The sequence below is a fragment of the Amblyomma maculatum genome, chromosome 1 (assembly GCF_055883805.1).
Source record: "Amblyomma maculatum isolate TAMU_Amacu chromosome 1, ASM5588380v1, whole genome shotgun sequence".
NCBI classification, from domain to species: domain Eukaryota; kingdom Metazoa; phylum Arthropoda; class Arachnida; order Ixodida; family Ixodidae; genus Amblyomma; species Amblyomma maculatum.
The window spans coordinates 192186633-192421597 of NC_139344.1; the positions used below are offsets into that span (position 1 = coordinate 192186633).

At 46.3% G+C, this 234965-nt stretch overlaps 2 protein-coding genes across 4 annotated transcripts; one reads left to right on the forward strand and one right to left on the reverse strand.

Moving 5' to 3' along the window:
- Nucleotides 1-43017: 43017 nt before the first annotated feature.
- Nucleotides 43018-157064, forward strand: LOC146205275 (retinoblastoma-like protein 2). Of its 3 annotated transcripts, none has more exons than XM_084589934.1 (24): nucleotides 43018-43290; nucleotides 44333-44469; nucleotides 45130-45342; nucleotides 48032-48096; nucleotides 48565-48693; nucleotides 51807-51955; nucleotides 55093-55157; nucleotides 55226-55391; nucleotides 56503-56678; nucleotides 64104-64185; nucleotides 76089-76232; nucleotides 80579-80661; nucleotides 99167-99287; nucleotides 99358-99456; nucleotides 99569-99695; nucleotides 100255-100434; nucleotides 115817-116031; nucleotides 120294-120473; nucleotides 123168-123239; nucleotides 123314-123419; nucleotides 127862-128019; nucleotides 137367-137423; nucleotides 137587-137754; nucleotides 155022-157064. In XM_084589934.1, the coding sequence occupies exons 1-24, from the start codon at nucleotides 43153-43155 to the stop codon at nucleotides 155202-155204; spliced, it is 3213 nt and encodes a 1070-aa protein (XP_084446060.1). In that variant the 5' UTR covers nucleotides 43018-43152; the 3' UTR covers nucleotides 155205-157064. The 3 variants fall into 3 exon arrangements, with proteins under 3 accessions (XP_084446060.1, XP_084446062.1, XP_084446061.1); XM_084589935.1 differs by having other exon boundaries at nucleotides 43021-43290; nucleotides 56506-56678; XM_084589936.1 differs by lacking the exon at nucleotides 100255-100434 and having other exon boundaries at nucleotides 43020-43290.
- A 42446-nt stretch (nucleotides 157065-199510) lies between these two features.
- Nucleotides 199511-202988, reverse strand: LOC146205276 (uncharacterized). The gene is made up of 2 exons (XM_084606533.1): nucleotides 202407-202988; nucleotides 199511-199582 (listed from the first exon to the last, which is right to left on the reverse strand). The coding sequence occupies exons 1-2, from the start codon at nucleotides 202986-202988 to the stop codon at nucleotides 199511-199513; spliced, it is 654 nt and encodes a 217-aa protein (XP_084462659.1).
- Nucleotides 202989-234965: the final 31977 nt, after the last annotated feature.

Consider the following 234965-nt stretch of genomic DNA (forward strand, 5'->3'; position numbering starts at 1 on the left):
GCAGTGGCTGCAGCAGGAAGATGCAACCATGGTGGCAGCCATTATAGTAACGACTGTTGACAGTCAGTCGGTTTCTGTGCCTACCACTGGATAAAGTTCGCTTTATACTATGTTGGCGTACTAATCTAGCGACTTCCTTCTTTTCAGATCACAGGCCTCGTGTTAGCTGCTGCTACTTTGAAATTGAAATTTCCAGAGTCCAGTAGCGCGATTTTGTTCAGGATGCTTAGAATTAGAAGCACATTCTCTCTTAACAGATTTCCAGGTTTGCTAAAGCAGCGACTTATTTATTTTTTCTTTATATTTGCTCAAGAAGTCTCGGCAGTATGCCTGACGGCGCCGCAGACGGCAACGATTTCGCCGCTTCTTACTGCCCTGGCGGACAGCGGCAAAGCTACCCTCTTTTGGTGACCCCCTGTCACGTTGTGATAATACAGCGTGTGCTGCAGTCACGTTATCACACTCCATTCCTTGCTGATAAAAACGTTATTTCGACTGAATTTTAAGATATATAGCTTTCTTATTTTCCTAAATATCCTAAATACTGTTGCAAACAGTTTGCTGAATATGTAAGTGCCACATATTCAATATGTATCGTTCGTTTAATTTCAGTTTTGAACGATACTATAACCCCTTAGTGACGAGCGACCAATGGCATAGACTCTTATCCATTCTTCCTCATATTCAGAAATTTCGGACAAATTTCGAGAACGTTCTTGAACGTGTTGTTTTCTCATATCATTAAAATTGCACTACAGTAATATTTACATGAGCAGATGCTTCTTCGGTAGGCTTATAATTGTTTTGATATTTATTTTTCTATGGCAGTCTCGATTGCTGCGCTAAAAACTTCGGAAGCAAAATTTTGCTACACATCACAAGCTTAGAGAATATCTATCAATATTGCTACCGGTGAAAAAAGACCACGAGGGATAGCGATGAGATGATTTTAATGAATGCCGGCGAGCCTATGCGAGCGCTCCTGCCCACGCCACTGTCCAATTTATCTTCCTCATCCGTAACAATATGTTCATAAAAGTATCTTAAAATATTTCATGGTTTCTTCAGTATAATTTAAAGTCGCATGACATTGGTTACCTATGGCAGTCTTAATTAGTCGTGAGCGCAGGGCGAACTTCAAAAGCGAAAATTGGCTTCGCATTGGGAGATAATACCGGCTGTATCAATATGTTCATAAAAGTATTTTACTATAATCCACAGTTGCCTCACAATTATTTTGGTTTTCTATTGCAGTCTTAAGTGGTTGATGGTTTTAGTGCGCTGGTACCAGAGCATACCAGAGCCATTAACGTGTCCGGACATCGCACAAATAACCCAGGGCTCCCTCTCCCTTTAAGTTTGGCCAAGGTAAATTAGGCCAAGGTAACTTGAAGGCCAAATTTAGTGTCACACGAAGACCTGATATATACCTATAGCGTAGTGAAGGTTTCGCTTCCATTGTATATTGGTTTATAAGAAAGGAAAGGCGCGGTATTTGTCAAGGTCACTTGAAGATGAAAACTTAAGTGACGGCTGCCCGATGTAGCGTAATGAAGCTTTCGCTTCAAAACCGTTTTTGAGTTGTCGCGCGGTGGCTCGATCGACAAACGCGACGCAATTCCAACACGCTTGAAAATTATCGCTGTGTCGCTGCCGCTTGTAGCTGAGTTGTTGCTGAGTTGCTGCACGCAAGCGGTAACTGAATTGTTGCCGCTTGCGTGCGAATCAGCCTTTACTGCTCCCTTCATTCTCACTATCATCGCATTCCCTGCCAGTGCTTTTACCCGTTCCCAAGGTCCACCCTAACCCACATCCTTTTACTGTCTGACGAGTCCTCCCCTCGCTAAGGACTGGGAGGCCGCACAGTGGTCTGAGGAAACTACTCGGCCGAATATTGCGCCTCCAGCAGGGCCGTCAACGTCATCGGCCGTCTTAACATGAACGATCGATCGCGGGTGAGGTCGTGCGCGGCTAATAGCCCTAAAGGGCAAAATCTTTGCTTCTATAAACTGTTCAACACCACCACGTAAAGCTGTCCACGAATATGGGAAAAACCGCGTCCCTTTCTTCAACCACGGTGCAAGGAGGAGATAAAAGCTACGCGTGATCGACGACGCGACGGAAGATGTCTCGCTGTGAAAACCGCCACACTATACTGCCCCCGGTCGTGATTCGCACCAGCGCTGGAGCAAACAGATCAGCGTTGTTTTCCGATGCCTTCGATCATTCTGCCCCCAATGCAGCCTATCGCCATGCTGGCCACTCACGGCCAACATGCAGCAATTGTGGCCTCTCGCTCTCACGTCGGCTTCCTCATCGCACATCCTTATGCTCTGCGCTTCCAAATGCTCGGCACCAGTGGCGTCTACCTTGGATGCTTCGATAGTTTTCATTGCAGCGTGACACTGCGTCTCTTAACCTTTCGAGGTCTGCTGGGACAACCAGTGAGGCGAATGAAGTCATGAGAGTCCGCAAGCACTCAAGGTATACATGTAGACGCGTATCTTATCGACGTCTGGCGCGGGAGCAGTTTAAAACAAACTATGCTGCCGTGCGGGGCATATTTATGACATCCGTTCTGCCAACGATTCACCTTCTGAGCTGCCCACTCCGTTTTTTGCACGCAATTTCATTTTACTTACCCGTGCCCGCAAAGTTAATCGCCATTAATCAAGCATGTTTGTTTGTTTTGTGGGGTTTAGCGTCCCAAAGCAACTAAGGGTATGTGAGACACCGTAATGGAGGGCTCCAGAGATTTCGACAACCTGGGGTTCTTTAACGTGCACTGACATCGCACAGCACACGGGCGCCTTGCTTTTTATGATCGAAAAGCGGCCGCCGAGGCCGGGATTCGATCCCGCATCCTTGGGAACAGTAGTCGAGCGCCGTAACCACTGCACCACTCCGGCGAGCATTAATCAAGTAACAATTAAAGACTTCGTTCACTACGCTTCTTGAATACCAATATTTAACTTCGGCACAGACTTTTAATTACATATATACTGTCTTGAGCGAAAGTTTGACTTATAAGCCCCGCCGCGGTGATGCAGTGGTTAGGGCGCTCGACTGCTGTGCCCAAGGATGTGGGACAGAATCTCGGATGCGGCGGCGCCTTTTGAAGCGAAAGCTTCACTACGCCATGCCAAGCCAAGGTTGCCGTGCAAAGCCGAAGCCGTTACTGCGCATGCGCCGAGAAACAGGTGCGCCGTTGCAGGTCCGCCGCCGCCAATTCCGCACCCTCGCTGAGAAATATTATGCATGCTGGAATGCTAACGTGCAAGGGTGGAAGAACGGGCTAGTTGGTAAATCATCTTGGAAAGCAAACTAGCGCATTTCAAAACACAGACACAGGGAGGGAACGACAACACAGCGCTGACTTCAACTGGTTTTTTATTAGAGAGTGACACAATATATATGTACGAAAAGTGGGCGTGAAAGAATTGATAACTGCTGAGTTTGCACGAGGCGTAAAACACCGAACGCAAAGTTAAAAGGCGCACGATAACAAAATAGGTCAAAGCAAGGCAGAACGGCAGGGCTAATAAAAATAAAGAAGCGAAAAAGGGGGTGGCCAATAGGTAAAAACAGTTAAAGATGGCACAGCAAATTGCAAGGAGCAAATGTATGGCTAGGAAAATGATTAACGCAAGCATTTCCATGGCGGCCAGGTCCATCATTTAAATCGTCCAAAAAACAATGGATCAAAGAAACACTATGAAACGAGATACTACCACGCCAAACACACAAACACGCACGCACACACGCACGCACGCACGCACGCGCGCGCGCGCACACACACACACACACTGTTACGTTTCTCCACCGAGAAGTGAGACAGCTGACGCGGCCACCGCATAGCAACAGGCAGAACCGCGAGCGGATCGGCCATTTCGACGCCGTTCATCGGCCGCGCAACGCTTCCTCCCGCCGACAAGTCTCAGCGTGTTCCTGCCACGCGCCAAATGTGTGTGCGTGCGTGTGTGTGCAAAAGCTGGCCAAGCCTGGAGCTCGAGGGAAAGTGCGTCGCCCTCTCCTGTCTGCAGGAGGTGGAGGAGATGAGGTCGGAACATCTGCGATTGAGTCATTCGTCGTGAACCAACATGTTCGGCTCTCCCTTTCCTGTGAGGGTTTACCCTTTCCTTGTGAACGGGAAAACCTATAAAAAGCAGCGGCCGACTCCGCTTGGACAGAGACTACTTTGACGCGCCGTTGGTACGACGCTAGACACCAGCTGTGTGAGAGTGTCTGTAATCTCTCCGGGTCAGCTTCACTGCCCGTTTCTTCCTGATGTTACAGTAAAGGTTGTTTCGTTAGAAGACGCCTCGTCTTTGCTGGCACCTTTGATGCCGTCCGCCGTCCACGGAGCCGCAAGGCCAACGCTACCGAGGGGCCGCGCGCCGCAGCGGTACGCAACCCCGGCACTCGCGACCCCCGAACCTAACAACTGGCGTCAGCGGTGGGATGAGTACGCGATCCCCACACGTAACAATTGGTGAACAGCGGTGGGACGACGACGACCAAGCCGTAACTGTGGTTGGAGGAACGAGCCAGGCGATACCGTCGTCCAACAACTGGTGAACAGCGGTAAGCGGAGAGACGAGGACGACCAAGCAGTGACCGTGGTCGGTGAAACGAGCCAGGCCTGACTGAGGTGCAACATCTGGTGGGAAGAGCGGAGATGTCCGAGGCGTGACCCGTGAATCAAAGCAGCTCAGCGGAAAGGCGGGAGCAGTGCAACGAGCCCTGTGTGATGACTGGTTGCCTGCAGTGGAACGACTGCGTTGGATTCTTGGCTGCGAGGTTTGGTGAGTGCGGGACTTTCTTCTACTGAGTTTTGCCAGGCTTTTGTTAAGTAGAGAACAGAGCTGGTAATTGTGTTGTCGTTGTTGCTGGGTTAATTGCAGCAAGGCAATAGTGGGCAGTAGAGAAGGCAGCACTCGGAACAGCCATGAATGTGGATTTGAAGTCGTTGCGCAAACCGAAATTGCTGGAGCTTGCGGAGGAGTTGGGTCTGAATTTGTCAGACAAACTCAGAAAACCAGAAGTGTTAAAGGCTATTCTTGAGTCGAAAGCTGAAGATGACGAGCTTTTGGAATGCCTTGAGATCATTGACGAACGTCAAGAGGAACGTGAACGTCACGAGAAAGAGGAACGTGAACGTAGAGAACGTTACGAGAAAGAGATGCGTGAACGTAAGAAACTGATGCAGCTGGAGATTTCAGCACATAGAAGGAGCGTGGAAAGGATTAAAGCTTGCAGTGCCATTCAGTGTAACGGTTCAGTACCGCGAGATGGTCCGCCACCGTTCCTCATTGCCGAGGATGTGGCCGAGTATTTGGCAGACTTCGAGAATGTCTGCAGAAGTAAACGCTTCGAGCGAGATAGTTGGGCGCAGATGTTGGTAGCTCTTCTCTCCGCTGAAGCGTCGGAAGAAATCAAGCTATTGGTTGGCGACCGCTTGAAAAATTACGATGAACTAAAAGAGTCATTGCTGATACGATATCAGATAACGCCTCAGGATCTTCGGAAGAGATATGAGAGCGAGAAACATTGTAACGAGGCATACTTTGATTTGGCCTATCAGTTGAAAGCCGCTGTAAGCGAATGGCTAGACAGTGCGGAAGTTCCGGAGCAAATCGAATTTGCACCGGAGTGTGAGAAACAGCTTGGAGAAGCGGCCGAGCAACGTGACCGCAGTAGTGAGCCGACCGATTCTCGAACAGAAGAGCATCGTGTTACCTTGGTCGAGCCACTAGCTGAGACGGTTAGCACAGGCTTAATCGGCGAGAAATCCGCAGGGACGCTGTCCAGCGAGGTGAACTGCATGCCGACCCAAGTAGCTGTAGGAGATACAGTTCCATCAAATGAGTGTGGGGAACTGATAATAGCTGAACCGCCTCTCGAGTTAAATGCAGAAGCTGGTCTAGAGCGTGGCGGAGATGGAAATCAGCTAGGAAATGAGAAAATTTCGGTTTCCGAAATCAGCTGTGTCGTAGAGCAGGGCACGCAGAAAAACGAAGTGCCGATCAGGGAAACTGCGCAGCCCGCGAGTTGTGATCATCCAGGGCAGACCGACGAGGAGTGCGCGTCCGCTGTAGAGAGCGAGACTTGCGAAGGCGACAGCGAACGACCAGAGCAGAGTCAGAATAGTTCGTGCTCCGAAACCACGCTAGGTTGTATTCGCGAAAGCAACCCCAGTGCGAACGCGGATGTGGCACACATGACCCTCACGCAATCCGAAGCGCCCCAGCTGTCGAAGGAGCTTGATCGTGCGCCGGTTAACGCTGAGCGATGCGGCTCATCGGAGGACCCGTGTAACGTGAGTGGCGAGCCAGAGGAAATGCCTAGCTTGAGGGCTGGCATAAGCGGTTGTTCGGATTTGACTGAAAGTGAGTCATGCGATGCAGCCGCGGCGCCGCCAGAGGAAATGCCTAGCTTGAGGGCTGGCGTGAGCAGTTGTCGTTCGGACTTGATGGCAAGTGAGTCATGCGCTGCTGGCCGCGATGCAGACGCGGCGCCGCACTTTGACCACTCAGACGACACCGGTGTCCTACTAGCTCCGGTAACCGCTAGCTTACCAGAGCTCGCGCCGAAAGAAAGTGGGACTAGAGTGTTCCGGTGCTGCCACCGAAAAACGCGGAAAGGCAGATGCGAGAAAGAATGCTGCCATCGTAAGGAGAGCAAACGCAAACGATTGCAGAAAGGAAGCAGAAGGCTAGTATTCCAGTGCTGCCGCCGAAAAACGCGAAAGGGCAGGCGCGAGAAAGAATGCTGCCATCGTAAGGAGAGCAAACTCCAAAGATTGCGAAAAGAAAGCGCAAAGCATGTGTTTCAGTGCTGCCGTAGAAAAAAACGGAAAGGCAGGCGCGAGAAACAATGGAGCAAATTGAAGCTATCGCGAAAGAGAAAGCGACTATCCCAAAGTCACAAATGCGCCCGTGCCCAGAAAATGCGTGACTGGTGCGCAACCCGTAAGGAGAGGGATAGGTTGTTTAGAAAGGTGAGCGACTCTTGCTCATGCGCTTCTTTGCACAGAAACAGGAAGGTACGGTTGTTCCGTGAAACGGACAGCCGAAGCTTTAGTGAAAAAGGTGATCTCAACGGTAACGCCGATGGCTTAAGTCGGAGCCCCTAACGTGAGAAGCCTCAATTTTCACTTGTTGGTGTTTTTCTTCCTGACATAGGATTTTGAACATTTGTATTGTATTATTTTTGTTTGGGAATGCTGTTTTGAAAATGCGATTTTCAAATTTGTGGACGCGTTCCAAGTGCTGCTGAGCTGCCCTTTAATATTGATGGGGGCATAAGAGGGAAAGAGTCTGGCGGAACTTAGTGAAGTTTGTGCCGTGCTTGCTGGCTGAACGGTTGAGTTTTTAGCGTGGTTGTGATGCTGTAGGTTGTCAGAAATCTCTCCTGAAGACAAGTTGCAGAGTGCCTTGGAAACCCGGACTTGCCAAGGAATTCTTCAGGCTGACTGGCTCAAGAGAAACAGAGTCGGATGAACCCGGCTAGCAGCAACATCCCGATCCCTCCGGACAGCGGATGCAGTCCCCTTGCCCTTCGGGATCTCCCTTCCCCGGCGGGGCAGTCTGTTACGTTTCTCCACCGAGAAGTGAGACAGCTGACGCGGCCACCGCATAGCAACAGGCAGAACCGCGAGCGGATCGGCCATTTCGACGCCGTTCATCGGCCGCGCAACGCTTCCTCCCGCCGACAAGTCTCAGCGTGTTCCTGCCACGCGCCAAATGTGTGTGCGTGCGTGTGTGTGCAAAAGCTGGCCAAGCCTGGAGCTCGAGGGAAAGTGCGTCGCCCTCTCCTGTCTGCAGGAGGTGGAGGAGATGAGGTCGGAACATCTGCAATTGAGTCATTCGTCGTGAACCAACATGTTCGGCTCTCCCTTTCCTGTGAGGGTTTACCCTTTCCTTGTGAACGGGAAAACCTATAAAAAGCAGCGGCCGACTCCGCTTGGACAGAGACTACTTTGACGCGCCGTTGGTACGACGCTAGACACCAGCTGTGTGAGAGTGTCTGTAATCTCTCCGGGTCAGCTTCACTGCCCGTTTCTTCCTGATGTTACAGTAAAGGTTGTTTCGTTAGAAGACGCCTCGTCTTTGCTGGCACCTTTGATGCCGTCCGCCGTCCACGGAGCCGCCAGGCCAACGCTACCGAGGGGCCGCGCGCCGCAGCGGTACGCTACCCAGGCACTCGCGAACCCAAACGTAACAACACACACGCACACGCGCGCACACACACACACACACACACACACACACACACACACACACACACACACACACACACACACACACACACACACACACACACACACACACACACACACACACACACACACACACACACCTGACAGCTACTTTCAGTGAGCTTTTATATCCACCACATGAGGCGCTCATTTCAGAGCCAGCCAGTGTAGGGTGAGCCATTGATCCTCCCAAGTCGAGAGAAGTTAAACATTTTAAGGTTTGTGACGGCAAAATAGAAAATTAAAGAGGGAATGCTCACTTTCTCCATGATTTTAATTTAAAAACTTCGCTCTTCCACCTTAATGCGAATATTATGCACATGCATCCGCTAAAAACACGCATGCTACTTGGTCAACCTCAGGGGCAGCCATCCACGGCCCTGCTTTGGATCATGTTTGGCTGGCGGGCATTATGGGCCGACTAATTCCTTACCATTTGCCGCTTTGTGGCTGGACCAAAATACCGCTAGAATCAGTATGAAAGGGAACACGGGTGCGCATGACCAGCACGCTTTGCAAAGCGCTGCCACCAACACAAGACCAGAATGAATGGCACCAAGGCTATGCTCGGAAAGAGGAGCCGACCAAGCTAACTTTGGATGCGTCTTTACCACTGATTCTTATCACCTGTCGGTGACAGCGCATTTGAAAGCATAGAGGCCACGCGCTCCCGTGTTCCCTCTCATATTGCTTCTATAGCTGTACTTGGCCCACATCGTGGGTAGCCAACCACAGCATTATTTTGGATCATGTTTGCCTGCCGAGCGTTGGGTGCCGACTAATTCCCACCCATTTGCAAATAACTGGCTGAACTTTTTTGGCCAACTATTAATTAGCGTGACTGGCAGTCAACCAGGGTCTATCTCTGGGCTTGCATTGGCTGGCCGAGAATACCGGCTGCCGAGTTCTGTCCAGTCGTTTACCGAGGTTCGGCTGTCAGCCAGTTTCAGTTGTGTAGCGTGTACGGCATAGATTAATCATCGCCTGTCTCAGAGCAAGCATCTGTTTTTAATGTGCCAGCATTGGTGCCACGCTGCAGTGAACCCCTGAGGCGAGCTGTGCGTCAGTGTGTGGAATTGTTTCCTTCCTAAGTGGGTGGCAACCGCAAGCTGCACCGTTCGGGGCAGAGAAGAACAGTCGATGCGGAGAGAATGAGCACTGAACTTGAAAGAAAATAAGTATGGCCGCAATTGAGCCGAGGCTGCGATTCGATCACGCCGCTACGCGAACAGATCCGTTTATCGTTGTTGTTGTTGTTGTGCCCTTAGATAATAGCACATACCCACGAGGAGGATTGGCCACGCGTGAAACCAGTAGTAAGGGAGTTGCGCTGTTAGATATAAGAAATAAAAAAAAAAAAAGTCTAATACATAGTAATATGCGATACGACAGAAAAAGGCCCTACTGATCAGAAAACAAAAAGGAATAATTTCAGCTCAATGAGAACCTGAAGAGGGGAAGCAGCGGAATCAGAACACCTAGCAAAGAACCCGACCAGAGGCGTTAACAAATTTGTGTACCGCTGAGCGAACTGTCCCGCTGCTGAAGCCGAGCTGAGTAGCGCCAAACGAAAGTAAATTTGGAACAGTCAAGGATATAGATAATTTTTTGCACGGAATTTCAAGGAAGAGTTTTCGGAGAGCTTAATGAGTTTCTGATTAAATGTTAATTACATTTCTCATCATGCACATTAACATTTCTATACATTTTCTTGATGCATATTTAATGAGTTTCACAAGAAAGTTGGCCACCGTGCTTCTGGTTGGTACCTAATGTGTGCATTTCTTGTGTGTTGACCAATGAGCGCCTCATGGCTTTCACTTTTGGATAAAAAGTAAAAGCTAAAACATAGCGAAGCCCCTCAACTACATTAAAAAAAGCTAAAAAATAAAAAAAATGAAAACTAAGCGAAAAAAAAAAAACTGCACCTCTGGCGCGATTCGAACTTGGTACCTCTTACTCCGTAGCTTTCTACGCTAACCACTCGGCCACTCGGGAACTGGTGACGTTGGTACCGTATTTGATTCTTATATATGTCTGGACTGCATTCATAAGATTGGGACTTAATGTTTCGAAGCATGTTTCGAAGTGTACAGGCCATTGCGGCTGCTCTAACAATTACAACTTCTTGACCATTAGAACTTGCATCTAATGTTCTGGATACCTATGCGTACTATTTTGTCCACTGGAGTCATTTTAACATGTCGAGTTTGGCATCGCTGGCAAATTTATCAGCGCTGGCTCTTCGGTGGTTGCTACCTTGGGCGTAATTTTCGCTGAACACGGAGCTGTAGCACGAACCTTTAAGGAAAAAAAGTGCGACCAAGCTTCAATACCGGCAAGCGCAGCAGCGCCAACACTATTTTACTGGTAACTAAATCTTATTTGTATCTAAACATTTCGGGAAGCGATGCGATGACTGAGGGCTCGGCTAATCTATACGCAGAGCAAGAAGGAGCTCGAAAGCTTAAGAAACACGCAAAATATCATGCATTATAAAGAAGGCATTGCTTCTCGTGCCCTGGTCGCGCACATGCTCCCAGGACGGTCCAGTTCCGAGTCAACGAACGGCTCGGGTTACGTCCGCGCGTCGTCGTCGGCGCAGGCCTCTCCAAAACGGCCTGCTCGCAGGTGCGAGGAGGCATTGGAAATGGAGCGGCCTTGCGTCCGTTTGCTTGGAGGCGGTGTGGCAGTGCGTCGGTTCGCGTACACAACAATATCCTTGCCCGTAACACCCTCAAGCATATTGTCCAACCACAGCACCCATTCGCTTGGCAAGAAGTGATTTGCAATGGCACAAACACCCAAGACGCCGGGTGTAAGCGTGTTTTGAATAAAACAAATGTCCAAAAAGTTGTTTTTGTTTTTACAGTGCATGCTAAACAGAAATGAAAACATAGTAAAAAATATACATTCGCTTAGTGATGTATAATTTCCCTCATTTGAGAAAGTCAATGCATTTCTGCATTAGCTCCTATACAAAAATACTGTTGTGTTTTCCAAGTACAAAACTTCTTGCGTAATCTCAAATGAAAGTCTGTTGCGGATCTCATGTTAAAACACATAAAAATTGTTTCTTAGGCAACATCCTACATATGCTAATCAGAAATGAAAACATAGGGCTCTGAAAGTGTGCAGTTAACAAAGAAATAATATATATTCACTTAGTGATGTATACATTTCCTCATTTGAGAAAGTCAATGTATTTCCACATTAGATCCTACCCAAAAATACTGTTGCGTTTTCCAAGCACAAAACTTCATGTGTGATCTCAAAGGAAAGTCTGCCGCGGATATGATGTTAAAACACATCTAATCTTGAATCTCCTTTGAGTGGTTGATGACTCATCAAAAACACATTACTTGGGTAACAGAAATTCAATATCCATTTTTGTAAGGGGGAGGCGAAACGGCCACAGGTCAGGAAAAAAGGCTCCAACGTCTCAGGTTCATTGCAGTATGAACACATGGCTGAAGGAGAACAACCTGATCTATGAAGATAAAAGTTAAGGGGAGGAATCCTGCACCTGAACTTTGTCAGACACACCTCGCACTGTCGTGAAAGGCACTGTCCAGGACTCCATTTATACCTCAAATGCAGGCAAAAGATAAAAAGGCCGAATTTCAGGATTTCATCCAAAGAAATTGTTTGAATCGCGCCGCCAGCCATAAAGAGAAGTGTGGAATTAATGACAGGATAGGGCCATTCAAAGAGGCGGAAGCAAGAAAGTCCGCGGATTCGTTCATCGAAATTCCACAATGGCCAGAAACCCACGCAAGTCTAGTTTCGCGGATATGAGACGGCACGAGGTCATAAAACTGGCGACGCAAAGAAGAGGCAGTCGAGGAAGTCAAGGCAGTACAATCTGAAAGAGCGTCCGTCACTACAATAACGTTGGAGTGATCTAAACTCTCTGGATGGCTAAAACAATAGCTAAAAATTCCGCAATAAATATGGGGGTATTATTGGGAAGGCGGAGTGAGAAAGCCCAATCAAGTTGAGAAGAAAAAACCCCAACACCCGCTTTTTCCTCGCGCTGTGTGGCATCAGTGGCAATCACAACATGTGAATGGAAATGTTGCAGATGGTTATTCAAAATGGAAACCGAAGTAAACACTGGCAAAGAGTTGGCATGATTGGGATAAATGCCAGCATGGACCAAATTAACTTGAGGTAGACGAGAACTGGCTTGTGAAAGAGAGCACATTTCTACTGACAACGGAGTTATTAGCGACTGCACATATACAACCTGCTGCCTTTGATAGGGAGACCAATGCGTACGAAAAAATAAATTAGGAGAGGTAATGAAAATTGTTTGAGAACAAGATATGACAGAATCATATAATTTTAGAATGGACTGTAGTAAGTTGCTGAAAACGGGAATCCAAAGGAAGTATCCGCGCCTCAGAGTATGACATTTAATGCCACAAAACTATAGGAAGTCCCAGGCAAAGCCGCAATGCTTGCCGTTCAATCAAGAGAAGTGGTCGAAGTTTGTAAGCCGTGCAGCCTGTAAACAAGACGCAGACGAATTCCAGAATAGGGCGCACATGAAGTTTATAGATCATAACAAGGACAGATCTTCTCATTCCATATCTCCTATGCTGATGCGACGCAGTCGACCCAAGGCACGCTCCCCTTTGAGCTTAATATGTTCAATATGAGATCTCCAGCTCATCGAAGAATCGTAGAAAACGCTCAAGTACTTAAGGGTAGTCAACTGAACTAAAGACTCTAGATGGAATCAAAGAGAAATAGAAATAGGTTGATTGACCGGAAAGACTAGCATGAATCATTTATTGACTTTTAGAGTAAAGGAAAGATTATCCAGCCAGGATTCAAGAGCATTTAGGTAATTCTGTAAGGTATGAATAAGGTATGTATATCTGTGGATGAAGAAAAGGAGGCAATATCGTCAGCGTAGACGTACAGGTGAACATTGTCTCTCAAAGGTACTGAAGAAAGGAAAATATTGAATAGAAGAGGGGACAGGACCGAACCTTGAGGAACGCCTTTCGACTGAGAAAATGTGCGAGATGAAAGACCACCCTGATAACAGTAAAAAAATCTTCCTGATAGAAATTCTTGAATCCAGGTGACTATCTAATTCGGAACTTGATAATTTATCAAATGAGAAATTAGTAGTCTATGATCCACACTGGCGTAAGCTTTTGAAGTATCCAAAGTTACTAGAGCAGATATTTCACGCGACGAACTAGCCAAACGAATTCTGCTCTCCAGGTCAATATGAGCAGACCATATTGAGCATTTTGGACGGAAGCCAATCTGTCTGAGAGAAAGAATTTTATGTCTTGAAATGAACTGAGACAAACGCGCATGGATTATGCACTCTATTGTTTTCACCAGTATAGAAGTTTAAAAAATCTGTCTGATATTGTCATGGACATAGCCAAGGCTTTGATTCTTTACTAGTAGAGCCAGTTTGGCAAGCTTCCTGGAGCTAGGTATCCAGGAGTACTTTAGCGTACAGTTAACAATATTTAACAATTCCTGTGAAGAAATCTGGAATAGGACCTATAACATGCCAACAGTAATACCACCAGGGCCTGGAGCTGAAGCTATTGTCTTTGAAATTACAGTTGCCAATTCCGACATAGTCACCTCGGAAAAATCTGTCGCAGCGACCGGGAATGCGAGCGGCCTTGGGCATGGCGACGAAACGTGAATTTCTAGACCTCGACCAACACTATCCAATAAATCAGCCGCCTCGCTAGGGCTCAACACCACAGATAAAGACCAGACTACTTGCTGCGGAGATTTAGTACGGCGCAGGAAACGAAATAGTGCACTCCGGTGAATATTATCAGATAAAAAGAAATGTAAATCAACATTATGTTTTTGCTTGGCTGATGACACACGTTTAAAAAGGGCAGCATGAAACTTGTATTGTATCCAATTAGAGAGGGACTGATTATGACGCAGACTGTTCCATGCAGCTTTTTGGCACCGATAAGCACGAGTGCAGTCAGGATTCCACCAAGATGAATTTGAGGGCTGACCAGATGTGGCAACAGAAAATTCAGCCGGTTCAATCGCATCGTGCAACCATGACGCCGCCCGTGAATGAGCGCCAGAAGGAGAAATAGAAGAGACGTTTTCGTGTTTAACATAATTTACAAAGCGCCTCTGATAATCTCCGTAGACAGATTTTGAAAGAATTGTAGGTAATAGGAAGAGGATCACTGCTGGTTCCGCTATTTATGGGCGCCCACGATGATATAAGAAGACCCGAAGTTGAAAAAGTAAGATCCAGAGCTAAGGAGCACTGTCCCCTCATGAAGGTGATATCCCCAGAATTGTGGCACTGGAGGCCATTGTCCTGAATCCAGTCCAACAACTTACGCCCACAAGAATTAGTTTTTAGACCCCAAGTAATATGATGCGAATTGAATTCACCAGCTGATATCAGATTTTGAGAACAACGAGTTAGCAAAGCATCCAGCTGCGAAGTACAACGAACGCCATTTGGGAAGTACGCATTGGCCAAAGTGAAAGGGGTACTACCGAGCAGCGTAAACTCCAAACCAAGTATTTCGCAATCTTGACAAACGAATTCATATGAAACTGAAACCTTATGACACAATTTTGATGAAACTACAACCACTAACCCACCGCCCCTGCCTGGGCGATCTAATCTAAACGCCCGAAAGTTGTTAAGAGAGAATCTTTTACGAGATAAAAGCCAGGACTCTTGAAGCAAAATAATATCAGGATGAATTTTCAGTACTAAGCAGAGGATATCATCAAAACCAGAATTAATTGAGCTGCAGTTCCACTGCAAAACTTTAAAAAAATCCTACGTTAAATCAAAGATACATTCTACAGTAGACATCAGCACATCCTGTGTCTGCTGGGGCTCACTCTCAGGATTTGTCTTGGGTCGAGATCTAGAGGGCTGATTCGGCAGATTTTGAACTGGGGAGCTACTGCGCTTGCTGCATGCTCCAGCGATCCTTGAACTAGAAGCACCGGAATTTAGGGAGCCAGACGCCTTAGTATTGAGTACATGGGTTTTAGGATAGGTTTCTTCGTTGGGAGGCACATTCTTTTTGGAGACCACGGGCATAGCAGAGATTGCAAAGGCACCGGTTATCAGAGTTTAGAAAAACGTCTCCATCCTTGTCACAAGCATCTGAGAAAAGGCTTCCGCAAAAGAAACAAAGAAGCGCTGCATCACAACCGGTATAAACTTTTCAATGGCAGAGGTCAAAGCAGAAGAAATAGTGGATTCTAAGAAAGCTGACTGATGCGCAGTCACAGCAGCAACCCGAGTTGCGATCCTTTAATATTATTCGATTATTTCAAGGAGCCCAATCTCATTGTTACGTGCAGGGCAACTGGCACGACAGCACTATGCTTCTTCTTCTACCGTGATAATTGCTATCGGTCGCAGCCGATCACCACTCTCTCTTCTTCTTCCTTAGTAAATGAAAAGTACACACGAGGGAGGATTGGCCAGTATTAATCGTGGACAGCCAAATGTACTGCATATAATGGATTAGTGTAATAAATCTATTATCGACTAAAGAAAAAAAAAACAACAACCTAGGATTCGAAATCATGCAATTAAATAAAAGTAAAAAAAAAATACTGAGCAAAGTTTTTGAGGTTTTTAAACTTAACACAATCAGCAAGAGAATTTGTCCGTAGCGGTGGTGCAGTTGTAAATATTCACAAATTCGCGCAACTTCTCTTGCACTCGCACAGAAGGAGAGAAGACGCAAGACCGACAATGGAAATCGTGTGGGAATTTCTAAATGATACCCTTCTCTGAGGCGAAAACTTTCGGCAATGATGATGATAAGCTCTTCATTTACTCCCAAAATAGGGGAACCAGCCGAAAGACTGGTTGCACTGCTTAGAGAAGGTCAGCAGGGACTCTGCGGCCTCCAATGCGCGCAAAATAAGCTGGCGCTGTTGGGCGAGCTCGGTGGTACGCAGGAGGGACTCCCACGCATCCACTGTAGCTGTATTGTCTGCGTTGTGTCGTATACATGTCCACACCATGTGAATGAATGTGGCCGGTTGTGAGCAGTGTTTGCAGCTAGGTGCAATAAGATTTGGGAAAATTTTGCTATATAGCCATGGGTTGGGAAAGGTTCCTGTTTGTATTTTGCACCAATGGACGGCCTCGCGCTGGGATAGTTCCCGGTGTGCAGGGGGGTATAGACACCGTTCAAGCCGATAATGCTTTCGGCAAGCCAGAAGGAAATGCTCAATCATTTCAATCTCACCGCAAGCTCACAAATTTTCGTGGCACTTAACCCGCATCTACATGAGTAAATATTGATGGGGGGGGGGGACCCTCTATCGCATAAGAGTCAGCTCTACCTCACACTACCGTGATTTACATGAAAGAACTTTCCGTGAGCATACGAGATGTTGGTAATCAGCTGTAAATAGCAAGGGATCGTTGCACGAGGCGGCTATGTATTGATATCACTGAAAACGAGACATTCCAAAAATGATCATATTACGGACGTTGCATAGAACATGTGCACAAAGAGCTGATTTTGCCAAGAAGTCTGCCGCTTCATTCAGAAAATTACAGCTGCGTCCTGGAACCCAGATGGAGTGTTCCTCTTTCACCTATCCAAGGATGAAATACTATAGTGAGCAGCTCAAAAGACCCTCCCCCGCCTGGGTGGCGCAGTGGTTAGGGCGCTCGACTACTGTGCCCAAGGAAGCGGGATCGAATCCCGGCCTAGGCGGCTGCATTGCGTTGGAGGCGAAGCGGAGTGGCGTCCGTGTGCTGTGCGATGTCAGTGCACGTTAAGGAATCCCAGGTGGTCGAAATTTCCGGAGTCCTCCACTACGGCGTCTCTCATAGCCTGAATCGCTTTGGGACGTTAAACCCTACAAACCAAACCAAACCAAAAGACCATCCTATGCTGACTCCAATGACAACAAAACAAAGAGACAGACTGACAGAAAAATTATTCGTGACTGATTGGAGACTCTCTAGCGCTGTGTATTGCCTGTCGTCGCCTTTATCAGCTTCCATTCGTGCTCCAACAGATCCAAACTCACCGCTATACGGCCCCAAAATTTTATAGTGAGCTACCAACCGATTTCGCCTATATTTTCCGGAAACCTGACCTTGAAACCCTAGCCTCGATCCGAAAGTGGAATGAAACGCTACGTGCCAACGCACGTACTTCGCATTTGGCTAACTTAGCTAAAAAGGCTGCATTTTTCTATTTCTTTGCTAGTCACTTGTGCCACTTGCTCGAGGTAAGGCAGGGTCTTGCAGATACGAGCAAAGCCGCTGTCGCGTTTCTACAGACATGCTTATAGACATTATACATGCACGCGACGAGCCAACCATACACACAAAACAATTACGCACTATATAAGAAAACGAACGCAGCCATTGCAAGCACGTGCAAGCGCAGACAAGAACACGTGGGAGGGATCTATGCCACGAGCGCGTGCTCGAACACAACAGAGAAAAACTCGCTGCGAGTTCCGAAATGATAAAAGGTCACGTTTTCAAGGAATCTCTTTTCGGTAATCTCTCGAGGAGACATTACCGCATCGGCGTACCGAATATCTCTGTCAATCCTTACAGTACCAACTTCCACTTCTTCTCAATGACTATGAAAAGAGGGCAATATATTTCGAGACTTTCAATAAAAAAAGATTGCGACATTATTTTGTAACCAAATGAACTACTTATGTTTCAATAACCATGCTCACTTTGTGATTAGAGTTGTACTGACATGTTAGAATTCTGTAGGGCTTTATAAGTTTCATTGTGAATTGAGGCACAACGCAAATTTGTTATAATTTACGCGAATAACTACTGTTTTGTTAACTACTGTACTTTGAATTTTTGTTAGATTTTGTTTGAACTGATGTTAAATTGATGTGAGTCTACACTGTAATTTACTGTGGGACAACTGCTGCCATGTATGGGCCCTCAGGCACTCTTCAAGCTGTTCTAGAACAGCTTTTTTCGCCTGAGGGCCTTCAACCTCGAGTTGAAAATAAATTGAATTGAATTGAATATTGCGCATTCATAAAATGATAAAACTTATCTCCAGTGTCTTCTTTATTAATGTTCGCTCAAGGACTGAACGCGGTTGCCTTTTCGGGCCCCTTCCATCCGCATCGCATATTCACTGGGTTTATTTTTACACACACACACACACACACACACACACACACACACACACACACACACACACACACACACACACACACACACACACACACACACACACACACACACACACACACACACACACACACACACACACACACACACACACACACACACACACACACACACACACACACACACACACACACACACACACACACACACACACACACACACACACACACACACACACACACACACACACACACACACACACACACACACACACACACACACACACACACACACACACACACACACACACACACACACACACACACACACACACACACGCGCACGCACGCACACACACACACACACACACACACACACACACACACACACAAAATCAACGAGCCCTACCAATATCCGACAGTATTTCGGGGATTCTGTTCGACAAATGACACATGTTTTGGTTTGGTCTTGGGGATTGTTTTGTGGGGTTTAACGTCCCAAAGCTACTCAGGCTATGCCGTAGTGGAAGACTCCGGAAATTTCGACCACCTGGGGTTCTTTAACGTGCACTGACATCGCACAGCACACGGGCGCCTTGCTTTTCATCTCCATCGAAAAGCGGCCGCCGAGGCCGTCGAGCGCCGTAACCACTGCGCCACCCCGGCGGGGAGACACGTTTTAAATACCAAATCATGAGTATGATTTTATCAATGTATTAGAGAAAGTGAAAAATGTGTAACCTTACAGTATGTCGGGTTGCTTGTAAACTGGCTCATTTTTGCTATTCGGCTATTCGGCCAGTCTTTATTGTGTTTTGTGAAATGAAATAAATCCAATAAAAAAAAAAGGCATAGTAGTCTTTAGGTATCGTATCCACCTTGCAATACGAAGTCACCGGGTTATTTTTCCACCCTACCCAAATTAGCCTAATTTTTTTTTTTTTCAGCTCAATTGCTCTCCTTTTGTCACATTAACCTCGCAAAGAAATTTGGGCTTCAACCCGGTTATTTTTTTACCTGTTCCTGAATTTATATGGCCCCGTCGAGATAGTCAATCTTTTGCTACCCCGCCGGGGTGGCGCAGTGGTTACGGCGCTCGACTACTGCGCCCAAGGACGCGGGATCGAATCCCGGCCTCGGCGGCCGCTTTTCGCTGGAGGCGAAAAGCAAGGCGTCCGTGTGCTGTGCGATGTCAGTGCACGTTAAAGAACCCCAGGTGGTCGAAATTTCCGGAGTCCTCCACTACGGCGTCTCTCATAGCCTGAGTCGCTTTGGGACGTTAAACCACACAAACCATCAATCTTTTGCGATGTGGACGGACAAATGAAGGTGAAAATTTATCCGATAAATGCATTCCTGCATTTAAAGAAAGACAGCTTTTATTTAACCGCATTGAATATTATTCGACAAAAAAAAAAACACTAATGCTTTGTTATAAAATAAAGAGTAAAAAAAAAATCGCTGAATTTAACAGAAGCACAAATCGGCCACAGCGTGGTGGCTAAGTGGAATGCGCTCTCAATCGGCTGCTGAACCCAAGCACGGCCGGTCTCGAGGGGAACGCGCAGTAGCGTTCCCTCTCGAGCCCGGCCGTGGATCAATGGCCCAAGGGCCCAGAGAGGCGGGCTCAACTCTGGACACGATCACCGCGTTTCTATGGAGGCGAAACACACGATGTCAGTGGTCAAGTTAACCCGGAGCCGTCCATAACTGTGTCCCTCAAAGTCCTTTTCACTTTCGGACGTTAAGATCTATATATATATATATATATATATATATATATATATATATATACAGGAGAAAATTGGAGGACTGCGCTTAAGTCGGAGCGGGAAAGGCGAATGCCACTTTACAGGACTTTTTTTTTTTTCATTTCAGATGCATAAACGACAGATTGCGAGAGCACCGAAGAGCAGTCGGATCCGTTGTAAGGAGTAGCCATTTAGCCTTGCACTGCAGCCGCTGCCCTAGCCCTACCAGTCCATCATGCACTCCTGCGTTGAGCGACACACGTGTGCTGCGCAGCTTCAAGCAGCAGTTGAGCAGGGAGATCTTTGAGGCCCTTGAGATTCACAACCAAGGTGATAATTGTGTCAGCAGTAGCTCGGTTGTGTTGTCACACAAAGAGCTGGAATTTTTAAAGACTACAATGAGACGTGGCCATAGGTGATTATGAGGCTATAATCCGTACGATAAGGCAGAGGCAAAGGATTGGAAGCATGCGCTTAAGAGCTGGCGTTGTACACTTTTCGTATATATTAAGGTTGCTTTCAATAAATTATCAGTTGAAGTTCAGCGTTGTCCCTTGTCTGTCTCCTCTTTTAGTCCAGTCTTTAATTTTGCGCTGAAAAAATATGCACTCTACTTATCAAGACCAACTAGCCCGTCATTCTACGTTAACTGGTCTGCTTTCTAGTGCAATGGGCCATGTGTTTCCTTTTTTTCTTTGTGGCAAACCTTCTGTTGCGCTAGTCCATCTTCTTGCCATCACTTCTTTTCGGGAGAAAGTATGCGCCCTAAACAACCGATTGGTTCCGCCTGAGGTCCTAGCAATGTTTGTCTCCTTCCTTCCTTCTGCAAGACATGTCAGGCGAGTGATGAAGATCTTCCGGTCTGAGCTGTGGCGTCAAGTGAGGTACAGTCTTCGTCAAAAATATACGGCCCAAGGGTTTTGCTTCTAAGTCCCATAACGTGGTTTGGTACACATCTGCACCGTCCGAAATCTCGTAGACGATATATCTAGTCCCCATTATTCTCTATGCTTACCCATATATTCTAGCATTGCTTCCAGGGGCTTAGCTAGAGTGCTTAGAAGCGAACCCCTTGGGCAGGATACTTTTGACAAAGACTGTACCTTCATACGTGTCTACTTGTCTGTGCTTCTCTGTATGCGGACTGCCAACTTGCCAAGGAGAGCGCACCTGCCAGGACTGTGTGCCTGGAGGAAGACGAGAGAGAAGGAGATGCCAACGCCTGGAAAGGTGACGTGCCTTGGACAGTGTTCGCTGCCGAACGATGTAGAAGGTGTGCTGAGACGCGGGCCGAAGTTCGCGAATGAACCGAGGCAGTCGCCTGTGGAAATGTTGTCGCTAGTCAGGACGGTAGCATGCGAGGCTGATCAACCATACAGGGAACAATACATTTCAGAAGGTGTGGACTATTTGTTGTCAAAGGCCGGGGTATCGAAGAACGCGGCATTGATCAAAACTACTAAATACCTGCAGAGCAATAATCTTGCCCTGGTAGTGGCCGACAAGAAAGGCGGTTTCACCGTCTTGCCAAAAAGAATTTCAGAGCAGTAAAAGCCGCCTCAACTAAGGTAAAGAGCAAGGCAGTGGGCTTATGCGAAAAGTTACGGTTATCGTGCCTTCAAAAAATTGTCTCTGCTGCAGGGAAAATGCCCTTGACATATTCTTCACAGTAAAGACACATAAATCAGATGTGCCGTTTTGAGCAATTGTGACAGAGCGTTATACATGGCAGAATGCGATTTCTAGGTTTCTGCAGAAGCACCTCAGCTCACTGAAGATAGACGACCCTTTCATGGTGGTAAATTCGGGCGAGGTTATATACTACTTCTAGCAGTGTAAAGCCGTCCAGAGGCACTTGCTGCCTTTTCGATAGGCGTAGAAGAACTTTTTTATTCGATTCCCCAGCCTGACTTATTAGTGGCAGTTCGAGACCTCATTGAACAATCACGGCCTCTGCAATTCCAGCATTCTTCAGGTTTATCTATTGACGGCTTCATGGAACTCCTATGATTTTATCTTCCTTCTACTTTTAGAAATTTTAACGGTAAGCCTTTCATACAAAAGGCGCGGGGTCTGCATTGGTTCTTGCATTGCGCCTGTTTTAAGCAGGATATTTTTAGCCCAGTGTGACAAGCTTATCGACATGTGCATTGACGCAGCTATAATAGCTAAGATTTTTTATATGTTGACGACTACCTAGTAGTTATCAGGGCAAGCAAGTTTCAGTGCAGGGAGGCCGTGGTAAAAACAGTGCTTGACGTGGTTTGCTCGAAAGGGCTTCGTTTTACTTTTGAATTGCTAAAGGACACCAGACTTCAGTTTTTGAATGTGTGTTTGTTCTTCCGGGAGGCGCATGTATGTTGGAGCCACAGGCCGCGGTCGAAAAAAGAAGTGTTGAGGTATGATTCGGCCCATTCAAAATTGGTAAAAAGAGGAATCGCTGTTAACTGTCTACGCGCTGCTCTCCCAAAGTGGTGTGCACACTTTATGACCATCAGCGTTGTTACGTTTCTCCTCCGACGAGTGGGACAGCTGACGCGGCCACCGCATAGCAACAGGCAGAACCGCGAGCGGATCGGCCATTTCGGCGCCGTTCATCGGCCGCGCAACGCTTCCTCCCGCCGACAAGTCTCAACGTGATCCTGCCACGCACCAAATGTGTGTGCGTGCGTATGTGTGCAAACGCCGGCCAAGCCTGAAGCTCGTGAGAGAGTGCGCCGCCCTCGCCCGTCTGCAGGAGGTGGAGGAGATGAAGTCGGACCACCTGCGATTGAGTCATTCGTCGTGAACCAACATGTTTGACTCTCCCTTTCCTGTGAGGGTTTACCCTTTCCCTGTGAACTGAAAAAACTATAAAAAGCAGCGGCCGACTCCGCTGAGATAGAGACTACATTGACGCGCCGTTGGCACGACGCAAGACACCAGCTGTGTGAGAGTGTCTGTATTCTCTCCGGGTCAGCTTCTCTGCCCGTTCCTTCATGATGTTTTAGTAAAGGTTGTTTCGTTAGCAGACGCCTCGTCTTTGCTGGAACCGTTCATGCCGGTCGCCGTCCACGGAGCCGCCAGGCCAACGCTACCGAGGGGCCGCGCGCCGCACGTAATAACTGGTGGCAGCGGTACGCTACCCCGGCACTCGCGACCCCGAACCTAACAACTGGTAGGCAGCGGTGGGACGACCAAGCCGTAACCGTGGTCGGTGGGACGACGACGACCAAGCCGTAACCGTGGTTGGAGGGACGAGCCAGGCATACCGTCGTCCAACAACTGGTGAACAGCGGAGAGACGAGGACGACCAAGCAGTGACCGTGGTCGGTGAAACGAGCCAGGCCTGACCGAGGTGCAACATCTGGTGGGAAGAGCGGAGATGTCCGAGGCGTGACCCGTGAAACAAGCAGCTAAGCGGAAAGTCGGGAGCAGTGCAACGAGCCCTGTGTGATGACTGGTTGCCTGCAACGGAACGACTGCGTTGGATTCTTGGCTGCGAGGTTTGGTGAGTGCGGGACTTTATTCTATTGGGTTTTGCCAGGCTTTTGTTAAGTAGAGAACAGAGCTGGTAATTGTGTTGTCGTTGTTGCTGGGTTAATTGCAGCAAGGCAATAGTGGGCAGTAGAGAAGGCAGCACTCGGAACAGCCATGGGTTTGGATTTGAAGTCGTTGCGCAAACCGAAATTGCTGGAGCTTGCGGGGGAGTTGGGTCTGAATTTGTCAGACAAACTCAGAAAACCAGAAGTGTTAAAGGCTATTCTTGCGTTGGAAGCTGAAGATGACGAGCTTTTGGAATGCCTTGAGATCATTGACGAACGTCAAGAGGAACGTGAACGTAGAGAACGTCACGAGAAAGAGGAACGTGAACTGGTGGCAGCGGTACGCTACCCCGGCACTCGCGACCCCGAACCTAACAGCGTGCAAGGCCAGATCGAACGCCCAAAAGCCGCCGGCTACCCGAACGAACTCCTGGCTTCGGTAGCTGTTGCGGGAAGTGGATAGTGGGGAACGATCGGCGGTCACAACAATCCAGACGCCAGCAAGCAAGGCCCGTTGCCGTTCCTTACATTCATGGTTTCTTCCACCGTCTGAAGAAGGTTGCAGGGAAGTGCGGCGTCCCTGTCGTCTTCTGTGCACCTGAATAGTTGTCGCAGCTTTGCCCTAAGGTGAATGGGCAAAAGAGTGACATTGATGCATGCACGAAGAAGCATGCACATCCAGATATCAATTTGCAGAACCTCCTTCTTTCTGTGCTGAGCTGGTTGCTGTCCAAGATGCTCTTCGCTCTCTCTCTGTCACGAGTCTCACGACCTTAATTACTGCCTACAGCCAAAATTGTCATCCGCACCGACGCCCTACAAGCAATACGTCTGCTCCGACGCGGCATTCGCAGCCCAGAAATCTGCCAGAATATACATCGTCTGGCGGCTCGCATCTCGCAAATTATTCGAATTGAGTGGGTCCCACGTGACCTACTCAGTTCGCAAACCTCTGCAGATTCTGCAACCAACCAGGCGACTCTAACTTCATCAATGACACTCTTTCTCACTATGGAGGATGCCACTGTGCTTCTCACAAGAAAGGAACACCTCCGGTGCCGCACACGTGCTTTTGTCCCACCGTGTGCGGTAACCCTCCCCAGCGGTCTTACCCGCTCTGAGGAGGTTGCGCTACGGAGAATCCGGGTCGGGGTTGCCCTCACACCTGCTGATACGAACATGGCCGCAATATCGATACTTATATCAAAGTCCAGGATGTCCTGTCTGCAATTCGCCAGATCACGAGGCAGATATTTACCACTTGTTGTGGGTTTGCCCGGCACTGAAGCCGACGAGAATTCGGCACCTGACGGCAGTGGGCCTTTCGCCGAACAACTCATCTTCATACACTGCATGGGCTCAAGGGCCTTATCATCGCTCTCTCGAACTTTATTAGATCAGCTAACCTTTTTTCTTTCATTTAATACCCCCTTTCTTTTTACATATCCGATTATGCTCTGAGGCAAAAAACAACGTTATTAAAAAAATAAAACATGACACCTGCTTCGTTCCTTGTGGAACGGGGGTAGTATATAAGATTCCTCTGTCGTGTGGGAAAACCTACGTCGGACAGACGGGCAGATATATAAACGACAGATTGCGAGAGTACCAATGAGCAGTCAGATCCCTTGTAAAGAGTAGCCATTTAGCCTTGCACTGCAACCGCTGCCCTAGCCCTACCAGTCCATCATGCACTCCTGCGATGAGCGACACACGTGTGCTGCGCAGCATCAAGCAGCAGTTGAGCAGGGAGATCTTTGAAGCCCTTGAGATTCACAATCAAGGTGATAATTGTGTCAGCAGTAGCTCGGTTGTGCTGTCAGCCAAAGAGCTGGAATTTTTAAAGAGTAGAATGAGACGTGGTCATTGGTGATTCTGATGAGGCTCTAATCTGTACGATAAGGCAGAGGCGAAGGTTTGGGAGCATGCGCTTAAGAGATGGCGTTGTACACTTTTCGTATATATTGATGTTGCTTTCAATAAATTATCAGTTGAAGTTCAGCGTTGTCCCTTGTCTGTCTCCTCTTTTACTCCCGTCTTTAATTTTGCGCTGAAAAAATATGCACTCTAGATAATCTGGTGTTGCACTGTGAAATGACACTAAATGATTTCCTGAAACCAAGGGAAGTATAAGGGATTTCTGATGTGTGTGATGTTTACAAATGTTATAAACCCCTTATGTAATACCCTCTAATGAGGGTTTTTAAGGTATTAAAGTGAACTGACGTGAAGTTAAATTTGTAGCGTAAATATATTTTTTTTAAATGACAATGAATTTCACCATGTGACAGAACTTTTACACACTTGAGAAAATTAAGCGCTATCAGCGATTTATTTTCAGTAACGCTAAAGTGCAAGCTACTAATGAGTAGTTGCGAAGACATCGTAAAAACTGAACCTGGTCGCTGTCACGTTCTGGCAAGGAATTTTGAAGGCTGAAGATTTCTTTATCACTCTAATTATTGTTTAGCAGTGACTTGGGGCGGTTCTGTCGTTTACTTCCAAAACAGGTGCCGAATATAAAACTACTCTGAAAGAAATGGAGTTCATCATGTGACTATAAATATGTATTTATTCTCGAACTAAACACCGATGGTTAAGCCCGTATGAAGCTATTTTACACCCCTTGTCAGAAATAGCCAGTTCACTCGAAAGGCAGCACAGACGAAAAGGTGTTCTAATAATATCTAATGGGCTACCAGTGTACACTGATCTATGTGTATTACGTAAATTTAGTGTAACAGGTAGTGCGAAGATTTCTTTTTCAAACGTTCAAGCGTTTCTCTAAAGAGAAATGTGCTCATTACTACTGTAAGGATGCGCAGAATCTTCCAGCAGAAAAAAAAAAAGAAAAGAAATGAAATTCATATATGGGTTTAATGCGCCATGCGACATCGGCTATATGACGGATGATGTAGGGGTGGGCTTCGGTGTCGTTGACCACGTGGGGTATATTGTTGAACGTGCAGTCAAATCTCACCGCCGAGGAGCGCCTTTCGAAACGGCCACGAAACCCCCGTTCTCGAAATCAACAGTCAAGCCCCCTACCACTGGGACACCGCGACAGATGTTTAAACAGTAAAAACAAACAAACAAAGTACTCAGACAACTCATCGTGCATACGGAAGGCACAAAGTGGCTTGTTCAAACTGGATTTTGCTATGCAGCAGTCTGCGGTCGCATGTTTCAGTAGTTGCGGTATTCCAAACAGAAACGGGAATATACGATTTTTGAGCATTTGCATTAAGTTCTATTGACGACAGCAACCTGTTTTGCTTTGACATGGCGCCTAACGACAGCAGCGCTTCGTTAGAGACACCGCTTTTCAAGGAGTCTCAGGCGCCGAAGAACGCGACTGATGATGTCCTTTCCAGCGTGACATACTCGGTATGGACAAGTATTTTATTTTTTTTTCTATTGTAGCGTGGGATGATAGCATGTTTATATTTATTTTGCAGGAGGCATATAGGTAAGCAAAAGCGCACAGGAACGGCGAAACAAACGAAAAGCACTCTTGCACACGCCGCACGTAAATCACTGCGGGCTGGCACGCGACGCGAAAACGCATCCACACTGGGCAGGGTTCGCCATTATGCCGCTAGGTGGCGACTCTGCTCGATCTCAGGAAAATAAAGAACAAAACTACCAGCACGCATGTTACTTCGGTGCAATAAATTTAAGCGCGATTGAGCGAGCGGTTAAGCCGATTTTTTTTTTTCGATTTTCTCTTAGCGACTCGGAACTCGGTGTATATAAAAGAACAATATCGCTCATTCGCGTCAAAGAATGGCTTACTCATGCTCAAAAGGCCTTAATTTTCACGTTTCTTTTTATTACACTAGCGATATGGTATATTCAGTTTAGCGTCCCAACGCGGCTAGACCATGAGGGACGCCCTGGAAGAGGGCTCGAGGTTAGTTTCTTCCACGGGTTCTTTAACGCGCACTGACAACGCACAGGACACTGTCGCCTTGAGTTTCGACTCCATTGAAATGCTGGCGCCATGGCCGTAGGATTAACGAACTCGCGTCTTCGGACTCAGCATAACCCCTGAGCCCATCGCGGAGTTTTTCTTAAGCTAGATTTTACAGGAACCCGCCGCGGTGGTGTAGTAGTGGGTGCTCTCGACTTCGTTACCCAATTATCCTTGCCGCGGTGGCCGCTTTTCGATGGACGCGAAAAGCCAGGCGCCCGTGTGCTTTCCGATGGCAATGCACGTTAGAGAACTCTAGGTGTTCGAAATTTCCAGAGTCTCCAGTACGGCGTCTATCATCGCCTGAGTCACTTTCGGACGTACGTAAACCCCATAAACCAAACCAAACCAAACCAAACCAAATTAAACCACATTTTTCTGGCCTCTGAATTTTTTGTTCGCAAAAAAAAAAAAAAAAAAGAAAAGCTGGAATAATGTTTACCCCGGCTTACACCATGGATGACTTCTTAATGAATATGGTCGAGCCCTAAGTCTTGGTCATCATGGAATTACACTTTATGCAAAGGCTCGTGTTTCAGCGAGTACGCATTTGCTGCAAGCTGGCACTAAATTCTACGACGGAAGAGCAAGTGATTTTCTGCTATAATTTGGTTTCGTTTATGGGGTTCAAAACGACTCAGGCTATGAGAGACACCGTAGTGGAGGATTCCGGAAGTTTCGACCACTTGGTGTTCTTTAACTTGCACTGACGTCGCACAGCACACGGGCGCCTTGCTTTTCGTCCCCATCGAAAAGCGGCCGCCGAGGCCGGTATTCGATCCTACACCCTTGGGAACAGTATAGTCGAGCGCCCTAACTACTGCGTCCCCCCGGCAGGGCAGCTGTGATAATTGAGGGATGATGTAACATGAGGGAGAATGTAACTAGTGAGCGAAGTTTTCACAATGTCGACGCGAAATGTTTGGCCGCATGGCACAAATGAATAGGAAATTTTGCAAGACTGTTTCTTGGGCTAGTTGATGGATTTTGCTCATTTTGGTGAAGCCTGAAGAGCAAAAAAGACAGATAGGGACGTGAGAGAGGGACACAGGAAAAAGCTCTAAGTTGCAACTAAATTTTATTTGGACCACGCTGTGCAAAAGAAAGCGCCCCCCCCCCCCCCTACAAAAAAAAGGAGCAATAAATTAAACTCATTGCAAGCTCATGCCATGTCATGGTCACCGAAGAACGCGATTTCCCTTTCTTTATCGGTGAATTTGTAAAAAAAAAAAAAAATGAAATCGCGTTCCTTGATGGTCATGGCATGAGCTTACAATGAGTCTCATTTGTTTCTCTTTTTTGGAGCGCTTTCTTCTGTATAATGTTTTCGTGCCAGTTGCAAGTTAACACTTTGTCCTGTGTCTCTCTCACGTCCCTACCTTTTTTGCGCTTCAGGCTTTGCCAGAATGAGCAAGGAAATTTCGAATTTCTGAATCTTTTGGGAGTTCTAATACTTCAAATTGCAAAATGGCGGGGCAAACTTCTTTTTGTAAACTATTAGAATTAGCACAACTATGGTGGCATAGCACTACTGCGATTTAAACTCATCCCGACACTGTGTTGGCTTTTATTGACTGGATGAGTTTGTCCCAACATGAACTTATCTGACTTTTGAAGCTACAGCCCCCCCCCCCCCCCCCCCCCTCTTTTTTTTTTTAAACACGGGTGCAATACGTTTCGCGCTCGTATTTATGGACAGTAAAACTTTAAATTTGTTCTTCAGTACCAATTAATCTTTTTGTTTGTTTCCGTTTCTAGCAGGGACCGCATCCGCAGCCTTTCTCTGGGCGCGCGTCCTTCTGTTTGGAAAACAGAGTAACACCGAAGCAATGGCCGTCCTGTCCTTGGCAGTTTCCAGCTCGCTCGCTCCCAGCCACGTGGTTCAGCCATGTTTTACTGTCATTAGCAGCACAGATATGAAATATACTTGCTGACTCCATGCATCAGTTAACAAGCCACTGGCTGTTAACTATCGTTCGGTGAAACATCACGAGTAAATACACCGTTATCCTTTCAACTTCTGGATGGCAGTTTCCGTGTTCATATAAGATATTTCCACGAAGACAGCCAGCTTGACGCTAGTATGTGTCTTCGTATCGAAGACATACACGAGGACAGTCGCGTTAAGGACACGCTTACAGATATAACTTAGGTCTTTCTCAGATGCATTGATGAAAAGAACGTGAAGCAAAGGAGATAGAATAGAAACCGTCTGTCATTTCTATTTATCACCCCCCCCCCCCCCCCCCCCTCCCCGCCGCGGGGGTGCAGTGGTTAGGGCGCTCGAGTTCTGTGCCTAAGGATGCGGAATCGTATCCCGGCCGGGGTGGTCGCTTTTCGATGGAGGCGAAAAGTAATGCGCCCGTGTGCTGTGCGATGTCAGTGCATGTTAAAGAACCCCAGGTGGTCGAAATCTCAGGAGCCCTTCACTACGGCGTCTCTCATACCCTGAGTTGCTTTGGGACGTTAAACACCAGAAACTAAAACAAACTTCTACTTATCTCATCTCTGCTATCCGTCACGCCCTATTCCTTAAGAGATAGGAGTCGTCATTCCTATAAGGGAAGCGCTTATTTCCTCAGGCGTGGCAGGAAATTACGGAGTTCCTACAAAGAATTAAGCAACAGCATATTTAACGACGCTAGGATGACGACACCGGCATGTTACTTGCCTGCTGCGAACTGAATTGTTACGAAAGTTAGGCAAAACAGATGTTTTGAGAAAAATTGGGCTCACCTTGACGTTAGTCGGCAGAATAAAATCCAAACTTTAGTCCATTGCGCGACTAAAAAAGAAACGGCCATAATTCGCCATGTTACTCAATTGTTCGCGATCTTTCGTGCTCGACTATCTTTGGTCGTCTATTGAAGCAATATCGTTTGCGTCATCTTTTATCTAGTACTGTTTGACGGTGTTCAAGCTACATGAAGTAGGAAACTATGCCAACATCCCATATTCACAACACTTCTTAAAGTGAAAATGTACCGGTCCTTATTTCATGACACGCATGCGAGCATTATGTGTACAGTAAAAAGCTTCGTTGTATTCTCGTTCGTTTCTACATAATACTTTACTTCGTTCACATAGCTTACATACCAGATTTGCAACGTTTCACCGCCCTTACGTTGGTACGGCTGCTGCGCGGCCATCTATGCGGGGTCATTAATTTTCTTCGAGCCACATGGAAAACAAATGCCATCGTACGTTAGCTGCAGGACTATATAACCGCGTTTGCGCGCATACCGCACAATAAGGGAACCCAAGCTTAAGTTTCGCCACGCGACGGCAGCGCCGCATTCCTGGCGTGGTGGCGAAATGTGAAACGATGGGGCGTCGTCGGAGCAGACGCTCTGGTAGCTTCCTGTGCACGCGCGGCGATCGCGTTGCGCCTGGCGGTTATTTGGCGATACAAAAACGCTTCCGCTCATGCGAAACGGATGTACTAAGTAGCACTGTGTCATGGGAAGCCACAATAGTAGCCGAAGCGCCAAAAGACGAGGCTCACGTGTGAAACTTTGCAGATTCCTTTGGAAGCGTGTCCGCAAGACCTGTTTTCCAACCGCATGACAGCGTTCTGAGAAGTCTCGCGTTCTTTGTGGTTACGAAAAGAGCCAATTTCCCCTTTCTTCGTAAACTCTGAAATGTTGACAGTTGACAAAGACGGCTTGGAGAGGCATCAAAAAAGTACAGTGCTTTAACACCATGCATAAAACGTGAAGAGCATGGAAGATTATCCTACTCTTCGCTCCCCGCGTGTCTAGTTTTGCCGATTTTTTGTGCTCTCTCCCTGCTTTGTGAGCGCACTGAAAGCAACCAAATCAACAGATGACGTCCGTGATCGAGACTGATGTGGGAATGTGCCCTAAGTGTCCACAGCTGCCTTTTCATTTTTAGATTGACCAAGAAAATATCTAGGAACGAAGCCTTTTGTTTTTTTCGGGGTTGGGGGCGGGGTTGGAAAACATGCCTTGCTGAGGCGCTTTTTACATATTTACAAATTGGCCATTAAGTGAACCAATTATTATTTTTATTATTATTATTATTATTATTATTATTATTATTATTATTATTATTATTATTATTATTATTATTATTATTATTATTATTAACGAAGATATGTCGGAAGTGCAGTACAAAAGTGATCTAGCTATGGCTCGACTGACACTCGCACGGAGCACCCATTCGCGTCACAGGGTTCGTGACTGCAAACCAAATATTATCATAAATGAAGCAAAACCATTGAATAAGAACCGAAATAAAACACTATGTAGTACAAGCTAGGATTTCACCTGCCTTCCGAGCCAGCGAGCCGGTTATGTCGCGTGCAGCGCACGGAGCACGCATGAGATTGCTAGCGTTCTTGTCTTTGAAGAAACACCTCCTTCGGACTATATACTTATTCTTCTACTGCAAGATTTCCTTTGGTAAGGTCGTAATAATAAAATAACAAATCCGTATATAGACCACATGCTACATGCCAAAACGATGGTCAACAAGCGGGCCACTTTATTTCACAGTACTGATGATACTTTAGCAGTTTTTAAACATATTATATGCGACAATATATTTACATAGCGGACTTACCTCGAGATGCACTTCCTACGTTTTGCTAACGGGGGACGCATTCACAATCAATATTTACTCATCCCCGTCTGTTGTCTGCTCTACAATGCAGACGTGAATAAAAAGTTTCCCGCCTATAATTAAGTATCTTTCATGAAAATGCGCGTCAGGTTGCCCAATCAAGACTGAATGCAGGTGGCATGTCGCGGTGCGCCTGCGGGGGCGCGTCAAGGCGCGTGCTGGTGAGGGAGAAAGCACACGGCGCACGCCGTGAAGGCAAGCGAGCTGAGCCGGCGGCGTTCAGTGTGTGCTTTTCTGTCCGCGCGACAAAGCAGCGCGAGACGTCTGCACGTGCGCGGAAGCGAGCGAGCGAAAGGACAAAACTTGCACGGGATGCCTAGGGTATGTATCCCCAGTTTCTATGTTTCCGTCAGAGATGGCGCTCCCTGTCAGGAGCAGCAGCGCCGCTCGACGGTGCTTTGGAAGCTTGAAAGACTTCTTGTTTTTTGGAAAGCTCGTGTCACTATATATGATTATGCATGCCTTGTTTTTGTGGACGCAGTTTTTGGGCTAAGTTTATATATGTAATCCAAGGCTCATGCCGTCGTCTAATTTAATTTCTCGGGCACACGGCACTGTAGTATCATTGTAGATCAAATAATAAAACTGAGCACTCTGTAATTAACCGGATATCACTGAATGGTTGCCTGGCTATATCCCCATGAGCCATCCCACATTTTTTTTTTTTTAATGCGAAAGCATTACTTTACTTTGTTCATAGATTTCTGTCCGTAGAACGTGTCTCCAAAATCGTGTCCGCAGCAGTTGTAATTGAGTAGTGGTAGAGGTTAATGAGTGATGTCAGTCGATAGAGGGTGACGTAATGTGTCCGAAAAATAATTAGGTAAATAAGTAAATAAGGAGCGTTGAGCGAGTCCAGAGAAGAAGAAGATGTGTCCCTGAGCACCGTGGCTACATCGTGTCCAGTAAGATTTCGAACTACGTCTGCAGTCCGCGCCCACACAGCGGCCATCAAACTCTTGAAGAAGAGCATAAAGGCCAAACAACCCGTGCGTGGCAAGAAGATCGTCAAGGACACAGCCCTCCGGGTAGACGCTGCAGAATGCCGACGCGGCCTTGCTGCTAGGCCCACTGGGGCTCCGCGGAGCCGCAGCTCTGATAATATGACAAGAATGGGGACGCCAATGGACCCTCCGGTAGTCGCTGTGACTTCTGCAAGCACAAGGGCAGGCTGCGGTAACGAGCCTTTACCTGGAGCTAGCACTTGGCCACAGAGCAACGTAGACATTACTTCGAATACGAGGACAACGCTCGGGCCGCTACCCGAGCTAAACGATACACATCAGGATATGGATGTGCAACAGGAAGTCGTCGCTAACGCTTCTCAACGGACACCCCGGCTGGTCAAACTACCTGGGCCACCAGTCAACACACCACCGGCAAAGAAGGTAAGGGCCGCCCCTGATAAGCTAGCATCTGCTTATCCAACACCAGCCTTGCAGAAATCCTTCAGAGTGCATATCAGACCTACAGTGCAGTTTGATATCACTAAGATACCCACCAGAACAATGCAGAGAGTAATAGACGCAGCGCTTGGTACCACAGGTTACCAGGGGTTTGTAAGCCACAGGGCATCTAATACTGTCACAGTACATTTAGCCACCATTGAGGATGCACGCAAAATGACCACAGTAACACAGATTCCAATCACGACAGAGGAGTATCTTCCTGTCCAGACGTATTTTGCGTCAGGTCCAAATACTCAGCGATGTGTCCTCTATGACCTAGACATACAAGATTCCCCGGAGACGGTGGCCAGAGACCTAATATCAGGAACACATACTGTGTTAGCCGCACGTCGTATGGGGAACAGAGGCACTTTTCTCATCACATTACAGGGACCAGATACTCTTCCGGACAGATTTTACTACAACGGCCGCATAGTGCGACCCAAAACGTATAAACCTAGACCGGTTCACTGTTACAGGTGCTACAGAGAAGGCCATATGCAGAAATTTTGTCCATATGGAGTAAACCCCGAATACATAACTGAATCTGGAGAAGCGAAATTCAAATGCGGCCTATGCAAATCTGATGATCACGATATCACTTCATCTCAGTGTCCGACAAAAAAGCGAAAGCTCGAGTTAGCAAGGGCTGGACGACACAAACAATATGCACCGTTAATGGTTAAAAACAGATTTGCAACTCTGGCCGAAGAGCTGTTTGATGACCCGCTAGAAGAAGAAGAGCCTGTTGAGGTGGTTGCACAAAACAGTGCATCTTTTGCTTCTACGCTAAAACGTGGACGACGCACAAAACGGAGCACAGTGGCATTCACTGCTGATGATTTTCCGGACCTTAAAGACTGCACAAGCCAGCAGGATGCAATAGAAAAAGAAATTGCGATGCTTTCAGCCCAAATTGCACAGCTGCGACAAAAGAAAGCACATATAGCCCAACGACGAAAGGAGAGCTCAGAAAAACAGAAAGAAACGCTTGCAGGCAGTTCGACAGCAAGGTTAGTGGATGCTCTGAATTGTAAACCTGCCGATAACATACCTATTTGGAAGGCGGTACTGGACACACTTACGCAACTGACACACCTCATTCAGAGCAGCTTACATCATGGATAGAAGTAGCCGAAACAAGTGGCAACAGATTACACAATGGAACTGCAGAGGGCTCTGTAATAAAGTTGGGGAAATAAATACAAAATTATTGTACGGCAAGCTACATTCATGGGCGTTCTTGATACAGGAGCACAATAGGTTATATTCGATAACAGGATATATAGGGTACCAGTGTCCTTCTATCCCTGATAAACGAGCAAGAGCAGAGGCCGAAACACCAGGAAAAGCTGCCGTTTATATTAGGGCCAACATTCCCCAAACGCCACTTGACTTGAGCAAGTGGTGCAACACTCAGCAGGAAGTAGTTGCTGTACTCACGCGTCCGAACAAAACGCCCCTTATATTAGTGTCCGTGTACGCTCGGCAAAGAAACACAGTACTTAATCTTGGATGGGTTAAGCATATTTGCCATTCATACCCTGGAATTGCAATACTAATCGGTTGAGATTTTAACGCTCCGCACACCGTATGGGGATATGATTATGATTCTAAAAGGGGTGATCAAGTTCATACTGCCTTCACAGAAATGGAATTTACACTGCTAAATCATCCAGGAGTCGCAACACTACCTGCAACACAAACACGCTCACCGGACTTGACGTGGTGGAAGGGCCCTGGTGCACCACAATGGCAGGCGGAATTAGATGCGTGGGGTAGTGACCATGACCCCATTAGTATTGGTCTTAATTTGGGACATATGAAGAAAATTCGAAAGAAAGCGTCTGTTACACATTGGGATGGTGTACGGCAGGATACTCGAACGCATTCAGTTAGCCCGAATACTCTCGTTACCACCCTTCAAACGGTACTCAAGGATCACACCATTACAACTGCAGTGAACGAAGATCATCCAACTCCCGACCTGCACCTAATAAAACTTTGGGCACGCCGAAAGCGGGCCGAGATACAGGCTGGTCGCCATCCTGAAGACGTGCAAAGAATTGAGGTAAACAGAGTGACGGCACAGGCACGCCGATATGAAAAACAGCTGCCTCATAGGAGATGGGATGAGTGGTGCAGTCGTTTGGGCTCAGGAACGACTAACAAGGCCCTCTGGAGGACTTTCCATGGCATGGAAAAGAGGCGGCAGGTTAAAGATCATGCAGAAAGTATTAGACTCGCATTACAGCTTACACCAGAGGAGTTTGCAGATCAGGCTGCTGCCCTTTTCTTCCCGAACCGCGCACATTATCCGGCGCCTTCACCGACAGTGGATGCGGTTGATAAAACAGGAATAACATTACAATTTACCAAATTGGAGTTATTGGCTGCTATAGAAGAAGCGAACGGTAAAACTGCGCCTGGACATGACGATATTCCTTATGAAGTATTCAAGAATTTAGAAGGAGCCGCAGTTGACGGCTTGTTGGATGTGGTAAATGAGGTATGGCAAGGAGGAGACATTCCACTCGGCTGGAAACACTCGGTGGTGGTAACAATACCAAAGGCTGGGAAACCTCCCACAAGTCTAGAATCTTTGCGGCCTATCTCGCTAACACCCACAATTTGCAAAATCTATGAAAAGATGATAGCCACCCGCCTGTCATGGTGGTTGGAAAGTAATAAAAGATACCATGCTAGACAAATTGGGTTCCGAACAAACCTTGGGACAGAAAATGGACTGGCTGTGCTCGCTGAAGAGGTCATACACGTGTCGCCTTATAGCCACCTAGTGCGCACTGTAGTGGCTACCGACATGGCGAAGGCATACGACAACGTGTTACATGCCAAGATTCTTAGCAACATGGAATGTATGGGCATTCCCTTGCAGGTCATAAAAACAGTACATAATCTGCTTAAGGACAGGACGTTTTCTATCCGGATAAACGGAAAACAAATTGGCAATTACACCTCGAACAGAGGCGTGCCACAAGGGTCAGTGTTAGCACCTTTATTATTTAATATTGCACTGATCCCATTGGCGTGGAAATTAGCTAAAATACCAGAAGTGGGGTTCATGATATACGCAGATGATGTCACGATTTGGTCTATTCATAAACAAATTGAGAGACAGAATCGGCATCTGCAAGAGGCTTTAAATACCATAGATGAGTACGTGCAAAGTGCAGGCCTGGAATTATCACCTCAAAAGTCCAGTTACATTCATGTTGCCAACAAGAATGGAAGAAAACAATTGGCAACGCAAAGAGTCTCCCTAAAGATTGGAAATCAGGCATTGGAAGAGGTGGACGAGTTGAGAGTTCTTGGCCTAGAAATTCACAAATCCGGCAAAGGAACACAATGGCTTCATAAGGTGAAAAAAGTAGCTGCGACTTCCTTAAACTTGATAAGACGCATTTCGTCTAGGGGAGGAGGAGCTCGAGCGGACATGGCAAGACGTCTTGTGCAATCAGTGTTACAGCCGAGGATACTATACCAGGCCCAATTCCAAAGACTCACGAGGCGGCAATGGGCGAAATTGGAAACAATAAATAGAAACGCAATGCGCACTATCACGGCCTTACCAAAACTTACCCCTATCCCTATTCTCCAAGAGTTTGCACAGATAAATACGTTGACAGAATTAATTGAACAATGAGAGCCAACAAGGGATATGAAGCGAAAGTACGTTACGCCCATAGCATCCTTGTACAACGAAGTGGCAGTTCGAACACCACCAATGGCTGACCCCCCTCCGTGGGAATTCACTACTATCACGACAAACAAGACCACTCGGCTTCGTCGCAAAGAAAAGCTGGTATCTCGACTTCTGGTTGATGCACTTCCAGGTACCTTAATTGCATATACGGACGCATCAATTATAGAAAATGGCGGTAGAACAGCAGCTACTAGTCCAACACACAGCGAACTAAAGGTACATAAAGAATATCTTTTAGAATACCCGGACCCGCTTGTGATGGAACTCTATGCAATCCGCGATGCTATGGAGGCCATAAATAAAAGATTCGATAACAGAAGCCCACATCTATACAAACTCATTAGCCGCCATAAAACAACTGAAGAAAGTGACGAAGACGCTATGTGTTACCCAGGAAATCCACGCACTCAATAAAAAAACAAAGATAAGCATCCAGATACATTGGACACAAGACAATGCTGAGAACGCCGAGCAGAGAAAAGTTGACCACCTCACACACAAAGTTACACACACTAATGCGCCCCCCACCAGGCTCCCTTTCGATGCCCGCTACGCTGTTTCCATTTTAGCATCCTCTTTAAGGAAAAGTACACGTGCCCTCATTCCCCCGTGTACATGCCCACTCCCTCGTAACTTAACGAGATTGGAGGAGGTTTCCCTTAGAAGGATAAGAGCTGGGGCGGCCCTTACCCCGTCGGTAAAATGCCGATGGGAATCGCAAGCTGACATCGGACCAACCACATGCCCAAAGTGTTCCACACCAGCTGCAGAAGTGGATGTTCGCCACCTGCTATGGACTTGTGCAGCGACAAGGGAATCAAGGACACAGATTCTGCGCGAAGTGGGTCTAACCACAACAAGGGAAGATGGCTTTTCTAAATGGCTCACCGACAACGCTAAGAGCGGGAGCCTGCTCCGGTTCCTAACGGAAAACCATTTACATGAGTTTATATAATATGCCTTATGGCAAGTTTGCGTACAAAAAAAAAAAAAGTTAATTAGGTAAATAAGTAGAATAACCGGTCCACAGGAAAGGAAAGGCGCAGTATCTGTCCCACTTGTTCTGTGGACATCTGAACCATCTGAACCGCGCCGTAGGGGAAGGGAGGAAGGTGGGAGTGAAAGCGGAAAGAGAGAAAAGGGTGCCGTAGTGTATGTGAAGTCACGCAACTGGAAGCAGAGCTGAAAAAAATGGCATATGAAGGGTTTGGCGCGCAATTTGAAAGTACCAAAGACTAAGATGGGTAAACAAGAAGTGAATTAATGGGACGTAGAGGATGTGACGTCATGCATCTGGAAGTAGAGCTGGAAAAGGGCATAGGAAGGGATGAGCGCGCAATTTGAAAGTACCAAAGACTAAAGTTAGTAAACAAGAAGTGAATTAAGCAACTGGAAGCAACTAGAAGCATCCAACAGCAGCATCCGTGCTTTCGCATTACTCCAATGCAGATTCTGCAGTGCTCTTTAATTTTTTGTTGTGAAAAAAAACACTACCCTAGGTCTGAGCGATTTCGCGGAGCCCCGGAGAGCTCCAACTGCGCATGCGCGAGGAGCGAGTGACGTCACATTGTGCACATCTGGAGAGCAGCGAGGAGCACCCGCTGGCTCCTCCGCTGCGCGGGTGACTCCGAGGTGCCGTCGCCGCTGCGCCAGCTGTGCATTTGATGGCTTCAACGCTATCGAACCGAATGTGGAGCGAAAGCTTTGGCTGCAGAACTCAACCAGCGTTCCGTTGAAAGCATCAAAGTTCCCCGGCATTCTAGGCAGAGTACCCGGGCTCGAACCCGACTGCCAGCGGCTGCGTTTCGAAGGAGGCAAAACGGAGAGGCGTCTGTGTGCTGTGCGATATGTCTGTGCACTTTAAAGATCCACAGGTGGTCGAAATTACTCCGTAGCCCTCCACTATTGTAGGGTGACTAGAAGAAGAGGTGTGATGAACGTGGCGCGCTTTCCATAGAGAGGGGTAGCCCTCCGAGCGTGACAACCGCTGGGGCCAAACAGAGCGCTGCAGTCTGGGGCGGGCTAAAACCCCTCAATTAACTAAAAGTAGCGCCATCTCCTCTCTCCTCCTCCGGCGGCGCTGCTCCTCCTCTCGCATTTCGACCATGGCTCCACCTACGGGGTGCGCGACTAGCGCGCACTCTCCGGAGCAGGCGCCCTTCACAGCCGTCTCGATCAGCGCCGCGCGCGCGCCGATCGAGGCGGCCGTGCGCCGGGTCTCACCAGAGCCTTGCATTTTGTCGCAACGTGTTCAGGTTAAAATATTACTCACTACTGAAACATAATTACCGAATGTTGACAGGGATTTCTCGCCAGAATAGTTTCAGCTGTGAGTGTCATACACCACATATACGCGATTTCGGCGTTGGTTCAACTCGCCGTCATCTCCGTGTGTCCGTAGTTCGTCACATTTGGCCACTCAGCGGCATGCTTTATAAAATTTGTAACTAGGCGGCGGACAGGAACAATTTTGGAACAGTCTGTGTATGGTTTCTTCGCAGCGTTGACTGGATTGCGAGCTGCCGGTAAACTTGAGAAGTGTGGCAGCAGCTGTCTTCCATGTATTTTCAACTTCAGCTGCAGATCAAATTAACTATAGGCGGCGGAAGCTGCAGTCTGTGTGGAGTCTTTGTAGCTTTGATTGACTTGTGAGCTACCGGTAAACTTGGGGAGAGAGGTAGCAGTTATTTTTTTTTTATATTTGGCGTTGAGACGGTGCCGTGTTCAGCTGCCATGGTGTGTCACCATACGTACACGATTTTGGCGTCGATTTAACTCGCCTTCACCTCCTTGAGTCTGTCAGCCGTTGACAAAAGTGCGCAACATGCTTGAAAAAAAAAAATTAACTAGGCTGCGGAAGCTGCAGTCTGTGTGGTTTCTTTGCAGGTTGGACTGAATTGTAAGCTACCGTGAAACTCGAGAAGCGTGGTAGCAGTTTTTTTTTCTATATTTTGCGCTGAAACGGTTCCGTTTTCAACTGTCAGTGCGTGACACAATTTGTACGCGATGTATGCGTTGGTTGAACTCGCTTTCACCACCGTGCTTCTATCAGCCGCCGGCCAAAGAGCGCAACATGCTTGAAAAAAAAAAAATTAAATAGCCAGCGGGAATGATTTAGTAGCAGTCCGCGTGGCAGCAAAACACACGGCGATATGTGTCGCGCGCGCGCCGCCCGCCCCGCTGGAAAGGAGGAAGCTGCACGCCCAGCAAAAAAAAAAAGCGCGCGAGCGCACGTGACGGCGCTCGGCCAATGAGAGGGTCGAACGACGAAGGAGAGCGCAGGAGAGGAGGCGGGCGGCAAACTTCACATGTTGGCGCTACTTTTAGTTTATTGAGGGGTTTTAGGGCGGGCGCCGTCAGCACTCCGGAGGAGACTTGAACGCGTCCAAGGAACGCCACGCGACAGGAGCGGTGGTGTACCGTCCAAACACACTTAAGGAAAGGCGCAGTATCTGTCATTTTCTCCAGCAAGTGTGTTTGGAGCTGTGAACCAATTATAATTATAAGTAGTTATAATTATAAGTAAAAAGTTGTCGAACGAACGCCGATTGTTCTTCCGATGCGCCAGAGCGAGTGTATATATGTGGCATCGCTCCGGTACCGGAGCAGTCAGCCATAGAGAGGGTGAACCGATATGACTGAGCGCCTTAGGTAAGCAAATCTTCGTAATTCGTCGGATCCAGAAGTTGCAGCCTGGCAAAGGGCAGTAGATCGGAGAAAGCTATAGACAAGAGAAAAGCTGAGCGTGCAGCGGAGACACCGGAACAACGAGAAGAGTGCTTCCGCAATTCTACTTGGGATGGCCATTGGTCAAACCACAGCCAAATGTTTTCTTTTGCAGATATGCCTCGAGGTTTTCGAAATATCCTGCCGCTGACAGGCGAACAGCTACATAGTTAACACACACTGGGAGCTAAAGTGTATAACAATATCATACCGCTTCAATGTATCTGTCGTCGGAGATACACTGAAGAAAGGAAAGGGAGAGATCGGAAGGGATTTTTGTTATTTATAAAGGTGATAACCATGAAAAATGTGCAGAATAATGGCCGCAATATTCTGCTTTTTACATGACCGTCTTGTAGCACACCTGTTTTCTAAACTCTTTCTTGCTCCTGAAGGACGCACTGCTCGAAGCTTTATGCTTCGAGCATATACAGTAAATCTACTTTATGCGCGATAGGTGTTCTCCTGGTGACGATGCTGCTATAGTGTTTGCAGTCCACATCAGAGCGCTGAATAATAAGAAGCCTGCCACTCTGGCAGTATGGCTACGTCGTCCGTCTCCAAAAAAATAAAATAAAAAAAAAAATAAACAAAAAACAAAAAACCGACTCGTAGCTTTGATCTTGACCGCAGCGGCTGCATTTGAAGAAAAGAGCAAAAACACACGTGCACTGAAATTTCGATAAATTCGCAGCCCTCCACTAGTCGTGTTGATTTGGCCTGCAAAAGCCAAGTTTTCCTGGACATCTGTTGGTCGTAGTTATCTTCCGGCTGCCACTAGCGAACACTATGTAACTTACTGCATGTCCGTGTCTTACTTCCTTCCGTCCTTCGTGTACATTCGCGCTATTTTCCACCATGAATGTTAACCAACTCGCCCAACTTTCGGCTTTACTTACTGCTAAAATTTCACTTGTGAAACTTTGTGGGGATAATTTCACTCCCAATAGAAAACTAGAAGCGTGGTTAGATGAGATGCTGCGCCATCACTTTGATTGCGGTAGGCTATTATTCTTAAATGCTGCAAGATGACTTGCGATCTCGCTCCCGCATTCGCACTGATTAGTTCTTGCAGCCACAGAAAATCGATTAGGTGTACTGAACGTTGAAATTTACCGCGGTTGTTTGGAGCCAGTAACTTCAGCGCCATAAGCTTTAGGATGCCTTGATAGCCGGCATCACTTTAAGGAGGGAGCATCGAGGCACCCTAAGTAGCCTTAAGCAGCCCTAAGCAGTCCTAAGTACAATGTGACACGAGCGGCATCCATGAATCGATTCACCACGAAAAGGACTATCATGCCTGCCATACCAGCAAAAAATGACCGAAAACATGTTTTAAAGTTACCGCCAAGTCGCAAATGGCAGTTACATACTCCCTACTATCCTACGCCGATTAGCGACTGTGGCGCCCCGCGTTGACAGTTAAGCGCTTAAAATCGGACGCGAATAATTTGTAACACTATTGAAATCGTTGCGTATATTACGCTTAAAAAGCATCAACTGAAATACTGATTCTTTACAATATCTCACGTTTATGAACTTCAGACGCTAGCATCGCTTGCATGCTTCGGCCCTCCGGCTCTCCGGCCGCGTTGAAAAGCGCAGAAACGGCGACCAGGCGGAGTAATCGCGGTCTATTTCTTTTTACGAGTGACGCATAAACGTTTTGTGCACGAAGGAATGGTGTTTCTTACACCGTTTTATGTTCGAGAGATGAACGTGTCTGCTTTAAAAAAAAATGATAGTCTTTATCTTAGAGCCAATAATTTAATTTTATTACCGCACAACTTTCTTGTGCGCAAGAACGTTGTTGCACGGTGAAGTGTTTCCCGCCAATTTGCCGGACTATATTTTTTTTCGTACGCGTGCGGTGGCATATGCATAACAGTAGTTGGTTGCGAATGTGGTTGCGCGCGTGATTGTGACTAAGTAATTTCGTGCTCGAACAAACCCACTTTCATCATGGGGCTTTCAAGTGAAGGTGACCAGGAGATCAGAGCTCGTTTCCAAGAAGTTTGCTCGAGCTTGAACATGGATCGTCTCACGTCTGAACAAGCTTTGCACACGTACGAGAACATCAGCATGAACTACACACTTGAGGTAAACCATCGCTGACAAGCAGTTTCCTCCACTCGCACTGCACGCATGCTTTTTTTTCGTGCGTAGACACTTGCGCCTTGTACAGTGAGCACGTAAAGCAAATAAAGCTTGTGTGGTCGTTGTTATTCCCCTGGACGCAGAGGCGCAGTGTATAAAAAAATGACCGTTCTTTCCACTGGCACTTTAAGGAACGGAAAATAACAAATTCTTATAAGGTTAAGAGTGCTGCTTTCTGTAATGTCGTATTAAAAGCGACCGTCTGAGTCAAGATGTCATAAACAGGGTAAAAATCGCGCGTTTGTTTTCGTTATGCAAGCTTTTGCGTGCTAACCATGTCAATAGTAAGACAGCGCCTGATGGTGACGCAGATATCCCCGATTTCCTCTGTGCCACTCACCACTGGAATGCAAACGGGGTAGACACTTAAAGGATTCATATGGGAGCTTTTCATTGATTTATCTTCCACTGCACGAAATTAGGCGTTCGTGATGTAAAACGCGTTCTATTTAGGCTTGGTGGCGGTGTCCTTTACTGTCTGCATATCGCCTTATGATCCTTCCCTTACCGGCGTTCTTTTATAACATTGTCATTTAACGAAATTATGAAACTGAGAGTTATCACTTGGGTTCTTTAGGGGAATACTTGATCCTTGCGCTGGTAAAAAAGAATAGTTTCGTATTCTGTACGCGATGCACAGAAGGTGCGTCGCATCCGAGAACATTCTGCAGCGAACGCTGAGCTCATGGAGTGTTGTGTTTGTCATCCCAGGCGTTATGTTCGTGCATTTCGACACCCCTATGAAAAGTGACAGTTTTTGATGTTTGTTGTTTACTTGTGGCACTCATCTAAATGGTTTACGTTCATACTGTTTGCATGAAAGTGACAGTTTTTGATGTTGTTTACTTGTGGCACTCATCTAAATGGTTTACGTTCATACTGTTTGCATGAAGCTGCGGTTGCCGAGTGAGCTTGGCAGCATGCGATTATTTTTAGGCAGCGTCATGTATGCTTCGGTAATTGACAGATGCAATTCGCTTTTCAGGGAAACACTCTACATTGGATTGCATGCGCACTCTACGTTGAGTGCAGAAGTGGAAACGTGCCCACAGTGGCCCAAACATCGCGCATCGAAGGCAACTGCGTCTCTCTCACCAGGCTGCTGTCCATATGCAATATTAGGTCGGTCCACAGTGTACATCGTGTTCAGTTTCGTGTTTTTAATGGGAGTAACATAAATTAGGATTTCTTCTGTGTGGCTTCATTTTAAATTCATCATTGTAAAATACATTTGGGAACTGCCATCAGTAATGTTTGAATGCTGAATGTTTATTCAATGCTTTGTTGACATGTTTATGGGGCTTACAGATACGAGAATTAGTGCACGAGTTTGCACTACTAGCGTTGTACGGTCAGCATGTGATGTAGAGTACTGGATCACATAGATGCTACTACATTGTTTACTTTGAGCTTTTCCATTGACAGGCAATCTTAAGTTGACCATCTATTGATAATCTTTTTACAAGTCTGAAAGTCCTGCGGCACATGTCATTTCATTACGCTTTGTGCCGTTTTAATATTTAATGATGTGAAGTTAAGCACGGTTGCATTCTGAAAGCTTGTCCTAGCAACCTCCAGTGTGTAAAAAGATGACACGATGTCCAGTCTGCTATGTACCGTGTTCTTTTTCAGTATGTCAGGTTATTGTTTCCATATAATATTTATTTTGGCACAGGTGGTTACGTATATTACTATTGTAATAGGCATTATTTTTGCTGCCTAACTGGACTTTGTTACGTAAGCAGGTGCTTTGTAATAACTACCACATTTACTTTATTACAGCTTACTTGAATTTTTTACGAAGATGAAGAAGTGGGCAGATATGGCTAACTTGAATGAGCGGATGCGACAACGCATTGAAACTATCGAAAAGAGCTTCTGTGTTACAGCAAAAATCTATGAGAAATATGCCCAGATTTTTGCCAGCGTATTTAAAGAGCATCAAGGCGGGACACAGCGTCGCTGCATCAAGCCTGCAAAGAGGAGGGTTCACAGGTAGGGCACATTTTGAGATTTACGCTATGGGTTCTTAAATCTTGCTCTATGCATGCAAACCTGTGATGAAGCTCGAACTATTACTGGTTGGTGTAGGTGACAAATTACATACTTGGACATAGTTTTGTAGTAGTTGTTATTTGATGAGTGTGTTTTTGTCCAAAATGAAAAATCAGATGCGGCGAAAATTGTGCCAGAGTGGTGGCTATATATACTCAATTTCAGGAGAAAGTCAGTACTGTAGTGACTGAGCTAGTATGAGGATAAGATGGCATTTTGGAATGCTTTTGAGGTATTTGTTTATATGAGGCAGCTGGGACGTCCTCGTTAAAATTTATACTAGAGAGTTTTAGCGGACTGTGATCCATGATTAGTCACCGTGACTCGGTACCACGTGTGACGGGGGCGTACTTGCCGATTTGTCTTGGCGGCAGCTCTGTGTGTCGACTTCCAGCATGTGGCGTCATCTAGCGCTGTTAAGGTGATCTGGGCATGTGCAGTGGAACACGCGGTGGTGAATCACAGCAATGGATTGCGCTATGCTAAAACTCTCTATTAAGGTAAACGTATGTGTAACGTCCATGAATAGACTCATGGCATGCTTCCTTCTGTCCTGGTAAAGGTGCCGGGTAACAGTTAGATTGGAATGATTTCAGCAAAAGCAGGGTTGCGAACGTTTGGACAGACATTTCAGTTTGTTCTTCAGTTTCGCACCATCGTTTCCGCAGTGCACCTGCCACGGTTGGCAGATGGCAAAGTGGAGAGAGAAACCTTCTCTACATATCTGGGGAAAGGAAATGTTGAGAGGTTGTCTGTAGCTTGGGCATTCATCTAGGCAGACACTCCACAAACCCCACTGTGCCTTTCAGCGGCAAATCCAGTTTTGAGCACCTCGGGCTGCAAAGAGGGTTCGCGTTGTTGGGTTCACATACGGGTTCAGTTCATATGGTTTAATTTGTGGCTTTAAACAGATTACGGGTCTACTGGCACTATTTTAAGTGATTTTTCAAGCACTTCAAGCTCTTCAACTGTCCTCTGCAGGAGCATTTGTCTGTGATATTTGCTGTCATTCACATCAGAATGGAGTTGTTTTGGTCAGTCTTTAAATTTTCTAATTTTGCTGGTGTAAATATTATTGCAGTCACCATGCAAGATATTGCATGCTGTGCCTGGAAAGCCAAGGCCTTAATTAATCCTCATTCACCAGCCTCTTGCAAAGTTTGAATTATGCCATGTGGGAAAATTGAGTGTGTGGGGTGCTGGCTGAATTTTACCTTGCCAAATTGTAAAAGAAAAGAAAGCCTAATGTGAAAGAAAAAGCTCCATCCTTGCTGTCTTTAATATCATCTAGAGTAGTGGGGCTTAGTTTTATTGTCTGTAAGCATTACATATGCGGTGATGCTTTCTTAATTCACTTGCTCAGGGGATGGGATTGTATGTTACTTGTGGCAAAAACTGCCATTCGCTCAGGGCACGGTTGCGGTCTTATAGCTCAGATTCATGGCACACTGTTGGATTTCATCACGTAAGGCATCAAATTTGTATTGCGCCAGAGCCCAGTCCTACGTGAAAATTTAGATATTAACAGGTTAGGGGGGACGTGGGTCTTAAAACTAACTTTGTTATTTACTGCCCAAATTTGATGAAACCTCACAGAATTGTTGTTTTTCTGCTGATTTCAAATATGCAAAAATTTCTCTTCTAGGGCAATTAATTCTAAAAGCATTAGAATTATTGCTATTGTCTGTTCAAGCAATAGAGAAAGAAATGTTCATTAGAAATTAATTTTTAATATACAGGTAGATACTATAAAGTGTAAGGAATGCAATGTTGGAAGCACATTTTTTATTTTCACTTGTAAAACTTTTATATCTTGAAATCCTTGCACAGTTGCCATGCCTGTGAGTGCGAAGTTCAGTGGGCTGCTAAATCTCTATTATTAGATAAATTTTAAAACTGCTTCCAACTTTGCATTCCTTATACTTTATAGTATCTATCTGTATATAAAAAATTAATTTCTGATGAGCATTTTTTCCCCTATTGTTTGAGCAGGCAATAGCAATAATTCTCTAATACCTTTAAAACTAATTGCCCTAGAAGATACATTTTTGCATATTTGAAATCGGTAGAAAAAAAGCTGAACAATTCTGTGAGGTTTCATAAAATTTGGGTAATAAATAACAAAACCAATTTTAAGACCCATGTCCCCTCTTAAACGGTTGTTGATACTTTTCATATTCTGAGTTGCTGTGAATACTTAACACTCTCAGGCTACTCTGAACATGTTCTGGATTATAAAGGGTTTCCTAGTTACTCCAGCCTGTTGGGCCTCATTTGTTGGATGGAATTGTAGTCAGCAGCTGATGTTGGTTATTTTACTGTGCCAATTTGCATATTGACAATCAGATTTATCTATTGTAAGCATTGTGATTGGGCCTTGTCTTATTGTGTAGTTTTCTCTTCCTTGCGCACATCTTTGTGCATGAACAAACTATGCTATACTACTGATCTTTTTTGTAGCCAGGAGAAAAATGCCTGGTCTCTCAAACCTGTGATTTGTTGAAGGGTCTTATGATGTGGGAGCATAACCTTGAAATGTATAAAAGATTGTTGGACTGTGGCATTGGTGCCTGTCACCTTTTTCATTACATTAAGCTTAGTGACTACTTTGTTGTAATTGTTTTGACAGGCCTGCGCAGTGCAATTCAAATGACATGTTTCACTTCATCTGGACGCTGTACGTCTACATTAAAGGTGAGGATAGTTTTAAGCATTATCTGCTTTTATTTCATTTTGAAAAAGCTATTCGTTATTTCATTGGTACTTTGTCAATGTTGTAATGTCCTTTCATAATGTAGAACCCCTCTATGTTTAATATTGCTTATGTAGAGCTCTCTCTTTTATGCTGGGATGAAAGCAGAAATCATTTAGCTACTGTTGCATAACCTTGTGAATACATTCCTTTTATTCTAATGTATACTTCATTCATTCAAAGACAAAGTGAGCCATGTTGCTGCTTAGTGATGTGAGTAGCTGTAGCCTCATGTATTGTGGCTTGGGTACTTTCGTCTAAAGTTGTGCTTTGTCACCGTTGCGAGGCTGGAACATAAGTGACTATTACCTGTATTTTGTTTGTATGTTTGATATAACTCTGGTGTAAACAGGGCGGGGAAACATTGCACGCATTCTTGAAGAGTTTGGATTTACTGTTTTATTCCACAGGCCGTTTCTCTGCCATTTGCTGTGATCTGGTCAACTGCTACCATCTTTTGCTGTGTTGCATTGACTATGGCTATTGCACAGCACTGGCTGCCAAGCGAGCAGACCTCCTCAGCCCTGCATTTTATGAAGGTCAGTGTTGCAATGCATTTTGTCCATCCATGTGTCATAGCTGTTATGTTCGTGTCATTAGTCGTGGTTGTTGACAGTGTCAGGCATTCCAGTCATGCTGTCATGCAGAACAAAACAGTTTTTCTGTTTGGTTGTGCCGTGAGTGCATTACTGTGTCGATTTGGAGGAGTGGGGAGAGTATATCTAAAAGATTACATTATCATAACACCCTTAGAACTGGAATTCTAAAACAGGTTGCATGAAAGCATGAGGTTTCTGGGAACTACTGTAGCAGTTCTGTTGACAATCGCATTTATATGTGCCTTCCTTTAGCACTGGAGTTTGCGATTAGCTCTAAATGTGACTGGTCTGCTAGTACATAGATGTTACTGCAGTTTTGGTTCATCACAGAGCTCACGGCTGTCTTGTGTTTTGCCTTCATCGAAATGCTGTGGCCTCGTTTCGATGGAGCCAATCCCAAGTCGCCTGTGTGCTGTGTAATGGCAGTGCAAATAAAGAACCCCAAGTGGCTGAAATTACCTGGAGCCCTCTTCTATGGTGTCCTTTATAGCCTCAAGTCACTTTCGGATGTTAAACCTCATTAGCCAAACTAGCTCTTAAAGTGACAAGTAGAGCAAGTATAAATAATGAAGATTTGTTAAATCTTTGAATAACTCAAATAATCAGTACAGATAGCAGTTTTGAAAATGGAGGAAAATAATCTGCCACAAAATGCTGGGATGAAGGGAAAGAGATATATTTTTTTTTGCCCATCATCTACATAATTTGTTACACCTGTAAGGCTTACAAAGGGTTGAATAGGAAATTAAGGATTATGCAGCAAGCCTTTGTTTACAGTTATAATTTTTGATAGTGATTGCTGTCAGTGAAAAAAGTATAATGTCACAGAAGAGTTATGTGAGTGGTCGATTAAGGGCGATGCAAGGCACCGGCAAAATGTAACCAGATGGCTCGCAAACCGGACAGAAGAGCGAAAACGTGAGCAGCAATGCTAGTGGGATCATCCCTACGACACAGCCTAATGACGTCTGATGGCAAAGTGGCAGCTGTGGAACGCCGCCTGAAATGCAGTTCTCACCATGACCCCCTATCCCACTTAGCTTTTGGAAGGGTATCAGTTTCGCCAGACCGCAAGCTCTGTGGCCCTCAACTATGCAAACATAGTCGCAAATCGTGAAGGTGTGAAAACTTAACGTAGCTGTTAGGTTCCGTCTTACATTTTTCTTTCTCGTCTAGTGTGACATAAGATGTGTCATTTTTAGATTCTAATAAAAATGAGGAAATGAAATGAACATGGATTTAGTGAATTATTGGATGAAACGAAGTAAATGCAAAGTTTGGTTGGTTTGTGCTTTATTTCTTTGGAACTTTCATCTGTATAACGAAATAAATTCAAAGTGTGCCACTCAATCTATATTTAAGGAAGTAGATTTTTCTATTCACATGGCTAAAAATGAATACAAGAGCTAGAAAAAACTTCAAGAAACACTATATTTTGTCCATTTGAATCGCCCACATCAAATGCATGCTCAAACCTACCGCGTGCTCGCATGCCGTGCCATTTAGGGGCAGCAGCAAAAGCTAACACCTGCAGCTGGTGGCTGTGACTGGCAAAGCAATGCCTAAGCCGTTGTCATCTCCTGCAGATAGCGCAAGTAGTGATGATGACAGCAAATCAGAAAGAGAAAAGTCAGCTCTAAACAGTGCAGAGGCTGCCGACATGACCAAGATGGCACCATTCTTTAAATTGAATCTGTTTTGCGCGGGGGCAACATCCCTACTTGAATGTTCATTGTTGCCCTCCAACATGGAACCAAGGCCGAAATTTTAGGTTTATACCAAGCATTTAATTCAGATATTGTGCATTTTACACCTTTGTGTTGTCATATTAGAGTGCATTTTGCTTGGGTTTATTAGAAGACTTATTTGCAAGAATTTGAGCGTATACTTATAAGACGAATATCGGATAAATGAACAAAGTTTTGCACCCAGTACAACTTCGTTAAATAGTCTGAATAGTGAAAGTGGTGCGAATGTTTGGGATTGTTTGGGATTGCGAATATTTGTGCACCCCTAATGTAGCCTTCTGAGCTTTCATGCAAGTATATCTAGGTGGCTGTGAGGTGAAGAGGAAAAATACCTGCAAGTTTTCCTGGTGTCGTTGCCGACTGGCAGTAAACTCAGAAAAGTGAAACTGCAACTAGGTAGCCAGGCTCTGTTCTAGGAGGAGGGGCGGTTAGTTATGCGCTGCATGCTGTCTCAACACACATCAGAGGTGTGCAAGTGACTCTGCTGCAATTAACCAGGGTTTTGAGTAGGGCTTATACCTGGATGCAGCGTGAGACTCACAGCAACGGAATTAGCGGACATCTGATAACATGGACCTGCATGGCCGTTGGCCAGGACCAAGCTGGCAGTTCGAAGGTGGGCAGCCTCACGAGGTTTGAACTTAACCTCATGAGGTTGCCCACAAATCAAATCAGCCATGTCATCACCTGCAGCAAAAGATCTACATTGGATGTTTGTCAATATGTTGCACAACTGTAGCCTTCAATGATGAATAAAGAAAGTACCTCAGCTTCTGTTCAGACAAGAGTTTCGAGAGCAATGCTTTCATAACTATTTTCTTATCGATCATATTAGCCGTACGAAAATACATTGCCTAAACAGCGCGGTGACCGGAACGGGTGAAAAAAAAATCGCATTATGCTGAAAAAAGTATTATGTGGAGTCGAGTCGCCGAACTGTCTTTGGGATTGGCACGCATTGCAGTCATACTGCATTTATTTGTCATGGGGTCTTTGTCTGCAGATTGTGTGCATTTACCTTTATTTTTTTATTGTGCTACATACTTCATTGGCCACTTGATCGTTGATTTGAACCATTAGGCTATGATTTTCTTTGCTGTTATGTAGTGACCAGTGGCAGGCCATGTTTATTGAAATGTGGTTGACTGTGCCTTTGAACTCAAGTTTACAAGAAGCTTTGTTGCATGTTGGCTTTTGTAGTGAAGCCAGAAGAATTTTTTTCCACTTAACTTTATAAACTGCTTGGGCATTATTATCAAAAATGCCCTTTGCATAAATGTATTCTCGTATTATATGCTTTTGCAGCTCACCAAGAGAAATTAAAAGACAGCGACAATCAGGATGCCGGAATTATCCGGGAACTGGTTAAAAGCCATGACGGCAACTTTGAAGATGTTTCAGTTCTCAAGGCCCACTACTTCAGGTATCCAATTCAGCAATTGATGGAAGAAAAGGTAAATAAGCTATAATGTAAAGCGGTGTAGTTCATTGATAGCAAATAGAACACACCTTTAGAGAAGTTGATGTTCGGCATACATGTAACGCCGTAACATTTTCACTATTTTAGTGCGAATGTACTATTTCACGAGGTCTAACTGGGCCTTCAGGATGTGCGGGACCGATACTGTGCCTTTCCTTTCTTGTAAACCAGTTATTACATTATTCAGATGTGCACAGAGAGCGGGACAGATACTGAATCTTTACTTTCGTGTAATCCAGTTACTAATGAAAGCATTAGTAGGGTATGTAAAAATGATAATGATGATAGTAATTAAAAATTACTAAAAATAATAACTCATGATAATGGGATAAAAGGATAAAATAACTAAATATAACAAGAAAAATAAACCACCTTGCCGCTTGCCATAATTGCCTGCATAGGCGGACCACGCAAGGATGGCGAGGTAGCTGGGTCCTACTACTTACTGTCTTGGCCAAAGAAGCGCGTTGTGTCCGGCAGGCTGAGTTGGAACGGGAGAGAAGACACCGTAAACATGAACACATTGCCCAATGTGTGTAAATCCTAAAGTGTAACCAAAGCTAAACTTAAAGGGGAAAAAAAAAATACCGACCAACTGCTTAACCGAACCACGCTTTCGCGCGTATCATCATCATCATCATCATCAGCCTGATTATACCCACTGCAGGGCGAAGGCCTCTCCCATATTTCTCCACTTAACCCGGTTCTGTGCTAGCTGCATCCACTTGACCCCTGCGAACTTCTTAATCTCATCCGCCCACCTAACTTTCTGCCGCCCCCTGCTACGCTTTCCTTCCCTTGGAATCCAGTTTGTTACCCTCAGCGACCATCGGTTATCCTCTCTTCGCACTACATGTCCTGCCCATGTCCATTTCTTCTTCTTAATTTCCACTAGAATGTCGGTAACTTGAGTTATTTCTCTGATCCACTCTGCACGCTTTCTATCTCTTAATGTTACCCCTACCATTTTTCGTTCCATAGCACGTCTAACTCAATCTAACCTTAGTTGAAACCCTGCTAATCTTTTCCTTTTACTGCGCTTCTTTTACTGAAAACCAGCATTTGCATTAGTTTTTCTCATTGTGCTTGTCTGCACTTACACATTTTTATAGCCAAGTGTTTCTTGGAGTGCATCGGACACTCTAGAGCTTGATGCTAACCGAACAAGGTCGTGGTGCTTTTCAGCAGAATGTACAGTCCCTGTCAAAAATATACAGCTCAAGAGGTTTGCGTCTAAGCTCTTTAATGAGGCTACTGGAAGCATTCTTGGAATACCTAACCTAGAGAAGGGCATGGACAAGATTTCTTATGTTGTAGAGCTTAGAGGCCAACCCTTTGGGCTGTATAGTTTTGAGAAAGACTCTGCATGCTTTGATTTGGAAAGTGAACGGCTGTGTGCATTTGGACGTCACTACTCTCTGCGACTGTGTGAGAAACATGCAATAATTTTAGTCACCTTCGTGCATATGATGTTAAACGTTCAATGACATCATTTTCGTGCCTCGCTTAAATCAGAAACATATACTGGTGGGATAAGGCTTGTTCACAAGAAGCTGTACATCTGTTCAAGAAGAGTGTGTTATTGTTAAATAAGATTGTGCATTATTAATATGCCTCATTTTACTTCTCAGTGCTGACATTTCTCATTGTATTCATTGCTGCTTTTGTGACAGGAAATCAGTCTGGATTCCTCACTTGATGTGGCTAAGGTTTTCAATTAGTGCACGGCTTCTCAAGCTGGATTCTGTGAACTGCTTGTTTGGGCTCCACGAGCACCCACATTGGTCTGACCTCCTCCCCCTTTCCTCTCACTTCTTTTCCATTTCTTGCCCGGCTCGTGGAGACCAGACACAGTTATTAATACTTATTTTAAAATATTAACGTTACTCACTTTTGCACTGTCAGTGCTGGTGCTGCATGTGTGCAGCCACAGACTTTGGCAGTGTGCCAAGAAGCTGGGTGTCAGTAAAGGTGCGTTGTCAACCTGACATGAGCTAAGGGGGCTTGACCAGCGAACTTAGCAGCATGCCAAGACATTGCTTTGTCATCACACATCGCATGTATGTTTGCCTTGTTGGTGAGGCGGTGTCAAAGGGGCATGGTGCACAAGGGAGCACGTGTTGGAACACATGTGCTTCTGCTGCGCTTGGTGGCTGAAAGCTAGGGCCACACAGCTCTGCCAGCTGAGTCGAGACTGAGAAAAAAAAAAAAAAAAAGCACACATATTTTTCAACCGTATAGAAGCGAAATTCTGGTCTTGGAAAGCTTATTGGCGCTAAAAAGCTTATGTCCATGTTGCCCATGCCTACGCGGCATAGGCATTTTATAATATAATATTTTCACACCTCTAGTTTTTGTCTTTCAGTGGAAAGTATGATCTTTAGAGATGGGCATTTAATATAAAGAAATTAATTGCTTATAGCAAGGAAATGAAGAAACCTTTGCAGAAGTTAAATAACCAGTAAAAAAAATGTAAAAAGGGCTCATGCACATGCAGCAACGACTGATTATAAGGACGGTGACGCGGGGCTGGTCCTTGGTGCACGCTGATTTCTTTTAGGGTTCCTTTGAGAAACCCTGCATTGCAGGGAGTTTCTGGTAAAGCTCAGCTGCTGCCTAGTACATCCATGTTTGTGCTTTAAAGGACAGTGAATGAGAATAAATCTTGTGATAGCTGTATTTTAATTTCAGATTTAGGATTTGCTTTTGCTGTATGATACCTTTCGTCTAATTGTTGGCTCAGTCAGCTTTGTAAACAAGAAAAGCAGAGGTGCTATCCTTGTTTACATAACTACTTTGCTGCTTTGGTACTGTCCTTCCTGTTTTACTTATGCAATCAATCTTGGCCATAATAATACAGAGCATGCCTTGGCAATAAAATGTTTAGTCACGCGTAATATAGCAAATATAAGGAGACATCTTATACATACGTAAATGCATGCCACTGGTGCGGTTGTATATGGATCCAAATAACCATCAAATATTCCCTACGAAAGGCGTGAGAAAATTGCAAACGCCCGACGCCTGCTCCGTAATATTATGGCCGCACCTGTACATTTTGTGGCTAGGTTGCTGCCTAGAGTTTTTTTTTTAATAGCCAGGAATTTTCAGATCCTGCTTGGGGACTTGAAGACACTGGCACTCTCTCTTGACCCAACAGCCTTTGATAGCAGCATGTGAGTTCCTTTACCTTTGTATGAATGCTATTACTTGTTATGAAGGTGATAAGAGTTTCTTCTTGCAGGAAAAAGCTCAACAAGACTTATGAGGAGGGTGTCCTGAAAGAAGGTGAATTGGATGAAAGGATCTTCCTCGATGACAATGCTCAGGAGCGAATAGGTACACCAAGGCACACTTTGGACGCGGTACAGCGGGAGCTGCGAATGTCCCATGCTGACACTGTAGTCAAGGTATGGTACTTGCCTCATTGTTCTTTGCTGCTAATTAGAGTGCTGTTGCGCTGCTTTCAAAATGAGGGATTGCTTGGTTTGAGGGCTGCTGAAGTTATGAAGGCTCACAGATCCTAGTTGTAAGAGGGATAAAATGATTAATGGTGATGGAAAGTTGTCGTTCATTCATGCACTTTCAGGTCACTTAATAAAGTTGAAGTGAAGCCAGTGCATCATGTACCATATTTACTTGCATAATGCTTGCACTTTTCTTCGCAGAAAATTGATGCTAAGTTGGGGGGTGCAATATTATGCAGGGGAAATTTTTGAGCAAATGTTTTGGAGCGCTAAAAGCAAATTTAAATAGGTGCGAATCGGGATTCTTAGGTCAGCTATTGTAAATATAACTAAAACATTACTTTCAAGCAAACTTACCCTTGTTATAAAAGTACAGGGTCGTCAAAAGCACAAATTGCTAAAGCGCTTTATTTACCACACGCAGTCTCATCATCACTCCCCACGTTTCGTGTTATAATGTTCACAGCAGACCATGCAGTTCTACTCTTGATCAGAGACTTGATCCGAGTCTGTATCGACACTGCAATCGCTGTCTCCAGTAGCGCGCTACGCAGAACTCGTTGGCGCCGGAGTGCCTGCTGGCAGCGCGGTTGCTATGCTGTAGCCCGTACTCGAAAGCTTTTAGCTTAAAAGCAGCTCTATAACTTGCGTACCGCCCCACTGTGATGCCGCACCAAGAACACGGTAGCCGGTGGAACAAAGCAAGAAACATTGACAATAAGACACGGACACCTTGCAAAATGGCGACGACTGCGAGCATCATGGAGGTTAAAAAAAAAGAAGAAAGACGAGCATAACCGATAATGATGATCTACCCGAGCACACTATCGCCGCCTGGCAGCACGTGCACACGAGGTCAGCTAGGTTCAGTAGCGCTCCAGAGATGGCGCTTGTTACTACTAGCAGACAACTCTCGCGGTAGTAATATTGGTGGTACGATGATTATGTGAGGAAAAAAAAATTCCGATTTTTGACACCCAATGTTGGGGGTGCGAGCATTATGCGAGTAAATACGGTGGTATGAGAAGGGTACTAAAGCAAGGTTCCGTTTCAGCAGCTGGTGGAAGTTCCCCAGCTCTTGACGCCCCTGACTGGCCGCAGCAACCTGCACAACCGTGAAGCGATCAATCGTAGTCCAGTGTCAACAGCTACTCAGTGTGCTAGCAAACTTCAAGCACTTTTGGCTGGTTGCAAAAATGCCCCAAGCAAGGAGCTGCAGGATCTGTTCAGGTAGGCAGTGTGCTACTATTACTTGTGCCCAAGTTGGCTGTACTGAGATAGTGCTATGTAACTAGAATGCGACCAGGTATTTTGTGTCCACGTGCAAACTGGCAACCCATGCACAAAATAGAAACTTCTGGAGTCTCTCTTTTTTTTTTTTTTGCATGTAAATGCTTTCTTTCAATCATTCTCAGTAAGGGAGTATTCAGCTTTTAAGGCATGAGCTGTCAGGGCGGTTGTAGAACCTCTGCAGTTTTGGGAGATGCATAACTGAGATATGCATTGCCCACATTGCTCACCTTAAGGGGGGACACTGGTCTTAGAGCTATTTTCATTATTTTAAAGCCAATCCTGATAAAATCATACCCTCTTGTTCAGATTTTTATGCTGATTTCAAAAATGTAACTTGTTTTTCTCTATGTCAGTTAATTCCCGAGATAATAATATTAATTATTCATTTAATTAGTACTTCCGCGCAAAAAAAACGCCTCTATAAAACATCATTTTTAATGCATGGCGGTACAGTACAATGACCAAAGAGTGCAATGATCAAAGCAGTTTTTCCATTTTACCCTTATTAGCAATTTTGCTGCACTTTGAAAGTTGTCCTTCAAGACGTGCCTATCATGCTTCAATTAACTTGGCAAAATAAAAAATTTTTGAAGCTTGAATAAAGAATTCTGTTTCGATCATTGCATTCACTGCACCTTCAGCTTTATGTAGAAAAAGGAATTACATCTCTATCTGTCCTAGATGCAGAGATATCGACGAACTAAACCAGCCAAGTGTCCAAAATTTGAGTTTTGAGAAAATGGGAAAAAACAAACTAGGCACAATTTATTCAAAATTTCGAAAAGATATATGCATATTTACACTTGCAGACAGCTAATATGCACCAGGCATGTAATCTGACTGCTTGGGCTGACTAGAATGCCGCTTTTTCAGTGCCCGATGCATGTTTTCCGCAGAGGCACGCTTGCGTACTGATTCGGCTGTTCGGCGCCTGTCCTTCTCAGCCATCCTCCTGATATTCTGGACGCCAGGGTTCATATTTAGCTCACTCAGTATTTTTGAGCATGCTTGTAGGTTTCCTGCATTGAAGCGGACAACAGCCTCTGCAACAGCTGCTTGAACGGAGAACAGTGACGCATGGCGCTCCTTTGGTGCGAGTGACCATATTAGGGAGTGCAAGCTTTCATTACTGTTCTGGGTTTTTCCCTGCTGGCACCGCTCCAGCAGCTTTGGGTCTGCCAAACGCTCATAAATAGGCAAAAGTGCTTTGCACACATGTGGTGGCAAACTGTATCTGTGCTTGGGAGCAGGCTCTCCCTTGGCTGCAGCAGCATTCTGGCGGCACCACGAGTTTGCGCCTGTCGGGCAGAGGGTGTGATTTGACACGGTATCATTGGAGGTTACGTGATGATAGGTAGCCATCACTGCCTTATGCATTGCCCCAACATCTCCAGCATGGGACTTCAGGGCCCAGCTGTAATACGATGTCAACTTGGTGACAAGGTCGCCTGTCAGCTTTCCTTTGCCACTCAAGCTCTCTTTTGCATCACCTTTATGCTTGGCAATTGCATTGCGTAGGGCCGTTCCCATCCGCTTCTGCACATGGTTTGTGCAATCTTCTTTGCTGATTTCGATGTAGCCGTACACAGCTGATTCTTGCAATGCAAGAAATGTGCGGCTATCGCCGTCTGAGAGCATGGTCGTGTACCTAAGGCCATGTTTCTCCAGTGACCTTTCGAACAAAACAAGTCCGGCCTGAACTTCCATTTCACCGGACTTTTTGTCCGTGTTCTTTTGGCACAAGTGGCTTTCTTTCCACGCCTCATAGGACGGGTCACCTTCTTTGGGCCCACGCTCACACCCAGCACAAAAGTTACTGAAAACTACATAGTCAAGTACCAGTCCAGTAAAAAGTTCTACTACGGCGCCGACACCGATGTGGGATGAATGACCCCGGGTCATCCATGAACCATCGAAAGAGACAGAAATGTTCCCGGGGTTGTCAAGGTTCAACTCGTTATAGAGTTGCCGAACAGAACGGGCGCTGTCTTTCAACACTCCTTCGGCTGCGCGTGTTGCTGCGGGCGTCAGCTTACTCTTTACGTAGTCCTGCCACGTTTTCGTGTGCAGGCCACGATGAGATATGTTCATCGCCGCAAACACATCATTCAGCGCCGTTTGCCTATGTCCGGTACTTTGCATCGCGCGTGCAGCAAGGATATTCACGGCAAACGGATTTATCTTCTGGCTGCCTTGCACGCGCGGCGAACTCCATGCCGATGAAATGTCCCCGCAAATCACGCACGCGAGAGAGAGTTTAACGGCTAGACCATATTCACGATTTCCTTTTGAAATATGGACATCCCCGCCACACACTTTACATTTCACAGCAGACAACAGTTCGTTCAGCGACTCCAAACTCACAACAGTGAACGTCGTATCGTCCGCACGGCAACCGCCGGTCGCGTCAAGAAGACGGGCGTCAGAAGTGGCGATGAAATCCGCTTTCCTCTTCGTCGCTGCGGTTGAACCCAGCTCCTGCAGCATTCCTTCGGCTTTTCTTTTCTTTTCAATCAAGTCCGAAGGCTGCAGCATCGTCGTGTCGTGGCGGACGCGTCCGCTGGGCGTAGGCGCCGCCGAGCTCGCTAGGCCTATTTCGGCCGCGGGGACTTCTTGACTTGCCGCTGGCTCCTGCACATCCTCGGAGCTTTCGGGTGCCGCAGGACGGTTCCGAAAGTTGTCGCCGCGCGCACTCTTCTTCTTTTTGCCGAATTTGTGGCGCGAGCGGAATTTACTGAGGGGCATCGTCTCGCCTCGGTCTCGACTCAGAACAAAATGGCGTCTCGGACGCTTTCAATGGCTGCTGGCCCGCCGCAAGCAGACGACGTGCGATAGAATCAGCCAATCGGATGGCTCAGTTGCAGTCACGTGCGCTCAGCAGCGAATCAGATGCCGCGTTTTCGTTTTTCTTTGTGGTTATTTTTCTCAGTGGCCATTGAGGGCAGACAAGCGCTAGCGGCGGGAAATTGAAACCCAGAAAGCGCTCTTTCAAACGAGCCTAACATGGCCGAGATCGGTCCGGCGGAACGGCAGTTGCGCGCAACGAAAAATGTGCCGTTTTATCGTCTGCTGCTGCGCAAATTCAGCCCGCGCGATGATTTCAATTCGTTATTATGCTGAAAATACTGACTTCTGGAAGAAGAAAATTGGTGAACTTGTAGATTAATAGCCACAGATTCCAAAAATGCCATTTTCAGAAAATCGGTTTTTTTGTCATTTTTTGGTCCCAAAGACCCGTGTCCCCCCTTAATAGCTTGCTGGATGTGTGCTTTACTGCATGCAGTGCACATGATGTTCTGAATTGGTAGTCGTAAGGAATCACTGTTCACATTTGTGGGAAAATGGCATGAATTACAAGAAGTTGGAAACAGTAACAAATGAGACTGCAGTCAAACCTCATTGTAACGAAGTCCTATTTGTCATGAAAATTCGTTTCCTGTATGAAATATAAAAGTATGCGCACGAATTCCAGCAAATAAGTCTACTAAACCCAAGCAGAAGGTGCTCTAATGTGGACAGCACAAAAATGCAGAAACAATACAAACATGAATTCTGGAGAGCAAAAGTGAACACGCAAGTAGGGAGGGTTTGCTCCATTCGCAGACACTTGATTAAAAAAAATTCGCATTTTGGCCATGTCGGTAGCATCTGCGCCATTTAGAGCTCGCACTTCTCTTTCCGGTTCACTACCATCATAACTACTTGCAATATCTGCAGGAATCAGCAGATAGACAGTTTGCTGGTCGCTCAATTTGGGCACTATGGCACCACAACCAAGTTGTTATCAGCACTTGCGTAGTCCTCCAACAGAACTTTCGGAAGCACCAGTTGACGTGGTTACTAGGCTAACACGCTTCTGATCGGTGCCTTTGGATTGGATGTCTTATTCTTACTGCCTCGCATTCAAGATTGCAGGCACAATGCTAGATGCAGCACCAAACTCTGGGGCAAAGTCCTGCTTCTGCTCCTGCTCTTGACTGCTCTAAATGTTTTGATTTTCTGCCTGAAATGAAACTGTTTTGTGCTTCTGCATTACCATTTTGCATAGCAGAGCCAACAAACTTGCAGAGGGCAGCACTTGTGCGCAGGTCTGCCGAAGTAGTGGCAGGGGCACGTGGCATGCTGATGAGATAGTCCGGTCACGTGCCAGTTACATGCCTGTCAGCCGATGGTGCTAGTTCTTGTTGTTGCCCTAGATGGCATGGCATGCAAACGCATGGGCGATTTAAGCGCACTGTTGTGGCAGGTGATTCAAACAATCAAAGTATAGCATTTGTACAATTTGTTCTTTTGGCTGTTCAAGCATCACTTATCAAGCATCGGATTTTGAACTTTTCCTTTCGTTCTACAGATAGATTTCCCATAGAAGTGAAGCATGGACCAACCATACTTTGCATTTATTTTGTTTTATCTGATAATTCGCTATAGTTGTGTTCATTATTGTGAGGTTTGACTCTACCATGCATTGTATGTTCATGTGGGAGTGCAGCTGGAGTGGTTTGTTTTGAGACGAAGTTTTTGTAAAACAAAAAATGAAAGCTGTTTTGCTGGAAAGGAGAGGGAGCATAACTCTCATGCCCAAACGGTGTCATGGTGCAAGGGATAAATGAAGGTATGAAAGAAGGAAGAGAGAAATAGCATCGTAGTGGAGGCTTTCCGATAATTCCGACCATGTGTGGATCTTTAACGTGCACTTAACTTGCGTATAGAAAACGGGGGCTGTTCGCATTTTATTTTTCATTGAAACGAGGCCGCTGTGGCTGGGAGTGAACCCATATCCTTGATATCAATAGCTTAATAGGGCCTTGTTTCAGAACTTTAGAGCATAGCTATCAAGGTGTCTGAAAAATGTGAATTTCTTGCAAGAAATGAAATGTCAATTGCATTTTTTGTCTGATTAAGCTCCAGAGCACAAATTTATGCATGTAGTGAAGATTGACATGTCAATTTTAGATTTGTTTCAGTTGAAGCAGATATTTTCACAAGGACAGATTGCACTTGAGAGAAATTAATGTGGGGAATTCTTGGTAGGATTGGTAGATACTTTAAAGAAATTTTGTTCACACTGAATGGCTTGACGTTTGAGTGGTATCTGAAGCCACCCACGATGGTTGCCTTGTGTGTTATGTGCGGCCTGATATGTAACCACCTGTTTAGAGTGAAGCCACGGTGTACTGTGTATAGTGAAGCCAGGGGGTGAGCAGTATGTTGCTGAGAAAATGGTGTTGTGTTGGATGTACCATGGGTTGCTGTCAGTGCTGGCAATTGGAAAACTTAAAACTGCTCAGAGAATTTATGCAGTGTTCATTTTAAAACAAACGACCTATGCTGTTCCAGTGTTTCATTTTGTGAGCTCCCAGAACACTTGAATTGTCAAACTTTAGGTAATACAATGCCATGAAGTACTTCTCAACCATAACAACAAAAATTGACTCCTTTAATGTTTTATGAATATCCTTCACAAAACAAGCTGTAGGTATCACAGAAATCTCATGGCTGGCTTCCATGAGCGTCATGTTTTGTCAGTCTTAAAAAAGCATTACAAAACTGCACGTTAAGCATAGGTATTGTGATTGGAGACTAGGCACAAAATTCAATATTGAATTTCCCCAGAACGTCTCCTTTTAGAATCAAACTAAAACCTTGGCCAACACTCCGATGCCTTACATCTCTGTTATTCAGCGTGTGTTGTGCATGTTTATGGTGTTTTCGCCTGTAGTCTGCTGGGTAAGCTGAGGTTACATTGATTCCAAACCCCAGGTTAGGCCTTTGGCTGCAGAGATTACATCATAAAATGCAGCAAATTGTCACATTCACTACTGACCTTCACTTTAACCTTGACTCATCTTTCCAAACCGATGTCATATTCCTGGACTTTTCCAAAGCATTCGATCGCGTCCCTCACAAAAGACTGATGTTTAAACTTTCACGCCTTTGTATTGATCCATTAACTTTATCCTGGATTAACTGCTTCCTCACGAACCGCTTTCAATACACCGTCATCGAAGGGCATCATTCTGCCACACACGAAGTAATCTTGGGTGTGCCGCAAGGATCCGTGCTTGGGCCATTGCTGTTCCTCATCTTTATAAATGACCTCCCCTCTGGCATAGCATCATCCATTCGCTTGTTCGCCGACGACTGCGTCTTATACCGTCGCATTTCTTCTCACGATGACCAAGTAACCCTTTAAAACGACTTACGTAAAATTGATACCTGGTGCTCAGACTGGATGATGGAACTGAACGTAACCAAATGCAAATTCATGCAGGTGTCACGTAAAGGTTCTAATATTTCCTATACATATTCACTAAAGGCAACTATCATATCACAGGTTGAAACTTACAGGTATCTCGGCGTCCTAATCAGCAGTAAACTAACATGGAATGAGCACATCACCAAACTAGCTGCTGACACTTCGAGAACTCTAGGCTTTATCAGAAGGTCACTTTCACTATCACCTCCATCCATTCGCAAACTTGCGTACGAAACTTTCATTCGCCCGAAGCTCGAATACGCATCTGCAATTTGGTCCCCTCATCAAATGTACTTAATTAACGAAATTGAATCCATCCAGAATCACGCTGCCCGTTTTATATCTTCAAATTATGACTTTCGTTTCAGCATCAGCAGTATTAAGACATCTCTCTGTATCAGCCCTTTAGCCCTAAGATGCAACATTTCTCGCCTATGCCTGTTTCATAACCTGTACCACAACTTCCACCATCTCCGTGATTCTCTGTTAGTTCCACCATTGCGCACATCATCTCGTCTTTTCAACTTCATGAGCATCCAGCGCTTACATGGATCTACTAACGCCTTTAATAAGTCTTTTCTACCAGCCGCAATCCAAGGATGGAACCAGCTTCCCGAACACATTGTAACCGAATGTGACCCTACTAGATTTAAAGAACGCTTGACATGCCATTTCGCTTCATAACCGATTGTTTCCTCTTCCTTTTTATTTGCAGTGCCTCCTTCATTTGAATTGTTGTATTTGAGCATTTTGACTTTTTGTACCTATGTTTAGACCATGAACGGTTGTTATCTTTATGTGTTACCTCCCCCCCCTTATGTAATACCCCACCCAGGGCCTTTAAGGGTATAATAAATGATGATGAAAAGGTTGGGTAGTAACATAACCTTTGGTGATGTTCAGTAGTTTGCTGCTTTCTACCGAAGCAAGCTTTGTAGCCTGGGTGTAAGTTTTGGAATGTAAAACTTCATTTATTTTACTTTCTTGTAGCCTGGGTGTAAGTTTTGGAATGTAAAACTTCATTTATTTTACTTTCTTGGTTGATAGTAATTTTAGTGGGGAAAGTGTTTGCCGGCAATGCTTGTATATATTTTTTTCTTGTCCAGGACTTTTGACCCTACACTGGAAGCCTGTATCTTGGAGACAGTGAAGACAATGGGTGACTTGTTCTGCAGTGCATACGCCCAGGTAAACTGTTTGCCCCATCTTGTTGGCTTCGTGTCATTCTTTTTTTTTCATCAGCCAAGAAAACGCTGTCAGCTGCCTTGCGACCTTTTCTCAGAGCCTAATCAGGAATTGGTATTTGTGCTTTGATGTTGATATCCTGATACTTAGTGACAGAAGACTGTCTCTGCTGCTTCATGTGTTAGAGGGTAAAAAGTTTAAGCTGTTATCCTTGGTTGTGCTTTGGGCCTAGTATTCAGTATTCCACTTATGTTCAAACCTTTTCAGATGTCAAGAGCTGGCATTTACAGTTAAACATGGTTATAACGAAATCTTGAAATTCCCGCTATTTTTTGTCACATCCAGGTTTTCTTTATATGGAGTTGCGTGAAGACTCAAAATGACAATGGAGACTGAAAACCAGGTTAAGAATTGAATGCAAGGGTGTTTACATACATCCCCAATTTATAGAAGTGGTGAAATGTTTCGTGGTCACGCTGAGGGAGCAGTTTGACTGTGGCTGCAGCCTTCACCTCCGCAGTGACTGCCACTAAGCATCTGTTAGGGGGCCAAGAGGGAAGGGGGCTGGTGGAGGTACCATGACCAGGCTGAGGGAGAGTGTATGCGGTTGGGCCATTGCTGGGCAAGGAAGCACCTTTGTCTTCACGCATGCTCCCGCTCACCCGCCCCAATAGTCCTCCCCCCCTTCCCTACACCCATCCTCTCCGCTTAGCCCGCCTCTTTTCAGAAACCAACTCTCTCTTCCATCTCGAGCAACCGTGCAGCGGTGATGATCGCACAAGCTCGTCTCGTGTTTTTTCTTTGTCCTCTTATATTTTACTGTTTTTGAGCATGAACTGTCGCAGTGCCACATTCTAATAGTGAAAGCAACGGAGGCTGTTGTGTTTGCCATGTAGGTGCTGAAACACTGCGTGTTGTATCAATTGCATTCGCTGGTTGCGATGTATATGTTCCTCTCACATCAGGTTCTATCTTCATGATGTTTGTGGGGATCTGCCAAACTTCCAGTACTTCAGCACTGGCTAAGAGACAGTTAGCGCCACGAGCGCATTATATCAAGGTCTACCGCTGCAACATAATTTGTTACATGTAGTTTTCAAATACATGCACTTCAAGGGGAGTGGCGTTGGTGAATTGAAAAACTTCATAGTATCGAGGAATTCGCTACATGGAGGTTTTTACAGTGAAATCTCATTACTATGAACACCACATTAATGAATGTTTCAAATGAACAAATTTTTAATAATCCCCAACAGATTTCCTATATTTTCAATGTAAAACTGTTTCAGAATTACGAATTTCGAAATATGAATATATTCGAATAACGTACATATCTTATTTTTTCTTCTAGAATCTGGGAACATCAGTATTACGAATTTGGCTAAAATTAACATCGTCGCAGATCGCAACTCACGCGTGAAACAGAAACCACCGTTTCTGTGGGCTGTAGCTATCATCACCACATCTAGTGCTAGCTCCTAGCCACCCAGAAAGCTGTGGTTTATTATGCAGTAGCCAGCAGGCCTAGCCGCCTGCCTTTTTCCTTCCTGTGTTGTGTGTCGTTCGCCGGTCGGTTGTTCGTGTCATTTGCGCGTGCGGGTTTTCTTTTTTTTTTTTGTTGCGGATGACCTTATTGCGAAGTTTGCGCGATATGAGACGATGACTGCAACCAGCGAAGTGCCAAGAAGATAAGATCGCAGCTTTCGCTGCAAGAAATCGACGCAGGGAAAAAGCGAATCGGCCTCTGCAGACAGCTAGCATTGCCCCATCAACTGCCGCAATCGTTTTGAATTAAGAGACAAGGTTTTCAAACTTTTTTTTGCACATGGACAAAGTCCATACTTTCATCAATCATGCACCCGATGAGGTGTTATGCAAAGTGGAAGGTGTAATAATTTAATACCTTCGTGTGGGCCAGTCGGTGAGGCATCATGCAGAGGAGCAGCTCAAGAAACGAATACACAAGAACGCTGAAAAACAGGAATAGCGCTAGTCCTGTTTTTTAGTGTGTTCTTGTGTCCTCATTTCTTGTGCTGCTCCTGTGCATGGAAGGTGTACATATCGTAGTGGTGTAATGTAGTGCGTGGTAGTTTGCTGCACGCGGCTTGAAGAAAAATACAGTCGAGCCCGCTTATAACGAACCTGAGCGCCACGTGGAATTCGTTCGTTGTATCCAGAAGTTGGTGATATGTGGGCCGCTCACACAAAAAAAATCGACATCAATAAAAAAAAAACAGAATTTTGCTCAGAAAAAAAGTTTGTGATCGTTGTCTGCCTCTTAAGTGCGCATCTGATGACGGCGGTTTCAAGCTTGTTCAAAGCTGAGATGTGTTCATCCCCCAAGGCCTTAAAATATACAAAATCTTTAAGTTCCTCAATATGGTTCACTGCTGTGCTCGGGCTTACGGGCGCCGACTATGATGGCTTGCTGTCGTCGTCGCCTGATGCTTCGGTGTCGCTTGATGCCCGCATATCCCGGATGGCCGTCTCATCGCAAAAAGACTCCGCAACTTCAGCAGTATTGTCCGCATCAACAAAATCTTGCCAATCGATATTGCGGTCAGCGTCAACAACGCGTCATCAAGCTGGCTTTGCTCAGTGTCTTCAATGCCCGCTTCAGTTGCATCGGTGAAGCCGGCCTTGCAAAAACAATTCCGGATGGAATCGTGTGTCACTTCTATCTACGCTATTTTGACCATTTCTACCACTGAGTACAGCGAGATCTGGAGAGGTACATTGGCAGCAGGACGATCAGCTGCAATCAGCATCCGCTGCACAACACGGCGGCGGTAGGCCGCTTTAAACGACCCTATTATGCCCATGTTCAGCGGTTGCGCTTTTGATGTTGCATTTGAGGGCATAAGAAGCAGCTCAACTGCCGTTAATGGAGCCTGCACATGGTGGGCAGTACAGTTGTCAAGAATGAGAAGAACTTTTTGCCCTTTCTTTACCACGCTGCTGTCAAAATTGATGAGCCATTCCGTGAACAACTCGCGTGTCATCCATGATTTTGGGTTGTGTGTGTACGGCATAGGTACGTAAGTGCAGAAGCAACATGGCCTCTTTGACTTGCCGATGACAGATGGCAAGCACCAATCACTTCCGTCCATGTTCGTGCACAGCAGTACAGTTATCTGCACTTTGCTGTGCTTACCGCCAGCACATTTGTCGCCCTTCATAGCGTTCGTTTTGCCAGGCAGCATTTCGTAGAATAGGGCCGTTTCATTGGCGTTATATATGTCCCTTTCAGCATACCTTGACACATGGGCCAAGTTTGTTGACAGCCACATTCTGACGTCTTCATCATTTACTGCTGCCGATTCGCCATTGATGCACTTGAAAATGATCATCCCGTGGCGGAGCTTGAAGCGATAGAGCCAGTTGTTTTCAGGGGAAAAATCTGGGAAGTCCAAGAGGAATGCAAGGTCTTTTGCCTTGGACAACATCAGCGGCCCGCTGATAGGCACATTGCTTACCCGAGCTCAAGAAACCACTTAATGAGTGCATCTTCAACTATGTGCCCTTCTGTAGGCGCTTCCTCGTCGCGGAGTCCGTGGCGGCACACTTGTAGATTTTATCTTTCTCTTTCAGTATTGTGGATATTGTCCACTTTGACAAACTGTACTTTTTAACCAGTTCGTGATTCTTCGCGCCTTGAGAAAGGTCTTTCGGTATTAAAAGTTTTGTGCCCAAGTCTAAAGCTTTACGCTTCACTGTCGAAGTAGACGCTGATGAGTTCGCCATCTTGAATATAGGCTACACACCACTAGGAAACAAACAACCCACCAGCACAATCGCAAGCAAGAGAAACGAGTAAACGAGGAAGTCAGTGGCACCCACAACTCTGCGCAATTGCTTCTGCTACACGGGATTTGTGCTGAATGACAAAGTCGGCTGCCTTAGACAAGGAGAGCGTCGTCGAGCAGCTGTCAAGCAGTGAGCAGCTCATTCACGACTTTCGCACTGCTGGGGTCGAAATTCCATCGGCCGTCTCGTTTTGAGAGTTCACAGACGTGGACCACGAGTTGGAACTGTGCGCTGGGTTCACAGATGCAGAAATTATTCGCCAAGTGCTTGTGGAGTCTGAGGGCGACGACGACGATGACTTACCTGCACCAGCGCAGCCGACTCGAGCTGAGCTGATGCAAGTGTAATTCAGGCGGACCTGTTAGCACGGAAGCGGAGCGTGGTGCAGAAAAGCATTCATGACTTTTTCCGGCCTCAAAGTGAAGAATAGGCAATAAATAGAGTTTTTTTGGCACATTTGTTTTTCCGGACTGCCCGATTTTTGGGCTTTTTCGTGGTCTGTTGAGAGTCCGAAAAATCGGTCGTCGACTGTACTGATAATCGGTTGTAGCGACTGGATTTTTCAGTTTTCCCAATATCGTTATACGTGAACTGCATTGTGCATATCTTGCACGAAAACAATGAATAAAAAGCTATTCAGATAGAGGAAAATTGCAAATACAGTAAACTCATTTAGTTGGCCTTCAAGGGAGTAGAAAAAAGGTCTAACTGACCAAAAGTTCAAATTATTGAATGGGCTTGAAAATACTACCCAAAACCGCTGAAAACTGCTTGCATCATGGTAGTTTTACCTGATGAACACATCATGATGGCCTTGAGATGGAACCCAAGTGAGAGCATTTTTTCCCAGTTTCGTCAAGTGTTTTGCTTTGCATTCGCTGTCAAGAATGTAGGAGTATTGCTTCGAAATCCTAAAGGCCTCCACTATCTTTTTCGCACTGCGGTGCAGTAGCATTGGGGACTCTTCATAAAACGGTCCTGTCATGTTTTGAAGATGCTTCACCGCGCAGTCTACGTTGTGAATCATTGCAGCGAAGCATCCAGTTTTAGTGTACTGGAAGCAGTACCGGAATGCACACCAGGGACATACGCGTAGGCTTTGGAACAGTGTGACTCCATACAAAAAGAAAGTGAGTACAGTCAACGACCGAATTGTCGGACATGCCCAATATTCCGGACGTCTTCGCGGCACCGCCACGAGCCCTATAGAATCAATGTATAAGGGGATCTGAAATTTCGAACGCTCGAACCCCCCGCCATCTAATTTTTCGAACTTTTTGACGCGACGGAAGGTCTGAAATCGCAACTGCATCATACAAAGCCGCCATTTTGGCTATCTCTCAGTCTGCGTACCATGTCACAGCTTTGAACAGCTAGCCGTACCTAGCTGTCACACACCGATTTGGTCTGGCCACTCTGGCTATGTTCACCAGCGCCTCTTCCGAAGTTTCCAGAAGCGCTGTCGACGCCACGACTGTCTCGCCTTTTTGTTGCGCAGGCTCATCGCAGACCATATGGTGTTTTGCTAAACTGGTGCATGGTTTTGCTATGTGCTACGTATTGTGTCAAGTGTGCTCTGCGACGCTAGGCCTCGGTGCTTCGACACTTCGCAACAAGAGGATTTCGCTTGCCCGCGATGGCCCCCACTCCGTCCTCGTCGTCCTCGTCGATGGCATCGAAGCGCGGAAAAGAGTACCGTCGGTTAAAGATGGAGAAGAAAAACTATTAAACAAGTAATGAGCGGACGATCGCAGCCTGACGTGGGTAAGGGGTTTAGCATTTCCAAGCTAACAGTCTCGGATTTTCTCAAGAACAAGGGCAAGATCCTGGAAGCAGCCGAAAAACCATCTGGTGCCAAAAAAAAAAGAATGCAAGCCAAGTGTTCACCCAAAGCTTGAGGAAGCCCTCATCGTTTGGCTTAATTCAATGACTGCAAAGCGTTTGCCGGTCTCTGGCGGCGTCTTGAAAGAAAAAGCGGAAACTCTCGCGCTTCAAATGGGCATTGACGATTTTGAGTTTAGTGATGGGTGGCTGAGAAACTTAATGACCTCAAGTTCAAGAAGGTGTGCGGTGAGAGCGGCGCCGTCGACAATGCAGTTATTGAGCAGTACCGCAACGGAAAACTGCAGTCTTTGTTGCAGCAGTTCTCGGCTGACAATGTTTGAAAGGAAACTGGCTTATTTTATAAGAGGTTGCCGGAAAGAACACTTGCTTTTGCTGGTGACCCATGCCACGGTGGCAAGCACAGTAAAGAGCGGCTGACCATTCTCGTCGGCAGCAACATGTCTGGCAGCGAGAAGCTTCCCTTGCTTGTAATCGGGATGTCGAAGAACCCGAGGTGCTTTAAAGGGGCATCGCTGCCAGTGTTGTACAAAGCCAACAAAAAGGCATGGGTCACTGAGCAGTTGTTTGAGAATTACGTCCGCAGGTTGGACGGGAAGTTTGAACTTCAGAACAGACGTGTCGTGCTCTTCGTTGACAACTGCACCGCTCATGGTCACATCAAGAATTTGAAGGCTGTAGAGCTGGAGTTCATGCTGCCCAACACGACTGCAATTCTCCAACCGATGGACCAAGGCGTCATCCGCGATCTGAAACATTTGTACCGTTCACGGGTACTAAACCGCATGGTGTTGTGTGCGGAAAGCGGCAAATGCTACAACGTTGACCTTCGGTCTGTTGTCGGAATGCTTGCGGACTCATGAAAGACAGTGAAGGAAGACACGATTCACAACTGTTTTCGCCACGTGGGCTTCGCACTCACCACAGAGGTAGCAGACTTGCCTGAATGTGACAACGTGCTTGACATACGCCCGCCCATGAACGACGCGATCAATGACCTCCGCTCTGCTGGGATTTCCATACTGACGGAAATAACTTTTGAACAGTTTGTCGACGCTGACAACGAGCTCGACTTCTGTGCAGAACTGACCGATGAGTAGCTAGTCCGTTAGGGTGTGGAGGATTCGGAAGACTCCGATGTTAAGAATGAGGAGCCAACGTCTGCGCCGCCTACGAGCACCGAGTTGACGCGAGCATTGCTCACGCTTTCATCGGTGTACAGCGCTGACATGACTCTTGCTCCATATCGGGATGAATATGATCGCATGCAAGCGGAACGCCATCCAAACAAGGATCGACAAGTTCTTTAAGACACTGTAGCAATAATGGCGGCTGCCGTGACGACGCATGCATAATAAACAGGCTCTCGGCTACATAGAGTTTTTGAACGGCTTTTTTTCATGCTTTGGTGTTTCGGAAGCTTAATACCTCGTCCTTGACTGTTTTGATCCAAGAAAGATTTGTAAAATGGTACGTCTTTTTTATGCATTCATTTTTTCGGACTGCCTGAATTTTTGGACGTTTTTGCATTCCCTAGATGATCCGAAAAATTGGTCGTAAGGAAGTGTTGTGGGCACCACTATTACGTGCAATTCAGGTGTGGGGAAGCCAGCAATTGCTGGCTGTGTAGGTCATACTGCGACGCAATCCCCTGTCCAAATTATTCGATACGAGCCTGGCCTTGTCTAAAATAGCGAGCATCTAATGGCATAGACTTGCATGGGTGTCGGCTAGGGCCATGTCCTCCTAGTTTGAATTATCGGAATTTCTGTATTCCATCCATCCACTTCATCCACACTACCAGATTTCAAAATTTCAACAAAGCACATTGAACCCAGCTGCGGCAATGCAAGCACCGCTTTCTTCGGCGCGCGCCGAGCTTCGCTCTTGTGCTTCGTCACCCGTGTGAATGCGGAAGCAAGGGAGGGGGTTCCGCCTGCCGGCGTTGCCCCTGCAACTCCTCCCCGAGAGGCTCCCCCATTTAAATACCGCTTAACCGAAGGACACACAGTATTCATCTTCAGTGGATTTCATCTACATTAAGTTCATTGGGACACCAACCAAATGGTCTTAATTTGTTTGTCTTATCCTAGAATATTTCTTAACTGAGTTACCTTAACACTTTCGCTGCCTTGAACATACTGGTATGTTTTCGTGCTTCCCCCCTACAGTGTCACCGAAGTACCGGTACGTTCTCTATCGTGCATTCAAAACTTTACACACCTGAGCGTGAAGCTGGCATGCTTGGACAGGCTGCGCCATCTGTCAAATCTTTCTACAAGTTTGCATTTTCGCCCCGCGTTGTGTTGGTACGTATACAGTCGAACCCGGATATATCGAACTCGAAAGGGATCGCGAAATAGTTCGATATATCAATAATTCGATATACAGAAATCGGCTTGAGACGCCACTTGCGATCGCGAAAAATGATACGGTATTTGTCGCGTGGTCAACCCACTCACATAATGAACCCACTCCACATTTTTGCCCCTGAGAATTTGAAAAAAAAAAAAAAAAAAGCGTTCGGTGGCGCGTTCCTCCGTTTTGACCATCCCATCCACAGCTCACTTATTGGCAGCGTGCCAAGATGCTGCGCAGCGATAACGCCATGATGTGTTTATCTTTTAACTGCACTTTTCATAGATCCTGCGGTGGCAGGGAATGAACTTGGCGGAGTGCCCGCGTGATGGCTTCATTGCACAAGCCTGGTTCAATTTATCGTGCCGCGCTTGTGGTGGGGCGGGCGTAGTCCACTGCTACAAATTCATTGGCAAGCGTGATAGCTGCAAATGCTGCTTGGAGCGAACAATGCTAAAAGCTGGTGGCATGACCGCAGCCGACCGCGTGCTTTCGTTGATCCATAGATGCAAGAATGAACGACTCTCGCAAAAAAAAAAAAGAAAACTGCCGCTTCTTAACGTCTGCAGCCGTCATAGCTTACGCTGCGCCGCACGTTCAGCCCGACAAGAACAACTCTCGCAAAAGAAAAAAAAAAATTGCCGCTTCTTAACCTCCGCAGCCGCCATAACATACGTTCAGCCCGACAGCAAAAATAAACGACTCTCGAAAAAAAAAAAAAAAAAAAAAAAAAAATCTGCTGTATTTTAGCGTTCGCGGCCGCCGTAGCTTACGCGCGTTCAGCATGACGACGCGAGACGCTCATCGCACGCCAGCCGCCGCGCGCAGAGCGTTCCCAACACACACTGGAGAAGCGTCGGCCACGGGCTGAGCTGGCTTGTCCGCGCATGCGTAGTGCGTGCTGCTGCGAACGAGACCGGGAAAGAGAGAGGAATGGGAGAGATAAAGCTTAGCAGAAGAGTGGGCACACCCTTGCGCTTCACTCTATCGCATTTTTCCCCTCTCCCGAACACCACGGCTGCATTGGTTCCCTCTAGTTCCTTCACACACGACTTGCAAATGTCACGTGCTAGCGCGGCAGCGATCACCGCAGATGCACGCACCTTTGGGGGAAGGGCGCGGCGCTGCCCTAGACCAGCCGTCGCCGAGCTGTGTCCTCTCATTCCCTCCGCGCGTGGCTTGAAAACGTCACGTGGCAAACGGCCGAGGTGATGCGATCGTCTTTGGGGGAGGCGCACCGTCCAATGCGTGGTGCGGAGTTTGATATATCAAACGACCGGTGAAATTGGGTTCGATATACGACGCAGCTTTCCTATACTTTTACATGGAATTTTTAAGGGGATATTCCGCGAGTTCGATATAACCAAAATTCGAAATATCCGGGTTCAATATATCCGGGTTCGACTTATACTGAAGAGTATGGTGTGATCACGCCCAGTTCGCTACTTTCTTTGCTGGGGGGTGCGGTCGCTCCGCGCGCGCTATTCTATCGCGCTAAGGAATCATGCTGTGCGCGCGTTTCGCCGCCCGTGCGTGCGGTTACGGGTTCAAGGATTGTTCTGCTATCTGCCACAGGTTTGCAGGTTTTTATTCTTATTCCGTTGGCGTTGCTGCTATGGCATGTCACGTTCAGGGGCTCGCTCCGTTGCCTCTCCAATAGGTCAGCACATGACTCTCTCTTGTCGCGCCCTTGCTTGCGGCTAGCAGCAGTAAAGGAGGTTGTTTTAGTCTCTTTCCATCTCCCTCTGTCATCTTGATTTCATGTGCCATGTATCTCTGTTGTGCGGGCCACCGAAAGTGTGCCTTCCGTGCGTGCGGTTACTTTCGGATGGCTGACCGCGCGGGCCTTCGACTGCGGACTGGAGCGATGGCTCTTTTGATTATAAATACGAGTCGAGCTCGGATTTTGTTGGTCAAGAAGTATTGAGCAGTTTTTTTCTTACATTATTCTCATTTATCTAATTTATAATCAGGCTGATAGTGATGATGATTATGTTAATTAACAACACCTGCAGAACACTGAAGTGTGTATATTTCGTTGACTATGTTATTTGTATAGCAATCGTAATAAAAATTAATCGCTGTGCTCGTTCTCTGAAACTAAGCCGACACTGGGGGTGTGTCACGGCCAGAAATGCCCGACAGCGAAAGGGTTAAGGGGGGTCTGCTATTTTGTGCTGACATGAAACTTTTATTTTTGAGCATGCCTGTTGCTGCATTTACCACATTGTGCTTTTGTAAGGTGCATGCGAGACATAGGTTTTAATTATGGTCCTGCTGTATAGAAGACAGTTCTTAAACTTGGCTGACACACTGGGGTGGAAGGCGCATACCATTTTGTGTTGCTCCTGCTTTTGTAGATCCCCGAAAATTATTCGAGGTACAGAAAGGACTGCTCGTAGCTTATGGTATGGCCGCTCTTATTTATTTTTTTTTAGATCAAATTTGTGGCTATAATTACTGTGTATCTTGCTTACTCATGATTGGTAAACACAAAAACACTCGTTGGATGGCTTCCACCTGTAATTCGAATTTTAGTGAATGGTTCGGCAACATGCAGGTCGGAATGTTCATGCAAATATTGTTTGGCTTCGGTGTCAGTAGCACATGCATTTGCAGTATCTTGTCCTGCGGCGCATTCATGGGCAAAGTTTGGATCCTTTGCTCTACACGCTGAACATTTGTGGTCTCTGGCCTCCTGCTTATGTGCAGCGTTCCAAGCACAGTGCTTTCTTTTGGTTGAGATCATGGCTGCCCTAAGCACCCTAATGCTGTGATTGTTTTTGCAGTACAGCCCACCAAAAGCATTTATTTTCGCTACATGCATTTCGCATTGCCCCACGAGGCGGACGCACTTTACACTTGTGTGCCCAACCCTGCCCCCCTTCGCACCATGCGTCGGATAGGGCCAAGCATCTCCGTGTCCAAGTACTAGTTCGCTTTCCTTCTCATGCCAACACGCTTGATCAGAGCACTATTAGGAGAAGAAGAGCTTGGCAGTTTCGAAAGCCACACGGTCCTCCGGCTGTTGCAGACTGGTATGCTGTGTCCAGCTCGGGCGAGGGATGGCAGTGCACAAGTCGCTGCATGCGCCGTGCTCCCTCCCACCTACTCACATCTAGTACTGTGTGATGTGTGCGTCCAGGAAGTGTCTCGGTTTTTGGGGCTTTAGTGTTCATCGTCCGGTATAACAGGTGCTGAGAGCCGACATCTTTCCATAAAAACTCTTGTGTGCACCTCTAAACATGTCCGGTATCCTGCATTTCTTGACAGCTCGAATGCCGAGCTCATTGGGAATGCTGGTAAAGTGTCCGTGATCCAACTGTAGGGCGTGGCTAGCATAGCTGAAGAGGGCCGTCAGACAGCTGTACAAAATGCCGAGGCCACCGCTAGAGTCTCCTTTAGCCGGAAGCCTTATGCCAATAGTGCTCAATAATAGCGAGACCGTAGCTGCAAATTTAGACAGAAAATTGTTTGGGTTCGCATACAATACGAGGCGGAAATCTGACAGAATATGGAAAAAAAGGTCATCATATATGCGGGTGTTTAAGGTTTTGACCATACCATTGCCGCCTTCGTTTGTAATGAACGAGCATTTGTTACGTCTGTAGCCGTTATAAGTTTGCCTAACTGTATCTTTTCTAAAAAGACCCTGAACCTTCCCTTAGGTGATCAGATCATTGAAAATGCTTTTTGGCTCCTGCTGTACTGTCCTCTTTTTTGCCTTATTGTGGATCAGTTGCAAACCCTGAGCAATGACAGACTTTATTACTTGCACTGACCCATTCTGCAGTCTGCTTCAGATTTTATATCTGCCACTTTAACTCTGGTTTCATGCAGTGTGCGGACCTGCTGTTGCTTTTATTGCTGCTCTTAATGCTTTTGTGTTCCTCTTTCAGCCCGTGTCAGACCAGCGAAGTAGTAATGCACATATGGATTTTGCTCGCAAGCGACTTCAGTTGGGAGAGACTCTGTTTTACAAGGCGCTTGAAAACATTGTAAACATTGAAGTGAGACAGCACAAGCCAAATACAGATCTCACGGTGAGTACCATGGTCAGCAGGTGTTTGCATAATCGTAATGTATGTCATAGCAGGCGGGTCTTCCTATTGCGAAGCATGCATTTTGCAGTATGCACCAGTAGTGTGGAGCTGTGACACAGGCCATAATGCACTGTGCTCTACTAAAACTAGATTCAGAGCCAGTGCTGGTGCTGTTATTAGTAATATACAGCAATGTTTACGCATACAAGATTTGTGACCTTTGACTTGCAACTGTGGGGTTCTTCAGGTGTTGTCACAAATGCTAGGCACTCACTGATCTGCGGCCATCTGCTTTGAAAAGCCGTGTCTACTTCTTGAGATGCAGATTGAGCTGTGGCACATTTAATACTGGCCTTATATTCTAAGTTTAGTGCCCTTCGCCATCTTCGTTGAAGATCAACAGAATTTCTTGTGTAAACGTCAGCAATGTTTCCTTATTCTTTTCCCTATTTCCGAGACAATATTTATGTTTGTACAAAAGCATTCTGAAAGACGGGAACTCCATATTTTATTTTGCCTCTTTAGAAATACTGCCTGGTCTTCATCATATTTTCTTATGGCAGAATTCACTGTACTTGGTTCTTGGTTGCAGTTGGTATAGTATTTGATTGCAAACAAAAACTGTTTAGTTAAAACTGGCACAGTGTTTACACTACTGCGTCAACGGCACCATTCTGCACCAAACAAGGTTTTGTTGTGCCATCCTAAAGGCCAGGGTATTACCTTGCACTAGTTCTTGCAGTTCCATTCAGCCTTATATTCAGCTGCTGCTGTGAAAATGTCCCCAAGAAAGATCCAGGCTCTTGGACTGCAAGAAATATATGACTTAAATGGGCCTTCAAATTACCTGAAAAATTAGATGGTCTCTTAGATGTCTGTTAAGAGGAGAATGGCGAAAGCCTACCCTTCCTCTCCTATCATTTGCCTCTTATCGGCATTTGTCACAGTGCTACATATAATTATAATTGGTTTACAGGAAAGGAAAGGCACGCTAGCTGTCACATTTTCTCCGGCAAGTGTTTGGACAGTACACCATTTCTCCTGTCGCATGGTGTGTGTTCCTTAGCGCGCGTTCAAGTGTGGGATTGCAGATGGCAGGAGTGCTAGACAAGAACTGATCTCGTGGATTTTCACGAAATATAACAGATCTCGCACATAACTCTCGCTCACGGGATTTCGTTCTATGAGCCGCCTTAAGGCCGACCCACATGGAGCAATTTTCCCGCGACAAACCTTGCGAACTGCCGCCCAGCGGCTTTTCGGCGGCTATCAAGCCGGGCCAGATATTTTCGCCGGTGGTCGGGCGAACAGCCGCTCCTGGGCGCGACCACTGTGAGATGGCAGCACTTGTTGCCGCTCTGCGCCGGCTGCAGCTCCGAGTCGTGCGCGCCGACAATACGAAAAACTTTAGAAAAGTGTGCTAAAGTTTGTTGTTCTTGTAAATAATAAGCGAAAGTCAATACTGAATCCTTCCTGAGGATTGCTGAGCCGTACTGAGTGGCTGATATAGAAGCGACAGCTGCGATGCAAGCAAGGTTCTGCTCACAACCAGCTGCCGCCGTTGCGGCACGGCTGCTACGGTCCGCTTGCACGCCACCTCCGCTAAAAAGGGGAGCCGAAGTTAATTGCGCGGGCGGCACTGCTTTGTTAAGGTCCCACCATAAGGTGTTGTAAGCGTTGTGGTTTTGCCTACTCTGATGATACAGCTGAAGCAGGAGCTTTTTCGACGTTCCGCTCAACACTCGCTCAAAACCTGCTTCAGAGAGACGCATCTGCTGTATAGCTGTTGCTACGGCGTCGGACATATACTCGGAGACAGTATACAAGCGCTGTCAGGCGCAATTTGAGACGCTGCCTATTTTATGTGTTGCTCTTGGAATGCTGTTTAGTGTGAAAAGTGCGTTGTTGAATTGGACCCAGGTCGTGCGTTTTCTCGCTCGGGCGCCGACGCTGCCGATGCCGCCAGTTTCTCGCTGCATGTGGTTCGGCACGGCGACGGTGCGTCGGCGTTATGCCGCGCTGCATGAAGTTCGCAGAGAAAGTTCGCTCCATGTGGTTGGCCCTTTAGAAAGGCTTTTGCCTTAACCCTTTGACTGTTCTTGCGGTGTGGGTACTGCTGCCACATTCTGTCCCACAGCGTTTTTGCCGTACAGCCGTTGTTTGTTTGAAATCGCCAATAAAAACAATTTGACACTGGGGGTGAATATTTTTTTAAATATTCGACAGTCAAAGGGTTAAAAGGAAGCAAAATTCTTGTTCTGAATTTAGAAACACTGGTGTTGCCAAGTATAGATGCTTTGCTGTTATCCGGTAGGCTTTAACAAAGGCGTCATGAAAATGTGTTTGTCTTATCAGAAGTTCGTCTAAACAGAAGTGGAAAAGATACATTAGCAGGCTAGGTGTGTTCAAATATGTGTGTCACATGAAAACAAGAGATAAAGTAACCTTGAGGAGATGATTGCAATTCATTCAGACTAATTCAAACTTCATTCAGGAATCGTCACGCGCCCCATCGGAACGTGTACATTTTCATTACTGATACAGTCGAACCCGGATATATCGAACTCGAAGGGAATCGCGAAATAGTTCGATATATCGATAATTCGATATACAAAAATCGGCTTGTGACGGCACTTACGATGCCAAAAAACGATAACGCATGTGTCGCGTAATCAACCCAATCGCATAATGAACCCACCCTCCACTTTTGCACCCGAGAATTTGAAAAAAAAAAAAAAAATGCGTTAAGACCAGCTCGCTCACATGCAAGCGATTGAGCGATCTCAGCGACGAGCGGCAGCGACGAGCGGCAGCGACAGAGCGAAAAATTTCAAACTTGTTGGAACTGCGTCCCTCTTGCCGCTCGAGCCACCGCGACAGCTCAATACAAGGTTTCTGTGTCGCTGCGGCAGAAATCGCGAGCGTTTTCGCTTGCATGTGGATGGTGCGCGTCACTCCGTTTCGGTAGTCTCATCCACAGCTCATTTCTTGGCAGCGTGCCAAGATGCTGCGCAGCGATAACAGCAGGGCGCGTTTATCATTTGATAGCTCCTGCGGTGGCGGGGAGCGAACTTGGCAGAGTGCCCGTGATGGCTTGATTGCACAAGCCTGGTTCGATTTATCACGCCGCGCTTGGGGCGGGTGTCATGATCGCAGCAGCAGACCGCATGCTTCCGTTGATTCATACATGCAAAGATAAACGGCTCCCGCCAAAAAAAAAAAAAAAAAAAAGCCTGCCGCTTCTTAACGTCCGCAGCCGCCGTATCTTATGCTACGTCGCGCGTACAGCACAACGATAAGAAAGGATGACTTGCTAAAAAAAAAAAAAACAGAGCTGCCGCTTCTTAACGTCCGCAGGCGCCATAGCCACGTCAGCCGCCGCGCGCAGAGGGTTCGCAACACACGCTGGAGAAAGCGTCCGACGTCTGTCTGAAAACGGGCTGAGCTGGCTTGGCGCATGCGTAGCGCGTGCTGAAGGAGAGAGCTCGGCAAAAGAATGGGCACACCCACGCGCACATGGCTTGCAAACGTCATGTGTTGGCGCGCGGGAAACGATAACTGCAGATGCGCGCGCCTTTGGGGAATGGGCGCGGCGCTGTCCATAACTGTCCCCTCTCACTCCTTCCGCGTGTGGCTTGAAAACGTCACGCAGCAAACGGCCAAGGGTGATGCGATCGTCTTTGGGGAAGGCGCACTTTCTAGTGTGTGGTGCGGAGTTCGATATATCGAACGACCGGTGAAATTGAGTTCGATATATGACGCGGCTTTCCTATACTTTTACATGGGATTTTCAAGGGGATATTCAGTGAGTTCGATATAACCAAAGTTCGATATATCCGGGTTCGATATAACCGGGTTCGACTGTATTTCACACTCTGTGCAGTCCAAAATTTCGATTTTTCAGACTAAAATTGGTGCCAGCAGTACTGCGGAGATAATGTTTTGACCGAAGGCTTGCTTTTTTGGCATGATATAGACGCTAGTGGGCATTGTTGTTACAGCCAACCAGTTCTTTGCTACCGTGAAAGGCGCCATCTGGGACTTAAGCAGTCAATCGAGCGAACTAACTTTAGCTTGGTTCTTTCTCCATCTTTGCTTTTTGAGGCAGTGGCAATAATGTGTGCTCTTCATTGTCATGTCATACATTGTCATACATGTCAGGTGCAAAGCATTATCAGATAGTTTGCCGCTAGTAGCCGTACTAATTCAAAACACCTGATTAATGTGTAATGTATTTTCCATAAAATTTATTATTGGAACTGAAAGGGTTCATATTGTGTGTGGAAGGTAACAGTATATTGATGTGTCATATGTTGCCTTTTTGTTTTTCTTTTCCTCCATCAAAGGCACACCTTAGTCACAGTCTATTCCTGCAGTCACTATTTGCTTGCTGCTTGGAGATTGTGATGTTCTGCTACAACTCTCAGAGGTAATTTTCTTCATTCATGTACTATTACTTCAATACCTGGTGCCTGGATTTAACCATTTAATTTGCTGCTGTTAAATGTATAAAAGAGTAGGTAAAACCATTATAAAATTGTGCATCATAGAAAGCGGCTTTGACTTTCAGCTCTTATGACCAAAAATGCAAAATTGAATCCCAGCCGCAACCACCGTATTTTGATGCTGGCAAAATGCAAAAAGGCTGACATGCTGTGTGATGTCTATTTAAAGAACCCGAGGTGGTCAAAATGAATTGGACGCTCACCACTCCTGTGTCCCTTGTAAGTCCACATAAAGTTTCAGGATTTTAATCCTCGCATACCTTAACTACTGAAAGTTTTGATGCAAAGCCTAATGTGTAAATTTTTGCAAATCTACTTCTGAAATGCAGTTTTGAATTTATGGAAGAGGTTTTATGGTTGTGGGGTGCAGTTAAATGAGTCAGGCGTTATCCAAATAATATTGTAGCAATCTAAAAACATTTATTGTTATTGTAGCAATCTAAAAACATTTATTGTTTAGTGGAAATGAGGATTGGTCATATTCAGTAATGCGGTAATGAATCTGCAAGCCAGTAATTTTACTAAACATCGTTATATATTTATGCAATGTATGTTCAAAGCTCGCAGAATAGGTTTGCTGAAACATAAACATTGCAGTTCCAATATTAGTGTCGCCATATGTTCGCTCCTCCCCTCTGGACTGCTGCAGACTGGTTCCTGCAACTTCCACCGTGCCAATGCCAAGTGTACAAAGCAGTCCAGCAAACAGTATGGCAATGCACCACTTGAAAAGGTGTATAGGGAGGCTACAGACTTTTGTCTGGTACAGTTCTTGCTGTTTTAAGGAGGGGATGAGGGCCTTGAAAACTTCTTTGTTTGTCAGCATATTGTTACATTAGGCGGTGCATGCACTAATATCTGCATAAGGACGGAAGAAGAATCTCGTGAGTTTTGGTGAAGACGACGTGCGAGCAGTGTCGATTGGTGCCCGGTTAACGCTGCTGTGTTTCTGTGTGCTGTGTGCGGAGTCATCTTGGACTAATCTCTTGGCCTTACCTTGCCACGTATCATCTTGGTGGAGGGGACTAAAGGTCCCCGTGCGCTCAGAACAGAATATAAGAGCTGTAAAGAAGAAGTTCCGGTTAAGCAGACAGATAGCCGAGAAAGAGGAAGAGGAAGTGCTTTTGCGGACCAGCTGACTCAAAGTTAAGCCACCACCGCTCCGGTTCTTCTCGCTACCAGTGCCCGCTACCAGTGCCTGGATCCCCGCTTAACACTTGGTGGAGGTCGCGGGATTTATCTTCCATTTCCTCGCCCTGGAGCTCCGCAGCCGCCGAATTCCGACCTCAATGACCGAGTCCAGCACAAACACCTCAGGCCCCACTCCCTCGGCCCCTTCTATTCTATGCACCGGGGTGTTTCGACAGCGGGACCCGCCGATCTTCAGCGGTACCGACGATCAGGACGTCGAGGACTGGCTTTCTTCGTATGAACACGTAAGCACCCACAATAAGTGGGATGACTTCCTAAAACTTAATAACGGGATCTTCTACCTGACCCAAGTTGCAAAGTTGTGGTTCACAAATCATGAGGCTGACATTCCAACTTGGGCCTCGTTCAAATCCCTATTTGTGGTTGTCCTCGGTCGACCTGCGGTCCACAAGCTTCGCACCGAACACCGTTTGCGCGACCGGGTTCAGCAGACAGGAGAAACCTTCACCAGCTACATCGAAGACGTTTTAGATTTGTGTCATCGTGTAAACGCATCGATGACTGAAGCCGAGAAGATTCGCCACATCATGATGGGCATCCACGAAGGCGTATTCAACATTCTGATGGCAAAAGAGCTCCATACTGTAAGTGAGGTTGTCATGATGTGTCAAAGCTACGACGACTTTCGTCGGCAACGCATCGGGCCTCGACAACCTGAAGCCACGATCGCGGCTATGTCTGACACCCCTGTCAGCTCCACACTAATTCAAGAAATCAAAGACTTTGTACGGGAAGAAGTTGTAAGGCAATTATCGCTAATTCCAAACGTTCCGCATTCCAGCTCACACCTGGCTCCGACCATACGCCAGGTTATTCAGGAACAAGTTGCCGACGCACTTCCGCCCCTGGACAATCTACTCTTTATTCCGCACCACTGACAGCTCCGCTCATTCATGCCAATGCTGTTCCGACATCTGGACCCACTACAGCATCTCCCGTGCCCATACCGACCATTCGATTGTGTTGGCATCGATTTGTATGGACCTTTGCCATATACACCTGCAGGGAATCGGATCATCATGGCCGTCGATCACCTTACTCGCTATGCGGAGACAGCGGCACGGGGCCCCTCGTGAACTTCTAAGTGATCGAGGCAAATCTTTCCTATCCGAGGTTGTCGAAGTGCTCCTACGTGAATGTCAGACCATCCACCGGACAGCCAGCGCGTACCACTCTCAAACTAGCGGCCTCACAGAGCGCTTTAACCGCACACTCGGTGACATGATGTCCAAGTACATCGCCTCCGACCACTCCGATTGGGACAAGGCTCTCCCATTTATAACCTATGCGTACAACACTGCCGTTCAAGCAACTACAGTGAAACCTCGTTATAACGAACAGTTAAAAAATTGGAAAATAGTTCGCTCTATCCATAATTTGTAATATAAAATTTCATAGAAAATACACACAAGAGGAGCGAAATTCAGAGAAGGCACAGCAACTCGGAGGGTGCCTACTTGGGTCACGTTCATTTATTTACACACAAAGAACTGAGTTATCGCGGCCTGCTTTTTTTGTGTTGATCGCGTTCCATATCACGCCCTGTTCCACAGTTTGCAAACACTCAACAAGGGCAAACCCACTGGTCTCAATAGCACTGCAGTGGTGGCGCAGTAAATCCAATGCAGCAAGCGCTTCTTGTGAAGTCTGAATGTTCTCATCGTCTGCAGGGTCAGCCTGAGCTTCGTCTGCGGGATGTTCAGTAACTTCCACAGCGATTTCAGCGTCCGTCAGTACAGCCATGGTCGCCGCGATGTCGTGGTCGCCTACAAAGTCCTCTGCAGTTCATGTCGCCAACAAAACGCGAAAAATCGTTCCAGACTCATAGAGCTCGCGGAGCTCTGCTTCTGCTTCGTCGGGATCGTCCCCATCGTCACTTGATGCACGGGCCTCTGCTGGAACAAAACCTGCGTGCCGAAAGTAGTTGGCAATCGTTTCGCCTTTCACGCTGTCCGATGCCGCTTCAGTGCTCCCAGCAAGTCGATCTTCAAGTCCTGCTCCATAAGAAGCTTCATGAGAAGAGTGTCAGTTTCATCTTGTAAACTGCCTTGAAGGCCCTGATTTTATCTTGAGCTTGGTCTTTAACGTCAGTGCTGCTCTTTTTTTCACGATCACCGCCATCGCAGCACTACGCACACCCACGCACCACACTCGACACGACGACCGAAGCAGCCTGCGCCAAACGCTACGATAGCCACGCCGCAACACCGCTGCTAACACTAAAAACGCGAAAGACGCAAAAACCAAAAAGACAAAAGCAACCTTCGATCACGCCGCTACTGAAGCGGCGCTGTCAGCGATTGTGAGATGCGAACAATTTCTTATGGCCTCCGAGATTCCCTCCGCACGCATGCTAATCTCGGAGGCCACAGATTTCTTTGGCAGTCAACTCCCAATGCCGTTGTGGCGTGGCGCTGTCAGCGCCTGCGAGGTAAACCTGACCGTTTGCTTCGCCGCATCACACACGTGTAGTGCAATGAAGCCTGCCTCCTGCTATTAAAGGGAGGTAGTGCTTGGCATCGCGAAGTTCGTAATATCCGTTTTATGCCGAACCACGCTCGCTATGGAAAGTTAAAAGTACATGTGTTTGACAAAATAATTTCGGAAGAGTTCGATATATTCAATAATTCGTGATACAGTCGAACCCGGATATATCGAACTCGAAGGGGATCGCGATGTAGTTCGATATATCGATAATTTGATATACAGAAATCGGCTTGTGACGGCACTTACGATGCGAAAAAACGATACCGTATTTGTCGCGTAATCAACCCACTCGCATAATGAACCCACCCTCCACTTTTGCACCCGAGAATTTGAAGAAAAAAAAAAAAGCGTTTCTCACATGCAAGCGACTGAGCGATCTCAGCGACAGAGCGAAAATTTTCAAACTTGTTGGAACTGCGTCCCTCTCGCCGCTCGAGCCACCGCGGCAGCTCAAAACAATGTTTCTGTGTCGCCGCGGCGGCAGAAATCGCGAGCATTTTCGTTTGCATGTGGATGGCGCGCAGTCAGTTTCGGTCGTCTCATCCACAGCACATTGGCAGCGTGCCAAGATGCTGCCAGCGATAACGTCGGGGGGGGGGGGGGGGGGGGGGGGGGGGGGGGGGGCGTTTATCTTTTTATAGCTCCTGCGGTGGCGGGGAGCGAACTTGGCGAGTGCCCCTGATGGCTTGATTGCGCAAGCCTGGTTCGATTTATCACACCGCGCTTGGGGCGGGCGTCATGATCGCAGCAGCTGACCGCGTGCTTTCGCTGATTCATACATGCAAGGATAAACGATAAAAATAAATAATAAAATAAACATCCCCGCAAAAAAAAAAAAAAAAAAAAAGAACCTGCCGCTTCTTAACGTTCGCAGCCGCCATACCTTACGCCGCGCGTACAGCACAACAATAAGAAAGGATGACAGGATGACTCTTGCAAAAAAAAGAAAGAGAAAAAAGAAAAAGAAGAAAAAAAAAACTGCCGCTTCTTAACATCCGCAAGCGCCATAGCCACGTCCGCCCCGGCACGCGGAGGGGTTCGCAACACACGCTGGAGAAAGCGTCCGACGTCTGTCTGAAAACGGGCTGAGCTGGCTTGGCGCATGCGTTGCGCGTGCTGAAGGAGAGAGATAGCTCAGCAAAAGAATGTGCACACCCACGCACATGGCTTGCAAACGTCATGTGTTGGCGCGGGAAACGACAACTGCAGATGCGCACGCCTTTGGGGAATGGGCGCGGCGCTGCCCAGACCAGCCGTCGCCGAACTGTTCCTTCTCATTCCTTCCGCGCGTGGCTTGAAAACGTCACGCGGCAAACGGCCAAGGGTAATACGATCGTCTTTGGGGAAGGCACACTTTCCAGTGCGTGGTGCGGAGTTCGATATATCGAACGACCGGTGAATTTGAGTTCGATATAAGACGCGGCTTTCCTTTACTTTTACATGGGATTTTCAAGGGGATATTTCGTGAGTTCGATATAACCAAAATTCGATATATCCGGGTTCGATATAACCGGGTTCGACTGTATGCGTGTTCATTATATCGAGGTTTGACTGTACCGGATTCTCGCCATTTTTTCTGCTGTACGGGCGTGAGCCTTCGTCTCCACTCAACACCATCCTCCCCTACCGTCCTGATATCTCAGAGTATACATCACTTTCAGCAGCTGCTAGGCACGCTGAAGGATGTCGCAAGCTGGCTCGCTTGCTTACTTTGGATGAACAAGCCCAGAAGAAAGCGCACAGCGACAGCAGCCACTCTGTCCCCCAATTCTCTCCCGGTTCTCACGTATGGCTCTGGGTCCCATCGACACCACCCGGTCTGACCAGCAAGTTTACTACCAAGTACCACGGACCCTATCTAGTGCTCCAACAGACTTCTCCCGTCAATTACCTAGTTGAACCGCTAGCCGCTTCTACTGACCTTCGCCGCCGTGGGCGTGAGATTTTTCACGTCGACCGTTTAAAGACTTATTGCGATCTTGCTATCATTTTGTCTCCTTGAGTCACCAGGATGGCTCCTCTTTTCTGCGGTGGCCAGATTGTAAAGAAGAAGTTCCGATTAAGCGGACAGATAGCCGAGAAAGAGGAAGAGGAAGTGCTTTTGCGGACCAGCTGACTCAAAGTTAAGCCACCACCGCTCCGGTTCTTCTCGCTACCAGTGCCCGCTACCAGTGCCTGGATCCCCGCTTAACAGAGCAAAATAGCACAGAAAAGCTGGATTTGCGCAGTGGCCGCCACCAACCTGGGCTCACAACAACGTCAGCAACGACCACTATGACCTCCAAGGCAGCCCCTACCATCGCAGCAACATCGGCTCAGCCAGTGGTACTCACGAAGATCCGCCACCCTCCCATCTTTAATGGCGGAGACAAGCCAGACGTTGATGACTGGCTAGATGAGTATGAGCGCTGCAGCAGAAACAACCACTGGGACGCGACGATTATGCTGGTGAACATAATCTTCTATTTGGCGGGAACAGCTCGGTCGTGGTTTCAAAATCACGAGCAAGAGCTAGCGACCTGGGAAATCTGTAAACAAAAGCTACAGGACTTGTTTGGAACGCTGATTGGGCGGGCTTGCGCAGCAAAAACAGAACTTTTCATTCGCACCCAATCCCCCACGGAGTCCTACCTTGCCTATATTCAAGACGTCCTTTCATTGGGCCGCAAGGTGAACAGCTCCATGCCAGAAAGTGACAAGATAGGGCATATCCTCAAAGGTATAGCGGATGATGCGTTCAACATCCTCTTCTGTACGGATTGCGCTACCGTCGACTCGGTACTTCAAGTCTGTCGAAAATTCGAGCAGGCTAAACAACGCCGTCTCATACATCGCTTTGACCGCCTTCCAAACACTGTGGCTACATCATCCTGCGCTGACCTGCTGCCTTTGCAACAGCCTTCTCATCCAGCGAACATCACTCGGATCATCCGAAAAGAACTCGAGGCCTTGGCTCCTGCACCACTCACGTCTCCGCCGCCCGACACTATGGCCATGATACAGGCCGTTGTTTGCCAAGAACTCGCCAATGTCGGCATCTCCTCCAGCCCCGTGCCGCCGCCGTCACCAACGCACCCTGTTCCTGTAGTGGCTGCTGCTACAGCGAGCCAGGCTTCCCCACGTCGCTACCTTAGCCGCAATCCTGCAGAGTGGCGCACCTCAGACGACAGGCCAATTTGCTTCATTTGCTGTCGCGCCGGCCACACATCTCGTTATTGCCGTAACCATACCGTCTTCACCCCTCGCTCTTACTACAACGCCGACCGTCGATACTACAATAGACCGACCTCGACGCTGCCCTGCCCAACTAGAGGAGCCCCGCCCCGCCTATGATGGACCTGGACATTATCTTCCTCAAACAGATCAGCCTCGCAACGAAACCATCCCCACTGGCTCGTCGATCCCGCTCACCGGCGCCTCCTCGCAGCTCCTCCCCATCATACGCCGGCACCTACTTTGGAAACTAGCGAGTGCAGCGCCCGGGAGTGACGCTGCGTTACCGACCCAGACTGTCAACTCGGAACCGACCCCCACACCCAGACGTAACCTCATTGACATTCTTGTGGACGGAGTCTTCGTTTCTGCCCTTATTGACACTGAAGCCCATATTTCAGTCCTTAGTTCGTCGTTCCGCCAGTGCCTCAAAAAAGTTCTTACGCCCGCTAACACCTCTACAGTTCATGTTGCTGATGGCAACACTGCTACCATCATCGGAATGTGCACTGCGCGCGTCAGCATCGCCGGCCATCGCGTCCCTGTGCTCTTCGCAGTCCTTACTACTTGTCCTCAAGACGTGATTTTAGGCCTAGACTTTTTAACAGCCCATTCCGCTCTTATTGACTGTGCCTCCGGACTTCTGCGCCTAGCCCTGCCCCATTGTGTTCACGACCCTAGTGCTGACCAATCCCAGCCTCGCCTTCGCTCCAGTACATTTACTCGCCTACCTCCCGAGGCGGCAGTATACGTGCCCATGTCACCTTTTCCCTCCCTTCCTGACGGCAACTATGTTGTCAACCCCATCACCGACGTCACTCTACAGCGCAACATCTTCCTGCCTCATAACATTGTACACGTCGAGAATAACCTCACCTACATTCCCGTACTCAACTTCAGCACTCGCAAGTTCTCCTGGAGGGCATTTTCCTTGCCGAGCTGTCACCTTTGTCCAGCTTTACTATTTCTGCAGTGCTGTCAGACCGTCACGCTGAGGTACCTGCACAACCTGTCCCTTCACATAGTCCGGAGGACCGCATCTCAGCCATGGTTGCCTCTGACCTGCGTCTCGAATATGCAAGCGCCCTTGCCGGCCTTTTGCGGTCGTACAGCGACATTTTCGATTTCGGTCACGGATCCCTGGGCCAAACGTCCGTCGTCACACATCGCATCGATACTGGAGATGCCCGCCCTATTCACAGACGGCCTTACAAAGTTGCTCTTTCCGAACGCCGGGTCATTCAGGAAGAAGTGGAGAAAATGTTTCTGCTCGCACAGATCATTGTTTTAAAATTTTGGAATACAGTGCCAGAACTATCATGTATGCCAGTTCCTTTTTTGTTCGATCCATCAGTGAATGGAATCGGCTTTCAAGTCATCAAGTGTGCTCCATAAATGAAGATGTGTTTTTTTCCACTCTGTAACCCCCCTGCTGTAGCGCCCTCGGGCTAAGCGGGGTAATCATTGAATAAAGAAAGAATAAATGTTGGGTAGCAACATTATTGAGCCGTCGAGCAGCCCCTGGGCGTCTCCGGTAGTGCTCGTTAAAAAGAAAGACAAAAGATGGAGGTTGTGCTTAGATTACCGACATCTAAATAAGATAACCAAGAAAGACTTGTACCCTCTTCCAAGGGTCGATGACGCCCTTGACTGCCTGCATGGTGCCAACTACTTCTCCTCCATCGATCTCCGTTCTGGATATTGGCAGATCTCTGTTGACGAAAGAGATCGTGAAAAGGCGGCTTTTGTCACCCCAGATGGCCTCTACCAATTCAAGGTGATGCCTTTCGACTTATGTAATGCCCTTGCGACCTTCGAGCGCATGATGGACTTTTACTACGTGGGTTCAAATGGACCACATGTCTCTGCTACCTCGATGGCGTCATCATATTTTCATCAACCTTCGAGGGCCACCTTCATCACGTTTTGGATATTCTTGGCGTCCTCCGACGAGCTGGCCTTCAGTTGAACTCCAAGAAGTGTAGCTTTGGTCGCCGGGAACTCAAGGTCCTAGGACACTTGGTCAACACCCATGGCATCCAGCCGGACCCCGACAAAATTCGTGCTGTGATTTTTCTATACCGAAATCTAGAAGCGGCGTGCGTAGCTTCCTCGGACTTTGCTCATATTTCCGGCAATTTGTACCAAACTTCGCGGAAATCGCCCGTCCACTCACTCAGCTTCTGAAAAAAGGGGTCTCCTTTTCCTGGGGCCACGAACAATCGGCCGCCTTGGTGGCTCTTATTGCTCACCTCACCGGTCCGCCAGTGTTGGTTCACTTCAATCCATCAGCGCCCACAGAAGTACACACCGACGCAAGGGGTCATGAAATTGGTGCCGTTCTCGCACAACGTCAGCTCGGTTCCCCTCGCGTCATCACCTATGCCAGCCGACTCCTCTCTGCTGCCGAACAGAATTATTCCATCACTGAACGTGAGTGCTTAGCCCTAGTTTGGGCCATTACGAAGTTCCGCCCTTACTTGTATGGGCGGCCATTCACAGTAGTCACTGACCACCACGCATTGTGTTGGCTTTCCACACTCAAAGACCCTCCTGGCCGTCTTGGACGTTGGGCCTTGCGCCTTCAGGAGTACAATTTTTCAGTAGTTTATAAGTCTGGCCAGTTGCATCGAGACGCCGATTGCCTGTCCCGTCATCCAGTCGAACCGCCAAGCCAACTTGAATGTGACAATGGCGCTTGTGTGCTCACTATTTCTGACTTTTCCAACATTTGCCGCGAGCAACGCCAGGACCCTCAGCTTCGCGAATTTATCAATCGCCTCAGTGACGATCGCAATGACCCTTCCCTTCGTTTGTTTGTGCTCCACGACGGCACCTTATACCTGCACAATATGTGACCTGATGGCCCCGACCTTCTACTAGTAGTCCCTCAGCCGTCCTTGAACAGCTTCACGACGTTCCCACAGCGGGTCATCTAGGCGTCTCTCGCACATACGACAGTGTGCGCCGTCGGTTCTTTTGGCCAGGCCTATACCGCGCAGTCCACCGCTACGTGGCAGCTTGTGACCACTGTCAACACCGGAAAAGGCCATCAGTTTTACCAGCTGGACTTCTGCAGCCGATCGACATCCCCATAGACCCTTTTTCTCGAGTGGATCTGGATCTTCTAGGGCCTTTTCCACTGTCCGCATCGGGGAACAAATGGATTGCGGTGGCCACTGATTACACCACACGCTACGCGGTCACACGAGCAATACCAGCCAGTTGTGCAATTGATGTCGCTGCTTTCCTCCTCAACGACGTTATACTCGTCCACGGAGCTCCCCGCCAACTGCTCACCGACCGTGGCCGTTGCTTTCTTGCGCGTATAGTCGACGAGATCCTACGATTGTGCAACGTTCGTCATTCTTTCACGACTGCCCACCATCCACAGACGAACGGGCTTACTGAACGCCTTAACCGGACATTAACTGACATGCTGTCTATGTACGTTTCTGATGACCACCACGGCTGGGACATAACGCTGCCATTTGTGACATTCGCATACAATTCGACGCGTCAGGACACTACCGGCCAGTCCCCCTTCTGTCTTTTATACTGCCGTGAACCTCTGCTTCCTTTTGACAGCCTGCTCCCTTCTGCCGCCACTGCCAGCACATATGCTCGTGACGCCATAACCCGAGCTGACGTTGCCCGCGCTGTTGCTCGCAACCGACTCGCAGCCTCCCAGCACTCCCAGAAACGTCGCTATGATTCCTGTCATCGCAACACCCAGTATTCTTGCGGCTCTCTCGTGCTGCTTTGGACCCCAGCTCGCTGCGTTGGCCTCTCGGAAAAACTTTTGCCCCGTTATACAGGACCCTACCGCATTTTACGACAAGTGACTCCAGTGACATACGAAATTGCAACGTATACCTCTACACCACGTACCGAGACGGTCTATGTTGCACGCCTCAAGCTGTACTACACGGACCCTGGTTTGGACGCTAGTACGCACCGGGGCGATGCTTTTCAGCTGGCGGGGTAGTGTTACATTAGGCGGTGCATGCACTGATATCTGCATAAGGACGGAAGAAGAAGAATCTCGTGAGTTTTGGTGAAGATGACGTGCGACTAGTGTCGATTGGTGCCCGGCTAACGCTGCTGTGTTTCTATGTGCTGTGTGCGGAGTCATCTTGGACCAATCTCTTGGCCTTACCTTGCCACGTATCAATATCTTGTTGAAACTTCAAATGCAAGTGCAGAATAGAATGCTGGTTTAAAATGTGCATTTAGATTTCAAATGTCTCATCAGGAAGAGAAGATGTGGCAAAAAACATATCAGCATTTTACAGGTCATTACAGTAATAGTAATTTCTCGTTAAAAAAAGATCTTTCTTAACAACATGACACATTTCAAGAGGCCCACGGTGCATGCAGAAGCCAAGGAAATTCCTACAGTCAAACCTCGATATAACGAACACGCATATTACGAATTATTGAATATATCGAACTCTTCCGAAATTATTTTGTCAAACACATGTATAACTTCCCATAGCAAACGCGGTTCGGCATAAAACGGATATTACGAACTTCGCGACACCAAGCACTACCTCACTTTAATAGAAGGAGGCAGGCTTCGTTGCACTACACGTGTGTTGTGCGGCGGAGCAAACGTTCAGGACTACCTCGCAGGCGCTGACAGCGCCACAGATGCCACGATGGCATTGGGAGTTGACAGCCAAAGAAATCCATGGCCTCCGAGATTACCCCCGCGCGCTTGTTTGTGCGCGCGGGGGTAATCTCGGAGGCCATAAGAAATCGTTCGCATCTCACCATCGCTGACAGCGCCGCTTCAGCAGCGGCGGCAGCGGCGCGATCGAAGGTTGCTTTTGCCTTTTTAGTTTTGGGTCTTTCGCGTTTTTAGTGTTAGCTGCGGTGTCGCGACGTGGACGGCGTAGCGTTCGGCGGAGGCTGCGTCGGTCGTCGTGTCGAGTGTGGTACACGGGTGTGCGTAGTGTTGTGATGGCGGTGATCGTGAAAAAATGAGCAGCACTGACGTTAATGACCAAGTTCAAGATAAAATCAGGGCTTTCAAGGCAGTTTACAAGAGGAGACTGATTGGCACTCTTCTCGTGAAGCTTCTTATTGAGCAGGACTTGAAGATCGACTTGCTGGGAGCATTGAAGCGGCATCGGACAGCATGAAAGGCGAAACGATTGCCAACTACTTTTAGCACGCTGGTTTTGTTCCAGCAGAGGCCCGTGTATTAAGTGACGATGGGGACGATCCCGACGAAGCAGAAGCAGAGCTCCGCGAGCTCGATGAGCCTGGAACGATTTTTCACGTTTTGTTGGTGACATGCCCGCAACGACTGTAGAGGCCTTTGTAGGCGGCGACGACATCGCAGCGACCATGGCTGTACTGATGGAGGCCGAAATCGCTGCGGAAGTTTCTGAACATCCCGCAGACGAAGCTCAGGCTGACCCTGCAGACGATGAGAACATTCCGACTTCACAAGAAGCGCTTGCTGCATTGGATTTACTGCGCCGCCACTGCAGTGCTATTGAGCGCAGTGGGCTTGCCCTTGTTGGAATGTTTGCAAACTGTGGAACAGGGCGTGATACGGAGCGCGATCAACACAAAAAAGTAGGCCGCGATAACGCAGTTCTTTGCGCGTAAATAAATGGACGTGACCCAAGTAGGCACCCTCAGAGTTGCTGTGCCTTCTCTGATTGAGTTTTGCTGCTCTTGCGTGTATTTTCTACGAAATTTTATAATATGAATTATGGATAGAGCAAACTATTTTCCGATTTTTTAACTGTTCGTTATAATGAGGTTTCACTGTATAATGTCATTCTCTTGATCATAAATAAATACGGAAGTTAGAAGGAAAAAAGTGTGTGGCAGTAATTAGCCAAAATTTAGTCTAATTGCTAATATATCGCAGTTGAGGAAAAAAGAAAGCTTTAGCATGGGCTGCGAACCTTTTGAAATGTCTGCATGTTCCTAAAAAAAGGATTTTTTAATGGAAAATTACTGTAATGTCCCATAAGAAATGAGCTTATTAGGATAGTTAATTTGCCATATCTTCCCCTCAAAATGAAATATTTGAAATTAAATGCATATTTGAAATCAGCATTCTATTCTGCATTTGCATGATAAATCTCAACAAGGAATGTTGAAAAAGTTTTCAAGGCCCTCATCCCCCCTTTATTGAGCTGGAGCAACATCAATGAATTTTGACACCTCGTAAAATGAATTAGCAGCTTTTGCTAGACTCCTGCTAACCTGCTGTACCATCTGATAATTAAGTTTAGCAGCAGAAGCATCAGTAGGGGACAAGGGATGCCTGTGAAGCTTCATCTTTGCACTTGTATGGCTAATTCCACTTTTATGGCTAAACAGCCCCCGGAGTACGGACAACTATACAAGAACAGGCCGACATTTTAGGTGAATACTTTTCTGCAGTTTCCAGTTCATCACACTACACTCAAACATTCTTAAAACACAAAAACACAGCAGAGAAACAAAAACTCCCTACAAGTAGTGGTACAAAAGAACCGTATAATAGCTTAATTACACTACAAGAAATAAAAAACGTCCTAGCTGCCGGTAACCAAACTGCACTTGGTCCTGACCAAATACACTATGAAATGCTCGCCCACCTATCCGAACCTGCTATAGAGGCACTATTAAAAATTTTTAACAAAATATGGGTCCTAGGAAAATTGCCAGAGGCGTGGAAAAAAGCTGTTGTCATACCATTTTTGAAACCCGGAAAGGAGGTGACATCTCCTGGTAGTTATAGGCCCATTGCTCTCACCAGCTGTTTAACAAAATCCTTTGAAAGTGTTTTAAACATCAGACTAACTTTTGTTTTAGAATCTCATGAACTTTTAAACATTCATCAGTGTGGTTTTAAAAAAGGATGCTCAACAACTGACCATCTCGTGTGTCTCGAAAACACTATCAGAGAGGCTTTTTACACCGACAGCATTGCCTTGCCGTTTTCTTTGACCTTGAGAAGGCATATGATACAACTTTGAGGTTTGGGATATTGCGCGACCTGGCAGATTTAGGCATATGTGGCAGAATGCTAAAGGTTTTAAGTGACTTTCTGTTACATCGTTCGTTTCAAGTACGTCTTGGGACCACTTTGTCAAGAACCTTTCTGCAGGAGAATGGTGTGCCCCAAGGGTGCATTTTAAGCACCACACTTTTCGTTGTAAAAATTAATATGAATAGTAAAGTAATGCCAAATTTCATAATGTATTCACTCTATGTGGATGACCTTCAAATAGCCTACACATCATGCAACATGTCCACATGTGAGAGACAGATCCAATTAACAATAAATAAGCTAACAAAATGGGCCAGTAAAAATGGGTTTAAATTTTCTCCGCAGAAGACAGTGGCAGTTATGTTCTCGCTCAAACGAGGCATACAGCCCAATCCTACCGTACACCTAAATGAAATCAAATTGCCCGTAAACAATAACCATAAATTCTTGGGCATTACTTTTGACAAAAAACTCACTTTTCTCCCCCACATACAAGCACTGAAGAAGAAAGCCTCCAAATCCCTAAACATCCTAAAAGTCCTTTCACGCAAACATTGGGGATCTGATAGGGCATGCCTTTTGCATACAGTGAAATCTCGTTACTACGAACACCACATTAACGAACTTTTCAAATTAACGAATTTTTTAAGAATCCCCGGCAGATTTGCCATGTTTTCAATGTAAAACTATTTCAGAATTACAAATTTCAAAATAGCGTATATTTCAGAATAACGAACGTAATTTATATCTTGTTCTATAATTTTGGAGCATCAGTATTACGAATTTGGCTAAAAATTAACAGCACCGCAGCTTGCAACTCTCGCGTGAAACGAAACAGAAACCGCCGTTTCTGTGTGTATGGTCCGTGGGCTGTAGCTATCATCATCAGGACATCTAGGACCAGCTCCTAGCGCCACCATGAAGCTATGGTTTATTACGCAGTAGCCAGCAGGCCTAGCTGCCTGCGTTTTTTTTTCTTCCTGTGTTGTGTGCCGTACGCGACTCGGTCGTTCGCGCGTGCGGGACGGTATTTTTTTTTTTTTTTTTTTTTTGCCGCTGATTATCTTATTGCGAAGTTTGTGCGAGATTGGCGATGATATTAGCCAGCAAAGTGCTAAGAAGATATGAACGCAGCTGCTTTCACTGCAAGAAATTGACGCAGGGAAAAAGCGATTCGACAGACAGCTAGCATTGCCCCATCGACTGCCGCGATCATTAAGAAAGACCGAGACAAGATTTTCAAAACTCAGGGAGCATTGAAAATGGGGTCATAAAAAGCTCCGATCTTTTTTTTTTTTTTTTTTTTTTTTTTTTTTTTTTTTTTTTTTTTCACATGGACAAAATCCGTACTTTCATCGCTCAGTGCAATCACGCACACGATGAGGTGTTCCGGAAAGCGGAAGGTGTATGTGCTGTAGTGGTGTAATGTAGTGCGCGGTCGTGTTTGCTGCACGCGGCAGAAGAAAATAATGGATTTCTTCAAATAAATCAGCTTTGGAGTTAGTGTAACCTTTTCACTTCAGGTTTTGCTTGTCTACACACGTGTCTACTGCCAAGGTACGTCATTTTCATACCTAGGTTTGACCACTGGCTTATAATCGCAGATTTTTTCATTACAACGATATTTCAAAATAACGAATGATTTTTCGCGGTCCCGCGGGATTCGTTATATCGAGATTTGACTGTATATATTGCTCTGTTGTGCGCTCCTCCTTGGACTATGGAAGCATAGTTTATGGATCAGCTAGGCAATCATATTTAAAGAAATTAGATACAGTGCATAACATAGGCCTCCGCCTTGCTTGTGGTGCATACAGAACGTCTGCTGTGCATAGCCTCTGTGTGGAAACTAATGAGCCTTCACTGAAAGATAGACGAGCTTTACTTACATAGGCATATGTCCTCGGAATAAAGTCACAAAAAAAACACCTGTGCTATTCAGTAGTCACAGCTTGCCCCTCCAGAGTCATTTTCACAAATAGGCCTCAGTCGAGGCCATTGATAATGCGGTTTGAAGAGATATGTTGCAAACTCCATATTCTGGACACATTACCGGATATCGCTCAAAACAACAGCCCTCTACTGCCATGGTACAATCTTCCCACAATCTGTGATCTCACTCTCACACAGTTTCCAAAGATTAAAACTCCACAGGAGCACATTATTCAGGAATTCCTTAAACTTCAGGAAGAATACAGAAGCTTCACAGAGTTCTATACCGATGGATCGAAAACAGCTGTGTACACGGGAGGTGCAGTCGTGCGAGGAGATTCTGAGGAAATAATAAGACTTCCACACTGCGCATCTATTTTCACTGCTGAATCCCACGCCATTTCTGTTGCTGTAGAGAAAATAATAAAAGAGAATGTTACAAACACCGTTATTTACACAGACTCCCTAGCCGTCCTCACAGCTCTAAATCCAAGAAATGCAGCCGCTCCTTTACTCGGAGACATAATACACAGTATAACAACAGCCATTGCTCGAGGATATAACATAAAATTTTGTCGGGTCCCGAGTCACATGGGCATCAAAGGCAACGAGAGAGCAGACACATGTGCTGCTAAAGCCCGTGACAAGCCAATGAAGAGTATATACATACCCTATAAAGACTGTATGAAACTTGTACATCACAAACTAAAAGAAAAATGGCAGTCTTCCTGGAATAGTAAAGTGGATAACAAACTTCACTTAGTAAAGCCCATTTTGGGAGAATGGATGTCGTGCCGGCATCAGGAACGTTTCATAGAAGTAATAATATGCCACTTCCGCATTGGACACACACACCTGACACACAATTTTCAGCTGACAAAAAGAGACAAACCTCAGTGTGAAAAATGTGGAGAACAACTAACTATTAACCACGTCTTATTATCATGCACAGGTCTCGAAATACTAAGAAAAAAATATTTTACCCCATTTTACAAACAACACATTTCTTTTCATCCAAAACTGATTTTAGGCGAAGATGGACTTGTAGATTTGTCTTGTGTTTTCAGTTTTCTAAAAGAAGCAAATGTCTTATGCAAACTGTAGAATAAATCAAGTGTGCATCAGTAAACAAATTAAAACCTCAAGCTTTCCACATCATTGCATTAGCAACACAACCCGTTTCGTAAAAGGAGACTTTCTAAACAAACTCTTTTTAGAACACACGCGTTTTTCCCCTTTTTTTTTCACACACAAAAAATAACCTTGCTCTTGGCGCATGATAGCCTTAGTTGCTTATGCGCCAAAAAAACCCAACACAATAACACAACAACAAGTATATACAACAAAACGGGCATGAGTTGCAAGCGTTTGTTCTTGCGCTATTCGTTGTGTCGCCGAAAAGCTATAACGACAATTAAGGGTTGCAAACGAACTGACCTAGTTTCAGTGCAGAACTGTAACACATGTTAGCCGCGAAGGCAATCCGTCACCGAAGAGTCTACTTATCGCGCTCAACACCGCTGCCCTTTGTTCTCATCTTTATCTGACCGCAATAAACGTATTGAAACAAGTGTTATTTTGTTTTTTGTGCTTTGTGGCGCAATCAACCGCACCACAGCTTGCAGAAATATTGGGAATTATGCCCGAAAACACGGCAAGCGCCGCACATCCAATGCAGACAGCCCGCGCTTTTGCTTACACCACGAAAGCCACTGCTGTCACCAGCGCCACCGCATCTCCACTGACGTCACGGGCTGACGCTTGTCTATATCGTCTAGCCATTGGTTTTATTGAGAGTTGATAGCTACCTACAAACATTTGAAACAAAAAAATGTCTGATGAAAAGTTGTGAAAAAAATGACAAGAATGTAAGCCTGTAATGTAAGAATGTAAGCCTTTAGGGAAAGCTGCACCGATGAGAGTCAAGTGATGTGACTAGTAACACTTTACTGTTACCACTAAAGAACCTTTTCAAAGGCAGCGCCAGTTCTGAACTACAAGAGGGATTGTCATGACGCCATTGCTTGTGCTGATAATACCACTTGTGCCTGAATGCTGAATGAAGAATTAATCAGGTTTATTTGGTGCAAAAGTATTTGTTATAGCTTTGTTAGTCTAATGGTAAACAGTAATCAACTGTCTGATGTGGTTTCTTTACTTTCAGCACCTTTCAGAAGAGTTATGAGCATGCTTACTCAATTATTACCTTTAAACAGCAATTTTAGCAAATTTTAGCAAGTGTTAAAGCATGTAGCAAAGTGCATCTACGATCCGCAAAGAGGATTCGCAAGGAAGCCGCAGAAGGAACCCATTAATGTTGTCGTGTCCTCTTCTTAAATGTGCAGGTTAAGTGTGGTCAGAATTTGCTTACTTGCATTTTGTTCAGAGACTGCAGTTGTGTCTTAGTGCTAATTTGTGCACTGTAATTTAGGGAAGCTGTATTTAAAAAAAAAATGATAAAAGCTTCTCCTGCAAGTTGATATTGCTTGTCTGGCAAGGCATTTTTCAGTACTATTTCATTTTAGAGAATATGTATGTTGTAATTTAATGCATTTTAACTCTGGATGTGCTTGATCATGCAGAGAATTTCCTTGGATCTTGGAAGTCTTCACTTTGATGCCTTACAACTTCTACAAAATTATTGAGCCCTTAATTCGTGCAGAGGAGGGCTTGTGGCGAGAAGTGGTGAAGCACCTCAACCACGTAAGATCGATTTTCCACTGCAAATGTTTGCCTGAGAATTAACAAAAATTACAGTAGCTTTGTTATGCAGATTGAGGAGCAAATCCTGGAATGTCTCGCTTGGAAAGATGACTCACCTCTCTGGGAGGCTATTGAGCACTCTGAACAACCTGTACCTACGTGTAAAGAGGTTTGTGATTTGCTTTATTGCTTTATATATGCTAGCTGTTGTGCTACTTGGCATTGCTTTTTGAAAGCCTTAGAGCTCTGAACTGACTATCACATTGATATCACTCACTCAGGTATTGCTTCAGCGGCAGATTGAGACATATGACGGTACCGATGTCACTGAAGCCCAGTCTCCTGCTGCGCATTTATCTTTGAGGGGTCTGAAAGGGGACCAAGATGGTCCTCAATCAAGCAAGAAGGGTAAATATTTTCAGGCCAGTTTTCCAAACTTTAAACTTGGTGTTGCATTGTGAATGTGCATGTGATCTGCTTCTTGCCAGAAATAGCCTAAACGAAGACTTTCCGCTTTGACACAGATGGATGGTCTTTGTCATAAACATTGCATTGTGATATATCACTCGTAGACATTCTATTGTTTCAGTTCTATTCATAATCCTTGAAATGTGGTGCCCAGATATTACATGCCTGCTGACAGGAAACTTGTTTAGTTTCTGTTGTACTATGTGAATGTTGTGTAGCATGCACACACGTTTTTATAGTGTGCTACTCTTCCTGCCATTGCATACTTTCGTTTGGCTGAGGGAATGTAGAAAGGAATTCTCTGTCGCACTCGGTATTCTTTCTGTGCACTTTTTGTGTGTCGCATGCATGGCTGATGTGACACTGCCGTCTGAGCTTTGTGAGGAACCCATCTGCCAGCCTTCTGACTCTGGTGGACGGTTGAGCATCGAAGCCGGACGGGCACAGTGTGTGTCTGCGCCTTGTCTGTGTGGCTTTGACATGGCGGCCTTTGATGCAGACGTGGCACTTTCACCGGTGTCGGTGGCGGAGCGGTTCCAGTCTCCAGGCAGCGCAGTGCGCCGCAGGCTATTTGCACCCAACAGCACAGGAGGTGGTGCTAGTGCCTCCTTACAGCAGAGTTCCCGGGCGGAGTCGGGCGCCATGGGCCAGACGCGCACCGTGTCCATCACGGTGCAGCGTGAGTGCCTCATATTTCTCATAAGCTTTTGCCTCATCTAACCCCGCCATATGCATCCTGTAGCTGGAGCATATGCTGTGTGTGGCTCGCGCCATTGCTGCCTTGCAGTGTTGGGTGTGGTAGGGGACACAGCATGGCTTGGCCTGAGTGGCGTCATTCGGGGGCCGAGTGGCTTGCCCTTCAGTCCACTTATTGGACTGCTTGTTACGAAGTAGAAGCGGGGTTGTGTGTGTAGCATGCAGTCCATTGTTCCTCCTCACAGTGCTGCTTTTGCCGGACTGTAGGAAGACAGTGCAGGTGATGGCCCTACTAACTTCAGCTAGCTGTTCTGTAAAATTAGATAGGAAGCTTCAGAGGCATGTCTACAAGAGGGGTCTGTTTGCTCTCCATGTGCCTGTACTCTGCTTTGTGTTGCATGCATTATTTTTTTCCTCTTGCTGTGCAAGTTGCGCTTTGTGTACTTGAGCAGTTGATTGCTTCATCCTCATTCCCCCCCTTGTCGTATTTTTTTTTTTTATCTTGATTAGTGGAAGAGCGCGAACTACTGATAAGTACTAATGGAAGTTGAAGGTGACCAAAATAGTCTAAAAGCTGTAAAAACAAAAAGGTGCGAGGTGTAGAGGGCCTTCAGTAGAGCACTGCACGGGCCATAGCTAGGTCCGGGCCTGGCTGCCTTTTGCCGGCTGCCTTTTGCTTTACCCGCCCGAGCGCAGCCCGGCATTCTCCGATACAAACCCGGTCCCGGCCCGAGCTCGTGGAAATTATGACCTATTTGGCACGGCCCGGCCCGTCAAGTGGGCAGGCCCGGTTGAGGCCCGAAAAAGTAATTAATGAGCTAAGCGCAGTTCAGATGCAAATATTCTTATTTCCTATTTACATGAAAAGCCCTTGTTTCTATAAGCGTGGCGTGAAACTCTAGTTCTGGTGGCGTTGGTTATTGTTTCTGTATCCGAAGAAAGCACAGGGGCTTGGATTCTATGGATGCGAATTTCCCGAAATTAATGCTTTCACGGTTTTAGTTCGGATACTGCTGGGTACAAATTTTTAAAGAATATGTAATACAACTTCTGAGTTCAAAATCGGTTCGCTGCTAGAGGTCATGCGATCACGTGATCGCATGACCGCCGCTCCTCAGTCAGACGTCTGCTCGGTAGATTTTGGTGTGTGTTTTTAGTGGGAAGGGGGGCCGGGCTCTGCTTGAAGTCCTCGTTTTTATTAACTTACTGAAAAACAAAACGATTGCTAAGGGCAAAAGTGCACTGAGTGCATCCAACATTCCAGTCAGAGCCTCAGTTGGGGTCCAGTAAAAAATTCTAGTAATATAATGTATTCCTCACTTCTACGCACCTATAGTTGCTGCCCAAGTTCTCTGTTATTGTGATATAAGCTTCAATTATTCTGTGAGTCAGCAACAATTATCAAAAAGCACAACCTCGTTGATTTCAGCTGTTAATGCAGTTAAAGAAAAGAAGTTTCTTTTTTTTTTCACACAGCAACTCAGAATTAAGGGAGTCTTGCTAGCTGTCATCGGTGCATTGCCACTGAAAGCAAAGCCAAGCGCACTTTCTCCCGATTTATGTTTTGTTTACAGTCTTTTGTGTGCCGTGTCAAAGTCTTATAACGAAGCGCTCGTTGTAGGGTGGGGTGGACCCCAGTGGACGAAACGCGCTCCCTGAAGGAGTAGGTAGATTTCTTTGGTTTCTTTTCAGCTTTTTTTTTTTTTTTTTGCAACACTTAATGGTGCGTGCATGTGTGCGGCGAAAGACTCAAAAGCGGTCGTAAAATGGCCCATTCTCACGCGCTGACGTTGTTGCAAGTCAAACCTATCCCACTTTGTTCCACTGCCTCACACGAGAAGCGAATGCCCGCTTCTCGCTTGCGCCGCGCTTACGGGGATGCCACTTGTTCTGACCCAGTGGCGCCTTCATAGCAGCACACCCTCTTTAGCTGCCTGTAGCCCAGACAACCATCTGCGTTGCACATATGTCGCCCACCGCAGATTGGTTTCTTGAAAATGGACGGAAAACGCATCTGCTTTTCAGCAATGCCGCTACTGTAGAGAGCTGCGCGCAGAAGGCATCGCGGCAGGAAGGGGAAAAGGGACGGAAACGGTCCTTTGGCGGCGACACCGCCGACAATGCAGCCGTCGTCGACCCTCCGTAGGGCAGCCCTTGACGATAAGTGCTTCCCAAGGAGGATCTTCCACAAGCTCAGTGATGGCCGCGAACAGGAACAGGAGTAAAATCTCAAAACAGACAGTCCGTGTCGTGCATTCTAGTACCGAATGGTACCCGAAAAGCTGAGCGAACTTCACATATGTATTTGCTGTTTTATTTGCATATATTTGTTTTTCTTTATATCCCTAACACATGATAAACATACCATGGATTAAAAAGTATTTGCAGTCTGCTACAGTCAATCCCAAATATAACGAACTCGGATAGAGCGAATTATGTTTTATATCGAACACTCTAATTTCCACTAGCATTATGCATATAAAATGTATTTATCATAGCGAACTACACATCGGATATAGTGAACTCAGCACGCGCGATCGGTCTCCAAACGCCCGCCAACAGGCGGGCCTTTGTGCCGGCTCCGAGTACTCTCCGGGCAGCTAGCTGCCGGGCCTTCTAGCGCATGCCGTTGTCAGATGGGAGGGGGATTGGTGACTGCTTCTTTACCCAAGGTCTCGCACAGCGCATACGTCGTCACGCGCCCGCTAGGGTGCTTCTGCGCCGATTCCACGTTGTCTCCAGGCGGCCCGTGCCGTGCTTCCGTAAAACGCAGGAGGGGCTCTCTACAGCAGCTTCCACGAGGGACCCTCCTGTACGCATGCGCAGCCGTCGCCCGGAGTAGCGTGAGTAGCCTTTAAAATCTGCGCCATCGGCCAACCTCTCTTTGCAGCGCTCCTATTCGGCAGCTGCCTACCATGTGATCAAAGACGTGCGAGCAGCTCTGGACTTATTGCGCTTCGAGAAAGAAGAAACACCGGCCAGAACTGGTTTCAAGTTTGGGCGAAGGGAAGGGGAGGATCTTCGAAGGGCAGGCAGCCTCCGAACAACGAACGCGTCAGTGGCGCACTTTCCCGCATCCTCGGAGCTTTCTTTGTTCGCGTTTGCAAGTCGTGCTGCTGCTATCCTCACGATTCCGGACGTGCCTACGTTGCTGCTGACTTGCATTCCTGCGCTACATCCTGCAAGATGACGACGAAGCAGCGGCGTGCCCTACCGCTTTCCGATAATGGAGATAATTCGCCGCATTGGCTGTGGCGAAAAAAAGTCTGACGTTGCCGCGCATTTCGAAATTCCGCGGAGCACGTTAAGAACCATTTTGAAAAACCAGTCGGCCATCAGAGGCAATGCACAGGAACGACCAAATGGTGACGGCTTTCGCCACCGCAAAGCCGGCTTACGACCAAGTAGAGCGCTGTACCAATGGTTCTTGGACGTTCGCGCGCAAAATCTGCCTGTCTCTGGCCCCATGATGCAACAGAAGGCAAAAGATTTTGCCTTCGTCCTGGCCGTCGAGAGGTTTACGGCGAGAAGTGGTTGGCTCCAACGATTTAAAGACCGCTCCTCCATCACTGGAAAGGTGGTTGCAGGTGAAAGCCAAGCAGTGGATGCTGAGAGGGCTGAGAAGTGGGTGCAAGACTTGTGGCGTGCTGTCACAGAGAGATGCGAACCGTGCAATATTTTTAACACCGACAAGACTACTTTGTTTTGGCAACTGCTGCCGAGCAGAACTTTGGCGGTAAAAAATGAGAAGTGCCATGGCGGTAAATTAAATAAGGCCCGAGTCACCGTTCTCACAACAAACATGGACGGTTCATCAAAGCTGCGGCCGCTTGTCATAGGCGAGTTCAAGTCACCTATGTGCCTGCGAGGATGCACTTCACTCCCAGTCACATACAACTCAAATTCTAAGGCCTGGATGACCAGAACATTGTTCGAAGCGTGGCTGGGACGAGGAACTTGCAGCGAGGGGGCACAAGATTTGCCTCCTCCTCGATAACTGTTCTGCGCACCACTGCGGCGTCACGCTCAAGAACATCGAGCTTCATTTCCTGCCACTGAACGCAACAGTGGTTTTGCAGCCCCTCGATCAGGGGATCGTCCGCGCTTTCAAGCTAAGCTATGGGAATCGCGTCGTTGAGCGGCTGTTGGTGAAATTGCGGGTTAACGACGAGTTCAAGGTTAATGCGTCGTTGAGCGGCTGTTGGTGAAATTGCGGGTTAACGACGAGCTCAAGATTAATTTGCTGGCCGCAATAGAAATTATTAACCGTGCCTGGCAAGACGTGACGCAATCCACAATCCGCAACTGCTTCCACCATGCTGGACTATATCGAGAGGATGCAGAAGCTGCTAGTGAAGCGCGCACTGTGCAAGATGACAGCGATGTTGCCATGCTGTGGGAAGAGCTCGCTGATGTTCCGGACGCTGTGCCTGAAGAAGTTGCCCTGGAGGATTTTCTCACTGTTGACAACAACGTAGCCGTGACAGCGAGTCCGTTGGACTCTGAAATTGTTGCCGACATGCTGGCATCTGGTGCGAACGAGGAACCGCCGCTGGAAGACGATCGCCCTCGCCCGGCGTTGCACGAAGCCCTCGCTGCTACTGATCTGCTGCGCCGATACTTCTCTGGAATACAGGGAAGCGGACTGGAGTTTGTGGAAATGATGTCGCGTGTGGAAAGTGCGATTCTCGCTGGTGGAGTTAAACGCAGTGTTCAGGCGAAGATCACTGCCTACTGCAAATAAGTGAGCATTTATCTGCAATAAATTTCTTTTGTAGATTCATGGTGAGCGGCACGGTTTTTCATTAGTTAGTGCGCTTTCGCTGCGCTGTTCTGGACATCGTGTATAACGAATTTGGTACTGAAGTTCGTTATAAACGGGTTTGGTTATAGCGAAATACTTTATATAGCGAACAAATATCGTTGAATTATGCAGTTCGTTATAACCGGGTTTGACTGTACTATATTCAACTGGCACTGCCTTCACCCGTGGGTATTCGGTTAAACTAGCCTGTTATTCACAGGCCCGAGCCCGGCCCAGGCCCATACTTTCACAGGCCCGCGCCCGGCCCAGGCCTGCAGCTGTAAAGCCCCTGCCCGGCCCAGGCCTGCCAATAAAATGCTTTACCCGGCCCGGCCCGGGCTTTCGGGTAAGCCCGAGCCCGTGCAGTGCTTTAGCCTTCAGACTGAAAACATTAAATTTTGATGGAAAGTGAAGTTATGGGTACCCATAAGAGGCTATAATCTTGAAAAAACTGAAAGCTGAAACGAAATGTGAAAATCTGTCTGATAATTAAAAGCGGGCCAATATAGCCAAGTGGTCAGAAATAAACAATAAAACACAAAGACAGGAACAGTGAAACAATCAAACCGAGTAACCGGCCACAACGCATGCCCTGCTGCACTTAGTAATTTCAATTCTTTCTCGGATAGACAGATAGATGGTGTACTAACACAGGGGTCCTTGGCACAACAGACTTTGATAACTTCAATTATTTCCTTAGACGAAAGGACAAGACCTTCCTCTTTTCGTTTTTGTTTTTTTAACTTAAACTGGCTCATTTTACTGTAATGTCTGCATTCTAGATAGGCAGGCTATCATGTAAAGATCTAACCTGCAAAGATGTATATTTTCGTATCGCAAAATGCCGCTTCTATCGGATTTACAAAACACTCCCCTCCCCGCCGAATAGTTGAATCAAAGAAATTTTGCATGCTGGTTTGAAGAAAAAAAAACAAAGAAAAGAAAGCAAGAGCCTGGAAATTTGTGTTAAGGTCACGCAAACATGACATATCAGCCAGGAATGTGCAACAACCAGTATGTGTCACCGACATTCTACTGTATATGAGTGATGGCTCAGGGCAAGAATTACAGTGAATAATCAAAGACCTCAACTGACTAAAAGTGATAGTAGGGTTAACAATTCAAGTGAAGAGAACTGAAATAAGGCTTAACAGCGTGGCAGAGGTGCAACAGTTGTTAATAAGTGCAACACAATCTTTATTGTGCGGAAATATTTATGTCACCCTAAGTTTACTATTTTTAAGTTGAAGCTCGAGAATTCCATGCTAATTTGTTTACTGTTGGAAGGAACCCAGGAATTTGTAATGCTGGTTATGTTTCCCTGAAAACTATCTTTGGCTATGAAGTTTGACCTCTGAGAACGTATGCATCCATTCAGGTGTGCACAGCGGTGACAAGGCCGTACTGCTTACTTGTGTGTGCTAGCAGATGCATATAGAGCCAACACTGACTCTGGGATGCTGGGGAACCCCAATAACCAAACCAAACTCGTTCCTGCTGCGGTGGCATAGTGGTTAGGGCACTCGGGTGCCAAATCCGAGGATGCAGGATCAAAATCCTGCTGCAGCAAAGCAAAGTACCCGTCTGCTATGCAATGTCAGTGCACATTAAAGAACACCAGGTGGTCGGAATTTCTGGTGCCCTCCACTACAGCATCCCTCATAGCCTGAGCTGCTTTGGAATATTAAATTCTACAAAACCGAACCAAACCAAACCAAGCTCTCGCAGCACTCCTAAATGCATGCAGTGAATGTGGCGGTAGTGGCATGGCATTGGCAGTATGCAGCTAGTCCTCTGTTTATCTTATGTTTTGCCGGCCTAGTAATGGGCACCTTTTCTAAATTCTGTGCATTGATTTAGGTTACATTTTCAGCTTATGCTTTCAATGAACTTTTAGTTGCATTTTCTATATTGAACTCAGCATGCGAACAAATTAAGTAATGGCAGACAATCTCAGACATCGTTTCTTGCAGCTGCTGTAACTTGTTTTTTGGCGAAAATGTTGCATAAATGCCATTGTCGCATACCAAAATATGCTTGTTTTATGAATGGAGCTCTTGCTTCAAATGCTTTTCTGGGGTGCATATGTTTGCAATACCATGTTGCGAAATTGTTTGTATGCAAGTGGGTGATATATGTTGTCATCCTAAAAACAGCCGAGATTTGTTCATAGCTGATCCAAGCGGGTAACATTAGTTGAGCGCACTTGCTTTTTGCCTTCATTGTAACGTGTCCGCTAAATTTTGAGGGAAGTTAGAACTCAGGGCGTCCATGTACTGAGCAATGTCGGTGCACCCTCTGTTATGGTGTCCCCATAGCCCGAGTCACTTTGGGACGTTAGACTCCATAAACCAAGACATCAAGCTAGCTTCTATTCCTTCTAACATCTGCCGATTACAATTATGTATTTATGTTATAATCATTTCTTTTCTGCATTCTGCATAAATGTTGGTTGCTGTCTTACTTGTACAGTTTATTCAGCTTTACTTTTTGGCATTTAGTTAAATTGCATTTATTTTATTTGATACTGTTGGATTGCATCAGGGATTGTAACAGGAAGGGCTGTGAGTATGCATACATTAAAGCTTAAAAACATGCATAATATAACATGGTGCAGAGTGTTACATGCATACATACAAGCTTACAACAGTCGAAAAGACGGGTATTTCACATATATTGATTACATGATTACGGATGATAACAACTAGTACAAAATGCATATGACAAAAATTACAGTCGCAGAGTCAGTTTAACAGTCGAGCCACAATCAAGATTCCAAATACTAAAAGAGAAAATTGACTATAATGAATTCACAACTTGAATCAAGGCACAAACCGGGGAGTAAAAATAACATAAGGGAACAAGGAAGTATGAAAATAAGGAATACAATTATTACTGTGATTTGTATAGTTCATCTGCACTAAGGGAACTAAAGTCAGGTAAGGACGAGCTGTTAGTAATACGCCTGTTTAGATTGTCCCATTTTCGTGGTGCCCTTGGAAAAAATAAGTATATTTGAAGATATCAACATGAAATGAAAATTTGCCTAATGTATGTGTAAGGTTATAACAGGTTATCTGTTCGAGGATGTTTTATGCACTTTAGTGAGATGGTTTGGTCCTATTATGGCCAGCCAACACATCGAATCACAGTTCTCGACTTAAATGACTTTAGCGCTGACTTGAACCGTTTGTGGCTCATCCATTGTAAAGTAGTGTGAGTACTACTGGCTTACTTGGGTAGTCTGCTGACCAGAGCTGGTGTTCAGTCTGTAGTGTAGATGCAGCATTGAAGTAAAACTAGTGTATGCTTTAGCTAATGGAGTTGTTTCAATCAACTTTTCTTATTAGTACTGTGCTTGGTTTTAATTGCGCCAAAGATGATACAAATCGACTCCACCTTGGGAGCTTAACATGGGATTAAATACGTGTGCTAGTTATAGCAATTTGAAGCCTGGTTTTATATTTAAGTTCATATTGAATGAAGCTTGCACTGGCATCTTTTATATCTCTAGTAACTGCAAGCATATTTTCAATACATGGACAAGGTGTATGAGGTTTTTCTGGAAAAGATGTTAATATATCCAATGGCTTCACTTTGGTTATCTGGGCCCCCACTGCACATGCATGAGTTAACACTTTTTTTTCATCTGCTCTATTGGCAGCCAGATGGCATTGAATAAATAATATGCAATGTTGCAGCCTTCCATGAGCTGGTAAAATCAAATCTATTTATGTTTTGCTTGTAGAATTTTTCTCAAAAGCTTTATGTTATCCAAGCAGGAAGGGGGGATGGCATGTGCTACGTTGCTGCATCAATTTGATTACGGTGCTCACTATCTGATTGCGCACAGTGCCTCATTCCCCATTCTGCATTCATCAAACATGGAAAAATTTTACTGTGCATTTGCTCTTGTGGTATGATGTGAATTGTAGTGGTGGCTGAGGTGGTGCAAAATGCTGATGCCAATCAGGGTGTTTAATAAACTCTAAGTAGGAGTGTGGGATGTCAGATTTAATGCTCCAACACTTACACAAGCAGTGTTGGTAACCTACTGTGAAGGCTGTCTACTGCAAGTGCTAAGTACCAGGCGCAATAACCTGTTTTAGTGTACAGTGCAGTCCACTTGTAACAATATTAAAAAAAACAATAGTGGAAAATGATTATTATAATTGCTTATTGCTATATCTGGACCAATAGGGAAAACATAAAAAAAAAGCAAAGAAAACAACAACAAAAGAGCACACCCACATATCTCTTCATTCATGTAGGCTTGCCTACTTACCAGCAAGTGAATTGGGTCGAACGAAACGAATAATCGTAAAGAGCACTGAACACTTTATTACAGGATGCATAAATAGCCATAAAATAACTTAAGTATGTTTAGGAAAGACTGAAATTGGCACTCGCTTGAGCAGCAGCTGAAGCTCGACTATCACTGTGAACCTCGCTTCAGCAACACATACGTTGGCGGCAGTCCTCTTGCATGCACGAAATCGATCAGCGGCTGGATGAACTGCAGGACTTCCCCACCCTTGATATTATTGAAATCGTAAAGTGTGAGTACCGGTATTTTTTCTTGAGGCTTCCAGCCTTGAAAGCCTGCCGGAAATCCTGATGAATCTGCTGTTTCACCTTGAAAGCTATTGCCGTCGTCTTGGTCGACGCCATCTTCCACGGACACGTAGTCAGGTGACGGCGATACGGCTGAACCATTTGCGCAGTGATGGCCGGGAGAGGCACCGATTGCTATGATGACAGCACTAATTTCTCTACACCAGTCCGTTTTCAGCGCGTCATTTCTCCACTGAATATTTAATTTTTTGTCAAACATTGAGACAAGTTTTCATGGCAAGCATCTCCCAAGCGACCAAAGAGCTATCGCTGTATTCGATGAGCCACCATAATCAGTCATTATGTATGGTTTATTTTTACATCAGGCCAATAGAAAAACTGATAAATCTCAATAATTTGATAGTGTTAAGTAATATTTCATTATGTCTGGTATTTTTATAAGTGGAATATACTGTGTTGGATCAATATGGTCCCATCCAGCTGGTACAATTCAGTTTATGAATAGGGATGTGTGGGTATTATTGAAATTTTCGAGTATGAATACGTGTTGAAAAAATGCCTTCGAATATCAAATCGAAGATCTGATCAAAAAAAAAAAGAAAATTAAAAAATTCAATTCATTCGTCTTGTTCATTTCAGAATTCTCGTAGTGCTTGCAAATAAAATTAAACTAGAATTGCACAGAAGCGTGTGTACCGTACTGAAAAACCCACTCTAAATTTTATGCAGGATTCTATATACCAGTTCTTTGTACAGGGAGGATCTACATGGAGCCAGGTGAAGCTGTCCTATGGCTGCTGAATACAGTAAATTCTCGTTATTGCTTTCAAAAAGTGTCCGGATTAGGTGAAAGTGAATAGGCCTGAAAAAAAAACTACCAAAAGCCGTTTGCATCACTAATTTTATCTGATCAACAGCTGTACGATGGGTGAAACAATAGTAAGAACATATTTTTCCACTTTCATTCGCTTTGCGCACACTTTCGGGAAAGCCCTCTTCACAAAGGGATGGTCCTACTTCGCAAAATGACCCGTCGCATTTTGACAATGCTTCACTGCACAGCCCGCACGGTCGAGCATTGCGGGGAAGTTTGAAGTGTAAGAGAAACTGCGGTGTGTCCGGTAATTTTCGAATATTCGGAAATTTCGAACAACAAGCTTATCAGAATTTGAAACTTTGCATATTTCCACAACTTTAGTTATGACTGATGAGGTGTCAATCAACCATGTGTTGCTTTGCCTCAGTGTCAGTGGCACATTCATTCAGATCATTCAGGTCACTGTAGCAGATAGTGAAAGTCCAAACACAGGCATGGATTTCAGAGATAGGAAATTTGATTAGGTATTTTTCATGCAAAGTTAATGCTGGCTTAGTTTGTATAAGTAGGTATGTACATACATCACTGTGGAATTAGTATCGTACTTCATTAGCTTCACTCAGACTTGGCAGTCTAAGTGCCAAAAGTTCTGTTGCTGTGTAGCGACATTGTAACCGCATTAGACTACTTGGTGGAGAGGTTTGAAAGCGTGTAATAATGTTAATGTACTCACATAAGGTTGGCAACCTTGTGTGCGCTACTGCTCACATAAGGTTGGCAGTTGCTGAAGCTATGCTATTGCCAAGTTTCAAATATGGTCTGTGTCACATTGCTCTTAATGGTGTACGTGTGGACACTGGGGATGCAGTGTGCTTTTTTTTTTTTTTTTTTTTTTTTTTTTTTTTTTTTTTTTCTACAGGGCTCATATTTAGTACAAAAGTGCAGCCAACACCACCAGCTTTATCGATAAAGGCTGGCATAGTGATTGCCAAAGCAATTTGAGACCGTTGAAATAGTTATCTGTCAATGTTTTTTGTTTGTTGAACTGCTAGTGGCTCGACTCCTGTAAGTCATTTCTGGATTCCAGTAAGTTAGATATTTGAAATTAAGGGTATAGATGAGCTCTGTTTTGTTGAACCTGTTAGGGTTTGAGTGCGTGTTATGTTTAATAAGCAAACGCGTGACATTGAGAAAGTTCATAGAATGAAGTGCTTTGTTCGATGCACGACGTGGAAATGAGTTTTGTGTGTGTTTATATTGCATTCTGAATCAGTGATTAGAATGCAGCACCAGCTAAGCTTTCTTTTGGCTTTTTTTTGTGTATTTTATGTCTAGCTAAAGTTTTCCTCATGGCACGTGTGTCATAAGGGCATTGCTTTGACAGCTTTTAAATACATTAGGTTTCCTTGGAGATGACCTTAAGCAGACCTTGTAGATATCTCCAGCTTGTCAGAAGCTAAGCTTGAAGGTTAAGCTCCATGTGTGCGAAAAATTATGTAAATGCAACAGTGGCAGGCAACAAGTGGCACCACTGTGCAAAGCGTTTTGCATTGTTGCTTAACTCATTGCTTGAACCTGCAACCACAGAAAATTTCTTTCATCTCGAATTTCTCTCATAATTAGTTGACTCTTACTGGTTGTTTGTGGTTTGTCACGTAGCTCCTCCTCCGAGTTCTGTCTTTGCCTTAACAAGCAAGTCGTCTAGGTCATTGCCACTGCTGTAGAGATTTTGCATTAGCCGTGGGGCAGGTCTACAGAGTACATTCTGCTTGCCAGTAAGGAAGGACAAATGACATTTAGAGTGTGTTAAGAATGGGTGCATTGTAAGGCAAGATGCATATCGAGCGGTGTGTATAGGCGTTTGATCTCCAGTATCACTGCACTCTAGCATAATTACAGAATAACTTGTGGTGCAAATTCTTACTCTCATAATTGGATCACTTACAATTGGATCAAAGGGGCAGTCTTTGGGGGTGTTTACTATGCCCGAGTACAGTGGCATCACACAAAAACGCACCTCCCCGTGAATCTGTGATCGGTCTTCGCCTCCATAAGTGGGCTGGCTTAGTCATTGCCATTGCTGCTGCCCTGGAGAAAATTTGTCTTGTCTTGGCTGCGGGAGAGATGTTCAAATTTCAAAAATGCAAGAAAACAGGTTACAGGCATATTTACTAAGCCAGAGTGTGCAGGCCCTGAAACAGCTGTGCACTTTGCTTGTGCATGTCACCTGATACCTTCGCTTGCATAATGCTTGCCCACTGAGGGACATAGTGATGGCGGCCATCACCGTTGTGTGGCTCTTTTTCGTACACATAGAGCTCTCTCTTATTAACAGAAGTGCCTGAGGTATATGAGTGTGCAAAAAAATAAAAATGTATCGAGAATGACTTCGCAAACATGTCTTTGCACTTTTAACTCATTTCTAGCTCAACAAGCTGATGACATTAGTCCTATAGAGGCTTTACAAAAGTTAGGGCCATCTAGTGAAAAAAACACAAACTGCGCGTGGCGGCCATGTTTTGATCCGTCCACCCGCGCCTCCCACAGAGTGCTGCCAATGTGCGCCTTCGTGGAAGCCGTGCATGCATTGCAAGCTGCGTTGGAATGCTCACAGGCGATTGTTTCATTTTTAACATCTCAGTAGTCGCTGCTAGCACCAAGCTCTATTCGGTATGCCAGCATGTTGCTGTGTGCCCTTCTGCAGCCAGCGCACCATCGTAGACGTGCACGGAATCAAGGTATACGCGCATATACGACCGCTCGTTTGCAATAATAGGCTTTACAGGTGTCACTTCCAGCATGTCAAGCATTACTGCACGTCTCTCAGACTGGGAGCTAGCTCACAGAATGTTATATGACATAATCAGCAAGGTTGCTTTACGTGCTATGGTGCCTTGTGAACTTGAAGGATAAGCTTATGCTGCAATGGAGGACACGGGAGAAGGAGCAATGCATCTATAACGAACATATTGTGCAAATAGGTTCGTTTGAAGCCTTTTGTACATAGATTGCATTTTCCATGCTGTAGAGAGAATTTATTGGGTACATACATGCATACATACATACATACATACATACATACATACATACATACATACATACATACATACATACATACATACATACATACATACATACATACATTTTAACAAAGCTTGTGTGAAATTGCATTTAAAAGATAAAAATGCATATACCAAAAAACTTGTTAGTTCGAACTTCACTGCACCGGAAAGAAAGTATGAATTGCCCGAAGTTTGAGTTATTGAATGGCCCTGAAGAAATTGAGAAGAAGCAAATATATTACGGTAATTTTATTTATTTTTTTTACAGGAAATGATGGCAGTGAGAAAGATGGCAAGGATCGCCTACATTTTAGACGAGAACAGTGCAACAGTGGCTATTCTTTGCATTGCCATCAGTGCTTTATTATTAGGGTTGTTCATTTACGGGTAAAACCCAATATTACCCGGTTTTTGCACCCCGAACATGTTCCTAAAAAAATTGGGTAAAACACGATTTTTCCCGTTTTCTGGAACAAATGTGCCCATGGAACTTGTTAGCTCGTATTAAAGCACCAAAGCAGAAGGTATTCGAGTGGTATTTTCTGATAAAAAGGTTCTTTATGCAAATGCAGTCTTAAGGAGAAAAAGCTTTAAAGCAGAAAATTTCTAATACTAAGCTTCGATCACCTTGTAAACGTCAAGCTACAGCAGACTGTCAACGAGTTTTCCCACAATGATCAGTAAAAGCGATTGAGAAAAAGGTGTTTTGTCTATGTTACCTAAGAGCAGTTACACATTAGTAAAAACTTGTGAATAGTTTTGCGCGAAAATCTCCATAAAATGGGGTTGCACTCTGAAACCGAACGTGTCGGACAAAGAAAGCCAGTTGAAAATATTGAAACTGGGCGCTGTACATGAACCCTTCAAGAAGTGGCTGCTGAGTCAGTTGTTTGATGACTACCGAACCTTCTATTTCCGTGACGGGTGATGTAGGTCGCTTTGGGGGAAGTTTTACCAGTAAGTAAGCCCCCACAAATGGCAGTTGAACTGATGGACTATTGGAACTACGCAAGTGTGTGCTACCTCAGGCTAGCAAATGCAGCGTTGACGTGTCTAGCTAATGGCAGCTATGACGTTGAGCGAACATTCTCGTATCTAAGATACCTCCAGAGATGAGACAGGTCTAGGATGGAAACCGAAATGTTGCACATGCAGATGATTATGTGTGTTAATAAGGGCGTGTAAAATGTCGATGACCAGCTAACACTGAATAAAATGTTTCTTGTCCAAAAACTGACTGTTGTACATCACTGAGAGTAATAATTACGACAGAAACACTGAATTACGGAATACTTTCTTGAAAGCAAACCAAAACGTAACCCTAATTGTTACACATCATTTATGAGATATCGAATAAGTTATTAGTTTGTAAATTTAACCCGGTAAAACCCCAATTTTGGAGTGTTTCCACAAAATACCCCATTTCTTTCCTATCATCAAGTCGAAAAATAATGTCCGATTTTTACCCCCTAAATTTGGAAAAAGTATAAAACCCGAAAACGGATAACCTTATTTATTATGTGCTTGCTGTCAGGAGCGCCAAAGCAGTACTGCTCAAAAATGCCTTCCTGGCGCCCATTATGGTGCGACGCAGTAGTGGCAGTGCATCCTCACAGCGGTTTGCGCCATGAAGGGGGCTTCACTGCATCACCCACTGAACGGCACTTGACGAACACACATTTTTGGAGCAGTGGAAGAACCACACAGAGGAGGGGCGGAAGTGCGGAAAATGCCCTGTACCACCTCAGCCCTCTGGCTGACAATTCCCCAGTTTGTGCTTATAATGTCGGATTAACGCGATGGACTTATGGAAAACACTTAACTTCTGGCATGGGCAAACTCAAGGTAGTAAATGTGATACTGTTGCATCCTTATTAGTTGTTTCGTCATGGACATATCTGAAGGCATATTTCCTGAACAGTTAAATGCATTCCTGTGAGAGGGCATGAAGGTGTTAATATGGCAGTGTTGACTGAGTGAGAAGCTCTACTAACTGTACTGTTCGATGTCTTGAAGCACAATTATGAAGGCAGCTTTTAATAAGCATTAGTGCAGGTTAAATACAGAAAACGGTAATTCTCTATTCCTTGTCTTTCTTTCTTTCTAGCTGTCCAGGGAAGCTCTACAACCAGGTACTTGCCTGTAGATGGCAAGAGTACTGTGCCAGCAACAGATAGCTCAAGGCCGAACATCGTAACACTATCAACGGCTTCAGTCTCTTCCCCTGGCCCTGCTTCTGCCACTGCCCCTCCTTCTTCTGTCCCTGAAGCGCCCAAAGGAAGACCACTGCGTTCTGGCTCCCTAGCACTTTTCTTCCGGAAGGTAGGAATTTATGAATTAGTAACTAACAAATGAAGGGCTTTAAATGGTACTTCTGTTTTCTCTGTGCTGTTTTGTTAGTCTTGTCAGAAGCCATCTTTAGTATAGTTCATAAAAAGGGGGGGGGGGGGGGGGGTCAAGGTGTTATTCTGTTCTCAAATGTTAATGCTGTTACAGTATTCAATTATTCTTTCATATTTAGTGGCAGTCCGGATATAGTTTCTTGCTCAGAGGAGTGAGGTGATAAACTAAGTCACCCTTTATGGATTTGTAGTGAAGAAAGATTTGCTCTCACATTCAGATGGGTTAAATGATTCCTTACACTTAATTTGTTTTTTTTTTTTGTTGTTTTTTTGTTTAAACCTTGCATCTTTGACATGTGAAAAATGTGAAGTATACATTTTATAAAGCTGATATTTTTAACTGATCAATGGTTTCGGGCCGTGCAGTCATCTGTAATAGAGCTGCCATTCAGCAACATGTGTACCTTGGTGTGTGTGGGTGTGCAGGTGTTTGAAAACCCTTGAATTCAAAGGTCCCATTTTCAACGCCCGTGAAAGTGCTTTATATATTTTTTTTAATCCTTGAAAGTCCTTAAAGAACCTTGCTTCATAAAAATAAATCATGATATATGGCAAGAAACTTTTATAAAACCCGTGAATAAGGAAGTTTTTTTTCTTGGTGCATATATTTCTACCAGTGGGGTAAAAACTTCAATGTTTCATAAGTTTGGTGGATGCATGCGAGACAGCTGGCCATGTTGCAGCCATTGCTGTTCCTGGCCTTTCTAGTCCCAGCTGCCATGTTGTAGTGTTGCACTGCACATGCGCTGACTCATTATGCAAGCTTATAGCTAAACATTCTCATAGTTTTCTGCATATGGATACGACTGTGCCGCTGTGCTAAAGAATGCCAGGAAAATAAACTTGCTGTCGGTCTGTCTGCTGCTGCCAATATGTTTGAAAATAAATTTCTAAGTGCGTGACTCTGTAAAAACTTATGGCACTGAATGGTACAACAAAAGCAGTTGTTGGTGTTTTCGATGATCCATAACTACAGCGCAAACGCTGTGTGGTGTCCCTCCTTCTTCTCTGTCCTGCCGTTTGTGCTGTAGTTATGGATCACTGAATGGTACGAATCTGCATCGAGTGAAATGCGAACCATGTGGCAAATGCTTTTGACCTTGCTGCAGTGGGCGAGACTGCTTTTGAAAAGAAAAAAATTTTCAGTGTGCTGCAAGCCATGTGTGTAGTGAGCTCAAGGAAGATTGACTGATTAGCAGCAAGACAAGAGAATTTGTTCTTCTTCTCCCCTTCATTCTGTGTTTTCGATTGTGTTGGTGACCACAATGAATCTATACCAACCTTCCCAATTTTTTTTTTTTTACTAATCGAGAATATAGATCTGTTGCAGGAACAAAACCATCAGTTGCAATGTTTGAGGAAGGCAATAGGCTAGACACATACTGTATACACGCGTGTAATGGCCGCACTTTTTTTTCCGAGATTGGGGTGAAAATCAGGGGCGGCGATTACATGAGAAAAAAGACAGCGAAAAAAATTATTTGCGGTGGTACCTGCCTTTATTATTGTCAAAAAAACTCCTCGTCCTCCTCCGCTAAACTCGTCGGGATTTCAAGCTCGTCCCATGTCCAAAACATCACTCCTCGTCGTCGTCCTCCTCCTCCTCCGAACTCGTCGGGACTTCAGGCTCGTCCTTGTCCCAGATGAGGTCATCCTCCGTACCGTCCAGCCTGTTTGATATCCCTGTCACATTGAAACTTTTTTCCACAGTCTCGAACGAAACCGTGGCCCATGCTTCGAGTATCCAGTGGCAAACGGCCACAAGCGATGCCCGTTTCAATCGGATGGTTGGAGTCTTCTGGTAGAGGGCCATTGCCATCCACTCACTCCATCGAGGAAAAAGAAAATCTTCAGCTCACGAGCGCAGAACAAATCAGGGCAGCGATGCGTTCCGATTGTGAGATCGCACGTGATATGCTTCGGGCGATCGAGGAAATGGCTGTAAAATGGAGGAGCGAACAGACTTGGATTGGATTGGATTGGATTTGTTGGCCTCACCCTTTGTAACGGGCGGGCATCGCTGCGGCTAGGAGCGCCCCCTTTGCAACGGAGGGGTTGGCTGCTGCCCCCATGCTCGACTTTTTTTTTCCTCAAATATCTTGTTCTTAATTCTTATTGGCAATTCTACTTCTAACCTTACGCTTCATTTTGGCTTTCACTTGATTTTTGGGCCCCACCTGGCTGCAGTAACTACAAAACGTTCCGTATTTCTTGCACCGCACAGTAGACGGCACTGCCCAACTTCCTGAAACTCATGGTGCGGCTTTTACTCGGGAAATTTTTTAAAAGTTTTTTTTTCCCCAATTTTCTTTCTAAAGTTCGGGGTGCGGCCATTAAATGCGTGCGGCCATTACACGAGTGTATACGGTATTTTTTTTTTGTCAGCTCTGTGGAAAACTGTAAAATAGTTGCATTCTCTGCAATGCTATGGCCAGGCAGCTGTTGGAGAAGGATTTACCATAAATAAGTGCATGTATGACTTTTTTTTCATTGAGTGCAGTAAAAGTAATGTTTATACCTTCGTGCAGTTGCTTATGTGTCAGAAACTTCTGTCATGTAGCGCAATGGTTGTCTCTTGAAAAATCACCTTACATGGCCTTGAAAGTCTTTTAATATCCTTGAACTTTTTCTTAATTCACTTGCTATATGAGGCCTGTATGCAGTTAAGCCTTATAGACCAGTTTCAATGCCTGGCCCATGTAGCTTGGCTAAGTCATTCACAACTATGAACTGTAACTGTCGGATATATTTACTTGCGACACTCGAGAAGCAGTTCAGCACCCCTTTATGCTCAGATGGTCCTTAGGCAGAAGCAGTCATATGGGATGTCACTGAAACACTCTTGAATAAAGGGAGTTTTGGGTTCTTTTTTTGAAGCATAGGGGGAGTATTGTCATTAAAATGGTAAAGTTTTTTCAATGGCTAGCAGTTGTCAGAACTCTAGACCTAACAAATGCCAAATTAATACTTTTCTTGCAGCAAATTGGGTTTTTAAGTGATGTTTTATGTGTATAACTGCAGTGCCTGCTTGCATATGCAAACGTCACAGCATCTGTGGCTATCATTTCAGTTGCTGCTGTTCATTGTGTGTGAAACAGTGCATAAAGAATAGATGTTTCCCTGTATATAATATTTACTTTGCCTCGCTGCGGTGGCCGAGTGTTTAAGGCGCTTGGCTGCTGATCCTGAGTGCATGGGTTTATTCGGGCCACGGCTGCCGTGTTTCAATAAAGACAAACATATGGTGCCCATGTACTGTGCTATAGTATCAGCACACATAAAGAGTTTCAAGTGGTCGAAATCTCTGTAGGCCTCCAGTATGGCATTCCTTGTAGCCAATGTCGCTTTGTGATGTTAAGCCCGATCCTGTAAATCAAACCAAACCGATATTTATTTTGCTATGTGCAAGTTTTTTTCTTTGTGCAAGTTCCTTTGTTGAGCTGTTCGAACATTTCTGGCCTGTATGTTCTGTTTGCTTCAAAACCAAAATGGGCGCTTCTGAGGCTAGGCAATCTCCTTTGATATCCATTAGCTGATTTTGGTGTTTAAAGAAGCAGCCTATCTGGCCAAGCTATTCGCGTAGAGGGCTTAAGTTCTTGTTGAAGACATAGCCATTGCCTATCACATCCATTATGATGGGGTCCTTGCAGGCTGTTTGGCACTCATTCCCATTTTATTAAAATAAAACTTCCATGAAGACTGTACCTCTTTAGTTCAGAGGGGTGCCGAGTGGTTTATGTGACAGGCATATCAAACAACATTTGTAAATCATTCTTCTGTGGACCTATTAGCAGTGATTTTGAACAGTTTGGGACTCTTTTTGCTTGGTTGTCACATTTTCAATTTGTGTGTGTGTGTGTGTGTGTGTGTGTGTGTGTGTGTGTGTGTGCGCGCGTGTGCGTGTGTGTGTGCGTGCGCGTGTGTGTGCGTGCATGTGTGTGTGTGTTGTGTGAGTAGGTGAGTGGCTAGCAAACCATGATTGTCTATTATGTGAAACACCTAATTCTGAGCTTCATGGTTATTGCATAAACTGCATGCTTTCAGCTTGCATTACGTATGCGGCTATGTAATTATTTCATTGCTTTGGCATATTCACTCGTGTGAAGGTGTGTTAATAACATTTCTCCTCATGCTATAGTGCATTTTCTGTTAAGGTGCTACATTCGCAGCTTCTGTGAACAGGTGTACCACTTGGCGGGTGTGCGTTTTCAAGACATCTGTGCCAGACTTGGAATTATGCAGATGGATATCCAGCTCAAAATCTGGACCTGCTTCGAGCATTCTATTGTCTGCCAAACTGATCTCATGAGGGACCGCCACTTGGACCAACTCATCTTGTGTGCTGTTTATGTCATCACTAAAGTAAGTTTAAGACTGTGTTTATTAAATGTAAGTCTTTTCTTTGGCCTCTGCTGAGCTTGATGCATTATAGAAGATAACATCCAATTTTAGGACTAACACTCTTGTTGCTAAAGTTCGTGGAGATTTCGCGGCATGTGGAAAATATGTCTTGAAGTGGTTGAGTGTTGCGATATGTCAGCACGCTAGTGGTGGTAAGTTGTAATTGGTTTACTCAAAGGGGTGCAAAGATATCACCATAACACATGGGCGAGACACAGTTTATGTAAACACATTAGAGGCGTTCACTTTACTCTCGTCTACATATACATATTGCTTACAGTAAACACTATACAGTCGAACCTCATTATAAAAAAGTCATATTTTGCATGCATATTTGTTTGTTATATCTTATATTCTAATAAAAGTGTGCATACAAATTCCTGCAAGCGAATCTACTAAAAAATAACTCAAAGCTACTCTAATATGGACTACACAAAGGTGTGAAAAAGCACAATTTTTGAATGAAAAGCATTAGTAGAAACAATAAATCTCGCCTTCCATACTATGTTGGAGAGCAAAAATGAACACTCAATTAGAGATGTTGCCTCCATGTAAAAATGGTGCAATCTTGGCCGTGTTGGCGGTATCTGTACTGTTTAGAGCCTGCATTTCTCCTTCTCGATGTCATCGTCGCTACTTGCATCGTCTGCAAGGATCAGCTGATTCCAGAAGAAGCCGAATACGAGCTGGTAGGTACATGATCACGATTGGAAAAAAACAGCGCTACTAAGACGAGACAGGAGAGCAGGCAAACACAGTCAATTTGCTGATTGACTATTTCTTGGTCGGTTGACTATTTCTTGGTTCATGTCATCACAACCAAGTGGCCATCAGCACTGACCTAGTCCTCAAGCGTAACATTGAGAAGTGCTGGTTGACACAGCGACAACGCTAACATGCTTCCCATGAATTTTATGGTGCCTTTGGAGTGGGTATTTAAGTTGTTTTCAGATCTTTTAAGCATTTTTAGTCATCCTAATGTAAGAAACTACATTGTTATAACCAATCGAGTATCAAATTTTGAACTCCCATAGAAGCAAAGCATGGACCAACCAAACTTCGCTTTTACTTCTTTTTATCCGATAATTTTCTGTATACAATATACAGTAAAAGCTCGTCAATTCGAACTTCATGGGACCGGAAAAAACATTTGAATTATCCAATGTTCGAATTACCGAATGGCCTCGAAAAAACTGATAAGAACCATTTATATTACGGTAAATGTTTCGTATTTAGTCGCGTAACGAACTAGCATAATGAACCCACTCAGCCCCGATTTGTGCCTATGAATCTAAAAAAAAAAGAAAAAAGCATTAGTCATTAGCGCGTCCCTCCGTTTCACACCGTCATGGTCTACAAAACTTCTCTTTGCAGCGCGCCAAGATGCTGCGCAGCGATAACGGTGTGTTTATCTTTTGACTTTAGCTCCCACAGAAGGAAGGGGGGTTGTGCAAACCTCCTTTTCAGTATGTTCGTTTATCATGCTATGAGCAACTGGGGCGGGCGCCGTCTACTGCCACTCCTATCATTGGAACGCGTAATAGCAGCAAGCGGCTTTTGAAGCGAACGGTGCTAGAAGCCGGCGTCATGATTGCGGCTGACTAGCGTGCTTTCATTGATGACTGATGGGTAGAAGATGGATGGCTGTCGCAAAAAAAAAAAAAAAAGTTTATCCCATAGTGTCGTTCCAGATAATAGCCTTTCATGAGCGTTGGCTGGGACTGCGCCGACAGTATTTATCCATATTTCCAAATTAACAGGGCTGGAATTAACGAGTATTTAGTTGCGAGCTACGGAGGTCGCGCAGGAGAGAGAGCAGGCAGTCGCCGCCGCGGCCATGCATTGACCTTGCCGCGCCCGCCGTCCCCTCTTTCCAACGCCACCGGCTGCCGCGTCAGTCATGGCGCCATTTAAGTTTTACCCACTCTTCGTCGATGGTTTCACCTGGTTTCACCTGGTTCCATCTTCTGTTTCCGTTCTGGACGTGCGTAGCCTCTAATTATGCCTTCCTATCGCGGAGGTGTTTTTTTATTTTTTATTTATTTATTTATTTTTATTTATTTATTTATTTATTTATTTATTTTTTCACTTTTTGCCGCGTGATGTGCGCGAAGCCGCCCAGACGCGGCAGCGCATAGTTCGAATTATTCGTAGTGGAACCGACTCGCGATCGAATTAACGGGCATTTTTATACACAGATCTCTAGGGAGCTTGGCTGGACCAAGTAGTGTAATTCGAATTATCGAATTTGGAATTAACGAGCTTTCACTGTACAGTGTTAAAGCCTGTAATTGGTTCCTGGGCCTTTGTCAAGCCATATCTCTGGCTTTTAGCCTAGGAATCCATCCAGTGTGTGATTACTGGAAAATTAAACCTGATTCTGACTCTAATTCTGGTTTATACTGAATATTGCAAGCAATTTAACATCAATGGTGCATCAGCACTGTTGAATATGTCATAAAAATCTCGCAGTTTTCATTTGCTTAATTTTTCTAAATCATATTGCCCTTTCTGAGTGTTGGTCTTGGGCATCCTTTGTAAAGTTGAATGATGGATGAAGTGTGCTCATATCTAACTGTGAGTAAATTGAAATTCAGTGATTGTTTTCATGGAACTGTGCTAAGTCATCAAAGACAAAATTTTTGTACTATTCAGGTGACCAGAGTTGACAAGAGCTTTCAGGAGATCCTTCACTGCTACCGGCAGCAGCCTCAGAACAAGAGCCATGTGAGTGTTCCCTCTGTTTGGCTTGTCAGTATGATGGTACTCAAATATTTCCTTTTTCTTTCCAAACACTGCAGGTGTATCGCAGTGTACTTTTGCGGAAAAATCCAACGCACAGCGACAACAGCAGTCGCACAGGCTCCAATTCGAGTTCTCCTGTTCCTGTTGAAAAAGAAGATGGAGGTGAGCCATTACTGTTTTCTGTCACATTTATTTGGGGGGAGTCAGTCTTTGCATTGATAGTTACTACATGTTGCAAAAAAGCTCATCTGGGCCCTGTGGAAATTATGATTGAACATTCAGTTTTCAGCTAAAACTACCTGGTGTCATTGCTGTTGCATGCACAGTGGCACATGTAATTTGTATAGTAAAACTAAACCTCATTCAGTATGGTTTGATGGAGAAGGGATTTGAGAGCAGAATAAAAAAATAAATAAATTGGTTCACAGGAAGGGAAAGGCGCAGTAACTGTCACACTTGCTCTGTGGACACCCGAACCGCGCCGTAAGGGAAGGGAGGAGGGTAGGAATGACAGTGGAAAGAGAGAAAGAGGAGCCGTAGTGGAGGGCTACGGAGTAATTTCGACCACCTGGGGATCTTTAACGTACGCTGACATCGCACAGCACACGACGCCTCTTCGTTTCGCCTCCATCGAAACGCAGCCGCCGCGGTCGGGTTCGAACCCGGGAACTCCGGCACAGTAGTCGGGCGTCTTACCACTGCACCACCCCGGCGGGGAATAAAAAAATGCAAATCAAGTTTATGTACCATATCATGTTTAGAGGCTTTCAACGAAAAAATTGGTATATAAGGCTCATTCTGGTATAAGGAAGAAAAGCTCATCTGGGCCCTGTGGAAGTTATGATTGAACATGCAGCTCTGTTCAGCTAAAATTACCTGGTGTCATTACTGTTGCATGCGCAGTGGGACATGTCATTTGTATTGTAAAACTAAACCTTATCCAGTATGGTTTGATGGAGAAGGGATTTGAGAGCAGAATAAAAACATGCAAATCAAGTTTATGTACCATATCATGTTTAGAGGCTTTCAACGAAAAAAATTGGTATATAAGGCTCATTCTGGTACAAGGAAGAAAAGCTCATTTAGGCCCTGTGGAAGTTATGATTGAACATGCAGCTCTGTTCAGCTAAAATTACCTGGTGTCATTACTGTTGCATGCGCAGTGGGACATGTCATTTGTATAGTAAAACTAAACCTTATCCAGTATGGTTTGATGGAGAAGGGATTTGAGAGCAGAATAAAAACATGCAAATCAAGTTTATGTACCATATCATGTTTAGAGGCTTTCAACGAAAAAAATTGGTATATAAGGCTCATTCTGGTATAAGGAAGAAAAGCTCATTTGGGCCCTGTGGAAGTTATGATTGAACATGCAGCTCTGTTCAGCTAAAATTACCTGGTGTCATTACTGTTGCATGCGCAGTGGGACATGTCATTTGTATAGTAAAACTAAACCTCATCCAGTAATAGTTTGATGGAGAAGGGATTTGAGAGCAGAATAAAAAAATGCAAATCAAGTTTATGTACCATATCATGTTTAGAGGCTTTCAACGAAAAAATTGGTATATAAGGCTCATTCTGGTATAAGGAAGAAAAGCTCATCTGGGCCCTGTGGAAGTTATGATTGAACATGCAGCTCTGTTCAGCTAAAATTACCTGGTGTCATTACTGTTGCATGCGCAGTGGGACATGTCATTTGTATTGTAAAACTAAACCTTATCCAGTATGGTTTGATGGAGAAGGGATTTGAGAGCAGAATAAAAACATACAAATCAAGTTTATGTACCATATCATGTTTAGAGGCTTTCAACGAAAAAAATTGGTATATAAGGCTCATTCTGGTATAAGGAAGAAAAGCTCATTTGGGCCCTGTGGAAGTTATGATTGAACATGCAGCTCTGTCCAGCTAAAATTACCTGGTGTCATTACTGTTGCATGCGCAGTGGGACATGTCATTTGTATAGTAAAACTAAACCTCATCCAGTAATAGTTTGATGGAGAAGGGATTTGAGAGTGGAATAAACACATGCAAATCGAGTTTATGTACCATATCATGTTTAGAGGCTTTCAACGAAAAAATTGGTGTATAAGGCTCATCCTGGTATAAGCCGCATCTGAATTGATGTTCTAGTTTCACAGATGAGCCTTTCGAATCTTGCTCTAGTTTTTAAACTCCTGAATTTAGGTGACTATGACGTACACACATGTTGGGCATCTACGAGACATCTATGACTAGTTTTTGAGGTAATCTTTGTAGTTGTAAGCATTACCTGGCTTGCACCTTGCAAAACACTATTTCCACTTGGCATCTGTCTCCAGAAAATGGCAAGCTGCAGCATCATACATATTTCACTGGTCTGGTGATTCAGAGACTGCAAGTTTCGTGTTACCTTTGCGGTGTAGCCTGTTTTTCTAATTTACAGTAAAGGTCCATTAATTCCACTGCTGTTAATGAGGAAATCTGGATGCTATGCGCTTCCGACATCCACCCTTCTAAGTTCATGGCATTGGATGCTATGGGTCTTGCACCAGTTCATTAGAATGGGGTCGCAAAGGGGGGTTGTATCCAGGTACGACCGGTGTGGCAAGACTTTCCTCGAAGTAGCCCTACTCAGACTTGAATTTTCTGCTTTCTACAGAGGTGCCTGCACATCCGTGATGTGTACACAACAGCATTCGTGATCAAAACTGGATGGCCCCATTTTGAAAAAGTCTGCTGCACATTTTGGGTTTCACCTTTCTCAGCTTCACATAATCCCGTGGCGACAGTGGCTTTTTGGCTATGCATCAAGCGCACCATTGCGGACACTGATTGGTGCTGGTGCACATTTTTCTTTCTTCTGCATTGTGTCGAAATTATGCGCTTGCCATGTGCTGTTCTCTCATTGTGCAGCAAAGCCTGCCATACAGTGCTTGTTGAGGAGGCTCGACTGCTACAGTGTCGCAATTGAAAGATTCTGCAGGGCCTTTGACATTATGTGGCAGTCCGATCAAGTGTTGCATTGAACGCACAAGCAAGTGACCACTGCTCAATTTTTCATCAGATAAATTCACCCTGATTCGATTGATCCTTGTACGTTTTTTGGGGGTCATTTATTACTTTGGTTTTGGATCATTTGAGCATATTTTCCAGTTCCTTGAAATTCATTCAATTACCCGCAGTGGTGTTGGGGTGGTTAGGGCGCTTGGCTTCTGTGCCCAAGGTTGTGGGATCAAATCTCGGCCGCAGCGGCTGCTTTTCAATGGAGGTGAAAAGCAAGGAGCCCGTGTGCTGTGCGATGTCAGTGCATGTTAACTAACCCCAGGTGGTAGAAATTAGTCTTCCACTATGGCGTCTCTCACAGTCTGAGTTGCTGCAGGACGTTAAAACCTATAAACCGAACTGAGCAAAAATTTATTGAATTAACAAGTTTTTACTGTAATGTGCTTTGCTAACATAATTTTCCAGAGAGCAGTGAGGTCTCCAAATTGCTCTGCATGTATAAAGCAGCCCTTTTGTTTGAATAAAGGCTCGGTAGTGAGACATAAATTTTTACTGGGCTTCAAGCTAGTTCTTCTCACTTTGAAATTTGAGTAGCATGGAATTATGTCAATGTGGAGGCACTCAGGAAAGCCACCTGTAAAGCTTTGTCTGTCTCAGAGGTTGTCACAGCTGCTGAGCCCATGTGTATGCTTTTGATCCCATTAGGATTGAAATTCATTGCCCATGGTGTTGCTTTGTGGCTAAAAAACCTTTTGTTGCTTGCGCATTTATAGATGCCAAATAGCTAATTGCAAAGCTAGAGGTGTGCAGAGCTCTCTTCTCACTCCTGGTTGGGTTACATTTGTGAGACAGGCCACAAGCAGAAAAGGAGGAGGAAACAAAGTGTGCGGTGGCTCTACCAAGCATTTTGCTGCAGAATGTTTTCATTGTGACCTGTGTGATAGCTGGATTTCTCCATGCTGCTGGCTGGGATGAATGAACCTCTCAAGTCAAGGTTTTGGTTTGTGCTCATTGTTGCACGTGCGTACGCAGTGCTGTTCTACAGCAGATTCTTCTTTGCTGCCAAACCACCATGATATTGTGCCGTCTCGATGTTTAGTACTGTAACTTTTTTGTTGTGCAGACTTTTTTTAAGTTGTGAGCACATAATCTGGCTACTTTAGTCGGATACAGTTCAAGAAATAAGTCGCTTTTTCCCCTTTAATGACTGCCCTGCACCCAATAGTGTCAGCCAATTCTCTTGAGATCGTGGATAATCCCCTTAGACCTGCTGGCTAAGCAGCGGAGGCTGGGCATGTGAAAGGAGGTCCCCTACAGCTTAATCGGATTATAACCGCGGTGTCGTGAAAACTGGTTGGTGCCACTGTGTGATATATGCGACTCGTTTTCCTTTCTACTTGGGTGCACATGTGCTTGCATAACAGGCGCACTGTTCATAGCAATCTGTTTATGAAAGTCTGTCTGATGATTGCTCATGTAACTATTGTTTTGAATGCATGGCACAAAAAGCAGTTTGGACGAATTTCACTATTTTATTGAGGTAATGGAAACTTGATGAAGGGATGATGTAACTGTTGCTCTCCATAATCAAGTGTTTTTGCTTTCAATCTGTGAATTGCAGATAACAAAAGGACAGAGCACTTGAGCTCCACGCGATCATCAAGTACGCTGCCCTTGATGCTTCCAAACAGTCAACCTCCGACACCAACTCGCTTGGCTGGCACGGCTACGCAATTTGAATTTGATGAACGCGGAGACATCATCAAGTTTTACAATGAAGTAAGCTTTGTGTCTGTCTAACAACATTGATTATGGAAAGAAATACCTACCTGTATTTCATTTCTGAGTGAAAAGCTCCACTAAGCCTTCTTTAGTTGAGTAGCAGGTCAACACTTGTTTCCTAATAACCTGCAGAGAAAAAGAATTAATGCTTACTGTTAAATTGTTAATAAAAATGGTAGACCCTGAGGCGAGATTGTGTAACTATTATAAGAATTGAAGATGCCAGCTGTCAAGTAACAAATTGCAAATACTTTTGAAAAAAGAACTGGTGGAAGCGGTTTAAAGAAGCTAGGCTTTTTGTAGGTGTTTTTTTCTTCAGGGTGAAAGAAAGTTGGCATTATTGAAAAAGTACCATACTCACACATCCCGACTGAAGTGGGATTTGATGTACACTGGGAAGTAGAGGTTTCTGAATGTCAAATCTTACAGATTTGAATAATAAAAGTTGGTTATCAATTAAAAAGAACCTTTTTGAACATCACTACTCATACTACAGTAGAACCCCACTGTTGCGTTCCCAGGGGCTGCATTTTCCCAGCAGCTGTGTTGTGGCAGAGTCCCGGCATGACTTCCAGAGTTCCTTGTGCTAGAAGCCCCGCTGTTATGTTGTAAACTTGGGGACGTTCGCGCATGATGCGTCGTGAACGGGCACTAAAACCCAACCCGAGTGACAAGTGCCGACTGCCGTGTTTACATTTGAGGCAGCTTGGCTTGGCTTGGCCTAGACTGTTCAAAAGTTTAGTTGCACACCACGCGTGGTGGGCCTTTGCATGCTGTGTAATGTAAATCATGTTTGGGCAGTCTGCACCATCATCAGCAGTACCAACGGCTTCTTTTTTTTTCTCTCTCCTTTTGCGCTTTGCTTATCTTGGTTCTTCTGTTGTTAAAGTTGTCATGTGCTTCGTGCTTCGTCACACCGCTTCCCTTTGCAGTTGGCTTGAACGGGATCAATTTTCGTGCTTGCATACTGCATGCGATCCTGTTCGCGCAAACTGCGGACATGATTCTTTTATGTGGACAATGCCATTTGACCTCCACTGCTCTGACCATCGACGAGATCGTGGCCGAGTGTGTGTGTGCGCACAACAGTGGCCCCATTCACCCATTATCAGCATAATTTAGATCCCTGTAAGGCTTATCAGGCATTAAATAAAGTAGGTGGAATTGCGTAGTAATATTAATTCTAAACCTGGTTATAACGAAACTAAAAAATGTCCCTGATTTTTTATTACATTTTTATGATATGCAGTTTTTGCATGAACATTCAAAAAGACAGCACAAATCGGAAAAGCAATACATGTAGTTCAAATCACAATGAAAATATATTTACAAGAAACCCTCATTGCTCACAGGCATAAACATGAAGAAACGTTTAACAATCAGTTGGTTAGCATAAGTGCAATAGCATCCACCACCACATCTGCCATGGCTCACACAACGCAAGTAAAAGCGGGGTGGGAGACTGGGGGAGTGTTGTCGAGGGCACGAAGTGAGGAGAGCATGCGTGGTAGTGCCGCTGCCACCTCTAGAGCTTGGCCGGCTGTGAAGGCACCTGCGTCTTCATGCATGTTCCTGCTCTCAGGCTGTTCGCCACCAATTGCCCCAGGTAACAAACTCTCCACCTTGCGTCGCCAACACTGCCTGCCGTTCCCATTCGTGCTCTGGAGTTTGTTCAGCAAATGGCTGGCGGCAATGGGCGTGCATTCTTCGTCTTGTGTTTTTTTAATGCGATATCATCAAAGGCCTTGTTACCAGGGCCCTGGTGGCGGCGCCGTTGTGAGTGAAAATCGTGAGCATGGTGCTGGCAGGTGGTAGCTGGGAGCTGAAATGGCTGTGCACTGGTTAGACCAGGGTTTCCTGACATTACTTCTGGCAGGAGGGATCAACTTGGCCCTCTCCTTTCATATGGGAGCCATGCTACCCCTAGGTCACACAGGAATGTTCATACGGCTTGGCTGAAGGTTCATGCGGCCTTTATATGTCTGGTGATAGCCTGCGCTATCGCTAGCCTGCGTAATTTTTTCTATGTTCCGTTATTTTTCTCTGCTTTTGAGCATGAACTCTTGTAATACCGTGTGCTGTGATGTTCTAAAAGTGAATGTACCAGAGACTGCTGTGCTTGTCTTGGTCTTGTAGACGTGCCGATGACGCTGGAGCTTTGTATTGTTTCACTTGTGGTCGCTCGTACAATCCCGGCTTGGCGGAGGCGAAACACAGAATATGTTTGTGTTGTGCAATGTCAGCGCATAACAAAGGATCCCGGGTGATTCAAGATAATTGATTGTAACATACATGGCACTTAGAACGTTAAACTGGGCTATTTACATTTATTGCGTACTGCAGCCTGATAGCCATTGTGTGTGACTACTACAGCTGGCATTGCTGAGTGATGTGATTTTGTGCATTCACAAGACTGACTGCTCTAATAAATTCAGAGGCCTCTCAGTAGCCCGCATCTACTAAATGCTGAACCCATAGCTACATTAACAGTCATGGTTGCTCAGTTGCAATATGCTATCTATTCTGGCGATTACCTGCCGCCACAGTTCCAGACAAGCATGCACCGAGGTAGCTTTAAAAAGTGGCGCTTGATCCACGTGCCACTGCAAACTCCAGTTAGGTACAAATCACTTCTTATCCATAATTATGTCAAGTTGGCTTCTGGACTAGGCTTAACTTCACAGATATGGCGTAATAACAGTGGGAAGCTGTCTTTGTGCACACATGCCGCAGCACAACTGGGGCCCACCAAAAACTGATCACAGCAGCAATGGCGCTAAATTCTCTAATAACTATTGTTTTTTTTTCTTTTATACGTTGGATTTTCTTTTTAAACGTTGGCACTGGCACTTCGTTTTCGCTGTACAAACACGAAAAAGTCTTTGACTTGTACACCAGGAAATGTAGTATATACCTGTGCCAAATTCTCAGTTTCCTGCAGAAAGCTGCTCCAAAGTGACTGCCTAATCACATCTCTGAAGGAGTTTATCTAATGATGTCATGAAGTACTGTTAGGTGGCCAGCACAATGAAAGAAGCAGTGTGATGGTACATCACTAAAGGAGCTTACCGAATGATGTGAGCACTAAAGGCCTTGTGTAATAGAGAACCCGGCATTTATTTATTTATTTAAAATACCCTCAGGGCCATACGGCATTACAGAGGGGAGTAGTTATATAATGTAATAAAAATCAAAACATAACAAAACATAACAATTTGAGCATAGATTTACAAAATGTTGCTTGTTATGCATTTTCAACTGAGGCATTTTTGAAATAAACAGTGGTCATTGGTTAGTGCCAGTGATACGGGTAGGTGATTCCACTCGTCGGATGTACGGGGTAAAAAGGAATGAAAGTAGGTTTTTGTTCTGCAGAATGGTACTCCTTTGTGGGCGTACCATCCGGGCTGAAACGTACTGTGGGGGTGAAATAAGTTCTTCGCGCAGGTGAGAATGGTGGAAAATTTTATGAAAAAGACGAAGACGAAGTGTTTTGCGACGAGACGCGAGGGATGACAGACCGAGGCTGGCTTTCATGCTGGATACGCTTGCTGTTCTGTTATAATTAGAGAGGCTAAACCGTACAGAAATGTTTTGGATCATTTCCAGTGAGTGCGTTAAGTTTTGCTGGTAAGGATCCCATATTGATGCTGCATACTCTAGTTTAGGTAATACGAGTGTCTTGTAAAGTAGAAGTTTAAGAGAAGAAGGTGCTTTGCAAAAGTTACGACGAAGATATCCAAGTGTTCTATTGGCGTTGTTAACATGGGTAACATGAACAGCCCAGGTTAGGTTGCTAGTAATGTGAACACCGAGGTATTTATACGAGAATACTGAGTCTAGAAGCATGCCGCTAAGGTGATAGGAGGGCAAATTAGTAGTCACTCTACACACATGCATGAATTCGCACTTGTTAACATTGAGGTCCATCAGCCAAGATTTACACCAGGTTGAGATGGAATCGAGTTCAGATTGAAGAGTTAGTATGTCGCTTTCGCATTTTATTTCCCTAAATATTACGCAGTCTTCGGCGAATAGGTGAATGTTAGATAAAATGTGGGAAGGTAGATTATTAATATAAATAAGGAAAAGAAGCGGACCGAGTACGGAGCCTTGAGGGACACCAGAGTGAACCATACTCGGATCCGAGGTGAGGTCATTAACAGAAACGAACTGTTAACGGTTAGTAAGGAAAGCTTCAAGCCAGTTGAGAATCTTTGAGTCGAGATTAAGCTTCTGTAGTTTGTACAGTAGTAAGCTGTGGCACACTTTATCGAACGCTTTGGCGAAATCAATGAATACACAGTCTGCTAGTGAATTACGATCAAGAATGAGATGCAGCTTGTTAGTGAAAGATGCAAGTTGAGATTCACATGAATATGACTTGCAGAAACCGTGTTGAGATCGCGAGAAGAAAGAGTTTGATTCTAAGAAATTACCTATGTGAGAAAACAGGATGTGTTCAAGAACTTTACATGGAATGCTGGTGAGCGAGATTGGCCGGTAGTTTAGTGGAGAATGCTTGTTACCTGATTTGTGCAGTGGAATAACCTTCCCGACCTTCCATGTGGCTGGTAGCGAACCCTGGTCAAGGGATTGCTGGCAAATATTTGTTAGTATGATGGAAGAATAAGCACTGGTATACTTTAAAAACTTGGGGTTGATTAGATCGCAACCCGGAGCGGTGGATATTTTTAGAGAGTTAATCAATTTCACAACACCATCAAGGTCAATTGTAACAGGGTACATGGGCATATAACCGAATGATTCTGTACTTGGAAGAGGGGAATTAGTGCAGATAGAAAAATTGGATGTGAAAACATTGTTTAACACTGATGCCTGAAGTTCGGGGGGGGGATGCTAGTGCCAGTATTGTCAACAAGATTTATGCTATCGCTATTGCTTGGGTTAATAGTGCGCCAAAACTTTTGTACGTCCGTGGATAGCATTGATGGAAGGGTAACTTGTAAAAATGTATTCTTTGCCTGTTCTATAGCTGTTACGTACCCGCGCGAAACTGTTTTATAAGCGTTCCAGCGGTTGTTGTTAGAGGAATTTTTTTGCGAGTTTATACAGGCGCTTTTTCTTGTTAGACAACCGGTTGATATTTGCATTGTACCAAGGAGCGTTGCTGTTAGAGGTAATCTTGCGTGTTGGTATGTGCCTAGCTGTTAAGTCTTTAATTTTTGCTACATACAAGTCCCAATTGGATTGAACGCTGCGGTCGTTAAAGTCTTCCAAAATGTTTCCAAAAATATGCAGAGCTCACTGTTTATGGTGCTAAAGTCAGCCTTATTGTAATTTTAAATTTTTTTTTTTCTTCACATTTTTCGGAGGAGAAGTGTTAATTTCAAAGGTTATGAGTGTATTGTCGCTGAGACATGGTAGGTAAGTAATTTTGGAAACGAATGAAGGTTGCATTGTAAGTACTAGATCAAGAGTGTTTGAAACAGTATCTGTTGTTCTAGTGGGTTCTTTTACAAGTTGCGTAAAGGAGAAAACAGAGCATAAGTCAAAGGGAGTCATTAGCTAGTGTAGAGCATGGATAAACAATAAAGGGGTCAGTGTCCCATGTAATGTTTGGAGTATTAAAATTACCGACTAGAAACATTGGTGACGAAGGGTAACGAGATGCGGCCAGGTTAATTGCATCGTGTAGTTTATTCACAAAGTCAGAAGGTTCAGATGGAGGACGGTAACAAACTCCAACTACAGTCGAACCCGGATATATCGAACTCGAAGGGAATCGCGAAATAGTTCGATATATCGATAATTCGATATACAGAAATCGCCTTGTGACGGCACTTACGATGCGAAAAGACAATACCGTATTTGTCGCGTAATCGACCCACTCGCATAATGAACCCACCCTCCACTTTTGCACCCGAGAATTTGAAAAAAAAAAAAAAAAAAGCGTTAAGGCCAGCTCGCTCACATGCAAGCGACTAAGCCATCTCGGCGACGAGCGGCAGCGACAGAGCTAAAATTTTCAAACTTGGAACTGCGTCCCTCTCGCCGCTCGAGCCACCGCGGCAGCTCGAAACAAGGTTTCTGTGTCGCCGCAGCGGCAGAAATCGCGAGCATTTTCGCTTGCATGTCGATGGCGCGCGTCAGTCCGTTTCGGTCGTCTCATCCACAGCTCATTGGCAGCGTGCCAAGATGCTGCGCAGCGATAACGTCAGGGGCGCGTTTATCTTTTTATAGCTCCTGCGGTGGAGGGGAGCGAACTTGGGAGAGTGCCCGTGATATGGCTTGATTGCACAAGCCTGGTTCGATTTATCACGCCGCGCTTGGGGCGGGCGTCATGATCGCAGCAGCTGACCGCGTGCTTTCGTTGATTCATATAGGCAAGGATAAACGATAAAAAAAAAAAACGGCCGCTTTTTAACGTCCGCAGCCTTCATATCTTGCACTACGCCGCGCGTACAGCACAGCAATAAAAAAGAATGACTACCGCAAAAAAAAAAAAAAACAAAAAAAAAAACACACACACACACACACGGAGAGAGCTGCCGCTTCTTAACATCCGCAGGCGCCATAGCCAGGCGTTTGTCTGAAAACGGGCTGAGCTGGCTTGGCGCATGCGTAGCGCGTGCTGAAGGAGAGAGATAGCTAGGCAAAAGAATGGGCACACCCACGCACATGGCTTGCAAACGTCATGTGTTGGCGCGCGGGAAACGATAACTGCAGATGCGCGCCTTTAGGGAATGGGCGCGGCGCTGCCCAGACCAGCCGTCGCCGAACTGTCGCCTTTCATTCCTTCCGCGCATGGCTTGAAAACGTCACGCGGCAAACGGCCAAGGGTGATGCGATCGTCTTTGGAGAAGGCACACTTCCAGTGCGTGGTGCGGAGTTCGATATATCGAATGACCGGTGAAATTGAGTTCGATATATGACGCGGCTTTCCTATACTTTTACATGGGATTTTCAAGGGGATATTCCGTGAGCTCGATATACCAAAATTCGATATATCCGGGTTCGATATAACCGGGTTCGTCTGTATAAGCTTCTGGTTATTGAAAGCGATGTTAGCCCAAATTAATTCTAAGGAACTGGGTACCTGAATGCATTGTCATTGCAAGTTTTTATTGATGGCTAAAAGAACATCGCCTTCCTGCCTGGTTGTGCAGTCACAACGATAGAAAGAAAACTTTCGGGCGGTCGGGAAAAGTTCCCAATCGTTAATTTGTGGTCGAAGCCAGGTCTCTGTTAGTACAATAATGTTGGCGTTAATAGTATCAATGGCAGAGGCTAATTCGCTACGTTTGTTGAGGCTGCTACGGATGTTGCAAAAGAGAACGTGTGTGTTAAGTAGGCATGCTCTACTTCCCCTCTCGCTTTCCTAACTGTCGTCGTGTGACGATGCTTCCCCGTTGCAGGTATCTGTTTTCTGTGGCGTCGTTAATTCGGTGATGCTGTCAGTGGAAGCATCGTATGTATACAGTTTATCGTTCACTGTTTCTTTGTTGTAACGCAACTGGAAATTCGGTGCATCTGGTAAGCTTCTCGTGAATGCAACTAGCTTGGTTCTGGCAGTGCGAGTGGCAGGGGAGTAATCTTCAGAAACAGTTATCTTCTTATCTTTCAGTTTGGTGCGTGTTCAAAGTACGTGTTCTTTAAGTTTGAAGTTGTTAAATTTTACGATGATGGGACGACATCTGGAAGGAGAATAATGGCCGAGACGATGCGCACATTCTATCGATAAGTCGGGTAAATTATCGACAATGCCTGTTAGGGCTTCTGTCACCCTTTCTTCAGTTTGCTGCCAACATTCGCGTGAGTCAGGAATCCCTCTAAAAAGCAGGTTATTGTGGCGCGATCTGTCCTCCAGTTCATCGAGGCGAGATTGCAAAGAATCGTGCTGTGTTGACAAGGCTTCCAGCAAATTCTGGATACCAGTCGCCTTTTCAGCAAACTGGTCAATTCTTGAATGTGGCCAATTTGGTTTTCTACGTTTTTCTGGCTGGCTTTGATTGCTTTAATGTCAGCGACAAGTTCAGCTTGAATCTTTGTAGATTGGACAGATCGCGCATGCACATTTTTAAGAAGGTTGAACACAGCAGCCATTTGTTGGGAAGGCTCGTCCGGTAAAGACAGGCTTTAGAACGCGGTTTTAAAGCGAGTGTTGGGTCCCGGATTTGTTTCCATGTCACCGGAACGTAATAGCAGGAACAACGTTGAAAAGCATTCACAAACATTATCAAGGAACACTCCTGGGCATGGGAGCAACAGCAAGCATCTATTACTGCTTTTCTTAGCATAGAGAGAAAGAGGCTTAAATACCTGCGGAACACAGAAGCGTGGTACGTAAGACATGCTGTCGACGTTGCTCTCGTGCCCACTAAAGATGCCCTCGTGTTGCCTGTCGTTTAAGTAGGCACCAGGAAAACACGATATCGTGGATGACGTTGGTGCGTAGTAGGTCATGCGCGATGATGGAAGGAAAACCACCCGTAGTTGGTCATCAGGATACGCCCCGTTGAAGCTATCCTCTTGTGGTGTCCGCGGGAGAGCCGGACCGAGTGGTAAGGCATGGGCCGATGCTGACATGCACAACAGGAAACCGAGGAATGCCTACGGAACACAGAAGCGTGGTACGTAAGACAGTCGACGTTGCTCTCGTGCCCACTCTGACTGATTGGTGACTAAATAATCCCGAGATGCATTAGTTCAGGCGGAGATGTTGAGTGGTTGGTGCAGGGTGGGACATTGCTCGTAAACTCCATACCGTACCATCCTCCCATGATGCATCATGAACCAGGAACCTGGATTAGTGGTTTAAGAACCATAGTCAGGCCCTCTTAGTGGTTATGCTGCATGTTTGATATCATTGCAATAATTTATGTCTGTATTACATTGTATTTTTTTACAGGTTCATGAACTTTTTCTTCTTCGTGGTCAAGAAAAATATCCACACAGTGTCTGGACTAGCTTCTTTGAAAATGCTTTCAATACAAAAATAATCTGCATGTAAAAGAAGGCTAATTGTATTTCAGATAACAATTAGCCCATTAAAAATTAAGGAATATATTGTTGACTGCTATAAATACTATATATCATTTTGTAGTTACTGTCCTTGTGTGATGAAAGACGTGTTATTGTTTGTTTGTTAAAGATGATGGCTGTGTGGTTAGGTGTATGATTAGGCATTTTTGAAATTATGGCTTACAAATGTGGGTACTGAGCTTTTTGTACAGGGAATGTTTCATCTGCCATTCAAACTCTGGTCCACAGGTCACCTTTTTTTCTTGGATTTGCTTGTGGAGGGCTTTGGGCTGTTTTCATGGGCTGTTTGTAACCTAAGGAAGTTGTAACTATTGTTTTTTGACGTGCTTCATTTGCAGATCTATCGAAAAAGGATGACCTCATTTGCCATAAAATTCTCCCCGGACTCAAGCAAGGTATCTGCTTTCTTGCACTATACATATATGTTACTAGGCCACCTTTTGCACTGTAGACTGGTGTGAATAGGTGTGTGAATTGACAGTAGCAATAACATTGCCGCATCTGTTTTTAGCATACACTCATATTAATGCTTCTGGATCTGAATGGGACTTATTGCAGAATGAAAGTGTTGGTTTGACACCACTGCCACGAGCCAAATGTATGGTCAACTCACCAAGGCGCCAAGTTTCACACAACAGGAAAGTGTTTGTGTCGCCACTCAAAGCTGGCTGCTATCCTGTGTCACCCAAGCACCATACATACCATTTCAGTCAAAGCCCAGCCAAGGTGAGCACTCTTTCTAAGGCAGTCATTGCAGTACAGTAAGACCTCATTTTTGCTACCCTAATTGTTTGAAAATCTGGATAATTTGGTATGCCAGCGAGGTCCCAGCCAACGCCCATGCAAGTCATGGCTTCAGATGCTTGTCAATTTGGACTCATCCAGGCTCATACTGGTTAATTCATACGGGCTACTTGCAAGGGACTATGGCAAGTTGTGGAAGTCTTATCAAACGATCATACAAATAGCCCTCCTCAAGCCTGAATTGCATTGTGCGATGTTGCTCGCACAGCTCTGGGGCATGTGCAGTGATAGGTATTACTACATTCACATTTCGCTGCTGCAGGAGAATGCAGTGGTGAAACGGCTGCACCAGGGTTGGACCGGGCTGTGTCAGTGCTGTGGCCCTTTTCGATTCCAATGACGTGTTGGCATGCTTGGAAACGGCTTGTAGCTGAGAAGTGTAGCTGTGGCATGCGAAGCATTCCAGTGGGGCATTTGCGGTGACCAATTTCACCCTACACAATTTGTGTGCCTTAGAACAGTCCTTTAGGCCATATCGGATAAGAAAAGTAGGTGTGAAATGAAGGTGTTGAAGCCATATCGCACTGTTGTATGCCTTAGAGCACAGCCTGCATGCTCTCTTGCGGTATAGTTTCGTTCTTGTGCATTCAGTTCTGTGTCCTCCCTTCACTGCATGGATGGGATGGCATTGGTACTGAAATAAAATTCACATTGTGCCTAACAACATCGAGCATGAAATTCCTTCGGCATTCTTGTGAAAGCACGCTTCAAATGCATTTTTGGATGTGACCAAATTGTAAACATATTAAAGCATTAGAAAAAATTCTCTTGTGCAGCTTTAATGAGCTTCAGATCGGTCAGGTGTTGTTGATCTGTTGAGAAGAGAATATTCCTGCCAAAATCATTCCATTGTTTGTCATTCAAATGCAACCATTTATAAATCCATCCTAGGCCCGGGCATGGTGGAACCAATATGCGAGCACTAAACACGTATCATCTTCCTGAGTGAGCAGCATTTGAATGGAATTCATTTGGCAGTGCTGCTCTCTTGGCGTTGCAAAGGAATGTAAGGCATGGTACCAGTCTCCCGAGTTGCCACTTTTTGCTGCTTATCCTCCATGGTGCACCACTTCGTACCCCTTCAGAATAATTAGAGGCAATACTTCCTGGGGGCTTTCTAAGTCAAGCATATGATACTTGCATTTTGTGCACATTTTTCGGTCATATATTTGTTTCGGGAAGGAACAGCAGTTTACATTAGATAGCAAAATACTGGAAGTAGTAGGCGAATATGTCTACTTAGGACAGGTAGTTAACCGCAGATCCGGACCATGAAAAGGAAATAACAAGAAGAATAAGATTGGGATGGAGCGCATTTGGCAAGCACTCGCAGATCATGACTAGCAGCTTACCGGTATCACTCAAGAGGAAAGTATACAACAGTTGCATCTTGCCTGTACTCACCTATGGGGCTGAAACGTGGAGGCTAACCAAGAGAGTTCTACTTAAATTGAGGGCAACCCAGAGGGCTATGGACCGAAAAATGGTAGGGGTAACATTAAGAGATAGGAAGCGTGCAGAGTGGGTCAGAGAAATAACTCAGGTTACCGACATACTAGTGGAAATTAAGAAGAAGAAATGGGCATGGGCAGGACATGTAGTGCGAAGAGAGGATAACCGATGGTCGCTTAGGATAACAAACTGGATTCCAAGGGAAGGAAAGCGCTAGCAGTGGGCGGCAGAAAGTTAGGTGGGCGGATGAGGTTAAGAAGTTCGCAGGGGTCAAGTGGATGCAGCTAGCACAGAACCGGGTTAAGTGGAGAAATATGGGAGAGGCCTTCGCCTTGCAGTGGGTATAGTCAGGCTGATGATGATGATGATATTTGTTTACTTTTCACTGTGAAGATTTTAAAAGCGCTGTAAAGATGTGGGGTTGGCGATTTTTTTTTTACTGCAATCGCAGTGAAAATTTGAACTTACGAGCTCTAAGAGTCAACATTTTGCCACAACCTTCCTTGTTTTACTGCTCTAAGGACAAAACCTTGCTCTAAATCAATTTTTGCTCCTACTAAAGCACGAACATCTTAAAAAACGCTTTTCTTTCCACTGTGGAACCTGGAATTTTTGCTGCAAGAAGCCTGCTGCTAGTTTCAAGAATGAAAATAATGCAGCTGCGTAGGTTAGGTATTTCATTTTAGAGCTTCATTCCAGCCCGTGATGACCAGCTAGCTTTATACAGTTCAGTTTTGAGCGCTGACTGGAATGTCGCTGGTCTTCCTACCCTAACCGCATGTCGCCATTCCAGCACGGACTCATTCCCCTCTTTTCTGCTCCCTTAGTTTCTCTATTCTTCCTGAGTGCCAAAACTACATGCTTTGTCGCACAATTTGTGCACTGAAGGTGCATGCTTCTTGCATGCTGTCCACTGCTCGTGCAGTAGAGCTTTCTTATACAGTCGAACCCGGATATATCGAACTCGAAGGGGATCGCGGAATAGTTCGATATATCGATAATTCAATATACAGAAATCGGCTTGGGACGGCACTTACGATGCGAAAAAACGATACTGTATTTGTCGAGTAATCAACTCACTCGCATAATGAACCCACCCTCCACTTTTGCACTCGAGAATTTGAAGAAAAAAAAAAAGTGTTAAGGCCAGCTCGCTCACATGCAAGCGATTAAGCAATCTCAGCGACGAGCCGCAGCGACAGAGCAAAATATTTCCAACTTGTTGGAACTGTGTCCCTCTGCCGTATGAGCCACCCCAGCAGCTCAAAACAAGGTTTCTGTGTCGCCGTGGCAGAAATCGCCAATGTTATCGCTTGCATGTCGCACTCTGTTCCGGTCGTCTCATCCACAGCTCATTTCTTGGCAGTATGCCAAGATGCTGCGCAGTGATAACGTCCTGGGGTGTTTATCATTTGATAGCTCCTGTGCGGCGGGGAACGAACTTGGCAGACTGCCCGTTATGGCTTGATTGCACAAGCTGGTTCGATTTATCACGCCGCATTTGGGGCGGGCGTAGTCTACTGCCACGAAATCATTGGAAAGCGTGATAAAGTAACTGCAAATGCTGTTTGAAGCGAAAAATGCTAAAAGCCGGTGTCATGATCGCAGCTGACCGCGTGCTTTCGTTGATTCATACATGCAAGAATAAATGACTCCCGTAAAAAAAAAAAAAAATAATAAAAAATAAAAAAGCCACTTCGTAACGCCATATCTTAAGCTACTCCACGCGTACAGCACGATAAGAACAAATGACTCGCAAAAAAAACAAAAACAGAATCTGTCGCTTTTTAACTTCCGCAGGCGTCATAGCCACGTCAGCCGCCGTGTGCAGAAGGTTCGCAACACACGCTGGAGAAAGCGTCCGACGTTCTGTCTGAAAACGGGCTGAGCTGGCTTGGCGCATGCGTAGTGCGTGCTACTGCGAACAAAGGCCAGGAAAGAGGAAGGAGAGAGATAGCTCGGCAAAAGAATAAGCACACCCTTGCGCTTCACTCTGTCGCGTTTTTCCCCTCTCGTTCCCACCGGTTCTCTCTGGTTCATTCACGCACATGGCTTGCAAACGTCACGTGCTGGCGCGCGGGAAACGATAACCGCAGATGCGCGTGCCTTTGGGAAATGGGTGCGGCGCTGCCCTAGCTGATTTGTCCCCTCTCATTCCTTCCGTGCGTGGCTTGAAAAAGTCACGCGGCAAACGGCTGAGGGTGATGCGATCGTCTTTGGGGAAGGCACACTTTCCATTGCGTGGTGCGGAGTTCGATATATCGAACGACCGGTGAAATTGAGTTCGATATATGATGCGGCTTTCCTATACTTTTACATGGGATATTCAAGGGGATATTCCGTGAGTTCGATATAACCAAAATTCGATATATCCGGGTTCGACTGTACAGTTGAACCTGGGTAATTCGAATTTTGGTTATATCGAACTCGCGGAATATCCCCTTGAAGATCCCGTGTAAAAGCATAGGAAAGCTGTGTTGTATATATCGATTGTTAGAACTGATGCTTGGGCGAGTTGGTATGCCATTTTCTGAAGAACAGCGCGACTTGGACAAGGACGGAAGGAAGACAACACGGACAGGCGCTGACTTGCAACTGATGTTTATTGCTAGGAATGTGGTAATATATATATCAGGCTCCAAACAACAAAAGAAAACACAGAAGCGATACACATTTGATTTTACACTTGAAAACACGTGTGATGCCACCAAGTGTATAATCAAATGTGTATCGCTTCTGTGTTTTCTTTTGTTGTTTGGAGCCTGATATGTATGTTACCACGTTCCGAGCAATAAACATCAGTTGCAAGTCAGCGCCTGTCCGTGTTGTCTTCCTTCCGTCCTTGTCCAAGTCGCGCTGTTCTTCAGAAAATGGTATATATCGAACTCCTGCACCACATACTGGAAGGTATGCCTTCCCCAAACACGATCGCATCACCCTCGGTTGTTGCCGCGTAACGTTTCCAAGCCACGCGTGGAAGGAATGAGAGAGAACAGTTCAGCGGCGGGTGGCCTAAAGCAGCGCCGTGCCCTTTCCCCAAAGGCGCACACATCTGCGGTGATCGTTTGCCACGCGCCAGCACGTGACGTTTGCAAGCCATGTGCATGAAGGAATGAGAGGGAATTGGTTTGGCAACAGCCGGTACAGAGCAGACACAGCCAGTGTAGCCGAGTTGTACTTGAGAGGGGAAACAACGTGATAGAGCGAAGCGCAAGGGTATGCCCATTCTTCTGCTGAGCTTTCTCTTTTCCCTACCTCTCTTTCCCGGTCTTTTTTCACAGCAGCACGCACTACGCATGAGCCGACAAGCCAGCTCATCCCATGGCAGACGTCTCTGACGCTTTCTCCAGTGTGTGTTGGGAACGCTCTGTGCACAGCGGGTGACATGCGATGCTCGTCTTGTGTTGTCGTGCTGAACGTTCAGCGTAGCGCAAGCTATGATGGCTGCAGACGTTAAGAAGCAACAGGGTTTTTTTTTTTTTTTTGAGAGTCGACCATCCTTGTGCTGAACGTGCAGCGTACCATAAACTATGGCGGCTGCGGGCGTTAAGAAGCGGCAAATTTGTTTCTTGTTTTGTTTTTCTTTTGAAAGAGTCGTCCATTCTTGTTGTTGGGATGAATATGCGACGTAGCATAAGCGATGGCGGCTGTGGACGTTGGGAAGCGGGTTTTTTTTTTTTTTTTTTTTCTCTTTTTTTTTTTTTTTTCTTTCTTTCGAAAGTTGTTTATGCTTGCATCTGTGAATCAACGAAACCATGGGTCAGCTGCAATCATGACAGCGGCTTTTAGCATTGTTCACTTCAAACGGCATTTACCGCTATTGCGCTTTCCAACGATTTTATGGCAGTGGACTTCGCCTGCCCAAGTATGGCGTAATAAATCGAACCAGGCTTGTGCAATGAAGCCATCTAGGGCACTCTGCCAAGTTCGCTCCGCGCCAGATAAACACGCCGTGACGTTATAGGGAACCAAAGCTGGAGTTTGCTCCGCGACGCCAGCACTCGGCTTCCAGCAGAGCGGAGAGGAACTACAAAATCTACGCGCATCTGCGCCGCGCTGCGCGCGGCTGTCTGCGGAGTCTACGCAGCCCGCTCGCTCGGAAGCGCATGCTACAGGCAGTCGCACGTGCACGCGGAGCGAGAGAAGGAGAGTGAGGACGAGGGGGGATGGACGCACGTCTGCGCGCGCAAAGCCGGTGCTCTTTGCTAGTGGAGTTTCTTATTTTTGCTTTTTTCTGTGTCCCGGCTGACACAGAGGCTGGCTGGAAGCATATTTTTATCGGTGCCTTAGAAAGCGAGAAATTATGGTTATTTGATCGTTGCGGACATTGTTTTCAAAGAGCGCTTGTTGGCACGATCAGACATTAAAAAAAAAAAAAAAAAAAACGCGAATTCGCTGCTCGAAGGCAGAGGCAAGCGAGAGGTATTTTGAAGGACTTGAGGCGGCACCTCTTGATGCCTCTGTCCATGTTGTTCACAGAATGAAGGGTCCAGCCATCTCATTGAGAATTGATACGCGTGTGCACAGTGACGAGTGCTCCGGGCGCTGGTTGGGGAGCTTCCTTTCCATTTGTGACTGCTCACTTGAAAGGGGCCTATTCAACTCTTTGGGGACCCGGTTTAGGCGATGCTACCGGTGCCGTGGTGCCTGCTTTCGGCGCGTTTAGGACGCGTTTCCTACAAAAGCACAAAGCATGCCGCCTTACCCTTTGGTTCCTGCTGACAGCGGTCAGGTGAAGTTCGATGCTGCGGCACTGACATCCGAAATCAATGACCCATCTACCTTTAACGATAAGTGGTTTCTTAACGACCTAGGTCACTGACGAGAAGCCGAAGCATGCCATGTTTCCTCTCTCCACAAGACAAAGAGCGAGGAAATGCCTGATGACTTTCCATGCAGGCGGGGACATCTCTCCACGGAAACCATTATTTTCTTCCACATCTACACTGTGCAATTCCTAGTTCGGTTATCTCCTCTAGCGAATGCGCAGTTTTGAGCTCCCGAAGCAGGATCGCGTATAAGGGTAGATCGAACGATAGACGTATGTGTTTTTCCTTTATAAGCGCCAAGTGATGGCATTAATGACGTATATCTGTTTCTTGAGGCAGACTTGGTTCCGTGATGGCTGCTGTGGCACCGCCAGTTACAAATAGAGGTGCGAGATACGAGTGGTACGAGATACCTGAAATCAAAAAGCCGACAACCATTCCGTTACCGTTTCCACACAAGTTTTGCGAAAAAGCACGCCGTCACTTTTTCATTCCAGTATTTTTTTATTTTTTTTTCCCCCTTTCTTGGAGTGCGACGGCTGCCAGAACGCGGCCGGAGGAGGAGAGAAATAACTGGGCGTGCACGCGCTAACAATGCTGGAAAGCAGCGGGGAGCAGATGACAGCATGCTTTTCAATGCGGCGGAGAGCAGATGACGCGGCCGCGTTGCGCGGAGGTTTTGACGGGGTCTCCATGGAGGGCGCTGACGCACAGAGCGGCGCAGTGCCTCCTGGCCCAGGTTTTCTCCCCTATTGCTGTGCAGCATCTTGGCGTGCGGCCAATGAGCTGCAAATGTGACTGCCAAAACGGAGGGACGCGGCACAGACTAACACTTTTTTTTTTTTTAATTCTCGGTGGCACAGGTTGAGGGTAGGTTCATTATGCGAGCGGGTCAGTTACGCGGCTAATACTGTATCATTGTTCATGATCACAAGCGGCCTCTTAAGCCGATTTGTGTATATCGAATTATCGATATATCTTTTGCCATTCTTTTGCCGAGCTATCTCTCTCCCTCTGCACGCGCTACGCATGTGCCAAGCCAGCTCGGCCCGTTTTCAGACAGACGTCGGACGCTCTCTCCAGCGTGTGTTGCAAACCCTCTGCGCGTGGCAGCTGACGTGGCTATGGCGCCTGCGGACGTTAAGAAGCGGCAGATTTTTTTTTTTTTTTCTTTCTCTTTTTTTTTTTTTTTTTGTGAGAGTCATCCATTCTTATTGTTGTGCTGTACGCGCGGCGTAGCGTAAGATATGTCGGCTGCGGACATTAAAAAGCGACAGGTTTTTTTTTTTTTTTTCTTTTTTGTGTGGGAGTCGTTTATCCTTGCATGTATGAGTATGAATCAACGAAAGCACGCGGTCAGCTGCGATCATGCCGCCCGCCCTAAGCGCGGTGTTATAAATCGAACCAGGCTTGTGCAATCAAGCCATCACGGGCCCTCTGCCAAGTTCGCTCCCCGTTATCGCTACGCAGCATCTTGGCACACTGCCAAGAAATGAGCTGTGGATGAGACCACCGAAACGGAGCGGCGTGCGCCATCGACATGCAAGCGAAAATGCTCGCCATTTCTGCCGCGGCGACACAAAAACCTTGTTTTGAGCTGCCGCTGTGGCTCGAGCGGCGAGAGGGACGCAGTTCCAACAAGTTGGAAGTTTTTCGCTCCGTCGCTGAGATCGCTCAGTCGCTTGCATGTGAGCGAGCTGGCCTTAAGGCTTTTTTTTCCCCAAATTCTCGGGTGCAAAAGTGTAGGGGGGGTTCATTATGCGAGTGATTTTTTTACGCGACAAATACGGTATCGTTTTTTCGCATCGTAAGTGCCATCACAAGCCAATTTCTGTATATCGAATTATCGATATATCGAATTATTTCGCGATCCCCTTCGAGTTCGATATATCCGGGTTCAGCTGTATATCCGGGTTTGACTGTATGTTTCCTCATCACATGAGAGAAGGCTGACGGCAAAAAATGATTTTTGCCATGCAGTTTTCATGTCGGATGTAGGCAGGCACTGCCCAGGTTTTCATCAAGCAAATTTACTATGGTAGTAATTATTTCTGGCAGCTTTTTTTTTGGAGCTACTTTGTTAATTCAGGCCTTCAGATAATTTGGTGGGAACATTGTGCTAGGAAAACGTGTCGCCTTGTATATGGAATGCCTTGGAACCTTAAGTGCACCGGAACCTTCTGCCTTATTCCTGAAAGGGCAAACACTTGGGTCCCGTACTAGGGACCCCACCTAGTATTTGTAAGGGCTGGATCTTCAAAGATCCGGCTTATGCATACCTCCACCACTTTTGAATAAATAAACGTTTTTCACCACCACCACCACCAATTCTGGGGGGTTTTCGAGCATTTTGAGTACATTTGCAGCACATCCTTTGCAGTGGCATCTTTCTGGTGTAAAAATCTGCTTTCAAAATATCAAGTAAGGGTATTTTAAAAGAACAAAAACTGGGAAGCCAAAATGGAAAGTAGGCTTCAGCCGACCTATGACGTCACTACTGATCAATATACAACCCCGGGTATGGCCACAAATTCTATTTTGTGCATGTTGACGAGCTAAACTGGCGACTTTAAGTTACAGCTGGGGTCTTTATCTGAAATGACCAAGAGAAGCTCAAACTTTTGTCCTGCAGCAGAAGTGGAGCAAAAGTGAACAAATGCATTCAGTGACGTAAATGCTGAGCCATGTAGCATTATCTTGAAGCATTCATTTAGCAAACACGCAGACTCTTTGCTCAAAAAGCATCAGAAAGAAGCAAGGAACAGATATCGAAATAAACAGCTACGTATCTCATGGTGCGACTGCAGGCGGTAGGGTGAAGTGACGGCGGCTCCGGCTCTTGGTCGGTGTGGACAGTGAGGCATCATGCTGTTTTTATGTGATGTGATTTAGGCTACGCAGGCCTACATTCCTCCTAGCTAGCCCTTTAGAGGCGTGTAACTCGCCCGCATGCGGTGCACAAATAATACCATGGCAGGTTCAGAGACTTCCTGGCACAATGAAGAGGAGGCTCCAGGTGATTGAAATGAGTTTATTCTACAAGGGCCTACAGAAGTTTTCAGAATGAGGAAAACAGTGAAATATTTGTTCTAATTTTTGTGTTTTGTATACTTTTGGTGGCACCTGTATAATAGTATTTATAGTGTGTACAAACATGGCGGCTGCTTAAGTTCACTGATGTCATTCTTCAGGAAAGCGTCTCAGCCGTGCGGCCATCCTAGCTGACTACAGGCCACTAACACAAATAAAAGGGACACCAAGTGTTGGCATCCGCATACTGTAGCAAAGCTGAAGCTAATTCGGCAAGTGCATGGTTAAAACGGTCTGCTGCTGGCTGAGGTCGGCCATGTGAACAGCTTTGAGATCTCTGTGCTATCCCTCACTTACTTGGCTTTTTTGAGACTTAGTTTCACTCTGCCGGCTAAATTTGATGGCCTTTTGAAAAGCACCGGTATGTGCATCATGTGTACGAGTGCAGTTGTAGCGGTAATCTGTGGGTCAAAACTTTTTTGGACCTACATGACCAGGATTGTTTCTTTTCTATATTTCTGATGTCGTAGCACAGTCTGGTGCTGAGAAACCAAAACCAAAATTGTATAGAATAAATAAGTCTGTAATAAATTATTTACTGCACGCATATGTAGATCTCAGCATGTGTGTCATGGCTACTGGAGAAAAAATTGGCAGTAAACACTTTAGCTACTCATTTAAAAGTATGACGCAGCAGCGTTAAAGGCTCTTGTAAATTCTTGTTTGCGTGCATATCTCTATTTAGCATAAATTTGTAAGCTACCACATTATGTGTTAGATGACCGACGTAGATATAAAGCCCTGCTTAGCCAAGCTGTACAAATGTGCCGATATGGCCTAGGAGGAGTATGTCAGAATGCAAGGTTGTCAGAGGGTGTGATTTCCCTCGCCTTCCCACTGAAAGGAGAAGCCCAAATTGGCAGCTCTGCCAAATCGACCGTGCCATGGGGTCATATGACACCCCACAACCATACGTCCAGTCAGTGCCCAGTCATATGAACTGCCAGAGCCATGCCCGTGATTTTTCTATAATGCATTTGACAATGCAGGCGGCGGATTTTCTGAAGAACGAGTCCTTTAAAGGCTGACTGTAATGAATTTTTACTTTTGGCTTCAATACCCGTTAAAATAATCGGTGAGTCCTAAATCTAATCCTAACAGAGTTGTATGCTCCTTAGAAAAGTAGTTTTGTCGTTGCAAGCGTTTTAAAAGCTCTGTAGCAGGCAATATATGTACCTGGCGGCATGTCGCGGAATCTAAAAACTTTATAGATATGATGCAGGAACGGGTGCTCGAGAATTGCTCTCAAGCAGAGCCCGTTGGGGATGAACAGTGTGCAGTAAAAAACTGGAAGCTAATATGTGGCTTGAAGGTCCTAGGTTTGTTACTATGGGGAAGTTGTTATAATATCCACTATGATTACTATGCCAAAACGCCATGTAGCGGTTGGGGGAATGAATGCACATTGCGTGCACAGAAAACATGGGGCAAAGCAGATAGTAAACGATTGTCATTCGTTTGCAGAGCTGCAGTTCATTAGATCGACGTTCGCATCACTCACAATACCCGAATATAACGAGTGCTCACCCACTGAAGGTTCTACAAGCAGCAGAAAGCAGGCAAAATGCCACAACTGTAGTGCCCGAGAGTCTGATTGTGCCCCTTTCTCTGTCATTTTTGGCTCATAGTAATGGCTGACCTTTTTTTTCAGTTTTGTTTTAAAAAATGGTGGTTTTCACGTGATTCCTGAAACACTGGCCTGAATTATGAGTGTCATATTTTGTTTTTAGAGATCACTCTTGACAGATTATGAGAAACTGCTCCTTTTAGGGAGTGAAAAATTTCATTGCAGTTGGCGTATAAGGGGGCGCACCAGTGCGAGCACCCATATAAAGTAATACAGTGAAAGCTCGTTAATTCGAACCTTGATCATTCGAATTTTCGGATAATTCGAACTACACTACTTGGTCCGGCCAAGCTCCATAAAGATCTGTGTATAAAAAAGCCCGTTAATTCGAACGCGAGTCGGTTCCGCTACGGATAATTCGAACTACGCGCCGCTGCGTCTAGGCGGCTTGGCGCACATTGCACGGCAAAAAAAAAAAAAAAGTGAAAAAACATCTCCGCGATTGGTAGGCATAATTAAAGGCTGCGCACGTCCAAAACGGGGACAGAAGATGGAACCAGGTAAAGCTATGGAAGAGTGGGTAAAACTTAAATGGCACCATGACTGGCGTGGCGTGGCAGCTGGCCGGCAGCGTTGGAGAGAGGGGACGGCGGCCGCGGCAAGGTCAGTGCATGGCCGCGCAGCGGCGGCTGCCTGCTCTCTCTTCTGCGCAACCTTCGTAGCTCGCAACTAAATACTCGTTAATTCCAACCCTGTTAATTTGGAAATAGGGATGAGTGCTGTCGGCGCGGTTCCAGCCAACGCCCATAAAAGGCTGCGATCTCGGACAGGCACTATGGGTTAAACTTTTTTTTTTCGATAGCCATCTATCCTTCCACCCATCAGTCGTCAACGGAAGCACGCACGCGAGTCAGCCCGCGATCATGACGCCGGCTTTTAGCACTGTTCGTTCCGATGATTAGAGTGGCAGTATAGGACACCGCCCACCCCAGCATGAGCGAACTTACTGAAAAGGAGGCTTGCACAACTGGACAAGCGCTGGCACTTTGCCAAGCTCGCTTTCCTCCCCCCTGCCGGAGCTAAAGTCAAAAGATAAACAGGCGCAGCATCTTGGCGCACTGCTAAGAAATGTGTTGTGGACCGGAGCACGAAACGAAACGGGGGACGCGCTAACGACTGACGCATTTATTATCTTTTTTTTTTTTTTTTTTTTTTTTTTTTTTTTTTTTTTTTTCAGATTCGTAGGCACGAACGGGGCTGGGTGGGTTTATTATGCGAGCGAGTTCGTTACGCGACTAAATACTGTACATTTACCGTAATACAAATGGTTTTGGTCAGTTTTTTCGAGGCCATTCGATAATTCGAACATCGGATAATTCGAACTTTTTTCCCGGTCCCGTGATGTTCGAATTAACGAGCTTTTACTGTACATGCACATCTTCAGAAGCTCTAGCGTACCCAAATTGGTTGTATTTAAGTTGTGCAAAGAAATGTTGCTAGTAATTTTTTAAACTTTTATTTCTTTTTTTTTTTCTTTTTTTTTTTTTTGCAAAGCAGAGGTAAATGTTGAGAAAAATCGTATCTTTATTTATGTTGCTTTTTCTATCGAAATTTCATCGGCAACATTTCTTCTGTTTTTCTTTATTTTAAGACACAATCTTCATTCGTATTGAGCGGATGCTTTGTGCTTTACAGGCTCTGGAAGTGTAATGTATATTTTCAGCACACATATAAATTTCGTGCAAAGTTTAACTTGTATGACATGGCTCCACCTGGTGGCCAGCTGTTATGATGATTACTACACTCGACCAATAACCTTGTGTTTGGTTGTGTATGTGCGTGCAGTGTTTTCCAGATCTAAATGGGCTTGAATGAACCGAAGGTTTTTATGTTCGCTTGAACTGTTTTGTTGTTCCTTTCTCCCCTTTCATCACCGTGCATGTTCCAAATGGCTGAGAAGAAATGGCACTTGAGGTTAATAGACACAGACATTGTACCCTTATTGTACGTTGGCGTACCTTATCTTCAGAAAGGTGGTGGTGCATTTTGTGTGCCCCGACTCCGATTTTGATAACCGCATTTCATGTATACACTGGTGTCTCGAGAGGACAGTTTGAAGTAAAGGCGTAGAAGCAATGCTGTAAATGGGGTGAGATGTCAAAAGCAGAACAAAAAACTAGACTATACCACAGCAAATCTTCCCTTTTGAAGACTTGTCGTCTGCACGGGTAACAATATCCAACTGTGAGAGAGCATGAGAGAGAGAAGCCTTGGCAGCATTCTTGCCCAACAAATCAGCGGGGAACTTTTCGTTCGTCACTGTGGACAAGATGCACTGCGCTTGAACCGACGTGAAATGAGTGCGCACTTTGCTGCATTGTGGCAGTAAGATGCAACAGCCAAAGAATTGCCGTGTTAGCCAAACGCCTATTGCTAAAATACACTATCGAGAACGCACATGCTGCCTAAGCAGAGCCTTCAGCAGAAGTGCGCTTTTTGCATTCCTGTCATATATAATGAGAATAACAGCATGGTGCTTGAGATCCGACATACACATACACACATGAAACACATTCACAAAACAAATGCATTTAGCTCTGCACATCTCTTCGCACTGTTCTGGTGCTGATAGGAAGCCAGCTGGTTCACCCATTGTTAAATCCTCGCTGTCGTAGCGCATTGCCCTCATTCACAAGAGTACTAATACGCTAGTGCACGTGCGCAGAACGCTGACGCCGAAAGGGTGTGGCTAGGTGTGATTATTCTCCATTTGTGCCGACCCTATTCTAAATCTGCCTACTGTCGTCTTCTTAAAAATGTGGCTGCTGATAACGTCCTATTGTCCAGGAACCGTCTCACACTAAACAGTGGAATAGAATTTACCTCCTTTTGATGGTATGTAAGTGCTGCCGTCTGTAGACACAAAAAGTTAAATCTGAGTTTTTTTGGAGCTGGTGAGCCCTTTTAATGCTATTGCGTTAATATGCAACGTTTGAAACAGTGTATGAAAAATTAGTTATCTTCACCCCTTTAAAGGGCATGTAAGGCTGAAGGGTCAACTTTTTAATTGTTGCACCAATTCCTATAAAATTTTCAGGGATGGCCTGCGTTCCTCTTATTAAAATATGTTCAGTTTCATCACGTTAGCACCAGTAGAAAGAAATGTAGCTGTCATAATGAGTAATTAGATGTGTCAACTTGGGGAAAATATCATTTCCAAAATAATGAAGATGCACTAACCTTTTGGGCTTAGATAACTTCTAGGTAGTTGATAAGGCCAATTGCGGATTCCTTATGACATATTGTGTAAACACCAGAGTACTTTAAACACGCACTTCATTTTTTTGTTGCCATTGTATGTCACATATTTTATATAATAGTTAGGAATCCAGAAAGTACCTTATCTTGCAGCAGTCCTTGGCAAAAGAGTTCGGAAATAGTTTTCCTAACGTCATTTGTGTTCTTGTAAAAAGTGTCAACTGAGATAAATCAGTTCAGATTTCAGAACATGCTGTTAGAAGTTTGGGCCCTAAATTACTTTATCAAAGTCGTCTGGTGCATACGTTGGGCTGTCCTTTTCAACACGACACTGCTCTGTGCTTCCAGTTGCCTTTTTTTTTTTTTAGCTTTTCAGTTGTCCAGTGACCTTGTCTGGGCTCCATATTTTATCTCTAGCTTGTCGAGCACTTTGGTTAGTCAGGCTCCCAGTGCTGCGAAAACAGTGTACTAAGGTTACATGCTGCGTTATAGTCAATCCAAGCTTCTATTTCGGTTTAGCAGCCATTTCCCTGTTGCCATGGCCCCAAATTGGCCTTTCTTTCTCTTCTTATTTTTAGTTGTCTGCTGTATTTCGACAGCAGCTCTCTTTTTGGCCAGAGAGCATGAAAAACAAGCATTCTGACCTGGGGGATACAATCCGTGTTCAGTTTCTTGTCCGCTATATGGCTGCGTCTTAAATCCGCGTTCATAGGCACTTTTGGTGTTGCGCACACCATCTAGCAAAAAAAAATTAATTTTAATTTTGCTACGCACAGATGACGACCGAACTTAGTGAGAAATTTCTTTATTGCATGCACTGTCCAAAACAACAAAAATTTAAAAACACGTTTTTCTTTGGTTAAAATTATTATTTTAGCTCTGCATCCCCCCTAAAGCTGCCGATGAATGTTGGAAAAGGCAGAAGCTTGAAATGACTTCACCTACATCATTCAGTTCAACACCATGAGAAAAGTGGTTTGGGCTAAGGCTTAAGGATTGTTTGATGTCAACAGAAATATTTATTGACATTTGAGGGGCAAAGCTCTAGCTTGTACAGGCATTGTAGTATATCTTTAAAGGCATGGACGATGACTTATTTTTTTTTTTTTTTTTGTCTGGTTCAGTAAAATCAGTTCTTAATTTCTCGACAATACTTCTTTGTCATACAACTGCAAAATGCAGTACCACATTGGGTTGTCTACGGTTTTTTGAAAGGACTGTGCATACCTGCCAGTCTTCCCGAATTGCCTCGGCGACTGCTAAATTTCTTTAAATTTAATTAAACTGAATTAAACTTTAACCAGCCACTTGCTTGTTATTTCCCAAATTTTGGCTTTGGCATGTTGAGAGGTTTGGCATTGAAAAGTCCTTGAGTTTCTTTTAAAATGGAACCTGTATGAGCCCTGTTTTCAATTTTTTAGAGTTTCCTTAGTGACTTGCCACGTTGGAATAATGATACCAGCATTCCTTCAGAATAGTCTGTCAGTGCACTACTCCCCCCCTCCCCCCCCCCCCCCCCTTTTTTTTTTCGTTATTTCTTTTGTGCCCTTTTTGTGACTGCAAAGCATTTCAGACTGCCGGAAACCATGTAGCTGAATCAGATTTCGCAATGGCTTGAGTATGTGCATGCAAAATGCAAAATTCTGGTTTTAGGGAAATGTGGTAAATATAATCTCATTCCAGTTGCAGGTGAAACAAGAACTCTGCTTTGCACAGCAAAAGCATTGCTGATCACCTACTTCTTCAATATGTACCGTAAAAACCCGCATATAAGCATTATAATATAGGGTTTTTCCTCCAATTTATCATGTCAGATTTCCGCTTCGTATTACATGGGGATTCATGCAAATCTCAGTCTAAATTCGCATTTCATTATTAATCAGTGCGATTAGAATTGGGCTTCCAGCGAAAGAAGTTGCTAAGCAATGGCATCGGCTGACTTTCAATGGTTTCCCCATGCTGACTCCACCATCCTTGCTACCACGGTGCCCCCCCAACGCGCACACAACCGGAAGGAGATCGATCGCACCTCACACAATATAGGGATGGCAAAAGGATCACTCAGCACGCTGCATGAGTCTCTCACGGGCCTCTGCAGCCACGCTGGCCAAGCCCTACAGTCGAGTCACAACGCTTCACTAATATTCCCAAGGAGCATGTCGGTCACACTTTAGAGAAATGTGGTATACCGAACACGTTTAAAGGTACCGAAGAAAAATTTCTAATGAAAGAGGTTTCCAGCAAGCTGCTATCGGCAGACGATACATGTACCCGACAATGCTTGCGAAAACCCTGAATCTAGGCTGGACGTGCACGCCGCGCACCTGTGTGTGGTGCTGATGTGAACAGGCATGAGTGCAACGCATGATGGCTAGCGACTCGTGCGCTGCTGTCCCGCGTTTGAGCTAGAAGCAGCCTGCTGGTTTCGAACAACTGGAGGGCCATGTGGTTTCTGCAATTTCCGGGGCGAATGTGAGCTGCTCTTCTCGCAATGTGTAAATTGCTTCGACTAAGTATGTGGGTGCGAGAAGAACAGCGAACCAGCACCGGCACTTGAGGGTTCGTGGCACTATTCGATACCTTTTTGTTGGATGTGAAAGCACGAAGCCCGTGCGCCTTGCGGGGCAACCGCGAAAGGTGCAAAATAAATACTTTGGCTATCTTTCTTTGCTGCATAATACATGGATGAAAACTTAATTTTTTTTTTTTCGTTTTTGCTATCCCGCAATTGCACTTGATATTATATGGGGGCTCGTATTATGCGCAGGTATTTATGGTAAGTACATTTTGATTAGTTGCTTAGTATTGACCAACACAAGTGTGAAAGTGATCACGTATATATGCACACAGTTTTGTGGTCCTTTCAATGTTAGCAGGAACAGTGTGACCCAATTTGCCAGTCCTTGAATGACAGGAGGCTGAATAATAATTTGTAGAGAATGTATACTGAACTTGTTACATTTGAGAGGCTGTCCCACTAGCTGCGTGTCTTCTATGTTGATGTGTTGGGTTTTCATTTGTCTTGTTGTTTTGGCTCAAAACAAAAACTGCAGGATCTGCGTGTGATCAACCGCTTGGTCTCGAGCGGTGACAGTGTGAGCAAGCGCATATTGCATGAAGATGACAACTTGGAGGATGAATCCCCTGCTACAAAAAGGTGCTTCTACAAGAAAATTCAGACGGTAATGAAGGAGCGCCAGGACGTCTGTGGCGGGGGCAGCAGCTCGGACAACTGAAGGGAGGGGATGGGGAGGTTACGCTTTCCATCATTATATTTAAGACACTTTCATTGTCCAGTTTCTGGTGGGCTGTCATCCTCATATGTGCTGTCATGCGCTGTTTGTTTTATTTACATTTGGGGTCATTCTATTGCACAAGGCTACAGCAAGTGTGATGCAAGCCCTACAAAAATGCTTCAACCTTTTTGTCATGACTTCTTTCTGGACAAAAGCTGAGCCAGTTGTGTGTTTTATGGTGGAAACTTAAGATATAAAGCAAACCCTGTTGCCTGGAACATTATGGTATGCCAGTGTGGGTGGAGTGCACCATCATTTACTCTGTATACGCACAGAATAGCTCATTACACCAATGTGCAACAGTTTTGTTCACATTTATTAGTTTTTAAATTTTCATGGTCACTGTGTGCACGCTCATAATACCTTTTATTTTCTTTTTAGTTTGTGTTGCTGTTGCAGTCTTTATTGTGGTTATTAGTCTCCAAGAGCTTGAACCACAGAGAAGCGTAACAATAGGAATGTGTTGTCCACATTTAGGGTTTTAAGTTTTATTGTTTTAGTCTAGCATGTCAGATAACAAGAATTTTAAGTTGGTGTTTGCCTTTTTTTTTTCTGGTTACATACAGTGGTTACACTTTTTTTCTGGTTTCATAGCCTTCTTAAGCGATCATTTTGTTTTATCATGGCATAGCAAATGGAATGAGGACATCACATGAGTGCTACTTTCAGGATTTTATTTTACCATCACTGGAGCCTGTGTTGTTATACCTGTACTGTTGTTATGCCTGTACTGTTTGAGACAAAAGCGTCCACGTCAGTACTAATCTAAAGAGGTCACTGTACCACCCAGTGGCTTTCCAGAATCATGGTGGTCCATTTTTTTAATTTGATATGAGGCAGTATACCACATAGTCTGCAGCAGTGCAGTGCTTTCAAAATGAACATAAAAAATGTTGCATATCTGAGTAGGACATCGTTGGAGGTACTAGTGTCCACAAAATAAAGCGAAGCACGAGTTTGGGGGGAAAAGCGCTCTCCTTCTTCCGGGCTGCTGATGAGGCAAACACTGAAGCTGAACATCCGGATGACCCACGCATCCAAGCTGCGTGCCGTGCATTCCATTTTATTTTAGGGACACTAGTACCTTATCAGAGTAGTGGCAGACACTGGGAGGATGTCTTGTGAATCATCCTAATTGTTTCATGCTCATTGTCTTACACTTGCAGTGAATATTGATTGCAGCTGGACATTCTATACCTGTAATGGGAATTTGTGTTTGCGTACATAGGTGGCTGTAACAGTCTGTTTTGTTTTTAGCATAAGAATAGCTCTGCACTGTTTATTTCTCCTGTTCCTCCTCCTTATTGTTATATGTATCTGAAATGTTCAATTTCTTGAAGCTGGAGTTCAATGCAGATATGTTTTGAGTGTTAATATTTGCATGGTTGGCCGTATTGTGTTAGACGTCGCACTGGGACACTGCGTTTCACTTGTTTTTATGAAGCAAAGCCTCATTTTTTGTGTTGTCATATAGAGTTGTGTAAAAATAAAAAGCCTGTGCTTTTTTTTTTTTTGTATGTGTGCATGTATGTATGTACTTCTCAGCGTGGCTGTTGTGCACTGTTTTGCTGTACTGTATTGGAGTCCTGTGCCTGATTGTTTAGCAGGTTTACATTCTTTCGTGCTGCTGTAGAAAATGCAGCTCAGTTTTTAGTATGAAGTAGTATTTGAAGTGTTGCTTAAATGACGGTATTGATTTAGGCAACCAGGAAAGCAGCATGTTCCAAGCTCACCTTGAACCTGGAATGGTTGTATGTGTGTTGATTTCTTTCTATTTTCTTTTCTTTTTTTTCTTTTTTTCAGGTTGCCCATAAATAGTTCTCATATTTTTAGTGAGATGTATCATTTGCATCTTATGTCCTGGTGTTTTGTCTGATGTCCTGTTTCTATTATCGTGTGCTTAGTTTGACTGTGGTGTAGCTTGTTTTCTTTGACTTGCATGGCTGCAGTCACAGTGAGTGAACAGAAACCAGTTGAGTGGTGGCTGAAGCAGTTTGTTGCATTGAGGTGTTGAATTTAATTCTTTTCCTGGTTGGGGGGGGGGGGGGGTTGCCTTGACTGCTGAAGGTCCCTATGCACGCAGTGATTGAATTGACTATAATAGGCGCTGCCTTTTGGACAAAGCCAAAGTTCCCAGGCTTAATTTCTGTAGTGTATAACAGTTCTTGATGTCCTCACTTTTGTTGGCCTTGCTTGTCTTATTGTGACTGTACTGCCTGCCTATTTATGGAGGCAATGTAGCTGTTCATAGTTCCATGTTGGGAGGTTTAGAGGAGACTCCTGCTGACTTAAGAGAAAATAAAGCCGTTGTGACCTGCTGCTGCTGCTACTGCTGCTGTGCCATCTTGAAGTGCCTGCAATGCTTTTGAAGTGATTCAGGGGTGGGCCTTTTGTGGAAATCTGGAAAATATGCCTTGACAGAGGTAGTCGCTAGGAATGAAGCATTCCTGCTAGCTGTGGTCACATTCCCACAAAACTCTCATTCCTCTGCAGCTCTGTCCTTTCATCCAAATTGCTGCTGTTCATTTGTATTTTTCATTGGGGTAATTGTACTGGTTACACCAGTTTTAATGCATGTGTGTGTACATATATATATGCATACATACACCCATATATAGTACTAATATAACCCATTTTGTTTTGTGACTGGCTACTTTGGCCTTAATGTGCCAGGCATGTTCCCTATCCAGTTGTGCTGATTTTGTCATTAGATTAGACTGCCAAACATTTTCATTGGCATTATTTCCTTGAAAAGTTGTTGAAAGTGATAAAAATAAAAGGCAGTGTTTTAACTGAATGACCATGTCTCGGTGATCTTTTGTTGCTTTTCTTCCTTGTAGTGACGTCATCCTTTTGCCAAATGCTCCAAACCAGAAAAGCTGTGCCATTCCGCCGAAAATTAGCAAGAATGCGCCAAACTGCTGCATATTGGCTTCTCGGTGTCGGCAATTCAGGGTTCATTGAAGCCCATTTATAAGCTATAATGAACGAACATGACTGTCTCGTGGCAGCGCGGACTATGCGCACAGTGCTGAAACCCATGGAGACAGCACTTGCGGTTAATTTGAGGGGCTTTACTCTCAGTGAATAGGCAATGCCACGAGTGGGCGCCGGAAGATATATTCCGGGAGTGTCGCGGCCGCCTAGCGCCCTGTGAAAGTAATTGGGGTCGGAGCTTCGAAATGGTGGCGCTTGAGCTAGCTGGAGTGATGTAGCGATGAATAAACAATGCGGGAGTTACAATGAGGCAGAAGACAGATGCGCGGATAAACCTTTATTTCGAAGCTGAAAACGCGAGAAGCAAGGAGCCAGCAAAAGGGCGTACAAGGAAAGGCGGTACAAAAGAGCCAAAGGGAGCAGATAAACAATGCAATGAAGGAAGAGCAATGCACATTTGTGGCGAACATATGAGGTACAACTTCATTACAAATCAAGCCCAAACGCTTTGGCCAAGCGGGACTGGCTGGAGCACATTCCTCCATATATCCTAGGTAAGCGAAAAAAAATTACGGGGTCGTAGTTGGTGGCGAACAGAATATGAATGAATGGAGCGGTAGCTGAAAAGGCAGCAGTTGCTAACAATGACCAATGAATGCTTCCAGGCATGCATTGTTTCGTTTTGATTTCATTTAAATTTCTAGGTATGGGGGGACATGGATGGTGTAAGTAGAATACAACGTAAAGAAAACAGCGTTTGCTAACAATGACCAATGAATGCTTCCCGGCATGCATTGTTTTATTTTGATTTCATTTAAATTTCTAGGTTTTGGGGGACATGGAATATATAAGTAGGATACAACTTAAAGAAAACTGCACTTGCTAACAATGGCCAATGAATGTCTTCCAACATGCATTGTTTTGTTTTGATTTCATAAAATTTCTAGGTTTGGGGGGGGGGGGGGGGACATGGATGGTATAAGTAGGATACAACGTTTTTAGATTAGGTCAGTTGGGAAAGAGCGCGCCCGCGCCATGTAGACGGAGCGGGCCCCTCGCGTATCCCGCACAGCGGCGGCGCTGCTGTGGCGTTAGGAGAGTTAGGAGTAGTTAGGAGTGCCCCTTCTGATGTCGTCTGCTACGTCTCCGTGTTGAACGATGGAAGCAAGAAGCCTGCGCATCAACGTTAAGGCCTTGAAGCAGCTGGGGTCAGCTGGCTAAATGTTATTTACGCACAGAAATTAATTTCGTGGTAGTACACAGGAAAAACAATGCCTAAACTAGGCAACGGCTGACTTAAACAAGCTTGAACCGACTGTTGGGCGTGCAGACGCTTTCCACGCTCCCCTCCAGCGCGGCCCTCCTAACACAAACCTTGTTAGTGATGACTTTGCATTGTGGCATCTGGTAGGACACGTCCCTACATCAGTAGAGTATATTCCGATAAGCGGCTGTGTTTTTCAACTGGCCCGCGGTTCCAACAAACTCAAATTTAGCGCATGCGTTTATTTACAAAGCCGACTACGACGTAAAAGGGTATCGTTAATCGCCTTTCACGTTTGCGGCTACCCGTTTTATGCTATATGGCGCTGCGGTGATATGAATTAGGTCAGTAAACTTGTCTCAGTGCTGGGATGTTTATAACTTTACACCGTATTTACTCTACAGATGCCTCACGTGCGCCGACCTCTTGGCTTTTTGAGTTATTCTGAGCAACTTGGAAAAAGGCTTCTAATTGTAGAAAAGGAATGACTCGCGGTTAAGTGAAATACAAAGCACGGCTCAATACATAACCATCATAACGTATCTTTATTTACATGCATGCTAATTTATGTCGCGTGGATGTATTTAGTTGTCCAAAAGGCCAGTCTACATCAACTTCACCTTCTTTCTCACGGAAGCAATTGTGCCACAAGCAGTCAGCTGTTTGCAAGCATCCTTTGCTGCAAAGTGCATTCGCAGGACTACATAGTATTGCAGAAGGTCTGCAGTCAGAGTGTCCCTGTGAGTGCAGCACCCAACATCTAGCACACCACAGCCTTTCAGTGAATCTAGAATATCCCAGAAAGTGTCCACACAGAGGCTGTTTTCTTGCAGTAGGGTCGATATCTTGTTTTCAACACTTCTAAACATGTTGAACAGCTCCCATGAAGGATATTTAAGGCTTCCTTCCTTGAACTCTCTTTCAAGAGTTATAAAAGCTTCTGGGCATTGCGTACGTGATGACTGGATTTCGCTGATGCAGGCAGCACACTTCTCATGCTTCAAAAAGGAGTGTACAAGATAGCCACACAGGTAGTATACAACGCAGTCTTGTGCATCTCGCATGCTGTATCCATGATCTGGAGCAGTGCTGTCCTTTGGCAGAACACCCTTTGAAGGACTGCAGAGCTTCTGCAGCTTTGATTTTATCATATCCTTGAGCTGTTCATGTGTTGCCAGCCGTTCCTTCTTCCTTGCCTTCATGGTGTCTTGGACAGCAGCAAGCACGAGTGTTGGCTCTGCCACGACGTTGCCAATGACGCAAGTCTTTAGGATACTACTTGAAGAAACCAGCCATTGCTAACAATGACCAATGAATGCTTCCCGGCATGCATTGTTTTGTTTTGATTTAATATACATTTCTAGGTTTAGGGGGGACATGGATGATATAAGTAGGATACAACTTAAAGAAAACAGCAGTGTTGCTAACAACGTCCAATGAATGCTTCCTGGCATGCATTGTTTTGTTTTTATTTCATTTAAATTTCTAGGTTTGGGGGAGGGACATGGATGGTATAAGTAGGATACAACTTAAAGAAAACAGCAGTTGCTAACAATGACCAATGAATGCTTCCCGGCATTCATTGTTTTGTTGTGATTTCATTTAAATTTCTAGGTTTGGGGGGGGGGGGGACATGGATGCTGTAAGTAGGATACAAATTAAAGAAAACAGCAGATGCTAACTGTGGTAGACGTAGCCGGTATAACAAGCAAAATGTTTATTTAAACATCAAGTAATGGCGCCCGTTTTCGCTCTGCTTGGCGCGGTCGCCCATGCCGGGGTCTCCCGGTGGTCCGCCTGGTTAGCTTGCCGCTTGGGGCGCTGTCGTCAGTGGCGTCCACAACACCCCCATTTCTTGAAAGGTTTGATCTGACAGGTCCAGGCGTTCTGGTCGCTAACAAACACGTCCACTTCTTGTGGTGCTCGTGTCCTGCGGTTGCAGGTGTCTTGCTGTACATCTTGCTTGTCCTCTGTCGGTTTGTAGAACGTAGGACCTTGGTTCTGATGTTGGCCGTGTTACCACGCCGTGTGATGCAGCTCCAGCGAGGATGCGCACCGCTGTGCCTGGTGGTAAGCGCTTTCGGCTCCGTACCATGTGCCGGGTGTAGTATGATCGTTTTGCACGAGCTCTGTAGGCTTCATTATTTTGTCTGAATTCGCTGTCGTCCCACTTCGGGGCTAGCAGCTTCGAAGTGGTTGGTACTGTGGTGTTCAGACAACGACCCATTAAGAGTTCTCTTGGTGAAAACCCTTCCACGCTGGGTGTGGCCCTGTAAGCAAGCAGCGCTTCGTGTATGTTGGAAGACTTCCTCAAAAGCTGCTTTGCTGTCTGCACGGCCCTCTCAGCCATACCGTTTCTCTGCGGGTAGTAAGGGCTTGAGGTTGTGTGTGAGGCTCCCCAGTGATGCACTAATTCTTTGAACTCTGTGGAAGTGAACTGCGGCCCGTTGTCTGTGCGTATTGTCCGTGGAACACCGTACCGTGCAAACGTTGTCTCCAAGACTAGGGCTATGTTTTTTGTAGTTGTCCTCGGCAGCTGTTCTAGCTCAAAAAATCGGGAGTAGTAGCCTACTACTACAACATACTCTTTCCCCTTCAGCGTGAAGAAATCCATGCCGACTGTGTCCCAAGGGTGTGCTGGCAATGGGGTTAGAAGCAGGGGTTCTGTTTCTGGCTTTCTGTGCTCTCTGCAAGTTGGATACTTTTCCACGTAGTCTTGAATGTGCTTGCCTACGCCAGGCCACCATATGCATTCTCTTGCCCTCTCTCGGCACCTCGTTGTGCCCATGTGGCCTGCATGGAGTTTTTCCAGAACCTCTACTCTGATGTCTGGCGGGATGATTATTCTGTCGCCTTTGAATTGCAGACCACCAACGAGCAAAATCTCACTAGCCACCTCGACGTACCTTTTCAGGTCAAGTGACAGCCCATGCACAGTTGGCCATGATGTAGTGCAGAAGGTAGCCACCCTGGAAAGTGTTTCATCTGACTGGATGCTTGCCCTGATTCTGTCCAGCATTTGGTTTGAAGCAGGGAGCTGTTCAAGTGCTAATTCTTCAAACTCGCGCACTGCACTCTCGAGAGTTCTTACTTTGTCTGCTGGTTTTCCAGATGCCTTCCGGGACAGAAGGTCAGCTGTGTACAGCTTTTTGCCGGGAGTGTGAGACATGGTGTAGTCGTACTCTCCAAAAGGCGCATCCTGAAACGTTGAAGGCGAGGACTCAGCTCGTCAAGTCGTTTAGTCATCAGCAGTGGTATTAACGGCTTGTGGTCCGTTTCCACGTGAAAGGTTGATCCCAGCAGGTATTTGCGGAAATGTTCGCAAGCTTATGTGATTGCCAGTGCCTCCTTTTCGATTTGGGCATATCTTTGCTCTGTATCCGTAAGGGGGTCTGATGCATATGCCACAGGTAGGAGCTTTTCGTGCGACTACTGTAGAAATACAGCCCCAAGACCGTATGAGGAAGTATCCACAGACACTGTGTGAGGCAACTGAGCATCGTAGTGAGTGAAAAAGCTTTCTTGAGTTTGTGAAAACTCTGCTGCTGAGCTGGGCCCAAGTGCCAGTCGGCGGCTTGGTGGAGCAAGTCTCTGAGAGGCTTCGTAAAGTCTGCTAACTCTGGAAGAAATTTCGCTAGGTGGTTTGCAGAGCCCAACAAAGACCTGACTTCTGACACATCACATGGTGGGTCGAGCTGGACTATGGCCCTGACCTTTCCCGGGTCGGCGCTGACTCCTGTTGAGTTTACGACGTGTCCTAAGAATGTTACTTCCGTTTGTCGAAAGGAGTACTTGTCGATGTTGAGGGTAACACCTGCATCTTTCAGCTTCCTCAGCACCAGCAGTAGGTTGATGTCATGTTCCTCAGTTGTCTTCTCTGAGACAATGATGTCACCTTGTAGACAATTCACACCATTTAGTCCTTCGAGCACACGAAGCATTTCTCGTTGGTAGAACTCTGGCGCTGTGGAGATTCCGAAGGGAAGCCTCAGGAACTGGAACCTGCCAACTGGTGTGATGAAGGATGTGTATTCACTCAGCATCCTTTTTGACTTTGATGCGGTACTCAGCCTTCATGACTCTAAGCCCTGACGTTAGCTTTGGGTATGACGCCAAGAAGTTGGGGACATCAGTTGATTGTGCGAGGGTTTCGTCTAGCTCAAGAGGGCGCTGTAGAATCCCGAGTGATTCTATAGCTGGTCGACTGAGCAGCGGTTCTTTTAGTCCTTTGATGATGAAGCTGCTTCTTGGACTTCAGTGTTGCGCCAGGCGAATGTTGAATCGATGTAGCCAACCGTGGCTATCGCTGTCTGGCCTGGGCCTATCAACGGCTGTTGCATTGACTTGGTGGGTCCCATGGTGGTTCTGTCATACTGGTCGTGTGCGATTGCAGTCACATCCGCGCCGGTGTCGACCTTGAAGGTAAAAGGCAAGTTGTTCACGGTAGCAGTAATCCTCCACGGCGTGTTCACTCCCACTTTGATTTCGCCTAGATATAGCTCTCAGAGAACTTTTGGTCGTTGTCGGATACTCGAGGTCTCGTCCTTCGGCTTAGACATGCAGACGCGGGCGTAGTGGCCTTTTTTCCCACACTGGTTGCACGTCTTGTCTATTGCGGGACACTGTGTCTTCGTGTGGTCACGCACACCACCACACCACTTGCAGCGTTTGTCTCCCGTCTTGTCTGTACGTTGAGGGCGCGACTTGAAAGGAACCTTCGCTTCGTTCCGGCGAGTTTGGACGTTTGTCTGGCCGCGAACTTCTCCCATGTCGAAAGCTGGCTGTTCGATGGAGCGAATTTCCTTGTGTAGTCGACACAGTCGTCAAAAACAAAACAACGGAACAGATTTATTGTCCCTTCGTTTACAACACTTGCTCGCATGGCGTACAGAACACACTGCCCGAAAAGGGTCCGTTTCGATGGCGGCACGGTCCACTCGGTCCCTCTCAGTACACCCTCTCCCACCAGATAGATGTCCGGAGTCGGAATGGCCGAGTAACCCGAGAGCCACTTCGCAGCGCGGAGCAGAGCACCCCCCCGTCGAGTCCGAGGCGGGACGGCCCGGAGAGGGTCTGCGCGGATTCCGTCCGTGGGCCGAAAGTGCGTGCGTCTCTGGTCGACAACATTCGGCCATCATTTTCTTTTCAACCGCCCTCAGTTGGAATGGGGTCTTGCGTTTTCTCTTTTTTTTTTTTTCTTACTCGTAGGCCGCTTGGCCCTCGTCGCTTTCGGTGTCTTTTGAAGAGGAATCGTCGCTGGCCGCGGTTCCCAATGTGAAGTGCCTCATCCGGTCCGCCGCCACGACGCCTTTGTAGAATCGCCGAGTACGCTGTACTTCGGGGAAGTCTTGCACTAATTGTATCGGTCGTTGGGAAGCGTTTCCACGACCATGTACGGTTCCCTGTACTTTGGACACAGCTTGCGCGACTCTCCCATTGAAACTGGCTCCCTCTCGATCAACACTATGTCGCCTGGTTGGTAGCTGGGCGCTGTCTTTCGTCGCTTGTTGAAGCTGTCTTTCTGTTTCTTCTGGTCCTGACAAATATTGTCAATTGCAGTCTCCCGCAGCTTAAGTAGGCTGGCGTCAAGCTCCAGTGTGATATGGCGTCATCAACTGGATCTCCTGTCACGTTTCGTGGGTGAAAGTTGAAAAGCAGACTGAATGGCGTCGCTTTCGTAGCTCAATTTACGGTGTTGTTGATTCCCCATTGCACCTACGTTAGGGTTTCGTCCCAGCCCTTTCCGTCGCCTCGTTTTGATAGACTGGCAATGGCGGGCGTTATCATTCGGTTGTACCTCTCGACCTGCCCGTTGGCCCTAGGCGTGCACGTTGCGTTCTTCACGTGTATTATGTTGAGTGACTTGCAGTACTTCTCGAACTGTCGGCTGGTGTAAGCGGTTCCCTGGTCGGTGATCAGTCTTCATGGAGCCCCGAAAGTGGCAACAAAGTCTCGGAGAAAACCCTTTGCATAGCTTGACGCGGTGCTTCTCACATCGCGATAGGTCACAAACTTCGTAAAGCCATCCACTGCCACAATTACGTGCGTATTGCCGCTAGTGCTGCGGATAAATGGGCCCAAGTGATCCATATGGATCATATCGAATGGCACGGCCACTTTTTCGATGCTGTGCAGCCTTCCCGGCTTTTTTCCGGAAGGAGCTTTTCGATACAGACATTCCAAGCAGCATGAGATGTGCCGTTTTACGTAACGTCACATCCTTGGGAACCAATATTTGCTTTCTAGCAAGGCCATAGTTTTGTCAACTGCGAAGTGTCCCACATCGTCGTGACACCGTCTCACAATTTGTCAACGTGCCGCTCGTGGCACCACCCATAACAAGCGCTCCTCACCGTTGTTGGATGATCTCCTGACAAGCACGCCTTCTACCAGGGCATACTCCTTTCTTATGCGGTGCGCTTCTTTCGTCTTCGACGATCCCTTCAGGGTGTCTGCGATTGACTGCAACGTAGAGTCCGTTTTCTGTGCTAGCGTCAACCAGTCGTCGTCAGTGAGCTCCGTTACAGACATTAATGCCTCTTGCAACGTCAGTCTCTTCAGCTTCCGAGGCAGGCGCCCTGCTGAGGGCATCAACATGGCTCACTGAAGCTCCCGGTCGGTGTTCTACATCAAACGTGTATTCTTGCAGCTTCAGGTACCACCTGCCCACACGTGGCACCACATCCCGCTTTGACAAGGCAGTCCTGAGAGAGTTGCAGTCTGTAACAACGATGAACTCGGTTCCGTACAGGTATGGCCTCTTCTCAATAGTCCATACAACCGCTAACGCCTCAAGTTCGTACGAGTGGTACCGTTCCTCGTCTCTCGTAGTGCTACGGCTGACATACATAACGGGATGCATTTTACTGTCCGCTTGCTGCTGCAATAGCACTCCCCCGAGACCAACCTTGCACGCATCGGTGTGCACTTCCGTCTTCGCTCCATGTGCGTAAAGTGCCAGCGTTGGCTTACTCATTAGGTGTCTTTGTAGTTCCCTAAATGCAGCCTCTTGGTCATCATTCCAGCACCAGCACTGTCCGTTACAAAGCAGGGTCGTAAGTGGTTTTGCTATCGTAGCGAATCCGGCCACAAACCGTCTGAAATAGCTGCAAAGGCCCAGGAAACGTCGGAGATCGTGGATGTTTGCCGGTGTAGGAAAATTAGCGATGCCTTTCAACTTGAGTCTGCCGGGGTTGATGCCCGAAGCCAAAATCTCGTAACCCAAGTAGCTGATTTTCTCTTGGAAGAACGAGCACTTTTTCAAGCGCAACGTTAGGCCGGCAGCTCGCAGGACTTCAAGTACCTGTGTCAAGTTGTCTAATCCCTCTTCAAATGAAGCCGAGGGAATCAGCAAGTCATCCATGTACGCCATGACTTTTGTGGGTCTTAGCGGTCAGAGCACCGTATTTATCATGCCCTGGAACACGCTCGGTGCGTTGACAAGTCCGAATGGCATGCGGGTGAATTCGTAATGACCGTCTGGAGTGACGAACGCCGTCTTCTCTCGGCTCTCTTCATTGATAGGCACCTGATAATAACCGCACGCAATGTCTAGGCTCGTGAAAAGTCGTTTGTCGTGGAGCCTGTCAAGTTGGTCGTCAATTAATGGCAGCGGATACCTATCCTTCTTGGTTATTTTGTTGAGGGCTCGGAAGTCTACGCAAAGCCGTTTCTCACCGCTCACTTTTGTTACAAGTAGGATAGGGCTCGCGTAGGCAGAGTTAGAGTCCGTAACCACTCCAGCCTCTTTCAGTTCGTCGATCATAGTTCGCACAGCCTGCCTTTCCGAGTGCGCTAGGCGGTAGGGGCGGTACGTTACTGGAGTGTCCGTGGTCACCTCAATCTTAATTTCAGTTGCGCGTGTGCAGCCGATTTCCGATAGGCATGTTGCAAAGCAGTCGCGGTACTCATTAATCAGCGCGACGAGTGACTCCTTTTGCGTGTTAGAAATTGACGATCCGACCATTACATCATCTCCCAAGATTGCTTTTGTCGGCTTTCTTTCATTGCAGTTTACAAGAATGGAAGGTTCCGGATATTCTTCTTCCATGCACAAGATTCTCCTTGCGATTTTCTGGTTTTGCGCGATGATCAGCGGAGACTCTGAGACATTCGCTACAGGTAGGCATAGCTCGCACCCTTCGTTTTCCCTCAGCACACAGCTCGGTATACGTATTGGCCGCGTGGTTCGTGCAGCTTTCCGTGGACGAAGATGTCACTGTAGGTAACGTCACTGTCCAGTGCAACGAAGCTGACGTAATTTGGAGGTATGACAACAGCCTCCTTTGCCCACAAGTTCATTCGGTGCGGTGGTAGGGCTGGTAGCTAAGTTGGCCAGAGTCCCGTCTTCATCCTCCGACTCGCCATGCTCTTCGAAAATGCGCACTGTATTTTTGCGGCGCACCGCCGTTATGTGCGGCTGCTCGCTAAAGGGTTGCCCGACAAGCAGTGGGGCAGCCTGTACATTGTCTCGGACAATGTGGATCTGGACGTCGGCTGTAGCCTGGTCCACCGTCAATTTCGCTGCAAAACTGCCCAATGGCGTCGTTTTTCCCTATCCGTATCCACTGATCGTAAAGGGACGGCTTAGAGGTTCATATGAGAATTTCAACTTTTTCGCTTCGCTCTCTTGCATCGTTATTCATTGGCTTCCCATGTCGACGTATGCCTTAATCTGCTTCCCGTTTACGTTGGCACTTATGAAGTACTTCTGATTTGGCACCATGTTGCCCACTGTATTGTTGCTCTCTTGCGCAAGGATTGCTGGTTTCGTCCCGTAGCTAGTTGTCGAGCCTTTCTTTGAATAGCAATCCTTGGTCTCGTGGCCCGATTTTCCACAATTTGCGCATCGCGGTTTACGTTGAGGTTTTGGGCATGCTACCGAAAAATGTCCGTATGAAGAGCAATTAAAACAAAGTGGCTCGCCTTTTTCGTTATATTTTCCGTCCGGATGCATTTGCCGATTCGCCTCCGGTGCGAAGTGGACGCTGAGCAGTAGCCGCTACGCAGTCGTTGCCCTCTTGGACGCGGTGTGAACGTCGAGCATCCAACGGCCGATAGAGCGTCTCGGGTCCCGTCTGCTTCATGATGTCCGTTCTGCCGCAGAGCCGTTTCATGCACTGGAGCAACTCATCTGAGCTTGTGTAGTCTCGAACGCTGAGGGTTCGCACCAGATCTTCGTCGTTGAGTCTAGTGATGATGACGTACTCGATACAAGCCGCTTCACCGATGTTGCAGCGCCTTGCTTTGGCCAGCTTGTCGTAGAAGTACGCTTCGACACTTTCGTGGCGCTCCTTCTTTCTCGATTCCATGTCTCGGAATGTGCGTTGAAAACTGGATGCCGAAGGAAACGCCCTCTTCATTTCAGCTTTCCAGTCGACCCAAGTTCGCTGGACATCTGTGAGCCCATCATACCACGTTTTTGTGACGCCCTGGAGCTTCGTAAGGGCGAAGCAAGTGGTCTGCTGGTCGCTCCAACTGTAGGCTGCAGCCAGATTGTCCACTTGTTGAGCCACGTCTCGACCGTTGGCTGATCGTGCAAAGATGGGTCGAATATTGGCACCAGTTGCGCGCTCGCCGTCGCCAATCGTCCATCCGCGACGCCCGATGCACCTGCCGACGGGTGGTGTGGTGGCGATTGAGCCGATTGCATTAGCTGGCCCTACTCCCTGCAATGCCTCTTGTACCGCCGTCTGGATCGCAGCCTGCATCAGCGCCTAGAAGTCGAAGGCACTGGGAACGGGCACTGCTTCGTTGGGGCTGTCCATGTCGTGACTGCTTGCCGTTGCAGCGTTCATGTATCCCCTTTCGACGTTGGGCTGCGTCTCGTCTTCGTTCTGTGCGCTGTCGTCGTTCGTCGAGTGAGCCGGTTGTGCTACCTCGCCCTCGAGTCCTTCATTCGTTGTCTTCAAACGTAGCATCATCGTGGCTTTTCGTGGTCGAATAACTTCAGGGGCACTCGTTGAGGAAGGTAGCTGGTTGCAACCCCACTTCTGAGAAAAGTCCTGTAGCCGACGCAGTCGTCAAAAACAAAACAACGGAACAGATTTATTGTCCCTTCGTTTACAACACTCGCTCGCACGGCGTACAGAACACACTGCCCGAAAAGGGTCCGTTTCGATGGCGGCATGGTCCACTCGGTCCCTCTCAGTACACCCTCTCCCACCAGATGCCCGGGGTCGGAATGGCCGAGTAACCCGAGAGCCACTTCGCAGCGCGGAGCAGAGCACCCCTGTAGAGTCCGAGGCGGGACCCCGGAGAGGGTTTGCGCAAATTCCGTCCGTGGGCCTAAAGTGCGTGCGTCTCTGGTCGACAACACTTGTGTTGAAGTTTCGCGCTCTCTGAATTGCGGGCAGCTGTGATTGCTTTTTCGAGAGTGAGTTCTGCGTCAAGCTGTAGCTCTCGCTGAGTTTTAAGTCTCGCAAGCCGACCACGAGCCTGTCCCGAATCAGTATAGTCTTTTAGAGTTCCGTAATCGCATTTTTCGGCCATCTTGAACAGTTTAGTCGCAAATGCATCGACGTTTTCATGCTGCTCTTGTTTCCGAGAGTTAAATCGCGCTCTCTCATAGATGACATTCTTTCGAGGTAGGAAATGCTTTTCAAAAACATGGAGTTTCAAAAGCACTCGCCACGGCGGAGCATGATGCCATCTGTTGGTCTGTCCGTTTCAAAGCCGCGAGCACGTCCTCCGCTTCTTCTCCCATGGCGTAGAGTAATGCGTTGATTTGCGTCGTCTCGTCCTGTCCTGTCAGACCGGAGATGAGTCGGTAGCGTTCCCACCTGCGGTGCCATCGTGTCCACTCTTCAGGCTTGCGGAAATCGAGCTTTGTCGGCAGTTCCACGGCGAGCGGGTTGAACGTCATTCTCGGAGTGCCAAAAAGAAGCTAGCCGCCGAGGAGGAGGCCAAGAAGCTGCAACAGGTCCGCTTTAGTCGTCGCGATGGGCGTAGTGAGTCCCACAACCGGTCCCAGAGCCGTACAAGAACCAGTTCCTCTTCGTTCCCGCGACTGCAGCCGCCGTCGTCAGAGACGATAATGGAGGGCTCTCGACCAAAGCAACAGCCGCAGCAGCAGCAGCAGCGGAAACCGCCGCAGACACCATCAGAAGGAGTGAGTAGTGATTCTCAGGACTCAGCTGAGGTTCAGGCTCTAAAAAAACAGAATCAGTTGTTACAGGCGCAAGTTAAGGCACTGCAGGAACAAATCATTGCGATAGGAAAAATTTCACAGCCAATGGAGACCGAAATGCCGGTAGCGGAGGCACCGCAGAAGGAACAGGAAAATACCCCTAGGGACAGTCCTCCTGCAGCAAAAAAGAAAAGAGGTCCCGAGCCGGATCTCGAAACCCGCGTCAAAGGATTGGAAAAACGATTCGCAAAAAAAGAAGACGACGACAAAATTTTCCAACAACAAGTTATGACCGCGTTAGAACGCCTGAACAGGGCTATGGCAGAGATGCGGGTCGAAATGGCTAGGAGAGACGAGAGAATTCAGTTGGTTTACCAAGAGAACATTAAAAATGGCTCTGCATCACCGTAGAAATACCATTTGGCAGTGGAACTGTAGGGGCTTCAGTCGCAAACGCGCGGTACTGGAAACTTTTTTGACCAACATTGACAAACCCGAAGTAATCGCATTGCAGGAGTGCAGTAAGCACGCTAAGCTAGCGAGTTACAAATCATACGCGGGACGAGATGACAACACGCGAGTGGTCACCCTTGTCAAAAGGAATATAACAGTGCTGCAGCATAATACCGGGACAACAAATGTTGACCATATACTAATCGAGATAATCCCACAAAAAAGAAAATTCAAAAGTCTATTCATCCTCAATGTATATAGCCCGCCTCGACAAAAACGTCAATGCAACTTCAATGAGCTATTCGCCAAAGCGCGAGTGATCGCGAAAGGAGGACCCCTGTTGATAGTAGGGGACTTTAATGCGCATCACACTGCATGGGGGTATAGATACACGCAGGTAAAAGGACGCGAACTATGGAACAGCATTCAGCAGAATGGCTTATTGCTTCTGACGGATCCCCTGAAACCAACCCGCCAGGGTAACAGCGTTTCGATAGACACATCTCCGGACTTAACTCTAACCGGAGGCTGCATTTACGCCACGTGGTGCAACACAGGTGAAAATTTAGGCAGCGACCATAAAATTATAGAAATCATAGTAGATAACGGCCCACCGGTCGTCCGCACCAAAAAGGCAACGTTGGTGAACGGGGAGGCTTTCCGAAATGGCCGCACAGGTGACGAGGAAGGCATAAGTAACATTGACGATTGGAATAAAAAGGTCCTTCAGTCGGTCAACGAAGCAACGGAGGAGGTGGAGGTTGACGAAGACATTGAAGGAGTAGACCGTCACATGGTCAGGCTCTGGCGTAAGAAGAAAGATCTAGAAACGAGACTCACACAGAAAAGAGGGAATAGGAACTTGCGCAGAGAATTGGCAGTGCTTAACAAAGAAATTGAAGAATATGCGCTCGTTTTAACGAGGCAAAACTGGGGCAGCATTTGTGAAAAACTGGACAGGAATATCGGGAAGGCAAGTACGTGGCACTTACTTCGGCATCTTCTAGATCCCGACAAATCTAAACTGGAGGCCAGGCAGCAAATTCACAGGCTAATACATACCTTTGATGGGACCGCGGCTACTCTCATAGCCCACGTCCGAGACCGGTATTTGAACTGTGCAGAGGGTATAGGCCAACAAATGCCTGATTACAAGGGCCAGGAAAACCCGGAGCTAGATAGCCCGATAACGGTTGCCGAAGTCCGGGCAGAAATAAATAGACTGAGAACAAAGACTGCTGCAGGTCCGGACAGAGTCAACAATCGAATGCTAAGAAACTTGGACGACGCGTCGATCCGACACCTCGCAGCATTCATACTGGAGTGTTGGGAGGCCGGTCGGCTGCCGGCGACATGGAAGGCCGCAAACCTCGTATTCCTCCCGAAGCCGGGGAAGCGGCCGGGTTTCGAACACTTGCGTCCGATCTCGCTCACGTCATGCGTGGGGAAACTAATGGAGCATGTTGTTCAGGCCCGGCTGAACCGGTTTTTGGAGGACAACGATATCTATCCGAACACCATGATAGGATTTAGACCGCATTTGGCCGCATGCGATGTCATGCTGCAGCTAAAAGAACAGATCATACACAATTCAACAGTAGACACCAGGGTGATCGTTGGTCTAGACGTGTCAAAAGCTTTTGACAACGTGAAGCACTCAGCTATTCTGCAGAATCTTAGTGCATTAGATGTTGGAGTTCGCACGTACAACTACATACGCGACTTCCTCAGCGATAGAACGGCAACTATCAGTATGGGGGGACACACAGTAGAAGGTATTCGACTGGGAAACAAAGCCACACCACAGGGATCGGTGTTGTCCCCGACGCTGTTTAATATCGCCATGATTGGTCTCCCCGCAAAACTAGAGGAAATCCAAGGGCTACATCATACATTATATGCAGATGACCTGACTCTGTGGATGTGCAGGGGCAGTGACGGTGAAATTGAACAGACACTCCAGCGTGCAATCGAAGTTATAGAAAGATACTTAGAACCGATCGGGCTCAGATGTTCGGCCGAGAAATCGGAAGCGCTCGTTCTCACGTCAATGCGATCGCCCCATCGTCGGCGTATAAAGCAGGATAACCCGGAAATAACACTCAGGGTCAACGGTAACATACCAACGGTGGCAACCATTAGAGTTCTGGGATTACGAATTCAGGCCAACGGCAGGAACTCGGAAACGATACAGAGGCTAGACGCTAGCACCAGTCAAACCTGTAGACTCCTGAAGCGGATCGCAAACAAACATGCGGGCATGAAAGAAGCTAACCTCCTTAGGCTAGTCCAGTCTTTTATAATCAGTAGGATAGCCTACGTGGCGCCGTATTTACGGCTTCACAAGGCAGAAAAGGAGAAACTTGACGTTCTCATTCGTAAAGGGATAAAAACGGCACTAGGTTTACCACCCAATACATCGACAAACAAGATTATGAGACTAGGGGTCTCCAATACCCTCGAAGAGCTCATTGAAGCTGCAAGGACTTCACAATACCAGAGACTGTTGCGCAGTCGTACTGGTCGGAGCATTTTGGAAAAACTGGGGCATGAGCCGCAAGCATGCTCCAGACGTATAGAAAAAGTACCTAGACAGGTTAGGGACAAATTAAAAATACCTCCGCTCCCCAAAAACATGCACCCCGTTTACCATGAGAGCCGGAGGAGTGATAGAGCAACAGCGCTGCAAGCCCGTTTTCAGGGAAGACAGGACGTCTTATATACAGATGCCGCACAATGCACGAACGGTAGGGGACGTGTTTCAGTAGCAACTAGAGAAGACGGGGGCTCGGTAGTTTGCTGCAGCACCCGAAATTCGACCACAGCGGAGGCGGAAGAGGTGGCCATCGCGCTAGCTCTAACACAACAACAGGTCAAAATTATAGTTACAGACTCGAAATCAGCGATTAGAAACTTTGACGCGGGCCGCATTTCGGCCATAGCAGCAAGAGTGTTGGCCAGTGGTTCGCCACCGGCAGAGCAGGTCGCGCTCATTTGGACACCGGCGCACCAGGGGTTGAGGGGCAACGAGAAAGCGCACGTACTGGCCCGAGGATTAGCTACATTCCGGGATCCCAGTGACGACCTATGCGCAACCCCGTACCCCTTGCGCGATGAGGAGCCCCTGCAGTTCGACGATGACCTTAACACCTACCAAGATATCCTAAATCATTACAAATTAGGCAGATCAGTACTACCAAAAGCGTGTAAGCAACTCACCAAAAGCGAGGAGGTTATGTGGCGTAAGCTACAGACTGGAGTATTCCCGAACCCCCAGCTTTACAGCAAGTGGCACCCGGAAATTTTTAGCCCCAGGTGCAAACGTTGCAATGGCATAGCGGACATGATCCATATGATATGGACGTGTCCTAGATTTTTAGAACCTGACCGAACAGATGAGTCCTGGGAGGCACTACTTCTCAAGCAGGACGAAAAAGGGCAACGAGAAGTCATCCGTCTTGCCCTGGCCGCTGCTAAGATCCAAGGGATCCAGGTCGACGGCTGAGGGGGAGGACATGGTTGGGACAGAGCTTCGCCTCGGATCCTCACCAACCTTTTGACGGGTGCAATAAATGTTATTTCTCTCTCTCTCTCTCTCTCTCGGAGTGCCGCTCGTGCGCTCTTCGTTCGCGCCGCGAGCGTCTTGCATGACGCTGCGGCCGCTTACGTTGGGCTCGCTGTCCTTCTGGGTGTCACGTTGCGTTGGTTATCCCGCCACTGCGACCATGTTGTAGACGTAGCCAGTATAACAAGCAAAACTGTTTATTTATACATCCGGTAATGGGGCGCCAGTTTTCGCTCTGCTTGGCGCGGTCGCCCATGCCGGGGTATCCCGGCGGTCCGCCTGGTTAGCTTGCCGCTTGGAGCGCTGTCGTCAGTGGCGCCCACAACACAAACAATGACCAATGAATGCTTCTCGGCATGCATTCTTTTGTTTTGATGTCATTTAAATTTCTAGGTTTGGAGGGGGACATGGATGGTATAAGTAGGACCACGGCCACTCGATGGAAGCGCACTGGGTGCGGCCTGCTGCGTCGCGCTGCCGTCAATGGGCAAGCGCGTCCTTGGGGAGTTTATAGTTGCGCCCGCTATTTCTGCTGAGGGCGCCACTGTTCGGGGACACGTCGCCGCCGGGGTCGCCGGCTCTGAGCGCGCGGTTTGCTTCCTTTCTGGGCGCGCTCGCCTCGCGTCTGCGTGGTAAACGCAAACTTTTTTGTGTGCGCGTGTGCAAGCACGTTAACGTTGAGACTGGATGCGTTTGTTTTTTAAGGCGAAAGCCGTTCTAGGCTCATGGAGCGAAAATCTATGCGCAGAAGCTGTGCCTGTTATCTGTGCGTCGCATCTGTGAACTGGTGTGCCCGTCGCAAAAGCGGACGTTCAAGGAGGGAGATTAAAAATGAATATGATTGATGGTGATAGGCAATAAATAAAAGTTATAAATAGACATTGATAGAGGTAATGACTAATGCTAATGACTAATAATGGTTAATAATGACTAAAATGATTTGTAATCACCAGTATATCAACTTCGACATGTAATGACCGCAGTTGATTAGAAGTTAGTAAAAGTGCTTAGCGATGTATGGTAATGACTATAATAGCTAGGCATGACTCATCATTACTGTTAATGAGTACGAAATGACCAATATGTGAAACGACGAGATGTAATGACAACTGCTGATTCTAAATGAGTAACCTGCTTAGTTATGAGTGATAAGGGCTACAATGACTACGCAGGCAGACTCATCATGACTGAGAAACGACCAATATATCAAACGACGTGGCAAACGACGAGAGGCAAATGATAGGAGAAGGGTAGGCTTTCGCCGTCCTGCGCTTAAGAGACATCTAGAGACCCTCTAATTTTATCCGCTGAGCTCGCTTCAGGCAAAGACAGCAGCGAGGAGTGGAAATGCACTCGCTTCCTCTGAAATGAAAGCGGCGCTGAGGTTAAAAAGTCCAGATGCTGAAGCATAATGCTCTGTCAGCTGCCATTGAATTTGCTACAAGGGAAAGCAGATTGGACTTGTTGGTGATTAATTATCGGTTAACCGTGCAAACAACGTGACGGGAACACAGGAGAAGACGGCACAACCGCGCTAGTTGTGTCGTCCTCTTTTCCTGTGCTCCCGACACGTTGTTTAACCTATTTAGTTACCAGGGAGCTGGCCAGTGAACTAGAATTTTTAACGATGTGTTGTGAAGCAGATGAACACGATGAGGTAGCACCAGAAGCTTTTCTCTCAGGTTATGTTGCGAGGACATACCAGAAAAAGCTACGAAGGTTTCTTTTTTTTTATATAAGCATGCAATTTGTTCTAAATTTTGCCGCGCTAGTCTGAGTGGCCTTGCAAGTAAAGGAGCCTGTGCATACAACATTTGTTTATACTGTTGAGACTGTTTGAGCCGATGCGATAAAATGAAAAGCCACGTTCCACAGAAAATCCGGCGCCCGCTCTGTCGGTGGAATGTCGGAAAAAAACCTCTCAGGTAAGATGCACTTTAGTTGGTGATATAGCCAGACACCTTTGGCGCTATGAGAACACATGACATGTTGAATGTGGCAGGAGCTGCTAAACCAGGGAGAGTCAATAAGATGTAAGGGTGAAAGGGGAATTATTGAAAGCGGGACCCTTAGATCCCAAGTCAGGCACACTATGCTCCTATAGGGCACGTTCGTACGGCTTCGGTAAAGAGGGGCTTTATATAGCTATGTGTAGGGTACTATTTCATATAATGCGGTGGCTTAAGGTTGCATTCTAATGATATGCGACAGAGGCAGCAATTACGGGATACGGTGAATAAGCAGGTAGCAAAGTGCGGGCAGTCTAACGAGGCTCCTCAAGGAGACTTAAGAACCCCAAGTTTTGTTTATCACTACCAGGTTGTTACTTGATTTATGCGATATTTGGTAATGGTTTTGAGGCGACATGTCAGTCGAGCAAGAGCCTGTTGCAGGAAATATAGTCAACTGGACCAGTTACAGGTTAATGAAAACCAAGGACAATGGAGGCTTGATGTACCCCGCAAAGGAAGTAATCAAGCTTTGTCAGCTTATGAGCACCTTCATTAACAGGATGATGAAGTCTGAAGAGGTCCGGTGAAGTAGCAAGCTGTGTAAACTTTTGGTTTCATCATTGTTTTCTCACTGTACACAGTACCTGCAGCTAATCTATAAAAACAATGATCGTGCCCAAGCTAAGGCGCTATGCAAGATATCGTTAAGTTGCTGCCCCCACTGATAGCGAGCTGGGCTGGAAATGTAAACTCAACAGTGGAGCGATGTTTATGGCTATGACATAAACCTCTCTCAAGAAAGGTTTTCCGTCTGCGATTGGTAATTTTCTTCCTTTTTTTGTGTGGCCATTAAATTAGCGTACTCGGCTGCTAACTGAATCTCGGCTGCAGTTGCGCTCTGACGCGTGAACATTCTTGTGATCACAGCTAAGAGTTTCACAACATGCAACACTCTATGCGCGTTCTTCCATTGAAAATTACGAACCAGCAAAATTCTATGGGTTTGCGAGCAGCCAATAAAAATAGTAATAAAAACTTTCGGCGCATATACGTAGCACCTTCAGGCAGACCGGCTCTATCAAGCGCGCTTACTTTGTCCGGTCATGCAAAATGGGGGAAGCCATGACGGATAGCGTTCTGGCGTACAAAGTTTAATGTCTCCAACTGAGTAGAAGATCACAGGTTATCATCTAGATTTAACCTAATAAACATCTTCATATTTCCACTGTAAAATTTGTCACAATGAGATAGAAAGGTTGGTTACATGTCGCATTTTCACAGAGGTTGCTCATAGTAGGACATTTTTTTATTGGATAGCGCTGGCAGCTTAGAACAGGTTGACGTCAATTTGTGTATAAAAGCTGTGTGCAGAAATGAGTAAATGGTATGAAAATGACACACGGAATTCGCGACATAGTTAATTAAGTGGTTATTCATTAGGCTACCATGGCAGCTGAACAGCTTCGAATTGTTCACAGCCGGGTCACATTTTAATGTGACGAACAACTGGATCCGAATGCAACATCATGGTAATGCGAGCTCTCCAATCGATTGAACCACCGTCACTATAAGTTTTTCGGGGTACACTCCAGTATACATCCTTGCCGAGCAAGTGCTAAGTGCGGACATGGTCACACTAGACATGACAGTATATACTAATTCTTGTTGCCAAATTGTGTGAAGCGGTGCTCTTATATCCTTAAAATAAAAGGCTTCTACCACGCCGACGCCTCCCTCAAAGCGCAGCCAGGCGCTGCTCTCCGCGCGCGGCTGTCCCCGAAAAGCTCCGCGGCGGTGGCGACTGGAAGTAGGCGCCTCCCGCCGGTTTCGGGCGACGTAGCAGGCCGCACCTAGTGCGCTTCCATCGAGCGGCCGTGGTAGGACAACCTAAAGAAAACTGCACTTGCTAACAATGGCCAATGAATGCTTCCCAGCATGCATTGTTTTGTTTTGATTTCATAAAACTTCTAGGTTTGGGGGCGGACATGGATGGTATAAGTAGGAAAAAAAAAACAGCAGTTGCTAACAATCACCAATGAATGCTTTGCGGCATGCACTGTTTTGTTTTGATTTCATTTAAATTTCTAGGATTGTGGGGGCATGGATGGTATAAGTAGGATAAAACCTAAAGAAAACAGCGTTGCTAACAATGGCCAATGAATGCTTTCCAGCATGCACTGTTATGTTTTGACTTCATTTAAATTTCTAAGTTTGGGGGACATGGATGGTATAAGTCGGATACAGCTTAAAGAAAACAGCAGTTGCTAACAATGACCAATGAACGATACCCGACATGCATTGTTTAGTCATAGGTCGGCACCATGAGGAGGGGCTCACTCATACTCACACTCACGACCGGTCACTCTCAACCCACTCACTCGCACTCACACTCATGCCCGCTGCCATTCACCGCCACTCACTCACACTCACACTCATGGCCACTCCTGTTCGCGGCCACTCACTCACACTCACACTCACGGTCACTCTGGTACCCATCCACTCACTCACGCTCACACTCATGCCATTTCTCATTCATGGCCACTCACTCATACTTGCACTCACGGCGACACTCATACACGTCCACTCACTCACACTCACACTCATGCCCGATCCCATTCACGGCCACTCACTCACACTCATGGCTGCTCCCATTCGCGGCCACTCACTCCCACTCACACTCATGCCCGGTCCTATTCACGGCCACTCACTCACACTCGCACTCATGCCCGGTCCTGTTCACGGCCACTCACTCACACTCACACTCATGGCCACTCCCATTCATGGCCACTCACACTCACACTCATGACCGCTCTCATTCCCGGCCACTCACTCACACTCATGACCGCTCCCATTCCCAGCCACGTGAGTCTGAGTGAGGCGATATGAGTGCACTCATGAGGGAGTGCGCCGACCGATGCAAGAAAGTATTAAAATAGAGCAGATAGGTTTACGCACGCTAAAAAAGCATTAAGCAGGACATTACGCAATTTGTTACTTCAGCTCTTTTGGCTCAGCCGTTAATCCAGTCTACTGGCGTCATCTTGTTGTTAGAACAGTAGTAGTTTTTATAAAAAAAAAATAACACTTGTTAGGTCCCATTTCTGCGGCAAAATCATCACTCCGTATAAAAAATAAACTAAAATTAGAGCTACGAAATCTTTTCTAAGCGATGGGTCCGGCGTCAAAGTGAGCAGTGATTTTGGAAACGATAAACACGAACAAGAATCGCGCATGCTAAACGCCCGTTTTATGTAGAGCTGTTTCACCCGCTGACATTGCGATCATCATCAGCCTGCGACAGAACATAGTGTATGTCTAGCCTCAAACTGTTCGAGCAGCGTCACTGTGCTCGCTCTGCGTCCGAACACTGACGAACACCGGGACGTCCTCTGATGTGCGGTCACGTGAGAGGAGTTGCCGCGGCAGAGGTCAAGCTATTTTCTTTTCTATTTGTTCTAGTTAAATTTAATCTTTCACTGAATCTGAAATTGTAATATCAACGCATCCCATATTAACATTATCGCGAGAAATCCCGGATTCCCTATGCAAACATCAAGCATGCTGTCCTTGCGTGTCGGTCGAATCGTACTCACTTCATAAGCGTCACATGCGAAAGCACTGATCAAGAATCACACTGCAACATCAACATCAATATTTTCGTTTGGCGCAAGCGCACTAAATTTAAAGTACGGTATCTCAGTTTTCCGCATGGCGATTTTATCCGACAGCGTTTGAACATATATTCATCGCAGCTTTGGTAGCGCTGCCAAGAAGTACAGAGATCGAGTATAGCTCTGGTTCTCTAGAAGATTGGGTTCTAGAGCTCTGCATATTATAGCCCTTTTTTTTTTTTTCAGTTAATGAACATTTGTTGACAATACCACACTCCTGGAGCGGATGAAAGGTGAAGATTGCCGGATCGGGTCGACTCGTATATTTCACCTCGCTCAACTTTTCGGTTCCCCGACGCGCGCTCTCGTTGCTTCATGTACTTCCTTTTTTTTTCCTCCATATCTATACTTCTCGTCCTGGCTTCTTTCGTTCTTGCCCATTCCTCCATCTAACTTGCTCGTTTTTCGCCACAACACTTCTCATATGTATCGCATTAAAGTCCTATATCTGATAACTCGGCAAATCATAAATAACGGTCAAATAACACCGAACGCGACCCGTCGCCGAGCACGGCGAGCGCCCTGGCCATAAAATCGCCTTCGAGGAAGTGAGCTGTGAAACATACAGCCCTCAAGTTGTATCACACCCAGCTCACAAAGGCGACTCAGGTTACTGGGAACGCTACTCCCTTCCGCACGCCAGCTACCTAAACAGGAAAAGCGAAGGACGCGGCCCTACTGCTGCTCACTGATCATATTGTTAACATTAGCTTCGGGCTTATTCATCCTTTTAGTGATTGTTTGTCCCCCCCCCCCCCCCCCCCACACACACACACACTCCACGGGGACAAAAGCTAATTTTCCTGCCTTTCACAATGGTGGGGTGGGCTTATTTTCCAAGCAGTAGTTGTGTGCAGGGCTGTTTCGCCTAACCTAGGCAGAGATGCGAGGCATCTGTGGACCCACCGTGATTCACTCCCCCCTCCGATCCTTCTTCCGCTCTACGCTTTTAACTCTTGACAACAGGACGGTGACGAACCTAGCCATGTCTCTTCGCTTGAGGCGAGCTAGGGGAGACAGGTACAATGCAATGCTTACATTCTGAAGGCCTGGAAGTTGCTAGCACTGCGCACAATTATTGTGCAACAGTTTGTTGCGTCGATGAAACGAGGGACGTCGTTTTCCGTGGCATGAAAGCAACCTCCTCGCCGAGCACTGTGAACGCGCCGACCACAAAATCGTATTTGAGGAGGTGAGCGTCCTTGCCGTGGAAACTAATCTTTTCAAAAGACGACACGTCGAGTCTTGGTTCATCCGACTGACAGCAGCAGCAGTAAATAGGAATTCGGGGACGCTACCCTCCACGTACACAATTGGACGAAGGGTTGGTAGAGGGAAAGCAAAGGCCCCTGCTTGCTACTACGGGCCTTGCATTTCAGTCGCCCCGGAGGAAGGGACCGACTTGGTCCTGAAAAGTCGGGTTCTAATAAATATTTTTGGTTGGAGATAGTGTTCCCGAAACTTCTGTTTCAAGAACCAAGTGGCGGCCGAGGAGGCGTCGCGCATGCGCAGTAGTGCTACTTGAAAAATGTCCATTGGTACATCTTAAGCACCCGAGCTGCACCCGGCGCAAAGAAAGAAATGCCGTTCAAAAAACTACTTCATATGCCTGACGCCTTCATTTAAGGCTTCGTAGATCGCTCGTGTTGCTGTGCATTCCTTTTGAACTGAGCATTCGCATGGCAAGGGCGTGAGGGCACTGCAAAGCGCCAATCAAAAAAGGTATGCGATATTCTAAACTGAAATAAAAAGAAAATTATGTACTGAAGATTGCCTCCTTTTTATACGAGCGAGAAGGAACACATAAAACAATGCAGAAAAAAATTAAAAGGACATACAATAATCGTAATTATAAAACTGCTAGTGCTGAAAATTAGGGTTTCATTCAGACATTTTATTTGAGAAAGCCAGAGCTGGAATTCTCAGTCATGTCCCTCATATAAGGTTCTCTAATCTTTCAAAATTGGCCTTTCTTTGTATTATTATTTCCTTTGGGTGTATTATAAAGGCGCCCCTAACAGCGGTTACTTTGAACGCGGCTTTCACTAACAGTCGCAAGTCTTTGGATTTGACGACGGGTGGTGGTAGTGGTTATTTATGGAATAATCAAACGAAAGGAAGGAAAAGAGTGCTGCTGGCCGCGGCAACTCCTGCCTAAAATCTGGTGCCAGCGAGCTGCGACCGGCGGGAAAGCAAAGGGTTAGGGAGAGGACAGCGAGTGGTTGTGCAGAGGGGAGCGACAGCAAGAAAGGACACGGGGAGCTTTGTACATTATTTCCAGTTCGCCTTTCAAGCACTGCAACATCGTAATAAATTCCCTGATATTTGGCCTGCAGCCTTTTTACTTCTCGTAGAAGAGACCATTTATTTTGCCAGTTAAAGTAAACACTATGGATAGCAGTCTAGAGCAGCAATAAATCGAATTGAATAGCATGATAGGGACAAAGTATACAAGTAATGCATCATTCTTGCAACCAGTACAGCACAGACCACGGATTAACGTAGTACAACTGCTTGAAAGGTCCTATAAAAATGGATGTCGATCTCGGCTCACGCCCAATATCCGATAGGTCTCAACAGATGGGAAACAGGCCGAGCTCAGGCTTTCCGATGTGCCCCGGTCGTTGCAGTGCATTAGTCGGATGTTGTCAGTTTTTTTTTTTTTTTTTTAAATTCTCGCCATGCCTAATTGTTGTCTTCTGCGTTTATAACGCCCTGCTTTTAAGGGACATAGACTGACGTTGGCTTTTATTGATGTGTTAATTAACAAAGATAGAACTGTCGTTTGCCGGCATTTCATTAAAGTTATATATACCATACCATAATCAGACCAAAGTGGAGATTTTGTAAGGGAGGAATGGCAAAAGTCCTCGTCCTTTCTTCCTGTCACTCAACTCTTTTCTTATCCGTCTTTTTTACTGTCCCTTTATTTCCGCCGCTTCAGTACAGGTGCTTCTGGGGATTAGATAGCAGATATCGGTGCTGATGAACATCTTTTTGCTTCCCTTTTTGTTTATGTGAATAAAACCACTTACTACTACTATATTACTATTACAGGGAAGGCAAAATATTTACCAGATATATCGGTATACCATCGGCTATATTCACAAGCAGAATGCGATCATATCAACCACGTGCTGCCGACTCGCGGCAGCCCTTTCCGAGAACTTTCAACCCGTGATCGCATATCGCTTATAAATGAAGTATGGTGGTAAAATGTGCGAATTCTTGTTTTGTTTTTGTTTTTCACAAAACGCAGAATAAATTTGGAAAATTTCCCTAATTTCGCGGCTAGTTGGCGGCGTAGCTGGCTCTTTCCAGCCAAGGTTTCCTTTAATCATTGAAACATTGCTGCGGGAGTATAATGATCAGAAATAAACCTGGTAACACGAGTTTGGATGTGTTCAAGTTTTTCTCTGGGATACAAGCGAATAGCGCATGGCGTTCAAATTTGCAATGAAAAGCTGTTCTTTTTCTTTTTTTTTTTTTTTGGGGGGGGGGGGGGGGGTGACATTATGCAAGTGACGTCGAATGAGGCTAAGAATTTGAGGATACGCATAAGATGTTGAATATATCTACTCCTTGTCATGTTTACTGAAAACTCGACCCCAAGATATGTATGATGCTAAACCCTTCCAAGACGTCGGCAGACGTGCACGGGTGATTAGCACATGTTGACATTTACCATTCATCGGCATGCCCCACTTAACGAAACATAGGTTGCTGAGTACACTGCTAACATATGTATAGTGATCATTTTGCACAGCATGATAAATGACAGAGTCGTGCAATATAACCTAAATTTGTACTCACGAGACGATACCACATCATTTATTATAGATTAAAAAAAAAAACAAATACCGAGGCCAAAACAGACCCCTAGGAAGTCTGGGCTCCTGAAAGAACATGAGTTGGTTTAACTCTTTTGAACAAAGCATGCTGCGCTCAGAGACGAATGATTTCTGAACTGAGCAAATCTATTCACTATGGTATCGAACTATTCATTTTATTTCTGAAGCATTCAATGCATACTTTACATTGTTACAAAAGGAAGTGACGCGCACACGCACATTTCTGTGACCTACGGTCAAAGGTACCAGTAGAAAATTTCCGTAACAGTCACTCATGAAATGGCTTGTCGCGAAGGCTAAATCCTCAAGAAAACAAACAAAAGAGGAAAAGACAACAACACACCAACTTAATCAGAAAACTCTGCCAACGCCGAGCAAACAAATGTCAGCAACCAAAGTGGCTATGATGATTGCATTGCAAAAGGGATGGTGCACTAAACGTAAAATTAAAAAGGAGTCATATATATCTGAGGCAATAATTGACAAGGCACAACGCTGATAGGATGAGGGAACAAATGAAATTGAAAATTTCAAAATGATCGTTGATGATGGCATGTACAGCACTGGGCTTAAGTCAGGTGGAATATATATTGATCCAGAGATTGACGAAATTTCTTCTTTCCAAAGGGATACGATCGCGTGCTACAATTCAGTTTGTTTATTGATTACAAGTTATGGCTGCATCAAGTATTTCGCGAATAAGCTGGTTTTCTATTTGCCGTTATAGTTGTGTTTATAAAGTTTGGAGGGCGGCAGCTGCAGTGTATACTTTCAGGACAGTGAATGGTCAAGTCACCTAATATTTTTTCTCTCGTTGTGAATATGCTTCTGCAGTCTTTTGCTGACACAAGTGGCCTGTCTCCCCGACGTATTCTCTGCGGCTAAGAAAAAGATTTAAAATATAGGACTTCCAATGGCGCATATGAAACAACGGGTGATCGATACGCCTTACTGTACATTCATGCATTCGTTAGGCTGGTTTGTTCATGCGTCGATAAAATCTAAATAGACGGTGACGAGCACAAAATATTATAATTCTCGATCTCTGTGCAGTCCTTATCAGAATGTGGGACGTTATGAACGTCAGAACTAAAGGCTAGTTTTTTGCTTGACCTCTTGCATTCGGTGAAGTTCGATTTCATTTAACAATTTCTTGGCTTCTTAATGACTAGGAAATACAATCTGGTCCAGCAACATATGCACCAGACACATGGTAATTTCAATAATATCAAGGCGTGAGGAATTATAGCGAGGCAACCGGCAACGGACTACCTTACAACCGGTGATCATAGAACCCATTAGTTTTTCCTTCAGGTGTTATAATCTAATGTTGGGAGAAACAATGTTCTGTTTTTTGACATATTTTCACTCTGATAATTGCGTCTTTTTCGGTTGTGTGAATGTCAGTATAACCAAAAAATATATATTCTGTTCGACAAATTTAAGCGGCTGGAAACAGAAAACGGCAAGTTAACAGAGAGGCATTATGCCTTTCTGCCCTCTAAGTTTGGTTCCCTCTTCCGCACATAACTGCGTGGTGAATTTTTTTATTATAGCTGTGAAGTTCGCTGAACTTTCGGATGCGGTATTTGGTCTCCCGTGGTTGGCGCGAGGTAGCAATCAGGTGCACCTGTCACGGGGATTACCAAATTGGTGGGACCGCGGACGCACGACGGAGGCTCGGTTGTGCTGCAGAGCGCTCGTTCCCCCCTCGTCTTGCATTCCTACCAGAGACGTCTTTCCAGTGCCCAACTTCAGGCAGTGTTCACAGGGTTGAATGTCATTTCTGTGGCCAGTGCACTTTTTTTTTTTTTTTAGGGCTATTGTGCGCAAGCAGGTACCTGTACAGTGGCTGACCACTGTGCGATGAGGCGCCAATGGTCGTTCGGCACCCTCAGAGACAACTTTCGTTTTTTTTAGCGATTGCTCCTGCTGCATACGTTGGTCTATGCACGTGTGTGGAAAAGAAAACGTAGGGGAAAGCAGAGGTTCGGAATGCAGTGACGTCAATGCTGTTTGTAAGTTTGCTTGGGACCTCTCCTTTCCCAAGGTTTTTGATTAACGTCCTTTCCCTAGTCTTTGATTAGCTGACGGAAACTATCTTTCTTTCCCTAATCGTCGATTGGTGAGAAGTGTTGCCTTTTTGAAGCCGTCCCCACCAAGGGCGGATACAGAGGGCTTAAAAGTAGGCTGTGGCTAAAGGTACGTCCGACGGACCCGATCAGTGGTCTTAAAGGTACGTCCGACGGACCCGGTGCGTTTTTCTTCGGGATCCGTCGGACGGATCCGGGAAATATTTTTCAGAGGTACGGCGGACGGACCCGATCGGTAGGGTTCTTCCGACGGACCCAACGCATTTTTCTCCGATATGGGCCTTGGGATCCGTCGCGAAAGCCGGACGGATCCGAGTCCGAGATCCCCAGATGTGGTTGTAGCAACAACATGGCAGCCATATGTAGCCAAATCGAAGTTGGTATGAGGTGTACGCATGGTGTACATACGTACGAGGTGCAAGAAGTATGTATACATACTGCATGCGTGAAATGTGAAATCACAAAGAATAGTACAGTGGCAAGAATAGTGCCTAGAATGGGTGATATACTACGTGATGGCATGATGATAGGTTTACGTGAGTTGGACCGCGGCAGGGTGGCAAGCACGACCAGAGCGCAAGCGCATGTAATCGCGGTGTTGACGGCCAGCCCGCGGCCCTCACGCCCGCTCATTTGGTCCTCGTTATCATGTGGATTAACGTCTACGACGGTCGTTATGTAATTATGTAGTTTTGATTCTTCAAAGTTTCCTCACTTCCATATGTGATGAGATGCGTCACGTAACGCATCGCTTTCTGCTCGCATTGAGGTTTGGTGCTGCAAGTTCTACGTAGTACAAGCGGCGCTGAAAAAGCTGGGCACCGCCGGCGTGTCTCTAGCCCAAGCATCGCGTCATTCGTGTTTGTTGTACAACTGGAGGTGTGGTTTGTGCTTACCGTGAGATGCTGTGATTACGGATTACGTCCTACTAGAGTGCTGTGTGAGACTACGAAGAGTGCTGTGATGAGTGCGCCGATGCCCGGACGGACATCAGTGTGTCCGTTTATGATCGGCGATGTTGCACGTGCATGTCAGTGTTTATTAGGTGCAGTAGTAATTTATTTACACGCGCTGTGCAACAATCAGACGAAAATAAGTCATCGACAATTTGTTAGCCTGTACTACAGAGCTCAAAACTCGGAAAATGGGAATGCACATGATGCAGTTTTCGCATGTTGGAGTGGACCGAAAAATAAGTGCCCAGCCCACACCGCCGGGATGCGCATTCCTACAGGTGAAATGGTTCAGGTTTCTGTAAAATAGGTGCCTGGCACAGCACCTTTCGAAATTTTCAGGCTTTATACTATTGTTGAAGGCCACTTTATCATTAATAAAGGAACGAATATGCTTTATGTGTTAATGACTAGTGTTTTTTCAACATATTATGTTCATTTTTTTCGCTTTTCCTTAATTTCCTTTGTTTTTCATGCTAGAAAAACACAAATAGTACACTTTTAAACTTGTCAGTCCAAAGCTGAACATGAATATCTGCCATGCATGTGACAGCTTTAATGCTAGAAAGGTTGACATGTATAGCATGTATGTACACGCTGCGACATCTTAGTGGCACGTTCGGCTACTTGCCCCAAGGTCGTGATGTTTAATACCAGTGATGGCAGTCGCACTTTGGTGCAGGTGAAATGCAAATGCTTCTGTTTTCTGCAAGATGTCAATGCAAAGTAGAAAGCCTGGGCAGTCAAATTAGTCTGGAGCTCTCCACTACGGTATTCTTCATAGCTACATATGTCACTTTAGGATGTGAAACCCTACATGCCACAGGTAGGCTGCATTGTTTTTTAGGTTTTGTAACCTCTCATCTATGTTTTGCAACATTTGGCTAATTTTAGTTCCCAAACAGTTGCTAAAGATGAAACCGAAGCAGTTCATGGCATGGTTTGCTGCTTAGATTAATTTTCTAATTGCAGTTCTTTGAAACTTGCATCAATGCTGGACAGTTCAAAAAGCAAGCAGTTGAATTACAGAAATGATGTGGATCATGCATTTCAGTTCTGACAAGTGGAAAGTAATGGTCCCCTCCTTGCATGCATAGGTGCCTTTAGACAAATACATACTCGAGTGTGTGATTGTGACGCATATCAAGGGTCAACAGAAAGCCATGTGGAGCCAGTGTGATATTCTTCATGAAGGCTAAAGTAAAATTGTACAACAGCTGCTGTACCATGCAGAAAAAAATTGATCATTTAGTGTATGATTAACTGACCATGAATAGCATCTTACTCAGAGTATGATGTGTTATATATCTGGTTTAGCATCCCAAAATAACTACGGCTATGAGGAACACAATAGTTGAGGGCTCCGGTATAATTTCGACCACTTGGGGTTCTTTTACATGCACTGACACCGCACGGTGCATGACAGCCTATTGTTTCGCCTCTATTGAAATGCCTCTGCTGTGGCTGGAACCAAATCTGCATCTTTGGGTTCAGCAGCCAAGCACTCTAACTACTGAGCCAGCACAACGGGGCCAAGTATCAAAATGCATGCCATTACATTTCCTTCTAGCCTGTGGTTTTCTTCACAGAATTAATGTATACAAGAAAAAGTAAATAGCAATAAAACATTAGTTTTATTGCACATTATATTCACATTTCAGCAAACATTCTCTAGGAAAAAATTTCTCATAATGTTTGCATGGAAACCATGAACATCTTACAAAAACAAAACAATGCACTTACTCAACTCCAATTATTAATGGGCAAGGTTGCATCTATGCTACTACACTGCACTTATTACAAAACCACAAGCCCCATCTGCTTTGGCCAATCACTTGATGAAACTAACGGAGACAGATGTCGCACACCACAGACTGGTCGTCTCGCAACATATCTCTGCATATGTTACATTTCAATTTCATGCCTTTCCACTTAGCTTCAACTGTTGCCAGCATTACTAGTTACCCATCTTTTCTGAAATTCCTTTTTTACGCTGTTGGGATCAGCATCCTTGTTAACGATGGTCTCTGGAATTTTCGATGCTATCATTTTCACATCTTCCTCATCTGGAAGAACGAAGGAAATGACAAGCGTTGAGCAGAAAAAAAATTAGGGAGACTCCTAATCTCCACCTTTAAGGGTATGGTGTGCCAGCATTAATGGTTCTTGTCTGCAGATCCCACTGTGGATTCCCGTTAATTTACATGCCCTTTGCTACAAACATAATTACTAATTCCTTAATTCATGTCTCTGTTATCTCAGATATACTCATTAGCATACGGTCGTAGGCTGCCCTGTTAGGTGATAGACAACCTGGCATAGACCTCTGTAAGCCTCAACCTTTCTTAATTGGAGCTGAAACGTTGCAGAACATATTTCAAATATAACTTTGTAAGCTTGACTTAACAGCTCCTGCCATGTCGTGTGGCCTCGTGACATTTGGCTCATGGCACTTTTGGCTTGTGCACAGGGGTCATCTGTTAAATACTGGTTAACATGCATGACAAATACATTTTCACACAAACTGGTGGCAAATGGTCAAGTGGTGCACTGCAAATTCTGAAATGTATACCTAATATGCATGCAAGGATCGCACCATCACATAACATGATCAAGAGTTCTATCAGTACCTGTAGTTACATAGCATTTCAATGCCCATTAAAGGACCACCTCAGACAATGGTTGTTGTTACCACAAGACCTGTTCTAACAGCGTACTGACACCATTCCACTGAGTGATGGACATGTATATGCACACCTATCTACCTAGATAGCTCATGATTGTGGATCTCATTTATTTCTACGACTTCCAAGGAGTTCCTGTCGTCAGAAACCCTACACTTTATGAAATCGGGACAGTTGTCTTGAAAGGTGATGAAAAGAAATAACTAGGTTACCTTGACGCAATGCTAAATTACAGAGGGTGAATATGCTGCATGAAGATACCAAGAAGCTTGTACGAAGAAAAGTGAGAGTGAAATGGCAGGATTTTTGAAACAATGAAATAAACTACAAACTATACTTGTCAAACCTGTCATTAAGGAATGGAAATCATGCAGTAATCAAAAACACAACATGGAGGCCATTTTAGGTCATCTTCACAAAACACATATCCACACCTCACACACAGCTTTGTACTTATGAAAGAGGACAAACCAATATGCAAGGAGTGTGGAGATGAACTAACAATAAACCATATCTTACACGTGCGCCAGAGTCGAGAAAATAAGAGGAAACATTTTGTACAATTTTGCAACAGATCCTTTTCCATACCAGCATGATTCTAGGAGAGACGTGCAAATTTCCTGCATTTTTGGTTTCCTAAAATGTTCCTAAACAAGCTACATCCTAAAGAACATTTTAGTCATTACACACAAAATAAATACATTACACCTTGTTCTTGGTGCATGGCAGAATTAGTTGCTTATGCACCATAAAAGTCAATACAATGCTGTAAGGTATACCTTGGTTAGCTATGTTATATGAGACAAGCTTTCGGTCTGGTGTGGTCCTTATTCACGTGACAGCGCTGTCATGCGGGTCTATGTCCCAGCGATCGGAAAGTGACCTATTCCAATAATTCTACAAACTGAAGGCGATTCTACAGATTTCTAAAGACGAGTGCTCAACTGTTTTATCAACGTCCGCCTGCTTTGACAGCCTGGAGTGAAACTGTTGAAGAGAATACATTTTTTAACATTTAACGCGTTTCTGAAGGCGTTGCTTTAAATTACGGGGACCACAAAAAGCAGCTGAATGTCAAACGCCGCCTAGGTAGGCTTTCTAGCTAGACAGCGGTGTAACGTGGAAAATCGCTCCGCCGGTCCATCGCTGGCGCCGCTGACTTGACAGGCGAACTGTTCAAACTTATAGCTACAGACCACACCTGAAACACTGAATTGCGCATGATCAAGGCAGAATTTCTCTAACACTGAGCACTGGTAGCTATCGATTTCGCGCCCAATATTGTGAAAATCTGTCCTCTCTTCGATCATTGATACGTCCACGGTTGAACATTTATGCGCCTCGGGGTAGGCCAGCCGTTGGAACATGGATGCGTGGTTGTAGCAACGATCACTTGCATGGCACACTGCAAAATTCCAAGAGTCAGCTTCTGCAACGAAATGTGCAGCGCACATTTTCCACCGTGTACCTAAGTCCGGCGATGCATGCATATCGATCCCGATCGTTTCAAAGCTGCGCGGCCGTTCAGTCGGGTCACGCTAACCTCGAGCATGCGGAGGTTTAAACTACATGTACGCAAAATTCAACGACAAGAAAAAGATGCAGGCTAAGCACAAAGAACATTGCTGTTCACATGGAAATCGGATCATTCGCGCTTCCGTCTTTCCGGTTGTGCACTCTTGTGGTGCGGTGCAGTAGGTCTTCGCCTCGACGAGTCGATGTGCAGCTCGCCGCAGTAGCAGCGCAGGCCTCTAGTAGATTCGGCATGTCTTCTGCCACGACTCTGAGGTAGAATTTAAACGAAGAATTTAGCTAGAAACATCCTGTTTCCTCGGTCTGCATGTGAGGAACAAGCATAATGCCATTTCACATACATACTTTGGACTGCTGAATGTTCTGCACGGCGAGGTGCGTGTGTGTTGTGCCAGCGCTAGATCTTCGGAGGTCGATGCACGACCTAAGACAGCGTAAATGCTAGGAATAGCTCGCTCGCATTACGGGCAGATCGAGGTGATAGTTTAGTGCGAAGCGAAAGCTGCTCGTGAATGTGCGTATCTCGATGCCAGCTGGTGGAGCTGGTGCAGTACGTAGCATCGCCTGCAGCTATGCGCGTGACAGCGATGCTTGCCGTACACAACCCTAAGTGAAGACCGTATTCTATGTTAGAACGGATGCACTCTTCGTAGCACCTCATCGAGAGTCCGGCTAGCTGATATCATAGAGGATAAAATCATTCACGCGTAGCAAGCGGAATGTGGCCGCGTTCGACGTGCATATAGCCATGAGCCTGTATATCGACGTCCGCCGTATCTTTACGAGAATCGAATGGATACGTCGGACGTACCTTTAGACACTTCGTTAAAGGCAAGCGCTCTGGTTGAAACCAGGGCTGATTTTGTCTCATCAACCGGTCGGTCATGTAAATAGTTTTCTCCTTGCTTGTTTCTGCTTGTTTTATTTATGTGTGAATGAATAGTTAACCTTTTTTTTTTTTTTCTGCCGCCGAGTGATGTGAATGTTTGCGAGTCCGAACCACCAATCCATCAAGAAACCCCGATTTCATCATCAAGTGTTCCTCACATCGTCACATGAAGGGGAAACTCAACTCGGCCATATTCACCGAAGATCCTGCTACAGGCGTACACAGTCTAGTTGGCAAGGTCATTTCAAGCCCGCGACATCGAAGTCCTGCTGACGGCTGACCTGAAAATTGATTACGACTTCGTCGGCAGCACGACACATCAGAAGCAAATTCTTCGGATGCCGGCATTGATGAGACAAGTGATATGCAAGAATTCAAGCGGACTTATTTGATGCCACCTTTAGGTAAGCAGGTTCATCACATTTTGTTTGATTTTGTAGGTACAAAGTTACATATTTAATTTAGGCTGACCTCTATGGCTCTGTGATACATGGTTGACAATGCGTTAACAAGTGCAGGGTTGTAAGCAGTCGCCTTGACCAAGCCAGGAAGTCGGTTTATTTTTGGGGCCATTTCACTGACTACTTAGCGATAATTATACTCTTTAGTAACATTCGCGTGTTCCCTCTTAGCGATTAAGCCGGCCTGCAAAATTTAAAATTTGCAAGTGACTGAGCGCTCCTGAGTTGCAGCGTTAACCGAACCTAGAAAGCGTTCAGTGGCATAAAGTTGCACAGCGAATAAAGAGGTCACACTATTGGTTCGGATATCAGCGCAGGCATCTAATTTTGCTATAGAATCATGACTGTACAACATACGCGCAATTTGGACAGCAGTAATCTATTCTGTAGCGCGAAGAGGCGGTGGTGTGGTTGCAAGCTTTTGCCCTATCTTGATCCTAACAAAACGGTCAGGCCATCAATATGACCGGTGGCCTGCTTTCTTTGGTTTCGTTAACGACCTCCTTAAAGTTATGGGGAGTTTGAAGGTCCAAACATGGCACGAGAACATAGTCACATTTGCATTTTTTGTACATTGTGGTATTTATTTTACGCCCCAAAACAGGATACAACTTAAATAAAACAGCAGTTGCTAACAATGACCAGTGAATGCTTTCCAGCATTCATTGTTTTGTTGTGATTTCATTTAAATTTCTAGGTTTGGGGGAGGGGGGGGCATGGATCGCATAAGTAGGATACAACTGAAAGAAAACGGCAGTTGCTAACAATGACGAATGAATGCTTCCCGACATGCATTGTTTTGTTTTTATTTCATTTAAATTTGTAGGTTTGTGGGGACATGGATGGTATAAGTCGGATACAATTTAAAGAAAACAGCAGTTGCTAACCATGACCAGTGAATGCTTCCCAGCATTCATTGTTTTGTTCTGATTTCATTTAAATTTCTAGGTTTGGGGGGGGGGGGGGGCATGGATGGCATAAGTAGGATACAAAAAAAAAAGAAAAGAGCAGTTGTCAACAATGACCAATGAATGCTTCCTGGCATGCATTGTTTTGTTTTGATTTCATTTACATTTCTAGGGGGGGGGGGACATGGATGATATAAATAGGATACAACTTAAAGAAAACAACAGTTGCTAACAATGACCAATGAATGCTTCCTGGCGTTCATTGCTTTGTTTTGATTTCAATTAAAATCTAGGTTTGGGGGAGGGGGACATGGATGGTATAAGTAGGATACAACCTAAAGAAAACAGCAGTTGCTAACAATGACCAATGAACGCTTCCCGGCATTCACTGTTTTGTTGTGATTTCATTTAAAGTTCCAGGTTTTGGGGGGACATGGATGGTATAAGTAGGATACAACTGAAAGAAAACAGCAGTTGCTAACAATGACGAATGAATGCTTTCCAGCATGCATTGGTTTGTTTTGAATTCATTTAGGATTCTAGGTTTGGGGGGACATGGATGCGATAAACCTATAATTTTGATGATCGACGTAGCTCCGCAAATGCGCGGTTCGAATGATCACAATTAAAGGTATCGTTCAAGAACAATATCTCTAAGCTCACATCGAGTGCACATAGTTAGTTTGTTTAATCACCACTCACATTTCTGTTGCCGCAGCTATATTATAGTGTGAAACTGAACGAGATTCGCGCGCTCTTTAGGCGAAGATTAGCAAAAAAAAAAGTGAATAATAGCTGAAAAGACTGCTTATGCTAGCATAAGGAATTTTAGGTTCCCGCTGCTGGCTTGCCACAACGAGTGCAGGGTACACAAGCGGCCTTTATGGCTCAAAAGTTGAATTAGGCGACTACAGGAATAGATGGAATTCCAATTAAGCTGATTAATGAACTCGGTCCAAAAAGTAAGGAAACGTTGTTAAAAGCTCTGGAAATAGTCATAACGAATAAGCAAATTCCGGACAGCTGGCGGCAGAGTAAAATGAATTTGATTTATAAAGGGAAAGGAGACAGGATGCACATAAAATCCTACAGGCCGATTACCATAACATCTGTAATGTACAGGTTAGCCATGCAGGCGGTGAAATTAAAGGTGCAAGCATGGGTTGAAAGTAACAAGATACTCGGAGAACTTCAGAACGGCTTTAGAAATGGTAGGCGCTTAGATGATAGCCTGTTCGTGCTTACCCAATGCATCGAAATATCTAGAGTGGAAAATAGACCTTTGTATTTGGCCTCCCTGGACATAAACGGGGCGCACGACAACGTAAGCAGGGAACTCCTGTGGAACATATTAAAAGAAGAAGGTATCGGTTATGAGATAATAGAGTTCCTACAGGAAATATACCGGGATAACAAAGTAGAAATTACGTGGGAAGGGATAAGAAGTACGGAGGATGTCAAAGTATACAAAGGATTAAGACAAGGCTGTCCTCTATCACCGGTGCTGTTCATGCTTTATATGATAAACCTGGAACGGAGGATACAAGACAGTAACCTAGGTTTTAACCTGTCATATAGATTAGGTGGAAAGGCGGTAGAGCAGCGCCTCCCCGGTTTGATGTATGCAGACGATATTGTGCTGCTAGCTGAGAGTCTGGAAGAATTGCAAACTCTAGTTAAGTATTGCGGAGACGAAGGGGACGCTCTAGGCTTCAGTTTCAGCGCAGTTAAGTCGGGTCTGATGATTTTCTACGGCTCAACTGATCAGGATCTTAAAATACAAGGCCTTGAAATACCTAGAGTAGCAGAATATAAATATTTGGGGGTTGGGTAAACGAAGGATTGGCATACATTGGAAAGCATGAGCAATCACTTAAGGCCAAAGGGCGAAGGAATGCCGGGATAATGAAGCATAAGGCATTGTGGGGATACAATAGGTATGAGATTTTGAGCGGTATTTGGAAAGGAAGTATGGTGCCCGGACTTACTTTCGGAAATGCGGTTTTGTGTCTAAAATCAGAGGTACAGTCGACATTAGAAACAAATCAGAGATCCGTTGGACGATTAGCACTAGGTCCCCACGGCAAAACTACAAATGAGGCGGTACAGGGAGATATGGGCTGGGCATCTTTCGAAGTACGGGGTACGGGAAGCTCAGAGTAAAATATTATATGAGGAACGCCTGAGGAAATTGGACAGTAACAGATGGGCAGCTAAGGTATTTAAATACCTGTACCTAAAAAGCGTTGACTCACAATGGAGGAAAAGAACTAGGAAACTAACTAGTAAGTATGCTAGTAACAAGGACGGAGAAATAAAGAGCATTAAGCAACAGGTGAAAAACACAGACGGTAAAAATTGAATAAATTCGATGGAAAAGAAACAGAGTGTGGAATTATACCGAAAGTGGAAAATGCAGATCAGGAAGGAAGATTTCTTTGATAACTCAAGAGGCAGTGCCCTACTTTTTGAAGCTGGATCAGGGTGCCTTAGAACACGAAGCTACAAAAAGAAGTTTAACAATGGAGATGACGCATGTGCTGTATGTGGAAACTCCAGTGAAACAATTGACCATATTATACTCGAATGCAATGGTATCCATCCGGAAGTTGATGCAGGCGCAATCACTGTTCCTGAAGCTCTGGGGTTTAGAGATAACAGTGGCCGGGTGAATAAACCGGCGGTGGAAACTAGCAAAAAACGGCTGGAAGATTGGTGGCTTAAAAGCAGAGAAGTGACATAATGTTAGTAATGTAGGAGCAAAATTTAATAAATAGAATGATGGTTTAGTTAACCATTCTAAATCAATAATTAAGATATATGGAGAAAAATGAGCATGATAGCTACTGCTACCACCCCGTTTCAAAGGGGACGCTCCTATATTCCATCCATCCCATCCATCTAGGACCGCATGCCCCTATGCAAAGGGAAGTCAAGGCTTGGCGCGCCGTGCGGTCTGCACATTCTTGCGGTTTTGCCCTCGAACTTTCAGTTCTGCCTTCCATCACAGCAACTAAGACATCTAAAGCTCTTCAAAAGCACCATGCGCAGTTCGAAATGGCCAGGAAAAAGACCAACTCGCACTGTTTTGCTCCGAGATGCCGAAGCGCGGCTATCCGGGTGCTCGTCACCTTTGTTTGCTGCTCCGAGGAGCAACAAACATCGCACAAAGTGGAAACGAAGCTTGTGAAGGCAGGAAAAGCCTCTCACAAAAACATTGGCAGTGTGTGAGCATCATTTCGAGCAGCATCTCAGCCTGCTGCGTGACTACGCACATATATATGATCAATGGCAGAAGTGAGGATATACCGCGCGAAATCCATCACTGGCACCTGATACGGTGCCTATACACTCTTGCCGGGTCATCCGGCATATATTACCGTCAAACCCGTGTAGCCAAGGCTGGATGTGGGCAATATTGATGTTGCAGAGAGTTGTGCTTAGTGCAGATTCCTGCTATTAAGCCTGTGGCACCAAGCGATAGCCGACACATTTTGTACCGCGTGTCCAAGCTAACTTCAGCCAAGTTTTAAAAATAAACCATTTGAGATAGGCCAGAGAAACCACTTGCTGACAGCCACCTGGCGCACCAGGTCTGAACAAAAGGAAGACTTCGGGGAAGAAAGCTTCGACTGTTTGCGTGATCTCGAATACTACCACTGGCTCAATAAAGCAGACAGCTGAGATTAAATTAAATTCAATTCCGCGTAGTCATGGTATGTCCTTGGATCTCTAGCTGGCACATTTATTTCATCATTGATTCATTCTTCATATCATACCCTACTGATGTCCCAAGACAATAAATATCGATTAAAAAAAAAAACGGTGCAGGCAATTTTTCATTTTGCAATTCTAATTTACTAAGTATTGCTTTCAAATAAATGTGATTTCCAAAGTTGGGGAGGACCTTCTGAAACCCCCATTTCATTTATTCCCGATAAAGAAAACCTCACGTGCATAGTTTTTCCCACCTCTATAGAAAGCCCGCGAAAAAAAAAAATCACGTGACTGACGCATTCATGCGCTACGATATTGTGGTGCTCCAAACCGTGCATGGTTTGAGTGACAGAAATTAGCTGCGGTCGTGACTCAACAGCCCAGTCTCAGCGCTATACTGGCTATACAGGCTGATAATTTTTGTATTTCGCGGGCTTTCTTTAGACCTTGAAAAAACGATGAGGCTTGCTTTATCGGAAATAAATGGAATGGAGGTTTAGAAGGCGCTCTCAAATTCTGCAAACCCAGTTATTGTCTAAAGGCGATAGTTAGTCAATTAGAAAAAATAATGACTAATTACTTAACTTCAAAATTAAAAATTGCCTGGGGTGAGCCAGTTGGCTGGCAGCTGCATACAATTGTGGTCTCTTTATCCTACCTCAAATCCTACCTCAAACTAACTGTGAGAAAAGCTTTAATCTTTTTGTTTTTGAAAAGAAAAAGATAAGTCACATGTATTAATCTTGGCTAATTTTACTAATTTTACAGAGGCCTTTTGTACCCTTCAAGTGATACCAGTTTGTGGCTGACCTTGAGAATGTGTTTACAACCTGCTTCAGCCTAAATTCAAGCAGACAGCTTGTACTCAGTATGCTACTGGCCAAGAAAACCTGTTAACTTGGGTGCTCTGACCACTGTCAAATTGGTGCAGCTGAAATCACTGTTTAACTACCCGCATGCACGTTTTCACAAAATGCATTAACCAGCGCAATGTCAAGATTCAAAGCACCTGAAGATGAGCAGATGGATGCTCTTTGGACTGTTTGTGTAGTCAATAATTTCACAAAACAACTCATTGTTGATGGCTTTTGTCCCATGCACTCAAATAAAATAAAACAGCAGTGGAGAAGCCTTGCGAAGTACCTAAACAAAACTGCTCTGCCCTCCTCATGTATGTATTTTTGGCATATATGTTATGCATATGAGATGATGAAAAGGTTTTAGCACTTGGCTTACAGCGATGATTTATAACAGATATTGTTGCTGTGAACAGAGAATAATGGTGACGCCACAGAATATCACTGGATGATTCGTTTCAAAGCGTAGGATTTGTTTTTTTCATGACCACTTTGTCAAAAAAAAAGATTATATATATATATATATATATATATATATATATATATATATATATATATATATTGTTATGGGGTTGTTAGGGGCCGAGCCCGAAGACGTCTATGCCCGGGTCACCAACGTGCCCTGAGAAGGGCGCGGGATGAGGCGCCCAGAAAGCAGACTGTACACATTGCTAGCGGGAGACAAACTGGCCCTCCTCGCTGTACGCGGGGAGAGCGTTTAATAACTCTTTCCCTTCCCGCTTCTTCCCCCACGCAGACCGGTTCGGCTGCCGTAGAGAAGACGCTCTGGCGGGGACACATGGGAGGGATCGTCACACTCCTCCCTCTCTTATGAAGCCTGCAGCACAGCACAAGCGCACAACAATGTCTTGTTTGTCTTCTGAAGTCCGTAGTAATCCACAGGCTTCCGAACCCGCGAAGACCGTCGAAGCTGGCGTTCCGAGGGGATGCCGCTTGACCTTTGAAGGCGCTCCGATGCTTTTTGTCGGCGGCTCGGTACTCGAGCAGGGATACGGGGAAGACGGGGGCGGCGGATCGTTGACCGCTGTCGCGGCTGATGCCGCAAAATGATCCTCGTCGTCGTAGGTAATGGCAGGCGTCGTTTGCGGTCGCACATGGTCCACGTGTCTATTCCACAGCGTTCCGTCTTCAAGCTCTACCTGAATAGACGAAGAACTTGTGGGACAATTGACGGTACCGGAAAACCAAGATGGGCCTGGTCGGAAGTTCCGAACAAAGACGCGCTCTCCTGCTGGAGGTAAAGTGCTTCTTCGTGCGTTTCTGTCGGAGCGCACCTTTTGCCCTAACTGCTTGAATTCCATGCGTGCTCTCATGTCGGGATGCACTCGTTGAATGGGAGTTTGCAGCTGCCTGCCCATAAGAAGCTCTGCAGGAAGGGATCCTGTAAACGCGTGTGGCGTGGTTCTGTATGAAAGTAGGATCCTGTCAATGTTGGTCTGGAAGTCTCCAGGAGCCGCTTTTTTCAATTTCCCCTTAATTGTTTGTACAACACGTTCCGCTGCACCGTTGGACGCTGGATGGTATAGTGGGATCAGGATACGTCGAATGCCGTTCTTGCTTAAGAAGTCAGCGTATTTCTCGCTGGTGAATGCGGTACCGTTGTCAGAGACAATGATGTCTGGAAGTCCATGAGTTGCAAATATGTTTCTCATCGTGGCGTCCGCTGAAGGCGTACGAACAGGAACCACCTCTACCCATTTAGAGTAGGCGTCGACTAAGACGAAGAAGTAGTGGCCTTGAAATGGACCACCGAAATCCACACGCAGTCTCGACCATGGTTTCTTCGGAAATGGCCAAGGATTCGACTGTGCTTTCCGTCCCATTCTCTGATGTTCATGACAGGTTTTGCAGAGTTGCACCTTCTTTGTGATGCTGCTGTCGAGTCCATCCCACCAGACATGGCTTCTTGCAACTGCTTTCATTTTCTGCGCGCCTGGGTGGGTTTCATGAAGTAGGTCGAGAACTTCTGTTTGTAGTTGCTTGGGAACGACGACGCGTGTTCCTCGTAGAATGCAGTTTTCGTGCACGCTAAACTCTGTGCGGTTCTTCTGAAATATCGCCCACTCACTTCCTTTTGGCAGCTCATCCCCAGTAAGTAGCGCACGACGTACATTTGATAACACAGGATCACGATCTGTGGCTTTGGCAATGGCGGATGGCGAAAGAAGTCGTGGATACGCATTTTCAAGCATGAAAATCTCAGCAGGCTTGGGCACTGCGCTGGGCTCCGTAGGAAGCGGTAAACGGCTCAGCGCGTCGGCGTTGTTGATGCAGGTGCCAGGGCGGTACACAAGCTTGTACTTGTACGCTGACAGAGTAATTGCCCAGCGTATCATTCTAGGTGATGATCTATCAGGAATAGGCTTGTCTTGCCCAAGGAGTCCCAGAAGAGGCTTGTGATCCGTTATCACTTCGAAATCTTGACCCCATAAGTACTGATGGAATTTTGTGACACCGAAAATCATGGCAAGGGCTTCTTTGTCCAGTTGACTATAATTCTTCTCTGCTGGAAGAAGGCTTCTCGATGCAAATGCAATGGGATGTTCTCCAGTTTCATCTCAATGTGCGAAGACTGCTCCAATTCCGTACGGTGAGGCGTCGCAACTGAGAACAATTTGTCTTGAGGAATCAAAGTGTTGTAGTACCTGCGCAGAGGTCAGTAGTTCTTTACTTTTTCTGAATGCTTGTTCCTCTACGCTTGTCCACTTCCATGCAGTTTCTTTTTTAAGCAGGAGGTTCAAAGGGTGAAGCACTGTCGAGAGGTTAGGCAGAAAACGCCTGTAAAAATTAATTAGTCCGAGGTAGCTTTGAAGTTGCTTGATGTCCTTCGGACTCGGAGCATTAACGACAGCTTCTACTTTCTTTGGTGTCGGCCTTAGTCCATTTGCATTTATGACATGGCCAAGATACTCAACTTCTTGAGCTAAGAATGAACACTTTGCAAGCTTGAGCTTGAGACCTGCTTCTTGTAGGCGCTGTAGCACACTGGCAACGTTCTTTAAGTGATCTGCCTTGTCTAGACCCGTTACTAAGATATCGTCAAAGTACACAGTGACGTGCCGCATGCCTTGTAACAAATTTTCAATTTCTCTCTGGAAAATGGCTAGCGCTGAAGCTACTCCGAAAGGCAGTCTTGTGTATTGAAAAAGGCCTTGAGGTGTGTTGATTGTCACAAGCCTCTGTGAGTCGATATCAAGCTCTACCTGCTGGTAAGCATCTTTCAAATCTAGAATTGTGAACTGTTGGCCTCCTGAAAGCTTCGCCCACAGGTCCTCGACTCTCGGCACGGGGTACTTTTCCAGCACTGTTGCAGAATTTATTGTTACTTTGAAATCGCCACATATGCGCACGCGACCGTCTTGCTTGAGCACAGGAACAATAGGGGCTGCCCAATCTGACGTCCTGACGGGCGTAATGACTCCCTCTCGTTGCATTCTTTGCAACTCTTCTGCGACTTTATCTTGAAGCGCGAAAGGAATTGTTCGCGGCTTGAAAAACTTGGGGACTGCATCTGCCTTGACAACAATTTTCGCTTTCACGGCTTTCATTGTTCCAAGTCCCTCTGAAAATACCTCTTTGTATCGAGCGAGGAGCTTATCAATGTTTGTAAGGGATTCCACAGCTCTGACGTCATTTAAGTCAAGTTGTAGCGCGCTGATCCAATTTCTCCCGAGAAGAGTCGGACAGTGATCAGGAGCTATAAACAATGGCAATGTAGCCTCTCTCCGTCCGAATTGGACTGGCACGATGACCTTGCCCCTAACGGGTGTAAGTCTTCCGCAGTAGCTTTTCAGTATCACGTCTGAAGGCTCTACTGGGAGATCGGGAAACCGCTCTTGAAATGCAGTTTCACCCATTACGAAAACGCTGGCCCCCGTGTCCAGCTCCATTCGGAGAGACCTGCTTGCAACTTGTAAAACTGCAATGAAGGGTGGAATTGTTTGCTCGCCGTTCATTTGCCACGTCTCGTAGACCTGCGGCTTGGGGGCAGAAACATTCTCACTGCTTCCAAGACTATGCACGGGCTGCTTTTGTTGCCTTTGTTTGCCGTACTTATTCGACACGTTCTTCGGCGTCGTGTCTTTAGTTTTCGCAGAGCGGCATACTCTTGCTAAATGCCCTATCTTGCTGCAAGCGTTGCACCTGGATTTGGCATGATGGCATGCTGTCGCGTAGTGTGGCTCTCCATAGCGACAGCAGCTTACTGTCTGTTTCATCGCTCGCATTGCAGTATGAACTGATTGAGCTTCGGCCCCCTCCTGCGCTTGCATCAGCATGCTTGAGTCAGTTTTGGCAGTCTCCATCGCAACAAGGATTTGTACTGCTGACTCGAACGTCAGGTTTGGATCTTCAAGCAGGCGCCGCTGCATTGGCGCATCATTAATGCCGCAAACGAGTTTGTCCCGCAGCATGTTGGAAAGGAAGGTGCCGTACTCACAGTTCGCCGACAGCTTTTTTAGTGATGCCGTGTAGTCGTTGACGGACTCATCTGGCTGGCATTTGCGACTGTTGAACTTGAAGCGGCACACCACCACTGAAGGCTTTGGAATGAAGTGGCTGGAGAGTACGCTGAATATCTCGTCGATGGAGACTTGGTCGGGCGTCTTGGGCGTCACTAGGCTCCGCAGCAAGGAGTATGTGTTGGGTCCGCAGCACGTCAGGAACACAGACCTTTGTTTTTCCCCGGGAACGCTGTTGGCGTCGAAAAACAGCTTCACACGCTCCAGGTACTCTGTCCAGGCTGCTCCTTCCCCATGAAACGGCTCCAAAACTCCGTAGGTAGGCATGATTGCAGAAATTGTAATGCAATGCCTTAAGAACTTTTACCTCGTCGCCAGAATTGTTATGGAGTTGTTAGGGGCCGAGCCCGAAGACGTCTATGCCCGGGCCACCAACGTGCCCTGAGAAGGGCGCGGGATGAGGCGCCCAGAAAGGAGACTGTACACATTGCTAGCGGGAGACAAACTGGCCCTCCTCGCTGTACGCGGGGAGAGGGCTGCCGTAGAGAAGACGCTTTGGCGGGGACACATGGGAGGGATCGTCACACACACACACATATATATATATATATATATATATATATATATATATATATATATATATATATATATATATATATATATATATATATATATATATATACATAACAGCCTGAAGCTGCTCCTCACTTTACCAGTTTGCAAATTTCCTAACGCTAAGCAGATATCAAGCTAAAATAAGCATTCCTGGTTACCAGTGGATACCGAATAGCGCAGTGTAATATAATCATCACTATTGGCTAAAGGAAAGTTACTGCGGCGTGGTTGGAGAGATGCGAGAACCCGTGCCTGCGCACGATGCCTGGCCGCTCTGCTAACAGTCTGCTGCTGACAGTTGAGTTGGTTCTGTAATAAAACGGGCTCTGCAGGGCTCAGAAAAATACCCGTCCCGTACAAATGAATGTGCCGTAACGATTTACAGTGCGCGATAACTCGTCCCGCATGAGCTGTAGCAGACGCCAGCGAAATAAGAGCGCTTTCACCCCTAGTGAAACGGCGAAAACCCGAATAATGTCGAATGAAACGCCTTCTATCATGGGTGGAGGTCCACATACGTCCGCATAGGGAAAAAATCACCACTTTTACCGAATAGGCGCACAAAAGCATCGGTACTATGTCGCACTATTGCAAGAAAGCATTGAAAAGTCGACTAGTAGATGTTGCAGTGGCGCCGTCTGGCGGCGTCGATGAAAATCGGCGTGCCCGAGCGTCGTCGTTCGCGCCACTAGAAAGTATTCTAGTTCACTATAGTGTGAAGAATGTAGCATCACCCGTTGTCGAAGTGGGGAGGATATTATTGCAGATCGTGAACGCGCAATCACGTGACACTAAAGTGACGTAGAGCTACGTCACTTCTGCGTGCCCTGTCGACGTTTCTTTTTTTTATTATTTTTTATTCTACTGGGGCAGTGAGAAGAGCGCTTGGCCGTACAGAGTGCGGCTTCGAGCTGGCGGAGTGAGAGCATCTAGCTGTCCGCACTCAACAGCACTCACTCTTTCTTCTGTATTTGATTTTCCTATTAGTGGGGAGAGATTGAAAGGAGGGGCGGGTAAAGCCCCTCAATAAAGGGGTTTTAGGGGCGGGCAGGCTAGCCAACGCAGACAGCGTGGTTTAAAACGAGTGACGGCTTAGAGCTGCCCTCGGTAAAGCAGTATGCACGCTTGCAATTGCTTCCTTTCTTCTTTTTCCCTAGCTGTGAGGTATGAGCTGGTTTAGCTTGAGCGGCAGCGGAGGGAGTGCTGAAGATTTGCTGTGCCGTTTACTTGTCTCAATCAGCCGCTTTTGAAACTTAAAAGTTACGCCTCAATTATGTACATATAACAAATATATATAGATGTGTGTATGTGTGTGTGTGTGTGGTGACGTATCCGTAAGCTAAGTAACATCTTGTATAATTTCATGGCTTAAAAACATCAACGTTTACGCGCAAGATGCTCTCATGCAGTTAGTTATTTGCTTTTTGCCACTACAAAACTGCATGCTTGTGGGCGCGCGCTTGAGCAAATAACTCATGCGCAGGTACTCAATATATTTCAGGCCCCGCATAAGGTCAGTACTCTTGCACGTTTTCATTGTAGTGAGGAAGCAAACTCACAATCACTTCAACGCGCTGCGAAGAAGCAGACTCGCGACTCGAAGTCCCTGCGTCGCTTCGAATACCAGCTCTAACCCCGCCAGACCACCAGAAGAAAAAAAAAACAAGTAAAAGACTTGTATTTCCGTCGTAGAGTCTGCACACGAGCACATCATTTTGTCTGAATGCCAGCAATGTGTATATATCGGAACAGCCTCCTCGCCCATCTGTTATTGTCCATGGCGCGGAGTCTGGTCTCGTACCCAATTTCGCTTTGGGCTTCGCGGGCCTCGAACGTTGACCAGCCCATGTCCCCCTGGATGGCCTCCACAGCAACGCGACCGTGGCAACCGAGCGCCAGTCGTCCCACCTCGCGCTGTCCGCGTTCTAGCCATTCCCTTGTTTGGGTAGATATGCACAAAGTGGCGTTTGCGAAGGTCAGCTCCGGCACATGTACAGCCTTCCACAAATCGCGCACCATCATATATCGATTGCACCCCCAAAGGCATTGTCGTCTGAGGATATGGCACGCACGGGTTGAGGTCATTTTCAAATGTTTTTCCTGCGCCGCGTATTGGCCTCGAGATCGAGCAGAGTCGCCACCTTGCGGCTCAGCGGCGAAACCTATTCAGTGTGGATGCGTTTTAGCGTCGCGTGCCAGCCCGCAGTGATTTACACGCGCGCATGCGGCGTGTACAGGAGTGTTTTTGTTTGTTTCGCATTTCCTGTGAGCTTTTGCTTACCTATATGCCACTTGCAAAATAAATATGAACAGTCTATAACCCCACGCTGCTTTAAAAAATATATATACTTGCCCGTATCGAGCATGATGCTTGGATAAGGACATCATCCATCGCGGTCTTCGACGCCTGAGATCCTTTGACATGCAATGTCTCAAACGAAGTGGTACTGTCGTTACCGCCGTCTCAAAGCAAAACAGGTCGTTGCCGTCAATAAAAGTTAATGCAAACGCTCAGAAATCGCATATTCCCATTTCTGTTTGGAATACCGCAGCTACTAAAACATATGCCACCGCAGACTGCTTCATATAGCAGAATGCAGTTTGAACAGACCACTCTATGCCTACTATGCCGTCTGTATGCACGATAGAATTGTGTGAGTATTTTTTTTTTTTTGCTTTTAAACCTCTGTCGCTATGTCTCAATGGTAAGGGCGCTCGACTGCTGATTTCCACAACGGGGGATTCAATCACAATTCAATCACAATGCTCAAAATCACAAAGGACGAGGAGGGAACAGGACAATAGCGCACTTTCGAAAGGCGTTCCTCTGCTGTGGGATTTGACTGCACAATAAACAATCCCACGTGGTAAATGTGGTGTTAATAATGAAAAAAAAAAACGACACCAATACCAGCCTCTGCAATCATCCGTCATAGCCGATGCCGCTTTCATGCGTCAAACCCGGGCCAGTATGCATTTCTTTCTTTTTTTTTGTTGCACCCGTAAAAGTTTTAGTGAGCACATTTTGCTTTAGAGAAATGCTCGAATGTTTGGGAAACATTATCCCTGCACCTAATTGTTACCCTAAATACTACATAATACACCTAGATCAATGTACTTTACTGGTAGCCTATTATAATCATTATAATCCCTTTTCGTCCAAGTGCTGTCTTCCGAGCAAACTGGTCATTTCTGACAAGGGGAGTAAAACAGCTTCATGCGGGCTTAAACATCGGTGTTTAGTTCGGGAATAAATACGTTCTTATAGTCCCATAATAAGATGACTTCCATTTCTTTCGGAATAGTTTTATATCCGGCGTCTGTTTTGGAAGCAACCCTAATATTTTACTTCGCATAAGATTTAGTCACTGCTAAATAATTAGTGATAAAGAAATTTTCAGCCTGTAAAATTGCTTCCCAGAACATGACAGTGGCCATGCGCAGTTTATAGCGATGTCTTCGCAGCGAGTAATTCGTAGCTTGCACTTTAACGCTGCTGAAAATTAATCGCTGATTATTGTAAACTTTGTCAAGTGTGTAAAAGTTCTCTCACACGGTGAAATTTATTCGCATTGCAAAACAAAATAATTACACTACTAATTTACCGTTATATATTAACATCACACACATCAGAAATCCCTTATACTTTCCTCGGTTTCAGGAAATCATTTACAGTTAGTGGCGCATGCAGTAATACACTATCACATTCTATGACAGTGGCCGCAAAAAGCATCTCGGCCAATTCAATCCACTCAGCGCTGTACACGTGAATAATCAGCTTTCCTGTGCGGCGAGGCTTCCTGTATAGTGTCGGCGTGATCTCATTTTTGGGCAATACTTGTGCGTGGTTGTCGGGGCCAGAGTTGATGCGCACTCAGTCTAAAGCAACTCGCCATGCAGTGCGCTGCCAATGCTACATTTATCCTGCTTAATCCTCGAGTCAAGTACGAATAATGAACCAGGCTTTCTCGATTCAATCTAAAGTACTGCAGGTCAGAGCACGAACCTTGTATCTGCGTGGGCTTGCGACTAAATTCGCCGGTCTCACTCGCATGAGACACGCGCAAACTGTTTAAAAGTCGATAAGAAAAACAAAGCTGTCATTAGGGAGGCCCAAGCATTGGGCGCGTGAGCGCGGTACAGCGCAAGAAACGTGCAAAGCAAATCTTGAAGACTGGTGATTGCGTGCTTCGTTTTCCTAAAATCCGCTCTTCTTCTGCAGCATTGGTGAAATCCTTGAATTTTTTTCTGCAATATTGCAGAAATACACACGTTTTCATCGCCAACAAACCCGCCGTAAACGTGGAAGCAGACCTACGCAGCGTGCGCTTCTGCGAGCGCCGCCGGCTGCCGATCCACACTACCGGAGTGACGGTGGCGCCACCTCTAGGTCGATTTCGCGGCGAGACCGTTTCATCATGGGCGCTGCCATTTTGTGTATGTGGTGCCATCTAGCGGCCGAGTTGTGAGCAACCGCCATGCTGGTATGTGGGGTCCCATCCGCGGAACAGGCGACAAGTAGCAGAAATCGGCATTTTGGAGCTTTCGCGTGCATTTGTTTGCTTTCTGAAAGTACCTAGCTGAAAGGAAAAAAAGTTTCAGTAGCAGCGAAGCCATTCGGTCAGAAATGACAAAAAATTGTGCTCCTGATCAGGTCGGCTGAAGGCTAAAAGCCTGATTACAGTTAGTGCGTAACTTTTATGTGGCACAGAGAGGCGGCGGCGCACCACTGGCAGTGATGGCAGCTTTCGATCTACTTTTTATTCTTAAATGATTTCTAGAGACGGCTTACCGTAAAATTTGAGGAAAGAAAGAAAGCGAATGTAGCAGTTTCATGTCACGTTTAGGAGCAATGCTAATCGCGCTAGATTTGTTGGGTCAACCGATCCTTCATATACTCTTTACTGCTTGAGCGGCTACTGTGGAAGTTCCCACACCTCCACTGGGGTTCTATTCTTAAGTATCCATTATCCATTTCGGATCCATTTACTCTACCCTGGCTACTTTTGTTGGGCGACAATCAGGCAGGGTGTTCAAGCGTCCACTACCAGGCAATCGGATTTCAGCATTGCATACATGATTCGACCACCTGTTTGCGGGTATGTGCGGGGAGTGGCGATGACTTGTCAAAAGCGGAAGCTGCTATCCTGCAATTTCTCTGACTGGGCGTTAATTGCGTTTGTCTGACGCTGCCGTCATGCTGACATTAAAATACAAGATAAAATGGACAAATGATACCTATGGAATAGGGACCTTAAATTATGTCCCATAATGACCTCATCGAAAGTTGCTTTTGTCAACAATTATATAGTCCATTTTTCGTCGCAATGTTTGCTTACTGCAAGCAATCGCTGCTATTCCTATGATCATATTTCCATTTATTATCGGCAGCAAAATCTTACGAGATGAGTGTTTAAAAAATATATATTTTAGAGCTGTTTCACTAAATAAGTTGACAACCAATTTATTAGTATATCGTTGTCTTCAAGTGGGACAGGTTCTTTCATACTTGCATTAACCTCAGGTGACTGACTTCTTTACCTGGCGGCATCTCGTAAATATTTGCCGCAAGGAATATCATCCGCTTGTTGCCCAAAGTCTGCCGCTGTTGCACGGGTATTCAGTTTTTCCGGTCCCTACTCTACAAACACAGTGTTTGGAACTCGCACGAAAGGCTGCCAAAGCGAAACATTTTCGGCTGGGGCTTGGAATTCAGAAGCTGCTTGTCTTCGCCCAATTGAGTGAGTTGCAAGTGGAACAGTATAGAGCAACACACGCGCATACCACCGCTGTTAATCATCACCTTTTGGTTGTTATTTTTTTTTGTTAACGCAAACAACTGAGTAAAACATTACAACTGAGTTACATTACTGTCCATCATGGTTCACCAACTCGCCCAATCAGCCGTTCTTCTAAAAAAATAAGATTGCGTTAACCGCGGCAGCTCTTTGCAGCTAAACTGAGGCCGGCGGAAATGAAACGATCAGGGAAATGAAGGAAAGAAAGGGGCGAAAGAAGAAAGAACAGGGAAAAAAAGCACATCGCTCACATCAGCTAATCGGCTTAGATACTTTGCGGCTATTCAAGACACTCTGTGTGCAAAAGACTGCAACGTGTGCCCTTTCTCTGTAGAATGCCCTGCCGCCCCCGCTGCTATCCCCGCGTCCCCACATACCAGACAGGAGGAGCCGCGCAGCGCGTTCCGGTTCGAGGCTATTTTCCTCCTCGCCGCACCTTGTGTGTTGAGGAGCACTCCAAGGTAACGGTACTCCACGGCGCGCGGTATGGCGTCTCCACAGGGCAGCAGCACCGCAGGGGTGTCTTCGGGCGAGCCCGAAAAACGCAGCACAGCTGACTTGAGGGGATTGAAATTCAGCCCCAGTGTAGATAGGTGGTCAGCACATATGGTCACCAGGGTCTGCAGTTGCGCCTCGTTCTCGGCTAGTAGCACGAGGTTGTCCGCATACGCTGGCAGCGTCCATGTCTCCGGGAGACCTGCCCATGTGAAGGAGAGCCGAAAGCCTGTGCCCGACGCGATAAGCAGCCGTTCGATATCGGAAGTGTACAGCATGTACAGGAGTGGGGACAGGGGACATCCTTGCTTCAGGCCTCTTCGGACGACGACTGGCCGACTGGCTCTGAACTGCTGTCGTTGAGGTTGGCCACCACAGTGCGCAAAACGCCGACAACGCCGCCTGTCGCCAAAGCCGCGAAGTGTAGGCGGGCTCGGTCGGGCGCTGTTCGTGTCAGCGTCTATGTGTGCGCGTCGTGTTTTCGTCTTTGGTCGCGGTTTAACAGATATAACGCCGCTATCAACCTTTAATTAGCCATGTCCGGGAAGAATTGCTGCGTAGTTGGTTTTTCGAACACATATAAAACCTTGCCAGGAACATGTTTGTATAAGTTTCAGTGATGCTTCACGAGAACGACGGGGGCCGTGAATCGCGGCTGTTCGACGCACAAAGCAAGCAATCGCACCGAATGACATTTGTTCAGGTTAATGTCATTTTTTCGACGCGCTTCTACACGACCAAAGCTCATACCATTTCCAAATTATGGTAACTGTGATTGATATGCAAATATTGGAGTGCCTTCAATATGTTGTCAAGATGAAGGCGCTGTAAATGAAAGCAGCCTTTAAATTGACATTCATGTCTTGCATACCGTGTAACCAACCTTTTGATTAGGACTATCAATTACGAAGTTAGTGGCTATGTAGGCGGCATTTGTTTGCGAAATGGTACGGAAGGTGCGCACGTCTGCGCTCGACTGCGAAACGCGTACGAGTTTCAACAACGTACACTTTCCGCACTAAAGCAAGGGTTAAGAGCAACACGTAAAATAGGCAGCATCTGTACTGTCCGACGGCGATTTTATAGAACCTTTGAGTATCGCCTTACAGCGCAGCATACAGCCTCATTGACTCCCGTACGTTTTCGCCAAATTGTTCGCTCGGCGTATTAATTGGCCCGTCGAAAAATGCTCGAGCTTAGCCTCATAAAGAAAAAATACCGCAAATTCGTAATGCTTGCTACATCAGATGGCGCGAGCTTACAGCAACGACGCTGCCCGCGAAGGCGGCCGACGACGGCGCTCTGGCCGTGTGCTAGGCCCTAGTCGTCGCTAGGCCTAAACGCCTAAACGGTTTCGCATCAAAGCCTTAGCTGGAAGTGCTTTGGAAATAGCAAATTTCCTATTCATAAAACTGCCTTACTATCAGTTAAATTGCATCACAAATTGTCTTACAGTACACGGAAGGTGTAACTTCGGCGACGCCTTAGCAGCGGAGCTAGAGAACGAAATCGGGTGAGCTGCATTACACCGGCGGCAGCTGCTATAAAGCAGAAATTTGCTTGTATTGCTGTTGTCACTTCTTCCAAAATCTCGTTACATAACCGCGCTCCCCAGTAAAGATAACTTTTTTAGATTCCTTCCTCAAATTAAGCGCGTATTATTTAAGATGAGCAGAGAATGCTTTTCCGAAGGTGGCGAAGAAATCCGCTGTGTCGGCGAGGCGCCAACGGACCGCGGCAGCAGAAGCGACCTGTTCCGCCCACGCCGAGTGCGGTGTCTACGGGTTGGGTCATATTGTTGGGTTGGCTGGCAGTGATGGGTGCCAGTTATTTTTTTTTTTTACGATGTTATTCAGCATATTTCACATAGATCACAAACCGAAAAATTATAGGAGCACAGTAGTATTTAATGCAGGTGACACTTTTGTAGTTTATTTTGGGTGTATCTTCTCACCGAGTGTCAGGTCGACATAACAAATTTCCTCGTTGATCGCTTTCGGATGAGTACCTCAAACTCATTCGATACCTAATGACGTTTTCATCGAATGTCATTATATTTTCTCATGTAACAGCAAACAAATATAATATTGAACGAGCGTCATGCGATGGAAAAGGCATAAATTTGCCATATGGCAGGGCTGAGTGATAACTATTTTTCAGTGCTTTCTGCTTGTCTTTGCACCTTCCGTGAACACTTCTTGTTTAAACTTGGTCGCGTGCGCTAGCCGGGAAGATACAATACGCATTAGATTTGTGAAACGCTTAGCCAGACGACATTTATTGACATCGCACAGCTCACGGTTGCATTTTGCGTTTCGCCTCCACCTAAACGCGGGCGGCGTGGTCGACTTCGGTCCCGATAACTCGATCTTCCTCAGTAGCCTGAGCCACTGCGGCGGGTTATTGAACAGATATTTGCCAATATGCGTTTTGAAACTTGCCATGCAATTACTTTGAAGACCAGAGCCAGTGTTCCTGTTGTCTGGCAAGATTACGAAAACATAACATGTCGCTGCACTTGCTATTCAGACTAAGGGCTCTAGAGCTCATTATAAAGCACCCTGTAATTCTGCAGTTGGGCGCGAGGGTGATACAAATGAAATGAAGATGATGCTACAATAATAAAATAGGATACAAAATTTAAATCTAATATGCTCTTGGGTAACCTGAGTAGCAGCTTTTCAGATATTGTCTCTGCCATCTAACTCCTCCATGAAATTATCTACCCGCTCTGCCTTTTTGACGACGGAATACGTGAAATTCATGCTGTATTGGCAGTAGTAAAGCGCAAGCATGAAAAATCTGAACTCTTGCTACAGGAGCCCTATATGTGCTATTTTTCTGATGCTCAGAATGCTGGTTTGCAAGCTCGCTGGCTTTTCCTGCGGTCGCACCGGTACGAAACCGCTCGCAGTTTCGGCGACTGTAGCAATATATTGCATGTAATTAAAGCAAGCGTGTACCATTAAGCAAAGAAAGAACATTGGTTCATAGGTTAAGGAATGAACAAATTAGCGTGGCATTGTAATGAAAGCGGGACACTCAAAATGAGCTCCACTTCGTACGCAACCTTGTTGACGCTCGTCTGAAGCAAACACTTGATGCATATGGAGGTGATGTAGTTCCAGATGGCCGTGATATTGAACACATGTCCACTACTATAAAGTACGATCCCCTTGCGCACACTGTTATCGCGGAAGTGCCCGCGAGACGCGCACAAACGGCAGATCGCACGCGCGCACCACGGCCACGCTTGCCGCATGAGGCCCGCCTCGGGTTCCGACGCCCGCCGCTACGCGGCTTTCAGTGGTACCTCTATAAGCGCTGCGCATGGCGTATACACGTCAACCTTTCCAGCATTACAGCTGCCAAATGCATGGCAGATATTCATATTCAGCTTTGGACTGAAAAGTTTAAAAGAGTAACAATTGTGTTTGTCTAGCATGAAAAAGCAAAATAAACTAAGCGAAAACTAAAAAAAAAAATGAACATAATACATTGAAAAAGCACTAGTCATTAGCGCATAAAGCACATTCGTTCCTTTATTTATGATAAAGTGGCCCTCAACAATAGCACGAAGCCTGAACATTTAGGAAGGTGCTGTGCCAGGCAGCTAATATTTTACAGAAGCCTGAACCATTTTAACTGTAGTAATTCGCAGCCCGTTATACTTAGTGGCACGGGCAGAGGCACTTTATTTTTCTTTACTTGTCTGCCTCGCCATAGAATATGTAGTAATGCGCATCTCGGCGATGTGGGCTGGGCACTTAATTTTCGGTCCACTCAAACATGCGATAACTGTATTATGTGCATTCCCAACAACTTTGTGCAAGGCCAGGGTAAAGTATTGCCGATTAATTAATTTTTTTTTTCGAAGCTTCAAAACGCACAAATGTAAGCAATAGGTGTGTACTTTGCAGAAATATTTTCCGATATTTCCCACTTCCGATATAACCCCACTTATTATCGTCTGACTGTTGCACAGCGAATGTAAATAAATTCCCACGACGCTCTCTTTACGCGACGTTTCTGGCCTTAACCACTGCACCTAATAAACACTGACATGCACGTGGAACATCGGCGATCATAAATGGACACGCTGATGTCCGTCCGGACATCGGCGCACTCATCACAGCACTCTCGTAGTCTCGCACAGCAGTCTTGCAGGACGCAGTCCGTACATCACAGCATCTCACAGAAAGCACAAACCGGCGCCTACACCCTCAGTCGTACAGCAAACAAAAATGACGTGATGCTTGGGCGAGACACGCCGGCGGTACCCAGCTTTTTCAGCGCCGCTTGAATGTATGTAAATTTGCAGCACCGCAAAGCACATTTTAACCTCAATACGAGCAGAAAGCGACGCGTTACGTGACGCATCTCATCACAGATGATAGTGAGAAATATCTGAAGAATCAAAACTGTACATAACTACGAGGACCAAATGAGCGGGCGTGCGGGCCGCGGGCTGGCTGTCAACACCGCGATTACATGCGCTTGCGCTCTGGTAGTGCTTGCCACTCTGCCGCGGTCCAACTCACGTAAACCTATCATCATGCCATAACGTAGTCTAGGCACTATTCTTGCCACTGCACTATTCTTCCTAATTTCACACATGCAGTACATACGACCTCGCACACCTCGTACCAACTTCGATTTGGCTACATTTGGCTATCGCTAACAAGTTGTTGCTACAACCTACAACCACTCCAACCAAACATACGGGGGGGGGGGGGGGGGGGGGTCTCGGATCCGTCCGGCTTTTCCGATGTATCCCAAGGCCCATCTACCTTGTGTATCCCGGTGAAAAATGCATCAGGTCCGTCGAAAGTTAACCTGAACCCCACCGATATTTTCCGGATCCGTCCGGCTTTCCCGACGTACCCTGGAGAAAAACACATCGAGTCCACCCCTGATCGGGTCCGTCTGCCCACGGCCGGTCTCGAGGGAGAGCGCGCTTCTCTTCTCTTACGGCCTCTCCAATGGGGTCTGTTTCTACCGCCCGCCGTGCCTAGGTGGGGTCGCCACCGCCCCACTGCTGCTCCTCCGCTACAGCCGTTCACGTGCAAGGGAAACGCGCGCTCGCTCTTATCTCCGCCAGCGTCATTTGCAACCAGCAGGTCCTGACATTTCGCCCCTTATGGTTTATACAAAGGCTGTAATCAGCATCGAGCATTTATTGTGTACGAGGAATAATATACAGTCAACAATCCGCTCACGCGCGCGTGCGCCTTCGTCAGTGCGGCCGTGCACGGTCGAATGAAGCTTCGGGTACACTTCAACATTTTTTGCCCCTAAGTTTTGTACAAAAATAAATTTACTAGGCTATGCAATGTGCCTCTGAATGTTGTAAGCAGGTGTAACGCGACCTGACGTGAGTGCATGGTGAACTGTTGGGTGGAGAGTCTGTCAACTGCTACCGTTTTCGTTTAGATCAAAAGAAGCACCGGCGAAAATTCATGGCGCGTCTCAAATTCAGAGTAAAGAACAAAAATTTACTCATATAGTAAAAATTCCACTTGTCTAGTGGAGTGGGCTGTTCTAGCTTCGTTAAAAACATATCAGTCGGTTGAAAGACCGAATATGTATATGTAGTCTCGCGACTACTTTTAATCAAGGAAGTGGGCATAAACAGTTAAGCAGAATTGAAAAGAGCGGCAAACAATAAAAAAATGTCCTTCAAGATTACAAATTGCACTACATATTCATCAATTCATCAAAATGCAACCTGCGTCTAGAAAATTCAGTCTCAAAATCTTCCTGCACGGCTTGTGCACATAAGGAGTTGGCCTCTCGTCACTTTCCTGGTATAATTAATTGAGAAGAAGAATTCTGAGAAAATTTTCAAACATGAAAGAAGCGGACCTAATAACATATGGCTGTTGTCAATTCCTTTCGGGCAACTCAGTGGTGAATTCTCGAGTGCTGATTGAATCAAGATCTTGAGTACTTCGAGAACATTTGTGTGTAGTAGGTGCACGGCAGCTTTCTCAAAAAGAAAAAAAAAAGCTTGTCCAATAGGGCAACAAGCTCTGGGTTCGGACAATGCAGTCCACTAGAATATTGTCCTCGTAGTAGAGTGTACTGGTGCCCCCAAAATAAAACGGATCAGACACGACCAAAATATCATTTCATCGCGCGCCCTGCAAGTGTATGCGCATGTGTATAGCTTGGATGCGTGTGGGTCACCGGATGTTCAGCTTAACACATTTGGTGTTCGCCTTATCAGCAGCCCGGACAAAGGAGACCGCTTTTTCTCTAAACTCGCGCTCCGCTTTATTTTGTTTGCTTCTTTCGCTAGTTTCAAGAAGAATAACGCAGGCGTCACACCCGAAGTTGATTAACTTACCAATGTATTCAGCGACGTAAGGTAAACCGGAATATGTGAAAGTGGGAAATGGGATGGCAGGAGATGCCATCACTTCCTTCAGTTCCTCGGTTACTGATTGCTGCATAGCAGAAATGACTCTTTTCTTTTTTCGACATCGACGCAAGGTGCTTTGATTTTGCTCTAAGATGAAACGTCCGTCTTGACAATGTAGTCAAGTGCCGCTAGCTGTTACGGCCCTCGCATCTAGCATATGTCATTCCCTTCCTCACATTAACCTTACTTTCCCGAAGAGAGCCTCAATGGGTCGCTATAAAAGGCTTGAAATGAGTCTTCAGTGAGAGTGTCCTTCTTTAACGCTTTAGAAGTTTTTTGCATACTTTCGATATAGCAGGTTTACTCATTTGTAAGTCACTGCATCGAGTATCACCTTCATCATTTATTGGCCTCTTTTTACCACTTCGAGCACAAGTGGTGTCATGAATATCAAACAATTTTTTATTGTTTTCATAATAAGCTGAATATCATGTAAAAATTTCATTAAAACAATGTTTATTTGCAAAATTAAAATAATGTTTATAATACCACACAGTGGCTAATATATTATATAGTAATAACATTTAAAACTCAACCCTACAACGTTTACTTTGACTGTTATAATAATACTTTATATCATGCAAGCATTTTGCAATTTACATTACGTTTTTATATTATTTTCATCTTCGGTGCTACATGGATGGTTTCGCATCTAGCGCTGAAAGACGGTTTTTCTGTTGCAGATGAGATGCTGTCCTGTTAGCCTTGAAGAAGTTTCGATGTGATCACTGCTCATTCAGTTTTTGTTTTAATTCCTATTCTTGTACAGGCTCGGGAAAAATTCATACTAAAATGGACAAAAGTGGCTACCATTGCGCAATGTACGTCATATGCTTGTCGAACGTTTGCTGTGCGACAGTGTTTTTTATATAAAGACTCTGTTCACGTGTGTAGTACGTTGACGACATGCCGCTGCAGCACCTACCTTCTGTGTTCTTTCATTTCGGGGCTGCACTCACCACGGAATCCGCGAGCGACAGCGCGAAACCAGGCAAAAGCCACCCGCCACCGCTGAAGAAGACGCGGAGCGAACAGTGAGCACGTCGCGCCTCTTGCGGCGGCGGATAGCGTAACTCAAGGAGTAACGTTTCCATTGTTCCCGCAGCGATTGAGAAGGCCGTAAGAAAGAGCACGCGCTCTCCCTCGAGACCGGCCGTGGTCCGCCGTACCTCTGAAAAATAATTCCTGGATCCGTCCAACGTATCCCAAAGAAAAACGCACCGGGTCCGTCTGACGTACCTTTAAGACCATTGATCGGGTCCGTCCGACGTACCTTTAGCCACGGCCTAAAGGAAAATTATAATTCACTCAAAACACGCACCGCCGCCTACTCCATTCTTGCGTGACAGTGGAATTGCAGAGGCTTCCACCAGAAAAAGGCAGGTCTGCAGCAGTTCTTACACTCGCGGAAGCAAAACAGACGTTATCGCCCTCCGAGAAACAAAAAGCACTTCAACGCTTAAGGGATATCTAACATTCATGCAAGCAAAGATGGGCATTTGACCTCAAAAAGTGCAACCTCACCTCAACCTCAATAAAAATTTCTTGACCTCACTCAACCTCAACCTCACGCTTTGAGGTTGAGGTTTGACCAGGTGACCTCACCTCAATTTTTCTGATGCCACCACCGACCTCACTCAACCTCACCTCAAACTCAAAGTGTGAGTTTGAGGTCGGTTGCTCGACCTAAAAAAAATATAGAAAAGATTTTTCACTTGAGAACACTAACTATAAAACGTCAGGGCACAAGTTCTGTGCAGTGACACGCCAGAATGATGACATAAATTTGAAATAACATTGAATATGATGAGTCTTACTCGTAAAGTAAAAAAAAATTGAAATGAACATTTGCCGGCGGGGCTACTGATTCATAGCAGGCTGACTTAATAATGGCAGTATAATTGGTGGGTTTCAACTCTTTAAATTTTATTTTTATAATTTGTTTCGATATGGTGACTTTTGACCTAATTCCCGCTGTAATGCTTCTGTGTCCATGGCGCTGCTGGATGCGAACACCCGAAGGTCTGCAGTGAAACGCCGCACATATCTGTAACTGTCAAACAGTGCTTCCTGTACAAGCAAGTAATAATTTCTTGGTGAAGAGATTTTTCTGCGATTTGAAATCGAATCGGATGACAAAATCACAAGCAATCTAATGTTTCTTCAGTGTTACGTCTGTTATAAAAAAGAAAAATAGATCGACTACTTACGTATATATGGAAGTTGTAGTACCATAACATTCTTTTATCAAATTGACTTCTCACGTGGAACTGATCACAAGAAGAGGACGGAACAAAATGTTGCCATATGCAGAGACGCTTATTTAGGAAAAGGTAAAGCGTGCTTGACTTTTGGCTTTGCGCTACTTTCGATAATCCTGACGAGTGGGTTGTGCTGCATGGAACAAACGCCGTGACAAATTATTGGAAAGATTACCCCCTCTTCTACATCTAATAACTAACGGTGAATTTGCAGCCCCAAAACAGTCCTTTTCTTCATTGATGTAAATTAAAGGGAGATAATTCGCACATTACCTTGAGATGCTGAGAGAAGCTCAACTGCTGGTTCCCTTGTCCACACAGCTTCTTGTCGCGGTGAATGCATTCCAAGTTTACAGTGCTTTTCGTTTCTTTTGCGTGGCTAATGTAACGGAAATGGCCTTCGATGTTTTTGTCAATTCGATAACTGCGCGCGTACACATCATTATTGGCATATTTAGATTTTTTCGCTATATCTGCCATAACCGCAACCATGTCATACAACCTCGATGCTGAATGCAACAATGCGATAGACCTCGAAGAAGAAGGGCACACCTCAGCTGGAAAGGGTGGAAACTTCCGTCATAAATTACAGCAAGTCGCCGACCACGGCCGCGTCTCTTCGCTTGAAAAAGACAGCCACGGTAAATGGCGAAGAACATAGCATGTTGTTTAGATGGTGCTTTTTTTTCCCCAATTTCGGGCGGCTAACCGACGCCGTTTGGGGTGACTTCTAAGCAGACATTCTAGGAACGATTGGTGTCGATGAGAACGTGGGGCTGAGCATAGCCTCCTTTGCTATGGGCTGAGACACCAGCTTCTAGTCGCGGCGAGAGAACCACGCCCACTAGAAGGATGAAGCGCGAACACTTAACTCATGTTACGGGAGTTGTTTCGTTTTTCTTCGACTACATAATGTTATGACCCTGCATCGTCCGCACTTGCGCGCTCTATTGTTCGCCTGTGGGCATGGATATGTGCTGTGGATATGTGCTGTTGGTGCAAGGGCGCTAAGTGAGCCTGTTTCCATGAATCCTTTTGTGTGAGCCTGTTTTGCTTTGTCGAGACCCTGCAAATGCCAAATTGGCCCTGTCAAGGGAACGTCAAGAAAAATACAAAGAAATGTCGCCCTGTGGGAAATAGCCGGATGGGCTTTTATTGAATTGTTCACCCTTCCCGTCGAGAAGCGCTACTGTCCAGTGAGGAATGCCTATTGTCCAAAGGAGACCACAGAGTGACACGTCCGCTGACGTACAGGACAAGAAAGGAGCGTGACGAATACGGCCATTAGAGGAATTCCCGGGAATGCAGGAAAGATTTGCAATTGTCGGAAAGGGACAATGCTGGGAGCAGTATGTGGCGCGCACGTGCACTTGGGTTTCTGAGAAGGAAATCCACTTAACGGAACCAGCATATCGGATCTTTGCTGAAGAATAGAAATGTACCTCCTCGCCGTTCCCAAGCTCTAGTCGCCAACAAATGACCACGCCCAACGAAACAATACCAGACCAGTCAGTGCATCAGACCATCAGTGCAGTGATGTGTTCGATTGGATGCCGATATCTGAGGGGCGTGCCTTGGAACTGGTTGGTCAGCATCTTCAGAGAGGGGCTGGACATAGGGGGTTTTAAGGACGTTGCAGAGCACGAAATGACGCCCTGAGCCCTGGGTAAACGGCTCATCCAGACGCTTCTCGCTATGAACTCTTAATGCTTGCCATTTTGCTGATATACCCTTTACTTTCTTGTAAATAAGTTATCTCAAAGTGCCATTAAACCTGCTTGTATATATTTTACCAACTTCGAAGATTCAATCCTTCATCAACCCGGAGTCTCTGCACGCTACCAAGTGAAGGCCGGGCCGACTTAGCCCCAGCGTCACGACAATAACATCAGTCAAGAAAGGGAAGCCAGCGGGTCGTGAGCAGGGTGGCGACGCGTCTACGAGGAAGAGCAGAGTTTGAACACTGACTGGCATGTCGCCCCTGCGAAACGTTGAGATGGCTGCATGGTCAACAAGAGACAGAAGTCCGCGCAGCCGCCGCGGCGTTCCGAGAGGCGAGAAGGGCCTGTCTTCATATTTCTTTAGACCAACAGGAATACGCCAGCGCACAACCAAAAGCCAAATAAGTAAAAACAAAAACAAAAAAAAAGTCGCGAGAGGAAGAATCTGAGAGTTCCCTCTTATTTGTTTTTCCTTTTTTTTTCTTAGGGGGAGGGGGGGGGAAGGGTGACGATTGGCCATACCGCAGAAAAGCGGCCGGTTGTGAGTAAACTGGTGCACAAACGCGAGAGGGGGCACTGGTAAGGGACCACACAAAACGAAAATAAGAAAGGAGGAAAAATAGGGGTGTGCAAGTGTACTGGAAAACTAAAGAAAAGAGGAGACGCAGATCTTCACTCGCGCATTCACACGCCCGAACACCGCGCACGCATCTCGCTCTCTCGCCCACACTGCCACTGTCCTTGCAACTCTCAGCCCCGTTGACAGAAACGCACTTAAAAATACCTAAAGCTCACAAACTCACAGAAGGAACCCCAAAACAGAGACTGAGGCGCGCGTATGTGCAGTGGCTTACTTTCCAAGAAATACCGAGGGGTTCCCAGGTCCGCGCTTCGTCCGCTAGCTGAGGTCGGACACCGGCTGCGGAGTCGAAAGAGCACAAGCCAGCTTACGGACAAAAGGCGCGCCCGCCACTTTGGCTGCAAGCTGTACAACGGAGGGGAGGCCCTCGATAAACAAACATGTAAATGAAAAAGGTGCTAGCTCACAGGGTATGAGAAAGGGATGACTGCAGGCAGTCATCCATCACCTGTTTGTTTCAAGTTTCAAGTTTGTATCATACATATATACAAAAAAAGAATACAGTAATAGGTGTACAGAAGAAAAGTACAACCTACAAAACAACGTTTAGAATATACACCAATGAGAATAAAGAAGGCAAATATACACATCATTCACTTCAGTGCATAGAACCGACAGAATAGCACATTCAAAGGTGAACTATAACGGTTTTTCCATGACTTTTCGAGAAGGGCACATAAAATTCATCTTTTTATGGGAGGGTTAGTTTAATGTCTAGTGACAGAAATAATAATAATAAAATAATAATACTAATAATATAATTATAATAATCATATTAATTAAAGAGTGGATTTCACAGATACAACCAGTCCTATTGCTTTCCTTCGCATTAACTCGTACAATATACAATAGCAAAAGCAGATTTTATTTACTAAAATACAGCCTTCGTGCGGCGACTTCTCGTCAAGCCATTCAGCTCTCGTTTCCACTGCATCCTTGTTCTTTCCATGTGCCTCTCTGAAACCTCCTCTCTCGGGCCATCCTCCCCAAGCAATTCCTTGGTTGCTATCTTGAGCTTCCCTCTTTTCTACTATTCTATTTTTTCTCTTTTTTTCCGAGAAATCGACACACCCACGTAGGTCTGGAAACCCTTCGAGTTTGCGCAGACATTCTTCACTTCCCAAACTCGCTAAGAATGGTGGCGGGATCTTGTTTCACTTTCTTTCTAGGTTGCAGCCGTCGTCCGACCCCACTTGTTTGCCGCACTGCACTTTACGCCCCCCCCCCCCCCCCCCCCCATTTTTTTCTCTTGTCGAGCTCAAACGCACAGACGCAAATTACGTGCGCGTTGGTATAGCCAAAAGAGTGTACACGACAGGCATTATGAAAGGTGTTTTGCCGACTATTTTATCGCTGTGGGAAGCAATAATCTCGACCTCACAAGCCGACCTCACTAAGTTACGACCTCACTCAACCTCAAACTCACGCATGAGGTTGAGGTCTCATTTGCTGACCTCACTCAAAAATATTTCAGGTGTGGCCGACCTCACCTCAACCTCACCTCACTGCGTGAGGTTGAGGACATTTTGAGGTTGAGGTTGACCTCATGAGGTTGCCCACCTCTGCATGCAAGAAACATCGGGTCCCTACGAAACACCAAGCGCAGCCACTTATAGTGTCCAAAGATATATATGACCGCGATTGGTCACACAATGGAACAACATTCGCACATTTCACACGTCTTGCCCGAGCTCCTGCAAGCTTTGATGCTGATCGTTTAAGCCCTCCCAAAAGAGGCAAGATGTACGTGTTTTAAGAGCTGATATGATGCCCTCAAGACTGTGAAACCACGTGGCCGAAAAGCCGTACGCTGTCCCTGACTATCGTCCGCATCGAATTAACTGACTTTTCTGGCTAAAACCGATCATCCCACTCGTCTTGGCAACAACGCGTGAATCGGGATATATAGCCTTGATCTGACGCTAGTTCGAACGCAGCCCTCGTGCACTGGGCCAACCTGGACGAAAATTAGGGCAGCGACCATTTTATCTTTGAGACGGCAATGCAAGTGAGAGTGGGCCACGCGTCTGGCCGCAAGTTTCGCCTCACGGATTAGGACACCTTTCATGCACCCTCAAGATCGAAACCACGTCAGAGCTCAGTCCTAATTACACGTGACTTCAATGCGTCTCATCCATCATGGGGCTACATCACCGGAAATCCTGAAGGTCACGTAACCTGGCGCTTACTATCGCTCGCGCCCAACTGACTCTTCTGACTAAAGCCGATATCATCCCACTCGTCTTGGCAACAGCGTGAACCGAAATACTAGCCATGACCTGACGCTATAGTTCGAACGCAGCCCTCGTGCACGTGGGCCAACCAGCTGGACGAAAATTCAGGGCAGCGACCATTTTATCCTTGAGACGGCGATGCATGGGAGAGTGGGCCACGTATCTGGCCATCAGCTTAGCCTCACGGACTGGGACGCCTTCCGAAAACAGAGACTGTTGTTCTAAAAGAAGGCGAGCGACTCTCCTTAGCTGACGGAGGTGACATTCAATATGTCCGTCTGAAGCTGCCTCACCCATTCAGCTGGGTGAGACAGCTTCGAACGGACAAGACTAGCTGTCACCTCCGCGGTGCAGGCCACAGAAAAGGCACCTGAGATCGATCCACACCTCCTCAACCTCCTCCACCTGTGGGAAGCTCGAAGAGGATTTCGAAAGAGGTGGAAGCAGCCACACAATCGCAGGTTGCACCAGCGCATAGCTGCAGTTACTATTGCAGCAGAGCGCTGCGAATAGAAGCTAACGGCTTCCAACTGCATGGCACAGCTGCTGTGCCAAGCTGAAGGGAACACTCGGTATGACCAAAACGTGGTCGCCTCTCCGCGGCCTCCTAGACCCGTTCAAGACCAAAGGTAACCTCTAAAGCCAATCCACGGGTCACCCAGGCAACGAAGCAGCTCACTATTTTGCTCAAGGATACGTCAGCCGAGCAGGGACTGCCACCGCCTGCGGAGATGCTCGCGAGCGCATATATGGTATCCTATCACGAAATCTCTCCATTACCGTGATCAACGAACCATCTACCCTCCTCCTCATAAATTTCTGACTAAGCTACAGCAGGTGACGTGGCGCCAGCTTCAGTCCGGTACATTCCCATCCCCTGCTTTCTTAGCTTTGATCCACCCAGGACTGTTCTCGCCGCAGTGCATCCTGTGTGGGGCACCAAAAGCTGATTTTGAACACATCATGATCAAATGCTCGGAATTTAATCCTCCAGCCACTTGGCAACTCTCCGACCTCGAGCGATGGGAGGCATGCGGTGTCCAGCTCTGACCCGGCTGTTCAAAAGCGGCTGACGGACTGGGCTTTGGGTGTCGCTGGGAAGCACACCTGCAGCTTCCGGCCACAACACGCAGCCAAGAGCCGACCCGTCATTAGGATGTATTCCCTTGAGGCTCCCAACATTGCATAAAGTTTTTCACCACCTATACATATTAATGGGTCCCAGACCACAATATAGGGACTACCTCCATCAGAATGAAGGCTCACCCTGGACGATGACATCACTGAATGAGAGGTTCGAGCAGAGCTCGCGAGCCCTGGAAGGAGCACAGCACCTGGGGCGGCCCGGTATTATGTACAATTAAGGTTTTCCTGAACCTCGACGATGGATCGACAACCACCCTGACCAATTATTATAATGAAGTGTGAAGGGCCGGCACACTTCCGCAAGAATGGCGCCATGCTGATATAAATATAATTCCTAAACTAGGCAAGCTGCTGTCCCCCCAGAATCTTCGACCTATATCCCTGACGTCGTGCATCGGAAAACTACTGGAACAAGTCGTGCCCATGCAACCGGCTCCACCCACACTTAGAAACCAGCTTCTTCCCTGACACCATGTTCAGATAAAGATGTGCACCTTCAGCTGAAAGGTGAAGTTCTTACGCTCGTCCGAGAGAGTCACCCCCCGCGTGAGTGAGACGGGCGAGCAGCACGCATTAGAATTTCCTTCCTACATCATAAGCGATTTACGCATAATTTTCTCCTTTTGGATGCATGGATGTACTGTGTACTCTGCATGGATGTTGCATGGATTTACTTTGTCACGAAGCACACGTACTACCTCATTTAAAGCTATCTTACACACCGCAACAGGTTGGCTAAATTGGATGGTAGTTTTCATGAGGAAAGGTCGGCTTTGCGCGACAGTACTCACTATCAAGATGTCGGTAATCTAACTGATCGAACCTAAGCCGCGGCACGCCATTAAAATAAACGGCGCAGGCCGACGTTGCGCACTGTCACTCCGTGAGCAAGGATAGTCTCGCCGCGGGAAACGCATTGCCACTGCGATGGATGGGAGTGGGTTTGATGCCAGTGTCTCGGCCTTGGCCGGGCAGAAGAGAAGTGCGCGCACCGCTGCATCCACTCCGGGCATGCCTTGATGAAGCGCCGAGAGCAGGGCCCGTATTGCGAGTTTGCGTCGTTATCGGTGTGTTCATTCCTTCCTCCACGGGTGTGTCGCTATCTCACGTGATCTCGAGTCATCTGATTGGTGGAAACGCCGAAACACGATGTTGCCGCCGTTTCCGGTTCCGTGTTGGCAACACCCAGTCCCGGCGTTTCGACCAATCAGATGACTCGAGATCACGTGAGATAGCGACACTTCGATAACGACGCAAACTCGGAATACGGGCCCAGGACCGTAGCCACAGAGAGTGTTTCGATGTCAGAACACCCCTAGAAATTTTCTGCTCGCTGCATCCTCCTCCCCCTCCTTGCGGCCTTTTTATCGAGCTTTCTTTTTTTTTTTTCGATCGTATTTCTGGCTATGCTGCAGTGATTGCATCCTAGCTGTAAATTTAACAAACAGCATGTAAAGAGCAGACTTTTTTTACCGTTTAGTGCTAGGCCACAGTACCAAAAACAGATAAGAGCCATGAGTTCACTTTATTCAGAACATACGAAGGCAATTGCAGTATCTGAACTCAGACGCAGGCCATAATTCATAGAGATATAGTGCCTCGACAGCTAGACTATATATGAACAGGCAGTATGCAAATAACATTTTCTACAAGCGAGCCTAATCAGATGCTGATGTGAATAAACCACCACATAGCCACGCAGCAACATGCATAAAATTGAAGCTGACCATATGTTGCAAATTTCTTAGTCTAATGTAGCAATTGCTACTACAGGCTCATTACATATGTACGAGGAGCAAAGCGAGAAATCCAAGTTGGAATAGGTTCTTTTTTCGATATGATGTGTTCATTGTCGCGAAAGAAATGAGAAAGCTACAGCATATATAGCAGGGACGTAGCCCCGGGGAGGGCTTATGGGGCTTCAGCCCCCCACGAAATTTTTTCGTAGTCATAGACCGCAGAACAGAACAACCACCAGAGTTGGAAATCAATCTGGACTCTTGTCTCCAGTATGTCTTTTTCAAGCTCAAAAAGAGATTTCGGCGGGAATAAAAAAAGTGAAAGGTGCATTTAGTTTTCTGAAATCGTTTATCGGACCATACAAAGGAGACAAGCCATACTATCAGACAAGCTGACAAGCACACAGAGGTGGAATGCGTGGAGGAAAAAAAAACTAGGAATGAGCGTGACGTCACATGTGCAGCCTCCGAAGGCCAAACTCGATCTTCTCGGTGTTTTTAGCCGCTATGTATGCTCCGGTGGAAAGTAGGTTGAAATGGTCTTCTGAGAGTCCTCGTCTGTTCGTAACACTTCAGTTTGTTAGAGTGCAGTTTAATACCAATTCATCAAATGCATCTCCCTGGCGAACTTTCCGGGCAATGGAACAAGGTCGCCGTCGTCCCGACGCAGCGACTACCGCATTCTCGCAGCTAACTTCTCTCCGGACGATTTTGCCAGAGAAGCGGCACGGAAGTTTTTTCCAAAATATGATGTGTTGCCTCCCTCAACTACCCTTTCTAACGTTGTAGGGATTCTAGCACACATAGGCAAACTGCCAACAGCAGACGACACGGATGGTATTGCCAGTCCTTTCTCCATGCCTGAGTTGCTTGCGGCAACAGATGAGGCCAAACGGAAGACATCACCCGGTCCGGATGCCTTTCCATATGAAGTGTACAAGAACCTGAGTAACGGTGTACTACCTCAACTTCTGGACACATTAACAAGGTATGGCTAGACAGCTCTGTACCCGAGACCTGGAAATCAGCCATTTTGATTCCAATTCCAAAACAACCCTACTGAAAAAACTGTAAGGGGCAATAACCTCACATTTTCTCACACTCTCTCACTCAATTCACATAAGAAATCACGTACAAGTCGCATATAATCGCATAAGTTGTCATAGTTTCTTGTACATTATCATAAATTATGTACGATATTTTATGATAATGATGTGCACCGTATGAAACTCTATGCGATTAAATGAGATTTTATGAGGTTATTGCCCCGTAGAACTTTTGGTTTTTCAGTAGGGAAGGGAAGCCACCGACGGATCTCGGCAACTTTCGGCCGATTTCTTTAACATCAACACTGTGCAAGCTGACAGAAAAAAATGTTAGCCACACGACTGTCCTGGTGGCTGGAGCAGCACGGTTTCTACCACTCCGCACAAATTGGCTTCCGTCCATCCATAGGCACTGAAGATGGGCTGGCTGTTTTGGCCTCGCAAGTTCTGTCGTTAACCCGCAGCCGCAATATGCGCACCATTCTCGCGATGGATGTCGAAAAGGCGTATGATAACATTAGCCACGACGCCATTTTGAATTGTATTGACACGCTGCATTTCCCTCTTAGGGTACGCAGCTTCGTAAAATCATTCCTTGAAAACAGAAGATTTGCAATACGGCTTAATGGCGATTCCATTGGATCATTTGTACCTGTTCGCGGTGTACCCCAAGGCTCGGTACTGTCACCAACGCTGTTTAATATAGCCTTCATTCCCCTCGCTTGGCGCTTACATGATGTCCCTGAGGCAGGGACTCCGGAACCGGGGGGGCAAGGAGGGCGGTCACCCCCCCGCAACATTTATTTTATTCTGAAGGGGCGGCGCCCCCCCCCCCCCCCTTTTCACTTTCCGACCGCTCACCCTAAAATCAGTCAGTAGTTGGCTTACGTATCTATATGCACTTGGGGACAATCGCAAACTGGTGGTTTAGAGCGCTCTTTATATTTCTGCTTTTGGTTTCCTTGGTCTATTACGTTCTCGAACATATTCTCTAATCCTTTTTAAGTATGTGAAAGAAGTAAATACATAAATACATAAGTAAATAAGTTTGCAACTTCTGAAGGCTGCCTATCGTCATCTGCCTACCTTTTCTTTCTGTAACGAAGTCGTCGGCCGCTTTCCTGATCTAGCAGGGTAGAGAAGCGATGTCCTAAGTAGAGCATGCATTTGTTCCGAGATAAACATTCTTCATCAACTTTTCCTTTTTACGGAACAATGAAAGGCCAAGGAATAAAAAATTATGCCCGGAGGTGGCCACATGTTACGGGTGCGAGTAAGCCGATCTTCGACGCACCTAATTTCAAAATATCTTTACTTCAACTATAGCCTCGGAAAATAAAATATAAAGAGCGCCTGTCAATAACAATGTCATCTTTGTTATGTCAGTCGTTGACTTGAAACAAGGCATTCGCCGACACAAGGAAACTATAAAGAATCAAAGACGGAGGCTGGCGGCGCGGAGACAGGGACAAGGGGGGTGGGAAGGAGGAGAAGGGCAGTGACTCCGAGATATGGAGAGGGTCGAGGAAAGTGCATTCCCCGCTTCTGTACTTAAGCTGCAGTTCGCGCATTGTGAGTCTTCAGCAGAGGTGTCCCGAATCCCAATCCCGGGCACTTGAGTGCCGGGGTCGTTAGCGCTTTCGAAGAGCGGAGGCTGCTGAGGTGCGCCTAATTACCACAGCTGGCGCCAAAGCTAGGCCCCCGCGACGTGGCTCTGCGGATGCGGTACAGCGAAGCAGCATGTGCTCCAATGTCTCCACTGAACCGCAATCACCACAAACGTCGCGCGACGAAAGTCCGTGGCGCACCCGTCTTACCCCGGGCCACACGCAGCCGACGCGCACTCGGATGAGCATTGCACGCTGTAGGCGCGACAATGAGCGCGCGCCGACAGCAGAGATGCTCTCTTCTCACGCGGTGCGTAGGTCTGGGTGTTGCTGACGGAGGTGGTCATAGACTACCGCACGCACGTCATCCAAAGCGAGAAGTTCGTCGCTGGGAGGGAGCTGATGTGCGGCGGTGGCGAGTTGATCGGCATGCTCATTGCCGTGTATGCCGCAGCGGCCGGGCACCCACTGCGCCCGAATGCTGCACCTTCGCTCTGCGAGGTGCTCGAGGCGCTCGCGTATCGCGCACAGCAGCGGTGTGCCACGCCCGGGAGTCTGCAGGCGGCTGAGGGCGGCGCGGAAGTCACACAGCAGTGCACACCTGGGTGGTGGCGGAGCAATGGTAAGCAATAGGTCCAGGCCCAGGCGAAGGCCCAGTAGTTCCGCTGTGGTCGAAGAGCCCAGGTGTGTCACTCTTTGCTGGCGGTGCAACTGCAGGATAGGGATGGGGGCCGCTGCGGCGAGCGAGCAGCTTTCTCTCGCCACGGAGCCGTCAGTGAAAACAAGCAGGTGGTCGCTTAGTTGCTCGTGTATGACGGCTCTGGCTAGCTGTTGCACCGCACAGAGTGGTGTGCTGCCTTTTCCTGCGATGCCGACCATCTCGCGCTGTACCTCTGTCGTGAGGGTCCAGGGGGAGCAGAGGCCGTAGGAGGGCGTGGCACGCGTCAGCTGGTCATACTCCTGCAGCGCCGCGCCCATTCTAGAGCGTGGGAAATTCCTGAGAGGCTGCAGGAGTTCGCCGCCGTCTGGTGCACGGTGAAGGGGGTCGATGTGGTGCAGCGCTCGCTCTGTGGTCTGTAGCTGCAGTGGCCACGCGCCTGCCTCGGCGAGTGTCGCTTCGCATTGAGAGTTACCCGGCAGGCCAAGGCAGGTTCGCAGTGCTTTGCGATGCTGCACCTCCAGTGCCCTCCACGATGGTTTACGCACCGTCACGAGTGGCAGTGTGTAGAGAATCGCCCCCACGGCTGCTGCGTTGTAGAGGCGCAGCGCAGTCTTCTGGGAAATCCCCTGGCCCCGGGCGGTGAGCTTGTGCACGGCAGCGGTGGTCCTCTTCATCTGCTGGCATGCCCTGGTCGCCACGGGACGGAAGGAGAGGCGCTGGTCGATATCTAGGCCCAGGTACCACACGGACCTTTTCCACGGCAGCGGCATCCCAGCGAACGTTAGCAGTGAAAGGCGGGCGCCCCTGCGAGCGCCGCAGGCCATGGCCGCGGACTTGCCCGAGAAGAGCGCCAGACCGAGATCCCGCAACCGGGCGTCTATCGCGCAAATTGGGCCCCCTGAAGGCACTCTCTGACGCGGGAAGCATCGCCCGGCGGCCCCAGGCACCACAGTGCGATGTCGTCCGCGTACATGGAGATGTACACACGGTGCCGGTTGACTGCGGGCAGACAGCCCGGCACCGCCGACATTGGCACATTGAATAGAAACGGCGACAATACCGATCCTTGAGAAACGCCTAGATCCACCGGACGGGGTCGCGAAAGAGCCCCTCCTACACGCACGCGAATAGTGCGCGCGTTGAGGAAGCCCTGCACATAGCGCAACAAGCGCCCGTTCACACCTGCCTCTTCCAGCCTCGCGAGGATCACCGTACGGTGGACGTTGTCAAACGCACTCGACACGTCGAGCAGCAACAGCAGTGCGACCTGCCGCGCCGCTACGGCTTGCTCGAGAGCAGAAACCACGTCTGCGATTGAGTCCGCCGTGCAACGCATCCTGTGAAAGCCTGTCTCGCTCATCGAACAAGTCCGCCTCCGCTGGCCGCGTATGCAACCGCTGAAGCGCCATATGCTCCATCACCTTACATGCCGCCGATGTCAGCGCCGCAGGGCGATATCCGCTGAGCTCCGTGGATGAGCGACCTGGCTTTGGTAGCGGGCAGACGACCGCTGTGCACCACTCCTCCGGTTGCTCCCCGCGTTCCCATACCAGGTTCAGTTGCGCAGAAGGACTTGACGTTGCTCCGCGTCCAGGTTGCGCAGCATCTGGTAGGTCACCCCGTCGGGCCCGGGCGCTGAGCGGCGGGTGCAGCGGCGCAGGGCGTCATTCAGTTCCACCGCTGTGAAGAGCACGTTGCACGGGCCGTCGTGCGGGACGGAGGAAAGGACATTGGCATCGGGACTCGGGCTCGGTGTAGTCGCTGCGATGGCAGCGGTGCTTGCGGGGCGTTGCGGCGCAAACCGGTCAGCGAACCACTCAGCTAGCTGTTGGGTTGTTTGGCCGCTTGAGAAGGCGAGAGCGGCCAAACAACGCCTGAGGTGTAGTGATGCGCCGCAGGGTAGTGAAGAGCCACCGCGAGCTGCGATCCTTCTCCATCGCACAGAGAAGCCCACTCCCGGCGGTAGAGCTTAATTGTTAGCGTGCCGCCTTGCTGCCGCGTCCAGCCGATTGTAAACCGTCCAGTATTCCGGTCTGTCCGTCCGTCGCGTCCTGCGTTCTGCCATGTCTTTCTTGTCACACAGATCGAGTAGCTTCTTGTCGGGTGTTGGGCTGACCAGCTCGCACTTCTGCGTGACGCGTGGCTGCGAGAGCGCTCCGGACGAGACGGTGAATTAATCGGCACCGGATGCAGCGGCGGCGTCTACCTCGCGGCGAAAGCGGCCCCAATGCATGGGGCGCGCTTCTTTAGCAGTGGGCTCTATGGCGATGGAGAAGTGGTCCGAGCCCCAGAGAGATGGTGCACAATGCCAGGTCGATCGATGCCGCTGGACGCGAACGCAATGTCGATGCAGGAGCCGGGCGAACCGCGTCGTCGGAAGGTGGGCTGACCAGTGTTGAGGGCGGCGAGTCCCAGCTGTGTTGCCGTGCTGCGCAAGTCGTCACTGCGCCGATCATTGCGCGCACTTCCCCACGCACAATGATGAGCATTGAAGTCCCCAACGACTAGTTGGCGTGGGGCACAACACGGTGACATTGCACGGAAACACAACACTTTCCAGGCCACAGCTGGGCGCACATAAACACTTGCCACTGATGTGTCAATACCTCCGACGCGCACTGTCATTGCCACGCACTCCGGGGCGTTGCTCGTATCCGCCGCCGTGTCGACGAGAGCATGCTGAACGTCGCGCCGCACATAAATAGAGGCCCGAAATTTCCCAGGTCGGTGGTTCGGGTCGCCGCAGGGGATTGCCGTACATGACACCTCCTCACAATTTGTTGGTGAATGGTAGCCAACGTATCCGGGCAGCCGCATTTGGGGCTCCCCTTCCCTGAGGCGGACATACGTACGTCTCCTGTAGCGCGATTACTTCTGGTTGCTTTGGTGTTACGCGCCAGCGGAGCTCGGGATATCGCGCCCTGAGGGAACGCACGTTCCACTGCAGGACTGAGGGAATGCGAGGGGCTGCCCGGCGACTAGCCATGGTGTTGACTGTTTAGTGTAGGAGGGCCTGTCGCTTCCTCGCAGATGCGGCGACCCTCAGAGCCCTCCGGTAGCAGCACGCTGAGTGCGCGCAGCGCGGCTTGTAGGCGCGCAATTAGGGCATCAAGCGCATTCGGAATGCCGCCAACGGAGGTGGGGGAAGCGGGCCTTGCGTGGGTAAGGGGCTGCTGCTGTTGCTGCTGCTGCGGCTGCCGGGACTGTCGCCTCTGGGACTGCTGCTGGGGCCGCCGTCGCTGCTGCTGGAGCTGCCGTGACTGCGGCTGTTTGCTGAGGCTCGGAACATGCGCGTAGCTGCGCTTGCTTCCTTGTTGCAGGGCTGGCGAGGCCGTTTGTTCCAGAACAGCAGCGCGCACACCCAGCCGCGAGAGAGGCACTTCTGACGTAGCCAATATAGTAGCGACATGCCTCTCTCGCTGCCAGTGAGGACATGCCGGGTCTGTAACCTCATGCCGGCCGCCGCAGTTTGAGCAGCGTGGTTTCCCACTAGTGCGCGCGTCGATGTCGTTTGGTCCACCGCAGCGGGTACAGCGCGCGGCAGCTCTGCAGGACTCGGTGGCATGTCCCAGGCTGGAGCAGCGGCAACACTGCAGTGGCCGCGGGCGGCAGGGCCGAACGGGAAGACGCCGTCTGTATGTCGATACATGTAAACTTGAGGTTCTTGAATAGGGGGGGGGGGGGTGAAGAAATTGGGGGGCACAGCCCTATAACTGTCTCCTATAGTACAGATTAGGGACCACCGCGACGGGGCTGTGCAGGCGAGGAGTAAGTGGAGAGAAGTGATAGATAGTGAGGGGGAGGTATTGCAAAGGGAGACAGGGGGAGGAGAAGGCGAGGCAATGCCATAGGGGCTCACACCTGCGGTATTAGAGGCGGCGGCGAAGTTATGTGTCCTCCAGAAAGACAAGGAGGAGCCTAAGGGCGGCAGTTTGCTTGGCTGATGGATACAGCACTTCACTCAGCGTTGACGAGGGAAGTCCCTGTCGGTAGCCCAGTTGAAGGACAGCTCGCTGTTGTTGCAGGGAGGTGCAGACACAGAGCAATTGCTCGAGGGTTTCTTTGGGGGCACCGCACAGAACACAAACTGCACTGGGAGCATGGCGGAGGCGCGACATTCGTTCGCCAGTCCGCACACAACCGATTCGCAGACGCTGGAGGCAGACAAAGTCCCCACGGTCGAAGGCTCGCGCGTCGAGTAGGCCGATGCGCTGGTTAGCGTGTGACCGGAGTTCCGGCCAGACTTCAGTAGCTGACAATGGAGGCTGTTGTAGCAGGAGTTCCGGTCAGGCTTCAGCAGCTCACAATGGAGGCGTACTTAGCGGACGCCGGCGAGCGACCGCGAACAAAAGCAGAGAAGCGACGGCGACAACAGGGCACCTATTCTTCGCCGAGCGGCATTGACCCCGCTCGCCGAATTCTCGAGGCAAGCAGGTGGCCCCCTTGGAATTTTTCGGGGTGAATGACCACCGTCAATAGGCGACTTCTCGGACCATTTTGCCCTGGTACTGAAACTCCATCGCCCGCACAAATTCGTCATCGATATCAGAAGATTTGCCCTAGCCACCAGAAGATGTGCAAAGTAAAACCCCTCAATAAACTAAAAGTAGCCCCAACATGTCAAGTTTGCCGCCCGCCTCCTCTCCGGCGCTCTCCTTCGTCGTTCGACCCTCTCATTGGCCGAGCGCCGTCACGTGCTCCCGCGCGCTTTTTTATTTTTTTGCTGGGTGTGCAGCTTTCTCCTTTCCAGCGGTGCGGGCGGCGCGCGCGCGGCACATATCGCCGTGTGCTCTGCTGCTAAAGTCCACGCGGACTGCTGCTAAATTGTTCCCGCCGGCTAGTTAATTTTTGTTTTTTCAAGCATTTTGCGCACTTTGGCCGGCGGCTGATAGAAGCACGGTGATGAAGGCGAGTTCAACCAACACAGACATCGCGTACGAATGGTGTCACACACTGACAGTTGAAAACGGAACCGTTTCAGCGCAAAAAACCGCTACCACGCTTCTCAAGTTTAACGGTAGCTTACAATTCAGTCCAACCTGCAAAGAAACCACACAGACTGCAGCTTCTGCAGCATAGTTAAATTTTTTTCAAGCATGTTGCGCACTTTTATGAACGGCTGATGGCCTCAAGGAGGTGAAGGCGAGTTAAACCGACGCCAAAATCATGTACGTATGGTGACACACCATGACAGCTGAAAACGGTACCGTCTCAGCACCAAATATTAAAAAAAAAAAATAACTGCTATCACCCTTCCCAAGTTTACCGGTAGCGCACAAGTCAGCCAAAGCTGCAAAGACACCACACAGATTGCAGCTTCCGCCGCCTAGTTAATTCTGATCTGCAGCTGAAGTTGAAAATACATGGAAGACAACTGCTGCCACACTTCTCAAGTTTATCGGCAGCTCGCAATCCAGTCAACGCTGCAAAGAAACTATACACAGACTGTTGCAAAATTGTTCCTGTCCGCCGCCTAGTTACACATTTTTTAAAGCATGCCGCTGAGTTTGGCCAATGGTGACGAGCTACGGACACACGGAGATGACGGCGAGTTGAACCAATGCCGAAATCGCGGACATGTGGTGTAAGACACTCACAGCTGAAAATATGTTCTGGCGGGAAATCCTTGTCAACATTCGGTAATTGTGCTTCAGCAGTGAGTAATATTTTAACCTGAACACAAGGCGACAAAATGCAAGCTGAAATTCTCTGGTGAGATCCGGCACCAGCGCTTTTACCGTCGCACGGCCGCCTCGAACGGCGCGCGCGCGGCCGGCTGTGACCGGCGCCTGCTCCGGAGAGCGCGCGCTAGTCGCGCACCCCGTAGGTGGAGCCACGGTCGAAATGCGAGAGGAGGAGCGGCGCCGCCGGAGGAGGAGAGAGGAGATGGCGCTACTTGAGGTTCACCTTCGGCAGT

Coding starts and splice junctions, on each gene's coding strand:
- LOC146205275 (XM_084589934.1), top strand. CDS start 43,153: ATGGGGCTTTCAAGTGAAGGTGACCAGGAGATCAGAGCTCGTTTCCAA. Junction 44,470..45,129: donor CTGTCCATATGCAATATTAG/GTCGGTCCACAG, acceptor ACTTTATTACAG/CTTACTTGAATTTTTTACGA. Junction 99,288..99,357: donor TGGTGAAGCACCTCAACCAC/GTAAGATCGATT, acceptor TTTGTTATGCAG/ATTGAGGAGCAAATCCTGGA.
- LOC146205276 (XM_084606533.1), bottom strand. CDS start 202,988: ATGCCTACCTACGGAGTTTTGGAGCCGTTTCATGGGGAAGGAGCAGCC. Junction 199,583..202,406: donor TGCGAGCGATGAAACAGACA/GTAAGCTGCTGT, acceptor ACGCGTTTACAG/GATCCCTTCCTGCAGAGCTT.